Genomic DNA, 226,574 nt, shown 5'->3' with positions numbered 1-226,574 from the left:
TCACAGATGTTGCAAAAGCAGGGGAAAAGGTCAAGGAGGAAGACACAACTTGGAGGGGAAGATATGAGGGACATGGCATGCATACATAAAAAAAAAAAACCAAAAAAACCCAATCTTTCCCAAAGTCAAAGCCATCAAAAGGCATGGCATGCCATCAAGGGCAGGGACATGCACCAAAGATTCCTCTATTTGTCCCCATTGAAATCGCAATATTCTGTTTCCCTTCCCAAAAGGAAATTTCATTTCATGAGTGTCCTGTAGCAGCACCACGTGTGTCACTGGGATCAGCACTGATCCTGAGGCGAAGTGTGCTTCCATCTTAGTCTGTGTAATTCCGTTAGTCACAGCATGCCTGAGCACTGATGGGGGATGAACCTCACTTACTGAGTTAAGTGCACGCAGTCACCAAGTCCAGCAGAGCTGGTACTAATTCTGAGAGTAAAACGTCCAGAGTTTTCCACAGCTGTTCCAGGAGCATAATGTCCAGCCAGAGCAAAAAGCGATCAGAGAGCCACTTGGAAAACTTCCATATCTATTTACTGTGAGGCTGGGAAAGAAAAACATGTCTGCTCACAGTTACAATGGTCATGGCCCCTCAGGCTTTACTCATGAGTCTGCATTTCATTGTAATAACTTTTAAACATACTTCTGGAAAGAACCTGAATCATGATACCCTTGGGGGGCTCTTGGTTTCTGTCTTCATCAGCATTACATTCTAATTACATTTCAAGTTGTTCTTCAAAAAATACCCATAGTAAACATAGATCTAGAGAGAAGGTTTCTGCAAGTACACAGTTGGATCCATGCTGATATAACTCTATATATTTTAAGCTTGGCTAATAAATGCATCATTTTTTTTTTCTTTTTTGACACATCAGTAAAAGAAACCAGACCCTCTCATGCTGACATTTTATTCATCGGAAGTGGCCTGTGAGTAAAAGGCTTGGAATTCTCCTAAATGCCAGTGGCTCGCTGCCTGGCTGATGTCAGCTGTTAGATTCTTGGCCAGCACTAGGATTTCACACCATAGTTCCAAATTTATGGACACAAAATAGTGTTGCTGAAAAAGTAATTTTGCCCCAAAGGCCTGTGCTGTGTTGTGTTCGTGGTTCTGCCCCCAGCAAAGACCACTTCTTCAGCAGGTGTCTTCTGGGCCACACAGGAGCTGCACAGGATGGAGCTAATGATGCCATATACTATTGTGAATCTCCCAAAACATGCTGTAGATTTTCAGGAATAAGTCTGAAAGTACCTTTGACAGTGTGAAATTGCACCATGTTATGAGGAGGCCTTTTGATTAACCAACACCAAGAATGGTAGTCATTGTAATGAAGGAATTAAAAATGTCTTCAATTTCAATATAATAGACTTTAAAAAATATATTTGCCAATAAACCAGCTGAATGCTGACTGTGATGTAGGACAGGTGACAAAAAATGCATGCCCTGAGCTCCTCAACATGTCCCACTGCCCACACCGGCTCAGAAGTGCTGCTGCCACCCTGCCAAAAGAGTGAGAAGATTCTCACAAAGAACTATCCACGTTTTCTCTTGAAAAACCTCTGTCCCACAGAGGCCCATGGCTGCTCAGATTTCTCTGGCTGAAGGGTTCTCAGGAAAACCTTTCCCGATGCCTGGATGATATTCTGCGGAGCCACGGGAGGTGTCTGTGCTGCTTTTCCCGAATCCTGCAGGTGCCGCTGTTACCGCAGGGAGATGTATAGGAACATTAATAAAACCGGGGCCGCAGGGTGACGTATTGGAACATTAACAAAATCGGGAGGCTGAAAGGTGTCGCCTGTGCAGATGCTGAATCTCTCCTCTCTTACAGAATGATTTAAGTTTGTCGTTGCGTTTTGTTCGGTTGTGTGGGTTTTTGTTTTTGTTTTTTCCCTGAGTTTGATAAAGATGGAGAGCTCTTAGTCTTAAAAAACCAAAAAAACCAAACACCCACCCAAAACCCAAAAAGAGTAATAATTGATTTGAATGTGCAGTTTTGCCTGACTGCTTCTTCTCAGAACCTGTCCATTATACTTGCAGTTTTGGGGACCATTTTGACTTGAAACCCCTTGCCATACTTGGCTGTTAAAGTCCCTGTTGCAGAGGAGACATGAAACTCAGAGCTTGACCATTCATAGGTACATCAAATCCCGTGGGATCTTTTGTGATAGGGAGCCACTTTCTATTGCAACCAGAATGTGCCATAATCCTTCCCCCAGTTTAGTGGGTATGAAATCTTCACTTCCTGTCACAAACTGCATCTCTGCACTTTGCCTTCTGTGCTAAGGCATCTGCTGTAACCTATCAATGGTACAGGCAGTTGCCATTTTTGTTACTAATTACCCACTACAGTTGCTAGTTGTAATGTAATGCACTGGATCTGTCAGAGGAGAGGTGTTCTACAGCCTCACCAAAATCAAAAGGAGCTTTGTGTTTTGATGTGCAGGTAAGAGGATACAACCATTTTTGCTCCACTTCCCAAAGTTCCACAAGGATTTGAACTCAAACTTTTCCAAGGAAAGCCCAAATTGCAAAAGTGCAGAGCTACCAAGAGCTCCTGAGGAGTACAAACACCTGTAGTACAAGCATCTAAGCCACATCTCTTACACTTCCAAGACACCTTGTCTCTGCTAAGGTCTAGGTTTTTCCCACATGTCCCATTTACTCTGGATGCCATTGCATGCCCAAAGCAATGATGCAGATCAGCAGTCTGTAAATGCACAGTTGGTGGGTGCTGTTGTGCATCCCTTGAAGGGATAAGACAAGGCAGGCTGCTGGACTTCACACTCTTCAGCCTGGAGGAGAGGAGAGGCTCCCTGGCTACTTGTAAGGTGTTTCTCAAAGACAGCATTGGTTTACCCCATTATCACCCCAATGGTGATCATCACAACTGCTTATTGTGTTTGTCTACTCAGCCAAAAGCCTCTAATGAGCTGCAGACACTATATTCTAATTAGATACCTGCATAAACCTGTTGTCAGCTTATGCTTTCACATGATACATAAGCTTCAGTGGATAAAGAAGCTTCCCTTCAGAGTCTGAATGTTTCCTACCTCAGTGTGTTGTGCTTCACAAGCAGATAACACATTTTCCAGACTCAAGCCAGGCATGAGAACTCTCTTTCTTGACAGGGTTGGGCCAGGCCCAAGAGCTGCGACCTTCATTCCTGTGAGGGTTAATGAATCTTGATGAATATGTGTGTATGTGTGTGTAGGGTAGAGGTCTGAACTGAAATTAATCCAATCACAGGGAGCAAGAGGGGTCTCCAAAGAGAATCTTTCTGCACAGACAGTCCCACAATACAGGGCTTGTGTGAAAACATTTAAGTTTTCACACTACCAGCAAGGTGATGATGGCTCCGTCCATTTTTCAGCTGAACAGTTAATGGCTTGAGAAACTGTACAGCCCTCTCCTCTCCTCTCCTCTCCTCTCCTCTCCTCTCCTCTCCTCTCCTCTTCCCTCCTCTCCTCTCCCCTCTCCTCTCCCTCCCTCTCCTCTCCTCTCCTCTCCTCTCCTCTCCTCTCCTCTCCTCTCCTCTCCTCTCCTCTCCAGAAGCCTTTGTGAACTTTTTTCTATTTTGAACTTCGTAACTAAGTATTTACTATTTTCGCTCTAATGTGGCTTGAGGTAAAGGTGGTATTAAGGTAACAGCCTGGTGTCAGATTTGTCAATCCAGAGAGGTTTAGCACTCTTGAAGTGGGGTTTGAGAAACTCTCCCAAGTATTCAGAACCCATGAAAGGTGCTGCAGGACGGGCTGTGCTGGCATCCAGTTGAGGGAGGTGTTGCCCCCGCCATGCCCTGGGGAGCCAGGCAGCAAAATTGGGGAACACATCTGAGCCACAGGAGGCTTCAGAGGGAATATAACATTCCCAGTGAGTAATGCACAGATATTGGCTTGTGATTTCAGGAGCACTGACAATATTTCACTACTGTGTGCTCCAGGCTTCACCTTCACAATACCATTGGGTAGAAAAGGGATTGGTGTGTGATAAAAAAATAATAAAACAAGGAAAAAAGCCTTTTTCAGTCCTAAAGTATGCCCCAGCAATGAAAGGATTGTGTCACCTGACCTACTTGTGTGGAGAGGTTTATGTTCTAGGTACACTTACCTCGCAGGAACTTTGGAGGAATTCCAGTGAAATGGGGAATGTTGTGTAACATGCATGGCTACAGTTCCCCACCACTTAGAAGATTCTTGTGTTTAAGCCATAGATCTGGATCAATTCCAGGCAATTTGATCTAAAATAAACATCCTGGATGCAGTGTGTCAGATACTAGCACAATAATGTTTTAGTCTTCCTCATTTCTCCCGTGGGAATAATTATTCCATGAAGAAGGAAAGTGATCTAATGAGAGAATTAACTCAAGAGCTTGAACATTGAATTAGTCACAGCTGTCTGAGAGGGGAACCAAGGCGAGCTCCACAGAGACCTCACTTCATTTCCAAGGAAGGAGGCCAAAAGAATACTGGAACTCAGATAGCAGTTGGTGTCAAAACAGAGGCAGGAGAGATATGCTTTTAGTAGAGAGACTTTCCTCCCTCATTTCTCTGTGAAGATAAATCTCAGTAGTAGGGAATCACTGCAACTTTATCTTGGAGATGTTGAAAGCTGCCAGATTGTTGAGGTCTGATCCTAACTGTGTCCTCACACTTATTTGAAGCAGATGATTGATTTCATAGCTTGGGTCTTTTTTCACTGTGGTCTGGAGCTGACCTGCAGCTTCACACTGTATTAGATCTGCTCTCTTAGGTGACTGTATCAAAGGTGCAGGGGTTTTTTTTTTGCCAAAAGGAAAAATGAGTTCTGCTTGAGAATTATCAGTCTTCAGGCATGGGGGAATTCAGTCTTGCTGTTAGTAAAGTTTGGCAATGTTTCAAATTGTAATCCAAACCCTAATGCTTTTTGGACTCTTTACTTAACTCTTGTCTAAATCTCAGTGTTTTCTTGGATAATAAAGTAGAGCAAACATACAATAGACATGAGCTGTCTGAAGCATGTGGCATTTTTTAAAATAACTCCAAGTTATGCAAACCCTTGGAACAGGAAAAAAAGGAAGGAAAATAACCAGAAAATGTGCATGAATTCAGCTAATTTCATTCCTTTTAAATTATAAAGTCATTAGATATACACCAAGAGCATGTTTGTTCTCCTAGAAGATATTGCACTGGTGTTGACAGAGCTCATGAGCTGATTTCATTGAGAAGATGGATAGAGTTAAACTCTGCCTGATACCCACCACATTCCAGAGCCTGTGTGATGCAGTGGGGTCATTCCAGAAGCAGCCCTCAGTGGAATGTGAGATACGTCACCAGCTCTGAGTAACTGTTAGTAGGATGTCTGTAGGTCCTGCATCTGCTTGCTTGGTGAGTCAGGACTTCCAGGGCTCTACACACACTGAAGCCTTAAAAGATTAAACCTTCTTCCACAGTGTAACATTTCAGCTGTAAATGGCATAGGTTGCTGCTATGCATCCCAGCTCCTTGGCAGCTCTGCTGTTCCTTTGCCATGTATTTTCCTGGATAATTTTTTCCAATGATTTACCTTTCCTCAGCGCAAGCATTTTTCATCTCTCTTTTTAGAATTTCAGCTTTGGAGGCTTGGTCTAGTTCTTTGGATGGAAAGATAATTTTTATTCTAATCTTGCCCTTCAAAGTGCTTGCAAAATCTCTTCTTCATGGTTTAGGAAAACATAAGGGTTGACTGGATCAGAACAGATCCTTAGGGATTTCTAACAGAAGATCTGAGTTTAACAACAACATACTCATAGTAAACTTTTAGTGAATTTTTAAGCAAGTATTATGGTGATTTCATTTGCACTTTGATTTTCTCCAGTTGCTTATCAGAATGTTATATCAAATGTTATAAAAACCTTAAAAAGCCAAATCTCATCTATATCTTTCTCTTTGGGCTGGTTGTCTCTCAGCAAGGCAAATTAGCCTGTTTGACATTATTTGTCTTATATAGTGCAATGATTATTTTTGTATAATTTCATTATCCTTCAAGGTCCATGGAAATCTATGGTTTAATAATTTGTTTTGGTTTTTGGATGCTCAGGCTTTTTGCACTATTTTATGTCATAAAAACCTGGAGCATCAGACTCAGTGATCTTAAAGGTCTTTTCAAACCTGAACAAATCTATGATTCTATAATTTTTGCATAATAACTTTTGCTTGATAATTTAAAATAATAACATTTTCTGAGGTTTATCTTACAAAGTGCAGCTCCATTTACAATGTGAAAAGACTGCAACAGAACTTGTCTGTGCTAGTCCTAGTTCTGCAATACTTGCAGTGATCAGATAAGTCTCCTTTTGACTCTCTCCCATTATACAGTTTGCTTCTCACTACTTATTTTCCTCTCAGGTACATTTTGAAGATTAATGAATATTTATAAAATGTTTTGAGTGAAACCTGCACATGAAAAATGCAACAGAAGTTGAAAATGCCATAATTACTGATGTTTATTATTTTTTAAAAAGGAAGACTCTATGGAAATCAATATCTGTGGAGATTTATGAACCATAAAAATAGAATGAGAACTCTAAAGGTACAACAGGAAATTTTGGCCTGAGGAAGAAAGCCTTGCAATGGCACAGGGAACAGTGGGCAAGTTTTGTTGATAATACTGAGTATTGAAATATGTGCTGGATGAAGCTTTTGTATTACAGAAGTATGATGGAATTCTTTTCAGTCTGCAAGTAATTAAGGATGAGGTTCATCATCATAAATCATATTCATAATTTTAAAACAGTAGACTAAGATAACATATACTAAAGAACTCTAACAGATCTGTCATGAGGGGCCTCTTTTGCAAGAAACCTTGGCCTGTCAGTGAAATTTCAGAAGATTCACATTCTGCCAATGTTTAAGGGAAGAACATTAAATAAACAGAGCAATCAGGATGACCCAGCTTAGCTGGTTAACATGACACCAGGCCCAAGTAGTTGGGCCAACCAACAGTACAAAAGTTGTAAATAAGTCAATAATTGGCAATAATTTTAATTTTTATCAACACTGTCTTGTTGATAAGTCCAGTTTAATTTATTGATAAGAGTTTTAAATCTGTTTCCTCAGATTGGTGTAGGAATTATTTCCCAACCTATTTCCCAAAGCATTTGACTACCATTGTGACATTTTAGTAAAGATCTTAGTGAAGTCTAGTGTCACTAAATATGAAGGCATTTCATTGGTCTGGGCCAGTGTGGCTCCAGAGGCAGGACATGCTTTTGGGCTGTGATGCATAGAGGCACCTACCTAATCAGGCAGCATTAGCTGGGGATGTCTGCAGCCACCAGTAACTTGGATCTTTCTTTTCCCTGGCTAATTTCACTGTGTATTGCTGTGATCTGTTTTTTAGCCATTTGTGTTGTTTTTCATTTTGCTTTACCTGAGTTATCCTAGTCTTTCTGTAAATGTAAAATATCCACTGATAGCATTTCTGAGTGTCACATAGGTTGTTTAGGGTGTAAATTACCGTGTATATAAAGCAACTAGACAGAGCAACAGTGGCTTAAGAAGATTGGCATATTGATGTGAAATTTTTGTAACACAAGTGTGTGCAAAGCAATGAACCTGAGAGCTAAGATCACTGTTCACACCACTGGGACCAGGGAGCTGTAGAGTGGAAAACTGTCCCATAGGGACAACTGAGAAGTTCTTGAATTTTTGTCCTAGAAGAGAGATGACCTAGAGGAAATATGGTAGCTCTGCAAAATTATTTGGGTCACAAAAGAGTTAAATGGTTTACTTAGGGTGCATCATGAGTCAGTGGGAAAGTTATGAATAGGAGCAGAACAATCTTTCTTGGTCCTTTATCTTGCTGTAGGACCCAATGTTCTTCAAAAGCATGCAATAATCAGTCTTATGGGTCATCCTGAAACTAAGCATGGAGGAGTTGTTTGTTGAGAGTCGTTTCAAGAGTAATTTAGTCAGAGCAAAGATGGGAAGAAAAAGAGCAGAGACACAGGCAGAAACAGTTGTGCTATGCTTAACAAAAAACATGAAGAAAATGTTCGCCCATGGTGATACAGAAAAATTTGGTGTTAAGGCAGCGAGGGGGATAATTAATTCTTGAATTTTGAGCATAGCAAAATAAAACGCAGGAAAATTTCTGCTCTGATTGAGGTGCAATAAAGGACAGGAAAGAACAGAGTTAGTGAAATAGGGGGAGAAGAGGACTATCAGAGCTTTACAGAAGGCTAAATTCTTGTTCTTTCTTTTCTAACAGTAGAACTGACAAATTGAGTTAGCACAAAATACAGATGTGGCAAAGTATCATTCTGAAAACAATTCAGTGCTGTTAGGAATTAGTCCATTGTTAAGTGTACTGAGAAGCTGGTTGGAAGCAGAGCATGACCTAATGGGTTTAGCATTACTTTTGCAGCTGTGTGAAACCATTCCAATAAATAAACAGCTCAGTGAAGAAAGTGTGTTAGATTTTTAAGATTCTCCCAGTTACAGAGGATATGCCAAGTCATTGTTTTAACTGTGGAACAGATCCTTAAATGCTGTAAGGCAACCAGATCCTTTGGAAGCACCAAGATGATGCTGATTTTCACAATTTGATAATGTGACCCCCAAATTCAACCCTTCTCATATTTTCTGTGGTGATGGCCTTGCAAAAGGCTGTACAGAATGGCACAGACCTGTCCACTCAGCAGCGATGTCCGAGGAAGTATGGATGCATAACTGAAAGCAGGATTTCCTTAATTTTTACCTTAAAAATCCCTCTGGGACTGGTGCAGATTTTTAGTTTGACTGTAACTAGTCCAGTGATGCTGGGAAACAGAATTACTGATGGGAGAGACTTGACTGGAGCTGTCCCTGACACTTTGGTTTCTCAGAGATTATTATGTTTGGAATAATTCAGTGGGAATAATTTCACTGTTGTAGGAGACTTTTCCACTGCTTTTGCTTAAGGTAAAAGTCCTGTGCAACAGACTGTGTATGCTGTGTACTGACAATATTTGGATCCAGGGATTTATGTGGTACACTATAAAGCCCTGTTTTCAAGATTCAAAATAAATACATTTTCAGTGGTCAGTAGCCAGGCTCCCTGACCTATTTCTGCCTGAAGATTTCTTCTTTATCTGAGCAGACCCAGGCACAGAGTAACTCGTGACAGGAGTGCTGTGTGCCTGTGCTAATGAAGTGTTTAGGTTGAAGATTTGGTGCATTACTGGCAGGCATGACCTTCCAGAGGTCTCTGGTTCTCACTGTTCCACCTTAAGTCAGCAGGGGCTGCCTGTGCCTCTTCTCTTTGAAAGTCAACCCCTGGATGTTTCCTTCAGGCTTGTAGCTGCTCAGTTCAAGTCACAAGATTACACCTGTGCTAGCCTGTCTGGAGCTTTGTGATGCAGATGCAAAAACATCAGAGAAAGACTAATAGAACCAGCCATTGATTTATTATGTTCTAGAAAGGAAGGGATAAAGCAGGCTGGCATGATGCCCCAAGCCCAGCCGCCACCACGATTTCTCTTGTGCTGACATACATCCACTAGCATTTATCTTGTCTGTTCACCTTCCTTTTTCTTTAGTTTCTCGAACTTCAGGAGTTTATTTTGGCAGGCACGCTCCTCACTACTGCTGCTGCTGCTGCTGGAGCTTTCCTCTGAGCTTTTGGAGAGGAGATACTTGATTGCAATCGAGTCCTTCTTGTTCATTTGCAAGCAGAGGCAGGAGGATTCGCTCACCTTAAATGACTCCCCCCACATACTCTGGCACATGTCAGTCCCATTTGCGTATATCTGTGTGTCAAATAAGAAATGCCTCAATTACATTTACATAGAATTGAATTAACAGCAGTTTGTATCAAATCGATCAACATTTATCACTTTTTAAAAATTTGCACCAGGATATAAAAACACTGTCTGGAGTAATTTACTGTCTTGTTGTGTGCTATGCTTCATCTCTTCTGAGATGTCTGAAAATGTTACCCAGTCCCACAACTGGCAAAAGTAATTTGCCTGTTTTGAGAGCAAGTGGTTACACAAAATGCAGGGATCAACAGCTGCCCTTTGTTTCCACCCTGGGGCTGACAGCCCAGCAGCTCTCTGGGGCTGACAGTTAAAGCTGTGGGCGAGAGCTTTTACAACTTGTAGCATGTCAGGACACTCTGACATGCCTTGAAATCTGAGTAGTGCTGAAAGTGCCAGATAGTGCTTTGAATACAGGAATCTTTTTATTTACAGGCCAGAGACAGCCGAGTGGAGTCACAGCTCCGAGGGATCTCATTGTGCCTGCTGCAATGTACTTCATGGCCGGGCAGGACCTTGCAGGCAAAGAAAGGAGACATAATTTAACAACTGCTTGAAGAAAGTAAGTTTTTGTCAAGCTTCCAAGGTGCTTTTTCCAGTGGGGCAATGGCCTTTCTGGCTCAAAAAACTGCGAATTGCAGCTTCTTGTACCCTTATCAAGTGAAACTGTTCTGTTCTTGCTACTATTGCATTTTGTAAGTCCTGTGTCATAGGACCTGTCAACCACACAACAAAGATACTGCTTGTTTGCTGAGCTCACATTGTGACAACGTTCTGCCTGCTCAGCTTGAGTTTATCTGAAGAAATTAGCAACTTCTTCCCTGTGTCCCTATGTGCAAAAAATTATGTTGTCTTTTGCCTTAAAAAACGACCCTTTATGAATAGTACAAAGTCCATTTCAAATAGCCCCAAAGACTCTGTAGTCTGTAAACCAGCTTTTCAGCCAATACCATCTCCAGCCAGGGCTTGCATCATGGATGCTGCAGGTGCTGGAGAAGGATTATGGAGGTTGGATGATGCACTGGGAGCACAGTCAGAAAAGGAAAGCTCCTCCATCTAGTTCTTTCCTTGTGTTCTCAGGGCAGGCAGATCTTAGCTCTTTCTTTCCTACTATTCCTGTGATTTTAAGTAGCATTAGATATTTTCTCCCAGCTCCTGTGCAGTTCTGAATTTCTACCTGCTTTTAGCTAATCATCCCAGAAAGTATTAAAGCCTGTCACATGGGTTTGTTTAGGTCTTTATGCAAGAGACCTGTATTCACCCTATACTTGTGTCCCACAGGTTCTGTAATGTGTTTGTACTTTTCTACTAGCTAAATTGATAATTTTTACCTTCCTCTTAATTCTGCTTTAAGATCACAGGATAATCAGAATGCTGCAGCAAATACATGGAGCACATATCCTGTTTCCCCAGCATATTCCTAAATTTCTGCAAAGGATTCTGACTCTTTAGCTTCTTGGAAAATGTCCTAGCCTGTGCATTAACACTGCTTGGGGAGCACCCAGCTAGGAGAATAATGACAAGGCTGAAACTGGCCATGGTCAGTTGTGCATCCTTAATATTCAGCCTTTGTTCTTTATTCAGCAGTTGTCCCAAATGGGCCTTAGAACCACTTGCATACATCACAGGTAGGGCTGCTGATTGCTCCTCTGTGTGAAAAAAGGAACTGTCTACACTGCTCTGACGTGTGAGAGCCCTTCCATGAGTTGAGTCCAAACCAAGGCAGTCTAGTGTTTGTATATCATGTAATCTTCATATGGGAAATGTATGTTTTTTAATTTCTCTGCAGAAATTTAATCCTTATGATTATTTACCATGCAAGCCCATTTGTGGTGAAAAACATGGGTAGTTTAGGGTGTGGTTCTATTTAGTTAAGGAATAGGCTGTGCCTGGCTTCAAGTGATAAGGCCTTGGAATTTGCTGCATGTTTTTCCCTGCAGATAGTATATTTTCTTTAAGAAATAAGTGCAAGGGAACTCAAGGTTGAAAACTCCTATCTCTGAAACGGGGACAACTTGAACAGAGACTGCAGATTATTTATGGAGATTATAATTTTGTTTTTTGCTTCATCTGGAACTACTGATGATTTAGCACATCTGGGAAACTAAACTGTAAGTTTCCACAGCCCATTTGTTTTTGGCCACCTTCCTGAGTCTGCTGATTAGTGTCACTTTTGCAAGGCAGACAGCAATCCAGCATGAACTGGGCTGTGTTTTCCACTTATATCAGTTGCTGAACTGACTTCTGGAAGTACATGCACTTGAATTGAATTCAAAATAGTGAATCTGCAAGCCTTACTACCAGTCCCTAAGAGCTTCACCTAAATTTTGTTTACTTCTTCAATTTGGGCAGTCTTTCATGGACTCAGTGAAGTTCAACTGTTAAAAATATTCAAATACACTTTTGAACTGTATTATATCCCTCTGATGCTAAATTTACTTGAGTCACTAGAAAAATCCTACCTGACTCTGGAAAAGTCTGTAGACCAGGTTCCAGGCATCCTTACACCTGTAAGTCTTGTCAGCTCTGATTTGATACACTTTTGCTCATAAAAATTAGTTATCCCAACCATTAAACATTCTCAGAAAAATGGGTTGGAGAAGGACAAGGTAAAATAGAGAAAAGGGCAAAGATACCCAATAGGCAAGAAAACTTCAAAAATTCCTCATTGGTTGGGGAATTCACATTCCAATTAAAAAAGACAGAGATGTGTAGAGCTCCATATTGTGTAAGCAACCATATGAATTGCATCTTAGTGTTTCTGCATGAACAAAGTTCATTTATCTTTTACTTTCTAAATCCCACTGGGTTAAAATATCTGTGTTTCTTGGACTTTTGTTTCCTAATTGGAATAAAGAGTGATTAATTAAATGTGTATCTACCTACAGTGAGTGCCGTACATAAAAATGCATGTTTGAAAATTTGTGTACTTGAAAAGTCTGATGTAGTAATGGCTTGAAACTGCTGAAGTAAAAATAATTCACTGATTGCATTTTATTCCCATATATTCAGGGAAAAAACCCCAGAACTCCTAATGCCATAGTTTCTGCTTCAGTTGATCAGGTTTTCTTACCTCACGGTATGGAATACATGTATCCTTACAGTGGTTTTCTCCATTTTTATCCCACTCCCAGTCTGTCAGCCAGTTACGAACACATATGGAATCATCTTTGCAGGCTTCATACCTTCATAGAGATTAGTGTGGAAGATAAAGTTACTTCTCTCACATCTTTCATTGGACTCAGATTCAACTCAAAGAGATGTCCAGGGGCTTTGTTAGTAACATGGTGTGATTACAGTGCAGCTTAGCAACAGATCTTCAAGCAATGTGCACATTATCTCAGCTTGACATGTTCATAAACTCTGAGCTGCCCAGGAAAACCTAAATTCCCATGAAAGCTAAACAGTTCACTCACTACCTTTTATACTGACAGACTTAGCAAAGGGCTCATGTTGTGGGTGTTTTCTGCTTGTTTATCTGATGCTTCTGAGTGGAGGAAATCCTGGGAGGGAGAGAGAGAGTTTCATGAATGCTGCTGTTCAGTATCGTAACAGAGCATAGGTGTGCTAAGGGTGAGCTGTCACTTGAAGGAGATGTGGGGAAAGTTTGTATTTATGAATTAACATGGGACAAGAAGAATGATGTTTGCCAGGCAGGGGAGTTGCTATGAGGAATGTGCACTGAAATAAGGAAATTCCACAAAAACCAAAATAATATAAACTAATAGGCTGTCAGCCTCAGAATGACATTTTCAAAGAAGTTAAAAAGAGAAGGAAAGATAAGAGTCCTCTAGAGCATAGGTCTAAAATCTTAAATTTTAAATTATTTTTAATTTGTAAGTGGTAATGTAGAAAAAAACCTATAAATGGCCTGGAATGAATAGAGTTCTGGCTGGTCGATGTGATGAGAGATCTCATCACTTACCATTATCCTACATCATTTCCTCCCTTCCACTTCTCTTTTATGCTGCACCTTTTGGCTCTTATGTTTTTTAAGGACTTTACTTAAGGACTTTACTTTCTGGAAATCAGTTAACATCTTCTTAATTTAGTCTCATTGGCTTGTAGGACTATTCATACCAGTAACTGAGAGTGCCAAAATAATGAGGCACAGCTTCCAGAAAGTTCGTGTTTAGCATGGTATTCATAATTAGTGCCTTTGGATAGATTTTCTGTTTGTCATTTTCAATCTTCAGGGTCATGTTTCAAAACTGTTTTGATATCACGAGGGCTGCAGCCTTACATTTTTAAATGAAATACGTGGGTTGTCATGTGGTCACGAGAAATGGACATTGCAGTAGATTTGCAAAGGCAGAAAGGTCAGAAGATGCATATCTGCACTATCTTCACACTGGTTTTCTGGGCTTTTTGGAGGGAGAAAGAGCAATAACAGATGGAAGGTAACCAGGGCCTGAAGTAAGCAGCTCAGGGTCAGAAGACATGTACTCTCAATGGGTTCATCCCTGAATCTGCTGTCAGAGGTAGGGGCTCTGCTGGAAATAGAGGCTAAAATTTGAGAAATTAACATTCATGGTATGCATCTGGTTTCCTCAGGAATATGAATAAAATATATTAATAAAGTGTTTATATTTTTATTCACCATTATTTATTGACTTGTCAAGATAAAATGTTTCCTAATCACTATTATTACCTGACTATGGTTTTTTCTATAAGCAGGTGACAAGGCATAATTCCATTGTTAGGAATTTTTTTTATCCCAATGGAAGTAATTATGAAGTCAAGTTTATGAAAAGTCATGGTTTGTGAAAAGTCTAATTTCTGCAGTCCAGAAACCCACAAGTTGTTTATTAGAACATTAACTAAATGTGAGAAACATAAATACTTAAAAGACCCTCCCTGACCATATTAGTTCCCTATGTATAATGATCAGAATATTTTTAAGCCTTTTCCACTGTATTTTTTTCTAATTAGCTCTTTCCCTTTTACAGGACACAGAGCCCTTTCACAGGTGAATGAGAAAGTGACTTGTACATTGGGCTCTTTCAAAAGCAATAGTTTAAGGACTAGTGAGAGCAAGGAATCCTAAAACAATAGAAAGAAAAGGAAGGCCCCAAGCTACTCAGATGGATTTCTTTTAAATTAAGTCACTGCTCATTCAGAATACTCTGCACATTTCTGGCCACAAAGACATACAGTATGCAGCAGGCAGACTCACAGTATGTAGAGAAAGTAGGTCACATCACCAGCAGTGCTATGGCATGCTAAAGGGCCTCCAGTGAATAGAACATGAAAAAATGTTACTTTAAATCACCAGAAAGAGTGGGAATTCTGTCCAGGCTCTTTTCTAGCCTGAGGCCTTAAGGAGAGTGAGGGAATGGGTTTGACACTGGCATTAGGCAGGCACACAGACCAGCATGCAGGGTAATGGGCCATCAGTACATTTTTGATTCAGGCCAGGCATCTGTGACGCCAACAGGAGCCATAGATCATTGCTGAGGACTTGTTTAGAGCAGATCCTCTCTCTGCCAGGAGACTCTGTACTGGAAAAGGGTCAGTCTTCCTGGGCAGCAGCTCTCAATCACCCCACTGTTAAAAGTACTGTTAATCTGCAGGCTCTGGAAGTGCCCAGGGAACACTGAGGATTTTGCAATGTAATATTGACCTGCATGACCTACAATGATCTACACTTTGGTATAAACCTCATATGCAATAAAGCTGGCTTAAACTTGTTAATAGATGCAAACTAAACTTACAGCAGACATTTTCTTTTATCTTTACACTTTTACTTGATATAACAGTTTAGTAAAGACTTTTCATGCTACTTATTTTGGGACACATTTGTTTTAGATAATGGTATTCTATCATTTTGCCCATTAGATCTCTTCTAGAGCTCACTGGCAATGCCAGTGCTTTAACACCCAAATGCAATATTTGGTAATTTGTTCTGAGCTTCAAGATTCAGAGCACTGAGGGAAATTCAAGGTCTCAGTCTTTGTCTTCAAGGAGGTCAATAATCTGGATTCAGTTTAGAAGATTACAAAAAACTTAGCAAGGAAGACTGCACGTGACAAATCTGTTCCTGAGGCACATGTAGTTTCCTGACACAAAAATAAAATTCATTGCTAGAGAAACCTCTAGGAAAGCTAAGAAATACATCAGCCTCACTCACTTCCATTATAAATCCAAGCTATGCTTCTTGTTTCCTTCACTGGCACAAAGCAATAGAGACATATTTGAAGACAAATCCTACCAAAATTCTGCACTGCATACATGATTTTGCCCTTGGAGGGAATGGAAATGGATCCACATGTCAATAATATTCAAGTTGTGTAAGCCCTAGGGAAGCAGGGCAGAGAGCAGCCCAAGAGAACCCTATTGTGTTCTGTATTTTCTATACTTTTAAGAAAAGTTTTTTTATAAAATTTTAGGAGTATCGAAATGGGTTTCCATGATTTTCAGAGTGGCCTAAGGGATCCAGACATTCACAGTCCATTACTTTCATGGAAAGCTAGCACTTATAATCCTATAGTGTGAAGAGAGCCTGGGGTGTTTGTGCTTCACACACATGTCCAGACAAGTTCCTCCAGTGACTGGGCCCAACATTCATAAGGTGCTGACTGAGTTTATGTGTCCCATGGTGATGTTTTTAAGATCCAACATCTCAAAACAGGGAGGGAAAGGAGAGAGAGAGGGAGGGAGAGATATATGCTGGATAAGTACCAGTGGAAAAATCTCAGTACCCTACATGAATATAATTCTCCTGCCCCAACACTAAGGGCAGATGGGTGCTGGGTTGCACACTACCATGTGCCTTGCACTCAAAACATAATGTGATTCTCTGATGCTGTGTTTTGGGAAACAAAATTCAATATTATTATGCTGCTCATTGCTATTAATAATTTTAGCATTAGTTGGCTGCAATTGTCTCTGATATTCAGGATTTTAGAAGAGATTTCAGAGAGTGCGATGATAGAAGGGATAAGGTCAAGGGTGAAAAATTAAGGAATGAAGCTAATTTGTAACAATAATTCATTGAAATCCCACATGAGTTGATGTCTTTCCTGATTTTGTAGTGCATTTTATACATGCAAAACAAATGTATCATATCATGATCAAGTATTTAGGTTGAAAATGCTAATTGCATAAATGATACTTCACAGATATGGACTTTTTGAAGGGTGGGCAGGCTCTTGCTGCTGCCAGTGCCTGTCAGTGTGGCAGGAGCTCCTCTGTCACGGTGCCACTGCGCTGCATCCTCCCCCAGAGCAGGCCAGTGCTGTCCCCAAGTCACTAAACTCATCCTGCATTCACACCCTGTGGCATTATTATTTTGAGGGCAGTAGCTTAGCAGAAAGAAAAGCAGAGACAATAAACAAGAAATTCAGAAGCAGAACAAGAGAAAAGGTGATTTAACACCACTGAATCATGGGCATATTAAAACGAAACAAAAATACTTTGATTAAAAAGCTGAACCTACCAGTCATCACAAAAGCTTTGACACAATGGAACAGCCTGGATAGCAGCAGAGTCATTGGGGTGGATCCAGTAAGCAGCATATGGAGAACACCGGTAAAAGCACTCGATTTTCTTTGTGAAATCTTCACAGCTGTAGTGGATGAGAAAAGCCACAAATAAGCCTGTTTCTGAGCATCAAGGCTACAGCCTCAGTTTTCTAGGCCTGCTTTGATGTGGATGCAATACCACGGATTAGGAGAAAAACACAGAAAAGCATCCTTTGGCCCTGTTAATGCCTAAGTTTGAAACTCATTCCTCTGGCATTGTGTACAGGCTCTGACCGTGCAATTACCACAGCCAGCTACAGCACAAATGTTTCCATGCATATTTCAGCCCTATTTGTGTAAGCTTTCTGTAAACTTTTGAGGCCTTGAGTTTTCCTGGCAACAACGATTCCAGGCAATAATAAAATGTAGTTTAAAACTATAGTATAAAGCTTTGTCTGTGCTGTAGCCTCATGGTTTCACTAATCTTTAGATTTTTCCCACAGCCCAGCTGAATTTACTTAAAATCACATACTGTGATGCTCTCCTGGGAGGGGCAGGCAAGAGCTGTTACTTTTTCACATCTGTTTTTGCTTAATTGTTTTGTACTTTCATCCCTTTATTTCTATAACTTGCCATGTTTCACAGCTTTAACATCTAACAGGGTACTAAAAATCTTAATTAAGGAGACATTTTTCATGGTTACAAAACCCACAGGACTACAAGAATTTTTATTCTAAATTTTCAGCCTTTTCATTTCTGTACTCCTGTGCTTTTTTTCTTGGTGAGATTTAGTAATCTAGTTGATGTGCTTTCTAAACAAAGGAAAAAGCCTGGTCTCTATTCATTACAGATCACTCTCACTGGTGGGTCATGGTTGGAGAGCTACAGACATGCAGGGTGGTTGTCACCTACTGGGTTTATGACTGGTTTGCATTGCAAGATCTGGTTCTATACTGAAAGCAAATTTGAAAAAACATAACCCTGTCTTGAAAAAATGGCAGAAATTGTGTAGACTTAGGGGTTTGTGGGTTTGTGTGAGAGGAGAAGAAGAGTCAGAGGTTGGTCAGGTATAGAGAAAAGGTGATGGGGAACTAGGCTGAGTGACATAATCTCTAGGGTAACCTAATGTCCATCAGCATCTGGTGGCTGCTCCAGCCCAGATCAGGGGAAGCAGGACACAGAAAACATCAAAGCTGACTTACGATTTACTGAGCTGCCCACATCTGTTCCAGTAGCTGTCGCTTACTTTAATTACCGGGGAATGAGCCAATTGCTCTGTGAAGTCTGCATAGCAACAGGAAGCTGTTGGGAGTAAAACAAAGGTCTTGCATAAAGCGTTCCTTTTTCACACTGTATTTGGAAGACACAAAATGTAAGATGAATCTGGTTTGAACCACAGTGTGATAAAGTCTCTTAGTAGTAACTAGAAGATGTACTCAAGCTCTAACGATTTTGGATGCTGCAGTGCAAATGCCAGGTGAGGGGGACTGGCATTAACAGTGCTTTGTCAAGTTGTGCCCAGACAGTCCCAAGAATTTTCCCAGTGTTCTGCCAGATGCCACATCCCGAGGGATGCTAACTTTGAAAACTACCAAACATAAAAAAAAAAAAAAAGTTGAAGAATTTTAATAAGTACTGCACTTTGCTTACAATAGAATTTTGATTTCAAATTTTCCCATTTGGAGTCTGCTACAATTGACTCTTATACTTATTTACAGTAAACCAAAATAATCTTTGCTGTAAACATTTTTAAGCAGATGGAACTACAAGAAAGGCAAACTGCATCAGAATTTTGATAAGAAAATAAATGAAGTCAATGAGAGTTTTACAGCTGACTTAGTTAAGACCCAGAATCTTACTCTTGGTTTGCATGCAGCAAAATGCCAATGAATGAGGCTTTTCAAATACAATGTATACTGCATCTTATATATTTTTGAGAAATTAGGGGAAATGCCAAAACAATTAGTGTGTACAATGCTGTACTTCTTGACCATATTTGGAAAAAATTAAACCACACTTACATTTAGAGTAGAGAGAGCACTCTTGCATATTTGGCTCAGGACCTGGCTTCAGTTTTTGGGTGTCCCCCTCCAGACATCCATATTTTTGGCAAGAGGATGATGTTATCACAACAAGGATGGTGATAGCAAACCTCAGCATTGTTCTTCAGCTCTTTTTCCTGTATGGAGAGAAGTCTTTGTTTACATCTTTTATTTCTAGGAGAACCCATAACATTAAAAGGAAGGACTGCATTAAAAATACTACATATATGATCAAATAAAAATGCTCAGCAAAGATGCACACAGAAATACTAAGACACGTTCTCCCTTCCTATTTGCTTATAACCAAACACTTAGCCTGCTGTTACATATTTCTGAGGTTTGGTGGCAAGTGATAAAAGTCATCAATAATTCAGGCTATGTATGAAAACATGTTATAATTTTCAGTATTTAAGAAAATTATTTTAAATTTCTTCCACTGAGCTGAATTATCTTTCAAACCTTCCAAGAGACATTTGTATGTTTCACTAGATTTGAAGAAAATATTGATTAGTTCTAAAACCTGAAGAGTATTTTTGCACACTTGGAAATTACGCATTAAATACAGCTGCAAGTGAGATAGTAGTGTTCACCACCTGAGCTGGATAAATTACATTGAATACTCACCTTTGTTGAAGTTATGCTAATTTATATTTAAGAATCTGATCTGTTATTTTCTGCCTCTTTTGTAGAGTTTGGTCAAAAACGCAAGACAAGAACGTTTTGTCTATGACTAAAATTTCTCTAAACACAGGCTATACATTAGTCACCTATAAAGAGAAATCTAGAACTTGTTATATAAATCAATGCATTATTCTTTGTACATATTATTATTTTAACCCTTCATTCTTTAGTTAAATATTTCTGTTAACTTTTTGGAATAATTTTGTCTGAATAAGCACTGCAGTTCTTCTATGTACCTAGACTTTTCAGATATAAAGAACAATTTATACAGAAGAAGAAAACTATCTTTTCAGTTTCTCAGTAATTTCTCACCTCTTTTGCTTTCCTTCTGGGTGATACTTCTCCCTGGAACAGGAACACAGTAAATTGCTTTTCCCATTTTCCACTTTATATACACACCATCTGGCATCAGTGCTCCAGAATTTGTTTGCCCTGGAAGAGTTCCTTGACCCTTTGGAATGCTAACACAAATTTATCTCAAAAGCAGATGCAATGACCAGCACATAATGCCCTTTTATTGCTTGCAAACATCGACATGATAAAGAGGAAAGTACAAACACGAGTTAGAATTAGAAAAACAATAGCTCTCCTATATTTCAAATGCCATTAACCCCTCCTGCCTGATTTTCCATGATTCCTTGTAGTATTAATTATTGAATTAATTTCTACAACAGTTTCATGGAGCTCTCACCACAAATTCAGGCTTTAGTAAATTCAAGACATGAAATGCTTCTTATTTCAGCCCAACTGACTTAATTCTGACTAATGGCTTGCCTTGTTACACAGTAATTTTACTGCATTCCCTGGAAGATAGTCCATGTTTCCTGGTTTCCAGTTCTTTGCTCTCTCTTCACAAGATCCCTTCCAAACCTGCTGCTGTTCACCCTGGTTGCTCTATACCTGTCTCATAGGTACCTTACAACCCGGCTCACAAGCACTACAAGAAATGGTTGATTGTACCACTGATAGTGGCTCCTGATGGGATTTCATTGGGAAACCTGCTTTCTGCAAAGAGCATTTGCATCTAAACATAAACCATTGGTGGTGATGATAAACGGTTGCACTCATTTTCACAGGTTGTCTTGCTGTACTGTAAAGAGCAGCACCCCTCAGTACCTTGCAATTTATATGCATGAGGAAAGCAGCATCTGTCGGTTTTGTGTTTTAAATAGAACACTGATTTGTCAGATAATACTCTGAGGCCATTATCTACTAACCTCTTCTTTTTTGAAAATACAAACCTTGGCACAATAGAAGTGTGGTATGATTCTCAGTGTGCAAAGGCATATGCATGATAATAAAACAATCTCTACAAGCTGTAAGCTCTGATTCCTATTCTAGCTCTAGTAAATGCCTCAAGGTGAGTCTTGCTGGCCTAAAAAGAGCCTTTTCCAGATGAGTGGAAACTGAGCAATTTTCATGTTCCAGAATGAATTTAATTAAGGCAAATTTAGAGAATGAATTTAATTAAGGCAAGTTTAAAAAGGCATAAAGTAACTATAGGAGAAAATGAAGTCAATCTAATGGCTTATTACCCATGCTTTCACCTCATGTGGCTTGATCTAGTGTTGGCTGAAATTCATGGGGCTCCTTGCTGCTTTGCAAAGTAAAGGATTGATGTGTGCTGCTCAGCACTCAGATCTGTGTAATCACACAAAATAAAGACCAAAGTATAATATGAACATTGACTTTCAGCCCTGTGAGGAGTGGACAGGCTGGCCAGCCTGGTGAAAAGCACAGAAATTGTCCATGCTCTGCTCCTCCCTGCTTGGTTTGTGAGAAGTTCATGGACACTGGTGAGGTGTCAGCATGCCAGGAGGTTCTTGTAATGCCTCTGCTCACTGAATTGGCATACAAATTATATTAAGCTATAGGAAACTGGGATTGCTTTCAGGCTTTGAGTATGAGCCAAATGGGATCGCTTGCTGGGAGATTAGGCAGAGTTTCTAGCAGCAGGAAGGAAAATTGTCATATGTTTGTGATTTCCCAGACTTGGCTTTTGGTTAGCAGTACATGTAAGCAGGCTCAGGCTGAGCAACTTTTAGTGATGTTGGATATACATCATCTCCTGAGAAGTGAATCTTGGTTCTTTTCTAGAAGTATTCTCTACCAATTGCTTTGTCTGATGTCTTATACTGGGAAATTTGTTAAAGGATTTTCTTACCTCTTCCAATACTTGAAGGGGTAATTTATCTTATTAACTCATTTTCAAGCACTTGGTGATATTCTTGTACTTATAGATTCCTACTGCTTTTCATTTTAACTTTAATATCAATACCCTGTAACTTCTATTCACCTCTTCAGAAGCTAGAGTGAAAGCATGGATGATGTTGAGGTATGCCCACAGACAACAATTCAGGCACCACAACAATAAATTATCATCATCTGATGATTTAATTGATAGTGGCCAATGGTGTTAGCAAACCCATGCATCTATTCCAAACCCAGAAACACTGCTACACTAGGTCTCAAGAGCCATGTACCTGAGCAATTTCCTTCTGGCACAAGCCATTGGCAGAAAATTAGGGAAAAAATGTTAAAAAAATATAGTTTCTAATTTCCCAGCTTCTGGCACTCAGTTTAGTAACTATGTCAACTGACATCTTGTAACTCAACAGAGCGATCCCTGCTTTGTGAGTCAGATCTCTTTCATGACTGCAGCAAGCTTTCATGCTTTTATATTCCTGGTAACTCTGCAAAGTCGATGCGGTTAAGGGAAAAATTGTTTGTGCTTCCAACCAGTGACAATTGCCAGATCCATTTCCCTTCTTGGCACCCTGAAAGTGTAACAACAGTGTGACTGGAGAGAGACTGAGTTTCAGAGCGTAAATTAGAGCATTTGGCCTGTTACAGCTTTATTAGACATGGCAATGTCTGCTAATGAAATTAATCTGTTTGTTCCTCATGTCTCAGCGTGAGTCTGCATGCTCAGAAGTTGGAAGTGTTTTTCTTGTTAACTGTAACAAAAAATGTAATTAGGAGAACAGGTTGTTATCTAATTTAGTGACGCTCCTTTAAATGCAGAACTGCATTTAAAGTAGCAACAAGAACATGTTATTTGATGATCACTGAAGTACATAACCTGGACTTCCATTATGTCAGACTTTAGAACTGAGAGTTTGTCTTCACAGGTCCTGGTTGAATGTATCATGTCACAAGTCAAGCTGAATGCCAGGGGAGACACTCCAGATGGACTCAGTCTGGCACTTCTGACTCTGGAGAAAAACAGCTGAGGTCAAATCTTAATGCTACTGAATCTGAGGTGTGATTTGTTACAGTTCACTGATAGGATTTCTTCTATTTTTTTTTCTTGGTGTAAGGAATACATCACAGAACAAAGTAAGGCTTATTTGTTTTATTTGAGTACACAAATGTTGCTGAGCTAGTTCTCCAACAGGGCACAGGAATGACAAAAGCACCAGTAATTTTATATAATGAAGACCGTGAGTCAGCGGTGGGTAAAAAAGCAGATATTTTAATGAATGGTAGGTTTAAAAAGGAATCACAACCCAAACCAACAAAATTAGAATTGTAAAAATGTCATTTTAAGCCCCATGTTAGGCATTTCAAAATTAAAGGGGACAAAAACCTACTTATTTCAGCTTATTACTGAGTTGAAAGCACCTCTTGAAAGCATAACAGAATGCTCTTCCTTTGCCCTAGTCTTTCATTTGCCTTTCACATTCTGTTTGTCTGTTACTGTGGGGTTCCTTGAACCACTAACAACTACTGTTAGTTTTTCTACAAAGAAGGGTTTGGGTAGCTCCTGACTGGTGTGAAGGGGACTTTCACAAGTGACAAAGAAAATCTGTGTCCAATTTGACCTATAGTCCAGAAATAACCAGATGCAATCATGCTTTCCATTCAGACCATTAATATTTAACTGATTTTTCTACGTCACTTATGTAGAAATCACTTATGAGTGATGAATTTCCTCTTAGGGGAATAGCAATACATTTAAAAAAAATTACGCTTGTATTATGGGTAATCATTATTTGAATAGAGATAATGCCTAGATGTCTCCGCCTAAAGTTGTGATGTAGTGTTTTAAAGTACTTGGTGCATTACTGGATTCTGGGTGGTCACGTCCCACAGTCCCCTCTGTGCCTTGATCCTGTACTGCCCCTTTCCCTCCATTGTCCTGGCACAGCTCACATGGGATTGTGCACCCAACCAGGTGGGGAAAGTGATACAGCAAAAAGAAATCTAGTGCTCCCCTTGCCTCCAGTGTTTCTGTGTGAATCAGTTTCAGTTTATAGCACAGCTGAAGAAGAGTTTTGTTGCTGAAAAGGGTGGTATCACACTGAGAGAGACACGTGAGGGTACGACTGGCAGTCCCTTCAGTCAGAACTGCCAGCCTCTGTGCCCCACTGTGTTGATATTCTGTGCTGTTTTTTTAAAAATTGTTGTGTTGAACACCTTGTAATGAAAATGAAGAGCTGGCAGGTCTATAGAGAAAACAAATAATGCAAGCACAAGGTAACAGTGAGATCACACTGGTCAACATATTAGAAGGCAGTGACTGGAAACCACCAGATGAGTCACTGCCGAGCTTTTCCTGTTGGCATCACTGCAGGGATGAATGTTAAGGAGGACACGTTGTCTCTGATGAATGACTCCCATACATGCCATATTAGTCCTAGATAGCTTGACTCATTGTCCTGTGATGATTCTGTGGCTAGAAAATTGACCACAACACTCATGAAACAGGTGGTGTTTTGCCCAGTACCTTTGTTTACATTGTCATCTCTCTCTCCCTGCACCCCTCAAATGGCTCTGCTCTCTGTTGTATAAACCAAGACTTGTTTTTGCTTCCAAATCCTTCCTCAGTTATCTAAGGCCCTCTTTGACTGTTCTTTTTCAACACAGACACCTTAAGTCTCTCAAAGTACCCCAGTGCCAGCCTTCCCAGCACACCTGTTGTATTTCCAGGACTGCTGTTTTGTATTTGTCATCTTCTGTTTGGGAGGCGTTTCTGTAAGTAACAGTAGAACCATGTGTAATCCTCCCCTTGGCCCTTCTTAAATCTCATCTTTGTTTGGGTGCCAAAGAGAGGGTGACAGCAGTTAGGATCTGAATTTACACCTGCTGGCCAATCTCTCCCCCTTCCTAATGTGCTTCTCTTTTTGGACCTTTCAGAAATACACACAAATATAGGTATTTTTGTGTGGATGTAATTTGTCCTCTGTTCACACACAGGGGTAGCAGCCCTACTGCAGCAATTACTGTACAGTCAAGTCCAAACTGACAGAGAGCAGCACATTCACTGGTCTCTTCCTCTGTTTAAAGCTCTAATGTGTTTGATGAGCTCTTGTAGCTAAGAAGTGCTGTTAGCTTAGCTATCACACTAAGCTCTCCTGATACTTCACAACCATAATTTTTAACTTCTACTACATATTTTCATATTTTTATCTTCTATTTCCTTATCAGATGTAAATATGATACCTAGAACAAGGTTAGAGCAGTGCAAAGCTGTCACTGACATACTGCATCACTGCAAACAAGGATACATGACCCTCATGATATACGAAGAAGGAAAATACCTATTGGAAAGCAAATCATATCCATTAATGACAGGAATTTTGCTATATCTAGATCTAGTAATTGCCATTCATATGTCTGCTGGTTTACTTCATTAGTCTGTCCCTAGAACAGACTAATAGTAGTAGTTTTCAGTGAAGATGCACTGGAATGATATATGGTATAGTATAGTTTAATGGAAAAAAAACTGCTAGTAAGAAAGTTCTTCTTAATCCTCCTTAAGTCAATGTTTAGTTTGTGCCTTGAAATATAACTATTTACCTGTATACCTATTAACCTTCCTGTAAAAAATCCTTATGTAACTATGAGTATTTTTATTAATTACACAAATGTCTAAAATATGTCCTTCTTGAACCTGGGATGAGTTCAGCTGGTCAGAGCATGGTGGTGGTAACACCAAGGTTGTGGGTTAAATCCCTGTGTGGGCCATTCACTTAAGAGTTGGACTTGATGATCCTTGTGGGTCCCTTCCAACTCAGATTATTCTGTGATTCTCAAACAGCACACCTCACTAGATCCAGATGATGAAAAATTTTGCCTAGATTGTGTCAAGGTCCCTGACTTACTAATTCTCCTGTGTTCTTTTGGAAAATCCTTTATTTCTCACCATTTCCCTGGAGCTTGGGGGTGCTGATGGGGAGCTGTACTCTGCACTCCTGTGCTGTGCAGGCAGCATGCATTGCCAGCCTGGCAGGGCTAGGATAGGGATCTTGAACTTTGCTGAACAAAAGGATGCTTCATTCTATAAAAAACAATGGGTTAGTCTCAGTCAAGGCTTTGCCCAGCACGTCTTGCTGGCTCTGTGGGACTTTGTTACCTGTATTTTTTATTTTGCTTATAACTAGTATTCTCTAGTCATATAATGCTATTTTTTTTTGTTTTGTTTTGTTTGTTTGGTTGGGGTTTTTTTTTTGTTTTGTTTTTTGGTCGGAGTTTTTTTTTTTTTTGGTGAATCTTGAAGCAAGAATGCTGTCACATGCATGGAGTTGGGGAAGCTGGCAGGAGTCAGGGTGATGACATGCAGCCTGTTAATTACTTGTCATTCCTGACACTCTGTGCAGGTACAGCACCACATGCCGCAGTCCCGTGCCTTCCTCCTGCCTGACTGCACATTGCCAATTGCCAAGCATTAGTATTCCAGTGCAAAGCCCAGAACTTGTCTGTGAATACCATTAGAAGTGGGTCACTAACAGAAGGTGCGTGACAGATTCACATGCAGAACAACCAAAGCCATTTCCTCCGTCTCGTACAGAGCACAAATACTGAGAGGGAAGGCTGTGTGTACAGTGTGAGCGGAATGACAAATGACAGGACGCAGTGACAGACTTGTTTGATGGCATTAGTGAGGCAGTTCTGCCTTGGAAACAGTGGAAGCAGGTGATCAGCTGGGCTATGTGTGCCACTGATTTTGCCAAATGGTCAAATTTAATAGGGATTCAAATGATTAAGTATTTCATTTTGAAGAGAAAATTCTCTTGCTCAGCAGAATGACTTCTACTATTTAGCATTTTCTATTCTGTTTGGAATAAAGAGGTTTTAACCTCACAGCTTCAGTCTGCATATCTCTCTTCCAGCTCCAGGAATTATTGCTGTAGCTGTGTGCTAAGCAGTCATAAAAATGTTGCAGAGGAATTTATCATTCCAGAAAACATGGAGTGAGTTTGAGTAGACTGTGTTCTGCCCTACCAAAGTCCCTTTAAACCAGCTAGAGAAGAATGGAAGGGAACTTTTCCTGGCAGCATTATTCCAGCTACCTTCTGAATCAGAAGAGCATGCTGAGACCTTTTTATATGGAAAAAAAACAAGGTGGAAGCCAGGGAAAGGCAGTATCTGGAACTGCAAAGAGAAACTGTGTTAGCTGAGTGTCAGCACATGAGCTACACAGACTCCGTGGTGCCCTGCTCTGTGTTAGTCAGTGTAGATAACCTAAGAATCATGCCCTTTATAAGCCTTTATTAATTATTTTTCCATCTTTTTTTTGATGTGACAGAAGATTTCTGGAGACAAACATCATGAGCATTGATGTAGTGCCACACCACGCTCTGCCTCATTCATCTGTACTTCTTTTCCCTGCCAAGCCTCTCATGATTTGTTCACTTTTATTTAAAGCTGGAAAAAAAAAGTTCAGAAAACTAGCTCATATGGAAAAGAAAAATCAGGTCACTCAGAATGGTCTGCAGATTCAGGTCATATTCTGTGACATGTTTAAATGGAAAAAATTATGGGAGAATCAGTAAAATGAGGAGTATTTTTCCTATTCTGTTAATATGAAACCTCACTGTTCTTTTGTTTCAAAAATATTGGAAAGACATTTTGAGTCCAAAATACTAAACGGGGATTAAACAGAGAAAGAAATGAGCCAGAAGCAAACCAAACACAATCTCTTGGCAAATAAAATGTCCTATTAACTCCCGAATGGCTTTTTGATTTGGAGAAATGTAAGATGTTTTTTATTTTTAAATTAAAACACAGAACCAAAAGGCAATTATTTTCAATTCTATCTCAAACGAACAACTGAAGATTTGTTTCTAATATGTTTATTTGTTTAATATGTTAGACAGGTAATGTTATACACATCCTCATTGTGACTTTTCTTCCTGTGTGCATGAATTCCTTTCTGGCACACAAAGCAAACAGGTGTGAGCCAGAGCAAGGTGTCCCACAGGCCATAACCAACAAATAACTAATTGGCATCTGTGCTGCAACAGGGCAAAGATCCAGCCAAATTATGATGAGGCACTGTGCCATCCTAATAGACTCACATTAACAAGGACGCCAAGATTCCATAAATTTGCATTATTTACATTTAGTTAGAGCAGGATTCCCAGCTGGGAAGTTCCACATGGTTGTCCATCCTCATCACATACAATTATGATGGAAAAAGACCTCTCTGACTAATCCAGCATCCTGAAATATTTTTCAGCAAGCATTTAAACATTAATAATTACTTAACAATGCTCCCACTCTTCTACCTCAGTAAATCATTAGGAATTGTATTTTTGTTGTCTTTGTACAAAATGAAAAAAAAATTTATACAATTAGATTTCCTGGTTGAAGATGTATGAGCCTTTTCAGCTTGGTAAAATGGAAAAATGAGTTATTTTTTCTGCAGAAGCAGCAAGATTCCTGACTATGTAGTAGTGAAGAAAAAACCCCAAAAGTTTGAAGTCGCTTTTGTGAAAAATGAATGCAGAAACTGGTAACTTAAACCCTCAAGAAATAATTTGCAAAGACAAAAATGCCACTAGGGTGTGAACTACTGAGATAGAACACAAAATGATGATATTCTCTTACTACTCCTTGATGGTAATGAATCTCTGAAGGTTTGTCTTTTCTGTTAAGATGGTGAACTACATCTTAATCCATACCGTAAGAAGCAGAGGGGCAGAGCTGGTGAACATTTTCCTGCAGCTCAGAGTTCCTGTGGAGGGATGTGGGATGCCCAGAGGTTCTCCACTCTCCAGGGCACTGCGGATTTGGGGCTAGGATCCCACTGTGTCTTGCAGGAGGAAGTCTGTGGCATTTTCCCAGTGTGACTGTCTACGTGTAAAACCACCTGGAAGGTCCTGCACCCACCAGAGATTTTCACGGACAATTAAGAATTTCCTGACAGGGATGCTGGATTGTGCTGGACATCTGAGCTGATCTCGGATCACAATCACAGGGACTGGATGACGCACAGAAAGTTCTACCTGAATACGAGGAAGAACTTTATTCTGTGGGTGACCACACACCTGTACAGATTGCCCAGAGAGATTGTGGTCTCCCTCCCGGGCGGTGTTCCAGAGCCGTCCAGACGCCATCCTGCGCCTCGTGCTGGAGCAGGGAGGCTGGAGCAGATGAGCCACTGCGGTCCAGGCCAGCCTGACTCACTCTGTGATCCACAGAATGGCAGAATTGTACAATCGCAGAGTGACAGCACGGTTCAGGCTGGAACGGACCGCAATGGCTCATCTGCTCCCACCTCCCTGCTCCAGCAGGGTCACCCCAGAGCCCGAGGCACAGGATGGCATCCAGACGGCTCAGGAACATCCCACGGGAGGGAGACTGATTCTGTGGGACAAAAACGCTGCCCTCACGCCCGCGCGACACTCCTGCAAGAGGCATCCTCATCTCACACCGCCCAGCCGCCTCCTGCGAGGCAGCCCTGGCACGGACGCAGAGGCTGCTCCGCCCGGCAGGGCCACCGCTGGCCGGGACAGCCCAGCCCGGACCCCGCCGCGGAACCTCCCCCGGCCTCCCGCACCCGCCCGCCCTCAGCGGCCACGAGTCTCGCTCCTCCTCCCGCTGCTCTCGCGATAGCGGGCGGCGGGCGGCGCGCGGGGCGGGAGGGGGGCGGTGCCGCGGCGGCCGCGCTCGCTGACAGGCGGCGGGAGCGGGAGCGCGCGGCATGTCCGCGCCCGCGCGCCCCGCGCGCAGGTGCCCGCGGCCGCCCCGCCGCCCCGGCGCTCCGTGACCGCCGCCCGCCATGGGGCCCCGGCCGTGCCGCCGCCGCCGCTGAGGAGGAGGAGGAGAAGGAGAAGAAGCAGCCGCCCCGATGAGGAAGGGCCGCTCTCGGGGGGACAAAGCGGCGCCGCCGCCGCCGGCGCGGAGGGAGCCCGGGCGGGCGGTGTCCTGCACCGCGGCGGAGCGCAGAGCCGCCCTGCTGGGGGGCGGCGGCAGGAAGGAGCCGGAGGATGCCCGGGCCGCGGGGGCGGCGGAACGGGTAAAGCCGGGGCGCGGGGCGGGGGTCGCCGTTGTTATGGAGACGCGCCCCGCGTGGCGGGGCCGATCCGCGCCCGCCCCGGGCCGGGACCGCGGCGCTCCGGCGGGGGAGAGCGGCGGGGGGCGCGGGGCGGGGGGGAGCGGCGGCGCCCGGTGCGGCAGCAGCCTCCGAGCATCCTCGCGCGCTCGGTGCGCTCCCGCAGGTAGATGCCCCCAGAAGAGCGGAGGGTGGGAGCGGCGGCGTGGCCGTGTCGGTGCTGCCGGCGTGGCGTGAGTGAGCGAGTGCTGCGGGAGCCGCGGTGCCGGGAGTCTGCCCGCGTGCCGCGGAAGGCGGGGGAGGATGCAGTGGAGTCGGGTGTGTGCTGCGTGCTGGCTGGTGTTACTAATCGCAGAGTACATCTTTCTAGTAACCCTCTGTGGGTCACTCCTAATCGCGATGATAATTATGATGCGTTTTCCAGCATTTTAGGTCTTAATTCCAGAAGTGGTTTGTTTAGGAAACATACCATACCTTTGCAGAGACTTGAAAATGCACATGCTTGTTACATGTGAGAGTGTGTAAGTTCAGCATGTCCACTTCCATGCCTTTCATACCCACAAAAATAGGATCTACTGCTTAGGATTACAAGGACGAAAGACCAAAGCGATACTAAATCAAGTTTAGGATCATCAACACTTTGGTTTGGTAGTCCTAGTTTTACAAGAGATAAAAATGGGAGATGACACTTGGCAGTGGAAAAATGTCGGTGACAACTAATGCTATTTTTTTGTTTATTTGAAGAGAAGGAGAAAGTATCACAAGTATGAAGATTCCTGGGATGCTGTAGTTCATTGCCGTGTTTTGCCATTTTTTGGAGCAAAGAGAAAACCTAGGTTGTCTGTCAAAAAGGTGTTTTAAATTTACGTCATTGTTGCAGATGCACAGGTTTATGCTGTTTAAAAAATATTATCTTAGGTTTTTTCCCTAGAAAAGATGCATTACATTGCCTTCAATTATGGGAGTCTTGGATTTTGGCTTTGACTAGTGGATATCTCTTGAATACAGATTTATCAGACTGAGCCCTTGAAGAGGAGACCTCTATTATTTTATTCTTTAGTGCTTTGTTAAGCCAGGTAGTTAAGAGGGGCTGCTGCTTTTGATGTTTATTCTTTCCCGAAACAACTAAGGAATACTATAGTCTTCATTCAGGGAAAAAAATCTAAAATCAGAAGAGGTCACCTGGTATCTTCCCAGCTGTCTGTGAAATGGACAAATTTGTAGAGCAACCAAATGCAGCAGCAAGGTGTTTCTTGTACCGTTTTGACGTATTGTTTATGATATTTACATGGATATTGAAGGAAATTATTTCCATTCTTGGTGGTGTGAATGAAACTTACAAGTGGTGCACACAGAACATGCTATGTCTTGAATAATGTATTGAACACTTGGGCAGTTTCACTGAAACAACCCCAGTGCTGCAAACCAGGAAAGGCTGCAAATTCAGAAGTGTCAGTTTTTGAGATGCACCAGGCTTTTTAATGGGAAATAGTGCCAATTTGTGTTTAACTTGGGTGCTCTGACTAGGACCTGAAGTGACTTGTAAGAACAGATCTTTGTGTGCTGGCAGGTATTCGGTGTGTTGGAGGAGGAATTTTTCAGCTAAAGTTAAGAAACTCAGCTGTGTGTGAGATACTCCCCAAACTTCTAAGGAGAAGCTCTCATCCCCTCTCCCCTTTTGTCTTTCATTTAAGGTTTTGTAAGTGTGGTAAACAGCTGCAAATAAATGGGTGTGTTGGACAAATGCGACAAACAGCATTTCTGTCTTTAATACCAATAATTCAGCGTTTATTTAAATGTTGGTAGTTGGTTGTGTGCGTGTGGTAAAAAAGGCCTTCTGAGATGCAAAAGACACTGAGACACTCCATTTTCACTGATCCAGCTTGTAGCTTGACAAGTATTTCCTTTGGGGCCCTTCTGATTTAAGTAGCCCAGTTGTTCCCAAGTCTGTAATGTGCCCTCAGCAGTGCCAGTGCAACAGTGTGCACAGCTGCAGCAAACCATTCTGGATTAAATTCAGATCTCTTTGTTTGCCATACATTTGCACAAGTTTGTGGTTAGGAGAGGCTGAGCTACTTCAGTGTTGAAAAAAATCCTTATCAAGCTGTGACTGCAGCAGTTAATCACTGTACTGACATTAAGGCCTTTGAAAATCTGGTCCTTTGCTCTCCTTGTAGTTCCGACGTGCACACGATGAATGTTTGCGCTTTCTCGTGCGTTATGCAAGAATTAAGAATGGCTGTACTTGGGCACATTAAAGATCCCTCTCGCCCAGCATCCTGCCTCTCCCAGCTGCCAAGAACAGATGCTTGGAGAAGAGTACAGTGTATATTGAGGAAATGCCTCTCCCAGCCTCCAGTAATTTGTGGCTCATAGGTTTCCTGAACCAGAGGTGATATTTGTTTTTAGAGCCCCCAGTGGGTTTTTTCTTCTATGAATTTGTCCAATTAGTGTTTGAAGCCATGTATGCTTGTAGCATCCACAACATCCTGTGGCTGAGTTGTAGGGCTTAAACACATTTTGTGTGGAAAAAACACTTATTTTTGTTTGCTTTTAAATTTTCTGCCTGCTTGGTTTCATGCCTTGCTTGCTCCTTCTTGTATTGGAAGAGGCAGTGGAAAGGCGAATCCATGTTATTCTGTCTGCCTTATGGGTTGATGACTTTTTCTTGTATTTACTATCCCTTGCTTTTGACTTTTCCAGAGACATTTCAGAAAGAAGTTACTTTACCCCTTTCATTGTCCTTGCTGTCTTCTTTGCACCTTTTGCAGGTATGTTTCTGAGTGGAGACAGTGATGCAGCAATCCAAGGAACAGGGTTGGGTTACAATAACCAGGACCAGCTACAGTATTTCAGCATATGCCACCCAGTAAACTTACATGGCATATTAGATTCATTCTTTAATCTTCTGCAGGCTTTTTCTAGACAATCTTTAAGCATTGAATTGGCACTTCTGTGGAACTATGATAACTCCAGTCAGTCTTTTAAGTGGTAATAACTAGTTCAGAACTTGTGATAGTGTACATGTTTTTTTAATACTATGCATCATTTTACAATTACCTGCTATTTTTCAGCCCACTTAAACAGTATCATTAAAGTCTTCTTCAGATCTTTGGTCATTGCTTTTGCAATCTTCAGTAACTTTAAGCACTGTCAGCAAACTCTGTCACATAAGTGTCAAACTTCTTTGCTGGATTTTGCTTTAAAACATGGAAGGTGTTGATCCCAGAAGAGATCCTTGTGAGACTCCAATGGTGATCCTTCTTTTTTGGGAAAAAGGCCAATTGCTCCAACTTGCTTCCAGTTCATCAGTCATTAACTCATGACTGAATTGTCCTTCTTACTCCGTGACATTTTAGTTTCATTGAGTGAGGGCATCTTTGTCAAACACAGCCCACTTGGATTTCAGTAACGGATCAGCTTAATCATGGTATGATTGCTGACTGCACTGAAGGAGGAAAATGGGAAGTTGAGGTGAAAGTGATTGTTGCTCATGAATGACAGTCACCCTCATCCAGAGGCACATTTCAAGCACTAGGCTGTTTCCATATCATGCTGACATAATTCGATTTAGTGATATTTATAGGGAAAGATTTGACATGGATCATAGCCAATATTTGTCAGAATTGCTTTTATTAGCATTCTGTTGTTCAGGTAGAAGACAAAGTCCCGATAGAAAGGATTCTTCAGTTTCTAGAGGAGATGTCTATAGAGGTTGTGATGGAATTATACAAGACCATGGTTGGTCTGCAGGGGGTGGGTAGCAAACAGCAACTTGCTGTGTCCTCTGGTATCAAGTGATGACTCAGGCTTTGCAAGAGGTGCATCTTCATGCTCAAGGTAATACTTGTACTTTTTATTTTTTTCCCCAAGGGATGTAATAGGTGCAAAGGAGGAGAATTAAGGGTGAACATTATTTAATAGGTAGGCTGGATCCACCTGAGGAAAACCCCTGAAATGAGCTCAAATCTAGAACATTGGAATGGGGCAAATGCATGGTGCTTGCTTTTACTTGTCTGTATGGAATGTCTTTGTTACTTTTTCCATGAGGAGTGGGAGCTAATGTGTCCCTAACAAATCTAAATGCTGTCTTCCTCTAAAAGCAGAGGGATGATAAACAGAAGTGAGGAAAACTGAAGTACTGTCACAGGTCTAGTGAGATGGAGGTTGAGAGAGAGTAAAAATAGAGGATACTGAGCATTGAGCATCACTGAATGACATTTTCCGCTCTAAAGGCATGCAGGGAACTAGGGAGTGCAACCCAGGGGTGCTTGCTTGGCTATGTGACAAGGTGAGGGAACAGAAACAGACCCTATCACTTCTGACAAGCTTCCCACTCTTGCCGTGGGTGGCCAGGTGTGCCCCCCATTTCTGCTTGGATGCAAAGTATTTCCTGAGCTTTTAACAAGCTAACTGAGTTACAACCAGTTCATTTAACAATAACTGTCTCTAGGAACTGTAGTGCTATAAACTTTCTGAGAGTAACAAAAATATTCCTTTTTTTCCCCCCCACCTGTCTTTGAAACATTTTAGATCTTTCTGTCCCAAAGCCAAAACGGAGCACTGAGGTTATCCAGTGTGCAGTCTGTGGAGCTTTCCTGAAAGATAAAGTAAAACATCTCTCTTAGGAACTGATCTTATCTTAGCATTAGATCATGGTGTGTTTGTCACCTCTTCTGAAAGCTCTGCCAATGTTTAATTATTCCTGCAGTTAGAAAACTAAACGACATCTTACTTCAACGCTTGTTTTGTCTAATGGCCAACTTTCAGCTGTGGAATATGCTTGTGCTAGCACAGGCAGTAAAAATTCTCTACTATCTGATCTCTTTTCCACGTAGAAGTATTTGAAATGTAAAATTGAGCTTTGGTTGGAACAGAAGACACTTTTGCTTCTAGAACTCTGTGCATTTCCCTCTTGGAGTGTTTGCCAAACCCAGGTAATACTCTGGCAGCAGCCTGGAATAGTGGGATTGCAGACAAACTTCCTCCTTCACTACTTTTGGATATTTGTCTTTTTGCAATTTTGGGGATTGCATTATCACAGTTGGGTGTGTCATATGAGAAAGGGTTTTGTAACATTATGCATATGTGGATATTTCTCCTCCATCTATGAGTAAAATCATGCAAATTGACCAAGACTACTTGTAAACGATAGGTTACAAAGCTTATTACTCCTTTCATGTTGTCATAATATTTTGATTCTTTTTTTTTCTTTCTTGGAAGGAATAGCAAAGGATCTTTTCCACTGACTTCTCACCCTGTTCTTTTTTGGAAAGCAGTCAGTGACCAGCAGGGAGAAACTGGCCAAACCCCAGAGTGCTACTCAGATTTATTTTGTCTCCACAACTGCAGAGAAGCTGTTACCATGCTTTCCTTGCTGCGTGGCAAGCCTGGGAACTGAAGAGATCTTTCTTTTTTCCTAATTAGAACTTCTGTACTTCAAATATACTAAGTGTTTTCTTTTATTTTCCCTCTAGGTGACATCAGTGCTAGTAAAGGCAGTACCCCTGTTGTGATGAGCTCTGTATGTAGACTGCAGAACAGTTTGGTGTTCTTTGGTTATTTCTACCATGAGTCTTCCCTTTTGATTGACGAGTGAAGAATAAAGTTTTTGGAGTTCAGTTGGCACTTTGCTTCTCAGTTTTCTCTACAGCTCTGACTCTCAGGTTGCTGATCACAGCTCTGTTGCAGCTCTCCCAGTCATGGACCCTGTGGGTAACAGCTCACAACACTCAAAGCTGTTCTTTATAACTTCATGTCAAAACCTACAGGCTGGGATAAAACTTAATCTGAAGAAGATGAAGGTTCATTTTCAAAATTCAAGCACATAAATCAAATCAAATGGACTTACTGTTAGCCATGCAGATTGCATTTGCAATCTAGTGTAGTTTTTACTATTCACATTACATATTCTATAAAAGCAACTATAGCTTAATCATAGCCAAATATATTCTGTCAACATCATTGCCCCTTTTATTAAAGGAGGGGTGGAGTGCTGCTAACTTCTAGAAGATCAGGAACCATCTGTTTATATAAATGCTTATTACCACCTGTTCTGTGAAATTGTTTAGGGTTAATTTTAAGGTAGTTCTGACCTATGTCTGTTTTGTCAAGGGAGCTAAAGAAATTTCCTAAGGAGGACATTGGTAAAGACTCCTCAATTACAAGTTGTGATTGTAACTTGCCAGTAAAAACTCAGTTACTGTTTGCAGACCTCAAACTTCCTTTTCTCGTCTTCCTTTGTTGCTGTCTAGCTCTTTTTCTTATGGCAGGAAGAAAGCAAAAAAAAAAAAAAGTGCTATTTTCTAATAAAAAGCACAATTCTAGCCTTTGGAGCTTCTAATATGGTTAGCCAGAGTGCAGAGTGCATGGTTGGTTGGCAGGCATTCTTACTTACCCTCAGACTTTATTTTCTGAAGTTTATTCCCTTTTCTATGGAGAAACAAATGTAGTGAAGAGGCCAGGGTGTAGCTGTGGAGGAATCAGTTGTTCTCTTGTGACATGTGTGGTTCTGTCTTTGTTTTCTTCTTGGTCCTTTTTCTGAGGTGGCAGAAAAAGAAACCAGAAAGAACAAACCTGTCAGTGCCCCATAGGTGTGTCTCACTGCCTGCCATAAGCTGATTCTTGTTGATGCCAGAGCTGCTTCTACCTGACTTTTTCATTAGCCCCAGTTTTGCCTTTCTGTGTCCTCATCAAACAGAGATGGCAGCTCCAGGTGAGCTCTTCCTCTGGGTTCACTTGTGTGTTCATACCAATATTTAAAAATATGGGGTGCTGAAAAAGTGGCTGAGGGAAAGAGTCATCTAAAAGCAGGCAGAGGGGAATAGAATCAAGGGATCAATTCTGTAATGTGCTTATTAGATAATAACAGAATTGAGCCAAGGAGAAATCCAGATACAGACAAAAGGGATGTGGAGTCAAATGACCAATTCTGCAATGGGCTTGTTGGGTAAGAGCAAAGTGGCAGAGGGCTGATGGCACTTCTCTGGCCTGAGAAAATGGAATTATCACTTCTCTCAAAGTTGAGTATTAATGGACAAATTTCTGTTGTGTAAATCAATATTTAGGTAGGCATTGCATCAGCAGCTTAGATGATTCAGCTTGCCCATGTGAGATTTCGATTTCCTGTCACAAGTGAAGAGTAAGAGCAAATATTGTATTAGCCACATTAATTTCATAACTTGCATATTAGAATAGCTAAGCAGGCAGTGGAAAGATGCAGTACACTGCATTTCTTGTCCAAAAGCAGAATAGAAATGAAGGAGCCAAGAGAATTCTTCTGTCGGAAGTGCTAGGGTTTGGTGTGGCACCGCTTTTCTTTAGAATAATTATTAGCCTTAAGGGGGAAGCTGCTGCTACTTACTGTTTGTTACAGAGCACTTGAGGATAACAGTGGGGTGCTGTCCAAGGCTAGGATTAGGCAGCTGCAAAGCAGTCAAAGATTTTGGATATATTCCTGACTGGATGCTTTGGGAAACCAAGTAGTATATCCAAGTGTTATTGTGATGGAGGATTGGGTATGTTTACACCTAGCAGTTGACTTCTTGAGCAAGCTCACCTGCCTTCTTGCAGCCCAGAGTATAAATGTTGTCCTGCCTGTCAAGGTAGTTCTTAAAAGTCTTTAGAAGGGGCAATTCTTTATTTTGCTCTGATGGATATTTTTTATTTCCCATGCTGCCTGCCATAAGCCAACATTGCTTTAGTGCTATAAGAAGAGCAGTGGATTATTGTAGATATGATGATAGGCATTTATTTGAAAGTTTTTTTAAGTCTTATTTAATTCCTATTCATGGAAGCTGAGTAGCTGAAGCTAACAAAGCAGTGAAGACCACCAAGCTGGTGAACTATTTGAGACTAAACCAAAATGCTTTATCCCTCAGCAAGGCTTTGTTCCTCAAGAACCACAATAGATAAATGGACAGGTCGTATAGAGTCTCAGTGATTTCATTTCCACATCAAATAATGATGTGCTGTGGTTAGTGTATTTTTGTAGTGATGTAGTACTGTTTGAAGCCTGGTGAAAATGCTGCTCTTTGAAGGAAGAAGCATGAACACTCAAAAAACTACCTTTGAAACCAGATTTAGAACTTTTTAATTTGCTCTTCCTCTAAGCTGTGTCTTTTGTGAGTTTTTTATTTAACTTACAGTTAGGTTCCACAAACCCCAAATCTAGTAATCTGTCAGAAGTTATTTTCAAATGTTCTGTTATAAATACATGTTACAGTGCAGTGAGGGAAGAGAGTTCAAGACTGATGGCTTGTTCTTGCAATAATTTGGAAATCTAGCTCATAATTTTTTTGCTATTTGAAATTGGTCTGGTGTTAATGGAGTCTATTATGTATATGGAAAACAGGATGATGCTGTGTTTCTTTCCAGGAAAAAATACAGTCTTTGCTATTGGATTTGCATCATAAATATTTTCACTTTTTGTTATACATATAGCAAACATTTCTACCAATAAAACACGTTTTAAAACCTTTTAGTTGGTCTGGATTTTTATGAATGTAAAAGCAAGACAGCAATTCAAAACATTCCATGTACATGTTTAAATTTCCAGAAGCAGATGGAACTGTTGAGGGTGGGCTCTGGGGAGTGTAAGAATTTTTGAAATATAATTTCTGATTTAGTCTTCATGAGCTGTCTATATAGGAAGATTTTCTCAAATGATTTTTGTTATAAGGTGTGAGAAGTAATCCACCATAAACATTCTCAGCTGTTTGTAGCCAAAATAAGTTGATTAGTTAATTGATTGATACTTGGCAAATTTTTGTCTTGACATTTACTGAGTCATGCTGTGTTCTGAAACTCTTGTAGGTGTTTAACATATCAGCTAATTCAGCTAATGCTAAAAATACTGAACAAGAGTTATAATAAGAAGCTGATTTTCAGTGCACTTTTAGAATGCACCTTCCATTATCTGCTCATTGTCCAAACACCCAGTAATCCATTCAAGACAGGTTTCCAGTGAAGTTTTTGCTTCTAAGGGGCTCATTCAGCTGGTAACTTCTTGCAGTGGCTGTGAGCTGTCTTGTGGAAATTGGCTGGATATACACTGTGTGTGTTTATCACTTGGATATGTTAGCTGCTAGCACAACAGGATCAAAACCAGTAATAGATTGTGTAAGTCCTGCCATCCCTGTTGAATTCCCCCTATGGGATTTGATGGAAGAGTTCACAGAGCAGATTGTCTTTCAGGAAGAGACAGTACAGAAAGGTCACAGTAGTAAACAAATGCTGGCCTGCAGCATTCAGAAGGCAGTTTAGCGAAAGACTAAAATTATGTGTGCAGTTAGACCTAAACTTGAGACACTTTTGTTTGTTTGGATTAACAAAATACAACAAAGCTGAGTGGAAAAGGTACATCCACCAAGGAGTGAGGGAGGTTCAGTCTGTGGGATGAAAACTTGAGAAAACATTTCAGCTGCGTTTCAGGAAGCTTGAAGACTTCTATGAAATGCAGTACTTGTCAGATTGATTAATTGATGCTCAAGCCTGGTTTCCTTTTATCCTTTAAAAATACAGCTGTCATGGTTTGAGCTCAACAATAATGGTTTAAAAACCTAGTTTTCTAATACATTAGTTTTCTTATATGCCTTTCTGTTGCTACGTATGATGGGAACTTTGTGCTGCTGCCTCTGCAGATTGTTTTCATCCCACTCAGGGTCATACACGTGCAGGACTGCACAAACACCTGAGTTAGACTCTGCAAGTGGTTTGAGCCTAGTTCCATGTTTCCAGGAAGGCTGTCCTCCTGTGCATGTGGAGTTCTTTTGGTGGGGCCTCTTGGGATAGGACAAGGGGTAATGGTTTTAAACTGAAGGAGGGTTGATTTAGATTAGATATAAGAAGAATTTTTTACCAAGAGTGTGGTGATACACTGGAGGAGGTTGTCTAGAGAGGTGGGGCGTGCCCCATGTCTGCAGGGGTTCAAGGGTAGGTTGGAGGGGACTTGAAACAACCTGGTATAGTGAAAGGTGTCCTTGCCCATGGCAGTGGGGCTGGAACAAGATGATCTTTAAAGATCTCTTCTAACCAAAACCAATACACGATTCTATGATTTCCAAGTATCCCTGGTGCTAAGCTAGAGATTTGCTTCTCTTTGCACTGAAGGGCATACAGCTCAGAATGATCAAACTGTGTTTCTCTGCACTCTTAAAATACCATTTGTCATTATGAAACAAGTACACAAATGACAAAGCTACCTTTGTCTTCTATGCAGCTTTCAGAGAATACAACTTCACTAATGCAAGCAAAGTGTTAAACTCTGGCAAAGACAAAACTAGACAAGAGTGTGTAATGTCAGCGTGGGGTGCTACTTGGAAAAAATGCATTGATAGTGAAATGATTTCATGTCTAGCAATGTTTCTTTGATGTTTGTTCTGTTAATCTGGTAGTTGTGTGTCCTCCGTTCACTGAGGACTAGCAGCAGCTCTCATGACTGTATCATACTCCAGTTTTATTGTAAAGGAGCTTTTATAATGCCTCAGAGCAAGGAAATGTCATCTCAGAAATGGAATGCCTAGTAATTAAAACAGGTTTATTAGTTGCTAAAATCACAACATTCAGTATTTAGGGTAATTACAAGCATTTTATGATCATAAAAATAACATTTTAATATGGAGCCTTAGTAAAGACCTTTAGAAGGAAATGAGGGAATCAAGTCAAAACTGATGTCAAGTGTTCTGGACAGCACCAGAAGATCACAGAACAAATGAATAAATTATAATCATTGTTTTAGAGAAAAGCTTATAAATGAGTTTTCTGGTTACTGCAGTGACTGAAGGTATTTAGATATTTAAATATCCAGGCATAGATGGATCCAGTGACATATTAGTAGCAGCTAGGTCTTTATTGCACCTGTGCAGTATGAAGGTGGCAAAAATATGACCCTGAAAGCTAAATTATTAATGAATTTAATTTTTTGTATTTTCTTTGACATTTACATTAATCTCTGTTTTTCGGACAGAAGAGAATCTGTTTCCAGGGTTGTTTTCCTAGTTTAGCAGACACTTCAGCAGGAGTGTCTGCTGACTCCAGTCTTTGTTTGAGCTCAAGGCATGGTGCTGTTCATAAACCCAACACTGGGCATTGTTTCTGTTCTCAGGCAGAAGAGAAGAAATACATCTTGTCCTTGAAAGAAATTTTGGTTTTTGTTCCTTTGTGATGGAACTGTATTACCCTGCTTGGTGAGGAGAAGCTTTTGTGCAGATTATAGAGTTTCCATTTCTTTGTGCAGACATTGATAAGAATTGTGAATTAGCTTATCTTTGCCATTTAATGGGATCTGTGACGAGAAGCTAAGGACTAAGCACTTATTGTGTGTCCAAGGGTTGACTTAGTTTTGTTTAGGTCTAAAGCCACTGGTAATTTTATTCACAGTTTTATAATAAATTGATAATTTTTTCCCCTGTTCTGTACATGCAGATCTGCTGTTGAATCTCAGGGAAAATTTGTTCTCAGGAAAAACCTCACACAAGTGCTTCTTATTTTTGGCTCTGAATCGATGTGCTTATCTCATTTGTGGTGGGAAGTGAGAAGGTTGCAGATGTTTTATGGAAACAAAAATATTGATGTCAAAGAATTGGAACTTCACAAAAAAAGAAGTTTTTTCATGGTCCAAATAGAAATCTTCCTCAGTGATGATAACACCAGATTAAATTGAATCTTGGTCTCTCTTTGTCGTGTATATGAACAAATAGTGTTGTAACTCTTAGCGGTCCACTGGCTCTTGTTTTATTTTGCCAGTAATTCCTGTCTAACTACAGATGGTTTCACTACTGCTACTATTCAGGCCATATCTGTGATCCATGAAAGAATCCTGGGCAAAAAAATTAGTGTTGCCAAAGTGGATTCCTGTTCTGTTTTCTGGTTTCATACTTTTCTTTATGCAGTATTTGTTATTCAAGTGAGCTTTAACAGTTATGATAAAGTCTTAAAATTGTATTACCCATCTGTAAGTAGTCATTCGATGTCTGATTAGAAAACCCCCTTGAGCTCACCTGTGTGATTCTCCACCAAAGTTCAGTTTATGAGTTATTTTTAAAATTTTCTTTGTTTCGTTAGGAATAAGCCTTGGAATAGCAGTTGGGCATGGATTTCTTTCCTCTGGCCTCCTTAGTCTTGGGACATTTTTTAAGGCAATATCTCGTACTGGACCAATAGATACTTTTATTAGTGATTGTACTTCAAACTTAATGAACCTTAACATTTTTCTTTGGAAATTGCTTTTTGTAAAACAAGATTAGAACTCTGTATTATTAATAAATAAGTAATTTTTATACAGCACACAGATTTTAATACACTGTTATTGTTAACTTGTCAAACTTTGTATTTTCAGCTAGTATTTTAATTTGAAATATATTTTATTTGTGCCTTAGACATAGAAAACTCTATATTGTTTTGGGTCAGGAATCAAATATTAATACAGATAACATCTCTTAGGTTTTCCAACTCAGACGTTCCTGTCTGAAATGTATAAAATCAGATGAAACTTTCTTCCTAGTTCTATTGCTATGAAGCAAATGTTTGTTCATGTACATTAAATGAATTTAAAACTTACCATTAGTTTTTGTTCATCTCTGTTCCTAAAAAACCAGGGAGTTTTACATTCCAAATAAAAATTCATTGGCTTGTAACATTTTACTGGGCATTAAACAGAGTTTACACAGGTATAGGTAGGTATTTTATGTTGATTTGTTCTTTCCCTGTGAATGAGACAGTGAGACAATGTCATGTGCACAAAAATCAATATAGTTGGAGATCTGAAAGCTCTGAAGTGAGCCATCAGAGTTGCAGGGAATGAAGGTGCCCTGCAGAATCCTCTGGTAAGTCTCCTTTTTATAGCCAATAAGAAATCATAGGTTTCTTTGCCTGCACAGATGGAAGTGCAGCTGTTCCTGCTGCTGGTCCCAAGAGCAGTTCCCATTCTAGTCTGACTCACAGCCTACTTGTGCTGAGAGGGGTTAAGTTCAGTGTTTTCTGTGTAATAAATATCTGAATAAATCTGTGAGGAACTGACAAACAAGAAAGGTTTGGCTTGCTGATACTGTGTATTCAGGTCTTCAGCAGATCTAAACATGCATCTCCATTTAACCATGTAAAACCTCATAGACAAGAATAGAGAAGAAAAATGAGATTAATTTGATAACACACAGGATGCTCAAGAGAACTTGCAGTAATCCTAGTCAGTGATCCTGGGACTCATCCCATGCTTGGCACATCTTTTGAGTCTATTGAAAGACAATCTTCAGAGAGAAGGTGTTTTGATGTCTTATAAAGTCAAATTTTATTACAAATCCCTTTTTTGGTGGGGGTCATATTTCTTTTAATCCTTACAGCATATGAGTAAGGATGATGAATGATAGAGTTGTTTTGTTTTATCTGGCCAGGAGTTAATTTCCTGGCTCAATACAACCTTTTAATGTTTGCAATACTCATGCTAGAAGAGCAATGATAAAGGAATGATGTGGCCTTTAATGCTCAGTGTCTTTGTTCAGACTGGTTTTGTTGTGAGTGCAGCTACTGAGCCTGGTGTGGGGTTTGGAGTCTTGATAGATTGATAGTGGTTTCTTTGAGCCTCTGTGAAGTCTGATACAGACTTTAGAGGCTCTGTTTCTTTTTCTTCCCTTGATGAAATTCATTTGGCTTTAGGCATTTATGAGCTGAATTCAAGAATTACTCTTCCCTTTTGGCTGTTGGGGAGATCTTGGAGTAGGGTCGAGCACTTCATGTAAGCCATTTGTGTTTTCATGTAAGGACAAAACATTCAAGCTGATGTAATTTAATCATCAATTACCTTCTCTTCTAGACTGTGTTTCCATTAGGAATAAAACAATTCTGTATCCCAATAGGCCTCAGAAAGGGGCTAATAAAGTACACAGTTATAAATATTTACCTTTTCTTTTTAACAAGTTTTTTTGTGTGATCCTGCAGCTGGGACACTTCACAACAAAGTTAACAGCACTAATTTCCCTGATGAAACATTAAATCTTCTAATTCATTTGTTGTAATCAAACATGCCATGTAACTCCTGAAGAGTTAACAAGAAAAGAAATCTCATTGAAGAACAAGATAAGGAGGGTGTATCTGATAGTATGGGCTTCTGATACTGGGTCTTCATTTATTTTTCTTGTTTGTTTGGTTTTAATGCTGGGATTTTTTTTAACACGATGTTTTGAATTTGTAACTTTTCTGTCATGTGTGGTATAACTGCAGATGAGTGTGCAGAGGAAGCTGTAGGTATTCAGAATGGTAAATGTGTGCATGATGTGTTCAAAACATCACTGTGGCAAATAACACTTGGCTTTGCAGTAATTTTGAAAACTTAATATTGACACTAAGTTCAGCTTATATATTTACTGTTGTAGGAATGTTGGAATTTATTGCAAAGTTCTTCAAATAAATCTACAGAGAAAAATAGTGTAGAGCTCTTTCTGCCTTTAAATACTGACCCTTTTATATAATGCAATACATACTGTAAAGCTTTTCTCTGTTGTTGATGTTGTAAACCAATATATTATAGCCCCTAAAAGTCCATGTTGATTTACTGTAATTTTCCTTGATTCTGCTGTCTCCGACATTTTCCAGGGTGCTGCTGGCAAGTACATGAGTTAAGCAGATACAGTTAAAAAGAAACTTCGTTGGAAATTCTTATTTAGCGTATAATTTTGGTCACATGTGGGCTCACCCCTGCTTCCTGGTAAACTGCTGGTCCTCTCCTCTCAATGTGTAATGCCCAGACTAGAAAGTTAAGGCAAATTTCAGTGCTAAATACTAAAGCATAAATACTATGATTCCATTGCACTAATTGCTACTTATATAGATAGATATTTGGTCTGTGATCTGTTGTCCAGGCCTTTAATTTTCAGTGTATTTTAGAGTATATTAGAGTAGGCCTAATGACAGGATCAGATTTATCTTTCATTAAGGGTATGCACACGGATTACATAAAGTGATGAGGAAAGGCTGAGAAGAAAAAGAATACTTCTCAGATGTGCACACAGCCCTGACACAATAAGCTTTTATCTTTTAAAGGACAAACAGTACTGTGTTAAAAAATAGAAAATGCAGCTTTCGATGTTGACTATTTTTGGTGCTTTAAAAAAATTCAGAAAGTATTAAGTTTCCCTCAAGTTCCATTGCTCATTGGTTATATTCCTTACAAGATGGGCTAATAATAGTGAATTCTTGGCCAGTTTATTGTAGTTAAATTTTCACTCTTCCTTCCAACAGTTTTCTAGGATTCACTTCCAGATGACCTAAGGTTGTTATGCTCATTAGGCTTCATAAAAAAGGTTTCTCATTTTTCTTACTAATGGATTTCCTGATCGTAGAAAACTTTTGTGTAGATTCTCCATCCCCTGGCTAGCAGTTTAACATATTTTGACCTGCAGACTTGAATATTTGTTAGTCACAATTGAGTGCTTTCTCATCGTAGAGATTATGAGGCAGTTTGTGTTTAAGTACAACACAGTTACATGCAAGGAAGTGCCCTTTGCATGATCTGTTACTTCTTAAATATAGGCCATAAAAACAGGGCTTGAGAAGTTTTATCCCAGCATTGGTCTGATGCTGATGTATGAATCTTGCTGACTGTGTGATGCTCCACCTGAAGTCAAGCAAAACAAATCCACACTTGCAGTATTCACCTGCCTTTTGGAGATTAAAGACCTGTGCTGCTCTCCTGCAGCGCCATTAAATGAACAATGGTTAAACAAAAGAGCTTGTGACAGTCCTTGCAGTGGTTTAGTGCTTGTTCTTTTATATCCTGCTTTAATTACTTGGAACTCTTCCTGTGCAATGAGGGCTGAGGAGGATCCTTGTAGCTGTATTCTGAAATTACCAGATCAGGTTTTTAACAGGGAATGTAGTGATCAGGCAAATTCAGAAGCACATTTGGCTTCTTGTCTTTTGTCTGCATCCCCTGTGACAATCTGGTTCTCCTATCCAGCTGAGTGTGATAACCCCAATGGGAGATTTCAGGCAAGAGGAACAGACTTATTCCAGTATCAGAACTCTTTCAGTGCTTTTTCTGAGCAAGTGTGCTAAGTGACTGAGCTGAGAAATTCAGAGCCTCTTGATGGTAAAGAAAAGCTTTGGCCATTCTTCTTAATATCCTGTTATTTCAAGTTATGTGAGCAAACTTTTGTGTACCTTTGTAGGGAGTGATAGCAATAATCTTTGCCTAGCAAATCAAGATTATGTGATGCTTTTATCTTCAGCCCTAAGCTTTGCAGGAATCAGCTGGCTGTTTGAACCTGATTTTTAGCTTGTGGTAAAAGCCACAAGCCCAAAGTAAATTAAGTTCTTTATCACCTTTGAAAAGAAATGAATGGAGAGAGGCTCACAGTCCTTTTCACACGGTGTGGGCAAAGTGTTACGTGCTTACTAATGCTTTCATCTTTAGGGCTGTAAAATTGTTTTCTTTTGAAAAGTGGAAGTGGAGTGCTTAAAATTATGGCAGTTTGTTCTATGCAATCTATTCTTCAACCGCTTACTCTGATAGATTCATTTACTAGTTTTAACGCATGTAAGCAAAATTTTGCTCTACAACTGCAAAGAGTTTCTTTATTCATCAATTTGGAATGTTGTGTAAGATTTTTGTGTTCTTTGTAGGCATTGCTTTGGGGCAAGGACAACGAAAGATCTTTTCCTCTTGTTTTTTCCTTCCTTGTTTGAGAGTAGTAATGTAATCTACTGCTATTTTCATGCAGTTCATTTGTGATCTGCAATATCAAAGCAAGGTTTTGATGGATGAGTGAAGTAAATTGCAGTCTTAAGGAAGACAGCTCTATTGTTATCAAGCTAAAACTTTCCCTCTTCATTGTTTTTCTGACACAATATGGACACTCTTAGAAAACGAAATTTTAAATTGGCTGTGTTGCACTTAGTGTTTTTTAAAACATAATAGGATGTCTCAGAACAGTGCATTTTTAAAAAAACTTTAAAAATATCTATTTGAAAAGTGACTTAAACAGTATATAAACCTGCAGAATTTGATTGGAGGCCCTTTCTTCCAGACATTTAACACTTATGTAGTCTTCTGAACATTGCCCAAGTGTTTAGTGTGCTTAACAAGAAAAGGATTCATGAAGAGGTTTCCATATGTAATATGTACCAAATCCTTCATTTCTAGAAGACAGCCTGGGTTCTTTGGTGAGTGTGGGCAGCTGTATTTACCTTTCTACTATTCCTTTCTTATCTCTCTAGTAGTTTTGGTGGAAAGCTGAACCTGGGGACAGCTGTCACAGGGAATGGCTTTTTGAGAAGTAGCTTATGCCACTGGGCTGACCTCAAAGGTGTGTGTAGGCAGGGTGCTGGAGCTGATCAGATACTGTGCTAGGAGTAGGTGTGCCCTTCAGCTGGGGAGCTTTTGATTTAGATATTATCACAGCTACAAGATTTGTGTACTGTAACTCAAGAAGACACATTAAGAATTTGTAATTATTTTTGCCAATAAAAGGAGACTGTGCATTGAGGGAAAAGGGGAAGGGTAGGGAAGTGGCACATTCCTTGCCTGGTAAGCATTGTCTGTATATTGTGGGGAAAGAGACATATAAAACACAGAAATTGCTTGTAACATGACTGAGAGTACTTTTGCTTCTGACTTCAATGCCTTTCCTTACCTAGTGTCCCAAGTGAAAGAATGTTCTTGTTTAGTTGCAGCTCACTGAGAATGATTGGTGAGAGGTGTGTGTGTGTGTTTGTGTTTGTGTGTGTGTTGAAGGGGAGGTGAATATGCACCTGCAGGGGAAAAAACAAAACAACAAACCAAATGAAACTTCCAAAACAGCAACGAACACCCCCAAAACTTTGAAGAAAGAAGTCCCCGTTAGAACACTTCACTTTAATTTAGTTTTTGACATTTTAATTTTAACTACTGCTGATGTGCACAGGGCCTTTCAACACATGACCAGTTTCAGGGAAGTAGCTGGATACTGAAGGATGCTGGGAATATTTGGAGTTGAAGCATAAGGAGTGTGAGAGGGTAGGCTGGATGAAGTTCCTAAGTAATTTGTTTGTAAGCTGGAGTGCCCATGTTCGTTTTTTGGTTGGTTTTTTTTGTTTTTTTTTTTTGAGGTGTGGTAATTTCAGAATTTCACAGATGGTAAACGTGCCAGATTTCAGACACTATAGGCATAGGACAGGCCTTATTAAAAGTGTGTGCATGTTTCTGTGTGTCTACTTGCAGTCATACACACAGAAATATAACCATGTTCCGCCATCCTGAATAGAAACAGCAGACTCTCTCTGCCCTTGGCCACTGCACCTTTCAGAGTCCCCTGTGCTGAGGGACTGCTGGTGCTGCAATTTAATATTATTTACCTTACTCCCAAGTACAGAGAGAAAGACAGGTAGATGCCTTTTCAGCTCTCCAAATGACAGAAAAGGAGAACAGTACAGGCTGCTGCAAATGAAGGACTTGAGTATCTTTGTGGGGAAGGTCAGAGACAAATGAAAATGTGATGCTCTTTGCTCCAAGATGTGCACAAGGAGCCATAAGATTTAAACAGTTTTTCAGCTGAGCAGTTTTCTCTCTCCCCCCAAGTTACTTGTTTTTGAGCCCCCCCTTTTCTTGCACCAACACAACTCTTTGCAGCTGCATGGACTGAGTGAACTGACCTGCTGTGGTACCCAGCTATCTCTGTGATCTGGTTTAGACCCTATGGAGACTGAAAGTCTTACCAGAACCAGAGAAGGAATTGTATCCAGAGCAGCCTGGAAAAGGTGCACCACTGAGGCTGCTGTGGAGCAAAGCACTGCTGTCCCTCAAGCAGTAATGAAGTTATTCAGTATTATGAGGTGCCAAAAATTTCATGATTAGAAGGAGATGGTGTCTAAGAAAGCTCTGAGTCACTCATTCACAACCTAAATGAGAATTCTATTTCAAATCCCAAATAATTTTTTTTTTCATATAAAGCCACCTTATTCATCTCCTTCCCCTCCCCTCTCTTCCCCTTGAGGTTTTTAAAGTGTGTGCTCCTGGTCTGGATTTGACAGTTTGAGGCATAACACTCTAGACTGAATAGATTTGAATTAATGACTTTAGAAATAGACTTTGACTTGAATCTGCAAATTTTAATTAAAAACCGTAACTGGTAAACTAGTTTTTGATTTAAACATAATTTAAAACTATGTTAAATCACGTGGTCATGTATCATGCAGGGAAAGTTTTTTTTCTGCCTCAGATGAGATTTTTATGAGAATAAGCATGGCTTGAAGTGCTGTATAGCTAATGAGAGGCATTTGAAATAAAATGGAGGGGTCCATGAAAACAAGTGGAGTGTTTCACACTCAGAGAAGGGAGAACTTGAACAGTTCATCCATATGGGCTATAATGGAAAGTGTCACTTCTTCAAATCCGTATCTGATAGCAAAGCTTGTTGTTCTTCTTTAGGTGAGGAATGAGAGTTTGACACCTCCAGAACAATGAAAAGCATGAGGAAAGCACTCACAAATGCTTGTGCTTGACACTGCTCTGCCTACGCTATTTTGACTGAAATCTTGCTGTATGCTGTGAAAGGAATTCACATGTGTGGGAGTGTTTCTGACAAATACATGTCTAATTTTGTTTGTAGTAATAACAAAGACATGACACAAAGGCTGATCCTTATCCTAGTTATTATTTGGTTATGCATATGGTCTTCGTAGAGCTATAACTTATAATAGCAGTTTTGGGTAGCAATAGGCATTGCAACAGCGTCTTTATAGGTATGTTACTCATAGGCTGGATGGAAGAAAGATTGAAGAAGATTGTAGAAAGTACTTTTGCTTTAGCAGGAAATAGCTTTAATCAAAGCTGAGCTTGTTTTTTCAGTGCCATTTTGTCCTAAATACTGTAAGAGAGAAGCGCTGCTGTAGCATAATAGTGTTTTTCTGACTATTATTAATGGTATTTCTTGCAGCAGCGGTGTTCAAGGACCAGAGTTGACAGGGACCTTGTGATGTGCTTTCTGTGCAGCTATGGGGCACCAAAGAGGAGGATGTTAAATATTGTTGTTTTGGGGTTTTTTTTTGGTTTTTTTTTTGGTTTTTCTTAGTGGGGTGTGTTCCTTTGTATTTTTTTGAACAGTCTCCTTTATGCTTTGGAGATTGCATGTTTCAGACAGGGGATCCTTGGCTGGCATTAACGAAGTTTTGCATGTTTTTCTTCCTCCAGGAGATGATAACAGAGTCCACTCCACTGCGTTGCAGGAAGCTCAGCAATCCTGACATCTTTTCATCTGCTGGCAAAACCAAGCTCCACCGTCAGCTAAGTCAAGATGACTGCAAGCTACGAAGAGGTAGCTTGGCAAGTTCTTTGTCAGGTATGCCATTCTGTAGAGTATGACACTTGGTTAGTATTAAAGAAGATTCAGCACTGTTGGCATAACAGTCATAATAAAAGATACTGGTAAGTCATTGGTAAGGTGACCTCTTGTTGGCAGGGCATACAAAATTTTATGTAAGAGAAAGATGCAGAAAGAAATATCAGTAGAGAAAAGTGAAAAACCCTAGATTTAGAGTGAAATTTTGTATATTGCCCAGACTGAAAAGTTAAAAACCAAGATTTAATATGCAAAGTTAAAGAATGGAGTTGTGGAACTTCAGGTGACACATTTGTGTATTCTCACCCCTTTTAACATCAGCACTGAATGTAAACTTGCCCACTTTGCCCTTTTGTTTCTTACTGGGAAACGGACTTTTTATATCATGTTTAAATTACTATTTAATTTCTTGTTGGCTTCAAAAGCACTATAGGAAATTGTCATTCAAAGTAAAAAATCTTGCTTACTAACTTGATGTTTTTTTCAGTTCATGTAAAATTTGTTTTTTCTTGTGAACATGATATTCAGCCTTGTAATTGAATTTAGTTTGTCAGCTGTAGAATCATCGGAGCGAGCATAGGCAAGTAATTACCCAAAAATGGACCATGTTCAGTAGTTTTTTTCTTTTAAAAGACTTTGTTACTGGGCTAGGAGGTGGTTTCACAACTGTTTAAAACTGATATCGGAGTCTGTGGTGCTGGAATAGAGCACAGAGAGCTGCATGATCAGTCTAGAATGAAAGAGCTGATATGCCCGAATGCCACTGTTATTCTGTAGGGTTGCAGCTCATTTCCTCCCTAATTAGGCTGCTTGCCTATTTGCATGTTAGTGCAAGAACTGGAAGAGTTGAAAATTCTCAGTGTAAGAGAAAGAGGAAGAAGGTGAAACCACCTTTTTGATTTATGTGATTGTGAAAATACATCCAGTCCTGGTCCCTTGTCTTTTATCAGAGGAAGATAAATATTTTCATGTTTGAGGTGTTAGGCGTAATAGAAACAAATAAGCAGTAAATGATGTATATTTTATTTTGGCTTGGCCTTGGCTTAGTGTTTTGTTTGTAGTAAGTGGATAGTATTTGAAAAATGGAAACATTCATAATGTTTTGTAATGTGTAAGTTTGTTCTCCCAGGTAGGTTAATCACTAGAGGAGAACAGAACTTTATGAACCACACAGCTGTTGACTGACTTCAATGGCCTAAGTTAGTTCTGTAGCTTTTTTTTCCCTTTTGAGTAGAAGAAAGCAAAGTAAATAGGAGGAAGCAGGAAATCTGGAAGGTCTGTTCTCTTTTAGAAACAATTTTTCTGTTTGGAGATTGTAATTTCAGAACAAGAAATTCTATATTCTCCAGAACCTGTTGATTCATCCTGATTATTTTTCAGTCTACTATACCTGATTCAGCAAGGAGTAAAGAGCCTGAAAAAGATCAGTCTAACCCAACTAGGTAGAGAAAATGTACAGGTTTAGATGTATATTTTCAGTGTAGGTGTTTGGAATGTGTGTAGAACTTGAGGCATGACAGGGAAAGGCTTTAGCTTCAAGTTCCATCCTTAAAGTGATTCCTGCTAATTTTTGCCACAGAATCAAATAAGTTTGAAGGATGCAGATGACTGATTGGCTGAGATTTGACTCTTGATGGAATTCTGCCCTCCTGGATTCAGATTTTGTGGAACTAAAAGGAGATATTGATAACTGTATCTTACAGAGACTTATTCTTATCCTCAAGCATGGGTATTTTAGACCACTAGATAATGATATTATTTGACTTGCTATTACAGGATATCTTTGTTAGTGCTGTATAGAGATAAACACAGCAACGTACATTTCTGTAGTTTTAAGTCTCTGCCGATGAGTTGTTGTATTTATACATTATCTTGAAAATGATCAAGCCATGAAAATCATGTCGACAGCTGTAAGCAGCTTGAGTGGGACCAGGAAGAGGGTGCTAATATGTTGTGTCTCTGTTTGCTGGACAAAGTTGGGCCTGCTCATCTCTCATACACTTTGACTCATTCTGTTGGTGTATACTTGGCCCATTGCCTGTAACTATCACAGAAAATCAATCTTAACAAGTTAGAAAAAAAACACACCACTTCCACTCCACACCTTTCCCCAGCATCATGGTTGGTCACATTATGTGGCAGCCTTCCAAATATTGCAGCCATTGTTATGGAATGAATGTAATAATTCATATTTAGTTCTAAGGTGCAGCTGAATTTGTAAACACCTTTCTGCCTCTGAGAGAACGAGTCTTTTTCTGCAGCATATTTGTGATTAAAGGTGTAGCCTTCCTGCTACTTACTGCAATCAATGTCTCAGTCCCCTGTGATTCCTGAGCATGTAGTAATCCATTGAATGCAAGACTCTTTACTATGGTTGGAAGAGGGTGTGTTATTTAGTCCCATAGTCCTAATTTTAAGGAACAGAGGTATTATCCACTTCCATTTTGCAATGGGGAAATTGCAGTACAGGGCTTGGCTGACCAAACTTACAGAGTATGTCATCTGGGAGCTAATAACTGAACCCAGATTCACAGACTTCTTCACTTATGTGTTTTTAACCACAGAAATATCTTCTCTTTTTTCTTTGTGGATGACATTGTACATAAAAGGAAGCTGTCAAGCTCTGTGGAGTCAAAATATGACCTACTTTGACTTTGGTTCTTTCTCATTGCGGAAATTTACTGCTTGACATTTTTCAAAAACGAGTGTTGCATTGACTAGAAAATCAGTATTGAGCAAAAAATATCCATCCATTGTTCAAAGCAAGACAATATTTAAGCATACACTATGTTATGTTACAGCTGTGTGAAATGCAGTGCTCAGAGTTCCAGTGGTAGGAGAAAGTGGAGATGTCTAGATGACCAAGCTACTTAGAAGAGACAATATTTTACAATTAGGAATCCATTTTCAAAAGAATTTTTAAAATTATACTAAAGAGATTTTGCCTTGTTTTTGGGCAAATATTATTTCCTTTTTAAAGTGAGTGGAATATGGAAACTTAGAAAGTGATAGCAGTCTGTTTTTACAAGGTTTATTAATTTCCCCATTATCTCATAATGTAAAGTAGATTTTTTTTTTGGAAATTGTTAGCTATCAGTTTAGTGATAGGGTACTCTTACAAGTTTTAACCTACCAAAATCTTGAAATTGCTTTTTTTATTAATTGCTTTTTCTTCCTACACAGTATTTGTTCTCAGCTTTGTACTTTGAACTTGCAGACTTGTTTAGAAACAAGCTGATGGTATTTTGATTTTATTTTTAAAGGAAAACAGCTACTTCCCTTATCAAATAGTGTCCACAGTGGAGTGGGGCAGACGCTGTGGCAGCCTCCTGGAGATACCTCCAACCTGGTCCGCATGAGAAATCAGTCTCTGGGACAATCTGCTCCTTCCCTTACTGCTGGTTTGGTGAGTGGCTCTGGGAATGAATACTCGTGATGCTTTTGTACTATAAAAAGTGATGGGATCCTGTGCCTTAGTTTTTACCTTGTTTCCCCTGTTCCTGCTCAGTGAAAGCAGCACTTTGTTCCTGTGGGACTTTTTAGGCTACAAGGTGAGCCAGGAAGAGAATATGTTCATCCTGATTTAGACAGACAGCAGGAAAAAATGTGTGTTGAAGAATCATTTATTTTTGGGGACATTCCTTCTCAACACTACTTCAGTTGCCTGATGCCTAAAAGATATATCATTGGAAGTCTAGGAGATGTGAGCATGGGAACCCAACTGTTTCAAACAAGTTTAATTGGGAAGCAGCTGTCTGAATATCTGCCTTTGCCTCTTTTTCTAGGAAATAGCTAGGGGGATGAATCTGAAAGGGATAACTCTTGTGTCCAAGTAATTGAAGAGTTGAAATTGACATATGCTCTTCTTCATGGTTTCTGTCAAAAGGTTTTGGAAAAAAACCTTTGGGAAAATATTTTTGAGGAATTTTGCATCTGCTAAATTAACATTTTCTGTATGGGGACACACACTCAAGTGGCTACAGTCAAGTCTGAACTGCACATGAAAAGGAACACATTTTTTGTTTGTAAATTTTTCATTATTATCTATAAAATTCAAAAATCAGTCACGTGTGAGGACAAGAAAAATCCAAGGGTAGGAAAAGACAGTTATTTGTGAGCAGGCATATATGCAACAGAAACTGTTGGTAAGTAGCAGATTAAAGCCAAAGCTGAAATTTTTTTGCTGAACATCTACAGAGTTATTTGTATAACAATTTTTCTCAAATGAGGAATTTTGGTGTGTGCTACTTAGAGTGCTGCAAGTAACTGGGTAAATTTATGTTATGTTGTAAGACTGCTTAGAAGCAATGACTCCTTAAGTTAATTATTTTTTAAATTCTGGATGAAGCCCTGAGAATTTTTGGGGGTTCCTAGACAGTTTGGCACCACTGGGTTATGAAAGGAAACTTAAATCTTTAAGGTTCAAAAAGTCACACTTTTGTGTTACAACTAATTTTGATTTCACAATGAAGTAATTGTAGTCTTGACATTTTCAGACTTGTTACTATATTTAAATTCTTCTGATTTGGTTTAATTGTGTTGTGTCTTAATTTGGTGCCTGTTCGGTGCTTGCCTTAAATTTATGCTCTCACCAGTGGCTCTAAATTCAGTGGTAAAAGAAAGAGAGAATGCTCACAGGATCTTGGCTAGAAGTATTTATCTGAGGGGGATTAGAAAAAGTAATATGTTAAAACACAGGCCTGTTCTCTAGAGGCAGATAAATGCCTTGAAGCTTCATAGCTTAGGTTAATGAAAATAACTGTGCTTTAAAACAAAGCACTAATTCTCAGATATTTAATTTGGAGTACTAGGCTGTTGCTTAACAGCTGTGTGCAGCTCAGCAAGCTGCAGATGTTTGCATGTTACAATTCTGCATGTTACTCATATTATATCCTGTGTTTTCAGTTTGTCATGGCAGTGTTTGTGCTGTCTATCAAATATTCTGATCTGAAACACAATGCCAACGAGTTATTTTAAAATAATTTTAAATTCTCTGTTTCCTAAGTAAGGCAGAGAAATTAATCTCTAAATCCAGTTTTTGTTCCTCTGTGATGGTGTTTAGGTGTTGAACAATATGGTCACTTTCCTATCTCTGTATATTCTATGATGGGCTGTGTGTTTCATTACAGTTGCACTTAATTAAGCCTAGACATTACAAATTTTTATGTGAAGTGGGTTTCAAAAGCAGTGACTAAAGAACATCACAAGATGAACACCTAATTAAATGCAGTGAGTCCTGAGATTTTGGAGCCACTTACATGTTTGCAGCTGTTTTAATATGCTTGTGGTATTGAAATATGTTTCACAAATTAGAATAGCAAAAGGTCCCTTGCCAGTATAATTAATCTCCTTTGAAGAATAGCTCTATTAAGAGATGAGTAAGTTCAGTAATGCAGAGTGTCATTTTAATATGCTAGCCTTGACTGCTAGAGCATTTAATTCTTCTATTATTTGTTATAATACAGTAGTTGGATAGCTAGAGAGAAGTGGAATGTGATTTAGGAAGCCAGGAAAGCTGTGTGCATTGTTTCTGCTCCCTCTTTCTGGCTCTGCAGGTGTCAGTAGGTTTTCCTTTGCTAAATTGCTTTGTGGCATTCAGTAATGTGGTTTTTTTTTTGCTTTCTAACCGCTACTAATCCGATAGGTTGTTTACTGTGCTTAAATTGCATTCTTTTCCTCTTTAGAAATATTTGCAAAGCGAAAAGATAAGTTAACAATAGCAAATCTACAGAAATTGGATTTCAGCTTCTGAAACAAGCCTGGTAACTAGGCTACTTATCAGCAATGACTCCAGAACTGGGAATACATAAAATTCTAACTTGCTAAACTATATAAACCCAATTTATTGTTGGGCAGGATCTTTCAGCTTGTACATGTGTGATAATCTGGATTAATGTGCCTGCACAGCAGTTGCCACTAGGTCCTTGACTTGAGAAAGAAGCCAGGGCAGAGTGAATGCTGAGTGCTGTCATTGTGGAATGGAAGGTGTTGATCTGATCTGTGTGCCTTCTAAATATATGTGAGGATTTTAGAGGATGACCTTCAGCTCATCATCTACCTTAAAACGAATGGCTCTGATCCTAAGAGATTGCATTCTGCTGGGGAGTATCCTATTTAAGACTTTAAATCCCTAAGATAACCAAGGAAGTAATCAGAGGAAAACACATAAAGCATCATTGTGGGCAGCTCAGTGGTATTTCCTGCTGTCAAGACCCAAACACACACAAAAAAAATGGGTGCAGGGAATATGTATGGAGTGCACATTTAAGGAACAGAAGGGTGAAATTTTATGGAAAATTTCTTATGACTTAGTTTTGGGGGTTTATCTGAGATCTTACCCTGTCATAAAAAGAGTTAGACCTTGGACTGCGTTTTTTTAAGGGATGTAATAGAATTCTAGAATCCTAGAATATGCTGAGTTGGAAGGGACCCACAAGGATCATTGAGTCCAACTCCTGGCCCTGTGCAGGACACCCCAAGAGTCACCCCATGTGCCTGGGAGTGTTGTCCAAACACTTCTGGAATTCAGACAGCCTTGGTTGCTGCAACTGTTTCCCTGTGGAGCCTGTTCCAGTGCTCAACCATCTCTGGGTGAGAAAGTCCTTCCTGATATCTGACCTAAACCTCTCCTGACTCAGCTTCATCCTGTTTCCTTGAATCCTGTCACTGGTGATGAAAAGATCAGTTATGTGGGTGCATTCTCTTATGAAATAAGGCATAGAGAACATAAGGGTTTCTAATTTTAGAAAGGAAAACGACCTTGTGAAGAGATGGTTGTGATTGTTGTAGAGGTAGATTGGGAGTGTCTTTCTTGCAACTGTTAATTTTGACAAAACACAATGTGAATGAAACTCATTGCCAGGAGCAATGCCATAAGGTGCTAATATTCCATAGCTGAGCATTTATTGGTGGGCAAGGGGTGACTTTCCCCTCATTTTCATTAAGGACAGGATGCTTAACTAGAGCACTACACTAATGCTGAATATGCTTCTTTATTTGTGAAGAGAGATTCTCTGTGTGTGCCCCATGTCCTGGCCCCTCACAGAGAGCATCTCAAGCACCCTCTCCAGGGTTTTGTGAAAGAAACATCTGATAATGTGCAACACATTAATTAGGACTACATCTCTTAAGCATTGCTCACCATCTAATGTCTGGAAAAGTCTGAGATGTTCCAGGAATAAGAAACCATACATGTTCCTTCTGCCAAGTGTGGTGATAGGAAAACGCTTGAAGAAGCTTGTCAGTGGAAACTTAGATATGTTTGTGAAAGAGACTTTGAAATTATTTTTTTTTAATACTTACAAACTCTAATTTTCTGAGGTGCTTCCAGTACTGAACTGAAACTTGGGGCACTCCTTGAACTGAAAAACTGGACATAATTTTTAAAAATGAGGTTGATGGTTTCATCTGGGTGGTTGCAGTTCTATTTAGCGTAAACTTTCTTCCTTATATTCTGGGGTATATTATGGGATGTGGTCAGAGCCATTTCTTCATCTTCAGAGATGAAGGCTGCTGACTAAGCAATTGGTGCTCTGTTAATCCTCTGATTCCAGACTTGCAAGATTTCCTTGTAGGGTCAGTCTTATCTTCATAGGATAATTTCAAATGCCTTAGGGTTTTACATTTACTTTTAAACAGAGTGAAAGTTGAAACAGAGTGAAATAATTGCATATTCATTATGATTGTAAACAGTGACAGACAGTTAATCTTTCCCTCATTTTGTTTTAGAAGAAATAGTTAAAGACCCTAGCCTCTTAGATTTTGAATAATGATCTGGAGGGTAGAAGAGCTCAAATGCAAAGATTTTAAACAACTCTCAACTGACGAAGTTCCTCTGTGGAACAACATTCAGCCTGATTTATTGTGAACATTCAGTTCCCCAAAGCTGTGTGGATTAGGCAATGCTGAGTGGAATGGGGAGAATGGGTCATCCTGTGGTGCTGGGGCCTTGGCTTGGCATGTGCTGGGAGCTGGGAACACACAGACCTCACACTGTGGCATGGTACCTTTGGTCTCCAAGTTGGGGTATGCTTTTTAGATGTAGGAGATGATGTTAGGTTTTTATTATCTAAATTTTTGCTCTTTTTCTTTAAAAAATTTCATATTCTATATATTAGCTATAGAATCGATTGTACCTAATAAATAAAGTTCCCCTGATAGCATATTTCCCCTGTGCAGGATGCTGTATGTTAAAAAGAAAATTAAAATTTGTATTGTTCCTGGCTATGAGGAAGAATGGCTAAGTGGCGACAGGTTTGAGTTAGTGAGTGGGATTATTACAAGGTGGGTGATTCCCTTTGAACGCCTGTGGAATCCAAAGTCCGTGCTTTGCTCAAGCCTGTGCAGGGGTCTGTGAAGCTGGGTTGCCATCTGCTGGTGTGCCAGGGGCTGGGGACAGGAACCGTGAACAACGCAATCCAAGTGAGTTTCTGTCAAACGGCGTTAGAACCCCCGCAGTCATCAGTGATTTTACAGCAGGGCTCTGTTCTTGCTGCGATCGTGTCCCACAGCAACCCCTTGTTAATAACTGGCCTTTTTCTTGTAGCTGGAGTATGAATTTGCTTTGTAATGCCGTGCTGTGGTTTGCAGCACCCTTTTTCTGGTAACAGAGAGATGACGGTTGGGACATTTTCGAAGGAAAAAAAAATTTAAAAAAGTAAAAAATATTGTTTGTAGCCGATTCTAGAAATAAAATTGTGAATTTTTGGGTGGCAGCTGTGTGAGTTGCGCTGCGGCCTCTGGCCTGGCGGTGGCGCTGCAGCCCCGGGCGTCTCTCGAGCCGCGGTTCCGCCGGGAATGTCGGCCTGGCTGTGGGCCGGGCCCGGGGATGGTTCCCGCAGCTAAAGGAGACCTCAGTTCTGTGTTGTTTGTCAGTTCTGTACGGGAATTAATAGTTCAAGAGGCCTGGTGAAGTGCGGTGGAGCTAGAAGTTCCAGCTTCAAACCCCCTCCTAGTTATAAAGGGAAATTCCATCTCCACGGCTCCTGCTTGGCCCCCAGCGCTTCAATGCATTTATTATTTATTTATTTATTATATATTTAGGATCTGTGCGCTATGCAGGCACCTGGGCAGTGGCTGTTAAACTCAAAGGGTGAGGTCCTGGAAGGAATGGGGGGGGCAGACACCAGGTACAGCATCTGCTCTCCCACCACACTCTCTATCCACCTCTCTGCTCTTTATGCGTGCTGGCAGTGAGGTGAGCGCATAGAGCTTAGAGTTCCACCTCCTCACCAAAGAATTAGATAGAATCTCTTTTAATTGAAAAATACAGTACTAGTTCAGGGACAAATCATTAATGTCAGTTGTGCATAGTGCTACCTCCTGTGGATACTTACTACAGAAGCAGGCGTTTAATCTGATGGGAAAACTTCATTTACATTTGTGTCTTATAAAACACACAGCTGCTCTTTTCCCAAAATGTTTTGTCACAGATAAAGTTACTTTTAGTTTGCATTTTAAGTGGTAACCTGTTGACTATTTAAATGTTACTCAATACAGATGAAAATAATTTTGTTTAAGAATAATCCTGAAAGTCATGATAAAGGTCATAAATTATTTCATTTTTTAGTTTATTATTAGGGAGTAGAGAACATTCAATACGTGACTGTACAAGTAGGATTTCATATTTTTATGTTGATAGAAAAGGAAAAGACAGCAGGAACAATGGCTGCATGAATGAAGGGATTTTATTACTGTATGAAGACATAGAAATTGCATTTTAAATTGGCACTTGTAATAACCTGAGTTAGGAAGTAAGTGGATTTCCAAATTAAGACCACGTGTGAAGCCTAAGTTTATGCATACTAATTAGATATTTGCATGGACATATGCTGCAGGGTCTGTTGGCGAATCTTTGGGGACATTATCAATTTTGGAACTTGGACAGGGCCTGAGAAAGAAGTATGGAGCAAGTTCTAGACATCTGGCAGTGTTTAGAGTGCTTGCAGGGACTCACCTTTGTCGCAGCTTTTAAGGTGTCTCTGGTAGGAGACCAAAAATGGATGTGCTGTGACTCTGTGTTTTCATGATAGATTCAGGACACTTGCTTCACACTGGCATCCAAAAGTGGTAGTCCCGATTGGTTTTTCACTAGGAAACATAATTCTGAATTATTAATGTAAAGAACAGAATTTTTTTTGTGATAAATTCTGTACTAAAGTTATATTTACTATATAGTGCATATTACTAAAGCACAGTCAGCATCTTGCTCTGAAGAAACTTCAGCATATTACTTAAAACACAGTCAGCATATTTTTGCTCACTTCAGTTAAGTGAATTCCATTTTGGAGTGGACTCATTGGCTTAAAGGAGGTTTTCATGTTTGAAAGAAAATGTGAACACCCTTCTGTGTAACCTGAGGCTTGTCATTGTAGGAAATATGAATTCATAAAACTTGCCTTGTGATAATTGTTAGGCACTAGACTGTCAGTTTGAATGATTGCAGTTCTCATTATCTTCAGATGCTGCATGTTATTTTTTTTGTCTGTGAATATGTTGAATTGATTTTTGGCACATGCAGTCACTTCTCTTCCTGACAGCAGCACTATTGTAGGTGTAAAGTGAGAAACTGCTGTAGTGTGCATGGAAAATTAGCTATTTTGCTTGGAGAGCTATGGGGAACTTAAAATACAGTTATTCAGACTGTCTTGAACACATTCTGTTGAATAGTGAGGCTTTGTTCCTTGAGTGTTGTTCTGTGGTTCTCAATGACCTCTCTATAAACACATACTGATGTACACAATAAAAGTTCTGGGTTTTAATTTAAAGTAGCTGAAAATTTGCTGGTTTATTTTTGGCAGATATTTCCATAGAAAGGCACTGTGAGATGTCTGCATTTAGTATTTTAATATGGCTGCCTTCTGTGTCTGGTAATACTTCTTGAAATAGTTTCCTAGAATGTGATAATAGGAGGATGGGTCTTAAAACATGAAATACTTTGTTTGCTTAAGTTTCAAGCTGCTTTCTTTCAGAAATGCAAACTGTTTTGAGCCTTAGGACATTTATAAGAATCCCCTGTAGCATTTTGACTGAGCAAAAGCTTTGGACATGCTCTGTAATTAGTAGCATAATCCTCCATGTTTGGCTGCCACTTTTTGTTTGGTCTGTTTTCCTGCACTGTGTCACTTTGGTTTATCCAAGCCATGCAATGTGTCTTTCCAACAATCCTTTTCCAGCCCCAGAGACACAGTGATTGTTTATTTTACCACTTTCAGGACAGTGGGAATACAGAGGTTTGTGTGCATCACCTCTGAAGAGCTGCAGCCCAGAATCTTTCCTAGGAGTTAATCTAAAATCCTTATTGCCTCGAGATTACCAGGGTGGGAGAGGTGAAATCTCTTGGCAGAGATAAGAGTTAGCCTTGTAAGTGAAACACAAGCCTGGGACTTATGCAACATGCTGATATCTGAACTTTGATAAGCTCACGTACAGAGAGGTTCAGTCCCTTGGTCACCTGAAGAGCTGAAAGTAAAGCACGTCTCGCAGACTTTCTGTAAACCTCAGTTTATTAATGTTAAGCAGATGTTTGCGGCTCAAATGGATGGTGCTGTGGAATAATTTATTGCTGCAGTCACTGTATATAGTGTGCCAGGATAATTTCCTTATTTTTGACTGTGTTCATATTTAGATTTTCAAGTCAGTTGTTTAAGAGCTGAGGCATGCCATGATCTCTTACCTACCCTTGCTGGGTTATTATTGCTAACCCAAGCATTTCCACATTAATTGTGAGTTTTAGACTCCTCCCTGGTGGGAGCTGCAGAGTCCTTGTGCTGTGAGAACATGAAGTTAGAAAAACCAATATATTACCAAGTTTGATTTAGAGTCAATATCTCTAGTTCTTCCCTTTGTGAACAGAAACTAGGACAAAATAGTGGCCAGGCACCTTCGCCCCCCGCCCCGATTGTTGTTTATTATGGGAATAGATGAGAAGAATTCCTATATTGTGGCATTTTGGATTGATCAGAATTATTTTCACTGAAATCAGTCGTGACCAACTAAGTACAAATAATGTAAAATTTGCTGAGAGGGTGCCTTACTGACTGAGGGGCTTCTGCTTTTATTGTTTATTGCAGTGACCAAGTTTCCATTAAATAAACAAGATTCTGTGTTCATCATGAATATAAAACACTGTCATGTTGAGACTATAGTATGAGTATGCAAAAATGTGTCAGTGTGAACTCTCAGCTATTTGGCAAAGGGCAATGTTTATAGAAGAGGATTGAAAGATGTGCAGGGTTTCAGATCTGTCATAAAAGGATGTGAAATGTAATTAACCTAAAATAACCTTTAAAATATTTTTGAGCCTGATAAATTAAATGAGCTGTTGAGATAACTTAATGAGAGATTTTAATTTTATACTTTAAATAATATCCTATTCAAATCCTCAAGATTTTGCTTTGTGATGGAATCCACTGAGATTTATATTTTCACAATGACCTCATGATTCAGTAACATTGTTAATATATTTGGTGCATATTTGAGGGGTAAGGTCTAGGTTAATGGCAGCATTTATTCTTTAAGTGCTCGAAGCCACAAAGCTCTAATTGAAGATTGGAATGTTCAAACCTCATTATTTTAATGTGGTCATACAGTATAGTGACACTTAAAGTAGTTATATGATGAACTCCTATGGCAGGGTTCATAATTTGTCCATGAAAACAAATTATTATGTGAAACTTTGAATTAAAATTCTCTACCTTGGAGTTTAAATAAAACATGAAACTTCAGGGCTAACATGGTTTCTGTATTTGTCTTTGCTCGAATTAGCAACAAGCATTTGCATACCTTTAACACAGAGAATTCTGCTGTGAATTGTTTACACAAAGTTACGGTGCATGCACTGAATCTCTCACATAAAGCTGCCTCAGGAGGTGCAGTGTGATGTTTTTGTTTCAGGTGGTTAAGCCTGCAGAGGTACTTCTGGCAAATCTGCATCTTAAATTTTCTAAATATTGAAGTAATTGAAGTAATTTAATGGATGAGCTGTTGTCAAGGAAAATACATGCAGTGCTTATCACAGTGTCAGGAATCCAGGGCTTGGAGACAAAGGTCGGAATGTTCATTCCTGCTTGCATTTCATCAGTGCTGCCAACCTTGGTCAGGGCAGTTTGCACACTGGGCTGCCTTCACTCTGAGCTAGATCCTTTTAAGACCTTCCCACCTCTTCAATGTTCCTAAGCTCTCCTTTCTCTCCTGTGTTCTCCCAGAAGTGTTTATTTTTCTCCATGGCTTTCCCTACCCCCAGAAACCAACCCCCCCCCCCGGCCAGTAAAATTCAGTTCTTACTTCTTGATGATAGCCAGAGAATTCTGTCTAATTGTGAATTTGGGTTGCTGTATGCACACATATACTTCTGCTGTGACCTCCTTAGTCCCTCTCCACTGTCAGTTCTTTGGGCTAGGGGCTCCTGGTCTGGGAGCTGTGAGCACTGTAGAGTTGTATTGCAGCTTTACAGCTGCTCAAAATTTGCAGTCCCCTTTTCTACTGTACAGTTACTAGTTCTGGTACTACCTTTATTTCTTCAGTATCTCCTTGCTAAATGAGCAGTGTTCTGAGTCATGAGTTTTTGATCCTCAAGCTCTTTGAGTCTGTTCAAATGACAGTATGCAAAAAAAGTCAAGTTTGTGGGTGTTATTAAATCTACCAATAATTATTTGTTTTGTTTTAGGTAAGGTTCTGATGTTTTGCCTTAAAATTAATCTATCAAATATTTTATTTTAAAAGAAAGTAAAATGTAGAGTGTTATGAATTTCAAATGCATAAATTTCTTAGCAAAGTTAATTCTTGAATCTTATTAGAATGAAATAGGCTAATGAAAGGGAAGTTTGGCAAGATAAATGATTAGGTGTTTGAAAGAAAAGAGGAACAATGTAATATGGCAAATATGCAGAACTCTCTGAATGGAGAGGAAAAGAGCTATGTCAGCACTGCCAGATTATATTGATCAGGTATCAGCATCAATCCTGATCAGACAGGCAGCTGTTTAAAGGGGTACTTTTGACAGTGACATCTTTTATTTTCTGTATGATTACTGGCCTGCTGACATGTTTACTTTCTCAATATAATTTACATATTGTGTTTAAAATGTTGCTGACTGAGAAATAGTTGACTTATACAAGGCAGAGTAAAAAGAAAATAAGACCTTCTTATTGCTGATATGAACATGTATGAATGTCAGGTAATGCCTACAGACAAACCAGTTGATTTATGTACCAACTTAATTCTAGGAGAGCATTCTAATAAACTGAATGGCTTGCTTATCTTCTTATTTTTATGATAAGGGTGATTTAGAAATCAGTTTATATATATATATATATACACATACACACACATGCATATATATATATGAGACTTAAAAAGAAAATGGCTGCAAATGTTTGTATAAATGAGAGTTGTTGAAACCCTTGGGAGACCCTTTTCATTGTGGTTTATTGTCAGACAAACCTGTGGTATCAATTTCCCAGGCAAAGTGTGAAGAATGGATTAAAAACCATTTAAGGCTGCTTGGCTATTAAACTTGGGTCTGCAGTGAAGTGATAGATGTCCCTTACAGTTCTAATTGCTGAATTTCTCTATTTTTCCATAAGAAAAAGGTGAACTGCTCTTCCACCTGGCTTACTATAAATTGCAATAATTCCAAGGGAAAGGTGTGATGGGTGCTTAGTTTCTTCAGTGGAATACATTAATGATGCATGCCCTTCCATCTGCTTTGGATTTCTTTTTGTCCCATTATCAACAAGGATTTTATCATCTAGCTTTGTGTCCGTTGAGTGCAATCTCCATCTGAGAATTGTCATGGACAGCTGCTTGTAATGGTCAGCTCCATTTTTCTTTGCACATCAGGAAACATACCCAATAGTTTGGGTGTTCAGAAGTAGGTAAGTGCTATTTCACATTCTGGAGCAAGGCAGGAAACGTTGTTTGAGCCCCATTTTGTGTTATGTAAAAAGAATAAAGTTGATTTAACTCCATTTCACCTAAGCTACATTATTGAGCTTACGCTTTGTGTTATGAGCTTCTGTTCTGTGTTGAATCCCCCAGTTCAGGGTAGTGGAAAGCATATAATAATATTCACTGCCCATAAGTGTAATTACTACACTACTGTATGTTTTTACAGATAATTAATCCCATAAAATGCTCATATTCTGTCATGGCTATGCTGAGGACTGCCTGTCTCACATGCAGTTCTGTGTCCATTATCCTGTCCTCAAACTGCATGGGAAAGGTTATGGAGGCTGGAATTGTGGCTGGGTGGTGCTGCATGTTTAAAGACCCTGCTCTCTGCTCCCTTTTGAAACAGGCAAAGCACACACCACCAAACAGGCAAAGCACACACCACAAGCCTTGAAGCTTGGGTCTAATTAAGATATATTAATTGTGGGGCCTGTGTTACCCACTGCATGGCGGGGGATGCTGACTGCAGTGTGCTGAGGAGGATTGGACACCCTGGAACAAAATGTTAGTGGGAGAATTCACTTGCTTCTGTGCAGACTGGGCACATGCCATGATGAGAGCAGACTTTACATGTTCAGTGATGGTTTAATAAGAGAGAACATGCTCCAGCAAGGATCCCATGGGAGGTGGAGCTATTTGTGTCCTTAGCACTGCTCAGTTCTGGTTCAAAAGGTAATTAAAAAAAAACACCCTAAGAACTGAAATAGAAATAGAGGTATGCAAAGCTAAAAATAGTAAAAAAAAAAAAAAAAAAAAACCAAACAAAAAACCAAAAAAACCTGCTTTGAGTTTCAAAAAGATGAACCAATTTAGAAAGAGAAGCATGAAGAACAAGGAACATCAGTGAAGAGACCTGCATCTTTATAATCTTCACAGAACTGAGTTAAGGACCACTCCTTCAAGGCAGCAGAGGAATGCAGTGTTCCCCTATCCTACCTATGAATAAGAATTAACAATGGTTAAAAGGAAAGCAGAATGGTGAGGAACAGACCAAAGTAAGTTGTTAATTCTGTGAGTAAAAGGAGATAATGACACAGCTTTAAAATAATTCAAAGATGAAATGTGTGAACTACTATTTGTGCTGTATAGCCAATTGCTTAAAATAGTCTGAGGACTGGAAAATGGCAAATTAAGTTCCAGTATTTGAAAAAAGGGATCCTTGAGAGATTAATGGAGTTAGAATTGCAGATGTTCCCTTCATGCTGTAGGTGCCTAAATCCTAATTCCTGTGAGTGTGATTTACCATTTGGTTGCATTAACACGGTACATGCACAGAGCAGGTCATTCAGATCACCCTGACAGTGCTGACCTCACTGTTCATTTTCTGTTGGAATACATTTGTCATCAGTGGCTTTACTTTTAGGTCACCCATTCATATAATAGAATCATAGGATGGTTTGTGTTGGAAGGGAACTTAAAGACCCTTTTATTCCAACCCCCTGCCATGGGCAGGGACACCTTCCACTGGACCAGGTTGCTCAAAGCTTCATCCAGCTTGGCCTTGAACACTTGCAGAGATGTGATACCTACAACTTCTCTGAGCAACCTGTGCCAGTGCCTCCCCACCCTCATAGTGATAATAATTTCTTCCTCATATCTAATGTTATATGCATGGCTGTTCTTTTGACATAGAAAGGTCATATTCCCTAGCAATTCTTCTGACAGCTACTTTTAAAAATTCAATTGATTGGCAGGATCTTAACCCAGAAAGTTTTGCTGTTTCCTAGAGATACATTTTCTTTAGAAATGTACTTTTCAGTCAAGCTGTAAGCGTGGAACAATTCAGAGCCTGATGTTTACATGTTTACTTGATCAGCAGAGACTGTAATTTAAACAGCCCAACCTCTACCTCTTCCATCCAAAAGCACCTAAGAACTCTTCTCAGAAGCCACAGTGATTTATTTATAGCATTTTTTTCTATGAAAATCTCAATAACTAATTCTATGATGCTTCCCTACTTGTTCTTTGGAAAAGCTGATACAGGACTGAAATAATTATTTTGCCTTGGACATTGTCCTAGCCGCTCTGGAACCTCCATGATAATCTGCTTACTTGTTTGGCTGGGCAGGAATGGACTTTGGCTTGTCCTCTGCTTCCTGTTGCAAAAGCAGCTTTGATGGCAGTTCTGAGAAGGAAAGGGAGCTGCTAGCGTGGGAAATTCAGGAGCACAGGACAGAGCAAATCAACTACAATCAACTGATAATGCTGATGTCTGATAACTCAGAGGTATATTTAGAATGCTGCTGCTGTTTTCATGTTTCTCTTTTGTTATCCATTGCAGCTCACACTTGCATTTAGTTGCTTTCTACTTCAGTGACTTCGAAGGAAACCTAAGGAGACGGGTTTCTTCAGCTTCATTAACTATTCTTGAAAGAGCTTCTCCTTGCCTTGAATTCCACCTTGCCTGTAGACATTTGTGTTCTGCTATGAGATCATTCTGTCAATATAGGCTTGTCTACTTTACAACTTCAGCAGTTTTAGGAGGCTCCTTTCAATATTGAAACATCCACCTTTTGCACTAAGAGCAGCATGGAACTGTGAATTACAACTGATGATTGTCAGTATTTCTTTCTTCTAGGAATATCTAATGGTTTGGTAGAATTGAATTCTCTGTTTTCTAATGTAGTTTCCTGTGCTAATTGGTTTCTTGCTGGATCCTGTCAGCCTCACTGTGATACCAGCCTTCTGAGAAGCTTATTTTGTGGATGCATTGAGAAAAGGCTCTCCTCCTTTCATGGAAAGAATTTTCTCTAGGGATGCTGCCAAGTCTCAGAAGACCAAGAAATGATATGGTTTTGTATTTAAGTGTAATCAAACTGGCATTCATGATCATTTTGTCTCTTTAGAGCAGGAACAGCTCTGTAGATGAATATACATTTTTGGCATTGGCTTTAACCAAAATTGAAAGTAATGGTATAAATGATCCTGACTGCCAGAAACACTGAACAGTAGTAGGGAGTCAAAGTTTCTCCAATTGTTCCTTCTTTCCTGGTAACTTACAAGCTGCTGGCTAATTTCATCCAGGCTTGAAAAGAATAAGAAATGTCAAAAATAACTATAATTGCAATACTATAAGAACTGGAAAGTGAGTGGGAGACACCCCCTCACATTCTCTCCGTGACAGTCAGTTTGTTGTTTATTGTGGTTTGGCAGCACTGGTTGACACTGAAATGTGACAGTGCTGGATTCACTGGGGGAGGTGCTGTCTCCAGCTGGGTGGAGACCCGAGGAGGAGAGCCAGAGTTACCTCTGTCAGGGCTATGGGAGGGAGCAAGAGACAAAAAGCCAAACTCAAGTCTGTAAGAAATTGGGCATTTAGTCCTTGTTGCTGAAGAAGCAGCTTGTTTATATCTAAGTAATGAAAGAATCTGGCATCCTTCTGTTTCCAAGAACGTGGATGTTCATGGCCTAACTCTGGGCAAGGTTGGAAGGGCAGCTTTTGAAATGCTTCCCTGTAGTCAGTTTGGCATGTTGCTTTTTTGGTGGGAGGGGTGGTGGGATGCTACTCCAGCGAACTGAAGATCTTTCCATGTGGTTGCCTTTGCAGTGTCCTGTGGTTGTCCCAGCCTGGGAGTGCACTGCAGGGTCAGCACAAGGAAGTGATGGATGTCTTCCCTGGGCTGTAAATCTGACCTTCCAGAAAGGAGGGAAGGGAACCCTCACAGTTCACTTGTGCATATTGGAGCTGAGTGTACTTGTGGCATCATCTGCAGTTTATTTCTTTGCTTTTCACTACTAACAACATTACAAAAATTAGTATTCTACAAGCTTGAAAGACAGACTATTATCTAATTGGCTTTTGGTTAGGAGGATACTGATTTCTAGGTCAATGTAAAACAAATGAGCATTTAAATTGAAGAGGAGCAGCTGTTCCAAAGCCCCTTTCCACAGTGCCTGGTTTTGTTAAGGATAATTATGTCTAATTTTAAATTATGATAGCTTTGAGTATTGAGCTTTGCCTTGTTACATCCATTAGCTCATTCTCCTTCATCAGTAAGAATGTTCTATCATGGAGCTAGGTTTCTGATTGGATTTATTTTTCTGGGCCTTTTGAATTATGAAGAGAAATACAGCTTTAAGGATGGGGTTTTCAACACTTTCATGCCAATGTTACCACACTCACATTTTATTTTTCGAGGTCTCAAAACTGATACAGCGTGTCTTGATTCCCGTGGAAAGATACTGCTGGGAAAATACATATTTATGTAAATGTGTAAGATTTTTGTTCATATTTTTAGCTTGACTATGGAAATGTCAGACTCTGGTGCTGAAAAATCCAAGAAAGCTCTTGTCAGCCTTGGAAGGAAACATATGCTAAAGATGTCCTGTGGATTACATACTGCTTGTTTCAATTAACACATTGATATTCTCTGTCAGTTCTAGAGACAAAAAGCTCAGGTGACAATTCAAATGATGCATGAAAATAACATTTCAATTTTTACTGGTGAGCTCAGATTTTTTTTAAACAAAGAACAAAAGATTTCAACTGTTTTGGTGTATCTTATTTTAGTCAGTAGTATGTTTGAATTCTTTAAGGAACATATATTGTAAAGATACTGCTGCTGCAATGGAGCACATTTGTTTTTTCTGAAACGTTTGCTGCTGGACGTGTATTGTTGTGTCACATGTAACAATTTTGTGTTTGAATTTAATTTGGAGTAAAGTGTAACTGTATCAAGAAATGCAAAACGTATATATTTGACTATTAATTTGAATTCCAAGCATTTTTATCTGCTACTTTTATGAAAGGAGACCTGTTTTCACATGCCTTGTAAAATAATTATTGTCACACTTTTCTTTTGAGAAAAATTCTTGGAGTCTTTTAAGCCAGCAGTTTTACTGTCTTCTGTTTCTTCTCTCCTGATGGAATGTAAATGGTTCTATTAAAAAACACCAAAAATGTTCAAGAGATTGCCAAATTACTATTATGTCTCTACTCTTTTTAAAATGAAAAGTAGTTTTCAAATGAAAAAAAACCAACCATGAGAACTCATAAAAATGGGAGGTCTAGTGCAGATCCTGGTAAAAAGGGAGAATTGAAAAAAAAAAAGTTATCATTGTACTGCAAATCTTTGAAATCCTGAATGAATTTATTTTTTTTATCTTTCTGTTTTTGTTCAAGTTTAGTGGATTAAAAAAAAAAGGATATCTATAAAAAAGCTTTTAACTTGTCCAGCACTTTAAGGAGATGACAAAATTGTGAGAAATCAATAGCAAAGTTTTGTCTGAGACCAGAAACGGAAGAATAAAAACCTGTCAGAATCCATCAGTAAAAACTGCTGTGAGATGTCTCCCTGGATATCGATGTAAGCTTAGTTAGGTATAAACAAGGAGAGTAGGAGAGAATAAAGCCCTCTAATTCCAAATGTTTTGGCTTATCTTCAAGTATTTATTTCAAAGGTAGCGTTTGATGTATATTATGTTGGTCTTAAGCCAGCAAAATGGTACAACCTTTGGAGTCTTGTTTAAGCACTTTAATGTCAGCTGGAAACCAAGGTAAAATTCATGGTATATAGAAATGAATTGTATGTGGATTAAGCTGGAAAAATATGTTCTGTTTATATTCTGATAGTACACACTATCAGAGTGCTGTAGAGTCTGTTCTGAGCAGAATAATTAAAGAAAAAGCAGTTGTTAAGTTTAACGGCATTTTTCCTAATGGGTTTTTTCCTAATGACTGCATGAATCATTATTTGTAACTATTTTACCAGTGTAATAGAAGAGGTTCCTTGTGTCATGAAAAATCAGGTGTTTGTTTTGAAGAAATGAGTGTTCAAAATGACAAATATCCTACAGATACAAGTGGGAGGAAGATACAGTGAAATACAGCTCGGTTTGGTCTCACACCTCTGCAATTTGTTGTCCTTACAACTCTTTAATTTTGTCCTTACAACTCTTTAATTGAAAAGTGCCATCTTTCTATTAAAATTGTCTAGCTTGTACTTCAAAGTTAAATGTGGCTTTGTTGATGAAGTAAGAATTGGAAGCAGAAGTCTGGGAGGAGTGCACAGAAAAGGGAAGTGTGTATATGCAAACCACTGCTGCTGTGGTGAGGCTGCAGCAAGGGCAGTGCTGGTCAGGAGAGTGGATAGTGGAGGAAATCTTTTGTGTGCAGTAAAATTTTGGGAGTATTTATCAGTAAGTCTGTTTGCATGAGATATGAGGTGCATCTGTAATTTGTAGCTTTATAGAGCCAGTTTCTAGGGCAGAATAGCTTCTGGGCTAACTGGATTCATAATGTCTTTCCTGGGGGATTCTTGAAACTACAGCCTTTGTTTCCATAAACATTTCAGTAAATGTCAATAGCTTCATTTGGGAAACACACAAGTTGGTATTGAGTCCTTGAGCTTTGGGGTTTGTTGCCATTCTGATTGGAATTATTAATTGCTGAGGTTTAAATCCTAAGATCTGAAGTGTGAGGGTTGTCTTTATAATAAAGTAAGAGAAACTTGATTTCAGTAGTCATCAAATGTTTAGTAGACAGAAATTATATTTTCTTCAGGTTTAAATTTGCAGCCTATATTGAGAAAGGCTTTTCTGCCTATCAAAACCATGTTTCTTTTAAAGATGGCATTGTATTTGAAAGGTAGCATGAGAGAAGCTGGTTTCCATTCTGCTCTAATGGCAGTTCAGCTCCAGAATATGAATTTGCATAGTGAATCCCACATTTTCTATAAATATGAAATTTAATTGGAGATTCCTTTCCAAAGATGTTAGCTTGAGCCAAGGTTCTGCCTGGAAGCTGGTGTCTCTTCTGCATGTGCCTGCTCTGTTACAGTATGGAAGCAGTTGTTCTGTAGATGAATGAACCCTTTCCTCCAGCCTTGTCGGCAGCAAATTTACATTTGTATGGAAGATGAGTGGGAGTGCCGCCTTTCATAAGGCATTGGATGTGGGGGATGGGGCAGTCTGGCCCGGGAATCTAAACCTAACAAACTGGGAACGGAAAGTGTGCTGTGAAAGCCTGAGTATTGTGTAAACCTTGAGCATTTTAGACATTTTTTCAGTGTTTCTTTTTCTGGGACCAAGCCTCATAAGCGGTGGCTCAGGATGAGTTCCTGCTGTAGTTCATTGCTAATGCACAGCTTTGCTCCAAAGGTCTTACTTTATCAAACTGAATCTTGTAAATAGGCAAGACATCCAGAAGAAATTCAGACAAGCTGTCAGGCGAGTTTCCTTAGGTTGGCTGCCAAGTTGTTGTTTTTTCTTTTTTTAAAAAACAAGTTACCTCATCAGCCTTCCTGGTTTCAGTATTCTGTCAGTGTATCTCGAAGAGACACATTTTTAAATCTCCAGATAAACACAGCTTGATCAAAATAAATAAAAAAGCCCCAAGCACTTAAGTTTCAGTTTGACAGTGAAACATTTGGCTCATTTTTTTGCACAGATAAATGCTACCAAAGACTTAAAAAAAAATGTCACTAAAGTTGTCAGCTTTTAAAATTTTGGAAAGTGATCTTTTTTTCCCACCAGACAATATGTTATGTAAGGAAATGTTATAGCTTTAAAGTTTCCCACAGCTTGATGTCTTGTTGCTTTTAGTTTTGATTAAATAGAGTAAAAACTATAATGAATTAGGAATTATGAAATTCATAATTTACATTATGAAAAATGTAAATTTTGACTCTTGGTATTTTTAGATCAGGACATTGGTTCAAAAAATTCCTTGATAATACAATATGTAATTAAAACCATTGCATCTTACTGCAGAAAATAGACAAGCTGTTGGTCTTTTTAGCCTGATTTTTGGATGGGAGTACTCTTTGTGTAGCAAAATGTGAATTGGTGATCATCACAAGATCTTCCTTTCGTGTAGTGCTGCCGTCCTTCACACCCTGTCTCCAGTGATGGGGCACTGGTTGTGTAAGAGACTTTCTGGTGTTTTTGTAGTTATTATGAAATATTAAAATTTTCTAAGTGGTCAATATAAGTGGACTTGGACCTCTGGAAGGACCTCCAAATTCTCTGGAGTTATGAATTTAAGGAGTGCAGCTATTGGATTCACTTAAGCTATTCTAGACAGCACACACACTTTTCATCCACAATGTGATGACTTTATTGCCAAGATGACCTTTACTGGTTTTGCTTTTATGGTAATGGTAGGTTTCAATTCTGATGCAACGGTGTAAACCACAAAAGATGTCAGGATGCAGTGCCAAGAACCTGAAATGACTAGGAAGTCATAGCAAAATTATTTGCCCTATTTTAGTTAATTTGTAGTTTTTTCACGGATGTGGAGTGATACCTAGAATTCACTGCAAATATCAATTACAATTTCAGATAGGTAGTTTATATTCAGCATAGAAAGTACAATATGCAAACTGAACACAGCTCAGAGATGAGCCACGTGATTCTACACAGATATGTCTTTGTGCATATGTAAATGCACTCTGATATAGTAGATACAGACTCCTTTCTTATTTATTCCCCTTTGCAGTTGCTTTGGTGAGTAGAAAATGTGAGTAATAGGATAAGAGCTTATTCAGGAATTCTCAATTATGTTTCAATAAAATGTATTGTACACAGGAGCAATCGCACAACTTCTAAGTGACTTCCTGTGGTCATTGCTTTTCTGACTGTGAAATTGGTCTGTCCTTGGTCATCTTCCACTGATGCTATTTGAAAACCTGTGGGCTGCAGAAGAGCTGAAAGAGTTGTTGTTTTGATGATACTGAAGTTAATAGATGGAAAACTCCTGTCATTTTCACCTTGGAAATGTTCTGACCTCTCAGATGTTTTTATTCTACAAGACAGAGAAGTGATAGATTTTGGTAGCAGGCAATGGAATGGGGTCTGAATCAGCATGAATGAGAAGAGACTTCTTATCAAAAGACATAAAATGCTGACCAGAATCCAAGCACAGACCCCTCCTAGAGACCTCTGAGAGGTAGGGTTGTTTGCTGTCTAGTGTGTAAAAAGTAAAATTCCAGGTCCTCTTAATATTCTTCAATGTCTTGTCATACATGTGGCTTTTCCTAGGATAATTAAAGGAGATTAAGTTCTTAAAGTCTTTTAATATTGATGTTTTCCTACCCTGGAAACATTTTATTTTGGATCTTTCATTTTATCAATATTAATTTCAAAATATAGGCCACAGACATGATTTTCCATGGTGATGTCATCAGTATTATATCTAGAGACAGTACCACTAATTTATGATGTGTAAGTTCTCTTGGTCTGTTCAGAGCTTCCCTGAATGTCATAGCTACACATTATTTTTAGAGTTACTTTTCAGTTTACAAATTCACTGTTACACCTCGTTCCTTTTTGGAGTTTGGATGCCTTTTAGGATGAAAGACACTGTTGTCTTCGGCAAGCATTACCTTTGGACTTTCTACCTAAATAAAGGCACAGAATGGTTACCCTGGCTGAGCCCAGTACCTTATCTCTGATTGCAGGCGTCTAAGGCAGTGTCTCTTCCCAGAACACTTGCAACTGTTTGTGACTATGGGTCAACTTCAGTGTGTTTCCCTCTTTAAGAGTTCTTGGCAGATTCTTCAATGCATTTGTCCAAACACTTCTGCCCATGCTTGTGATTCTTTTCCCCTCCAGCCTTTTACAGCCAGAAATAGCCCAATGTGACTGTTGTGTAAAGCAGTAGCTCCTTTTGTTTCTTTGGGAATTGCTCTTAGCCTTGTTTAATTCAGCCCAGTATTGGCAAGCTGATAAACTGCCCTTCCCAACTTACCGGGCTAATCCTTGTAGGAACATACTGGAAGTTCATGGCCATTTCCATTTCTTGATGTCTTCAAATCAACATTCAATTAAGAACTTTCTCAGAACGTTTTCAGAGTACTGCAGCGAAACAGGAATTGGTTGGATTATGTCCAGGAGATCCCAATGCTACACTCCCCTTTCTCTTTCCCTGTTGCTGCAGAGCAAAGCAAATTTTCTCCAGATTTGTAAATTTGATGGAGGAAGGAAGAACTGAGTTAGGAGCTTACTAAAGTTGTTGGTTAACCAGCTTTAAAGTCCCTCTTTTAATCCCCCTTCCTAATTTCTTTTAGTGAAGTTGAATATTAAGGTAGGTACTCTCATTCTTAAAGGATTCAAGTATTACATGACCTCCTTATTTTGATTTTTTTTTTCCCCTGATAAATAGGGTTTTTTGTTAGATCATTTCTTGGTGTTGCCTGCATCTGGAAACTGTTTGAAAACTTTCTTCCAGAATTAACTTTTATATAATTGATAAAACTACATTTTGTGTCCTTCTGTTTCTTTAGTATCATTCAGTAATACATCCTTTAATGGAATGTCTTATACAATACTTTCTCATCTCTAATTGGAGACTTACCTGCAGATCTTTTAGGATGTTAAAATCACTGTTTAAGGGTAGTGTAATCTTTTGATGAAATGACAAGTAAATTTAAATTTCTAAAGGTAATATTTAGTAAAAAATCTTCCATGTCAGAGAGTTGCTTTGAAATTCCATTTGTCCTTCGCTTGTTTCAGTTTGATCCTAAGTATTTTCTCCCATCTTCTTTCATCATTGATTTTCTATGGTAGATTTTGCTGAAGGAAGAAAAAAAGAGAGTGAATGAGTCTTCACAGTTAAACAGGAGAGAAGAAAAGGTAACGGTTGCTCCATTTGTGATGTTTTTGGTGGTGGTTTTTGATCTGACATTTAAGCAAACACTGAAGAAGGGAAGGGAAGCTGGAGGAAAAGCCATGCCTGTTCTTTTTTCCAGCAGCCCCACTTGGCTTCTCTACCCCAGGAACTGGGTAAGTGTGGCAGGCAGCCAATTTGAAAGCATCCTCCCCAAGAAAGCTTGAAATTTGGAAGAGAACAGATGATTCTCATGGTATTTCAAGACTCATGCCAGGCTCAATCAATTACAAGTCACTTGTGAAGACATATTGAGAATTGGCAATGTCTGAATACTACGGTAAATAATCCAGGAAGGATTAGATGTATATGTGCCAGTAAGAATGCTTCCAGTTATGTTATGGAAATAAGTTATGGTTATATACTACTGTTATCTTGCTGAAACATTTTCATTTAGTGGTTGATTTAGGAGGAGGATACAATGGGAATGGTGTTGCATGACTGTTAAGATGCCTTGGTTCCTCTCACAGAATGTGTTGTTTAATGCTGGTGGCCTTAGAAGAGGTAAGATCAGTGATCCAGTTAGTGCATGGTCTAATAGAAATATTTCTAAAATCTATTGTAGACTACAACAAATTGCAAAGTGCATATAATATGTATGAGCATGCATGCCAAAGTGTTTTGTTTCTATGAGATTTTCTTAGGTAAAAATAGAATTTGTATGGTACTAATGTCTGATAACTGAAGTTAGTATTTTGTATTTTTTTTCTGAGGAAGCTTATTTGATGGCAAAATGCAAGAAATGATATTGAAATCCATCATGAACGTTATCCCAGTGAAGTCCTATGATCATTTTACATTCCTGTGTGCTTTTAAACAGCTTATTCTGTATTTTAATGTCGCTGTTCCCCCCGGTGACACATCCTTAAGTTCTCCCGCAGAGTTTTGTGGCTGGCTCGCTGTTCCCCAGCCCCATTTGCAAAAGCAGATGCTGTTCCTTTAAAATGAAGTGGCTCATGGAGTTGTTTTCACTAGCGCAGGTTTTTATATGGTACAGTAGGCTCCATGCAAATGAGCTCTGCCCTCTCCGGAGCGCACAAAGGCGCTGCAGCCCTCGTTCGGCATTCGCTCGTGTAAATCGGCAGATGGATGGAGGCAGGCACGGCAGCCGCAGGATTTATTAGCTGCTCTCAATAAAAGACCACACTCGCTCCGCCGAGGATCAGGAAAAAGCCTGGTGAATTGGATTGAGTTGTATGTGCTTTCAGCTGACTTTACAATGATGTGTTCAGCTCATGTGACTCGGTCACTTAGCATGAAGATCAGCTGAAGATTTCCGTGTAAATCTCCGCTCCTTTAAGCACGGCCAGACCCGTGCGCTTGTCCGGAGACTCGTTTTTGGCTCGCGGCTCTCAGAGCTGCGGGGACAGCAGCGCTGCCCGGGCTGGGCTCCGCTCGCTGCTGCTTTGCACACTTGAGGATGGCTGGCTGAAATCCCCTCAAAAACACAGCTCTCGATGAAGTTTGATTTGTGTCTCTAATGAAATCCATCAGAAGTTAGGTTCTTTTTAAATGCAGTGTTTATATTCAGAAGTTATAAATAGACTCTCTTCCTAAGCTTTTATCAGGAGATGAAATCTGTTGCTTTAGCTTTCTGCTAAAAAATTGAAGGTCATTGCGGCAATAGGTTGTTCGTTATATTTTCTTTTTTCCTTTTTAATCTAGAAAGGGCATGTGTAGGACAAAGGCTTCTTGACATGCTCAGAAATTTCAATGATACTGGGATGAACATATCTAGATTTTTGGTTTTACTGAAATGGTGTTTGGTATAGCTAGAAGCATTGTTGTTGTTTTATTTTTCAACACATGCTGTATGCTTGTGTTTTAAAATGGCATTGGCATTATGGACCTAAAGGGGCAAAGCCCTTTTTGACCTTGCTGGAGTTGTCTGTGTGAAGGTAGCTGGAAAACAGAAACTGCAGGACAGACTGAAAAAGCCTCAGCTGAACTGTGCTTTTTCATTCCCCCCCGCGCCTTTTTGCTATGGATGATGATGAGGGAAGGGCTACTTCAGACAGCTCTGTCAGTGATGAATAGATGAATGAATTCTTAAATGTTCAGGACTTGCAACATGTGTTCCAGACCCTTCAGCACATGAGAGTCGCAAGATCTCAGCAATGAGCTGAAGAATGTGCCGTGCCTGCTGCATGGAGGAGCCCAGCATACCTCAGAGATAGCAGAAACAAAAGAATGTGTGACAGTATCTGAAGAATCCCACAGTTGCTTTGTCTTGCAAAGGAGTAAAGGAATTTTTCAGAATTGGGAAAAATAAAATTTCCATGGTTTTTGTAGCTAGATTTTTCTGTATTTTTGGTGCCAGTGTATCGTCCTGTGTGCCCACAGTATTGCTTTTTTAGTTAGCGTGACTGTGTGTTTTTTAAAGGAAATGTGACCTGGATTTTGTGAGCTTATTATACACAGTAAATGAAGGCAGCTGTTTTAGCTTACTGATCCTTTATAACAGCTCGAGTAAATTGAAATAAAGCAAAAATGCCTGTGTATGGGATCTGAATTAAATTCCACTCTTTGGCCTTACGTGGAGTTGTGGATTATTATTATTATATATTTGTAGACAGTTGTGTGTATGAGGGGAGTGAGACAGCCAACCTTGAAAAGATTTAGGAAAGTCGAAGAGATTTTTTCAAATGTGACCTGCAAAATCTGCCACAAAGAGGCAGACAAAATTACATACAGATAGTCAGAGACTGGGCTGCAGTTCTTCCTGACAGGCAAGTGAAAGACCATGTCCTATTTTTAGCAAGTGGACGGAGGGCGAGTGGGAGGGGGAGAAAAGTTTGAAAATAATGGACTTCTTTAACAGTTAGAGAGCAAAGCTAGTGAGAAGCAAGTGAGCTTTAGTGATCAGCAGTGGAAATATGGATGATTCAAGTATTCTTCGAAGAAGAGGGCTGCAGGTAAGTTTAACTTCAGCCTTCTTTTATTTATTCTTCTGCTTGTAATGTGACAGTCTCATTAAAATGCTGACAGTTGTTTGGTGTGAATCAGGTTGACTGAGAACGTAACAATGATACTAGAATTTGAGTTTTTCTGTTTTTACTTAGTGTATATTTTATAAATTAAAAGAAGGATTTTGTATACAGTAATAAAATAATATTTTAATGTCTTGGATTATATCCAATAGTTCTGTGACTATTCCTATGGTAAGAAGTGAAGTATAAACCATGAGGCTTACCTTAATTTTGGGGCTTCACTTTTACAGATACATACAAAAATCTGTTACATGACTTGTCAGACTTGCCTTAGAGTAGCCATTTTACTTGAGCATTAATTAAAAATTGCAGATTGGATATTCTCATTTATTTTTGACATATGCTTCTTTACTGCTTCAAATGCCCAGTAATCCAAAACCAGAATGCAATTCAACAATGCAAATAATATTTATATTTTACTTTCAACAGCTATCATTGTTGCAATAAATACTCTAATTTGTTTTGAACTCAAACATCATGTGAAGTTTTATTTTGTACTGGTGCTGTGGAAGCTGGACTCAGTTGCACTGGTCTGACAAGCAGTAATCTGTGCCAGTGTCAGTGGTGTGTGATAACTGAACTGATGCTTATGGAATAAAACTGCTAGAAGTGAGTGAGCTCCAAAACCTTGTGTGAGATGGACAGGGAATAGATTTGTGCTTGAGAGCAACATATTCTTCCCTCCAACCCCCCCTTTTCATTGTAATAGGATGGTATATAGCCTATTACATACTTGCTAGCATAAGTAATTGTTTATAGACCATGAACGTTGCCTATTAAATTAACCATGTCTGTCCCATTGTTTAACTTCCTTTGAGGAAAATAAATTTAATATTTTAACATATTGCTATTCATGCCTTGCTGATGCTTTAAGGCAATTACAAAGTAATTGCTGCCTTATGTGAATATGTTCTACATCTCACCTATTTATTTATTTATTTACTGCTTATTAATATTACTGAAATAGCTTGACACAGTGTGCTGCATATACCATGGTGACAGTGTATTAGGATAGTACATTTCCTCATCATAAAATAAGCTGTATTTACTTTCTGTATAACTGAGTATATAGGAATAAGTAAGATTATTTGGGGGTGAATTTTTGGATAAATTGATAATTATTTTCAATGTATCTAATTAATCAAAGTTTCATAAGCAAGATTTTTTTCTGTCCACAGATAATCAAATTTTTTTCCAAGCCATTTATTGCTTTTCTGAATCTAGCATTTCTTGGGGATGTTTTATCTGTTTGACATACCAGGGAGTGGTTTTCATGGTAGTTCTTCAGGGGAGTATTGGAAAAGGAAGGGAGGTTGGAGGAGCCCAAATGTCCACCAGTGTCAGCAGAAGACACTGCTGGGGATGAGAATGCATTTCCCTGGTTTAACTTTGTAGCATGGTGAAATTCCATCATTTTGGTGGTCCTGAGTATTTACTGTCTAGATGTAGTGTTGTGTCTGTCCACAGTTGGGTAGGTATGTGTAAATGCATATGCATATATACATATATATACATATATATATATATATATATATATATATATATATACACATATATATATATATACACATATATAGGTGTAATCAATATCTACATCAGGAATGCTCCAGTTACTTGGAAAATAGGCTAAAAGGATATCAGGAAATAAGGCAGACGTCTAAAAGGAAGTTAATGCTAGATCATTTCTTTTTCCTCTCTGTATTTTGGAGTAGAATTTTTGGAAGAAATTGTGGCTTTGAAAAGTGACCATTTTATAGTCAATTTCAACTTCAAAAATCAAGAAAAATTAAAGAACTGTTGGGACATTGCCAAGGCACTATATTTAATTGCTTCCCTTGGAGAGCTGGGTGTTGCTAGTTTGAAAGGCCACTGATGAAAAAAATTAGTTTCTTAGTTCAAGCTGGATGTTGATGGCTTTTAAAATGAACATCAGAGCCCAAATTAGGTTTTCTAATCCAACCTCTCCTCTCAAAGCAATGCTCATTCTAAAGTTAGATCCGGCTGCTGAAGGACTTGTCCAGGCTGGTTTTGAGTGTATCTAGGGATAGATTTTGCAGCCTTTTTTTGGCACCTGTTCTGGTACTTAATCAAGTGCACTGTGAAAATCTTGTTTCCTTTATGTTTCACTACAGGGCACTTTCCAAATGCACACACGTATATTTTCCTCATGCTCCTTTTACCTCCATCACCTGAAATGCTTGTGATATCCGCATTGTGATAAATTTGTCTTCTTGGGGAGCTCTCTCAGCCCTGATCCCTGCAGGAAATAGCTGTGGGCTAGAGGGAGCAGATAACCTAAAGGAGCAGGAGTGTTCCTACATGCAAAGTCAATATAGTGGCACGTGGCCCTTCTGTATCACTTTCTTCATTTGTTCAGTTCTGCTTTTGTTGCATCCTGTTTGGTGCCACAGATTTGGTCTACAAATCTGTAGTGGTGAAATGTGTGGAAATGTAAGGTCCAGGAGAGGTAAATCAGATTTCTGTGTACATGTAACTGTATATATTTATATATTTATAATATACACACACGTATAGCATGCTCACAGTGTGACATACCTGTGCAGTAGTATTGAGAAGAGGCTGAGAAAGAGCTTCTAATAATGGAATATTCCTTTAATTTCTAGGCTTTCATTTTAGGTAATGAACTTGGACTTTTGACATAAATTACTGCCTAGGGACAGGTGCTAAGTGGTGGAGCTGTTTCTGTTGCTCTGTACAGAGATGTGTATTTGGATTTCTGATTTATTTGGTGTCACATAAAATGCATTGTAATGTAGCCACAAATGTTAGGAGGCTACCTAGGTTTGTTATTGTTCCATGTACACTTCTTGTTGCTGGTATTTTAGTGCAGATCATAGCAGTAGTACCCAGTGAGTCCCTGTGAAGATGAACTGGCATTTTGATCATCTTGTACTAGAAAATGGTGGAGGTTTTGGTTTCTTTAGCATTGCAGGAGCTGGTGCATGTGTGCTTTTACTCTTCTCGCACATGCAAGAAATTGGAGTTTCTATCCCCAAAATCCTCATTAGTGAATGCAAGTAAGAAAAGTAATGGAGATTGTGCTATTCTAGATTTCAGACACTTGCATGTAGCTTATATTCTGCATTTGTGCTATGTAAGCAGTATTCAGATGTGGCTGGACATTATCACCACAGTTCCCTGCATCCATCTTTCCTTACAGTGTGGTATCTCATTTTCTGTTGAAATTTGGGCTAACTTCAACTAGGTAATTTACTTTGTGGGACCACTTTTGTGCTTGAATGTGCTTATCTTGGCTCGTGTTTCTACTGCACAGCATGTTTGGCTAAAATATAATATACCAAAAACCCTATGCCTCCTAGCCCACCAGAAGAAAAATTCATTAGTTTTAAAGATAAATCTAACACTTTCCTCCTGAGGGCAGGGGAGAAATACGGCATGGAGAGTATAATGAGTATTTGGTGGACTTGTTCTTGAGCTGGTTTATTTTACTCTAAGGACTGAGCACTTTTTTGTTTTGTTTTATAGGGAAAGGGAATCAGAAAATCAGTGGAATCTCTAAGCTTCAATATATTTAACAATAGGAGGCTGACTGCACTGTACAGTTTCAGCCTTCTCTGACACACCCTTGGCCATAATTTAAAGGCTCTGAAACTTGACTAGCTCTTCAATTTTATCTCATGAAGAGTGTGTTTTAGAATTATTGAAGACATTTTTTGCTGGCTACAAAGCTCATTACAAGGTCTGATAAAAATGGTGTTAGTAAGAATACTGCTTTTTACTGTACTTTTATAAAAAAATTAAAGTAGAAATTGCTCACTAAAGGCCTGTAAGTTGTTCACAGTGAAGAGAGATGCTAAATGGGACTCAAAATTTGATTTTTCTGTTCTGCTGTTAAAAAACTTCTGAAATACACATTAACTAAATAATTAGTATCTACATTTTAAACTGAAAGTTACCTTTGTAAGTTTAGCGTGAAGATAGATGCATACATACACATGTAAAGATCTTCAGATGCTACCAGTCTCTTGGATTTGAGTTTTTGGAACTGTGTCCTGCAGGGGAGCCTGCCATGGGAAATATATTAACGAGACTTATTTTATACTGCTCACAGATTTACTAGGAACATAACTGAACCCACAAGTCAGATATCTGCTGAAGAGCTTCCAGCAGTGATGATGTAGGCAGTCACCACGTACACTGACATCTGAGGAAGAGGTGATAACATGAGAAGATAAATAAAAATGATTTATTCAGATACTGAAATTTTAAACCCATCTTAGCATACCAGAAAGTGTATGCCAGTTTTCTTTTAAAAAATATTAGTTAAAGAAAAAGAATTTTTTCAGATTGGCTTTCAAAAGAAGCAAGATATATGTTCAGGCTTGGTTCCTGTTCCCTCGGTAAATTTCCAACACCTGAAATTAATTAAAAAGACAGTCTAAGTTCTTTAGCTTCTGTGAAAATTGGCAGCTGACAGGAGGAGTGGGATCTGCATTGGTGTTAGCTGTGTGGAGAAGGGAAATGACCTTGCTCTTGTACAGAGGTTGGTGGCTGAGGGTGTCCAGCCTGTCTGGGCAATGTGCTCTGTCTTCTGCTGAGGAGGAGAGCTGGGGAACTGACTACAGATGAATGGCTGCTAGAATTCATTAACTAGAGCTGTCATAAACAACTGGTTTTGACTAAAGTCAGTGGAAAAAAAACTGTGAGGTTTTATTGTATGAGTCTGTTGTAATCTGGTGCTGGGATGCTGTGTGTCACAACATGGGAAAATGAATTGTTGTGAAATCTGTGTGGTACATCTCATTGTAGGACTGAGGAGTCATGCTCAGACAGGTGTGAAGCCTTGTGGGTTTTTGGTGGATGTCTTCTGGGCCTGTGAGCTTTCCCACTGGTTGGATTTTTCAGGATTGGTGCTTGTGGTCCACTTGGCAATGGAATAGGGAAGGGAACCAAATTTGGGGGAGCATGAGCTTCTGGCATTCACTTTGAGGACACTAGAAAATGTACCAAGGCAAAAATGCAAAACCTTGTCAGAATAAAAAGTCCTTGAAACGTGGACAAGGAGAAAAGGTTAAATGGTTTGCTCAGGCAGAAAAGATGGCATTTAGCTGCTGTCTTCAGGGTGCTGTTAAATTGGTTTGATAATTTGCTGTAGTTAATGCTTAAATAAGTGCTTTCAGTTTGTCAGTAAGGACATTGTGAATGCTTGTATAGCTGCACTAAACTATTTATTTTCAGGCTGTGAGGAAAGATAAAAATACCTGTAATTAATATTCTACTACTTCAGGAAGAAATGTTTTGTTAGCAGGTGACTGCAGGGAAGAATGGATGTATGTGTGTGAACCTGAGCCTAAGGAAAAGCTGGATAGAGGAATTCTTCCCAAAAATAAACAGCAGTACCTGTTTCACACATTTCATTGGCTTGAGCATGTCAGCTGGACTTGCTTGTTGCCATGAATGTGTTTGCTGCTGGTGGCAGGGGTTGCTGTGTAGGGAGTGGGAGTGTTTCTCCTCCTCACCATCAGCCACTTGGAGTGTTTCACTGGTGTTAACATCGCTGCATTTTGTACTTGCTTAAGGCTGGAAATCCCAAATCTTAAAGGGAAACCAGCTCTCCAGCCTAGCAACACAACATAATGCTGCCATGCTGCAAGACTGGTGTTTAATCTGCTTATCTTTAATAGTCTTCACTGCTTACACAGACCCACTTACCTCTTTAATGAGAAGAAATGTCCTGCAGTGAGGCAGTGTGTATTTTGCTTCTAGGCTTATGTCATCAGCCTGGAAGTTGAAATTGGTTAGGGCGCATTTTATTTTCCTGCTGTCAGTTCTGCTGGTTATGGTTGCCTCTTCAGTTCCTCAAATACATTGAAAGATGGTATAGAGTGGTTTTTGGTGTGTGTTAGTTTTTTTTTATTTTTTAAAAGGAAACATAATAAAACATGCCAAGTGAAAAAATTTAATTTTGAAAACTATCACTATTCATTGGGAGTAGGCAGTGCTTTTGTGTTTTCAACAGATAAGTATTAATTATCTTTGCATTCTAAATATTTGTAAATTTTGGATAGTAGTCACATAAATTACAAAAAATATTTTAAGAGTAGCAGTATTTAATAACACCTAGAAAAGGATCTCTAAAATGTCAAAAGATATTTAAAGTCAGTTGTAAATATATGGCAGTATTTCCCATATGATTTATCAGTTGGTCTTCTTTTATTTTGTATTAAATTGCTTTACCCAAGCCATGAGTATTTATCTGACCTGTAGAAGGTATGGGATTTTATAATTTCTGAGATCAAGACAGGATAGGCTTTTCAGGGTTGGTGATTCTTGAATTTCTAGGAGCTACTATTAAAAATGTGAAGTAATTTGTGGACTCCAAAGTGTTTCAGTGTTATTCTCTGAAGGAGCTGATATTAAATCTTAAGATTTTTTTTAAAGAAATGAATACCCAAGACTTTTTGATGTGCATTCTTAGCACAACAGTGAGAGTCAAGAAACTGGATTACTTTATTCAGCAGCTATGTGAATAGCAGAGTGTTTTTGCCCACCAGAGCAGTGTTCAAATGCAACTGTTTTGCTCTTGGCATCCAAGGTGGTCCAGGTATTCCCTGTAGTTTGTTTTCAGTTGTGTGGATGTATTCTGAATTTTCCAATCTGTGACTATAGTTTAGCAGCTCTTTCTCTCTTTCTTTTTCACAAAATATTTAAAGTTTACATAGTCTTTCAGTAATTGAAGACATGAGGTTGGCTTTGGTGGAGGTGGACTTAATATTTATTAAGTTTTGCTCACTGAATCTTCCTGTTTCTAGTTGTTAAAGGCTTTTCTTAGTTGTGTGACTTCTGGCCTGGCTGTCTGTGACATTCAAAAGAATTGCTAAACAAAAGAAAAGCCACCTAAAACTACAGTAAATTCAAGTGGTATGAAAATGATTTGTTAGACTAGGTTTAATGTAAGCAGGTATGCTTTAGAAATATGAATTTTCACTTTACTCATATCTTGTGAAAACATTGGGTTTGTACTGTAAATAATACAGCAGTTCCTTAAACTTGGCTTATGAGCTTTAGAATCATCATCTCTATTTAAAGATTTGCTATGAATCACACTTCGTAGTTTTGTGATTCACAGTGTGAAAGTCTATTCCACGTTAGAAAGCTAATTTCAGCTTGAATTCAATTATTGTATACTATAGTAGAAATATTTAATACATGACATTTTACATAAATGCGTCTGCATGATTAAACCTTGAAGTTTCTTTTATTTTGTTTCAAGGATCCAGTTGCTTCAGATTTTGATAGTGTTTATTCTAACATTCAGCCTTACTGTCCATAACTGTTCTCCAATATCAATTTTATTGATATATGTGGAGGTAATCAGGGCCATTTTTCCATGCATCCTGATGTGTTGTCTGCTGTGGGGCTTTGGGTGAAGTGCTGCACTGCAGGCATGTCATAATATAGTGAATTAAGGGTTTAACTCTTCCACTTCCTATGCAGAATGCTTCCTGATAGATATCATTGCTGTCTTTTGAATGAATTTCTTAAATAGATAATGGCATTTATGGTTTTGTATTGTTTCTTTTTAGAGATGAGGTATATATAGAGATCTTTGAAATCTGGACTTTGAAGTTATCAGCACGTCATCTGTGGATACATTCTCTGGATGGAAAGTAGTTCAGCTTTGTTTTTACCTGGTCAAATCTATAAATGACTCATTTTGCTAATAGCAATGTTCCCTTTAAATCAAATTGTTGAAGCACAACAGATGCTTTTGTAGCCAAAGGTTTCTTTTTCAAAATACTCTTGGGTATTAGTGTGATAAAATCATGTTTGGAATGAGGATGAATATAAATATTACCTATTGTATGGCACAGCTTAAACAACTGTAACCTGATATAATTACTTTTAAATTACTTTCCTCAAAAGATGAAAATATTAATTGCCTCTGACATTTATCACTTGTTTTACATCAGCACAGGCTAATAAATGTCACTTGTACTGCCAGCCAAAAGAAAGAAATGATATCAGATGTCACTTGGTGTGTTCTGTGAAAAAGGCTCTTTCTGCTCCACTGGTCCATGAGCTGTGGCTTGTTCCTGCTGGGGATGACTCCATGGTCTGAAATGGAGCAAGCCAAGCCCATGGCCATCACTTCCCAGCAGATCTGTGGCCCTGAGAGTGTTTCTGTGTGCTTCCAGTATTGCACTATTTTTTTCCCCTTAGGTGTGTGTAGTGATCTCCTTTTAAAAATGTGCATTGTTTGCCTTATTTTTCATAACTACAGTGAACAATTTGGCTAAGGTGGAAGAATGTGTGCTGACTGGTGGAGAGATCCCCTGGGGGGGCTAATTGTGAGGCGCCTGTTGGGAGGCAATTAGGGTCTTAAAAAACCTAAACAATGGGGATAAATTTAAAGGCTGAAAGAGGAAAGAGGAATGGATTGTGGTGAGCTATGGGCAAGAAAAAGATTGGAGGTGACTTAAACAGGGACATGAGTGATTTTACATTTGAGATTGATTTCAGGTTGCAAAGGCTGTGGGCTGACAGTTTATTCTCTCTAATGGTCTCCAGTCATTTACTGTTTGTTTTCCTAGCTTTTATCTTTTCCTCCTTCAAATGTGAATGTCAGGCAGCTTCCTGTTCTGAGCTTGTTGTCTGTTTTGGTAGGTCCTACCTTAAAACTCTGTGGACCAAATTTACACCTGGCAGTCCTGTTGCACTTTGTCTCAAAACATTTATTTATTAAATAGCAACCAAAACTTCTTGTACTGAAATGGGCAAACATTGAAGTTTTTTAAAAACAATTTTATAATCTGGGATAGTTTTGCTGTGTGGTGACTGCCTGCTTGTAAATTTTGAGAGTTTGACAGTGCCAAGCTGATATTTTTCTTTCAAAGTGGCTACCATGAAGAAAGCCCCTCAGGGAGATGAGACTACTGGAGACCTTCAGAAAGCAATGTTGTGCTTGATTAAGTTTAGACAGATGATGGAGTGATGTAGTAAAATCATTTTTGTTAAGGCATAATACAACATAGAATCCAGTGTAGTACCATTGGGACTGATAAAAATGAAATACTAAAGAAAAACCATGCCCTTACATACAGCTTTCAGCAGCAGATGCAATAGGTGTAATTTAGTTGTGTGGTGCTGGGAACATAATATTGATTTACCATGAATCAAGAGAAATAGCCTGTACCTTGCCTGGCTGTATGGATTGCAGCAATCTTGGGGAAACCTGTTACCTAAAAATGGTGCTCTAACAGAATCTCTTCTTTTTGATAGCGGTGGGGAGGCGAGTATAGGCAGGTGAAAAATCCAGTTACATATCTAAATGGGGGAGGGGGGGCAGAGGTCCTTACATACTGTTGCTGGGAATTGCCAATTTTCCATGTACTTAACTCACACTTCTTGAAAAGAACGATTTCTTGAAAGCAATCCCTTGCATAACTTGCATAGAATTGAAGGCAGTGGAATGAGAGGGCTTTGGGGTAGATTTTGCCTTGTATTACTTTCAGAAATAACTTCATCCTTGTGTAGCATTTGTGTACCACAAGATAAAGATATTTTTCCTCTATTAAAAAAAATATCTAGGAAAATAGCATTTGAGGTAAAGTTACAGTGACTTCAAAGAAGGTCAGGCTGGTCACTGTGGCATGTGAGTTCTTTCTGGGAGGCAGTAGTTCTCTTGGTCTTCAATAGGAGAATTACTGGATGAAGTGATTACTGTTTGTGTTTTTTGGCAGACAATATAATGCCACCAAAGGGTTTTACTAACTCCACCTTTCAACTACAAAGAGCTGTATTACCTTACTGTTTGAGAGACTGGTGTATGGCTTTCATTCATTTACCCCTTAATCCTCAGGTGACCTAGTTTATCCTGTAGTGAGATGGCTTTAAATACCCTTGACATAGACCCTGATACTCAAAACAAAGCGCTCTTGTATTGGTGTCTTGGGTCTCTTTATGTGCTCATGACTGATATCAGGTGAAAGTGAGTGTTTCAAGAAACAACTATTCATTTTTGGTTTTGGACTTAAAAAAAATTCTCCATTGTAGGCAAATTGAAGCCTTGTCACAAGAGGGCTTTGCCTCCCCTCATTATTCCTCATTTATCCTTATGCCACAGTGCAGATCCTTCTGCCAGATCCCAGTTGTTCCACAGGTGAAGTCAGACAGAACTGTGCATATTCTATAATGGGACTCAAAAGGGGGTTTTATAGTTGAGTTCCTTCTGTTTTCTGAAAACTTTGGAGTTTAACAACCATCATTTCAATATTCTCTGCTTTTCTTTCAGGAAGTGAGCTTGATTAGAGGGCTGCTAAATTAACGTCAGCAGGGTGCATTGTGCAAATGAAACCTGACCACTTCAGAGCAGAAGGGATGTTTGAAATGGAATGGTTGCCTTTTTTTGCCCCCAGCTGGCAACCTTGGTTTCTCCTCAAATACTCTTGGTGAAGAATTAGCACTTCTAAACTCCTAGAAGGCAGATTTCAGAAAGCATTAAAATCATTCCTGTTGGTATTTCAAGAGCCCCCTGCTCTCTTGGAAAAGAACCAAATAAAACCCAAAAAATCAAGCCGGCAAGATACTTAGCTGTAGAAATAAAAAGAGGCCACCTTTATACCTGGGCTGGGTTTTTGGGTCTTTGCTGAAGGTTCTTATGGGAATGGTTGATTTGGCTTTTGTTAACTTTGTTAATAAAAAAAGAAATGAACAAATGCCATTTGTTTTCAGGAGCCAATGAGAGGCATAAATTTACATTGGTGTTGTGTGGAACAGGTTGTGGTTAGGATGGGGAAGGATGGGTGAACCAAATATATGTGAAAGCTGCAAGCACTCAGTTTGGGATGCTGAGTTAGTTCTGATAGAACACAAAACAAAGGGAATTCCTCTTTAATATTTGTGTAAGCAGGTTTAGGGAATATATTATGCTACACAAAGGCAGGGGAGAAAAACCTTTTTGCCACTTTTCATCTTGGGTGTGTGCCAATTTTAAAAAAGCAAAAATAGAATACAGTCCTGTTATTAGTGTAACAGATCATGATTGATAGTTGTTATGGCTAGAAATTGGTTTTAAGCACTGTATTTTGGAACAGCTTGAGCATTATTATAGACTTTTACCTAACATGCCTCTCTTAAAATCTTGTTTCTGCTCTCAGTCTTTCAACCATGCAAAGAGATATATTTGGACAAGGTATCTATTTTTTATCTGTTTGAAATAACATTCACTTTACTGTTCAATAATCAGCCCTCTTTTTTTCCCCTCTGAATCTACCATTTGTTATTTGTGTAGCTATAAACTGCTCCATAGCAGCAAGAAAACCATAATGAAACTGAAAACGAAAACTGATTATGAAGACAAAAAAAAATTGTAAATATATTTGAAGTAGTAGTTGTAGTAAAAACTGTACTTAATTGCTTGAATAAAGATTTTTCCAAACTAAGGCCATTTGGAAGATTTATGCTTAAAAAATGTAGCCAAAGGAGTCAAAGTAGCTGTAAAGATCATAAAATGCAATAAGAGACAGAGCAATAAGGTAGAGATAAACATTCATAGCATTTGAGCAGGATATTAGTTTTTAAAGGAAAAAGTATTAAAAAAAAATCAGGGGAAATCTTTCTTAATTAAAAACCAGGTAACGTGAGAAAAATAAAAGTTGAAATAGAAGTTGCACTCAGAGTTGTGGTCAATGCTTGATGTCCAAGTGGAGCCCAGTGATGAGGGGTTTCTTCAGCTGGGACTGACCCTGTTTAACAGCTTTGTTGGTGATGTTGGAGTGAGGGCACCCTCAGCACATTTGCTGGTGTCATCACACTGAGTGGAGTGGGTGACACGCTGGGGGGAAGCGATGCCATCCAGAGAGACCTGGACATGTATCAGAAATGGCCTGTGAGAACCTCCTGAACGTCGCCAAGGCCAAGAACAAGGTCCTGCACATGTGTTGGGGCAATGCCAAGCACAGATCCAGGCTGGGACATAACAGATGGAGAGCAGCCCTGCCCAGAAGGAGCTGGGGGTGCAGTGGATCAGAGGCTGGGCATGTCCCAGCCATGGGCACTCCCAGCCCAGAAAGCCAAATGTGTCCTGGGCTGCATCCAAAGCACTGTGGGCAGCAGGGGAGGGAGGGAATTCTTCCCCTCTGCTCTGGTGAGACCCACCCGGAGCTCTGTGTCCAGCTCTGGAGTCCCCAGCACAGGAGGGACATGGAGCTGTTAGAAAAGACAAGTATATATTTGAGCCTGTGTTTTGGTAGTGGCTAAGTGAGAACTTTGTGAGGTTAACAGGAAATTAGGGAGGCAGGAAGATGAAATGCAAATGCCAGGCTGTAGGAATGGTAAGAACCCAGAAGGTCCAGAGCCTTTCAGTGCTTTCCCATGTGAATCTTTATGCACAATGTTAATTCTTGTTACAGTGAAATGAGCTCTTGAGTCAGTGGCAGGTAAACTGAGCAGTTGAAATCCCAAGTAAAAAGAGATACCTGTCAACCTGCTAAGAGTTGTTTGCCTTTGTAAATTTAACAGAAATCAAAGTCACGGAAACAAAAATGAAAAAGTAGAAACTTTAGATTTAACAGTAGTAAGATGCTTAGAGGTTATTCACCATTGCTGCTGTGAAATAAACGGGTAGGTTATTGAATTTTTGTGTTTGGAAAAAATTACTTTAGAAATAATACACCAACTTCTAAGGTCAGGCAGGCTAAACCAAATGTTTTAAAAATTGATTTATCAAGTAACTGTCAAGTTCTTAGGGAAAAACACAGAATTAAAAACAATAGGAACCTCATAGGTGGAAACCAACAAAATGCTACATCCAAATAATTGAATGAGTTTCCATGAGAGAAATGCTGAAAGGATTGCTCTGGAAATATGCTTCTTGTGTTTTAATTGCCCTGTCAGAGAAGATGATCTCATTAAGTTTTCTTTCTCATATTAAAATCCATGTTTGAGTCCTGTAAGTGGTTCCATACATCATCTATTTGCATTATCTTTTACTAAATGTCTGAGTTGGTTTCAAATTCATATTATGGACGAAAGGTTGCAGTAAATGTTGAATCTAATCATATGGATATACTGTCTTTTGAACATTCCTGGAAGCAAATCTTATTTTGCTGCTTTAACATGTTTGAAGTCCAAATTAATCTTACACCTAGATTAGCATTACTGGGATGTGATAATGGATTAAGTACTGATCTTTTCTGCCCCCTGTTTCATCAGCTGCTTTCTTCTGCAGGAGTGGTAATTGCTTTGGAATGGAAATCTTCAAATAGTATTTCAGTTGATAAAGATTTGTGCAATATCCATGCAGATATTCTTTTGCATGAAAAAGGATTTTTCTACTATTTATTTTGACACATGTTAAATAGTGTAAGAGATATCAGAATGTGAATCATAATTCCTTAAAGAACTCATGTAATAGCTGCATGAGTCGTCTTGCAGAAATAAAAAATCATAACATGGAGATCAGCTCATGAAAATCTTAAAGTAAAAATATGAGTATCAAATAAGAAATAGAACACTTATTCTACAAAATACCTAATGCCACAGGACTGACAACATACAAAGTAGCACTATGATAAGGGGACAATATGCAGTATTAGCTCAATGAGAAAAATACAAACATTAATACAAACAATACAAGAAAAGTGCTAATGTTACTAATGTGAATAGAGTGTCCTGTTTTTTGTTACTGGTAAAAATTCATTTGTACTTTTTTGATCTCAAGCATTCAAAGACAAAACTGTCAATTTCATGGAGCTTCAAATTGAAACATAACATAATTCCAATTTTGGAGTCCAAATAGAAGCACAAGTCAGCTTTTAACTTCAGATGAATTCTCCAGGGCAGGCAAGTGTTAAGAAAGTTAATTAAGATGATGGAAGTAAGGCTTTTAAGGCCACTGTGCACGTGGCCACCTGCTGCATCTGACTGAGATGGGGCAGCTTTGTGTCTTTGTGTCTTGTCCTTACCTGGGCATCTCCAAGCATTTAACGATGGCCTGGTTTGCAGACAGTTTGAGAATTAACTGAGAAATAAGACCATTTATGCTATTCCTCAAGGACAGTCTTGAAACAATGGGAAAAATTCAATTGCAATATTTAAGGGCAGCCAATATGCACTGAGGTTGCAATAATAACTCCAGCTTGCAGGGAAGAGATTAAAACTTCACTAACAGCAAAATATTAAATATGATTGCTTGCTAAAAACAATTTGAACTTTCAACAGAGAAAATACATAATTTTACAGGAAATTGATTTTTGGACATGGGAGGTTGCATTCTGATGCACAAGACAATAACAAGCTAATGCTAAAAGAAAAGCAGGTTAGCTCCTGTTGTCCCCTGATGCTGGACAAAGTAGAACTTTCTCCAAAGTGCATAGAATTATTATTTTAATTTTTGCACATAATACAAGATGCTGATGCATTAACAACACTGCCAGCAACCAGAGTTAGATCTGAAATAATCCTTTCTCAGCTAAGAAAGATTGCATCTTCATCCCCAGAAGCTGTTCAGGAGAGACCTGTCACTGTCCTCCTGTTGCAGCATTAATGGTGGAGATTAATCAAGCAGTGTATTTCCAAAGTCCATATTGTAAGTATGTACAGTATGAAATTTAATAACAAGTCAAAATTCAAGTAAATATTTTCACTGATTAACATAAAGGTGCTAATTCCTTTTTCAGTGGTGAAAACCTCAGTGATTAGAGATGTAAAAACCTGAAGTAACAGGTCATAATAGCTGCTGATGGAATGGCAGTCAAACGACAAAGCCTTTGGATTCTTGGTAGCTCTTCCTTCTCTTGGAAGAAATCCTGATCCACAGTGTCTTTAGGAGTTTGGTTCCTATTCCTGGACTGCATCCTCTTGTGAAAAGATGTGGTGATGTAGCTCCATCCATCCCAAATGACATATTTGTGGCATAAGAAGTATTTCAGCTGAGACTTCTGTGTATCAGCAGCAGATGGATCCTTCTGTAGTCCTCATTTGCTGGAAACTGGGGCTGAGAGTCTTGCAGCAAATCCCTCAGAAGTAAACTGTAGTGCAGTAGAATAATGGTGTGGAGTAAAAAGCCAAAAAGGTTGATTCTACTAAAGAGGATTCACTGAAGGTGGGCCATAAAACAAACAAAAAAGTGCTCCCACAGAAAATGGCAATGGCAGCCGTAAAATCAGATAATAAAGGAATCCTACCATGAAGACAAAAAAGCAAAAAACAATTAAGCCCCCCCAGAGAATCAAACTAAATAGAAAACAAAAAGCAAACAGGCTTAGGACAGGGAGACACAGACATAGAGCAGCAGCCATGTTGCCACTAAAAAAATCCTGTGCTTAAGCAGATTAGGAAAATTCCTCTTGCCTAAGCTCTCACAGTTTGCCTGCTATATATATTGTAGGCTGTTTTTGAATGCCTCCATAAATTGCACATGTAGAAAATGCATTCCAGGAACCTGTGGCTTTCAAGCCTTTTGTTTTCCAAAGAAAGAAGTCAGTTGTAAAAGAAGGTGTTGGAAATAATGCTGTTATCTGTGATGCATCAGAACAAAATTTCCTCTTGTGGTGTCTTTGAAGTTTGTATATATACAAAAGAAAATGTGTGAGCTTTCCATTTATCCCAGGAAAATAGAATTTCTTTGTGTCTGTGTATTCATAGAAATTGTGTGTATGTATGAAATAATGTATATATACTGTCCAATTGTATCTCTTTAGGACCACAAAGAATTTATGTACTTCATTGCTACTGTTTTACAAGCATAGTCTTCTGAAAATCAGAAACTTTTAGTTTCCATTTGTATGGAAATGGAAACACACCTATTTGCATGCATCATTTCTTGTGCCAGCATTGTCCTTAGTTCTGAGTAGCTTTCCTTCTGTGAGAATTCTTCCCTCAATTACTCCATGAGACTGTCCTCACTGCATCGAAAGACTTCTTGTGCTGGAATGATGGCTGCCAGCACTTGAATATTCATTTTAGATAAACTGGAGGCTCTCCTTGCTGAGCTGTGGAAGGCAGTGCTGTCACACTGCAGGTGTTTGAAGATACTTCTCCTTTGGCTCAAAGACAAGTTATTTCCTTTCTGGTGAAAACCTGTTCAGTAGTGGTTGGAGGGTTTTTTCTAGCTTTAGGCTCAGGTATGTATTCCATAGGAAAATTAATTTCAAGAATAGTAGTAAGCTGTCTTGTCCACGAGTCTGGCATTTTTCTTTGTGAACGATGTGCCCAGAACCAGACATGGCATCATAGCTGCTGATATGCTTCTGATTGAGCTAATGCCATTATAATAATTTCCATATTATGTTCCATCCCGTTCCTGATGCTACCTAACAGCCTGTTTGCCTTTTATTCCTGAAATAAAGCTGTCCATTGTCTTCACAGTTTGTCCTCTGTCCTTTTTCAAATTAGTTCTAGTTTGGCTGTATGTGGGTGGGTGGGGAGTGAGTTGTGTATATCCTGATCCTGGCCTTGTGTTGACCACTTGCCTGATAAATTCCGCACACTGCCAGGATTTACAGGAAACCCACATTTGATTCTGTGTGGTATCTGCTATTGCAGTGTATCCTGGAATTAAGTTAGGAAAACTCAATCTAAATGGAAAACTCAAATCTCAAATTTCTAACATTTTGCAGTAATAAAATAACAACACACTTTTGTACTTCGGCATTAGTTGTTTGGTTTTTTTTTTTTTAGTTCTGTATGTACGTTTTTTTACCCTCCTCAAAATTAGCCAGCTTTCTGCCTAATCATCTGGGACACTGAGAATGCCCAACCTGTTCAGAGATGCAGGAGTGAAAGGAAAAGAAATTTCTAACTTGTATGTAGAACAGGGGACAATGAAAAGGTTGGCTGTCATCGGCAAAGAGAGAATGCCTCATGTCAGCATTTAAAAAGAAGCCCATAAACTCAAAAACCTGAACTTGCTCTTGGATAGATGTCACCTATTTTTAATTTACTTAATAAAAGTAGAATAGAGTGAGAGGAGAGTAATTACTGCTTGAAGGAGAAGCTTAATTAGCAGCAGGTTCTAGTACCTAACACGCTGTTAAACAAATAGACAGGTAGAAATCTGGTGTCTAAGTGAAGGCGTCTCCAGTTTTTGCAGAGAATGCAGATCACATGATGGAGCAGGTCTTCAGTGTGTTCGTGTGTGTGGTTCAGGGAGCTCTCAGCACTGAGAGCAGAGCTTTGCTCTTAAAGTACCTGAACTGGCCAAACTTAGTAGAGAGGCTCAGAGGTGAGACCTGCAGGGACACCACAGGGGCAGCCCCTCTGCGCTGCTGCTGAGGATGGACCTGAACTTTTGGACAAGATCCACCTTCCAGACAGGGTAATTGGATCCTTCGGTGCTGAGGAGGCTCCTGCAGCAGAGATGATGCCCCCAAGGATAAGGGGAAGCTGACTGTGATAGTGGGTGATTCTGTGAATAAATGCAGTTAACTCAGGTTCTGTGTGGGAGGTTCAGGGAGGGATGCTTCCAGGGTAACTCGAGGTTGCTGAAATACAAGATTTCTGTGATAACATTCTCTGTAATACCTGCCAGTTCTGTGTGTGAGAATCTGTAGACAAGAGATTAGCAGCCCACATGTGTAGACAAAATAAAGGAGTAAAAAGGAGGAATTAGGTGTGATGGGAGCTGATCATGTCTTTGGGACCGAAAGCTTCTACCCAGGAGGAACACTGCAGCCCAATCAAGACGGAGTCATGCTGTGGGCACTAAAAAGGAATGTAAAGGCTGAAGACAAACCCAAAATAGCATCTTTTCTGGAGTTCAGATTGGTCTTCCTTTATCCTGGTGAAGCACTGGCCCAGATTGAAAAGTTCCATTGTTGTGACTTGTTCTAACTTTGCAGCTTCCCTGATCTTATTTAATGTTTCCTGATTGTTGCCATTGACTTGAACTGAGAATTGGTAGCACAGCCCTGGAACTGTATTTTTGGCTATTACAGGCTGGGTTTCCTGCCCAAAGGGATTCTGTGATGCATTTCTTCTGTAATATTTTTATCCTGGTAAATTTCATCCACAGAGCATCTTCCCAGCTCCTACAGCTTAATCCATCAATCCTGATAAGTAAATACTGACAGCACAAGCCCACAGATTATCCTCCTGTGGGCAGGTGTGTGGGATGCCTGTTACAGAGGGTGGCTGTTTGATGCCAAATATACTTTTGTTTTATTTTCCAGGCTTCTAGAATTCATGTAGAAGCACTTGTAAGTTCTGCTTTGCTTTATGCAGTATTGCACATGGTAGCTCCCTGGCATTGTAGCCAGATTAATTTCCCTTTCCTGTATCTTGCTATTATATTGTTTATTTGCCTGTTGGCTTTTTGAGCCCTTTTTTTGCTCTCTACCTTTCCCAGGCTCCAGAGACTTATTTGCTTTGATAGGAATACCTGAATCTGTGAAGCAAAAACCTTCTGGGCATGAAGGAAGCCATAGATGGAGATTTTCAGACTCCACAATGAACCTAACTGAACCTAATTTCCCACCCTTTCCATTGAAATGAATGGACATTTGTGTAGTGATGTTACAATACTGTTTTGAAAATACTATATTTTTTGGTCAGTCATTTGCTTTAATAGTTTCTAGGTCTGAACAGTGGAATGCCATTTAAGTACACTGAAATTAGGAAAACTTGGAGTATTAAGATTGAAAATAAGATTTTGCTCTTCTCAGTATGGTAATTTTATAAACAATTCTTTCAAGTTTGTATAACAGTACAGATTCTGCTTCCTGGAACCAGTACACATTTAAATGCTTTCTATCCATTTGCATTTAATGTTAAACTTGGGTAGAGAGGCTATAAATATTCAGTTAGAATAAAATGAACATGGGAAAATGAAAAGAATATTTTATTAATCTATAATGTCTATTGATTTTTAGGTGAGTAGGCATAATGTCTATTGATTTTATTTTTTTAAGAAGCATGTACATAGCAATTTAAGCACTCTGGACATAAATGCTGGGCAGCTTCTTTCAGGTGGGGGAGGGAATATGACTTAAGTTGTTTTACCTTCATCTGAAAACTAACCCAACACCATGTTAACAAAGCAACAGACTTTCCCAGGGGCTCGCCTAGTAAGACACTAGGCTCACTACATCTGAAAAACTGCTTTTAAATGTTTTTGTTGCCCAGTCTCTGATAGTTCTTGTGTCCAGGTGAGCCATCCTAGTTGTTTTCTTAAATAAATACTAACCTGACTATTAAATTTGTTTCAAAGATAAATACTTCTATAAAAGTAAGTGATGGGCAGAAAATAAATATTCATTATTTAAGAAGGTACTGTCGAATTAAAAACAGTGAAAATAAACTGGTACCTATGGCACACCTTTTTTTTTTTTAATAATGTAAGTGAGGAAAGATCATTTGAGATGTTAAGCCTGAATTGTCACTTAGCACATATGTAAATCTGGACTAAGACCCAGGAGCTGCACTGGGTTTGTTTTGGGTGTGTGTGTGTTAGAGAAATCCCCCTACAGCCAGTCATCTGTAATTCCTTGACTAGATGGTGGCTTTGCTTCCTGGTGTTAAAAGTCTGAATTCAACAAGTACAAAGTTTGCATTAAAAAACAAATCTTTAAATCTCCAAAGTTTATTTCCTCCTGATTAAACTGAAATGCTTAAATTACAGTGGTGAATTTGGAGCAACATTTCAGCTCCAAGAATAGGATTTAAATGGGAATTTAAATGGGAATCACCATCTTGCCTTTTCTTTGCTGTGCTTTTTACTTTGTGAGAAACTGAAAAGCGAAACATGCTAAAAGAGCTTTAAGCCTGTTGCAGTCAGACCACATTGGAACTATTTTATCAGTTCCTAAACTGTTTTATTGAAATGAAAATTATCATTTTTCACAGAATTGAAATTTGGAGGACAATTAATGAAATTAATTCAATTTTTGTGTATGCACTGAATGATTTTGCAGGATCACTTTAATGCTTTTACTAATCCTTTGTTCTGGCTGCTGAAGTTGCACTTCTGTTGTGAGAATTTGGGAGCACCAGGACAGCTTGTGGCAGCACTGCCTGAGAGAAAACATTGTGGAAATAGGGATTAAGGAGTTAAACATCTAAGGGAAATAAACCAAGAATTTTATTGATGAAAAAGATAACTTATCATACCAAGGAGCATGGGTAGATGGTTGCTATCAGGAAATGAAACCTTGAGTCATTCTTTGAAAGCTATTTAGGTTAGTTCTTCACAGATGGTCACTAAATGTCCATATTTTTTGTTATTTCTTTGCAGTTTGATCCCTCTCAAACAAAAATGTAACAAAATGTAACAAATTCAGTGAAGGCTTTTTCCCTCATTAGTTATCAACATAAGAATTGCTTTATTGTCCATAGCAAACATTCTTTGTGTAGGAAGTCCGCTAATGTACATAGCAGCACATCAAAATTGTAACTTCAGCTCTGAAAAAAGCTGTTGAGTTTGGGCTGATTGTTAGTGAGGTGGGATAGACAAAAGAAAATTACAACAAAACTTCACAAACAGCAGTGGGAAAGCTTGTGCAGAGGTATAGACCAGGTTTTTAGTAGTGTGAGCACCATTTGTACTTAAATGCTTCGATGTACTGAAGCTTTTTGCCTGTTAGATAGTTTGCAGTTTCCATGCTGCTTTTTCTTTCCAGTATGAGTAGCTTTTTTTGTGGCTTTTATGAAATATGTATCAGAGGAGCAGGGACTTTGGTTCTGGTATTCAACTTCTCCTACAGTACATTACAGACATCGAGTTAAAAACATTGTATTAAAGACTTTTTGGCTCCCCAGAAGCTTTTCTGAGCTGAATGCTTTAATCATGCATTGAATTCAACCTGAAAGTGTGAACAAGGCCATTGATTAGACTTGTGGTTTTGAGACCTGTCAAGTTGAGGAAAAGCCCATTCCCAAATCCTCTTTGAAGAAAGAGACTGTTCAGTGACAATTGGTGATGAATTTTCAGGTACTGCAAAGTCTTTGGAAATTTTTTCTGTACCCATACATGCAAACAGGAATATACCTTAAAACCTCACTTTGAAACCAACAGCTGAATTAAAAAAAACCTTGCAGTTTCTGCTAAAAGGAGTAGAGGATGAAGAGGAATGCACAGCAGAGAAATTACAGTGCAGACAGTCCTGAGTACCTGCAAGGCTTTTCCTGGTGATGAACTCAGTGCTTGTTCTAATTTGAAGTATGGTAAAGGACAGAAGGCAGAAGTTTGAGATATTGATTAGTATCTTTTGTCTTGATATTTTCAGGAGAGTCCATATTTATAATTTAAATGCAACAGAAAGAGAATCCTTGCCAGAACACGTCCTTGTAATAGAATCAGCTGTTTCTGTCAGCCCATTACAGAGCACAGTAATCGCCCATCAGAGCTAAAAGTCATTAGGCACAGTCTGCACTTTCTCAAATCTGTGCTTTGGGAGTGAGTGCCTGTATTTTACCACTGCTTTAATTGGGGATGAATTTTCCTTTACTCTGAAACAGATCTCTTGGCACTGAGTAAACCTGAATTATCCAACTATATTAAATGTAGGGTTGTTCATAAATAAATCTGTAAAAGATGCTTAGATGTATCCCATGCTTTTTCATAGGAGAAATCTGAGTGATCCAAAAACTTCAGTTCTCTTGACATTTGCAGAATTTATGATGTAACTGTAGGACAGGGCTGGACATGGTTATTTAAAAATATGCCCAGAGATGAGGTTGGTCAGTGTCTATGGTTCCCAGCTTACCTGTCTTTCATTTTGTGAGATATGTTCTGTCTCTTCTAAGCCTGAAGTTGTTCTTACCTACATGAGTAGAAAACTTTCCCCATATTGGGTTTGATCTGTAAATGAATGCTAGGTTTGGCCGAGCACCACTTTGCAGTTTCTTATTTTATATTCCCTCTTAGAGCATTGTCACACTGTTGAACCCTTGAAGTTAATATAAGATTGTGATTTTAAAATTAGAGTTCAGCTGGTGATTATTACAGTTCTGTCTCACTGAAATGGAGAGGACAATTTAATTACTTTTTTCTAATATTTTTTTTGTCTTTATGATTAATTTAAATATGCCTAAGCAGAAAAAACCCCACCAAGTCTGAAAGTATGAGTGAAAGAAGATAGGAAAGCATGTTCCAATTTAATGTTTGGTTTTTTCACTGAAATGGTAGTTTTTCAGAACTAATAATAAAAAGGTATAAAGGCTTTGTGTTATAACTGAAATGAGTCACGCTAGGTGTGTAACCACCTTACATATCCAGGGGGTGAATATTCTTCCTATACAGATAATACGTGTAAATGTCAAATATCTGTGGCTTTTGCTTTTGGTGAAAAAATTATTTATTTTTGGGGAATGAAGCAACAGAGCCCTTTCTTTCATCGCTTTTGTCAAGGGTTTATGCTCCAGTGTGGAGCCCAGCAGGCATAAGCAATATCAGGGACTATTCACTTCTGAGGTCAGAAAGAGAAGTTAAAATTCTCTTGTTTGCTTACAGAGGTGTAAATACTGTCTGGCTCTGATTATTCCAAGTTTTCACATGGTGCTCAGCATGTGGATTTGTTCATTAAGTGGATGATGGTCTGTAACTGTTCCTTTAGAGAAAATGCTCAGAGCACCCTGTCTGTCCCTCCTCCCGTGGTTTTGTGAGAAGCAGTGATTTGAGAGGGGTAGGCTGAAGTGCCTCATGTAGCTTAGCTAAGCAATGGAAAATTACATCTGCTTGTTCTGTAAATAATGTCCAGTCAGAGCAGATGTAATTAACTACTGAACTTAATGGATGCCACGTGAGGTTACAGATGCTATCAGTCATAAACTAGATGAAGGCAAGGGAGCTTTATTTGCTTGGAAATCCTTTTAGGACTAATTACTAAATATCTTTAAAATTGATTGCTTATGCTTTCAATTTCTGAGAGTGTTTTCCCATATCTATGTGGAATGGATTTGATGCAGCTTTAAGGAAGGATGGGAGACACCTTTATTGTTGAGGCTTTTTGAGGAACTAAAAGGTTTCTCTTCCCTGGGACTTTCTCCCAGAGCTTTACTGTTAGGAAACTTGGTGTTATTTTAGGGCTGGCCAAGCTGTCCAGCTGCCTGGCAGCACTGGCCTGGCACATTTTTCTTTTTGTCTAAATTAATTGAGTTGTAAAGATAAAATTCTATTGGTGTGTCACAAGTCTTAGCCTAACATTGACAAAGCAATTGGAGACATGGGGAGTGCCTCTCAAAAACAGCCACCAAATTTAATTTCTGCCTGTTTGCTTTCAAATGCTTCACAACTGGGGAGTCAGTGAGAAACCAGCCTGACAGACTTTGGACTGGTGGGAGAGACCTGCTGCTGATGTTAACACTGACCTGACCATGTGCCTTTGTTCCTTCAGCTATGGTATTGAAGAATGTCCAGTTGATTTTAATATAATACCAATGTATTTCAATATAATTTTAGGGGCAATCTTTGAATTTTGTTCCTGGTCTGTATTAACAGTGCACTGAATGAATATGAGCTGATGAGCCAGGGCTGGAGTTTTCATGAGATGCTCATTGTTTCATATAGATTTATGTGGGATAAACCAGAAAGGTTCTTGTGGAATCCTTTTGTTAGGCTTGGTTATTCAGTTTTAAGAGATATTGAAAGAGTTTAAGAATCAAATTGGTTGTCAGGTAGCCTTGATGACAGTTAATTTGTCTAGAAACAACCTTTTAAGGAGTAGACGTGTATAGTAGAAATATCAACTGACTTAATCACAGATTAATATTAGTATGAGCCTACAAGGGAGAGAATAAGACTGGATTTGTTTATTTGTAATGCTCTTGGCATTTTTAGCAGCTGTGACTGTTTCCTTGTGACCATTGCATGCCCAGTCTTGAAGGAATTTTTGGTGCAAGTCAAGACAGAGTAATTTTAAGAGCGGTTTCTAACAATAGCATTACAGCTGGAGTTCTGGAGATGAGACTCTTCCCTGCATTTTCTAAAATTTTGCAGAATGTGACCTTTGACTTAAATTTCTGAAACTGGCGCCGTCTGGCAAAATGGAAGAGAATTTTGAACAGTTGCTCCCATTATTTGGGATGAGTGTTCAGTGCTGGGCAGGCTCTTTCACACATCAGGAATCTGCTTCATGGCCTTGTAAAACTAGAATTAAGTAATGAGAAAGATTAATGAGCTGTCTAAGCTGTGTGCCTTATTACTCTCAGTATTCCTTTGCCTTTAGGCTAATTTGTGCAAAAATATATAAGGAAGATTTGGAGCATTTATTATTGGTGTTATTTCTCAGGTTTCAAAGTATTACCTTTTATTTACAGAGAACTACCATGTGTCTCACTTTTTATTTTGTTGCTACACACGCACACACACATTTTGGGTTGTTGTTGTTGTTTAATTTGGGGAATAAGTCATCATAATGGCCTTCCAGAGCTGCTGCTGTTGCAATTTATGGATTGTCTGTTAGGAGAGTAAATTCATGGTTTTTCTTCTGCTCTGCTGGTTTTTTTCTATGCTTCTGCATCCCATTTAGGATTCTGGGTTGCAAAATTCAAGCTGTAATATTTAAATTTACTTTTTCCTGCTAGTGAAATTTCACCTTAAAAACATTGTCTCTTATGTGCTCCGTAACATTTAAAAATAAGTTTGGCAAATGTACTTGAAGAGGGCTGCTTCTATGGTTGGTTTTATTTTTTTAGCTTTGAGGAAAACAATCAAGTTAATAGTAAATTAGTTTGCTGATGTCTAAGGATTGAACAGCTGAGTTACTGTACCCCTGTTATTGTGACCAGGGCTCTTAGAGGTTGTCTTAATTTTCAGAAGCCACTCTTTGTTTAACCACTGCTGAAAAGCTTGGGATCAGATATAAATCTAGGAATCATCTTTATTATGGGAAGAAAGAGACTTCTGCTTGACTGAGGGCATGAAATCAGAGTGACCCTGTGCTCCTGGTCCTGAGAAACAGAGATAGGAATGAATCCTGTGGAGGAAGTGAGAGCTGGAGCACTGCAAGTCACTCATGGCTCTGGCTGCTGAGGGATGTGTGGGTGCCACCCTGCCGTGGGCTGTGGGTGCCCACTGAGCTGTGGAAAAGCTGTGCCTTTTCCTGGGGCTGGTCCCTTCATCCCTTGGGAATGTGGTTTGCATCCACTGTTTGCATTGTCATTTTCCAGTCATGATGTGTGATTTCAGTCCTGTTTGTTGCCATGAGCGGTGGCTCATGCTGCGCACTGCGTAATGTTGTATTTTGGGCTGGAAAACATGATGTAATGTACAAAATATGGAGCAGACACTCCAGCTTACTAAAATATGTATAGATATAGTATATATATACACACATGGGAGTGGGCACTGAAAATATTCTGAGGAAAGTGTGAATTCTTGCCTGTTTTGAGATGTTTTCTGGAATTATTTTAGGTCAAGTAGCCAAAATCCATAATCTTATGGAAAGCCCTGAGGTTAAGTGAGATGAAGGGTTAGTGGGAAGCTTCTGGTCACATATATTCTTGACAAGTTAATGCACAGATGTGACCTGGATCCTTAGCTTTGCTTACCGAAGAATAAGTTTCTGTTGCCCATTTAGAAGGGCTGGTGGGGGAGGGAAAATAATTTGCTGTGTTTGAGAATTTTGCTTGAAGTTTAAAGGGCTTTTAGCTTTATTTCCTTCTGCAGTAACTCTAATTTGAAATAAATCCAAAGGCTTTTTATTTTGCTGACTAGTAAGGGATTTCTAAGCTGAAGAGAAAAGAAAGACTGGAAGATCTAAAAGCATGAAATGCATCATTGGCTGATTCGTGACCTGTGGGTCAGAAGACTGATATACACTGAATAGAGAAATGGGGCTGCCTGTTAGTTAAACAGCTAAGGGTTTTTTCCCCATTTGGTTTTATAGGTTAGAATAGTCACGTGGTATTTTTATTGTCATGCAACTTCTGCTGAGGTAGAAAATGAATCAAAACAATAACTTTATTTTGCTTTGAACTTGTAGTATGTTTAGGGTAGCACTAGGTGAACAGATACACTATTGATTATTCTAGTGTCACACACATTTTTCTGCATGCTGTGGCCCTTTGCCACCATGGAGGTGAGATTTCTTCGGAAAGGGTGGTTCCAGGCAGTTTGGGTGGTACTGGGAATATGGGGGGATGCTCTGGGAACTAAGCTATCCATGGCATTTTAGAATTTGTGTGATGGCAGACATAAATTCAGTAGAGTGCAGAGAAAGGTCTGGGAATTAAATCCATGCCCTCTGAATATTTTGAATGGTATTGGCAAGAGGCTGGGTATTCGTTTCCTGTATTTTAAGTATCTCTGTAGCTAAGCAGATGATCTAACAGTATGATCCTGAATTTAGTTTCTAAAAAGTCAGTAAATTACAGAAAATATCTGCAGCATATTCCATAGGTTCATCTGACCTTCAGTACAGATATGGTTTCAGTGTTGCTGTTTAAAATTCTTCACTGATGAGTTTGGGAAACAAGTTCAGATGTAATCATTTCTAGACAGAGAAATTGAGAAGTGCTGTTTTTAATAACCATTTACAGTGATATGGTGAAAAGAAGGAAATTATTTTTCCTGACAGATTCTGATAGCAGAAAGAAAAGCTTAGCGTGGGGCATTTTTTTTTTCTTAATCACCATGAAAAATTCCTTCCTGTTAATCTGATGGATGGATTACAGTTTGTCCTTGCACGGCCAGGTTGTACTTTCCATCAGAATTGGAGATTCCAACCCTCATTATATCATTTCTGTAATGCAAATGGTTATGTATAGAGGGAGATTTAATTAATCCCCTGCTGGTTGGTAGTATACCCTAAAGCAAACATAGTCAGCAAAGGAAAAAAAATTAAAACAAGAGTGCATGGTACCAGGTCACTGACTGTCAGTGGAATTTCATCATCTGTGAAATATTAACTTATTAACTGAAATGTATTTACTCTTATAGCTGTAAAAATATTTGTCTATTGTCCCAACTGGTATGATAGTGAGTACCTTGCAAGGGAGCCAAGGTCAAAAGCAATCTCAGGAATCATGCTGTCTGCTCTGGCAAAAATATGGAACATCCTGTGTGGTGATGGGTCTCATTTTAATTTGCAAGGACTCCATTTAAGCTGCCATCAGTGCAGGCTCCAGCATCCAACTTTGCCTGTGGGTCTGTGCCATATGTGCAGATACATATTCAAGGACAAATTACAAGACTGAGAGAAAGTGACAAATTTGAGTGATGGGTTCCTGTTTTTTCACACTTTTATAACATAACGGATCTGCTGGAACGATGTGGGCTGTATTGTAGGTCAGTGAACAAATAAATTTCCAGACTTTATTTCCTCTCCATATTGTGTGCACACACCTATGCAAAAAGCCAGCACTCTTCCTGCTGCCTGAAACATTCCTGTTTTCAGATGCAGTTTCTGTATATAAAAAAACCACAACTGAATAAATGTTTCAGTATCTATATACTAAACCATGTATTTTACAAACAAAAATGATCTTTCAAATGACTGGTATTTTTTCTCTTTAGCCTCCTTGCTGCCTGTAAAATGAGAATTGAGTTTTATTGTGAAACCTCTTCTGTAGCATGATATGGTGTCCAACTGATTTTATAGCCTTATGATTGAGGTGATGAACTTAAGATAAAAGAAAATATAACTCTTTTGAAGGCAGATATTTGAATCAGCTTTTTATAAATTCTGTGATGCTGATTTTCTTTCCCAAGGTTCCTTTTTAACTGCTCATCTGAAAATCTGCTGCTTCTTTTGTCTTGTAGAGATCAAGTTGCATGTTTAATAATTATGCCCTGAAATGTGGAACTGGAACAAAAAATTAACTTTCAGAACAGTCTGTTCTTGTCATTTGGGTACTGCAAGATTTAATACACTCCTTATTTTTTAGGATCTGTGAAAGTAGTTCTTTATTTCCACTTCTGAAAGTTCTTTGTGAATAATGTGCACCAGTATTTTACAGTGTTCTTATGCTATTTAGCACTTCATATAAATCAAATATAAATGTAAGCCTCTGTTTTGAGGGTTATATTGTTGACCTAGAGAGCAGGTGGCATGGAGCTGGCTGGAGTAATAATGGTAATATAAATATAGCTACTGGCAGCACAAGTGCTCAGGGAGGCAGATGTGCTCTTGGGAGGGGCAGTTTGGAATTTTGCAGGTTCCTGTGTTGTTCTCATCAGAAGGGTGATCTTTAATGAAAAATGTCCTTTAGGATAAACTAGCATATTGAAAGGATTACAGCTGCACCCTTTAAATAGTGTTTCAGACCAAGGAGTCACAGCTCAGCACTCTTTTATTGGTTATTTCACCTCTTAAAATGTGATTTATTTTTTCAGGATACATGGACATGTAATGCCAAACTCCTTTTGTGGTGTGAGTGGAAACCAGTTAAATCATACCACCTACCTCATAATTTACTAACTAAAACATTTAATCTCTACTATAAGTGATACTATATATGATTCTGAGTAGACTTTAACCTTTATAGGGTGCCTGTGGAATGCTGTTGGACTTATATTTTTCATAATTATTGAATCACTGCTTTTGTAGTGCTGCTCCATACGTTTGAAACCACCCTGTCATTATAAGATACAAACTCTCTGTTGGTCCCATTACCCACATTGAAGTGTTGAGCTGTCTTAAGACCCAGCTGAGTCTCAACCCTGTGAGTGTATCCCCATGTCTGGGAGGCATTTTCATTGTCCCCTTGATCCCCTGGAGATCTGCAGTGTTCTCCTGGCACTGGGCATCCTCAAACAGGAAATAGTTCAGCAGTTGTCTGCAGTCTGCTCCCTCCTTTCCATCTCCAGGTGTTTTCACTCTGGGATGTAACTTCTTCACACACAAACTCCCTGGTGACCTGGGAAAGCAAATCTCATAATTACACTGGTCGTGGTTGTGTAATGTCCAGCTCTGATGCTTTTGCCTTGGCCCCACTGTTCATGGCCTGTTTTGGGGGATTTTGGGGCTGTTACCAGCTCTGGAGAGGCAGAGGAGGGCAGGGAGCTGTGTGAGTGCATTGTCATTTCTCCAGAGGCCAGGGAAAGTGCTGCAGAGGCCAGGATGGGGTGGGCTGTGTGGCTGTTAGGGTTTGTGAAGGGGATTTTAAGACTGACATGAACTGAGGCATAGTGGAACAACAGGTATAAAAATTGATTGTTTTGATTGTGCTCTTTGTTGTCAAGACCACAGTGGTATTAAATGTGAACTGCTGCCTATTGATTCCACAGCTGCACGGTGTTTGTCAAGGTGGTGGTGGTGCAGAATGAAGACAATTCCTGCATGGATAGGATAATATTTCAATTGCGTTGAGATGTCATCTGCCAGGACTTTGTTCCTTCCTTATTTGGAAACTCAGTTTCCAGGGGATGTTTTCAGGAACAAAGCCCCAGGCAGTCCTCCTCTTAACCTTGAATGCATTTTATCCTGAATGTCTTACATTATAGGAAGTATTAAAGGTCATATCGTTTGAGTAAAGCAAGATTTCTGTAAGGGAGAACTGATTTGTCCATTCCTGTTCCTGGACCATGTTTCTTGTGATGTACATCTGGTAATTACAAGTCACAATTACCAGAGCTGTGCTGCTGCAAGGGAGTGTTCTCTCTTTAAATGACTTTTCAGCTCTAATGACTAGAGCAAAGCTTGTAAAAATGAACCCTAGAAGTTCAAAAACTAGAAGGTAGTTAGATTTAAAGGTCACTGTTTTGCTTTTTCATCCAGTACTATGAAATTCCAGAGCTTTAGACATACATTCTAAAAATTTCAGGAGCTTACTGTGTTGGAATCAACAGAAATACATCATTTGAATAGAAAAAGTGCCTTCTGCCAAGAGGTGCCATCTTCTTTAAAAAGCATAAATTAAATACAGCTGCTCATATGATGAAAGAGATGTATATGCATGTCTAAGTAACACACTAGCCAAAGAAGCAGGATAACATATAATACCTATATCTTATCTGTTTTTTTATTCATTTGCAGTAACAAAAGCTGTCCTTGCTGCATAGGTTTCACAGTTGGAAACTAATTCTTTCTAACAAATGAGAGTGGAAGAAATACCTTTTTTAGAATATAAACCATACAACCTGTTATAGATGCTAATGATTTATTATCTTATGCACTTGAAGTGTTTTGATTAGATCTTGACAAGTTTGTCTGACGACAGGAATTTATTTCTCCATGCTGTAAGCTGTCAGCCTTGAGATAATTCACACATGGAATTTGCTCGGCACTGTTAAACTGTAATGGAATTTCAAATTATGGAGAACTAATACTTGAAAATAATACTGGCATGTAAGAGTTATTTATTCATTTATTTGTTATTAGTGGCTGTAACTTTTTGGTATCTTTGAAAAACTTCAAGCCAAATCCAATGTCTTACTGATCAGACCAGTCACTGCCTGTCAATAGCATTGTTAGTCATGTCAGTCAGCACAAACACTGTGGCTAAAGATGGAAAAGAGATTACCTTACCAGTGTTATGGATTTGATTTTTTTTTCCCGATTGATTTTTTTGTTCAATATTCAGTGAAAACACTGATTTTTTTTTTTTTTTTTTCTTAGAGGGGGTGAGAAACACATCCCGTAGATCAAGTACCCTGACATCCAGCTGGTATTGGCTGTGCTGGTGCTTGCCGGGCTCAGCCGAAGCGAAGGGCCGGGGATGGGCACGGCCCGTGCCGATGTTTTAAGGGGAAAACCTCCAGAATCGGGGGCCGGGCCGGCGGCCGCGGCTGCCACCTGGCGGTGTCCGGAGGGAGCGCAGCCCCCGCAGCCGGGCGGGGCCGGGGACTGCGGAGCCGGGGAGGGGACAGGGGACAATGCCCGTGCGGGGAACAGTGCCCGTGGGGGGCACAGTACCGGGGGGGTTCAGTGCCGAGGGATGCGCCGTGTCCAGCCTGGGCAGTGCCGGGGATGAGCAGTGCCCGGGCGGGGGGGACAGTGCCAAGGGATGTGCCATGTCCAGCAATGCCCCCGCCTGGGGATGCCCCCGGGCTCTCGACTGCAATAAAAACGGAAAAATCCACCGTCTGCCTTTGCTTGTGCTGCTGAAATACAAAATGCTGCTGAGAAGTGGAAGTTGTGTTTGGCCTCGAATTTTTATGATAATACATAACACCACTAATGTATATGTTTAAAAAAAACCCACCCAAACCCAAATCATCCCCCAGATCCACTCTATGGCATTAATTCTTCCTTTTGGTGAGAGTGTGAGACCATACTGCAGCAGCTGCAGGCACACCACGTTCCACACTTCTGGAAGTGGTTCGGTCTGATGCTGATGAGGTATGTAGGACAGAATTAATTACTGCCTTATCTGTGCTCAGGCTTGAATTTCAAAGTTATGTTTGCTCTGTTGAGTACTTATGATATTTAACTCCAAAGGCAGTGATTGTTTAGGCAAAATGAGCAACCTTCATACCCCAGACTGTGCATTGTGAATGTGCAGCAGCAGAGCTGTGCAGTTCCACACTGAGCATGCGCTGGGAAATGGCCAGCTCTTTATTCATTCCACCTCAGTCATTTATTGATAAATAAATCAGTAATATATAATAAAAAGTAAAATTAACTCAAGGTTTTCTTTTTTTTTCCCAGAAAGAGCTCAGTCTCCCCAGAAGAGGAAGCTTGTAAGTATAATTATTCTTTCTTCATCCCTTGGTTTGTTTTGAACATATATAGCTGTTCAGTTGTGGAAGTAATTTAGATGGGCAGATGCTCTGTTTTCTCTGTTAAACATTTTTGAGAATCTGTCATGGGCTTGGAAAGAGCTAGCTTGGATTTCTGTGAGACTGAAGCCTCTATTCATTTCCTTAAGTGTAGCAGGAAAAGCAGTGGTCGTGTAAGCTTACTTCTAATTACCAGCCTGAGCTGCTCCTGATACCAAAGTAGCTGCAGTGTTGAGTGCTGCCACTCCAACGTGGCTGCAGGGACTCCAGAGGAGCTGCTGATTATTTATGTGATATGGACAACTCTGATCACTGCTCTCCAAACAGTCTGTTGACAGAAGTTTAAGCACACAGCTCCTGGGCCACACAGGTCAGGTGTTTGTGGAGCAGGCAGCCTGATAGAGGTGTCTCAATAAAGTAGTGCATGTCAGGAAATGTAGGCTTTTAAAACTGTCATTTAAACAAACAGCAATTTTTTTTTAAATGCATTATGATACTTAAAGAATTTCAGTGAACTAACTTGGTGTTTCAATGGTATTATAAGAGCTTAGCTTCTGCTATGCTTACAGATTTATGGTGGAAGAAATTGCATTATTGATTGCATTATATAAAAGAGAAAGCTTTTGTACTGCCTGCTACTGCATTATGATTTAAAATTGTTTCCCAAAGTTTGTGGACTACAGACATGAAGCTCACAAAAGCTTATAACCTTTCTTCCTCAGGTTTCTGGTTCTAATGAGAAATGATTTTCAGTCTTTCAGTGTAAGCTATCCCCTTTGTGTAAGAAACAGTGTTTGGAAAATGCTGTGTAGAGCTTGTGATTCAGGGCTGAACAATACAGAGGATCAAAAGGTCTTTTTTTAAAAGGGGGGCATGACCAGACCTTTTTGTTTAGTTCATATGACAATGATAAACCAGTCAGGGAGTTATTTAAAGAACATGAAGCACTGACTGGTTTGGGGTTTTTTTAACCAGTATGCCTCAAAGGCTGGCTTAACGAGATTTGAGAGATTTCTAAGACAGGTGGTGTTCATAATTTGAAGATTATGAAGGTTCTTTGATCAAATAGTGGAGCAGTGAGTTACCAGCAAGTTTTTTGTTGAATGTAATTTTTGCACAAAAGTTTTGGAATTGAAATTGAGGATGCCAGAGATATTCCAGCTCATTCCAGCATGGAGGTGGGTATGACACAAGACTAGTCATGTATTTTCACTTGGACTATCTGAGATACAAATGAAGTGCTTCAGATGTGTAATGTTTTAGTTACTGGTAACTAAACCAAATGACTGAATATTTTATTTCTGTATTACTTAACTCCTGCAATTTTCATTACTTCGCTTTACTTTTATTCCATGAGTGAGTGCCTTTTAAGCTGTCACTATGTGAAGTAATTTAGCAACCTGTGTCAAGAAGATCCAGGCCATAAATTTTAAGCACAAGGTTGCAGCTATTAGCGAGACTAAAGATCTATGAAGAATTGAAATGTCTTAGTTGCCTGTGTTGTCCAGCTGGTTATTTGATTGTAGTTTCTGGAATTGCAGATTCTATATGAAGTCAAGTACCAAGTGTAGTCCAGAACCAAATGATGTCTTGTGGTTTGAGAAGTTTTAACTGTTCATGAAGTCAGTGGTGCATTGTGGCTGATGTAGATCTGCGTTGATGCTGTACTATGAAATGTACAGGCTCACTGGAAAGGCTTGTCTGCTTGATTTTGCATATCCCAATATCAGAGTGCTTACTTGATTTAAAAAAATCCTTTTTGTTTTTGAATTAGAAATTAATATCAAGGGAATAACTATAGTATATGCATGTAATTTAAGGTAAAAATATACATATACTATGTATAAATTTGTTCAACCACTTTGTCAAAAATAATGGCATTTCAGCTGTAGGCAGTTCCCAGTTCTTCTGGAGGCTTTTCCTCTCCTGGAATCAACTTAACTGTGAACCTCATATTCAAAAATAAATTCTGAAAATAAAGTTTTTTGTGAAAAGCTGCTGTTGTGCTGTGGCTGATGAGCAGGGATAGTTATGGGTGTAGCCATGTCCTGATTTATTGACTGTCAGTCACTGACTTTTGATCACTGACAGAAGCAGAAGCAGGAATGGACAGGAGGATGAAGTACCTGGCTTGGAGCCAGAAACCTTCAAGAGATGCATGAATTTTCTTCACAAACTCTAGTCTTCGTAGCGGTTGAGTAGCAATTGAATTATATACAAAACTTAGCCACTTAGCATTGTTTTGTGTGCTAGTCTGGAGGTTGGGGTGCACTTACTTCTGTAAAAAATCTACTACTGCTGACTGTTTGGTGATTGCTTTGCTGGATTGTTGAGTTACAAAGGTTTTAGCCTGTGGATCAGCTTGGGTATTTGTCATTGCTGAATGAGAAAGGATGAGCTATTCCTGAAAATGCTTCTAACTTTTTCTTGCTGTGACTCTCAATATTTCATATTTCCTGAGTCAGTATGAGTAATCTCTGTTTTATTGCAGGAACTGATGATAAGCAGAGACAACAAGAGCTGCTGTGCTTATTTGTGCTAAGGAAAAGGAGTGGAGTTACATGTCTCACTGTTTTTTCAGGAGAACATGAGAACTTTTGTCACCTAAAGAAGCTCTTGGGTGGGAGCTGAAGAGAATGAATGGCGGGATGGAGCCTGTGAAGTCTGTTGAGGAGTGTTGATGACTGTTTCCATATTAGCAGAAGGAAACACAGGCACACTATAGAGGATGGCTTTGCACTTGGGTATCTTGCAATCCTAATTTTGAAATAATCAGCACAGAGTGAGCAGACATGTAAAACAGATGGGGGAATTGTATGCAGGGTGACATTAAGAGAAATGCCTGATAATTTAGATACCATTTTGTTGTTAATGTGCTTAAAGTGTTTGTGTTTCTGTGGGAGGTTATGTTTAATGCACTAAAGGAGATGATACTCAGCTGAGTTGTAGGCTGCTAAGAGACTGAGTAGTTAGAGAACGGGAATAAGTAGTTATGTTTTGTCTCTGGTGTGGTTCAATAATCAGAGTTCAAAGTTTTCCTTTAATGAATTATGCATATAAATGTATTGGTTATGTTTTTCCCCATGCTTTGTTCACAAAAGAAATAATTACCATTCATGAATATTTTCTTTAGTTTCAAATAGTGGATGTGGAGTGATAGACTCAAACTTTGATCTCCAGCCTATTAGTCAAAGTGGTTTAATTATTTTCAGCCATTATCCTGTTCTGTTCTCTGTAGAGATTGGTTTTTGTATTGTTGGCTGCAGCTTTCACATGGTTTTGATGTGCACCTGCACGTGAATCACAGCAGAGATGTTCCAGACTTGAAGGGACAAAGGTGGGGACTTTGCAGCAGGAGCATCCTGTGGTGCACCACCTCTGTGTGCGTGTTCATGTGTCTGAGAGCAGTTCAGCACCCAGAAGATCAGGCTGCAAACTGCATTTCATCCTGGCTGCAGGATGCCCAGCACCAGCCTGGAGCTCACTATTGCTCCTGCTTGCCTTCTTGGCTGAGCAGTAGTCACTAAATCCAGTTGGGGTTGCCCTTGAGCCATTCTGGTTTCTTGTTCAGTACCCCAATAATAAAAAATTCATTTTAATTTCAGTTCTTTATAGCATGAACTTTATTGACCTGTTCAGGCTTTTTAATGAAAAATGTGGGTTTGTATTTTAAATCCTCATGGTTTCTGAGGCAGGGTTCATGGTGTGGGTTGCTGTAGTTTTTGTGCTAAATGTAAAATTTTCTAAAAAGAAAACACAGCTTTCCCATATTATATCCAAATTTGAAAAGAGTAATTTCCTCAGCAAACTAAATTTGCTAAACCAGTTTCTAACTTCAGCTGTAAGGTTTTTTTTGTTAATTATTTCCTGCTATCAACCATCTGTATCAAATATACTTAAAAGGCTGTATACAAATGGAAAAAGAAACTGGAGGCATAAGAAACGTGAAAAAATAGTTTTAGTCCAGAATATATCCAGTAAAAATACACATTTATATGAACCAAATATTACACATTGTTGTTTGGATGGTGATTGGTGCAGGTAAAGAGTAGTATTTACCTGAAGTTTTTATGTCTATCTCTGAAATATGGTAAGCAACATAAAAGTGTTTGTTGAAGACGTGTGCAAGCCTTTTATGGTGGTCTTTATTCCTTCTAATCACTTTTTAAGGCAGCTTATGTCCCCTGTGGGACTTGTTTTCTCTGTTTCTCTCCCTCCTTCTCTGCATTACCATTTTACTTTAAACCTCTGAAGATTCTTAGTTTCTGCTGCCCTAGACATTTCTGAGGGGGTTTCATTAAACAAGTCTTCATCATAATTTGTTAAACTTGTCCCCCAGCTTCTTGACAGTAAAATAACACACAAACACACCAAGGAATTTCTTTGGGGGGGGATGTGCTGAATTGCTTGTATTTTTTTGAATGTTTAGACCTTGGAAACAATAAGAAGTTTGATGGCAGGAAAGAAAATTTCTGGCCTTTAGTGGTGTACGTCTTCGTGCTGCCACGCTCAGGTGCTGTGGGAATTTGCTCTGTGTCTGCAGAGAAATGGAGTATATAATTCAGTTTCTGCTCCTCTTGGCGGGTGAGTGTTTCTGCTGGTGATGGATCGATGCCGTTTCCCTGCCAGGAGCGAGTGCCACTGTCCCAGGAGTGGGAAAGCCAAAGTGCAGGAAGTGGATGAAAAATGGTTCTGAAAAGGAATAGGGAATTTTGCTGCTTTTGCGCTCTGTTCTGATTTGGATGTGGAAATAAAGTAAGAAATAATGCCTCCAGTCAGTGCATTCTGCTTGTGGTGCTTTACATAGATGGGGAGAGAAAGAGGTGCACTCTTCTGACCACCCCATCCTTCTCTGAGCATGTAGAAGCAGCTCACAAGCAGTAGGTCAAAAATAACCTGCTGCTCTTAAGCTGATCTATGGGGCTGGTTCTGGAGGTGGAACATGCTGAATTATTCTTGTGGAGCTCCACAGCACTGCTGCTATTCCTGTATTAGACTTTAAAAATTATTTGAAAGCATTGTTTCTTTAAAAGAAGTGATTTGGTGAATCAGGAGTATTTTAGTGTTATGTATAGACTGTAATCTCAGAGACAAAGAACTTATGGAGGTTTTCATCAAGGATTTAAAAGCAGAAAAAGTATTTTGTGCAGTTTTTATTGTCAAGTTTCCACTACTTAATCCAGGCTCTCATTTAATAAGTACAATAGAATTATTCGTAGCATACCAAATTTGTACTTTCTGTTGCTTGCTGTGCTGTCCGACTCCAGAGGCACAGTGTGGGGGCAGGGGCTTTGGTTGTGTAAGGAACAGCCATCCTGGCCCTTCCTCCTCAGCCTGGCACTCTTTTTTCCTAATTGCTGAGAGATTGGGATTTTGTAGTGTGGGGCTGTGGTCAGAATCGTGGGAAGGTCTGAAGACCAGAGTTGTCACCTGGAATTTGACTTGGTTAATGAGTACTTGTAAATGGCAGCCTAAATACAGCCTTTAGCACTCTAAACCTATCAAACATATATATCTATATGGAAACTTTTTTGAGGAAAGTAACATTCTTACGAGTACACATTTAAAAAATGTTGGACATCATTTGGAGGCAGTTTTGTTAATAGCACAGAATTGATTTTGAGTGGTTGAAGCCGCTGTTTGCAAGCAGAAGTGTAAAGGGAGCATTTCCTCCTAGTGAAGGTGTTCCCCGTTCCTCCCCTGCGGCTCCCCGGGCTGCTGCGGGCGCTGCTGCCCCGTTCTCGGTGCTGGGATCCATAAAGTCTGTGTGTGGAGCACAGCTTGGGAGTTTGGGGAGGCTGTTGTAAGCTGCTGTAGGTGAGGGGATTGATTTCGGAGCGGGGCTGGCTCGCGTGTCCCGCCGCCGGGCGCAGCGGCTCCCGCGCCCGCTGAGGGCTCTGCCGGGCTTCGGGTGCGAGCGCTGCTCTGCCCCTCCGCCCTGCTGCTGTCCGGGCTGCTCCGAGACCCCTGCCAGAATCCTTCCCTGTGCCGTGCCTCTCCTTGGCTTTGCTGGGGGAGGCTGCTGCTGCTCCTGGCAGCCCCGGCGTTGGTGGATCAGTCGGGTGATGTGCGGGGCTCGGCCGGAGCGCGGCAGGACCGCGCTGCTGGCGCTGTGACAGGTCAGATGGCCCCTCGGTGTCCTGGGCTCCTTCCTTTCCTCTGCTGGGCTCCGCTTCCTTTCGCCGGATGCTGGGAATAGCCTCGCAGAAGATTTTTTTCATCTGAATATTTATTTTTTTTATAAAGAATTAGGTTTTTGACATGAGCTGTGTGATTAATCTGGACCATTACTGAACTCCCGAGGTGTCTGTGACACGGGGGGTGCTCTTCGCTCGGAATTGCACTGATTGTTGTGTGCTCTGCGTTGGAGTGATAACAGTGGCCTCTCCTCCCCAGCCCTAAGCCTCTTATGCTGGGAAGAGGCATATCAGTGTATCAGCACAATGATGAAGCGGAGGAAACAGAGGCTCGGAGCCCCATCTCTGCGGATCCAGTAAGGACTGTTGTGAAAAAGAAATTGCACTTAATCATTTCAAATGGAAGCTATGAAGAGGAAAAACTGGCCAGAATTTTCTGTGGCCAATAGACATTGCTTTGATTTGTTAGAATTTTCTTTATCTGTCATGCTTATTTGGCTGTACATGAAATTTCAGTTTGGAAGCTCTAGCATTTTACTTTTATGGAGAATTAGCCATGAAGTATAGCCAAAAAAAGCAATGTTTCAATGTTTTTAACTGGGATACATTGGGGTTAAATTTTGTCCCAAGCATTAGTATAGTCAAACTAAGTGTTTGTAACTCTGTCTTTCTAGTTTGATCATTCTTCAGATTTAAAAAGCACTTTTAATAATCTGTCAGAAAGCTGTCACAGTGCTAAAATCTTCAGAAACCTTTGTTAGCTTTGCTGTCTTCTAGAATTAAGAATGCTTTTGAAAACGTCTAGATTTGAAGCAAGAAGTCTAGCTACATTGCCACATGTATTTCTACAAATGGAATTTTAACAAGCATTTCCTTTTTAAATGCTTTTCCTTTATAAGTGCTTTGAAATCTACTAATGGAAACTGCTATTTATGATCATAATTATATTTATTATTTCTATTAGGGAAAATAAGGAAATTGTGTGTTTAATACTGTGTTCTTAAATAGAGGAGGTGTAAAGAATCTATCGTGTAGTCAGTGGAGGGAGGAGCAGGGTAAGAGGCAGGCTTAACCTTTTCTGTCTGCAGACTGTAAAGCTCATCAGCTGTTTAAGCAGAGATTGCTAGTGGGGAGGATTTCCAGTGTATAAAGGTTGCATTACTGATAAGTATTTGGATTCACCAGGAAATTTAAAGCTAGAAACATGGACAAACGTGCTTGACTTCAGGACCCTAAGTGTAAAATATCTGAATTCTAAACAAAACTGAAGCATGCCTCAAATTTCCATTTTGCTCATTTTTGTGTTTAAATATGGTAAATAGAAACTTTTTTTCAGCCCTCAGTCAAAAATCAAAGTTATAGGTAGAAGAATACACTGGCACTAATTTGTATTCTAACACATAAGCACACTGTGTAATACCAATAATTGTAAGTTAACTTTTACTTTATTTCTAGTGAAGGACATCTCATCCTGTATAGTTCACTAAAGTAGGTGTTAGAATCTCTGTGTTTATGTACAAGTCTGTTTGCAGCTTTTTGAGAAGCAGCTACTTTGAGACCTTTTCTGTGCCCTGTGTGAACACAAATGTGCCTTGGCTGCTGAGCCTGCAAAAGCAGGAGAGTTCACAGAGCTGAGCACAGAGCTGGGCACCAGCACCCTCAGCTGCAATCCTGATGCTACCGTGGATGTGCTGTGGACATGTCACTAAACCTCTTCATGCCTCAGTTTCCCCACTGCTAAAATTAGAATAAAGCCATTTTGCAGTGCTGCTTTCAGGCTTAATTAGTTGTTGCTCTAAAACAACTGCCACTGCTAAATGTTGTTTTCTAGTTAATGGTTTGTGTCATTCATATTTTCACAGTTGTGTGTTTTGGTTATTGCCACAGCTGTGGCATGGAACCATGGCTCCCAAATTGTGAAGGCAGTGATAGAAATGGTCTATGTTTGCTGATGGTGCCATTATTAATTTGTTCATTTTTCTCAATTAAGCACTTTATATGAGAGATTGACAATGGTGTGTCAGAAAGCCTGGAAATCACTGCAAGAAAGGATTTGGATCATTCCAGACTGGAGGACTTTTGTAGTGGAAAAATAACATTGAATAGATATTAAATTGACTGAAAAATACATTTTGGTTTGGATGATAATGGAAAGAAATGACTTTTGACCACTTAGTTTATTGCATTTATTTAGAAGATATAACTTGTATTTTGAAATTATCTTTTTTCTTTATTGAAACAGAAGATGTAATATTGACCCTGATTTTTTTTTTCTACTGTGGTACCTCGTCAGAATCTCCTCTCCTTTGTTCTCCCACTGCCGAGGAAATGATGTTCATCAGCACATGTTCTCTCCTACATCTGCTCCAGGTCTGCAGCATCTTAAATTCCCATTTAGTGCTGACTGTGCACTTGTCACTTCTCCTCTAGTATTTTACCTGAACTCACAAGCCCAGAGCAATCCATCTAGTCCGTGCTACAGCCATCCTTTTCAGTGGAGGTAAGGACAGGTATCAACTAGGAATTTTTAACAGTTTGTCATTGGCATAACTGTCTATGAACTTAACAGCTTTACAGTTCAAGAGAATAACACCTAACAGAAGGAAACAGCTTCCTACTCACAGCTTACTTCCAGCATTTTAGTGTTCAAGTTGATGCTGCGTTTTGGGACAAAGTTTTTGTAGTTTGCATGCAGGCCCTATGTAGGGAAAAAGATAAATTGGATTTAGGAATGGAAACCTGTCTGGTGGTGTGTGCATGCCTGTTCCTGATGGTACCTTGTGCAGCAGAGGAGCCCTCACAGGCATGTCTAGTGTCAGGAAAACCAATTTAAAAGTCAAGCAGCCTAAAGTGGGGTCCTTAAAAACTCCTGTCTAAGTAATGGGTCTGTGCTAAATACTGCACCCTCTTCTATTCCCTGGAAATCCACTCTGCTTTCTTACAGAGGCTGGCAGGCTGAAGTCTCCAAGTGCAGGGTACACAAAGGATAAGGAGTGGAATCAAGCCTGTTGTTAGCAGGCTTGAGTGAAGGATACAAGAGTTTCTGAAGCAAAAATAGCCCGAACCAGCTCAGTTTATATTAAAGCACTTAACAGCTCAACTGATATATTTTCCCTTCAGGATTAACTCTTGCTCCTCGCTGTGCTTGTGTAGGACAAGCAGAGCCATCAGCCACCCCAGTGGAAACCTTCAGCTTCTTCACTCAGGGAAAATGTCACCAGCTCTCAGGGGGACAGTCCCAGCAAAGCCTCACACACGCTGGAGATTTGTGTGTGTGTGGTTATGAAACTGGAGCTCAGTGGTACCTACTTAAAACTTGAGCCAACACAGCACCAGAGGGCTGGTTTTGAAGTTCACATGCTGCAGGGTGGATGTGGCTGGTCAAATTTCAGTTACTCATCAGGTGGTAATGCAATAGCCCCTGAATCTAGATGTTATTTCAGAGGGAGGTTGGTCTTGCTGGCCAGCTCTGGTAGGACTAACCAGAAAATGTGAAGTTGAACTATTTTAGGCTTCTGCCCCTCTAATGCAGAGTAATGTATACGACATCTGTTGAGTGGAAATCAGGTTGTCAGCAGAGGAAAGGGACATTGCATGTGTCTGTCCTCACTGTGCATGGCCATGGGGAGAGGCTTGCCCAGTGTCTGCTGCTTTCCCTGCACATTGGGCAGCACTTGGTGACAATTCTTAATAAGGTACTCACTTTGGCAGCACTTGGGGGAAGTGAAGGGTAGCAACTACAGAACAGTCTCCTAACATTTCAATGTCATGGCCATCAATCCAATTTTAAATGAATTTTTATTATTTAAAGGCTGGTATTGGGTAATGTTCCTTTAAACAAGGGTGATTAAACTCGATTAAATGCTGTTTAGCCTTGGGGCTAATTAACAGACTGGTAAGTGGCAATTAAATATCAAGATTAGATTATTGTTAAAGTCAGCTGAGAACTGTTCTTTTTGGAGATGAGATCTGATGCTTATTGATTATTTTCAAAAACCTTTTTGTTACTTACTGCTTTTTCTTCCTCTGAGAAGCCTTCAATTTTCAGAGTTCTGACATGGGTCAGTGAATAATTTACTCTTTAAGAACAGTTCATATAAAAGTCTTAATAGGAAGCTTTATTCCACTGTTACTATGGACTCCTTGATAATAATGTTTTTCACATATGGGGACCTTCCAGCCATCTGCTCTTTAAATACTGAATGGTTGATGATTCACAGATACATGGTTCTGTGTGAGAGCTTAGGTGGACTATAATAAGTTTTTATTTTTGTCGTTGTTGCTTTCACCTGTGCAGCTCTTGATCCTGTTTTATCCTGTCTTTCTTTGTTGTAGTTTTGTTTACTTGGTTACAGTGCCAGTGATAGCCATTCCTGCTTGCTTAGAGCAAAGGTTCATCTTGGCAAGTTCCCACTGTCATTGATCTGCTCAGCTTAGCACCTCAGGTTAGCCAGGCAGTGATTCATTTCCATGGCTATGCAGGGAACTGCTGGACAATGTAACAAGAAAAACTTGTGCCTTCACTTTAAATCTTCCTCACTTTTTACCTTTGGTACATTGCATTTGCAAGAATTTGCACAGATTTTCCCTTCTTCCGTATATTTTGTGGTGCCATTGATAATTTGATGTTGACAGATGAACAACTGTTGGTGCATCTGATGTCAAGACAGATGGCATGGAAGTTCATGGCTTCTGAAAGAATTAATCTAATTAAGATTGAAAATATTTTATACATAACCTTTGAACAAATGAAAATAATGTAAACCTTGCAAAAGAGTAAAAGGAAATGTGGTCTGATTACAATAAAAACAAATTGATAACAGGTGGAATAAGACTGCTATAGTTGATGGAAATGTGGGTTGGAATTAAGGTCATGCATCTTTAGGAAGAAAAGAGAATTATGTCCAGAATTAAACATGTTCTGATTTTTGTCTTTGGGATCTGGCTTGCACTCTTCTGGGGGTAACAGGAAAGTCAAATTACTGAAGAAGAAAATGAGGCCATGTTTCACAGCTGGTCCTCTTTATGAGCTGGCAAATCTTTGTGCACCCATATTTGTCCTTTAATTTAATCAAAATATGAATTTACAGCATTTTTTGCTCTCAGGTTGCTTAAGAGATGTCATGAATTGATTGTTCTAACTTGGAAGTGATGAACCGTGAGATTAAAGGAGAGTGCAATTACCCCCATTCCAGAAAATGTTACATTCTGTGTAACACCCTCAGTAAGATATAAGACATTTTCAGTAATTCTAGAAACAGTTTAATTTGTTTGTGGTAAAAAGGATGAAAGTGTCCAGGTGCTGTTTTTCTGGCATCTCTGAGTGCTGCAGCTGAGGTGAAGTCTCAGTGGAAATTTGCTTCAATTTCCTAACAAACCAAGGGAAGAGTTGGCTTCAGCTGGATCCTTCCAGGGGCATTTCCTCATGCTATTTCAATTTCATAATTCATGCCAGTTGTGGAGCATGTTCTTACAGGGATGTATGGTGGAGGTTATTTTTATAGGAATGTTTTCCCTTGGAAATTCTAGCTTTAATGAAGTCTATTGTAAATAGCTATTAATTTTTTTATAGCTTTTCAGGATGGTTTAATAGAATTTTTTCCTAGCCTGTACAAAATCTGGTCACCATTTGTGAATGTGATGGTGACCAGACCCTTGCTGTCTTGTTTAAGTAAAACAAAATGGGAAACCTAATGTTGCTCCAAAAGTCTTTAAGCACACTACATAATTACTTGATCAGTGTGTAATTACAATGTTATGAGTTTTATATAATTAGGATTTTTATGGACATCTGTGATATAATTTAAGAATATATTAATTTATTTACATAAAAAGGCTATTCTAGGAAACAAGCCTTTCATCAATAACTGTGGTAAGTAACAAGAATATATTATATATAGGCATTCAGCAAATGTCCTGGAGGGCTGCCTGCCTTTATTTAAAGCCTTTTTTGTACAAGCTGTTGCAGTGGATGAGGGGAGACCTATATTTAGAGCTAGGGCTTGTTTGGGTGTATGAGTGAGGTTGGGTGGGCAGTGCCCTGGGCAGGTCTGCTCCATTGCAGTGAATCCAGTGGGCTTTCCAGGTTTGCAGAGTGCTGGTCAGAAAACCCTCACCAAAGGGTGGGGATGGGGATATCCACCTTCTTGGAATGGATCTCCTGTTAGACCGTGGCTCTTTATCTTGTGTGTGAGGATTGCTGGTGTGCCTCGATGAGAGCCTTGTAATTCCAGTCCTGCTGCTTCAGGCAGGTGCAGAAATCCCTTCCATAGCACAAGTTTGTGTTCTTGGCACACATATCCCCAGATCACCTGAGGTTTGGGTTTTGAAGACTGCATATATTTTACATCAGGGCCGTAACTGTAAACAGAAGTTCCTTATTTTTAAGGAAGATCAAAAACATTTCAGAATTCAGACTTGATAAGTTTCTTTGTTCTTACTTTGAAATACCTCAAGGCTTATCAAAAGTTGTTGATGGTTTCCTATCTTTGCCTAAATTTTGCTTAGTGTAAAGTCACTTGATATCATACAGGTTTTAAATTTATTTTTTTAAATTAGAATTTCCTATTTGACAAATGCTGAAGGATGAATGAAGAGGCCTGTATTCAGTTTGAATGACATTCGGAAATTGTTCTGGTTTTGCAGTAAGTCTTATCCTCCTGTTTTAGTGCTTGATTTGGTACAGGTTCTGCTTTCTTAAATGTGCTTAATAATTGGTCAGAGTTGACTGCAAGATGGCATAATGTCACTTTTGGAAACAGTGTAGATCAGCAATTCAAGAATAATGAGAAACAGAACAATTTTGTGGATATATCGTCATGCATAATGTGAAATGATGAATTTTGAGTAGGTAAGCTTTTGGCAACTGAATTCTAATCTACATCTCACATTGAATGAATGAGTTTCCCAGAATTAATTTCTTTTTTAATGGAAATTTTTCTCCTTATTCCTGTTCCTTTGTACTGGTTATTATTCTTGGGAATCATTTTTCCCGTCTAAGAAACTACATGGGAGGGACACACTGTTGATACTTGAAACGTGACAGGCTCAGATAACTTCTTGTGTGTCTTGGGTTGACAGAAAACTGTTTGTTTAATATGGTTGGCAATATTGAGGCATGGTGGCCTGCATGGTATAATTTTTTCATGTGAAGGCATTATGTAAATGCAAAAATCCCTGCATCCTGCCTGGAGCTGCAGTAGCAGAAGAGTTAAACCCTGGGTTTGGAGCCTGAGGTGTGAATTCTTGTCTCCTTCCAGGCTCACCATTTGGCTGCCCTCCATGGGACCAATTGTAAATCATAACCTGGTGGTTTGACCTGGGACATCGGAGGCTCCCAGAGGGGAGCTTGTACTTGTGACTTTAGGAGTTGGAGAGCTTTACTGTTTGTTGGCCATTTCACCTATAAACCATATAAGGTTATGGTTCATAACTGGTTTTTCTATATAATTGTGTTTGAAGGCTGTGACCTGCTGGTGCACCTGTGTATGAGCTGACTCATTTACTACCCCTGCACTGTTCAGAGTTTGGGATGCTTGGGATAAGTCAGCAACTTCCAGGGAGGAACAAAGAGCTCAGAAGGTTCTTAAGAGACTGTAGTAAATACTGAAGCCTTTCTTTTCTTGTCCTTATCCTCAAATAACAGAAAGTTCCTCAAACGACAGTGGTGTGCTCCTTCCAAGTAGTCTCTCCTTCAAAGACTTTTTGATCTTTAATACAGATACAGAAACAACCAGAGCACTGAAAGACTCCTGGCAAGGGTATAGTTCTGAGAAAGAAATAAAATTCTTAACCAGACAGTCATGTGTTTATTATTGTTGATAGACAGTGCCATGCATTTTCCAAGATTTGTTTTTAATTGGACTATGAGGCAACCAGGGGCTATTTTTAGTTTTAATTTGGAAAATCAGTGAGTATGCAAAGAGGCCTGTTAACGTCCTGTGCTGAAGCACTGATAGTAGAGATGTCCTAACAGTGAGTAGCTGGTGTCACCTTCATGGCCTGGAGCTGGGGGGAATCAGAGGTTATTTTACACAGCTGTGTGTGTCAGCCCAGGACTGTTCCTGCCCATGAGTAGCAGGTTCCTTTCCAATGCGTTTCTTTAAAAAGTTGCTTTTTGAAGACATGTGTTACAGATTTTATTTAGTTAGATAAACCATTTAGTGGATCAATATTAACCTGAAAGCTTAAGGAAGGTTTAGGATGTAAAGAACTAGAGAGAATCTCAGGGTAACTTTTCACCAATTTTTGGAATGGCAACCCATTTCAGCTATGTCTCACTATCCTGGGCTATGGTGAACTTTTGTCTGAAATTTATGCTCTTGTTTGAATATTCATAACTACCATGCCAGAGAGCCTGCAGAGCTGCTTCTGCTGTAAATGGACCCACTTGTGCTCTCTTTTCTACAGGCTGCATCTGTGCTCCCCTTTTTTTCAGTATCTCTCTATTCCTGTTTTTGTTCATTCATCTCAAATATGCTTCTTTTAGTGCTCTAAGTTCTCTCTTCCCCTCATTTATCTCCTGAAATTTTGCTACTTTGGCTACTTATTATTATTCTGTCATTCAATCCCTTGTGTGGTACTTGAGAGCATAATCTTCTAACCTAGTTTACATTACACTGTCATTATGAATTATTAATGTTCTAAAATAAAATCTTCAAACCGTAATCTTTGCTGTGGTGAAAGAGCTCTGTGTGCTTTTGTTTCCTTCCTGTTCTCCCTGTCCTTTCCTTTCTTCAGACCTTTAGGTCCTTAGAGCAGGGATGTTATTGATCCAGCCGTCTGGGAAAGACTTGCTGCACTTAGAATTGCATTGTCACATCTCTGGGCTGAGATGGGCATTTATTATATAAACACATTAAAAGCTTCTTTTTCTAAGTAATTCTTTTGATTCTCATCAAAGACATGCTGTACAAGTAGAAGTGATAATGTATGTTTGGGTTATAGCTTGCCTGAGAAGGTGAATATTATTTTTTATACTCTTTATTAAAACTTTGTTTTGTTCCTGAGAGTCTCACTTGTATTTGTGAGCAGAGGAGAAATTTAAAATAGCAGAACAGGTCAAGTGATAATTCTCAGCAAATTTTTAGGGCAAAATTTTCCACTGAAAGACAAAAGGTCCCTCCTAGCTTTCTTCCACACTTCATTTAATGCAAGTGCTTACCCATTCTGCTTCCGAGAGACCGGAAGATTCCAGAACCATGAAGCGCCCAATTTTCTGAGTGAATCGACGCACAAATATTGACCAGTAGTGTTCCTTTAAAGCCACGAGAGTCTGCGCTGCCCTCGCAGGGAACTTGCAATTCCTTTGAGCCAAATGCAGTTGATTGGAGCTGCGTTTGTCTTTGGCATGGAGGAGAGGCCGTGGGGACGTGTCCCGGCCTGCGCCCCACGGCTGAGCGCGCAGCCTCGGCCGCTGCCGGGATGGATCCCGGAGCCGGGACGGAGCCCAGAGCCGGGACCTGCCGCTTCTGCAGCCTCCCCCTCCGTGTCCCCAGCGAGGGCAGCTGCAGGCTGGGCCGCAGGACGCCGCACTCGCTGCTCTACATCGTGCTCTTGTGAGTGCCCTGCCTTTGGAGCTGCGCTGGCCCTGCAGGGAGGGCTTGGTGTGCGCGCCTCACCTGTGCTCTGCCCGCTGATGTGTTTGCTTAGGAGCCTGCGAGGGGCACTGAACACTGTGGCCAGCTGGAAATAGGATTTGCTTTTCTTACGGGCTGCATTTTAATAGGTAGCGCAGAAAATGGTTTTCTTAAAATTTTTTTTTTAATATTGTATACATTTGTGCTTAAATTTTAATATTTCTTCCCTTTCCCTATAAATCTCTATAATGCTACATCTCCTAATAAAAATTTGAAAGAAAAGAAAGTGAATACAAGATGGATATTCCCATTTATTAACACTTTCTCTTTTTCTTTATATCTGAGATGGCTTAAAAGGTCATTGGTGAGGTGGGTTATGAAAGTAATTTATTTAAAAACCAAGCAATTTTGTTATATATTTTTGTTTCTAGCTGTATTATTTAGATTTATTTGTGCCATTTTTAATGTTACAGTTGAGTGTAGTGAGATACAGCATTGCAAATGGATAAATTTTAGTTTTAGTCTTTATGAATGTTTCTCTGGAGACTGCAGAAATCATTACGAGTTCCATATCTGTCCATTCTGTACTTTATTTCAAAGCTGAGAATTCAGTTTGAGTCAATTTATCTTAATTTATTAAATCTGCTTCTGTGTTCTAACACTTATGTCTCCACTTATATATAGGTAGACATGTTAAAGTCATACATAAAAAAAAAGTCTTCATTCAAGACCTTCTAAATAATATGTGTATTTTAGGAAACCTTGGTTTTGTAATGAACTACCTTTTTGGGTTTCTCAGAATTACAGTAGAGCAGTTGATAGAGTTGTATAGTTATTTAGAACTGTATAATTATTTAGAGTTGTAGTTATTTAGAAATCTGTGGTCCAGACTTGTTCTTATGCTGGATCTATTTGTATGTTACATATTTTTCTGAGGCTCACAACCTGGAGTAGTTTGTTTGTCTGACAGTTGATGATATCTTTTCACAGTTTTTCCAGACTTTAAGACTAAAAGCTAAGCTTTTGCCGTGAAGATTCATAGTATTCCAGAGGAATGACTAAAATAGGGGCCAATTTATCTTAAAAATACATGTTGAAAAAAGGATGTAATTCTGCCTTTAAAACTAGATAAATTTTTTCTCCTTTTTTTTTTGTGTGTGTGTCTACTAGCACTCCTGATGTTTCCCAAGCATGGTTTTGATTTCTTATGTCTCTTTTGTACCATGCTTATTTTGTAAAGTCTATTCTTATCCCATGCTCTAACTTCATTAAGAATTTATGCTTGAAAATGTAAAATTCATCCTCTTCGTCTGTTCGTTACATTAGCATTCCCCTTGCTCCCAGAATAACTCTTCTTAGCCAACATCCTATAAAATAAGCTTTTTGTCTCAGAAAAGCCATGGTAAATGCAAGAGCTTTACAATATCCTTAACATTTCAGCTGAGCCTAAGTGTGTTAACCAGGGAAGGAGGAAACAAGCTGTGGAGTGGAATGTCCTGCACCAGAGATTTGGGTTGGAGCAAACAACCTGAATTATACTGAGAAACAAATCAGATGCCAGGGCTTGTTTTGGAGTTCAGGCTTGATTTGGTCTTCAGGGTAATACACTGTGAAACAGGTGACAGCTCTCCCTGCTTGCTGCTCACCACGTGTGCCCTGAGCCTGGGGGCACCATGGTGATCCTTGGCACAGGCTGCTGCCCTGGGATGTGCTGGGGGTCTGTGGTCCTGCATAGATGAGGAGAACCCTTTTTGCTTTTGTGAGCTGGTAATTGAGAGCTGAGTAACTCAAAGCCCTCTAATTCACTCACTGAAATACAGCTCAGTTCCTTCCCTTTGTTGTTTGCTTTGTTCATTTTACCTTAATGACTTGCCCGTTGTCTTGGTTTAGTTTTAGCCATCTTTTCTTCTTCAGTCCTCACTCCCTATGAAGACACAAAGTCTGCCAGCCACCTTTGCTGCTGCTCTTACCCTAATTTCTCCATTAGGCTCTGCACTGTAGCTTCTCTGTTAAATGGGGAGGAGGATAACACCTGATTTTTCAAATCTGCTTTGCTGACATAGTTTTGTTGGAGTGGTTATGGATCCTGTCTGTCAAGGACTGTGTGTTACAGCTCTTTGGGATATGTACAAACCCCGTTTTACAGGAATTAGCAATAGCCTGGTGGTGTTACTCAAGTACAGGGAGTCAGAGGTGGAAAAACTGCAAAGAGCTCAAGTGCTGTACTTCATCATGGAGAGGCTGCTGCAGGCTGGAGTGGCAGGAGAAGAGATTAAGTTGTCTTCCTGTTTGCAAATCCAGTTGCACAGTGAATTCATTAAGACTGTATTACAGGTTAAAAAGGAAGTTTTAAGTGCTTTGGGATAAATAATACATGACAAGATGAGGAAATGCTGTGGTGGCAAGAGGAGGTTCAGTCTGTGTTTTTCCTTTGGATAAATTTTGGCTGGTGAAAAGGAGGAAGAATCTTTGGAGGAAGATATTTGGGCTACAGCAGCACTTTGTGATGCTGTGTTTTCTGCAAGTGCTACTGAATGTCCTTAACTACATTTTGGATAAAGCGTTAGAAGACTTCTGTGTAAACAGGAAGTGACATTTTCAGATCTGATGTTCAGTATTGTTGTTTTTCAGATAACATTTCTCAATTTTTATGGCATTTGAATCACATATGGAGGTTACATTTGATTAAATTGGACAACTGACATTTGAATCACACATGAAGGAGGCTGGGCTAGGGAAAGAATGCAAGATCCAGTAACTTATTTAAAGAGCATAATTGACCTTTCCATGGCATCTGAACCCAATTGTCAAGTCTGTGAGTTTGAAATTATGTTAAGCTTATGTTATACTGGAGTAGCTGAACATCTTACTATTATTGCTTGGGAAGGATAGTGTTGCATGGAACATGAACATACTAATAAATGATATTTTTGTAAATAAAAATACAGAGAAAGAATATTTCTTATTAAATATTCATAGGATTTGGAGCACAATTAACTTGGCATTTTAGCACTGCTAACTTATCACTTATTTAGTAGTGTCGTCACTTAAAAGATTGTGATGATGGAGCTGTAGTTGGCATCCTCTATATCTGAGTACAATTTTGTGAGGGTTGTTTTAGACTGAAATCAGAGCAGTTACTTGTGCTTAACTGTGCAGTGATATTGTAGTGCATTAGATAGCATTTCAGGCTGTCCTCTAGAATGGCAACCCCTGTTAGTTCAGTAACTGTGCCCAATTAAAGTTACATGAGGAGCTGGCAGCTTCCATGCAGGTGCAGTGCCTGATAGCTGCTTCAGTGAATGTTTCTGATCCTTTGAATCATTAACTAGTGCAATCACCAGGCTGTTCCCTGCACAGGGAATACACACCAGAGGGAAGTTTAGTTGTTCTTCACCCCCAAAACCCTTGGCCACAGCTGTTTGTTGAATCTCACACAGATACGTCTTTGGGAACCCTTTTATACAGAGGTAGCAGTTGAAATCCTTGGGAGCCGCTGTAGTAAAAGACTATGGCTCTTTAGATCTTGGGTGGTGGCTTGGTGGTTTCTGCCCCAAAAGGGAGATATCTGTGGTTTTGTAACTTAGTAAATGATAGAAAAGTGAACCTTGAAGATACATCCGACCTAATGTTTTCTGTCAGACTGTTGCTTAGGAGTCTCGCGATTGCAGGCGGCTCAAAGACGGTCTGTTCTTCACTTGCTTAGGTCACTGTTCAAATAATAATGATGCCCCAAATAGCTCAACACACATCTCCCATGTCATTTTTTTTTAAAGGAACCTTCATTTTTGCTTTTTAAAACATAAAGGAAGAACTTTCTCCTTTCCTTCTATTGCAAGACCAGTTTTCTGCTGGGGTTTTTACACCTTACACGCTTTTCAGTGTATAGTGACACAGAGGGGGTATCTTCACCTGTGTTAACTTCTGCTTACTTACAGTGGAATAATTTTCTGTGCTCGTTGGGCATACAATTTAAAGTTTAAAATCAGTCAATATGCTCTTTATAGAGATGGAATGTATCTACTTACGTTGTGACTTCTCCAAAGAATTTGGCTTTGCTAGCAAAATGGTTTTAATTTCTGGGTATTTCTAGTGAATAATTTGTGTATTTCAGTCTAATGACTGAAAAAAAAGTTATGTCCCCAAGTATCATGTTTTTATGTGAAGCTTAATATAATGTAAGCATGCAAGTGATGGCGTAATTAGCGAGAGGTATGTTTTCTCAATGGCATTTCAACTGGTTTCCATTATAAGTTTTCCTTTACCACAGTGTAATTTGTGAAATTCATCTTCATTTGAAAACTACTACACTATTACATGGTTCATCCTGGTTGAAGTGTTTAAAAATATAATCAGTACTTTGTGGAAACTTTTCTTGATACATAGTCAACTTAAAATGTAGTCAGTCACAGGAGTTTTGATCTTCGGGATATTATTTTTCAAAATTACCTCATTGATCTGCTTGGTACTGCTTCAGACTTTTCAGGGATTTCAGCTTACTTCTAAAATGACAGATTTTATTTAAAAGAAGATGATCTTATACCAAGGAAATTTATTTAATGATAAATGCAGCTGCTATAAAAAAGTCCAGAAAGGAATGGGTTTCATGTGGACTGTTTGCCTAATTGCATTCTCATTTAATGTCAGGCTTAATTAATGTCCTGCGTTGCTAATGGTAAAGATGAGAAATCGGGAAAGTCGTTGACACTGACTATTTATAACTGTCCAGTGGATGCAGTGTCATTAGGAGGGCTCTGGAAACTGTACATTTGGTTGACAGAGAAATACTCCATCATCACAGGAGCTGCTGAAATGTTCTGCAGGTGGTCTTTTCAGAGGACAAGTTGGGCATAAAGAAGGGAAGGTGCATTAGGAAGATTGATGGAGACGAAGTATCCTGAAAGGCGAGTGAGAGAATGTTGTAAAGGAAGAGGTTTCTTCAGGCTTGGAATAACTCAGGGCCTGGAATTCACAAAGAGATGTTAATGTTATTATGAGTTAAATAAAATAGAAAACTCATCTTGTAACCTATTTGTGTGAGTGTGTTGTTGACATGTTCTCTCATATACAGATATGGTATATTTTTGAATCAGTGAGAAGTTTCTGGTCCAAATTTTCCAAAACGTTTTGCTGATTGTGCAGAGACAGTAAGACAGCTCCTTCAAAGGATTTAATTTGTCACTGTAGGTGTGAGAAAATCCTTATGCTTCCTATATTTGTCGCTACTAAAGACAATACTGCAAATGTTGACACTGTCATATTTTAAGACATGACTTATTTTAAAAGCTTTTTGACAGTTTGTGTTCTTCTGTTTTTCTAACAAAAACACTTCATCTCCAAGTGTAGTGTCTTCCCATTTTTTTGGATACTCTGAATTTCTTGGGAATCTCTGGCTTCCAAAATGAGCACTTTGCAGGTGCTGATTTGCAGGATTGGAGTCTGTAACTTCCATGGGGAACAGGCATTTTGAAAAGCGGGAATATAAAGTGTTAAAAGAAATTTCTGCTGGTTTTGAACAGTGTTATGTAATTCTCAAAGTGCTTTTTGCAGTTCTTGGGTAAAAGCTCTGCAGAATTGGGTTAAATAGCAAGATGGGTGAATGGATGGGTTTCTGATGATAGCAAACACCCCATCCCCTTCCCTGCTTGGGGTGCCCTGTGTTGCCAGGAACAGCAGAGGATGGACAGGGTTTAGCTGGATTAACATTGCTGTAGGGCTGTCAGTCACTGATGCCCATGGAGAAATGTTCTCCTAAAATGGCTTCTCCTTTTTGTGTCCTTCCTGCAAGAGATGTGGAAGTGCTGCTGCTGAGTACAGTGATAATGAATTGTATGTCTTCAACCGCTGAGTTTTCAATCATTTTTGTAAAAAGTGTGACTAATACAGATTTAGGGGTGTTAGCTGATTGTGATCTTATTTGCTAACTATAAGCAGTCAGGAATTTATTTCTACTGTGATAGGTTTATTTTGTTAGTTAACTGAACACTTTTATTCCACCATTATTGCTCATGAATTTCAATTCATGTTTTAGCTGACAGAGTAAAATTTTCATACCTTTTCAAAACCAGGGTTTATTGGAATTGGAAGGTCACATAATATCCTGAATATAATTCCAAAAGGCTAGTGTTCAGTTTCTACTTGGTTGGTATATGATATTATGTGGACACAAAAATGAGTGTGTTTATTCTTTCTCATCAGCAGTAGACGGTGGCAGAGTTTGGTTCACTTGTACTCTAAATTAACTTTGTGAAATCAAACCACTATGTGATGTAGATTAACTTTGTAAAAATGTTTTAAAGCACTAGAAAAGACGGTCGTGTTATGCAGAGTCTAAAAATCCTATTTGCCTGTTTTGAATTCTAGATGGAAAGGAATACTTTGCTCAGTCAGACACTGTGATTCCTTATTAATGTATGTATTAAAAATATGTAATTATTTAATGGAAAATTATGAAGACCATCTAATTCTTCCATGAGATTCTGCAGAAAGCTGAAGTGAATCTAGTGGGATTTCTTTCTCCCAGACATTTTTGTGTATTTTTTTTAGGGCTGTATTGTGCTTGGAAGGCTGTGCCAGCTGTTGATTGTCATCTTTCTCATGACTGTGATAAAAAGCCACTCAAGAAGGCTGAAATATGAGAACGTCATTAGGTTTCTTACTGGCAGAAGTGCTTAAAGAAGCCACAATAAAAAGAAAATAGATTGCATACTGAAATTAAAAAAACAAAAAAAAAAAGCAGCTCCAGTGAGGTTTTGTTTAGACCCCAGAAAAAGCAAAAACATGGCAAGAAGGTTCTACAGGCTTGAAGGGGAATAGTGAACTTGTGGTTAATGTGCAATGGGGGTGTGTGGAAAACCTCTGATGTGCATCACACGAGTCCTGCTTGTGTTTTGTTGTCAAAATTCAGCTGGTTGAGTTGTTTTTGGGCACCAGGTGCCACGTAGGAGTTTATGTTTACTGTGACTGATGTGGATCTGGTGTGGCTGACTTCAGGGGGAGAATGGCTTTCTGGCTTTCTGTTTTTAAACTGATCTTAGGAGTCATTAGAAGCTTTTTTTTTTTTTTAATTAAAAATCCACTTGGGTTACTGAAGATGAAAGATGGGATTTGTTTAAAGGTGGAAGATTAATTAAGAATAATAAGCAAAATGCCCCATATGTGCCTCATGTAGTTAGGAAAAGAAGAGCCACCATGTCAGAATAAAAACACAAACTAGGGAGACAGTGGTGCTTTCTGTGCAGACACAGCTTAAACCCCCCTGTGTTATTCAGGATTGCAAATAGTGCCCAGTTACGGTTTTGAAAATACTGAAAATATTTTGTTTGTAATTAGATGAACACAGAGAGATGTATAGAAAGCATGTATGCTGTGCATTCAGCAAACTCCAGGTTTAAAGTGTATTAGGAAGAGAATAAATATCTCGTTTTGCACTGCCTCCTAAGGTGGAGGGAGGGAGGCAGGGATGGAGCAGGGAGAAAACAGAGGCAGTGGAAACAGCAGCAATATGTACGCTTGCCTGCCTGTCTCACATTAATGGAACAGCTTGCAAGGTCTACAGGGAATTTGCATTGGCTCTGTCACTGGTATTATTTAGTTCCTTATTTATTGCTAGTGGCTTGATTGTGCTGTATTTTCCCAGCAATGAAAGCTTTTAAAGATCATGTCTGACTCCTTTTGGACAGTGCTGTCCAATTTCTCTCTGCCTGCTACCAGCATGTTGAGACGATCCAAAAGGTAATCTAAGGATTTTGTGAGTTATTCTTACCATGTTTTTCTAAGCTACTTGTTTTAATACTGTTTAATCTTGCTTTTTTTTTCCTGTTTTAACAGATTGAATCATATTCCTAGTACATTAGATATGATTTCTTAATTTCTGAATGATTTGTAATTGTATTCATTGTAAAAATCATACTGTGCAGATCCACCGTTCGTTCTTTTAAAAGGTATTTATTTAAAGGCATTGTTCCTTCTAATACTATGTGAATATGATAAGGGGCTTGTTTCTGCAAAATGATGGATAGATGCTTACTGAAAGGAAGCTGTTTTATTATTTGAAGTAGCAAAACAATATTATGTTGAAATAGGCAGCAAATGAAAGACTTGCAAATATTTTGACTTACAGCACTTACGGTCTTCACATAGATATGCATAACCTTAAATTTTAAATAATACTTAATACATTTAGCATCTTTCTTCTTATTATAGATATGAATATGTTAATGTAGCAGTTAATAGGATGAGTGTTTGCATTTACCTTGCTCTCTAGATTTTGATAAAATCCCATTGAAGTGTGTGAACTAATGAATGGTATCGGATCTGATGCTGTACAGGGTTGTCCCTTCAAGACTGGGAAATATCAACATAATTATCGCTCATCAGGTGCTCTGTGGAGCTTAGCATTTGTAGCCTGAAAACTTACTGGTAAGACTGGTAGATAGCTAATCCTGACTAAAGCAGTATATTCAGATTTATGAGTAAAGAGTTGCAGCTGGTACCAGAATTTCGCAGCAGCTGGTTTGTTGATACAGTTAATAATCTGTGTAAGACTCAGAATATAAGCTTTGGCTTAGGTTAAGGATGAATTTTGTTCATCAGCTATCAGAAATTATATTAATCATTTTTAGAGGATTAGCTTCTTACCAACTAATATTTTGGAGGACTCTTTAATTTTTGTTATTATTCCACATGTGTGATTTAAATTTTATTGAGGTTGTGTTCTGTGCTGCCACTGACTTTTAGAAATCTTAGTGGCAATGAAGAAACATTTTGTAAATAAATAGGGATCTTAGCTGCCAGGAATTGCATTAGCAATGTTATTATTTTCAAAATTGTTGTCTTCAGCCTGTTTTTTAAAGTAAAAGAGCTCCTTGAGATTCAGGTTGCGTGTTGATGTCTCTGCTCCAAGCAGTAACTTTCACATCCATTGAGCAGTTGTAGGAGTGGTTTCATAGAGTGACAGAAGTGACAAAGATAAAGCTTCACATTTTCTTACAGATTTCTTGAATTTGGCTGGGGAGAGGAAATGGAGGCAAATTATTCTCCTGTGCCTCCATTTCCACAGGCTAAGGTAGGTTGGACTTGGCTTTCAGGTGCTCTTGGCTACCAAGCTGTGAGATGGGAGCAGCCTGGTGTAACAAGCCCTGGCTCACTGTGGGAGCCAGGGGAGCTGGGCAGAGCCAGGAGCACCGGAGCTGCTTTAGGGCACGTGAGGAGGGAGGACGCCTGTGCATAGGAAGATAACCTGTGTTAGACCTGCACATTCTGGATCCTTTTATTACTGCTGCTTGCACAACTTTGGTTCCCTGAAGCTCCTCCATTCCAGATGGTGTCTTAAAGGTAGTATTTTGTGAAAATTCAGCAATAATAGTCTTCCAAAGAGAGTAGACACCCACAGTGTCTCTCACAACAAAAATAAACCATCCTTGTTTTTCAGTATCTTGTTAGTGTGCCATTTTGAATTTAAAATTACGCATCAAGGTCAGAAACAATTTGAGAGATACTAACAAGGTTTCAGGTGTGATATTTTGTCAGAAAACTCCTACTCAAAATTTACAATTCCATCTATTGTTAGTAGTTGAAGTACAGAAAGAAAGAAATTGATCTGTAAATCCGCTGAGCATCTTAATGGAAAAGAGATGACTTTTTATTGATTTAATCACATAAACGAGTATTAGGTATTTCAAAATGATCAAACAGCACTATGAGTATTCAGAGCAGAGAGCTGCTGCACAAAGTCATGTGGTGGAAATCCTATTTTGCACAGGATGGAAACTACAGCCTTCAGCCAGCTTCAGAAATGAAATATTTGAGCATGTGTGACAGTTTGCTGGGAATATCACCTTCTGCCGAGCCGGGCTGGCAGCCTGCCAGCTCTTTGCCTGCCGTCTTGGGGGAGATGGGTGGGCAGGTTGGTCTGGTCTGAGGAGTATTGTGATAAATCACTGCAATAATGTGATTCTTGCCAGGGTATCCATCCTGAAATCCCATGTCCACGTGTGCAATGACTTTGCTCCTGACAGTGTCTGGGCTGTGTGAGTGGTCACTGCACATGGAGTGCGTTGCAATGCCGTGACCTGGGTGATTTTGTGTGCTACTGTTCTCAGGATTGTGGCATCTGGGCACTAGGAATGGAGTAGTCTATCACTAAATAAATAAATAAATATTTTTCTGTTTTAAGTGGCCCCCTTTCAAAGCACAATGTTTGCTTTGTGCACTTTCTTTAAACATTATGATTTCAAATTAAATTTCTCCTGTAACTTTGCAATCTTGGTCATGTTTAGCAATAGAGAATTTTTTGCTGTGACAAATATTTGATACAGTTTTCCTCTGCTCTGTCTGTAAAACTTCTGTACAGTCCTGTTGCGTTAGTGATAGCTTGTGTGCTCTTAATTCAGGGCTTCTCCGCCTTGGTTTTCTTTCAGTTTTAATTTGGTTTCACATTGCAAGAAAGGGTTACTTGTGGTATTCTGACTACTGAGCTATGGCACATTTTTCTATAATGGCTTCTGATATGTACTAAAAATCCTAGAGGGCTTGACTCCCATATGGCTTCTCCTGCATTAGGAGGCAAATGGGGAGGACTCCTCTTTCTGCTCGGTGCATTTTGTGGAAATGAGCTCTCCGTGCAGCTGGTGGGATTCTCGCCGCAGCTAATGGCTCTGGAAAAGTGAACCATCTGCTGCTCCGGTCAAAGTGGCTGCCTTGTTTCTTCTCCAGCCTATTCCCAGAAGGATAGAGAAAGTCAAGAGCAAACTGTAAATACATAAGTTTCTCATGGGAGGGGTGACATAAACATAAATCACATTTACCTGTCAAACTGGTTCTGTATAAATATTTATGAGTTTAAACTATAGGAGAAATATGAGAACTCCTCAAAGGGTTCAAAGGGCATATGAGGCTGGTATTCTGATATCAGCCCTACTGAGGCATTGCCTATTGAAATTGGATTATGGAAAGATAAAGCATAATTCTGGCGTATTTAAATTAAATGTCTCTGCATTTAAGTCCTTTTGTTTCTTTATACTTTGGGTGTATGTTGAATATACTCTTGCAATTTGATATTAACAGCATTGTAGAATTGTGCAAGTGTTTGTTGGTCTTGTAAAACTGACTTAAAATGCTGATTTCTAATGTTTCCTCATTTTTTCATTGTAATCCTCTCTGGGTGGAACCGGCTGTGACTGTGCGTTTTAATGATTTCACTTTTGTTTAGTGGCTTTCTCTTTGCAAAGTTAAGATGGGAGATTTGTACGTTGAAGTGACTTGAAAGATAATTCTGGAGCATGAAAAAGGTGGATTTCTTTGAGGAAGGACCTCTTGGATTTGTATCTACAATTGCCATTGATGCTTTAATTCTCTTTCCTCTTCTCCTTTTAATGAAAGGGCTTTAGCAATACAAAAATTGGTTAAAATCACAAGAATTAACTGCTTGTAAAGTGTAAAGCAATCTTAAGTAGCAAAACACCTTGAAGATCAGTGATTCTGTGGAAATCATTGTATTTCATACAAACAGTTCCTTGGTAACTATGAAAAATGCTATTCATTATTGAAGTAGTCACAAACAGTAAGAGAAATCATCTTTCACTGGGATGTAAATGGGTGAATGGCAATAATCAGGTGGCCAAGAGCACATAAATGGTGCTTTCTGAGGCATTGGTGTTTTTCTGGTAACTTTTCAGTGGCAATAGCATGACCACTTTAGACAGTGAGTCTGTACATATCCCCCCCAAATGTATTCAGTGTCTTTTTTATGCTGATTCATCTGGATTGACATTAAAAGCTGTGTGTCAGAAGGATGCCACCTCCTCCATATATACATTGTCATTTTGAAGAAAAATAATTAGTTTGATGCTAGCAGAATACTTACTTTTTTGTGGTAACATAAAGCTAGCATTAAAAATGTGAGTCTATACTATAATTAACTTTAAAGTGACAGCTGTCTCACCACACATTTCCTTGCTTAAATGAATAACATAAGAAATATTTCCCTTATGTTGGGAAGGATAGGAAAAACCTGGAAATCTGATGCTTTTGACAATACTTAGCTCAATTCTTTTTGCCTAGCTCAGCATATTAAATGCCTATCTGACACTCATAATTGGAGAGGAAATTTCATTCAAATTACTTCTGCTAGGTATTTCAATATGGCCTTAGGACAAAAGCACTGCTTGGGGGAGAAAAGATCTTCACCTTATCTTCTGAAAATCTCTTTATGACAGTAGTCTGTTGGATTGCATGGAAATGTAATGGATATTTTGCTCACTAATGGATGAGTTTTGGGGAGCTTCCAATACACTCTCCATTACAGGATATTTGCACTACTTAAATACAATGAAAGAGGCTGGTCCAATGAATGGAAGAGACGTCCTCCTAAAACCCCCAAACACTTGTAATGATTCAGGCAATCCGCCTGGACTGTTTGTATTTTCTAGTTTATGTGGGATTCTGTGTAAACCAACATATTTTATGTTGATTTTGAATACTGTTGGCAGATACCCTCTTGACTAAAACCCAGGGAAAGGGTCTTAGAGGGTTAACACTGAAGTTTTGAGCCTTGAAAGCTTTTTGTTCAGATCGAAACTCTCTTGTATGAACATTTGGCTATTGCCCAGGACAAACCAGTTTTTCAAGTCAAAACCTTTGTGGAGAGGAAATGAAGCAACACACAAATTGCAGACAATTTCATGAATTATTTGGATCCTTCACATGAACAAGACTGCTGAGTATAAAATAATTTTGCACTGGTGTTTTAAGTGAACTAAATGAAATAGTGGGGTAAGAGACTGGTTTGAAGAGAGGTATGAGAAAAAAGGAGATCCTGGACTTTACAGAGGATGCTGAGATCGGGTCAGTTCTACTGTGGAAAGTAAGACAGAGCGTACACACTGGCACGTGATTGGCCTGGAAATGTGCAGTTCTTGTGTTTAATTGAAGTCGACACATTTGGGTGTTGGAATCCTTACAGAGTCTGTGCATCTGCTTGTTTTGACTGTTTTTTGTCTCTGACAAGTACAATTTAAATCTGAGTGCCCACCAGCCTGAAGCCGTGGGATGGACTTGGAGATGTGTCTGGATGTGAGGAACCCCTGCCCGTGGCATGATGTGACCCTTTGCAGGCCCCTGTTCTTTACAGGTGTGAAGTTGTGGTCAGGAGCAAACTAAGAGATGTTCTCTGGTGCACCTGGGTTTCCTCTTATTTTACTGGCAGCTGGATGTTGACCTTACAAAGAGCTGTACACCTTAGAGCAATTTTTTTTTTTTTAAAAAGGAGACCTTATTTAAGGAACTGAGAGATACATTGTATGGCATGTCATTTTCTATCACCAGACACCTACCTGGACAGAAATTAGTTTTCAGCTGGGTGCTCAACACTTTGGTTTGGCCATCATTTTAGTTACTATATTCAGAAGTAAATATCTTCCAAACTATTAAGGAAAACACCTTTGAAGTGATTTGATTCTACATTTGTAACTAATTGTCAGATAATCCCTGAATAGCTTTTCTCCATTCATAGCCCAATTATCTTTTTTTCCCCTATTATTTTGTGGACTACAGATTAATACCTAATATTGTTCTTTATAATGCCTAATTAATGTACCTAATTAATACCTTTATGAGACCTAATGTTCTAATTAATACCTGATAGTGTTCTTTAGCGTAATTTGCTGATAAAATGAAACATACTTCTGTAGTGAAATCTCATAGGTTATTCCAGGCCTCTTAAAAATTTAGAGTCTGTTTTGGTGGTTTTTGTTTTGGTTTTTTTTTTTTTTGGTTCTTTGTCAGCTGAAGGTGAAAGGGTCCAGAGAACTGGGATTCAGAAGGAGGATGCTTACAAGTCCTGTGCAGGGGAGTCCTTGTGCCAGATATGAAATCCAAGCCACCTGATACCAGTCTCTTTTGTCTATCATTTTAGGCAATCCTATGCAGCAAGTTGAACATGTTTTGAGATTGTTAGCTTAATCAATCACTATCTTTCAACAAAAATGCCTCAACTGTCATGTTTTATATGAGGACAAAGCTTAGTAATGTACTGAAAATCTAAGCAAATGTTATGTATCAGTGTGATGTCTCCCCATATTCATTGCTGCCTGCTGTGTTTACGTAGCACTCAGCACATAATTTAAACTCCTTCAGAATTAACGGAAGATGTAAACGTCACTTGCCGTGTTCTGTTTGATGTTGGAGGAGTTCCTTCTGGTGTCATGCGACACTGGCAGTGAGCATGTGCCAGAGCAGAGGCTCTCAGTGACGCGAGGTAAAAAATCTTCTGCAGGCACACATGAGAACAGCCTTGCTCTGGATCTTTGTTCTCTGAGGAAGCAGGCTTGGATCCTGTGGTGCCATTTGAAATTACTTATTTCCAGGACATTGTGTGTTTTCCTGTCCTGTAGTTTTTTTTTTTTCCCAGTCTTGATTGCATGGTAAATTAGGATGTTACAATTAGCAGACCTAATTTAAATTAGGCATGATTGCTATTGAATTTGAATACCTGACTTTCTCTCAGTGTTTGCATTTGTCTTCCTCTGTGTCTTCATTTGTGTACATTCTGCAATTTTCATGGGTCTCATTTGTTTTCCTGCTGGCCAAGCTGGTTTTGGTCTATGTGCAGAACAGAACTAGGGCAGCAAGAATGCTGGGATTTCACAATACATGGCTCCCAGAAATGAATTTTACAACAATCTTTTACTTTTACAGAAATAGGCTAATATTATTTAACAGCCCTATCTTTCCCCACTTTGTCTCACAGAAAATTTGGGCTGTGTTTTCCTGTGCTTGTGAGTTTCTGCTGGAGTTTTTTAGACACCATTTGTAAAAATGATGCTCAGATGTTCTTAGTTCCTTTAGTTATGAATAAGTATATAAAGCATTCAAAAAGCTTTTAGCAGTTTCTTTACTTGCATTCTGATCCAATTTTACATGAGGTACATTTATTAAATATCTGCTTTTTGAATAGCCTTGTAAATTATGGCTCTGATTTTACTAGGTTTTATTTTTTTCATTCTTTTATGATTTATTTTTGTTATCACTGCTACCATCCATTTATTTTTGATACATTAATGTATTTATATTTACTGCTCTCTACCATCTTACTGGAATTCATTTTGATTTTACTTTTTAGCCTTCTTAAGTAGAATAGCTCTTAAAACAAGTACCTTTTCTTGGCAGTGATGAGCTGCTTCACCCTTTGGATGTACTGCTGGTACAAGCTTTAGCTGTCAGCTTGTGCCTTCTAATGTTTGTGTTTTTCTTCTGCTCAGTTTTGTGGATGGTTGTTCGAGCTTCAGTTCTCTAAAATTTCAAAACCCTGTGTGTGTGTATCTATTTGTAGTACACATTCGTATAGTTATTAAACGGGAACAGCCATCCTTGTATGAAAAATTGATGGCTGTTGGATAATGAACATTTGGCTCAGCAAGTAGGCTTTACACAAAAGAATGAGGTTTAACATGTAATCAGGCTTGATTGTTCCAGAAACTTCCCCTTGCTGCAGATCTGAGGGCTCCTCTGTGTGCCAGGGCAGGATCTGCACTCAGGGCCTCCCCCTCTTCTCCTGCCCTTGGTGGTTTTGTTGCTCCATTAACAGGAAATGCCTTCTACGGGTGTATTATCTTATTATTTTAGTAGCCAGCTTATTTGATCTGATATACACTGCAGTATAGCTATCTAATGTGTTTTTGTAAATAATTTTTTCATGTCTTTTTAAGTGTGTTGTTTTTATCCAGGGCAGTGGTTTATTGACAGACCTGTCTGTGTAAATGAGTAAGGACCACATAAACTGAATGCTTTATTTCAACACTGCAATGTATCTCTCTACATGAATTTACACCAGTTTTAGTGGCTACACTGAGCATTTTCAATGTCCACAGAACTTCAGCTCCTGTCTGTCCCCTTCTTTGACGTTTAGAGTCAACTCTTATCTCAATAGCATCTTTTCCCTCTCTGCCATTCTGTGAGTGCATTGATTAGAAAGGTCCCAAGCAGCATTTCCTCTTCCAAAGCTGAAGGGAACAACCTGAGCCATCTGTATTCGTTCTCTGTATCTGTTTTGAATTAAAGCACCACCTTGGCAAACACATCTCACCTTTGTCTTCTCTGGTAGGGAACTGCTCTGCTCAGCCCTGGTGGAATCCAGGCAAGCAGAGCATGGCATTTTCCTGTCTAAGCTTAGTCCTGGACAAATGTCAAAAGTTTTGTAGCCTTCCCACTGAGATTACAGGTTTGTTTAGCCCAGATATTTTCCTAATATGTCCATTGGACTATTATCAGTCTACCTTAGTACACTCATGCTTTGCTGTTATTTTTTAGAGATGTTCTTGAGGATTTTTCTCCCATCTTTGTGTGTGTGCAAACATGAGCAACAAACTGTTTTCAATGCGTCTGTTTGAAGGCATTTAGAAGCTGAATGTTTGTTGTCTGCTCTTCTAGCACATTTGTCCAGATGTGGTGCTGTGCTCTTTTCAGCATTTTCTGTGCTCTGGTATGCTGGAAGCTGCTTGCAAGTTAAATATGCTGGGTGATTGATGCTTAAGGAAGTTGATGTTGCAGAGCTGAGGATGGCAGTAAGTGAGGCTCATGTGCAAAACAGAGGGTGGAAGCGTGGCCCAGCACTTGTCTGAAAGCCACAGCATACATGTAGTTCCAGCTGGGGGAAAGCACCTCACAAGGGTAACATTCTGCCAAGCAAGCACAAACCCTGACACTCTTCAGTTGGTCTCCATAGCTGAAGATGAGTCTTACCAACAGAGCAAAACCTTTCCAGTGGAGCTCAGGAAACCACCTTAAGAACTTGTATTTTTAAAATGTGCAAATAATTTGATTGCAAACATCCTAGTCTTGTTCAGAGTGTCGCCACCCTGGTTATTACTCTACTGGTCGGCCGTGTGAAAATCTGTGTTCTGTGCAGTAGATGCAACTCCCTGGACAGTCTGGAGATTAATTCTAGAATAGTGTATTGTTAGAATAGATTTAAAATTAGATCAGTAATTAATCCTCATGCTGAGGTTGGGAACCACAGGTAGCTGGTAATGAGCTAATTTGTAACATTTTTTGATTCTTAAACTAAGAAAATGCTCTGAAACAAAATGAAGAAAACTGATCGTGTTGCGTGCTACAAAGCAACCAAATGAGTTTTCTTATTATTTTTTGTAACATTTCCATTAAACCTGAAAAACTTTCTTTCCATTTTCAGCTCATTTGCTTTGTTTCCTGGGTGCATCTTTGGGGAGAGTGTCTAGAGTAGGTTTGTTATATTGCACACCTGTATGTAATTGTACACTCCATGGTTAGAAGATTTGAAACAATATAAAATCACTTTGTCATTTCATTCTGGAATTTGTTTGCTTGTATTTTTTGGAGAAAAAGAAATGTGATAAACCAGCTTCCGTGAGAATTGCCAAGTAGAGACTTATTTAAAAAGCAGCTATGCTATGTGAAGCATTTAATAATAGATTTGGAGGAAATGGGAAATGAAAGTTTGCAGTTATGCTTAGCTTTCATTCAATCAGCCTTTCACACTTTGTGATGTAACTTCATGGCAGTATAATGCACAACACAACTGAAGTAGGAGATAGGAGTGCTTGAGAAGGTTATTTTTATGTTTTTGCCCATTAAATAATGTCTGTATTTATTCTGGGGTCTCTCTTCCATAATCAAAGATTTTTTTCTTACTTTTGTTCTCTTATGCTAAAACAAAGATAGGCTTGGAGTGTGTTCAGAATGAAGTGGATTTGTGTAGTTGAGAACGGCTGTACCAGTCACTGTAATTTGTTGTGACATCTCATTTTGTTTGGCCTTGCAGAGTTGTTCCTATGTTGTTAATAATGCAAAAGGCCTGGACTATACAGAGTGGTGTAAGCAGGTGTGCACCAGCCTCAAGCATTAGGCAAATTAGACATAAATTTGGTGTTCACTGGCAATTCCAGCCTTTTCTTTTGTAATTTCTTAGCTTGCGGTGATGCTGCTTCTTCAATTCGAGCTCTAAATGAAGTAGGAGGGCTTGTCTAACATATAGCTTGGTTTAGATGAAAGGAAAATGGCCTTTCGTGCAATAAGTTAATTCCTAAGTACAAAGATGTTAATTTTCCTTAAAACAAAAGAACCATCTGCACCCATTTTACTCCTTGCTTTGTAAGTCTTGCATAGCTTGACTCTGTGTTCACCTCAGTTAATGTGTTTGGTAGCAGGCTGAGAGATGTGGTGGCAATATGGAAAATGATGTCCCTTGTGTATTTTATCCCTGTACACTCTCTGGATATCTGTACAGAAGTACAACCCACACTTCACAAGTTGACTGCATCTTTTTCCTCTGTGCTCTTCTTTTTTTTGTCCAGTTTATTCTGTCTCATGGGCTTCAAAACAATGGGCAGTGCAAATTTGAGTGAAGCCTGCCTTGCTGAACAACTGGCATCTTTTACTGTGTTTGTAGTAATTAAATTGTAGAAAATGTTTTGTGGAAGAGGACCCTGCACTCAGGCAGTTGGTTTTCGTTGTTTTTTTTATTTAGGTTCCAAAGTTAAATCCTATTTGAAGTTCTTCAGAAAGATGTGCGAAACAGGAATACTGTAATCCAGTCTCAAGATCGTGGGAGTTAGGGATTGATTTTATAAAGGAGTGAATGGCAGGTGCAGATTGTCCAGAGATGCACTGGATAAAGGCTCCTTAGTTGTTTAGTCTGGACAAAATAACCAAGAAGGAGTCCAAATTCAGGATGTTTCCTTCCTCCTGGGACTTTAATGACAGGAAATAAAAAGCAATTTTTGTAGGTGATGTTGGGAAGAAGATAGTTCTGTGTCTGTTGTGGTGGAGACTCTGCCTGCAACCTTTAAGAAGTTGCTTGTTGGACTCGTGCTTCCATCCTTCGTATCTTAACTGTGTGTAATTGTATTTCTTTACAACAAAATAAGTGTTTATTGTAGGAATGTGCAACCCCCCAAACCTACACCATGAATAATAACACTTTCCCCCCCCCCAGTTATTCTAGGATGAATAATTCTTAAACTATTCTTGAATGTGGAAAAAAAAAGAAATCAGTTGAACCAGATGCTTACTTATCTATTTTAGAGAACTAATTATCCCTGTTGTTGGTAGTGCTAAAGCTTACAAAATTGCTTCCATCTTTGAATTACTATAATTAAGACGATAACTTCCACATCTAGTTAACATTGCTGTGCAGCTGCTGCATTCATTGACATGCAGATTTTGGATTTTGTAAATTTTCTGTCATTGTGAATAAAAATTTTAAATACTTATTTTCATTTCCAAAATGTCTGTTTCTCATAAAGAACTCTTTGTAAAGCAAATCAACTGAAACCAAACTTCTGTAATATCAGAGGAGAATCTGGTGAAGTTTGGTTTGGTGATACTACATTTTAGGAAAATATGTAACCACAAATAACTTTAGTAGATATGACTGCTCTGAATTTGGATCCCGATTCATAGGGATTTGAGGTCACTAAATGGAGTGTCAAATCTGGAACAAGTCTGATGTTTGGCTTCTGAAATGCTATTTTGAAAGAAGTTAGTGCAAGAGTTAATCTGGTACTCTGACAACCTGATGTAGTTAAACAAAATTGTAAAATTAAAAGTTTTGGTTGAAGGTTGGGCTTGATGATCTTGTAGGTCTTCTCCAATTTTAGTGATTCTGTGACAAATCACTAATATAAATAAAATGCATTCATGACTAGTAACCAAAATGTGATTTAAGCTATACTTTTTCCAAGTATTGTATTTCTTCAAGTTGATTTCTGTCCAAGTCAATGAGAAGGCTCATGCAATCAGTGTTATCTTATTTACTTATATACTCCAGCAGTTTCAGCTGTGAGAAATTCCTCAAGGCCTGTAAATTCAGATGGATTTTGAGAAACTTCCTTATCATTATTCATTTATAATAACCAGCATCCCTATGAAATTGCATGATAGTGGTGGTTGGTTATTTATATTTACATTGTTTTTTCTGTGGCCCTTGCTTTCATTACACGATGCCTCCTGGGCATTAATCAGTTTTGCTCAGTGAGTTGAAGATGTCCCCTGAGTAAACTGCTAAAACAGAGAATCAAATATCGATTTATGTTGAAACTGAGTCATTGATTTCTTTTTCAGACTGAGTAGGCACATGAAACCAGGTGCACTCGTGGTGCTCATTTCAGAGGCCTGCCTTGGGCTTGTCCATGGGTGAGGAGGAGGAGGAGGCTGGTTGGGGTGCAGATGAAGAGCTGAGGGCTGCAAGCAGGTCGCAGGTACAACGCCAAGTGTGCTCAGGAATAACTCTGGGTGAGGGTGCTGCCCCGGGGACACATTGCAGTGGGTCCAAAGGCAGTGTCCAGTTACCGGAGCCGTCCGATGTCCTGCGGGGTTCAGTTTCAGGAGCGCGCTGGGGACACTTCAGTACACGTAACAAACGATATTTTTACTGCAGGCAGAGAAGTTAATTCCAGAAACAGAGTAAAAGCTCTATATCTATAGTGATCCAAAGGCATTGTTTCAGCTGTTTCCATGTAAGATATCCATTTTACTATGTGTTTTTAGAAGGTGATCTCACAGATTTCTAGACTCAGGTTTGGCTGTGTGCGTGTTTGACCAGGGAAGGGAGGGCAGTGCCTCTGCATGGGCTGGAGCTCAGCCCTACAGCTTTGAGCCCTACAGAAACTCTGTGCTTTTAAAATTGCGTTTTGCCTAAGCTGGAAGACCTGAAGAGGATTTTCTCTCTGAAATGATGAAGTGAGATCTGAGAAAAAAAAAGGTTAACAAGACCCATAGCAAATTGTGAAAGAAAAGGAGGTTCAGGGCAGGACTCACCTTGTGTTTAATGAAAACAGCAAAACTTTGGCTTATAAACAAATAATAATGCTTGAAGTCTCTCTGGACTGGTTAAAAACTGATTTTTTTCTAGTTAAAAAGTAAGCTATAGCCAACCTTCTCCCCTTTTACTTTCTCCTATTACTCCTGTTTTCTTATGTAGATTGAATTAATTTTTGAGCAAGAAAACATACAGTACTGTTTCAAGAATCCACAAATGGTAATAAGTAATAATTAATGCAATTTAAAGGATTAACAATATGATCTCCTCAGTATCTTTGGCCTGGTAGCTCACTTTTGAGCCGAGCACTGTCTGTCTGGCTAAAATGAACCTTCCAGGAAATAATTTTTTTTTTCAGTGGAACTGCCAACACTTAAATTGACTAGTTTGAATTTCTTTGGCACTAAGCCCTGCTTAAAGCCAGCTTTGCTTCCTTCATATTTAGCTGTTCTTTAGGAGGTGCTCACATGCTGTCATAGTGACTTGTGGGGGGAGAGGTCATCCCACTGAAGTCTGCTCGTTACCTCCTCCCTTCACCCTTTTTTGTTGTTTTCGTGCCTACCAGAACTTCATCGCTCTTGTTCTGCATTTCCTCTAGGATTCCTACATCTGCTAAAAGCTTTTTCTCTATATGCAGAGGGCTCTCTTCCACCAGTAGAGAGTGTGATTGTACTTGTGTATTTTTCTCAACATAGAACATGAGTTTGAGAAGTTGGGTGTTGTGTTTTTAGTCTCTGTGTTTAAGCTTTGCCTTATTGCCAACACACATAAGTCATAGCAATGGCTAAACAGACCCAAGTGGTGTTTCTCTTTTTCAGATGAGAGATCCAGGAAAATTAAAAGTTATCCAATGCTGAGGGTGCAAAGAGAATAATGTTTTATTCCAAACTTGGGCTAGGCTTTCACTCCAAGCCATTCCCTCCTCTGGGTACATTTGTGTAAACCTGACCTATTTTAAGGGGTCTCAGCTGTGCTTGCTCTCCATCCCCTTAACCCTTTCTCTTTTGGCTCCTTATATTGGCAAAGACAGCAAAGAAAATGGATTTATAAAACTCTCTTCAATTGGGAAAATGCAGGCAAGCAGTTAAAAAGCTCTGAGTTTGGGACAGTTCACTTCCCCTGTTATGCTGTGGTTTAAATATACCAAGTTTCCATAGTCAGCTCCAGACATTGCTGTGGTAAAGTGTGCTTTAGGAACTCTCTTTAGCAAAGAGATAAAATTGTAGAGAATGGAGCTCTGTTTTCTCACTGTACTGGTGGTTTTTGTTGAGCAAGATCTTAAATTCTTACATTATATTTGATACTAAAATACCCAGGATTGTTTTTTATTTCTAACATAGTAATATATATTACACTAGAATACTCAGGAATTTCATGTTTCAAGAAAGATTTTGTGCTAATGTAAACAATGATTATCTGGTATTAATGTTGGAATTGAATATTCTGGGGTTTTTTTCAGCAGTTACTGGAATAGTGTAACCGAAAACATGTTAAAAATATCTGTGAACTGGGATTTTAAGCTTCTTAAAATCGGGCTGTTAGTTTTTCCATGAGATGTGCACAATGGCAATCAGTTTTTGGATGGACTTTTGTTGAATAATACATGAATGTAAATGGAGATTGTATGGAATCAGTTGGATAATTCTGAGGAATGCTTTAAGTACACTAAAGAGCCTGAATAGCAGTTAATGGTGCTTCAACTTTATTACTGTTTATTATAGTTGGCAGTTCAGTTGTATTTTTTTCTGCATCAAGTTCTCTAGTTTCCTATAGAACAGCAATAAAATAAGCTTACAAATAATAATAGTCAGATGCACAGTATCCTGTGGCAGCAAAATACTTTTGCATTAAATTGTAGCACTTGGCAGCCTGAGTGTGTTTATTGTTGGGCAGCTCCAGCAGATCAGTGTACGAAGGACCTGGCAGATGTCAGCATTTGGGGTCTGCAAGCAAAGAGGCTTTTCCTGTGCCTGGGGAACCCAAGTGTGGAGCTTCACAGGGCACCCCTGGAGTGGGGCCAGAGAGCTCCTTCCTCAGCCTTTGCTCAGCTTTCCCTGCTCATGGCTGTTCTCCCACCCCTATCAACACCAGTGGGATTCTAGGGACGTGTTTTGGGAACTGCTGAAGTAAGCAGGAATATTTGTGCCATGGGGGAAGCAAGCTGGAGGTACAGAGAATAGATGTATGTAGCTGTAGTGCTGGGTCAGTTCTAAGATTTTGCGGGCAACTTCATTTCTTCTGTTTAAACAGCAGGAGAAGTGGCAATCACAAAGGGATTTAACTATCCAACTGCTCTTCTTCACAGATCCCATGATTTAAAAATGTTTCCCTCAACCATTACGATTCCTCTTGTCTTAGGATTCCTCTTGTCTTGTCCTCTTTAGCTCTTTAGAGCTAAATGTTTGCTACCAGTAGTCACGAGCTGGGAAGCAAATGGAGGAACACATCCTTCTCTTCACTTGGCTCAGCTTTCCCAACAGGGAAAAAATAAATCGGAACTGTCCCGTAAGAAGTGTCACTTTCCTTGCTGGAACAAAGTCATGGCAATGAGCGGAGTTGATGTGGTGGAGGCGTGTCTGAAACTTGCTTTGCAGAGTTTTCCATCGGTATTGCCATGTGTTCACAAAGATTTTTGGATCCCAGGCTTTAAGTCTGATTAGTAATCCCACTCATCTGTTGGGTTGTGCTAACACTTTGCTCTGTAATTTTAACTCTGCCCTAGGGAATATGCTCTAGTTTCTTATAACCAAGCCAATAATTGTAACGGATTTATTTGCTACGTTGGGTGTTGGTAAGAGTATCCAGAGCACTCTGGGCTATATGACATTGTTTTTTGCTTTTTGTGGGAGTTGTAAAGCATGAGTAGCTCATATTTTGTGAATCAGGAATAAATTATCAGCTATCTCCAGTGGCCTGTGCAACAAATGCGTCCAGAGTGTTGAAACACTTGCTGCTGACAAGGTACCTTTCTTCCCTGTACATTTCCTTCTTTGCAGAATCACTACCGAGGTCAAGCGTATGAGAAAATCTCACCCTGAATACTGAGAGATTCCTCCTTAGCAGAAGGAGATTCTGCAGGACCTGCCTCGAGGTGCTGCTGTCCATCTGACCGTGCCTAATGGTTGGTTTGTCTTTCTTTCTTTCTTTCTTTCAGCTGTCGGACAAGCAACAGGAAGAGTTTGATTGTAACATCCAGCACATCTCCAACTCTCCCACGGCCACATTCCCCTCTTCATGGACACACAGGTAACTCCCTAGGACTGCTCCACCTGCGAAACATCAGCACTCACTCATGGCAGTGAGTTTGAACATACTGATACTCAGCATCAAAGTATGCCCTGTGGAAATTACTATGACTGTGGTTTATCACCTTCTCTAACTTGTTAAGAGGGTCTTTATAGTTTCAAGATAAATGTTTTATGTTCTGCACTTTCTAGTTTGCTTCCATATCCACCCTCCACTCTTCCTGGGGGATTCAATCCTCTTACATCCTGCAAAAGAGCCTGAGATGGAAAACGAAGTCAAATAAAATTAGATAAATACACATCAATAAATCTCTTGTTCTGAGTCTCTGAGCATGGTTAATTTGTGCCAGTGATTTAACTGCAGTTCTCATGAGGAGGAACATCCTGCCTGTTTCCACGTGCCTCTGGCAGCCTGGCAGCTGTGCAGTGTGCCATCTTATGGTCTCTGTCTGCTCCTCACAGCAGCATGAAGTGTTTGGGAGTTCTGTTTCTTTTTGACACTGCTCCCAATTTTACCATGGCAGCAGCTGGGAAATGCTCATTTCAGAGCGCATGGGCAGGGGCTTGTTAGTCATTGAAGTGAAGTGTGTGGAGATGTTCTTCCAACAGAAAAAGAAGGAATAATTCTTCAGAAGGGGTCACACATGCAGATTCAACAGCTTGCCTGAACAGCATGTTCCCTTGTTTTTGTTGCTGAGGGAGGTAGATGGTGTGTGACGACTTTGGTTTTGCTATTTCAAAATGCCAGAGTGGATGACTGGGCCCCAGGTAGGTCCCTGATGGGCACCTGTCAGTAACAGGAAACAGCTGGAACGTTTGTGGCGCATCACCCACAGTGCAGCCTCTGCAAACGCGTCAGTGCTGCGTGTGAGACAAGGAATGTTGTTTTCATTGTAGTCACACTATCTTCCTCCTACATGGCAGTATGTTCTGTAAATGCTTTCTGGAGACTGAAACTGAGGCAATGCTGAGAAAGAACAGCAAACTGATGGGAGCTCAGCTAGAAGGAGCCATCTGCTTCTGTTTGCAGAGCTTTGCATCCCGAGAGGTGATATCCAACCTGTGGAAAGGAAAAAGAAGGCTGAAGTTATTGTTCAGGGATGCCCATAAAAGCCTCATTCACTCTTAAGTTTTTGTAAAAATCTGCCACATTTTCTTGCGATGCTATAAAAGGCCCAGTCATGGAAAGGGAGGAAGATGCTTTAAGTACATTGTTATTCTAAAATAACCCATGATTTTCAAATTAAAATGCTAACAGAATCTTACAGATGGTATATTAAAATCATATTCTGCTTCAGAATCTGATAGAAAATGCAGGGCCAAAAATGTATATAGGACCATCTCCTTCCACTTCAAACTCCCTTGTTGCTGTTGTGTGGTTATGGTGGCAATAATTTTGTAAAATTTAGTTTAAACAAGGCATTTTTCTTGGTAGAGATTCTCCACTTTGTTACATTGTGCTTTCTGCTTTGAATTCATATACATATAAATGTAGTTGGTTTCACTAAATTCTAAATTAGCTCTACAAGCATTTAACTGTGAAAAAAAATGCTTGGGAGATTGCAACAAGATATTGACATGATCATTGGTCAGAAAACAAATGCAGAAATGTTCATAATAGAAACATGTATATTGTATTTTCTTTTGATTTGCTTTTCTCCTCTATTTAAAAATTTACGTTTTTTCTGGTGGCTTTGATGCTGTTTCAGGCTTTACAAGCTTATAAGTTGTTAGAAGTATGTGAGTGTCTTCTAAAAGCAAGAGTAACTATTCAGTGCTGTGCCACCTTACTTTAGCAGTAATTTTCAAATATTTCCTTTTTTTTCCCTGCTGTTGCATATGGGATTTTGAAAGGGCATCCTTTGTTACCTGCAAGAGTAGCCACTAGTGCAAAGGAAGATAAATTTATTTAATTTGGGTTCTCTACTAGTACTATATTTAGGAGTCTTCCCTCGGAAAAAAAATAATTTATTCAAGAGACAAAAGTAGATGAAATTTAGAGTAGAGTCACAAATATTTTCTTAAGAAATATCATATATGAGGAGTGAATTTGAGAACAGGCTGTGATATTTGTTTAGTATTTGAACAGAATCTGTCAGTCTGTTTGTTCAGGCACACACAGTGATGAGTTACTAAGAAATGCTGGTGCCTCTCCCCAGCCTCTTTTGTCTTGAACTTTTCTCTTGTCTTCCTAATGCGCATTCTGAGCCTCTTCTAAAATCAAAGGAACAGCAAGCATGCAGAGAAACCAGAGAAGCTTTCTAAAATGTTTCTGTTCAGACACCACACTAAAACAAATTCCTAAAATACTAAAACAAATACGCTAAAACACAAATCACTAAATACACTAAAATAAATAAATGGCAGTAATGTCAGGAGTTACTCTTCTGTACATGATGTAAAAGTCAGTGGGTGAGATCTAGGAGAGTTCTTTCTGTCAGGCAAACCTAGCTCCTCATGAGCACTGATCCAGTCAGAGGGACTTACTGTCTCAAACAGCATCCCAACAAGATGCCAGGGAACTTCATATCCTAGAAAATGTAGAAGAAAAGTATTACTTAAAAAGCTCTGAACATTTGAGAAAGAAGTACATCCAAACATTTTGAACCCATGAAATCACTTCTGAATCTAGAGCACTTAAGTGTGCTAGTTCAGTTTTCAGACTGTATGAAACAGCCTTTTCCAGAATGAGCTGGTACTTTGGCATAAAGAGCTACAGCTCATGGGGAGCTCACTCTGCTGGTTTAGTCTCCCAAACATGTAGTGGCCAGTTTTAGGAATGCAAGTTTGAAAGTTTTGCCTTTATTCTAAATTATTTTTGTTTTGAAATGAGAGGGAGAAGTAAAGAGGTACACATGTGTATTCCTTAACTTTTTTTCTATTTCTTTGAATCCATTTTTTAAAATCTGAAAATGAAAAAGAGGTTACACCACAAGGTTCATAACTAAATTGCCATCAAATTATGTTTTAAATCAAAAAGCTTAAAATCAAAGAAGTTACATTGTAATTTAGTAGTAAAGAGATAGGCACTTACAACTGGGAAATTGAAACTCAGGCTACTTTAAAATTTACTTTCCACAGCTGTAAGTTATCCAGGTTGCTCTCTGACTTCCAGTGGGGGCACCTGTCACTGCTGGGACCTTTGCCCTGCTCCCATCTGTAATGGTACATGGAGGGAGCTGCTCACAGGCAGCACTGTGAATTAAATGATTCTGCTATTACACTGCAAGTTCAGTTTCACCTTCTGCAGAAAAATGGCCATTGCTGAAGTGCCTTTTTATTTATTATTTTTAGAGTGTGCAGAGTATGTAACATCCCACCCTAGATCCTGCCCTGGTTATCAAAGCTGAGGTTCATCAGCACATCATGCCAGTGATCCTTGCCTGGTCTGAGAGCACCATGGCATTCATTGTTTATGAGACTTGTGGTACGCAGGGTGCTTTAAATATGGTCATAATTTTGGAATTTGTGTGTGCTGGAAGACATCTGATTCTGTAGCATGCACGTTATCTTTAGCTGCTTGCTTTAATATTCAGCAAATAATTTGAATATCCTGCACAGAAGACCACATAAACTTAGCTTTTGTGTTTATTTATTAATTTTTATGGCTCTCAGAAGCAGGTTTTACAGCATGGTTCTGATGTGAATTTTGGGGTTCATGACCTATCTGATGAATGTCATTCATGTTTGTAAGGGATAGCTGAGACTGTCATTGCCTGTAAGGTCTGGTTTCACATTTTGAAGGTAGTGGATTTACAAATGCTTTGGCTCCATCCTTCTTCCTGTGTCCAGAAGATGTGAAGGTTCCTGCCTGAATTATTGGCATTGGTGTTGCTGTGTTGATTTGCCTAATGGGCAATCATTCTGTGTAACAGCCTCCCTTGAGACAGGTATTTCAGGTTCAGTACTAGCCAACTATAACCCTGGAGCAACAGGGGAATCTACCTTTGCTGCAGAATAAATGGGGTTTCGATCAGCCTTGGTGAACGAGGCCATTGCACTCAGGCTTCTCTTATTAAAATACCTCCATCTACAGCAGATGCAGCAGTGCTGGGAAATTTTAGGGAAAGTAGAAATTCCCCTTCTCCCTGTTGTTGTTTTAAAAGCTTCACCCAGACTTGAATTGAGTAGAAAAACTAATTGCTTTTCATTTTAAAACTAGAAGCAAATCACAGGGGATCTAATTAAAATTCCAGTGTCTGAAAGGAAATATGCCATATACATCTGAAAAAGTAGTTGCTGAAAAATTAGTAGTATCTCTGTACCACACAGTGCAGGCTCAGAAGAGTTTGAACACCCACATACTTAATTTCAAAATTTAAAAACTGTCATTACCCAATTTGCTCAGTTATTCTGAAATTCCATTTTTATCATAGCCAGCAAGTTCAAAGATTGATGAAGATATAAAAAGGCAATGACAGTTCATTGCTTGTTTTTAACAACATTGGGCAATGGGATTTTTGATCAAAACTATCATCTTGACACAGTAGTATTCATTGCCAGTAAAGTTTGAAAAATGAGAAGGCAAACACCAAGGTTTCCAGCAAAGCTGGCAGCCTTCCTTGCTTTGTCAGATCATCTGCATCGCCATGGAAAGGCCTCACTCCTTCAGCATCCTAAAATGCTCCTTCAGCTTTCTGCTACCAAGTGATTGGTGACCCTGACCCTAAGGTGTGTGCTGCTGCCAGGATGTGAATTGTCATACATGACTCAGTTCTTCACTTGGACTTCCTCAATCTCCTTGGAAGCTTGCAGTGCCTCCTAGACTGGGACTGTCAGACCTCTCCATCTTCTTGTGGTTCAAGAGCAGCAAAATGGTTCTGGTTTTGCACTGTGACCATAAGAATTAAAATGAGTACAAGCTTAATAAATGAAACACCAGAAGTTGTTTAGCTATGGGTTTCTGATCACTTTCTCCCCTCTGCACTTGGGATATACTGGGAATGGGTTAAACAGTGTCCAGTTTTGGGTGGAGACTTGAATTGTGTTGTATTCAACTATGAACTCGTTGTTAGTCTTAACTAACAATATGAAAGAAAACCAAGGCAAAGGTAAACAAACCTGTTGCTCAAACTCTTTGTTTTTAATTTAGTTTGCTCTTGATGAAGCAGATTGTGGAGTGGTCTGGAATTCACTTACGTCTCCAGTTCTCTCGTCACCCCATGACACATGTTCTATCAGCCTAGGGCTGGTTTAATCTCAACCAGCTGCTATTCTTCCCCTTGCAGACTTGCAGACCAGATGGAGTTTGCTGGCCTGTGCTGCACTGTGGCCATCCTCATACCCCAGGAGGTGCCAGACTGTTCCCCCTCGCCTCCTCCTCCCTCCCTGTCCTGACACACGTGCCAGGTGTGCACACCTTGCCCACAGAAGTTGTGCAGAGATGCTGCTGCAGACTTTTGTGCCCCTTTTGTGAGGCTGAAGTGGGAGGGAACGTTGCCTTCAGCTGAGCACCGTGCTTATATTCTGCTCCTGCTCAGTGGAACACCTAAGGTGTGTGGATAACTTGGATTGAAATTAATGTGACTTAATTATAAGCTTAATTATAAGCTTCAGTAGATTGCTGGATGGGACTGTAACCTCAGGATCACTGCTTGCCTGAGGGGCAAGCTGGGCAACTTGAGCTTCTGAAACAGAGACAAGTCCTTTGCAGATGGCTCATACTTGAGTTTTGATTTTTCAACATGGCTTTTAAAATAAAACCATTTTATATGAGATATAAATTTAAAATCATTTCTGATGTACCTTGCAGTGTATTCCTTTTCCAGAATCTATTTTGTTTTCCTGGTCTTATTTTAGTGCTATATTGTTGTGTTTGCACAAAGAAATTACTGTTGACACTTTTACTATGGGTAGTTTCTCTTCTGTGCCTGTATTAATGATGGGACAGAGCAAACCACTTCATGCCCAATGGAATGCACACTCACTGATGTGAAGCTTCTAAATTCATCCATATCTTTGAAATATTTCTGTAGTTAGTTTGTAAATGATCCTGGCTTTCAGAAGGGCTTTCTGCGTGATGGTTGTTTTTTACTTTGAAATAAAACACATTGCAATAAACCACTCACCATGATTACACACCATGTGACAAAGCCCAGAAAAAAAAACCACACCAAAAATTAACTGTTTTTTCTTCTTGTCTGTATAGTTTCGCTGGTACTTTCATTTTCATGGTAAAGTACTATTTCAGAAAAGTGGTGGTTAGTGTGACTGCTGATAGGTTTTAGCCCAATCATCTTACATATAGATAGTCCTTTTATTATGTGCAGTTTTCATGGTATATCTCTTTTCTCAGTGAATTTTGCATTCAACCTTAGCATATATTGGGAAGAAATGTTTTGTTACTGTTTATTTTTCCTGAAACTGTCATGTGTCGCTTCTAACTCAGGTTTTTCATTGACAAGTGTTAGGAAAAGCTTGAAGATAGAAATTACTGCAAAATAATAAAAGACTCTCTTGTCTATGGGCGGTACATTACTTACCTGAAAGTGGGAAATGAAATATACCCTTTAAATTATTTTAAAAGGAGGAAAAGTACTGGTACATCTGTGTCAGAACATTTCTTTAGCAAACTAATGCTCAAAACTCAAAGACTCAAAGCTCCATATTTCCAATTATTTGTGACTACAACGTGCAGTTCTAAGTCTTTCAGAACACTGAAAACTTACTCCATTTGTTGCAAATGTGAACAAAAATGGTTTTGAATTGTTAATTTTTGCTTTCTTAAACAGGTAGCAGCCCCTTGGACAGTCCCAGGAACTTCTCTCCAAATGCACCTGCTCATTTTTCCTTTGTTCCTGCCCGAAGGTAAGGCAAGATCTGTTCTCTTTGGACTGGCAAGCAAATAGTCTATGCAGTTTATTTACTAATGGCCTATGGGTTAGAACATTTTGATTGTGTTTTACTTTCTTTGATGTCTCCAATTTTGTTTTATTTTACTCCTTATGGCTTACATCTTGGCAGCACCAGAATGTATTAGGGGCTTTTCAGACCTAGAAAAAGATAAAGTAAATGAAGCAGTTAATGCTGCCTGAGGAAGAAGCAATGTTCTCCCAGAAGAATGACATGTAGGGCATGTGATATGACACATTATTTAGTCAGTGACATTAAAGCCAGTCATGATTAGGGTAATTGTAACTTAGTTGTAGTCCTAGATGTTGCTCTCACTGAGGTGTATTGAAAATGTACTGATCTTCTTTGCTGTGTCTGCACGAAGGTATAGAAATATCTTAAATTAGGTGTGCACAACCCTGTGTCTTCATTCCCTGCCTTCTCACTGGTAGTGACTCCTGAGTTTTCTCTGCTGTCTTGGGCATTGATGTCAAGAGAACATTACTGCTCAATGAGGAAAATTACAAGTCTAAGAGAACCTTTACAGGAGCAGCACTGAGAGACCCCAGCGTGGAGCTGTCATCTGCCCTGCAGCAGTGCTGGACAGGTGCTGGTCATGCGGTGTGTCAAACTGCTGGGAGGAAATCTGATCCCACAGTGGTGGATTTAGTGTAAGGAACAGGAATGAGAGAATAGAGACAGCTGGGAAAAGCAGAAAAATGGCGATTTGAATGTTGAGTCCCAGCAGGTAGGCAGAAAATGACACAGAAAGTTAAATTTTGTGAGAAAGATAAAACAGGGAAATTAGAGAGCTCCCAAGCAGTGCTTTACATAGGAGGTGGGTTATTAGATTAAAGTGTGAGGAAGGTATTTTGGATTTATTAAACTCTGCCTTAGCTGAAAAAAAAAACCCAGTCTCTATTAAAATTATCTGAGAATAGGAAATGAGTGATCATCCTGAGAGGAAGTAAGTTTTCTGAGAAAGAGAGATTTAGCTTTAGGACTAGTTAGAAAAAATGATAAATCTCAAAACTTCAGAGAAGAATAAAGGGTTAGGATTTGATGGAATAAGGTGCACTCTTTATCTGAATGGTAGGAAAATCCTGGAGCATTTCTCCATTGAGGTGATTTGCTAGAAGACCTGGTGTCCTTGAATTCTGTTTGAAGCAGACTTTGGTCTTCTAGTCTTATGTAAGAAAATGCTTTTTAATAGTACATGAGATGTAAGAGACTGGATATGTGTTTTCCTGTTGCCTCAGAAGGAAAATGAGTGCTTTACCTGCAGCTTAATTCAAATGGACTCATCCACATTTGTTATTAAAGTCTGATCTGGATGTATTCAATAAGCTCTGTTGAAATCAACTGAACTTTTACCAGTTTTCACAGTATCTGAAGTATCTCACAGGAGTTCTGTATCCTGGAAAACAGTAGAAAAATTGCAGCAGAAACAGCAGTTGTTTTCAAAACTTATTGTAATTTTTCAACATCATGTTTCAACTTGATCCTTCAATATGGCTTTCTAAAACTCTGAAGAGTGCCCTTTCATACTTTTCCACTTTTTAAATTTAATTTTTAAATAAATAGGTGAATAAAGGTTAAGTCTGTCCTGTTGAGTACAGTGGTTCACTTCATAGTATTCATGTTCCTCTCTATACTTTTCCTGTCAGGGAAAAGAACACTTAAGCACTGCTTGTTTTAGAAACCTGTTTCTATTTTCTGCTTGCATTACAGCCTGAATAGCTGTGCCAGCAGTAACAACAGATACATACTGGATTGCCCTATACTGGTATCAGAATAACTTCTATATGATGAAATTAAGGAATTACAAGTGTGGTGCCAGAGAAATGGATATTTCACAGTACCCTTTTCACTGGCATTGCCTCGGGTTTAAGAGATCAGGCCCTTGCCTGATTTCCTGCCTTTGCCATCACAGGAATTACTTGTTGCTGATTTTCTGCCTTTTTTAGTGGTGTAATTTCTTCATTTATTATCCTGTTTGGACATAATTTCTGATTTCCATTCTTTCTTTATAGTCTTGTGATGAGTTCTTTCTTGAGATGGAATAGGAAACTTGTTTGGAAAGCTTGTGTTATTGTAAAGCCACTACAATTTCCTGCAAGGTCGCCCTTAGTCTGACTTGTGATTAACCATAAATCCCTTGTTAGATACCCTTTCAATGATTGTGTCATAGCCACAACACAGGGAGGAATGTATGGTTAATTCTGCTCATACTCACTATAACTAATATTGGAGGAATACCAGTAACAGAAGATGAAGGGTTTTTTTTCAGAAATCACATGCATCATTTACTGCTCCCTGTCTCATAATTATTGTACAATTTTTTCCACACAGCCATGGACACAGAGCAGACAGGTAACGTGTATCCCATTGCTGCTGTTTGTGTGTGTATGTGTGAACTGTGCTTCTGTGCAGCTGAGCACGCGTCCCTAACAAGTTCATGCTGTAACAACCCCATTTAGGCATTCAGCTTCTAGTCTTTGTAGTAGAAACAGAAAATCTTGACATTTTGGCTTAAAATGATAAACAGGTAGCGCTCTGGAGAAGATGTGTTGTTTTTCTAACTCCTTGTTTGAAATTGATCTGCTTCTTCATGACATAGCATTTAGCTGCCATAAAAACACCTCCATAATTAACTAATTAAAATATCATTTTAGAGGCAAAATTTGTTGTTTGCATGTCTTTGTTGGGCTAGCAAAGCATCTACAATAAATAAAAAAACCTAAAGGTGTCATTCAAAGTGTCTTATCCTCAAGTAATATTGCACGTTGTCTTGCTAAAAGTATGTTTATTAACAAAACATTAAAGTACTTTGAAATGCTTTGCATAAATGTAGGAGGAATTTGCTTTAAAGGTCTTTTCCCCTTCCTTGATTTGGAAGGTTTTAACTCTTGTCCCACTTCTTTCTGCTAGAGTAGAGCGGATATGTTTGTCCTGACTCTTAGCACATTGCTTGCCTGGGTTGCATCAGCAGAAAACAGCCTAAGCATGAAGGAGTGTGCTGGAATTTTCTAAATGAGAAAGATATTTTCTTTTAACTTGGTAAAAATTAAAATTCTAAAGTTATTTCAATACACCATTTAGGTATTTCAGTTAAAAAAAGAATCAAGCTTTTCTTTTGCAAGAAATTAGTAACTTGTGCAGCAAGAAACAGTGTTTTGCTCTGGGACTGAGGCTCCAAAGTGAGGTTGAATCATTGACATAAATATTTCCCCAGAGCCCCTGTATGTTACAAGAAACTCAGTGAAGATTATTGAAGTTAGGTGTTCAATCCCTTCCCACAGCATGCTACAACTTTGTAATGTGAATAGTTGTTGTTTTTCAGGGTTAAGAAAGGAATTCCATTTCACTTGAAATTATTTTGAGATTGTTCTTTTACATTTAATTGTCTTGCCAGAGAAAACATCACCTGTGGCTAAATGGGGTTTAGCTGTAACATAGGCATGCAATAAAAATCTGCATTACAGACTTATTATTTTTTTAATGCATGAAGCATGAGTCTTTTAAAAACTCTATTGACATAATATTCTTTCAGTGATGTGGAACAGTGAGTTTATTTCCCTCTCATTCTAAGATAGATGACAAAGAGAGGTGTGTATCAGTGCCTGAAAATAAAAGGAACTAGAGCTGGAAAAACTGTGAATAGGGGTTTTTGTCTTGGTGGGCACAGATAAAGGCACCTTTATCTGGAGGCTTCATGGGTATGGATAGTGGGATGAGAAATATTACTGTGAAGATAACAGTTGAAGTTTTTATAATCACTATTTCAGACCTGTACCAAATAACCTATTTTATAATGCACTTGCATAAATGCACTGTATCTGTGTGTACCAAAACCTCCCATGTCTCTCCAAAGTGAGTTAGAGCTGTTCTAATTCAGCTTCGTGCTATGACCAGTTATTGATAATCTGCTGCATGAAAAAACCCAAGCAAACAGAAACTGATGTGAGGAGGAGACTTTTAACATCCATCCATCCACTGTGCAACAGGACACGGTTGTCCATTTTAAGGACACAAAATGTGGGAAAATAGATCAGAGCTAGAAAAAGTGCTGTGAGACTGAGCTGAATGTAGTTCAGTTTCCATCCTCACTGAGACTGGGTTTGGGGGAAGAAGAGGATTTCAGGGAGGGCAGCCCTGATTCTTCTCGAAGCTCTTGTGTAGTTCCTTGGTTCCTCAGTTTTTACACTGGCAAAACAAGATCTTTCTGCAGTTTCTCCACAATGTTTTGGATGTTTTCCCTGAGGAACATGTTTATTTGGCTACAATAGGGAAATAACTGCTGATGTTACAATGAATGGAGGAGAAAGGACCCTAGGTGAGATTTCTGTGATTTACTTATGTATTTGGAGTGGGCCCCTTGGCTCTGTTTCTATCTGCTGGGTTTAATTTTCCACCCATGCCAGGCAATATGCTGGGCAGAATGCCCTCTGAGTAGGTAAACAAATTAATCTGCTTTCAGTTGATTCTTGATCTAATGTAATTTTTTTTGTCCTCAATCTGAATCTTGATTTGGAAGACAATGAGCTGCATAAGTATGATAAGCGTGAGTGTCTTTTTCAAAGAAGTTTGCAAGGAGCTGTTTGTATTTGTCTATTTTAGGAGCTCCAAGTTTTATACAAGTACAAAGCATCTACTTAATGCAGGATTCTGGTGCCCGTTTGCTTTAGCTTTTCCGAGGTCACCTAGTTTTGCTTTCAAAACTTACTCTAATTGCTTTTCCACAAGTGTGATTGTAAATAGGATACCTGATTTATCTGAATAACTCAAGGCATTAATAAAAGTGTGAGGTTAGGAGATACAGAGGAGAAGCTTGCTTATTTCTCTCCAGAATTAGCCGCACTGTGTTCCTGACTGTGATTTCCCTCACGTGTTTTCCCCAGAACGGACGGACGCCGCTGGTCCTTGGCCTCCCTTCCTTCGTCTGGATATGGAACAAACACTCCCAGTTCAACAGTTTCAGTAAGTGACACAGACTTTTCCAAGCAATTCAGTTTGTACAAACACACCCTAACAAATCAGCTTCTGAGTCTCTACTAAAATACTGGATCTTTCTTCATTGTTTTGCTAACATTATTTAATATACTAATTATTTTAAAAATTATTTTAATTATTGGTTCTGCTGCTTTTTTCCTCCATTTCCCAGCTCCTATCATCTTGCACTTTGCCTTCAGCATTGGTGAAATCCCAGTGCAGCACTTGGCTCAAGTGATCATTTGAGAGGCACAAAGTCTCCAAAGTGGCAGGACTCAGAGATAGTGCACAAATACCTTCTATCTCTCAGCTTTTTGTAACTGGGGAATGAAATTCTTGTCTGCTTTCAAGTACTTAGTATGAAAACCTCTTCTACTAGGCTAGCAGAAAGAAAAATTGATAACCCACATCTGTTATTCAACCCCAGTAATTTGTACCTCCTAATGAAGCTTTCCAGTTCTGACACCCATCATTAGGAAGGCTGGCTGCAGTTTGTTTGAGTTCTGGCAGCAATACCACCAAGCTGGCAGCACCACATTAACCCTTGTAACTCTGACATGCTTCCTAAAATGAATCTTACTCTTTATTTAAATCAGCTCAGTGTGGTGGTTATCCATATTAGAACCTTGCAAAGAACAAACATAGGAACATTGGAACTATAAAGTACAGACTTAATGTAACATGCTTTTGTATGTGTCTTTATGGTGTCTTCAACTGTGTGGTAACAAATCACTGCCTCTTTCCATAATACTGATCATTTGGTTTTTATTAATTATTTAGAGTATGCTCCTTATAATTGTAACGCCTTCATTAATTAGGGCTCATTACTTCACGTTATGCAAATCTTACACTATATCATTGTTTTCCTTGTGAACTGTTCTAAGTTCATCCATAAACTTTCTAATGCCTCTCAAACACAAATTTATAAGGTTTTTTGGGGGTGAGTGTTAAATTCAATCTATATAGAAAAAGAAGAAATTGAGGTCAAAAGTTTCCTTTTAGTATGAATAGATATGATTAAAATTTGATTCTGCAATGTTAATCTTATCTCTGTAACTTCATTTGTTCAGACGCATTCTCGCAAACTCTGGTTCACACCATTTCTACTATTTGTTGCCTTTTGAACTTCAAGACAGTTGTTTTCTTGTTGAGTTTGGAGTGCTTTTTGTCTCCTTGGAAGGCAGGTGACTTGATTTCAATGTGAATACAGATATGTAGGCAGGAGCACAGAAAAATGTACATGAAAAGATGTCCCTGGTTTCACTGCCACACATTATTATATATTGAAGCATTTGAGAGCAGCTGTTAAGAAGGGGCTCTGCTTTGGCCTTTATAGTCTTAGGTTAAATCTTTATGGGCATAATCCTTGTCTAAGTCCTCTTCAAGCTATGGGAACATGGAGCAAGTACAGTTACTTTCCATATGGATGACATCCAAAAATAGCTTGGTCATTGGTAGTCACTGTGACAGCTTCCAATTTGCTTGTGAAGATGACACTTTTGGAGGCCAAACTGTAGTTTTTAAAGAGTTTGTAGTTTGACCAGACTTAAAGTGGATGCCCATGGCGAGACAAAATGTAACAACACCAAAAATCTGTTGGAAGCATCCGTTCTTACTTTGAAATTGGGACATCAAGGCCACTTTTAGAAAGCTCTTGGCTTTCTGGCATGAGAAAGCTGAGAATTTCTAAAGTTCTGTATTTTTTTCTGTACTCAGTCATCATATTTGTCTCTTGTCATGTTCCCAGAAATAGATAGACCATTTTGATTAATGTTTTGCAGTGAAAAAAACAATTCAATAAATCTGAGATAGACATGTCACATAGAAAGCATCAGTTCAAATAGTAATTTTTCACTGTAAGTAACAGGGAAATGTAACGAGAAGCATAAAGTGATAGTTGTAGTTAGGCCTGAATTCAGCTTCATTCAAGAAATTGGTTGAAACATGTAATTCCATGGCTTTTATTTTTTTTCCCTAAGTGACTAAGTTCCTCATCTCTAGACCTTTTGCTGGTTCAGTAGTAGAAAGACTTTGAAATGGGCTGTTTAGTAAGCAGTGATGCAATTGTTGGAGCTATTAAACCTGGTATTACATTTCTAAGCCAATCCTATTATCTCAGTATTTCACAGATTAGAATTAATTTGAATTGATCTGAATAACACCTCTAAAGTTGATAAGCAGTGTTATTCCTACATAGACTTTGAAACTGAAGTAAGAGTCAGTGAAGGGGCTTGTCAAAAGGACACAATGAATTAGTGCTGCAGATAGGAATTTAACAGAAGTTTGGGCTTCCATTTCATATGATCAGTCCTCAAGATTGTTTCTCTCTCAAGCAAGATCAAGGAAGCCAGTAGACCTTTGCTCTGGTGTATGTGCCAGTGGGAAGTGAAATATCAAGAAGGATCCAGTCCGTTCTGTGTCCTGCTGGTTGAGCTTTTGTATGAGAGCAAGAGCTGACCCTCATCTCTGTGACCAGAGATCACCTGCTGTACCAACCTACTGAACAACCCAAGGCATTTACCTAGTCCTAGGTCAGTGAGAACCTGTAGATTCTGCTTTATTTTTTACTTCCAAATGAGGGATGACATTTCAATCAAAACCAAACCACATTTACCCTTTTCTTTACAAATCATGAAGACCAGATGTAGCATCAGACCAACACTGAAAAAGCTGAAGAAGAACTTTCTAGTTAGGTGAATCAGTTAGATGGGCCAGTATACAATTATTTTTAAACAGTTAATCTGCTCTTCATTTTCTAGATGCAGAGTTAGTTTACAAGCAACAGTAATATAGATTGATTTTTTTTTTTTACTGGAGAATAGTTGGCTAATTCTGCATCTGTAATTAAGACACCAGGGGGATATTTGTATTAGTCTGCTGCAAATATTGAGTACTGTGATGTGATTACCTGAAAATCAATACTTCAGAAGTGTTTCACTTTGCTTTCATGCTTTTTCATTGAAAGGTCATATGCCTTAATACTGCTAGAGCAGCCCTTGGCAGAGAATGTCCGTGGTCTTTATCTTCAGGGCCTTCATTAATTATTCTCTGGAATTCTAAACTTTGTGATCTTATTGCTTTTAGGGAGAGGAAGTGGAGGGAGAATTTTGCTATGCTGTCCATGGGTTGACTAGCACTACTTCCCCAGTGATTTTGCTGTTGGGAAACATAAAGTTTTTAATGATTTTTCTAGATTATAAGTTTTGATTTTTTTTCCTAATTCAAGTAACTATGTGCTAAACTAATTTGTTTTGAATCAGACACGTATTTGCAATACCAGAACTTGGGTATCTGTTAAAGTAGGTTTTTAAGTGTTTTTAGTACTTCCTTTTCTGTAAAATGCCTCTGTGCAGTGCAGTGGGAGTGGATCTGGAGCCAATTAAATTTTTGTCTAAAATAGGATCTTTAGGTTGATATGTTCTTATATAACCTGATTTTCTGTTTCTTACAATACTTGGAATAACTACACCATTTGAACATTCTATGTTACTTGTTCATCTCAGATTTGCTGGTTGATTGGGTTTTTCCCCTCAGAAAATGTCAATCCAAATGATCTAGCTATATCACAAAAGACAGATATGCTTTCTTTCCCACGCTAGGTGAGTTAAATCTTTGGTCATATGTCTTATATCATGTATAACTCCCTCCTACCAATACTTCTGGTACTAGGATCTAGTTCTTCAGTCTAAGTGAGGGTTGTTGTAGCAAAAGGAAAAGTTTTTCTGCTGGAACAGTGTACATAATTAATTTCATCAGATAATAAGGAGCTGTGGAACTTAGGTCAGGGTGATGTTTTTAATAAGGCCCACTGGTGTTGTTCAGTGCTACTCTGATTATTCAGCACCTTTTTTTTTTTCATTTTCCCTTTTGTTTTTAAAGAGAATTTTAAATTTGTCCTTACGTAATTTATTTTCTTCTCTAAAATGGAAAGGGGCATTGAAGAATCACACACAAAAAAATACATTTGTTACTTGACCTTCAGCTTTTTCCCCTGGAATGTCTAACTTTGATGTTATTAGTATTTTCCACAAATATTTCCACAAATATTTCTTTTAATCTCAGGTTTTATGAGGTTCACAAATTAAAACAGTTTCATGTCTGTTATTATCACAAAACATGTGTCATATAAATGCATCAACTTACTTACAGAAGAATAAAATGTTTAGCTCACTGATGAGAAACTTAGTCTTACAAGTCAGATACTTTACGTATTATTGCTTCTTTGGTTGGAGAAGAAGCCTGATGGGTAATGAAAAGGAGAAATAAAATCCTGATCATTTACAATAGCAATTTCCAGTGAGAGCCAATAACCAAAAAAATCTGAGGTCTACACAGCTCCATAGCATTTTGCATGCCATGAAGCTCCTGAGCTAAAAGAATATGAGGGAAAAGGAAAGAAAGTTGCTCACCACTCCAGGAACCTCCTTGTCCTTTCCTGAGTAGTGCTGGTACTCACGTGCCTCCCTTTCTGTCTCCTGATAATAAATTAGCTGCATGATCAGATGTGCTGGTTCCAGAATCAGATGCAATGGTTCCCTAGCCCTCTCCCAAAGTTTTCCTGATCTCACCAGCTCCATCATTGAATGTAAGGGTTGGCTTAGCCTGATGAGAGCAATAAAAGAGGCACCTGGTCTGATAAATAGCTTTCTTTTCCGCTGGAGTGCGCAGTGTCTGGCAGAATCCGTTCCTCTTCCATTCATTAGCTGACCCCTATGCATGCGTTTAGTGCATTTCTTTTCTGTATTTTTTTCTGTACTCAGTCATCATGCTCATCTCAGGAGAAGCTGCACCAGCTGCCCTTTCAGCCCACGGCAGATGAACTTCATTTCCTGACAAAGCATTTCAGTACTGAGAGCATCACTGATGAGGAAGGGCGCCATTCTCCAGCCTTGAGGCCTCGGTCTCGCAGTCTCAGGTGAGCTTTGGATTGCTTGTTGAATTTTTTAAGATGTTGGACACATTTATTGAATTTCTATATGTGCTTTCAGATCAAAGAATAGTTGCTTGTAGTTGCTTTGTTACATGTGTTTGAAACTTTTAATCAGCATTTAACTCACCTCATCTTATCACAAAGGATTTTTTCTCACATTGCTGAGCTTTTGGATTGCAAAGTGGTTGGCATGCTCTACTTTTACATTTGCACAATAACTCTATGAAAACATGATCAGCAAGTGTCTCAAACTAAATGCATAGGGTGTAGATTTCCTTCAGTGAAGTTTCTTCTCAGAATTTTGCTGCAATATCATAAGGATGTGGTTATAACCACTTTTAATAACTTTTCTGGCAGTACTTCAGAGTAGATAAAGTCAAAACCTTAAATGGAGTTGCACCCCAGCACGATTTTGTAATAGTGCTGAAAACGTTTCTGCTGTATTAATAGTTGAATAATTTTACTTTTGGTTCAGAGAACTGGTTGTTCAAAGATACTGTCCAGGTTATTTCCATGTGTAGTTGATTTCTCCATACATAAAACCAGAAGCAACTACAATTTCATCTTTCACAGAATTAAAGAATAGCTAAGGTTGGAAAGAATCTCTGGAGGTCATTCTGTGCAAAACCCTATTCAAGCAGACTGCACAGGGTTGTGTCCATATAGCTTTTGAGTAACTTCAAGGACAGAGATTCCACAAACTCTCTGGGCAGTCTTTCTGCAGATCTCTAACACTTATGTGGAATAAATCCACAAACACTTTGAATTATGGCTAAAGCCTCAAGTTGTTGCTATGCCTTTAGTGCTGGACCAAGTGAATGAAAGTCTAGGGAAAGTCTAGACACACTTTGTGAAAGAAAAGGGTTGAAGGAGGTGAAGTCTTCATTCATCTGAGGATGTTGGAGGTGGATATCACCTTTAAATTAATGGGCAATATTCAAAAACTCTGCCAGCTGGAATTGCTGAATCGGTGTCCCCAGCTCAGGACTTGGGTAGGAATTTGTAAAAGTAGGAAGTGAAACAGACCAGGATAGTAACAAAACCCATGGTGAATATCTTGTCATGGCAGAGCTGACCTTTCAGGATTATTTGTAATTATTTGTATGTTCTGAACTTCAGTGCAGGCTGCAGGGTAATTGCGTATGGACCTGCCAAGTGTAGTTACACGGTAATCTACAGGAGCAGGTGAGTACTGTGGGTAGTGGCACACTCAGCCAGAGACCTCCTCAGTGCCATGTAGTGTAGTGAAGACTAATGATAAATTCTGTACTAAGTCCCTTTGAACCATAGTCCTGCCACTGATAACCCTGACCCCTGCTGAGTAGTGTAACTGTAGTGGCACCAATTCTCTAGGGGTGCGGCAGCTCCTGTAGACACACATGCTAAAGGAATGATTGTCCTCTAACACAGGTGTCATCCTGTTGTAGAAGACACTTCTGCTGGTGCAAGAATGATATACATGACCATGTAAAGAGCCCAATTTTATTTTCTTCCTTGTTAATATGGGTTATCAGGTTGCAGAGAATTTTGCCTCTGTGAGCCTATTTGAAGCAGACTGATCATAGAGTAGGTTTATAATTTGTGGTGAGATGAGATTAATTCAGTGTGTCATATAAGTGATTAATCTTCTTCTCTTGAATACCTTTTCTGGTTCTCTCACTGTTTTTTAGTGTGAAAATGTCCAGACTTATTGGTATTCCAAAACTTAGAATGAAGTAATTTAATTTTTTTAACTCACTGTGCCTCATTTGGTTTTCATTTTGCTTATTGCCAGTACTGTGATGCTGTGTGACTCTAAAGCACCCTTGCCACTACCAAGCATTCATACTGGCCCTTGTACCTCCAAGGAAAATGGACGGGTCACTCCAACCAACTGTTTCAATGTTTGCAGGAGCAAAAACCCTCTCACAGAGGGCAGCCTGTGCTTGTAAACAAATACTGAAACACATGCAGACCAGACATTGTTCACAGCACAAAGCTTGCTTATTTATTTGCCCATACTTTAGAATTACCTCACTTGGTGAGAAGATATTTTCACTTACTTAAAAAATAAAAGCTGAGAACAGCTTTTGTTTTTCAACATTGAATTCAATTAAGCAGTAATTTCCTAAAAATGTATTTTTTCACTCAGTGATCTTGTTTGATCAGCTTTAATGAAAAGCAGATGAACAAAATACATCAGACATTTCCTTTAATTGGCAGCCATGGCTTTATAATTTAAAAGATGGTGTCATAGTTAATGTGTATTCATTTTCCTTCCTATATGACTGCAGCCTTACATCTGTTTTTGAGAGAGGAAGTGGCATTTGGAGATGTCATTGCCAAATGCTGAGATTGTTTTTTTGTCTCTGTAATACAAGATATTTTTAAAGAAATGTCAGATGATCCTTTTATGCTCCTAGGTATAGAATATTGCCTAGATGTAACTTTTGGAAAAATACACTTACTTCTTTGGCTAGAAATGTACCATTTTCTAGCTGCAAATGTCCTATTCAGAGCAGTCTTAATGATCAAACTGGATGATGACTCTAGCAAAGTGTGCAGTCATGGAGGGTGCACTGACAGGTTGGTAGCACCTCTGCTTTGCTTGAGGTGTTCTGCCAGTGTGCCTTGAAGATACTCATCTTTTATTTAATCATGCCTTATTTGAAATGCCCAGAATTTCTGCCCTGAAGAAATGGCACTGGTTCTTTCCTAGCTGCTTTCCTCTGTAGGGGGAAGGAGGGAACAGGAGACCAGCACTGGAATGCAGAGGTGTGACATCCTTATAAAGCTGCTTGCAAAATCCAGGAACCTGTTCTCTCATCTGTCTCAAAAAAATCCAGTACTCACGTGCTCAGTCAAAGAACATATTTCCATGTGACCCACCTGTTTTGGTGCTTGTAGTGTGTGTTCAGTAGAAGAAAAGACTTCTTTATTACCTGCAGAAGTAGTTCCTAAATATCATCTCTCAACTGTTCTCTCTCTCTCTTTTTTTTTTTTTTTTTAATAATGCAACCTTCAAATCTTTCAAGTTATTGACCAACAGGGAGATCCCCAGGCTACATTTGTTTTGTTCAGATCAATCCTGGGCATCACCTGAACAAGATTTTTTCTCCCTGGAGTAAAACGCATGAAAAGTTGTGAATACTTGCACTAAACTTGGCATCATTACTCTTTTTAAGTTAAAGAGATGCTGCCTTCCATCTTTTCCCAGTTCTCTTTACTTGTCATCTTTAGCAGTTGCTCACATGTGGGAATGTGTGGAGAATGTCAGAGATAAAAGTAGAGTTAACTAATAAAGACTTTTTTAGGAGCTGCCTTTGTGCAGTCACTCAGCCCACCAATCTGCCCATTTTTCTTGATCTCTTTTTGCATTTCAGGATAATGTTGTCTAGGTAAAAAGGGCAGAAGATTGTTGCAGTGAATTTTTATATAGTTGAAGTAGATGAGATCATCCTTCTTCATCTCTTTGCAGGGTAGTGCTTTTTAAATGCAATCCCCCAGCCTGACTTTTAGCACACTGGATCCTGCTGTTAAGAATATACAGACAAAACAACTGGAAAATACCAGAAAAGACTCCTGATGATAAAATGCCCAAGAAGCAATAGGTGTTGTGAAAACCAGTGGCCCACATAGTCCATTTTTATCTTTTATCCTGCAGGCTGTAGGGCTCTCTCATCTCAGTGCACTTCAGAGGCAGCTTTAACCACTTGAGTAATCGTGGTGTGTTCATCCCTTCACGCTGCTCTCAGACAGGGCCATCCACCACAAGCTGTGGAGCAGGGATTCACATCCCCATGGATTTGGGGAAGGATAATAGTTTTATATTCTACAGCACAAGGCACCTATTCCTCCTGAAAACACATTCTAACTGCATTACAGATTATGTTGGTCTCTTTTTTCTCTCTCAAGACAGTGTGTCCTGTGAACTTGATTTGTAAAGGTTCTTCAAAGTGATTGGTTTTATATTTATTAACTTTTGGGTTCACTCACCTTTTTCATGGTTTTCTGTTATGAAGAAAACTGGGTATCCTTATTTGTTCTTTGCACTGCTCATTACTCCAACTTTGTGCTTTCATTCTAAAGCAGTCTCAGTCTTTGCTGGCATGCATAAAACCCCTGAAATATTGGAAAGCAGAAGTTGCAGCCCCTGCTGCTGGGGAGTTTTCTGACTTCTAGTATTAATGTAACTTTCATTACCTCAAAGATTTAAATATTTATTTCTTGGGAGAATAGGAAGGCTCACCTTCAGCAGAAGGCTTATCTTAGTGCCTACTTTATCCAACTTTAGCTCTCCAGTTTTCAAATTCCTTATTTTGTGAGTCTGGAAATGACAGAAAATGAAAGCCTATAGTTTTAAGTTTCCCATGAGAACTGACTTTGGTCATATCCTGTATATACAACCTAATTAAACCTTTATATGCAGTGTGAAAGCAGAGGGAAACAGTGCTTTCAGCTTTTTTCTTTTTCCTAATAAGTACAGCTATCATAGTGAAGGAAAAATTACCTATTCATAAACATCTCCGTTTTATTTAGTCACCCTTACACTAGATTTTGTGAGATTTAAGTTACTGCGTAAATGTTGCTCCTCAAAATAGCTCTCTATAAGCTATTTTCACTTTGAAGTATCAGATAAGGAGACATGAGTTTTGACAGGTTTAAGGCAACAGAAATCTTTGTGGGAGATAGATATCCCTGAAAATCCACCTCCACGTTGTCTCATAAAGTGGAGGAAGCGTGAAGGAGGGGAAAAGAGAGAGTAGTTTTTCATTCTGCTGTTAAGCTTAAGGGGACAGATATTATTCTTCTAATGTCTGCTCTGCTGAAATGAAAAACTCACTGACAATAATCACTTCTTTGACCTACCTGTCTGCACCAAGAAAAGGGAAGGAGCCTGCCTTTTGTCTTAAAATGTTATGCACGTGCACAGCGTGTGTTCTCTGTTTTGCAGAAAATAGTCTGTTCTTCTGTGAGGCTTGAAATGTTAGACTGGTTTGGTTCTGCCTGTGAAATTTTTGGTGCTGGATAAATGTGTGAAGCTTTTGCATTTGAAAAGATGTCATGCCAGTAAAATGTCTTAGACTCCTTTTATCTTATTTCTGAATTTCCTTGTGTTCTCCCTTGGTGGCATTCAGTTATCTGCCCAGTCCTTGTTCCTTTTTCAGCTGGTTGTGTCCTAGAGCTGCTGTAAAGAACCTGGCAGTGCCTGTCAGGCAGCCTTTAGTTAGTTAGTCAGGTATCCAGCTAATTAGTTCCTTAGTTTCCCAAGCTGAGGATCAACATTAAAAATTACGGTGCAGTATATTATGTTGCAGTCTTGCTATAGTCAGCTAAACATTTAATTTGACCCGGTATATTGTGCAAATTTAATTTGGGTGACAACATGCACCTTGATCCAAAGTTTTATCCAGAGATTTTTGGGTATTCTGTTGTTTTGGTTGGTAGAAAGTGGTAGAAGGTGAGAGACAAAAGTGCAAATGCCCAAGGAAGCACTCTCTTGCCTATAGGTGTGCACAGAAATTGTTTCGTAAACAAAAGCAAACGCAGTAAATTTTCCTATCGTGGATCTCCCTAAGGAAATGCTACATCTGCTGGCAGGACAGCTCAAGTAGCCTGATTTCTGCAGAGCTCTTAATTTCCTGTATCCATATGAATAAAGTGCCTTGAAAGCAAAAGGCAAAATCCCTCATGCTTTATTGTAGCCCTAAGACAGCAAATACTTAAGCATGTGCAAATTTTAGTGTTAAATTGAAGTATGTGTGTGCCTCAGTATTTCTGTGTAAGTATCAAAGGACTTATATATACTTGTAATTTATACCTCACTTAGATCACACAGAGAAAAATTACATCAGAGAAAAATAAATTCTTCAATAACTGTGTTCACCAAGTCCTCCAGCTCCATATGAAGTACCAGTAAACAAGTGTGGTGTTTGTGTCAGCATGTTTGGTCTTAAGAGAAATAAGGATGAGGATAGCAGGCTAAATGTGCAGGGGAATTTGCTTATAACTCTGCAATTTAAGTGTTTTTACCCGAATGTTTAATTATGTCATACATTACATATGAATATAGATGTAAGTTTCTTTTTAAAGAAAATTCTTTGTGATTAAAAATAGCTATCTACCCAGCTAAGGAGAGTTGATGAAAATGTCTTTTTACTTGCTATTCATAACATCCAAATCAGTTTTCTTCTTCTTCAACATAAGGATTCAGTGACAGATTTAATCTGAAGTGCATTTTCTCAAGCTAAAGGATAAGCAGTAATAAAAACAAGACATGATGTAATTCATGGAATTTCAGTACAAGGCATGAAAAGAGTTTGATACTGCTATAGTCTGTGACCCAATGAGTTAAATTTTCTTCGAATTGTTAATATATGTTGCCAAAATAATGTTTTTGCTCTAAATAGGTTAGCAGGAAGGTAGTAACTGTAATGCATTCCAAGTCTAAAATGCATTTATTCCATTTAGAGAGATCGATTTCATCCTTCACTAGAAAGTTTGAAATGTTTGAAGGCATTCAAGATAAAATTGTATCTTTTGACATAGAGTATTTTTAGGAGTATTTAGTACTCTTAAAATCATGAAGGCGATGATCATGTAAGATGCCAAATAATTGAAGCCCTTGTTTATCTTGAACGTTGAAATAAGGTAGCTGGAGCGATGAGCTGCTGCAGGCGATCTGTAGCTGGGGATTATCTGCATTACCTCATCTGCCTGTCCTTGGTGGCAGGGTGAGTCAGAGCCCTGCATACCATCAGATGTGATGAAACAAGATGCAACCCTTCTTTAAAAAACCCACCCAAACAGTAACATAAATGCAGCTCATCAAGATTTACTGTCCTGTTGGTTTTTTTTTTTTGCGTGCCTTAAAGTTTCTTGCTAACTGTGCATAGATGCATATGGATCCATGGTGTAATGTGCATCAAGGGAGTGCAGCTCTCATAAAAGAACTCTGTCCCTGTTGCCTGTGGGATTTATTTTATATGTAAGATTTAGCTGAATAACAGTGCTCCTGCAGTATCCTTCAGACAAAGGAAAACAAATCTTCCCAACTTCCTTACTTCCTATTGCCCTGCTCTCTTCTGGCACTGGAGACTCCAGAGCTCACTGTGATTTCTTTAGGAGTAGGGCTGCTCCTGCTGCCACGGAGGGCAGTCACAGGATGAGGGGAATGGCAAATGTATCTGCAATAAACGCCACTGGGGTTTTGCAAGCTTCTGTGTTAGGGTTTGCATTCACTGGAAATGAAATAGGGGGGTTTCTGCCAGAGCTTGTGTGGGGACAGGGATGTCAGCATCTCCAGGAGGCTGCAGACTGCCACTGCTTGCCAGGATCTTCTCAGAGGTCCAGCATCTGCACAGTACTGAAGTGAACTCAAAGCTTTGGAAGGGCTACAGTCAACGTGGCAGCATTATGATCAGCACTGGCTTTTGAAGTTTTGGTGTGATATCTGTAAATGATAATGTGATTTCTTTTCTCCTCCAGCCCTGGTCGCTCTCCAGTTTCCTTTGACAGCGAAATAATAATGATGAATCATGTGTACAAAGAAAGGTTTCCAAAGGTAAAGAATTACTTTTTGAATAATCCATTCAATGAACTTGTGTCCAAGCTCGGAATTAGTTTGTAGTGCTGGTTGGAGAAGGAGTCCAGCTTTTACATCCCATTTCCAAGCAGTGATTGAGAGTTTGAAGCTGCCTCCTCATCTTCATATCTTAATTCTGCAATAGAAGAAATAGATTTGCTATATGTAGAGATTAGGATGGAAAAGGCTGAATTGGTTTTTTTTGTTTGCATTTCATATTTGCTAAATTTTGATGTCTTCTATCGGCACGAGAAATTCTCACAAGAGTGAGAAGAAGAGCCATGCCTTGGCTTTTTAAAAAGCTGGATAATGAAACCTGTGGAAGCAAGTTAAAAGTCAAAATCTCATTGAAATGAGTGTAAAAGATTGTGTATCCCACAGCTGTTGATATGGCCATTCCTTCCTGTTCCACCACCAGCAAAAATAGATGTTTCTCTGGAGACAGGATATCAGGGCTTATAGTAATAGAAACGCTGCGTGTTTCTTGCTTGGGGCAATGATTTTCAGCTTCCACTGTCTTGTCTAAAAGTTCTGAAAACTGCCTCACATCTTACATCCTTACTTTGGAGACCCAGGGAGGAATACAGCCTCAGGACCAAGATATTTTTGTGGTCATTTACATTTTCAGAAAGCATGTTTTGATTAATTTTTGTTATTTGCTCATGTGAATATAACTTTTGCCTCTGATGTGCTATCTTGATTCTCAGAAAACACTACTGTATTTTGGAATATTTTTTAAGCCTCATGCAATTTGATATTGCAAATGTTTCTTTAGCACCCTACTTGTTTATGCTTTAAGGTCTGCCTTAGTAAAATTCAGGAGTAATTTCTCTTTATTCTGCACTTTTAGGCCACGGCACAGATGGAAGAACGGCTGGCTGAGTTTATTGCCTCCAATGCTCCCGAGAACGTGCTGCAATTAGCAGATGGGGTCCTAAGTTTCATTCATCATCAAGTTATTGAACTGGCCAGAGATTGCCTAGATAAATCACGTGAAGGTCTCATTACTTCTCGGTACTTTTATGAGCTGCAGGAAAACTTAGAGAAACTTCTCCAGGATGTAAGTGCCTTCTGGAAAGTAGAATATATTATTTTGATTGAAACTTTAACCAATAAGCCAGAGCTTTGATTTAAGGAGAGACAGTGTGGATTCCAGGGGAGGGGCAGCAGGTGGGGGCGTGTCAGGAGATCTGAGATGTTCCAGTCTCCTGGAAAAGGATCTGCTGTGGGTGGATTTAAGTAAATTACTTCACTTATGAACTTTGTTTGTACAGAAATTAAATGTGAATATGAGTAAGTCAAAGGCAGTCTTTACCATTTATGAAAATTGTGTTTATTCAGCTGAACAAAATTACTGAAATTTTTTCTCATAAACTTCAGGACTCTGAATGACTTATTAATTACAATAGTGCCTTCAAGGAGTGAAAACACCATAGTTATTAGTGTTGCTGTAAATTTTTCACAAAAGATTTTCTTGAGCTGAACGTAATCGAGTTGTGGGCTTTTAGTACTTGGATGTGTTTTGTGACATTCAAAGCATATGAAAATACACAAGGGGGCGTAATTTTAATGCAGTCTCAGTATGCTTCAGCTACTCATTAAAAATTGCTCTTTCCCTTCAGCATGAAAACAATATTAAATTTCAAACATCTCTTAGAATTTATGCCATAACTGTCTGTGCTATTGCCAATTGCTAAGTCCAGACCTCTGTTTAGGAATATCTTCCTAATCCTCTACTTTAATGATACAGCAAGCTGAAAAATCTGATTTTATAAATATTGCATTCTCAGACAGCAAATATCACAGAAACACCTGGAAACAGAACATCTGAAATACTTAGTTTTCTGTTATGATTTTAATTTTATTTTATCTTTACTGATAAGTTTGCCAACCCACTGGCATGAGTTGCACTAGATTGTGTCCCTTTGCAACTTTCAGACATTAGAAAAAGGCAAATGAGTAAAAATACTATATTAATATACATTTGTTGTATTAAAAAGCTTTATGAAAGCTACAGGAACTTCCCTTGTATCAGCTAAATTTTTTGGCTGCCCCATTTATGTAAATGTGGCTGTAATTTTTCTGGTATTTGTTATGCTTGAGAGAAAAATGAGTCATGTTTGGATCTGTGGTGTTCTGCTTGGATGGGGAATATAATTTTGACAGACCAAGAGAGGTAGGGAATATCTTTTGAGGGTCTATATGATTGTCTGCCTATTGGATATCAGTAACCACTTGTGGATCCCCTTCTATCTCCAGACTCTGGAAGCAGAGTATTTGCACATGTCAGCTGTGAAATAAGGGATCAGGTCTCTTTGGGTGATGGTTTGGAAGTTGGAAAGTTTTCATTAAAAGTGACTTTATATGCTCAGCAAAATCCCTTAGTTTCAGGGGCACTGGGGGACTACACTGTGTTTTACTGCTTTTGGTAGCAGATACTTGGAGCCTGAAATTCTCCCTCTCCCTGACTTTCCTCCTGTGTGTGGACAGTGATTTCTTACACCATAAGGAACTGAGAGAGCCATAAATTAGGGCTGGCCACTTCCAGTCTGCATTTTCAGTCCTGTCTTCTGGCCTGAAGAGGTTAATCAGGGTCTCGGAGAAGGTGTGGGTCAGATAAATCAGCTTTTTCCTTTTCTCCCCTTTCCCTCAGAACAAATCCTCAAAATACACTTCTTAAATGTCCCTTCCCCCTTTATCCTACAGGCATTATCCTGCTGCTCTGAAGTACTGGGAAAGGTGTCATTGAACTGTGATTAGAGGAGATGCAATGGTCATCCCTGAGCTTGTTCAGGAATTGACATTTGGGGCTTTCTTTCCTCTTCCTCCTTAACATCTGCAGAATGGGAGCGAGAGAGGGGTCAGCTCTCCTGTTTGATTGATTTACTCTGGGAAGTAAGGTGAGCTAGAGGTGATTAAAGGAAAGTTTAGAGAGGCAGAACAGGCTGGGAAGGAGGAGAACAAAGACATTAAAGACCTCGGAGGAAAGCCAAAGGCTTCATTCCACAGCTTTCTCATTTGGTTTTTTTTTCCTGTCCTATGGATTTTCTGTTCCTTAGTTTATCTTTTAGATTTTAATATTTAAGAGCTACTTGTTTCCTCTGCTTGCCTAGACTGTGCTTTGCACTTCAGGCTGCATTCTGCAGGGAAATAATTGGAACATTTTAGTCAAAATATATAGAAATTGGTGATATTATTTCCTTTGAAGGACTCACCTGGAGCACAGGACATTTTGGAGTCAAGTATAAACTATTCTAAATTTGATGGCAGGATCTTAACCTTTGTTTAGGTTGTAAAGTATCATAAATAATAGGTACATAAATAGTACCAATTAGAAGGTAATTCAAAGAGCTGTTCGACTTGGGAGTTGTATGGTCTGTGTAGGAGGCTGTGGAGTTTTATGGTATATTTTTATAACATACTGAAAGATTGGAAAGATGCTTTATTGGTGAATAATGAGGCCAGCAAGTGGCAGAAATATCCACAGATTTTCTTACGATTTTATTGTGAGAGAATGGATTCTCTCTCATAAAAATTCTATTTAAGGTATTGATTCTAATACCTGGTAACAAACTAAACTTGCACAGCATTTCAAACCATAAAATGGAAACTTGATTTAATATATTGTACTTTGAGTAAAAATGTAAAACAGACTGTTTGGGTATGCAAATAATGAGCTGTTTAAATGCACCAAACCAGAAAGCTTTTGGAAGATTTTTAGATCCTGGCTTTTGTAATAATATGCCAACAGATCTCATTAGCTATGGCAAATGAGATCTTTTCCCTTGTTTGGAGCATGAAATACTGTCTTTTAGCCAGAAGAACTTATCACATCATTGAAATAATCACGAGGTAAAAATGAATTTAAGAGATTTTCTTCATTTTGGAAAACATGAACTTGAATGCTGCACTTCACATCAAAGTAGAAATACAAAAAATAAGATAAAGCACTGATATAGAAAAGAACATGTGACATTAAGTTCTTTACCTGTTACCATGGGTTAGAATCTCAGGTTACTGAGGAACAAAAGATTATAGGCAGTTATTCCTGGGCTGAATCAATAGGGTAGAAGTAGCCTAGGTGTAGCCAGCAGGAAGGTGAAGGATTACAGGTGTTTCTGTGCTTGAAACAAAAGGAGCAGGGGCGGGTATGAGCATTCTACAGCAGTGACTGATGCTGCATATTGGCAAATGGATATTCTGGCTGGGGCTGCTTTCTTAGTAGGAGCCTGAGTGTAAATTTATCAGTCCTTGGCTTTGCAGGTCTATTGTTTTGGTTTCCATCAGTATATTAGCTCAATTACAGCATTGTGACTTGCATATCCCAGTTATTGGTCCTGCTGAAGCCCAGGGGAGGACAGTGATTTTAATTTCATGCCCCAGCAGCCACAGTTAGTGACGGATGGGTCTTTCAGAGGAGGGAATCGGTTTGTAAATTACCCATCTCCACCTCCTGTGCACGTGTCACTAGCAGTGTATGCAGGAATGGCATCAGCCCCTGCCCAAAGCCCTCCCGGGGACGCCAGGGGAGCCCTGAGGTGCCACCAGCAGCCCGGAGGCGGCGCGTGGTGCTGGGGACGCGCTGCTGAGGTGGCACAGTTGGCACCTGCCTCATGGGAGCAGCGGCTTGGCTGGACACACCTCCTGCTCCAGGGCTCTGTCCGTGGGACACTGGGGACAGGAGTCTGTAGGGATGTCCGGGCTGTCCTGTGGGAGCAGCAAAGAAGAGGAGGCAGTTGCACTGAGGATCCTGGAAGAGCAGCGCTGTGCAGAGATGATGGCTGAGTGGCTGTTACAAGTTGTGTTTGGTTTTTGTAAATGCTTTTTTTCTTTTTCCTTTTGCTTTTCTGTATCATTTGGCAGTCATGGTCTAGCTTTTCATTTTCAAAACAGACACCTGATTAAACTAGCTGCATTTTTAAATTGTTTTGCCTGGATTGTCAGAGATGAGAAGAGGAGAAAACAAAAGGACTTGATTTAAAAGACTAAGTTCTCTTTAACAGTACAAATGGGTACAAAATGATGAATTATAGCTATTATATTATATTTTTTGCATAACATAACCTATGTGGGGGGAGAGAAAAGAACTTTCCAGTTGCATGGCTCAAGTTTGAAATAACACAAAGTTATTGATGTTTTATCTATTTATTCCAGTGCAGCTAACCTCTGGTGATCTGGAATGGCTTTTAAAATATGAAAGCATTAATTTCTTTCTAAAATTCATGTTGTAACTTGTAAGTTTGTGTAATGCATTAGAGAGCACAAAGTGATTATCATTTTTATTGCAATTATTTTCTATTTTATAATTTTAAAACTCTTCTAATTAGGAAAAGAAATCACAACTTATTTAAATATTTCTAAAATAATGTACTGTCTTAGGCTCCATAGCCAGAAAGGACCTCTGATATTGTTTTTAGATAATGAACTAGTAGGTACATCATTCTCTTCAAGGTTAAAATTCTAGCCAGTGCTAACCAGTGCAGAAGGACACAATCATTCTATTCTGACTGGTGTCAAAATGAAAAATAATGAACGTCTTAATATTTTTTCTTTGGCAGCAGAGTATCAGAGATATGTTATGTAAGATGCTGCTTTTGTATTTCCAATTCTGAATTTCTGCTCCCTGTGTTTGTATTGCTCTTTTAGGTGGTCACCAGTGTGATTTGACTTCTCAGACATATAATGACATATAAATATGTCTTTTTCTTAGGTGATTCTAATGGACAAGATTAAATGAACCTTTTAGTTTATTGCTGCTTGCACTGTTGTTGATAAAATATGACTCTTATAAGTAACTGGCTCATTGCCAGCAAAAGCTCATTTATTAAGTTCTGGACTCTATATTTGTGGCTGTGTTAAAGCACATTTTTTAGACCTTGGGGAAAAATAGCTGTACTTTGTTTAAGAGTTTTTGCATTGCCATTTTTTTTATCACTCTGAAATGAAATGCTATTATATTTCTGCTCCAGAACTCATCATGTAGCCATTGTGTGCTTCATCAGGAGAAGCATAATTTCTGAGGGTTTTTTGTGTCGCTCTTTTTTTTTTTAATTATTATTGTTTTGGTGTGTTTGGCGTTTGCTGTTGTAAAAAGACATCCCATCACACAAATACACACATACATCTTGAAACTAAGACTTCAATTTATACTGAAATCTGGTGAACTAACAGACATATGCTCTTTGCTTATCTGCTTGGACCTACATAACATACAATGCAATGTTGGAGTTACTCAACAGGATTCATAAAACTGAAAAAGGAGAAACTGAGATTGGGTTTTTTCTTGATGATGAAGAGAAATTCTGGTTCAAATCCTAGCTGAAAGTAAAGCTCAGAAAAGTGTTTGTTAGTGATTACCTAGATGTCAGTGTTGTGTGGAAGGTAAAATTGAAAAATCAATATTCATCTGTTCATTTTAAAAAACTGAGCCCACATTGTATCTATTATAATTGATAGGTGATATAATGCAAATAGAGCCTTTGAAATATCTCTTGCATGATAATGTGAGTCAGATGTGATGGAAAAGCCCTGGCGTCCCTGAGCAAGCTGAGCTCAGCCTGCCCTGCCCCAGCCGTGCTTCTGCTGCTGGACTGGTCACTGAGCTGGTGATTGCCTTTAGGATGTGGGACAGAGAAATTCAGAGTTCAGTGCCGGCCCCTGACGTGCTGCTGTGCTCCCCACAGGCCCACGAGCGATCCGAGAGCTCCGAGGTTGCCTTCGTCACGCAGCTCGTGAAGAAGCTGATGATCATCATTGCCCGGCCAGCGCGGCTGCTCGAGTGCCTGGTGAGTGTGGGCCTGGCAGGCTCTGCACAGTGCTGTGCACTTGAGGAGATAAGGGACACAAAGCCTTCAAAAGAGACCTTTACATGCTCATTAAACACTGATGAAAAATAAATTGATATTGAAAAAGAAAAAGAAGTACTAAGCGGCTTCTGCATTAATATGGAAGTAGTTCTGCAATGGACTGTCAGCTGCATCAGCAGCTAAATTATGTTTTAGTATAGAGTTTATGGCTGAGGGGCCAGATGTAGCTGTCAACATCATTCCATGCTACTTGATGCCACTGGATGTTCCTCATGTTGTTAATAGCTACTGTAAGGAGCCTGTAAATGTCTCTATGGGGTGTGCCCGGTGTCCAGGGTGCCGTGCTAAGGAAGAAGTTCCATGACATAAATGGTGTTTGGGCTCTGGGACTCAAACCCTTCCTGTAGACACAGCAATTGGTGAAAACTGGTGCCAGGTTTTCCATTTGTGAACACACAGTGGGATACCCCTGTGTGAGACCCAAGGAGATTTGGGAACTTGGGTTTGAAATCCTATTTGAATCCAATGCTATTGGAATACAAGCAAAAGCAAGTCTCACTCCTTTTTAACAACTGAATTTGGCTACTACTACTACTAATGCATTTTTTAAAAATTTAATGCTAGAAAATGGTGAAAATTTTTAGGCAATTCCAGTGAAATAGACCACTGTGTTCCGAAGTTCTGCAACTACAAAAATATTTCCTTGGTATGGTGGAAAAGCAGTTTGAAAACCTGTATTCTCACTGTCATGCCATTGCAAAAGAGTTAATATAAACCTTCAATATATGTAGAAAGAGGTGTACACAATTGAAAGGGTTCAATTCAGTGATTGTATTTCAAAAGGATGTTGAAAAATTAATGAGAATGTAGGGAGGAAGTTGGCTGCACAACCAGCAGGACAGATACATTCACTTACTGATTCCAGAAATCTCCACCAGACTGCACTGAAAATCCTGGCCACAACTCCATTCAAACTGGGAATTCCTTGGTTTTCAAACCATGTTTGTGATTTAGATGAGTTTTTGTGACTCCCGCTTATCTTCTTCCAGCACTTCTTCAAAATTTATTTTGGCAGCGAAGGCAATGGAGAAAGGAGATAAATTTAAACTCACTGTGTTTGTATTTGCTGCATTCACCATTGTCATTTTTTTGCTTGTGTACACTCATCATCTAGGAAAACACTGAACCTCAGAAAGCCTTGGGAACCTATGTCTGTACCTGCTGAGTTCTAAACTCAAGGCAGCTCTTAGCTGCAAATCAAGAGGTCTCCAGGTCCTTCTATGCCTTCTCCACCTGATGTTCTGCAAAATGAGTGGGAGCAGGTGAAAGCAGCAAAGTCACTGAGATTTGAGTAATGAATTGAGTAATGAATTCCCAAGTATGTAGTGACAACCTTGACAATCAAGTGGCCAGACTCCAAAGGATAGAAATAGTATCTGGATTGTGGGTTAGTCTTACCTGTTTTTTTCAACCTGCATTGCCTTTCTAGCAATTTTTTTTCCAAATATTAATTTTACTCTGATGACATGAAGAACTAAATACTAATGTTCCTTTTGTCTCATAAACCAAGAAATATAGTAATGGATAGTTAACTGATTAAATAGTTTTTGAGAACCAATTTTCATTTTTATCTTTAACATACCTTTTTTGTAATTCAATCTTTGGCTTCAATTATATGTGAATTTATAAAAAGTTTTTCTACTATTTAGTATTAAGGTCAACTTTAGTAACACAGCTCGTTTTTCTTTCTTCCTTGTAAATGAAATAAGTGTCCATGTAGACACTTCTTGTGATGATTGTGATTGTTTCAATGCAGTCAAAAACATTTAAGTATTCCAAAGTTCAGCTATTTGGCTTCTGTCTTTGCATTACCTGTTGGACTATGAAATGTTTAATGGCAGACAATCTCTGAGGCTTCAAGAAAATGATAGTGTGGTTTGTGCATCTCTGAAACTATCTTTGGGGAAAAGTATCTAATTTTTTTTGTTTGTTTATTTTTCCATAGCATCCACCTCCCTTTAGTAGAGTTCATTCTCCTGTATTCAAATGATTAAACCTACCATAAAGAAGTCAGAACTGGAATTTATATAGTTCCTTTATGTTTTGTATGTTTGGGTTTTTTGTCACCAAGTTGTTTTTTCCCTCTCTTTTACTCACCAATGAATGACCTGCAGTTGTTCCTCAGGAAGTCCTTCCTTGGCTCCACCATCCCTCTCCCTGCATTCTGGTGACCATCTCTCTCTGTGGTCCTCTCTGGTCTGGCTCCTGCTCTCTGCCACTTCTGGGACTGTTGATTAGTCCTTTTCCAGAGGAGTGGGGAAGGAACTTTGTTTCTCACATTGTTGCTGCCTTTGGTGATAGCACCTAACCAAGCAGCATTGCTTGGAGCAGTCATGGAAAAGTGCATCTGTTCTCTGTTCAGGTCTCTTCATGTCATTACAAGCTCTAATTTCCTTTTCTTGTGTGCAGTTCTGTGCTCTTTTTCTCTCACGTTGCTGACCACACAGCAGTTCTTTACTGATGCCCTCATGTTACCTGTGCATGCTCAGCTGTTTGCTCAAACTCTTCCCCTTTCACCCTCCCATTTCACTGGAGAATTTTTGAAGAGTGTTGGCGAAGCTGCTCATTGCTGGTGAATGATGAGGTTTGTAGTGGGGAGAGCTAAAGTTAACTGGTGAACTTGTTCCTAAGCAGAGTGCTCCTGCTGCCCAAAGCTTATCTTTTGTTTCCTGCTATATCTCTTAGTCCAGTGCAAGAAATCACACCTTCTATAACCTTTTCTGGCCTGAGAGATCACATGCACCATGACTGAGTTGCTAAAGTGATCCTGTACTATAGAGTACAAGAAACACGGCAGCAGTACTTCTTATGAAGAAAGTTGTTTTATTAATAATTTTATTAGCAGTTGCTGAGGTTAGGGTGGTGGCAGGATTGGGTGGTGTATGGCTTGATCAGAAGTGACAACTGACAGCAGGAAAGGCTTATCTTGGGTTAACTCACCTGTCATATGGAAGTGGCAGAAGGTGGTGCCTCAGTTCTCATCACAGACGTCTCAATGTGACAAAACTGGGAGTTGAATCCACACATAACACTTACGTTAACAGGACCTTTTGAAAGTTTGGGTTTGGTTTGTAGAAAGTCCCTACAGTCCTTGTTCTGTTTTGATTTGCAGATCTAAACCTGTGGACGCCCCTTGGGATATAACTGTCTGTTGGTTTTGCAGAGCAGAGTGGGAAGCTTTGCCTTGCTTGTTGTAACTGGAAATGTTCTGCATCACTGCTGAGCCCAGAATTACCTTTGGATGTTTCTGAGAATTCCCCTCTAAGGGGGAGAAACCTTTCATAGCTGTAAAGCTGTATCATTTACCTCTCTCTGTGTCTCTCACTGCTTTGCTGTAGGAGTTTGATCCTGAAGAGTTCTACCATTTGTTGGAAGCTGCAGAAGGCCATGCCAAGGAAGGGCAAGGAATTAAATGCGACATTCCTCGTTACATTATCAGCCAGCTGGGACTCACCAGGGATCCCCTGGAGGGTGAGAACTCTTCTTATGTACTTTCCAAACTGTTGAAAGCATAGTCAAATCTCCTGGTCACTACATAGCTGAAGGATGCTTTTATTTTATTGATTGAATTTCTAGGCCATTTTCCCTTATTTTCCTGTTTGCTGTCAAATTCTAGACTGTCCTTTTCAGCCCTGTGTCTCAAAGGAATGTTGCTGGGGTAAGGATGGCACATCAATAGTGACAGTTCTTTACTTTTAATGTTAATAATATCTCCCTGTATCATAGCTGAAACAATGTTAGAAAACAGCTTTAGGATTTAACTGTTTTCTCTGTGCTATTGGACAGCAAAAGTAAATTTACCTGTTATTTTTCCGATCTGCCTGGCCTGCTAGTGACCTGGTTGGAAAGTATCCTGTCATCCCACTTGATTGTCCTCTCTGGGAAAAGTGTGTTTTTTGTGGTTTTCCATGAGATTACCACAATGAGTATGAATTTTTAGCTGGAGGTGAGACTGGAGGTTTACATCTTGTGTAGCAGCCAAGCCAAAGAGAGCAATGTAAGGACAGAAACAGCTTTTCTGCAAGGTGCCAGAATTGCATATGGTTAACTTAATATAGACATACATTGGCCTAGAAGATTGTAACTTTAGAATTAGTGAGTTAATATTTCTGCCTGGCACTTTGCTGGCTGAAATGACAAGTTTTCTGAGCATGCACAGCTTGTTCAGCAACAATAGAAAGTGTGACAGAGACTGGAGGTTACTGCAGAATATTTCAGTGATTGAACTATGCTTCTTATTACCTCAGGAGAGCATAATTTTAACATAAATTAGTAGTCTGGCTGGGACTAGTTTAACTTCTCTGGTGTTTACTGGAATGACAGTGACAGGTTGACTTCAAGTGAAGAGCTCTTCGGGAAAATTTCTACCAAAGATTGCTAAATGCAATTTAATAGCATTTGTTGAAATCTGACATTAAAGGGAAATTTCCTTTGATCCCTGTCATGGGAGAGAACCTTTCCATTGCTAATTCCCCTTACTAAAGTCAAATTTTCTTTGGAAATGTGGGGAGATGTCAAGGTGCCTTATTTCCTTTCTGTAAGGAGGGCACCCAGAAATGTCAGTGATGTCTTTCAGAGCCTCGTAGCTAAGGCAGGATTTGGGCTTGCAGAGTTTACAGCATCTCCTGTAACAGCTGAGTAGCCCAAACTAAGTGACTTTCCCCTGTTTGCTGCTGCTCAGTGTTTTGCAGAATCAGCCACATCCGTGGAGGGCAGCTGTTTGAAATGTGATGCTTTTTCTTCTTGGAGCACAGAGATACCACCAGGCTACATGCAGACATATATGTTTGTAATAGGTTGTAATATTAACTAGACAGCACTTTCCCCAAACATGCATTTATTGCTTTTACTTATTATAGAAACTATCTAGAGTAAGTCAGGCTGAAATTAGAACAATTAATTATATTCATCTTTATATATAATACTGCCTGCAGCATACAAGATGTTAAAGGTTATCACTGTATAATTAGGGTGACTTTTTACAGAGGGAGAAAATGTCCTTCATCATCTACATGCACCTCTTAAAATCCTGTTTTTCCTGCATAAACAAAGAGAATAGTGTTTGATTGAGATCATTAGGAGTAATCTTTCCTCTTTCTTTTCAGAAATGGCCCAGTTGAATAGCTATGACAGCCCAGACACTCCCGAGACAGATGATTCAGTCGAGGTAAAGCAGTAATACACTCACTCTGTCTAGCACTTTTTTTTTCTCTCAAAAGAAGTAGTCTACAGTAAAGAATTAATTATAAGGCAGAGTAATTGTAATTTAAAAAAAAAAGTGCAGACATTTAAAAGCTCATATTAAAACTAGAGCACATGCTCATAAAAATGTGAAAATCTTTATCCAGTGGTGGTAAGATGCTTAAAATGTGCAAATAGGCATTATTACCAAGTTTTGTGGATTTTTTTAAATTTTTGGAGTTAAAAATGAAAATCATCTGGAGGTATTCTTTATATCTACATTTGTAAAATGTGATGGGTATTGATAAGAGTTTACTTTAGTAAAACCACTGGAAAACTTTAATTATGTAACTGGCTAGGTTTCAAAGATCCTTATTTTATTGCTTTTTAAAGAAATGTAATATTAAAGAAAGGCCTGAATCTTACAGTCCACTGACTTTTTGTGCTGATAATTTGTGGAGGGAATCTGCAAACACCATATGGATACCGAAAACTGTCCTAAAGCTGAGGACTCCAGAAATTCGGAAATGGATTGAGTTTGAGTCAATGAGTGCTAAAGAAGAAAAGGACAAAAAGAACCCCATGTAGAATTAAGTCATTCCTGCTCCTGATTTCTATTTTCTTGTTGTCTTTCCGCAGAGCCGCGGGGCCTCCGTCCAGTCAAAGAAAACTCCCTCTGAAGAAGAGTTTGAAACTATTAAACTGATCAGTAATGGTGCTTATGGGTAAGACTTTTAGACTTTGAATTAGAGGAAAATGCTATTATTGTCCTACCCAGCAAAGGGCTGTAACAAGGTTTGCCAAATATCTGGGTTTTGTTGGGTCCAAAGCATAAAGTAATTCCCCTTGGGTCTTACAGAGGTTCCACAGTTGTATCTTCTGCATTCTTCTGGGAGCTGCCATTTCTTTCATTTATTCAGATTATATATGTAACATATGTGGCTATTTGTGAGCACTTGAAATGCTTAAAGAAGTGTAGAATTGCACTGGGGTAAATCTACTGTGAGGAGTAATACACGAGAAAGGCTATTAGATTTTATTATCCATTGAAGAATCAAGTATGAATTCAGTCAGTTACAATTTTAACCACACACACAAACCTATCCAGAATTTTAAAAGGCAGTTCCTGACTCTTAACAGTTCATAAATCCTTACCAGTGAGGTCATTAGGCTGTTACTGAAAAGCAGTGATACTCAGTAGGTCATAACAACAAAACCTGAGTATGTGCTTGAGTGTTTTGTGGAAGTGGGTGCTTAGTTAACAACAAATCACTTTTTAAAAATTATATGTGGAAAAAGTGTAAGCATGAGTTTTTAGTGAGTGAAGACACAATGGAGCATGTTGAAGAGTCATTATGAAACAAAAAGATTTTAAATCTCTTCAGTCATATTTCTGCACAAGCCCCATGTAACTTTGTAAAAAGGGGAGAGAGAAGTGGTGGTTGTGCTGTTAGGCACGTCTTTATCCTGGGTTTATTTTATAGTCAGTGGCTAGTGAGACACAATACCACGTTAAATGTAATGTACTCCAGAGAAAAGGAAACAAGTAGTGATTCAATAAGGCAGGCAGACTGGATGAAAATTTTATTTGCAAACTGTATTATTAATGTGAAGGAATCTAATGATCTGCAAATGATAGAAGTGTAAGAGATACTTTACTGAAGGAAATCCCTGGTGACAGTGCTGCGTCAAATTAATTTTATGAAGCTTGGAAAAACTCATGCTGATTCCATAGCTTTTGGACAATTTTTTAAGCAAAGTGGTCACTGTAGTGTTGAAAAATACATGCTGCTCTGCAATGGTGCTTATGGAAATTTGGTGTTTGAGATATCTCCTTGTTTGTCACATCAGCAAAAATGCTGCTTTATTCAGGAAGGCAGAGTCGCTTAAGGAGGGAGGCATCATGGAGTTCCTTCTTTTCTAGGGAAGCTTGTCACTGAAACAGGATTTTCTGGGGTCATGGATAAGTCTGTCAGGATCCAGTCAAAACACTAACATCACTGTTTAAAAAAACCCAACAAAACCACAAAGAACTCCAAACCTGAGCCCACAACAAAGCAGTTTGAACTGAAAATGGACCTTTTCCTCTCGTGTGGTTTTGCAGAGCGGTGTATTTGGTGCGGCACAAGACCACCCGCCAGCGTTTTGCCATGAAGAAGATCAACAAGCAGAACCTGATCCTGAGAAACCAGATCCAGCAGGCCTTTGTGGAGAGAGATATCCTGACATTTGCTGAGAACCCCTTCGTGGTCAGCATGTTCTGCTCCTTTGAGACCAAGCGGCACCTGTGCATGGTTATGGAGTATGTGGAAGGTATGGTTGTTGGTTTCCACTCCTCCAAAGGGGCTGTGAATCCCTGGTACAACCTGTTGGCAGTGAGCTGAGCCTCACTGCTGAGGTCAGAAGTCAGCATGAACTTTCCAGTCTTCACTGGAAAGGAAACCCTTCCTCCCTCCTGTGGGATGGCATGGCTGGATCCATAGAACATTTGCTTGACATTCCACTTAGAAAAAGATTTAAGCGACATAAGTCTTTGTTCTTTAGCAGCCTTTTTAAAAATAAAGTGCCATTTTATGCTGGGGTTGGTTTTCTTCATTGTTTGGTTTGCTTATTCTTTGAAATATAATTTGATTTTACTTTATCAGTATATCTTATTATAAGCAATATCCACTGGTGGATAGGATTAATTTCTTATGCCTGGCTTGCTTGACTGAATGTTTGAGAAATAAGATTATACTTATTGTATCAGTGCTCTTTCAGATAAATTAGTGGAATGAAATCAGATGTATTGACAATAGGAAATTTTAATATTAATTCCTCTTTGCAAGTAGAAATGAAGGTCGACTGAAATGTGTGGCCAGTGTTCCCAAGGAAGCTTCAATCAGGAGTCCCAACTTATTTTCTTCAAGGCTTCCTTCAGTTTGCAAATGGCATCTGTACAATTCCTGTCCAAGATTGCCCAACATATATGGATCTCAGTTTTCCTAGGATTTTAATATTTGTTTTAAGTTCAAGACAGAGTATAGAGAGATCTTCAGAATTCCTCCTAACAGGGTTGTGAGAGACAGCCTTTAGAAAACTTGGTCTAATCTTGTACAGCAGACCCATAGCTATTGTTTCTTACTGATATTTGCCATTTCAACGTGCCATACGTGCAACTGTTTTGTTTCTAGGAGGTGATTGTGCTACACTTCTCAAGAACATTGGTGCCCTACCCGTTGATATGGCAAGGATGTATTTTGCTGAGACTGTTCTGGCACTGGAGTACCTACACAATTATGGGATTGTTCACCGTGACCTAAAACCTGATAAGTAAGTCTTTGGGCCCTCAGAGGGAATAGAGCCAGTCCTTCAGGGGCTTCAGTAGGTAGCAGGACATGGGGGCTGGAGACAGCACTGATCTTCAACAGCATCTGACATGTAGGAGGTTTTAAGGAGTCTCTTGCTACTGATGTAGAAGCAGATAGACACTGAAAAGGATGGGAGGAATGTCTTCAGCTATTATCCCAAAGATGTTGCTACACTGATGGTGTTTTGGCAGAAGGTAGTCCCACTTCTAGTTGCCTTGTCTGCTCTGTGATATTTGGCTGCATAGAGGTTTTTTCCAGATGTTTAAGGGGGATGTAACACTGAGATTGTGCTTTGCATTATCTTGTGTTCTTTTTGTTTGAAATTGCTTTTGGGAAACAATTAAATGAATGTTGCATTGTTTTGCTTCTCTTTCTTTTAGTCTCCTGATCACTTCAATGGGTCATATTAAACTAACAGACTTTGGACTGTCCAAAATTGGGTTAATGAGTCTTACAACTAATCTTTATGAGGGCCACATTGAGAAGGATACCAGGGAATTCCTGGACAAGCAGGTAAGCTGAAAAGTTTTGTCTGTTGATGTGGGATCAGATGCAGGAGTCTGTCATGGGATAGAATTAGAGTTAGTAGCACTCCTTCTCGGCCTTGATGCTGTGCACTGTAAAATGGGAGGAAAATATACAAGTCCATTCTCATGTTTGTACATAAATTGACATAGTTTGTTATTTCAGCTTCTTGTTTTGGAGTCATGCACTTCATCTCAGTTTAGGATGCTGAAAGGGTGGCCCAGGCAGCAGTGCAGGTGTAAACAGAAGTTGGTTTAGGGATGTAACATGGATTTTGCTGAAGGTTGTTCCACGATCTCCCCCTTCTGGTGCTTAGAAAGTTCTTGGCAAGTTTCTATATGTTTCTTGTAATTTTATCTAACGGCTTAAACATTGATTTTTATCCTCGTGATATTTACTAAGGGTCATTTTTCTCCTTAACCTTCATTTTGCTAGGCTTAACCAGCTAAGTTCTTGTAGCTAACAAGATAGATTTTTCCTTTGATGAATGAATAGCTCTTGCTTGTAACTCTTTCTGTTTGAGTTGATATTTTCTGGACATGGTTGAAGGAACTGTTCTGGATGCTGGCTCACCAGTGCCTTGTATAATGGGATTAAAAAATGCTCCTCTCTTCTGAAAATACATGGGATCTCGGCTGAATTTTTCAGCTGAATTTTTTTTGTGCCAAGTATTGATTCATAATTATCCTGTGGTGTTTTCTTCCTGTTGTCTTCTGAGTAAGGATCCTTTTTCTAACAGAACTCTCCTAGGTCATTAGATCATATTCTTGTACTTTACAGTGGTACATTTTTTACAACTGTTTTGTTATTGTTGTTGCTGCTTCTAAGCCCCAGGCAATTTAGATCTTCCAAGGTAATTTCCTTACCCATTGTCCATGCCAGCTGTACCTCCCAAGATTGAGGCTGAAGTGTGTAATCATGCTGGGCTGCTAATTCTGCATCTGTGAAACTAAATTCTGTTAGCACAGAGATGTGAGAGGTTTGTCAAAACTCAGTTCCTGATAGCTGTAGCTGTGCCAGCAGACATCCATCAAGCTGTCAGACCCAAACACACAGAATATGCATTTTTCCCATATGCTTTCCTGTGCATGCACCAAAGCACTACTTAGCTGGCATGTCCACACTAGGAACGTTTAATTTCATGTAATGTTATTTCTGTGCAGGTAATGTCTTCTTCAAATATAGACTCTTGCTCCATGGAAGTAGTTCTCAGCATGAAGTGCTTAGTGGCAAAACATTAATAACTTCCTTTTAAAGCTCTGAAGGGGGGAAAGAAAGGAAGGGGAAAAAAAAGACAAAATAAGCTTTGACATGCATTTAGCAATTTGTAAATGTATTGCTTTTTTGCCTGTTTCTCTTGAGGTGTGTGGGACTCCAGAGTACATTGCGCCAGAAGTGATCCTGCGCCAGGGCTATGGGAAGCCTGTGGACTGGTGGGCCATGGGAATCATCCTCTATGAGTTCCTGGTCGGCTGTGTTCCTTTCTTTGGGGACACACCTGAAGAGCTCTTTGGACAAGTGATCAGTGGTAAGTTTCTGCTCTGGCTCTGAAAGAGTTTAAAAATGTGCTGTGAAAATATTGAGGATTTGCAGTTTAGTCAGGAAGGACTAGGTATAAAATAATTTTAGAATTTCTAGATTTGTGTGTCAAAGCAGCTTGCATCTGATTTCAGCTATGGAAACTTGCTTAACATCTTCCTAAATAGTTCTGTCATGGTGTGGGAGTCATACAAATCCTTGTGGGATTGAGGAAAAATATTTGGGGATTTTTCTGTTCTGTCTTTTAACTTAAATGATGGAGAATTTGAAAGGAGTAGCCACCAACTGGTCTAATTCAGGCTGATTTTGGTTACTGTTTTTGTAGGTCCAAATGCTAGTCAATTAGTAATTTTGTGTAAGTGAAATGAAAGGAAATTCTGAGCACAATATATTGAAGTTGTTGTACTCGGTACCTTCACATCTTGTGGCTTTTTAAACCTTTCTCATGCGTGGAGTTGGACAGACAATTGCTTTGTGTTCACTCAGTGAATATGCCAGTGAAATAATTTTCTATTGGGAATGCTTTCTGAAGCAGTAAATTTTTAACACACTTGGCAAATGTCCTTTGTAAAAAGAAAATTTCATCAAAGCACTAAATATGATGCATGAAATTGTTACCTGTGAATTGTTCTCTCTGTTCCAAGTATAACGACTCTGGAATGTGCAGGCAGGAGATACAGCCACAGTATTGTCACTGCCTTTGTTTATAGATTGTCATGGAAGTCCCATTTCATACTTTATTAATAGAGTCCTTAAAGCTTTTTTTTTTGTCTCCACAAGCACTGCTTGGATTGACAGCAGCTTTAGCTGATGCTGAATTTTATGCATTTTGAAAAATGTCAATGCTTGAATTATATTAAGCTGCTGAATTCAAGGTATTTACGCTTCTGGGGCAGTTCTCAACGCTGCACTTTGAGGTGTAGGAGTATGAATGGTTATTCAAATTAGTTGGGAAGCTGGTAGAAAATGTCAAGTCTCTTTTTGTCCCCAGATGAAATTGCCTGGCCAGAAGGAGATGATGCACTGCCCCCAGATGCCCAGGACCTCATTTCTAAGCTTCTCCGCCAAAATCCCCTGGAAAGAATGGGAACAGGTAAGAGCCTTGTGCACAGGAAAACCCTGCCCAGAAGCAGGGATGAAGCCACCTTGCCAGTGATGCACACCCACTCATGTTGAGGAATGCTCATGCAGAGCTGGGGAGTAGTTTATACTGGATTCAGTGTGGTGGAGCTCTGGGAATTACTGCCACATGTCCATGAGCCAGGCAGATATTATTGTCCTGTCTGGGAAACGGGAAAGGGGCACTGTCAGCTTGGCAGCATCACTTCTCTGATTTGTGCTGTTCCATTATAGGCTTGAGGGTTGTGTCTCCATTTGAACAGTGTATAATCAGATTTCTTTGAAGTTCTCTTTTGAGTAGAAGCTTAATCCCTGCCATGGATGTGAATTCCTGGGTGTAATAAAGTAAATGAAAACTTTCCCATTCCTAGAGGCCTGTAGTGTAGAATTCTCCAAACATACAGCAAAGTCTGATAATGTGTTTGGCAAAGTCAGATATGTCTGTCAGTCGTTCTGTATTATAATGTCAGATTGGAAGTTTTACAAGCCAACACTTCTCATTTCCTCATAGTAAATAATAATAAATAATCTCTAGCTACACTCTTGTTTTAAAGTAATTTCTGCAACACTGTGGTTTCACATGACAGCTTATCTTTCATTGATTTGATTAATTTGGGATTTTCAATTCAGAACTACACTTTAAGGATAAAAAAAAGCTTAGAGATAAATATATAACAATTCCAAAAGGTACATGTATTCAGCAGATTTAGCACACGTGCACACAAGGGTGATGAATAGATCATGAATTAATAATGATATCAGATGGTTTTCACATGTTCTTCTCTGCTTAAAATCCATGTACTTGAAAGATGTTGCTGTCATGGAAAAGATGTAGAGTTTCTAGCCTTATAAAAGGAGTTGATGGACTGATTTTTTTTGATTTCTTATATACCTGTAGTGCTGAGACTGCTGTTTCACTTGGCATGTTGTAGTGCCACTGGCACTCAGCAAACCTTTTATCTCTTTTCCTCTGCTCTTTTCTTTTCTAAAAAGATGGTAGCCTCTGCAATGAATATTAATTTCATTTGAAAAAAAAATGCATAAATGTGTAGACAGATAGTCTTTACTTTTTCCTTCTGGGTATCCAAGCTTCTGAGCTTAATAACAATAGATACTAATTCAGGAAGATAGGTGAGCCCTGTCTTGTTCTAGGCACATGAATGAGTTTATTCACAACAGTGGAGTTGTGAGTTGTCACTCACATTCTAAGTGCCTCTCAGAGTTTGCTCTTTATTCAGTTATGAACAAGATGGTGTTCAGAGTTTGAAAATTTTAAATTAAGGTGTTCTTAATCTTGAACTTGCTGTGGAATGCAACAGCAGATGCTGTCTTCCAGCCTCTGTGTTGTTGTTAAGCAGGAAGAGGAGGTGGGGAGGAGGAAATCTTGTTCAGGTTTTATCCTGCATGGCCACTTTGGTAAAAGGATAAGTTGTTTCTCAAATTCCTGGAAAATGTGTGACTTAAAAATACTCGAGTACATTCTCTTAGGCTCTTGATATTTTTAGGGTTTGTTTTTCATGTTATGCAAATGCTGAAAGAAATACTCTGCAATAAAAGGTGCTTATTTCAGGTAGCGCCTTTGAAGTGAAGCAGCATCGGTTCTTTAAAGATCTGGACTGGAATGGATTACTCCGGCAGAAAGCTGAATTCATCCCACAGCTGGAATCTGAGGATGACACAAGCTATTTTGACAGTAAGACTTGAGATTTGGCCTAAACAGCATCATATTTCTTGTGCATATTTCATTTTTGAAATTGTTAGAGATAAGTCATTTTAGAAATTGAATAAAACGCTTGATGGGAATTGCTTTAAAAAGTTTCTTTTGAATGCCAAGGAAAGTTTCTTTGAAGGCAAATTAATTTTAAATGAAAAAATGTTGCTGCTGGAGTCAGCTGGCCTTTCACTGGTGCCTGTGGTCCTGCCAGCCGTGGGCCTGCAGTGAGAGGTGCTGCCATTGTCATGCTGGGTTCATTAAACTTCTTCCAAAGCATTTGGTAAATCCAAATTCCTTGAGTTTTTAAGCAACATGATCTTTCCCTAGTGACTCTTTTCAGCCAATAAATGTTTTAAAAAAACCCCAAAACAAACCCTAGACCTTGAAGACAAGTATGTGGGGAAAATTCTTAAGAGATTTGAAGTAATTTGAATTATTTTTGCTGCAAGTGTATAGCTTTATTTCAGTATCACTAGCTCTAATGAGATATGAAGTGTTTGTCTGGTGTGTATAAATGTCTGGGAACTGCCATGGTATCAGTGCTGTGTAAGATTCCTGGTATTTCAAGATAAGCACCAGACAGAGTCAGTGCTCCTGGGAGAGAAGGGAGGAGCATCACAGGAGGGATGGAGAGATCTCTGTTCCCAGAACCTCTGCTCCCTAACTTTTCTCACTTGGGGAGCTGAGCAGGTGGAAGGGGCTTGGTCAGGTTGAGATCTTTCCCCCTCTCCAGCTGCAGAATGGGATACTGGCTGTTTCAGTTCTCTGAGAAATGGAAATTTCCACTCTTCGTCAGTGGAATCTCTTTCATCTTGGGCTGGTTGCATATGTGTGAAGCACATTTTTGCTCTGCTCCTGTGCTTTGCTGAGAGTGAAAGGACGGAAAGAGCATCTGCCTCCAGCCCCTTGGCTCTCACACTGCACAAGCAATGATTCCATTTAGATAGTGCTCTTCCAGTTTGGGGAGGGGGCTTTTAGGCTGGGGCTTGTTTGGAGATGTAGGATTGGCAGAGAGAGATGGATTGAGAAATCTCTGTGTGGTTGCTGCAGAGAGCAGCTGGAGTGAAGCTGTGCAGAGGGGGCAGAGGTGGGGTTTCCACATGTATTGAGGTTGTACTGGTGCAGCATACATGGAGAAACTGATGTGGTGGGCTGTCCTCACCACTGACTGCACTTACAGCATGGGGAAACTTTGGTCACTCAGTTGGGTCAGTGACTGGCTGAGGCCCAGTGCAGCATCCATAAGCAGATCCTGGTGCGTAAAAGCAAAAAGGATCTGTCAAGCCAGAACCATGGGAAACTCCCCAGATGCCCTGGCACACTCGGTGTCAGGATGACCTTGGTGTGAGTCCTTTATAAAGGCTGGAATTCTCACATCAGGAAATATCTCACATAGACACTGATAGGAGTTGTGTAGCTGTTAGAAACCCTAATGCAGAAGATGTTAGAATTTATAAAAGTAGCTTTCTGGCTGATGTGGTGCAGCAAATTTGGCTCAGTGTAGTTATCAGCTTTCTGTAGCCAACTTATTAGTGCCCACCCCACGAAATCCAGTGTGGCTGGCTTAGAAATCCAGTGCTGCAAATCTCAAAGCACAAAATCTCTTTGGAAGAAGTTTTTGCATTAAAAATAGCTTTGCATATTGGCTGCTTGCCCATTTTCTTTCACAAAATCTAATCCTTTTCCTGGTTGCAAGAGGGAAAAGAGGAGATTTTCTTTTGGGGTAAATATTTTTGGTTTTTTAAGTAGGCTTGTATGTGTGTATGTATGCAGGACAGACTGTATAATCAAAAAGCTGTTTATTGTGAAGTTGGACAGTGCATTGTTTCCATGTTTCCTTCCATGTGATTGTTTGCTGTAGGGAAGAAATATCCCTGCCATGAAGGGTCTGCAGGATTAGGCACCTTTTGAGTATCAGCTGCTTCCAGAATGGAATACAGCTGACAGGATAAGATAAATTCAGTGCCAAGGAGATATTCTTCACTGGCAATTGCACAGGATGAGCAAAAACTGGCTGGGTATGTTTCAGTATTAAGGGAAATACCCTGCATGGTGTATAAACATTCCAAGTTCTTTAAGCAGACCAGTAGCAATGCTTGAGGTGTGAGTTGCCAACACTCCCCACACTGATGCCAGTGCCATGTCTTGTTCCCAGCCCGTTCAGAACGGTACCAGCACCTGGATTCAGAAGAAGAGGAGGACACTAATGATGATGATCACGTGGAAATTCGGCAGTTTTCCTCGTGCTCACCCAGGTTCAGCAAGGTAGGGACATGCTAACTTGTTGAAAGAAAACAATCCAGAGAAGAACATGCTTTCTTTGCTTCCTATGGGGCAGATTTTAATTATGTGGATGCTTTGTGGGATCTCATGGTGTGTAGTATTTATTCACTGAAGAAAGAAAACACTGCATTTGTTGTTTATTCAGTGGTAGTTTATGGCCTGTTCAAAGGTGAGTACCAGAATAATTGGAGAATGACATTTTATATTACTTAATGTTTCACCAGTATGCAGGGCATTGTGTAGTTCTCTTCTGCATCTGGTAATGTTTTCACCAATGACTTGGATGCTGGCATAGGGAGTATCCAAAACATACTTGCTCTTTGAGCAGTGTCCTTCTGAAGGGACCTTCCATGGGTGACAAGATGATTTTGGGAAGAAAATCAATTCTGACATTTTGAATAACTGTCTAAAATCAAAGGGGTAAGAACATCAGTGAAGTTTACATCTCTCATTGTCTCAAATACAGCCTGAGGAGCAAAAGGCAAGGCGACAATTTCAAAGAGAAGGGTCTCAGCACATAGTCCTTCGTGAGTTTGATGTGCCAAATTATGGAAGCAATAATTTTCCATACTGGGCTTACCAGTAGGAGGGCCATAGCTGGGGTATTTTGGTCTGTATTGGGCAATGTTCTTGAAAAAATGGAGTCCAGAGGAAAGCAATGAGAATTACCTGAGTTCTACAAAACATAAAATCTCAGGTGTTTTCAAATACATAACTAGAAGGAAAGGACTACATTGGTCTTCCTGATAAAATATAATATGTTTGGGAGGGACAGAAGGGAGAAAAAATGCTGTTTTGAGGCAGCCACTTCATGAATTGCATTTCCCTCTTAGTGAGATGGGAGAAGGAATTTTCCTTAGGAGCTCTGAAAGGTATTTTGGTTTTTCACAACAGTTCCTCCAATTTTCCACTGCTGAAGTCAGTTTTTAAGGACCAGTTTGTTCTTTGTCCTCAACCAGGCTACAGTGGTTTAAATAACAGTTACTCTTAATTTAATGGAGTTGCTCCTGATTTGCATCACTAAAAGTATGTTTAAAATTGGACCTGAGGATTAGTTGGTGTTTTGAAAAAGTTCTCATGAGTACGTAAGAGTTTCTTTTCTCTGTCTTTTCTCACCATGAGTATTACTCATTTGTTAGACTGAAGCTTTTCTTTAGGGTTCAATGTTTTTGCCACAAAGAGAGAAAGTTCACTTTTAATGAATTTATTTTAAGACCTGGAAAATTATACAGCATTTGTAATGTGGGAGGCATAAAAGGCTCATTATATTTTGAAATTCTTGTCTGACAATTCAGCCATATGATTTATTAATAGTTATCTTGTTGATGCTCTGAATTTTTAATAACATTATTTTCATTAATCTCTTCTTATGTAAATTAGGTCCACAGTCAAGTGTAGTTTTAAAAGGATGGATTTTTTTGCTTAATCATTTAATTATTTAAAGACGGCTGTAAAACCAAGAAAGGCACTTTCATTAAGCTGTCAGCATTATAGTAGATTCCTTGAGGAGGGCAGGACTTTTTTGTTCTGAAATAAGCTTGGGGCAATGCTGATAGACTGATAATGAAATGGGGTCATGAGCATGATGCCTATCACTGAAGTGAATTTGTGTAGTAAGATTTCAAGATCCAGATGCCAGCCTTCAAGAGTTGTGCAGCTGTCTTTAGCAATAGCTCCTCTTAGATTTGAGAATTGTTAAAACCAAAAATCAAAGTAATTTCATGAAGTTTGTCAGTATTTCTGTTGTGTTTTCAAAGGAGAGGCATTGGGTGCTGTTGTAGAAAAGCATTTTAGTGTTTCTGAGGCTGGGCCTTTTTCCTTTCCTCCCTGGCACACCTTGAGCACACCTGCACTGTGTTACTTGGTCAAAGAACATCAAGTTCAGGCTTTCAGGAGGAAATTTCAAGAGGAGATTTTTCCCCTTGCTCAGAAAAGGCCCCTGGGTTGGTTTTCCCTGCTCAGAAGGATCTTTTGCTGCACACAGGTGTACAGCAGCATGGAACGACTTTCAATCCACGAGGAGAGGAAGACTCCACCACCAACCAAGCGGAGCCTGAGCGAGGAGAAGGACGATCGGCTGGACAGCCTGGGGGGCCTGAAGAGCCGCGACCGCAGCTGGGTCATTGGCTCTCCTGAAATGTGAGTGCTGTGCAACTGAGTCTTCTGTTCTCCCTCAGCAGCTAAAAAAGACCAGCCAAAACTTTCTATGACCAGTGTTTAGTGAGCAGAGCTTCTCGTGTTGTATTTCTACAAGAGAAGCCTGGGTTGGATAGCTAAAAGTGAATGTGTAGAACCTCTACAGTCCTTAAATGTATCTAGTTAAGTACTAACATCTAATTCTGTAGTAAATACTTGTAATGAATTTAAAGGTATTCTAACCTTAAGGGCAGATTTTGTATGTTACGTCAGACATGTACACACATCAGTTTTTTTCTTAAATTAATGCAAATTCTGGTGTCACCAGACTTTGACCTTTTGTTACAAAGTAGAGAAATCATTAGGAAAGTTCAAAGTTTCAAAAGTTCAGAATATGCCCGAAAAATCTTGTGCTCTAATAAAAAATGTCAGTAAAATATATGAATACCCACAATTTGGATACCTGCCATGTTTCTGGCATTACTGAAAACTTACTTTATAAAAGGGATGTCTCTCATTACAACCCCTGTAAAACCTTTACACTAATGTTTGGCATTACAAAGAGCATAAAATGTGGCTCTGACCTCGTCTGTATGACTCCCTTAAAAATGTTTTACAGATTGCACTCATAACTGAGGTGCACTTCATTTTGTGTTAGGCCTTCCTGGCTTCTGATTTAGAGCAACTTCAAAAGAAAAATTCAACAAATTCCAAAAGGAACATGGAAGATGATTTGCATTTTGCAAGTGTGATTTTTAAAAAAAAATAATATTTAATGCCATGTTCAGCTGTCACTCTTGCGCCGAGGTTGGGGCAGGAACAGGCGAGAGGTAGGATCATAGAAAAGGCAAAGAAGGCTTTATTCAAAAGAACCGCGTGGTTTTTATAGAGTGGTAGGATAGGTTCTATTCTATTGGCTAACTAACAGAAACATCTTTCTCACGCACTGTCCTTGAGAGGAACAGAAAAATAAAGTAGAAAAACACCACCTGCAAATTGTTTATAGTCAACAAATTATCACATCTTTCCAGCTCCCTAAAACTTCTCACAAGCCGCTGTGAGCAACGCTTGCCGTTTCTCTCTCTCTGTCCCATGGCGTCCACATTCATTGTATTGTATTTTTCTTTGGGTTTATCCCTTCCTTTCCTAGAAGTTGGAAATCTAAACTCAAGTGATGCCCCAAGCCTTTGTTGTTTTAACTCCCAGTGTTGTAGCTTGGCCACCAAACTTCACCTTTAATTGGTTTCGGGCACGTGGGTTGTGTCTGTGCCCTGTTTTCACCCTTCCAAGCTGGTCATGGCCTGGCTCACCCAGGGCCCTGTCTGGTTCTGCCTGCAGCCTGCGCAAGCGCCTGTCCATGTCCGAGTCCTCGCACACGGAGAGCGACTCCAGCCCGCCGCTGACGGTGCGGCGCCGCTGCTCGGGGCTCCTGGACATGCCGCGCTTCGCCATCTCCGCCGAGGACGAGGGCGCCGCCCTCAAACGGCCCCAGTCCGAGGGGATGCTCCTGTCCACGGTGCAGGCGCGGGAGGGGCTGCCCCTGCCCATTCCAGAGCAGCCTGTGGAGCACGAGCTGCAGCTGGAAGGGGATGCTGGAGCCACCACCCCCTCCACGGCCACCGGCAGTGCCTCGGTGCTGACAGGTACGTGCTTGGTGCGGGGGGTCCTGCTCCCCAGGGAGGTTGTGTTACCTTGCAGAGATGAACTCTGTCAAGCTGGCTCTGGGTGTCAGTGGATGCGATGCTAAGTAGATATTTTAGTGTAGTTTTGTGGATGTGCTTGCCTTTGAAATAACGCCAGTGGTTTCATCTCCTCAAAATTGCATCTTAGATTTCAGTGCTGTCACTTCAAATTGATTTAGGTCTTCTCATGCTTGAGATTCATATGATCTATGCCTACTTACAACCACTGGGTGCCTACCTGAGACAGCATTAATTTAAGCATAAACCAGAACAGATCACTGCTGAGTTGGAGCTGGAGAACGTGGGTGTCAGCCATACCAACAGAGCCCTGCTTCCTGTGGTTTTGCTCATCCCAAGAGTTTGGAGAGACTTGCAATGTGCTGGGACACTGGGGCTTGTGTCAGGGACGTGCTACTTATCTTAACAGCCAAATATACTGAAATTCATCCAGTTATTGTCTTAGAAAAGTGCAGCCTAAATTTAGTAGAGTGGCTCTTAGAAGTCAGTGTTTGATTTCTCAGCAACTTTGACTGTCCTGGGGCTTTTCTCCAGCTCTGGGCTGAGCTGAACCTTCCTGTGGTGGTGCCCTGGGCGCTGCAGTGCAGGACTGAGCTCTGGGTGCTGGAGTGTTCCCAGCTCCTGCCCCTTTCAGGGCATTGAGAGGACAAGGGGGTGAAGCTGCCTGTTCTGAGAACAGAGGCCAGAGCTGGGAAGTGCTGCAAAGTAGTAAGGAGGAGGAAAAAAAGGAAGTTTGGAACAATGGAAGAAAGAGGGGAAGTTGAAATGAAGGTTGGCAAAAGAAAATTTGAGAAAGAAGGCATAATTAGGGGAAGGACTAGATTGTAGGGTTGAATAACAGTGACTAACTGGGTAAGAAAATAAGGAACAAGCTGCTGGGACAAACTGGGAGCAAGCAGGCAAAGCAATTGTGATGCATTGAGAATGGAGAGGAAAGGGGACTGAGGAAGTAGAATGGCAGCAAGAATGGACAAGGTGGAGGGCACTGGGCAGATGTGATGGGGGACTGATAGCAGAAGGTGGACATGCCCTAGAAGAAATTTGCCTCCAGAGTAAAGCCAAAGATTCCTACATCTTATTACTCCTCTTCTGCAATCCAGTCTGTGAAATTCCTTCCAAATTGTCCTCCCTTCATTGCCCATGCTCCCTGAAGAGGCCTGGTGCTGCCATCATGTAAAGAAGAGGTGCAAGGGTAAAGGAAGGAAACTGCCTCATACTTGCTTGCCATAGGTGCCATAAGTGAAACCTTGGGCTCTCAATTTCATGCTAAGAACCTAGAAACATGCTGTTAAAAATGGCAAGAACACTTCCATTGCTAATTTGAGTATCTGCATTGTGAGATTGGCAAAAATGGAGTTCTCCTGGGCAGCCGGCTCCCCTGAGCTCAATACATTAGAGCAGTCTTTGATCTAGAGCATGGAATCCAGGGATACCAGTGCTTCAGTGTCCCCAAGTCAGAGGCTTGAAAGGAGTTTAATTCCTGTCACTGTCTCAGACTGCTCCTCTAATTTATATGGCACCTTTTCCCATGTAGCCTCCAAATCCGGGTTCCTCATTGTCTGGGAGCCTGATTTGAAACTCTGTGCCTCTTCAATGTTGAACAAGCATCTGGTCCTGAGGTCTCTGGGAACAGTGCTTCGAATTTTTATTTTCATGATACTTCCTTCTTCACTTAGTATGCAGAGCAATGCTGCCCACTTAAATAACGATGATCAATGTTTTGTTCTGTCCTCATTGTTCAAAATGTGGCCCTTAGGCTTTATTTATTGCATGCTGCTTAAAATTTGCTTCTGAAGACAGAATGATTAATTTCCCTTGTGGAGTTGCTGTGATGCTCACCACTTTCATTTCTAAGCACCTTGTAAATTCTAATTACTGTATTTTCACAGTGCCCCTTTAAGGTATCACATGGGGGACTGAGGCACCGGCCTTGAGTACAGGACCCCCAACCCCCCCAGCATCTGCTGTTGTTACATGCCCAGTCTGATCTTCAAGATTACTTTGCATTTTATATATAATTGTAGCAGGTTAAGTTATTCAAGGCTAAATTGCAACAGTGCACAGAAGGGGGCAAATTAAGGTTGTCTTTGCAATCCACATTTTTACTTTCCCTGACTTGAGTACCTTAGTATTCTCTTAAAGTGGATTTTTTATGTGCAACTCCAGTAGAACCTGGCTCTTCTATTACAGGCAGTTTTAACTTAAAGATTGACAGTTCTTGCTGGTTGTAAAAATGCAGCACTTTCTATAAACCCGTTTTCATCTGTGAACAATCCCATTGAAATGGTGTGCAGAAGTGCACCATGGCTTTAGGATTCATGGAACTGCCACTGAGCAATGTGATTCCATTAGCCAGCTTTTCCACAGAATAGAAGCTGCTAATTTTCTGTGTTCAGAATAACACCATTTCTGTAAATAAAAATTCAAGCCCTGGGGTTTCTTCTTAGGAAAATTTACTCTTGGACTTCATGTAAACATGACTTTGATTTAATGTATTTTGCCTGTAGGGGAATAGACTGTTAGGAATTCCCTGTGGTTCTAATCTGTTTTAATTTAAACTGTAGCTGGGAGCACTGCAGATTTCTCTGATCCACGAGCTCGCAGTAATAGCAATGAAGGCCCAGACTTTACCACTCCAAAAGCCATCAGCGATTTGGCAGTGCGGCGGGCACGACACAGGTTGCTCTCTGGGGAATCAGGGGAGAAACGCACCTCGAGACCTGTCAATAAAGTGATTAAATCAGCATCCGCTACTGCCTTGTCTCTCCTGATTCCCTCAGGTAAGAAATGCCTTGAGTGAGGCATTGTAAGAATCTGCAAGCACTAAACAAAAGGTCTGCAGACAGATCCTCCCCCTCCTGGAATAAAGCCTTGGCTGGCAGGAGGGGAAAGAGCTAACTTTTACAGTCGGTTTAATATTTCCTGCTCGCAGGTTGATGAGCACTGCTGTGCCACAGACAGCAGCGCTGTGCGTGTGGTCTGACTGCAGCTTCTGCAAATGGCAGCTGGGCCCTGTTCTTCCCCTGGTTTTGTTTAAATTGACTCCTAGCTGGTCTCTAGACAATGGTGCAGCAAGGAGGTATAGAGACACAAAGTGATTTTAACCCTCAAGGTGCTGTTTTTTGGGGTCACATGCTAACTACAATGCTGTTTGGGAATGAAATGTGTCTGGTGCATTTATGCACAGGGGAGTTTCAGAAACTCCAGATAACTTGGTTGAGATTGAGTGCTCAAGAACTGAACAGTGTAAGCAACTCACTAAGTCAGTGCTGAACTGCTCACCTTCTTGGTCCAGCTATGTCTACAAGCATAACCAGACCTTTACAATTCGCAGTGCCAGGTGATAACTCTTAGCGAGCAGCTCAGCCATTCTGAGCTGTGACAGACTGGTTCAGCAGAAGGAGTTCTCCCCACAAGGATTTTGTCCCTTTCCAAAGGATAAGACCGTGCTGTATTTCCAGGGCTGTGCCTGTTCCTGCCTGGATGGGAGCAGGGAGTGCAGCTGGGCCATGAGCAATGCCCACCTGTTCCTCCCAGCAGTGAGCTGGAGGCAGGAATGCACCTGCTCTTGGCAGCCTTGTGGTGATGCACATCACATTTCTTGTGCTTTGGTTGTCAGTTGCTTTTTGAACTACAAACCCCCTCATGAAAACCTATAAAATGTGTATTTAATCACCCAGCAAAGGTTTCTCCAGAGCTGCTTGCATCTGCCAGGTAAATATGTGCTAGGTGATTCAGCAGGTGTTTCTTAATGGATTAGAGATTACCTTCGACAGCTGCATTTAGTATTCCTGCTCTTTGGGTTTATTTTACTGATGTTGACCAGCTTCACTGTAAAATGAGAGTTCTGTATTTGCTTTGTACTTTAAAAAGTGGATGTTGTTCCACCAGCAAGCAGAGTTAGGTAGTTTATCTGACAGTCCAGCCCATGGCTTTTCATTTGGGAAACTCACTCAAAAGCAACTTGTGAAGTTGTTTTTCAGTAGCAAAGTCCCTGCAGTAGCTAGTATTTTAGATATTTTTGCCCCTCTGAATTTAAAGCACTACCAAAACTGCCTAGATGTAGTTGTTGTCTGATCACTTACTCATTCCTTTTGTGTTAGTACTAACTGATTTGGATTTATCTCAGCACCAGTGTGTAACTTGCACCAAGATCTAGAGACATCTGATTTTCTGGAGGAGGATAATACATGATAACCTGGAAATGGGGTTGCAGGATTGTGCCTAGAGCAAATGCTCATTGTAAATCCTGGCAAGAGAAGTAGAGAACACTGTGACCCAACCATAATTCTGTATGAGCAGTGCACTAAATGTACGCCTCCAAACGTGCCTTTTTGGAAACTCTGCTGTTTGTATTACAAAGCATGAATTAGTTGAAGCTGCAAACAGACCCAGCTCTGGTGAAGGCCACCAGCTTTAAGACCAGTGGCAGATACGGTTTCATAGCTGTTCTCTAACAAGAAATTTCTCTCTTTCGGAGGCCTGTTTTCCTAATTTTTGCCCACCTTTATGTCATCACTGTAGATCACCACACGTGTTCTCCATTGGCCAGTCCAATGTCACCTCATTCTCTCTCCTCCAACCCATCTTCGAGGGACTCCTCACCCAGCCGCGACTTTTCTCCTGCTATCGCAAACCTGAAACCACCAATCATCATCCATCGGGCTGGAAAGAAATACGGTTTCACTCTGCGCGCCATTCGCGTCTATATGGGTGACAGTGATATCTACACTGTGCATCACATGGTCTGGGTATGTCTCTGCTTTTCTGCACACAGGACCCTCGGAGCTACAAATGCATCTAGCCAGGGGTGTGGGGTTTAGCTTTAGAGATTGTGTTTTGCCACCTTGTTTTCTCTCTCCTTAATCACACCTAATGTTGTCTTTTTGGTGGGAGGAACCCTAGATGAATAACTAAATAAATAACAGCGCTTTGGGTTTTCCAATAGTTTTCAAGCCCATCACAGAACCACAGCAACCTTTCTTTCCTTCTTTTCTCCCTGGCTACATGAATCCACCTTCTTTCACCTGCAGCACATCCTTTAAAGCATGTTTCTGTGTACATACCCTCTTTCTCTTTATTGGGGTTGTTGCATGAAGGCCCATATAGTTAATTTATTCAGGCTTGTGTTAGTGATTATAACCTGCTTCTGATCAGTTCAGTCTGCTGGGGTTTTCCAAGCAGTCGCTTGGAATTGATTACAAGCCTTAAAGCATCACTGCTGCTATGCTGATTGCCATGGGATTTAACTCTTGGCTTAGTTGTGAGCTGTACTAAAAGGTCTGGTTTCCATGTCTGTATCACTTCCTTCCCACTGCTGCTGGTACTTGATCTCTGTGTTCCTTTTGTGTCAGTGTAGATGACTTCTAGGAGTGATCCATTCCCTGAAGCAGTGTTGTTAGGATTGTGTAGGTAGGGAGAATGCAGTCAGGGGTAAAGATGATTAATTTTTTTGTTCCCTTGCACTTCTGTGTTCATTGGGTAATATGGACTTCACACCCTTTGGTCCTTATTTAACACTCATTCTGAGAGAAATAATCTGAAACCGAATTTTTGCCTTGCCCTCCCTTGAACAATGCTGAGTTTACCAAGATACAAATTTGGAATCTTTCCTGGCTAGAGGGAGAGATGTGCATTCCCCTGCACATCTGTCTCCTCATGGTGAAGGAGGCTTACATTCCTGACCAGGGACAGGGGAAAGGCAGTGTGTTCACAGGGGAAAAGTCTGGTGTTGGATAGGTTAATAAAGGATGGAAAGTAGAAAAAGAAACTCTGTTTGGGATGAGATGCAATACAGGCACCTTAAACACGTGGCAGAGTCTTTCTTGAAAGCCTGTTGGCCACCTTTGGTTCCAGCATGTACATGGAAGGATGCTGGATTTGGGATGGCAAAGAAATTGAAAGAGACTGAATGTTTGTCTGGAAATCAAGAGCATCTGGGTAACATTCCTGAGTGCTGTAAAATTTTTGGAAGTGTGTTAAGCCTTTTGCTTAAGAGCTGGTCTCTTGATCAGCTTAGCCATCCTGGCTGCCTTGGATCAGGATAAGACTGGTGGGATGCAGAGGAGGAGTGGAAGAGCGCAGAGTTTTGTGCTTGGCCATGCCAGGGGTGATTTCTTTCCCCCTTCTCAGAAGCAGCTGGGGCTGGCTGTGGCAGGAAGTGACATAGATGGGCTTTGAGTCCCATCTGGGCCAGTGGCCCTGCACATTCCCCTTCTCAGAGCAGTCACCCCTTGTTGTTGGCAGCACGTGGAGGAAGGGGGTCCGGCCAACGAAGCGGGTCTGCGGGAAGGGGACCTGATCACCCACGTCAACGGTGAGCCGGTGCATGGGCTGGTGCACACTGAAGTGGTGGAGCTGATTCTGAAGGTAGGGGCTCAGTGCTGTTACAGTTTGGAAAACATGAGCAGCTTGTTTAAAATAAATGTAATTTTGGCATTTTCTGAAATACAAGTGTGCACACAGCACCTGGTGGTATTTAAGAGCAGCTTTGTCTTGGTTGGTGTTGAAATTATCCAGTTAAATGACTTATGTTTGATACCTCTCTGAGCAGAATCTGTTTACAGAAAAAAACCCCAAAGTTCTGGACTGTTCCAAGAGACAGACGTCTTTGAGGTTGCAAATAGAGGAGCACTCAGTATTATTATTTTTTTAACATGAGTGAGACAAGCCATGCTCTGTGTTGCAGATTCATCATGATAGATGCCTGATATGCTCACATCTGCCATCAGTCAGAGCATTGGGAATAGGATTGGTGACAGAATATCACTTTGTTCAAGTTTCCAAGTATTACAAGTATTAAATTGAGTCATTTGGGATCTCAATGGGAGAGGTCAGATGCTGTGTTCTGCCTGTTCTGGGAAGCTTTACCTACCAGCTGGGGTCTGAGCTAATCATTTGTGAAAGCCTGACTAACGAGGGCTCTCTCTCGGCAATTCCTTAATAAATGATAGGAGGAAATGCTGAGGGGAAAAATGGAGTTTGACAAAGGATTACAAAATGGCAGGCAGCAATAAACTAGCAGCCTACCTGCTTTGCCTGCAGATCTGCTTCAAATAACCATGTTTTAAGCAATGTCTCTTTGTCTTGTGTCTGACAGAGTGGAAATAAAGTGTCCATCTCCACCACACCATTTGAGAACACATCCATCAAAGTTGGTCCAGCTCGAAAAGCCAGCTACAAATCCAAGATGGCTCGTAGGAACAAGAAGAGCAAAACAAAGGATGGTCAGGAAAGGTTTGTTTTGATGTTTCTCTGTTAAAATTAAAGGGTAACCAAGATAATGTAAAAGATCCTTGGAGAGATCTTGTCAAATCCATTTGCAGATAGTATATATCAGCAGATATGTCCTTTAGTTCTTCCTTTCTTCCTTTTTTTTTTCTCTTTTACTGTGACACAAAATTGACTGAAATATGCTAGTAAAGGTAAATAAATCATTTGGGCTTGTAAACACTTTTTGAATGCTCTTCCCCAGTAAGAAGAAGAGTTCTCTGTTGAGGAAGATCACTAAACAAGCATCACTGCTTCACACTAGCCGGAGTTTATCGTCCCTGAACCGGTCTCTGTCATCTGGAGAAAGTGTGCCTGGCTCTCCAACTCACAACCTGTCTCCTCGGTCACCAACCCAGAGCTACAGATCCACTCCAGAGTCTGTACACTCAGGTAAAAAAAAAAAGAGACATGAAACAAAACAAAACTAAGCCAAAAAATCCAGTCAAACAAGAAAAGAAAATACTGGAGGAGACTTTGCTGATTGATTCATTTTGGAAATAAAATACACAGCAGCAGGTAGCAGGTCTCTCTGTGAAGCAAATGACAGCGGTGATGTCGATTACCTTAAGGATGGATGTGTTCTTGTTCATTGATTCATTTAAAAATGAAAATCTATACATCCTTTTAAGAATGCACTTGCTGTACTACAGCATCCTTCCACTTCGATGAAAATGTGTGTTCTAAGTTGCAATCTTTTCATAGCAGTTTGACACATTTTCTGTGTTCAGAGAAAAGAAATCAAAACAGTGTGGCAAAGTCATATTTGAAAATTGAATCAGCTGCTGGAATAAAGAGATTTGCATCCAGAGAATAGCAATGAAACACGTGGTTTGTCTGATCAAAGGGGGTCTTTTCCAGAAAAGTGTTCTCATAGCTGAGTGTTTCTTACTGTGCTCTGGTGTTGGGTGCTAATGATGTGAATTTCCATCAGAAGCCTGGCAATGTTGCCTTCAACATTACTGCTGTGCTTTGGAGTAACATGGCATTGTGTCTTGACTTATTTTCAATAACTTGTTTTAATGGCCAAATATGTATTAATCTTCTTGGTATTTTTTTCTTTGTTCTTTTTTTTTTTCTTTTAAGTTGGTGGCAATTCTTCTCAGAGCAGCTCTCCCAGTTCCAGCGTTCCCAATTCTCCAGCCAGCTCTGGACACATCCGACCCAGCTCCCTGCATGGCCTAGCACCAAAGCTCCAGAGGCAGTACAGATCTCCAAGGCGTAAATCTGCAGGAAACATCCCTCTGTCCCCCCTGGCTCACACTCCATCACCAACCCCTCAGTCCACGTCACCGCAGCGCTCCCCATCTCCTTTGCCAGGACACTCAATTGGCAGCTCCAGTATCATCCAGTCTTTCCCAGTAAAACTACACTCCTCTCCACCACTGGTGAGACAAATTTCTCGCCCCAAAAGTGCCGAGCCCCCTCGGTCTCCTTTGCTGAAGAGAGTGCAGTCGGCTGAGAAACTGGCTGCGTCTCTGTCTTCCTCTGAGAAGAAGCTGGGCTCCTCAAGGAAGCATAGCTTGGATATCTCCCACTCTGAGTTCAAGAAGGAGATGTTGCAGCGGGATCCCAGCCTGCAGAGCCTGCAGGAATCTGCCAACGAGACGACGGGCAGCAAACTCGGGCTGGCGGAAAAAGGGATGCTGCAGAAGCCGGGCTCACGGAAGCTGGGTGCCATTCGGCAGGACAGGGTGGAGAGGAGGGAGTCCCTGCAAAAGCAGGAGGCCATCAGGGAAGTAGATTCTTCTGAGGATGAAACAGATGATGGTTCAGAAGATAGTCAGGATGGGAGAAGGGTGGACAAGCCCCGTGGCAGTGGAGACCAAGGCTCAGATTCCTTTAATGAGGATAATAAGTTTTCATCTAAATTGGAAAGCAAGGATAGTATTGAAGATGATGCCTTTCTACCTGAAGATCCAAAAGGTACAGAAGATTTGCAGAAGGGAAGTACTCAACAAGCAAAGCCTGTTTCAGAGCCGCTGCAAATCAGTGTGCACCCCTCCCCACCAGAGCTCCCCTCAAGAACTGCTCCAGAAAAACTAGCTAATTCAGAAAAGCCATCCCTAAAATCAGAAACAACTGCAAAGGAGCATAAATTGCCAGAAAACAAAACTTTGGAGTGTTTTGGTCCAAAAGACAGTTCTTCTGAAGCAATCAAAGATCTTGGGAGAACTCCAGGTACTCAAAAACCAGTAGATCTCACAGAACATATGCAGTGCCCATCTATCAAACTCCTGGAACTTGAAGAAGGCGATTCTTCTGGGGCCTCCTGTGGTAAACTTGACTTGAAAGAGCCTGTGCTAACAGAAAGTAGTCAGAAAAAACAGGATTCCCAACCTCTGCTGGCACTTTCCTCATGGTGCCCAGCAAACACGAGCACTCCTGTCGCGGTGAGCCCCCCAGACCGCGGTGAGAAGGGTCGCGAGGAGACGCCTCAGCCTGTGGAACAGCACAGCTCCTCATTTCTGTCTCCTGGGAGTGCCAGTGAAACATCCCAAAGAAGTCCTAGCCCTGACAAGCAGCAGCCCAGCTCATCCCAGGCAGAGGGTGCTTTAACCTCCAGCAAAACCAGCCCAGCAGGACCCGTGTCCTCCCCACTCCTCATCCCCGGTGCCATCTCCGTGTCCCAGTTGGTGCCCCTGGCCCAGAGTGTGTTGGGCCCTTTGAAGCTCAGCATGTCTGGGTCTGGAGGGGTGGAAACAAAAAAGGACTTGGGTGCCTCTTCTAAAGAGGAGAGAGATTTGAAACAAAAAAGGCAGGAAATTTCACAAGTAGGAGAATGTCAAGAGAAAGCCAAACCCTCTAGCACAGATGGGCTGACCACGACGAGTGGGTCCTGTGCAGAGTCCGTACACCCAGCAAAGCCCTGGGAGGCAGCATGTCCCGTGGGGGTCAAAAAGGAGGCAACATGTCCTGTGGTGGTCAAAAAGGAGGCACTTTTTTGCAGTGCTAAAGCATCTGAGGTGTTGGCAGGGAGCTGCAAAATCACTCCATCAAAAGAGCTGTCTCATGCTCTTGGACCAGCAGCTCTGAGAGCGGCTCCTCTGCCAGATGGCAGCACGAGGCCCTGTAAAGAAGGGACTCTGGCACAAGCAAAAAGCAAAGAGGTTGGAAATCAGTTAAAAATACAAGACTTTCCCCTGTCACATGATGATGCTGTAAAGAAAACATAGCAGCATCGCTGGTACTCATGGACTGGAGCGTTCTACATCCAAAATAGAGACTGCATGTTTGAATTTTGTAATATACACTAATATAAAATAGAACTTGTGTACATCTATTTTTGGGAGGGTTTTTTTCATACTGTTTTTTGTGTTTTTTCATCCTTGCTATTCTATTTTTGTACACAGTAGTGCTTGCTGTTTGAGGTCTCTTTAGAACAGGGTATCTTTAAAGCAGGGCTTAAGAAACACTTTGGTTTCATTATTTTTCCCTTCCACACCTTTTATTTTGCCTGAGTTTAGGGCCTGATGTGCTCTTCCCTCTAATTTTGCATTTATTTGAGATCCCAAAAATTCTGTGTGCAAAAAAGGCAGCTTGTTTTTAAATTTCTGCTTTTCAGCATTCTCTTTGAAATTCCATTGAAATTCACAGATGTCAAGTTTTTGCTCCAGTTTTACAATCTGATGTCCCTTGACAAGAATAAGAGCCTACCCTCTTGTCTGCAAGTTATTCTGAAACTACACACCCTGTTTGGTGCAAGTAAAATCTCTTTGTCACCATGTCTCTTCACAGCCCTGTGTCCTTAGAGGATGTGGAGACAAAGGACTTGGCTGGAGAGACTGGACAGGGAGAGATCCCTGTCTTCTCTTTGAAACAAGTAAGAGTATTTTTCAATGGAATTATCAGAAAGAGAAATCTCCAATCCATAAGCTGGCTTTTTGGGGGATTGTTTTTACTTATCTGTATGGGACACATGGCAACTTTTCCTTCTGTTTTTAAAATTTTAGTGATGTTTTAGCTTCCTTTCTCTGGCTTCAATTCATAACTTGCCCTGCCTCAGAGTAAGTGACCCCAGGAAAGGGGTGCCTGTAGGTTGGTTTTAAAGTAGAAAAATTTGTAGTTGCATATTCTCCAGTGTGTCTGGCAAAGTTATCTCAATGAAAAACGACCTTTGGAGACTTTTCCTTCTCTTGGCGAGTCTAAATAGGTAGGGATTTTAAGGTGTCCCTTAACATTTCTGAATTGGGGCTTGGGAAACTTGCTGAGTTTTCTGAATCTGCCCATTTTAAAAACAAACCTATGAAGAGTTCAGACTCCTTGAGTTCTGTGGTCAAGCTGCAAGCAGACTTTAAAACACATGATATTTTCAGATTTCAGCTTTAATAGCTAGATCATTTCCACTGCTGAGGTCACTTTGCATTAAAAGCTTACTCTTTGCTCCTAGGTTTAGATATGGCTTTGCTCTAAGTGTGACCGACTCTGGGTGACAGTGCTCCCTGCTGAGGACTAGACCAATAATAATGCACCAATAAATGTGTCGAGTGGTGATACCTGTAGCACTGTAAGCCATTTCTTCATCCAGTTAAAGGTTCCTCTCAGTGATCACTCCCATCATTTGTCCCAGATTGTGCTCAGCTTGTATCCTAGTCTTGTCTGAGTGGATCTCCCTGCGGATCACCTGCGAGGGATCGTTCCCTGCTCACTGGCTTACTCTGTTAGAAGCTGAATGACTGTGCAACAGTATTCCAGGCTAAAACCCATCTCTGTTGGTCTGATTTCCTTACACTGCTGCTTCCTTCACTGTCTTGGCTTTCTCTGAACTTGAAGTTTTGATTCGCTTCCCCTGAATGCAAATACCTTTATTATATAGGAATATATTTTCTCCGTCTCTTTCAATCTGATTTTGGTACAACCCACAGCTCAAAAAAAATCTCTGGAATCTCACCCTGTTTCTTTCTGTGTAGCAGTTGATTCTCCCCATTATATACTTGATTTTGGCTGCTTGGATTTCATTTCTGGACCAAGGTTTGGTTTGGTTTGAGCTTTTTTATTTTTTAACATGTTTAAATGAGTGTTTACTCTGTGTGTCAGTGTGAACATGTATGGTGTTGCTACTACACTAACCAAAGCCTCAGAGCTCCCAGGTAACACCTTAATAAACCTGGTTGTGGTGGTACTGAGAGCAGAGCCTGCTGTGCTGTCTCTCTGCTCTTTTCCCTGGAATTCATAGGCTGCTCGTATACACTTGGTTTGCAATTACAAACCACAGTATTTCCACTGCCTTGTCAGGGTCCAGGGTGTCTCCAGCCTCTCCAAGTGCTCTTGGTGGTGAGTGTCATTCAGTGCCGATTTAGAGCAGTAGCAAGTAAGGAACAGACTTCGCAGGATCTGGTACTTGCCTGGCTGGTTTTCTCCCTGATGGGTTGATCTGCTAAAAAACTGTTGAGAAACAGCGCAGGATATTATGGCATGGACAGGAATAGTGAAAAGTGGATTTGGCATTCTGAGTCTGTGGTAATTACAAAGACAAGCCTCCTTGACAAGCTGATCTCCTGAGAGCACCTGACCTTGGCGAGATGGAAGTGTCTGTGTAAATTAAAGAGTTGTGTGAGGACGTGGTCTGACCTGGCTGTTGCCTAGGTGGCAGGTCCCCCTTTTCCTTCTGTGTTTAAAAAACCGGAGGAGAAGACTGACCATGCTCGCAGGAGGTGAGCATGGGGTGTGAGCCAGGCTGGGTAACCTGGTTCATCCCCACGGGCAGGGGTGGGACCCTGTGATGGTACCAGCTGTAAGCTGCTGACTCCCTGCCTTTGCAGCCACTGCTGCCCATGCTGAATTGCAGAATTATCTATCCTTTCCTAGGCATAAAAGGAGGAGTGAAAACCTTGCTATGTCACAGCTTTTGCTGCCTTTGCCCGTGTTGGCCAAAGAAGAGGTGAGGTATGTGTGTCGTTGCCTCTTTTGTAGCTACGGTACAGAGAGTGGTCAGTGCAATTAGAAATCTCTGGGTTTTTGAAAGCCAAAGCCAAACAGCGTTGCCAGAAAAGCATTCTAGTGAAGAATCCCCTGCTCTTGCTCAGTCCTGCAGTTTCCCTCGGTGTGCCAGGTGCCCCATCATCCCTGTTCTACCTGCTGTCAAATTTACATGGCGCACTTTAGCAAAGGCTTTGGGCAAAAAGACTTCCTCTGTTAAATTTTGATAATAAGCCAGGTAGATACACCGAGAATTATTCCTTGCTCTGCTATAAATTCCTTAAACACCTTCTCAAAAAAAAGCTTGCAAAATGTGTTGGGAAGGAACAGGAAGTTGGAAAAGCTGTGTCTGAGGGGCACAGCGTGTTCCCAGCTGCAGTGCCCAAGGGAGGCCCCAGCCCGCGCAGCCCTTGGTCTCCGTGGGTAATCCCGAGTCAGGCAGGCCCAAGGTGAGGTGTGTGTTTGGTGAATGAGCCGTGCATGTCACCATCCAAATATGCTGCTTTCCTGCTTTGTTTCCCTCTTCCCTTCTGTCAGCTTGGATGTGTCTCCTGCTCCTCACCCGTGTTGGGTGGCAGCGCCTGAGCTGGTTCGGCCTCCGCAGCTCCTCTCTGCTCCTGCATCCCTGCCCCGTGCCTCAGTGTTATTTTTCCCTTTGTCTCTTACTGTTGCAAACTAAGAGAAATGGATGATATTTATTGTAAATATTAGACTATAGCGTTGTACTGGCCACTCCTGGGTCTGAATGTTGGAGGCCTTTGGCTGCTGCTGTACTAAAGAGCGCTTGTGGGGGAAGGGGTAGGAGTGACCTGTGGGTTTGTTTGCCACACTTGCATTGAGGTGTGATTTGGAGTAATTTTTTTTTTTGTTTGTTTTGTTTTGTTTTTCTTCTGAAGAGGGGAGGATAAAGTCTTTCTCTGGTTTTCTCTTACTGGATGTGAAGGATAATTCTGTACTTCTAGTAGAAGATTTGACAGAAGTGTGTGTTTACGTTGTGTTCGATTACCATATCCAGGTGGCTGTGAGAGCACCTCCTGCGCTGGGCTCTGCCAAGCCGTGTCACTCAGCACTTAGCTAGATAAGAGAAAGTGTGGAATTTCTGTGTTTTTAGAAACTTGAACAATTGCCACATAATAGCGGTGCAATAATTTTTATTCATGTTGTACCTGCATGTCGATGTTCAAATCCTCCTCCAAAATAAATAATTTTTTTTTTTTACATAAATCCAAACTTGTGTTTGTCTCTTGGTTGGTCTCCCCTCAGTTTCTCATAGCTCCCAACCTGCCTGCTCAACCAGCTGCTTGATGGGGCAGAAAATGGCCTGTGGAGTGTCTGGGTACAGGAGTAACTCTGCCAGGCTGTTTGGGATTTTCTGCTCCACAGGCCAGGTGTGTGGCTAAGCCAAAGCTTTCCACTCTGAAACTGAAGCCCAGAATTTACCATCCTGTAAGTTTATAGTGGTTTTGTGTCCCTGCTAATGCAGGTTCCTGATGGTAAAAACAGGTAAGGGGTAAAAGGGGTAAAAACCTGTCAGACGTGAAACTTGGCTGAGCAAAATGAGGATGTGACTGGCCACAACTGCACAGCATGTCTGATGGGTTCAGGAATTAGATGCACAATAAAATCCAAAGGGCAGGGGCTTGGATTAGCCATGGGGCAAGAGCCAGCAGGTGCTGCACAGCCCCTTTTTCACCCACTCATTTAGGCAGCCTTGATGCTGCAGCACCCAAAACCTTTCCAGAAACAGATCTTTGCTTTTAACATTCGCAGGTGTGTGCCCTCCCCATGGAAAAGCCTTCAAAGGCTATTCCTGTCCTTGGAAATAGAGCTGGGGAGACGTTCGTGTCTGGGGGGGACTGAACTAATCCTCATTCGCCGCTGCCAAGGATGCTCAAAATATCCCGTGTCTCCGTGCTCCGGAGACGCTGCTGCGGAGCGGGAATCGGGGGCGAAGCTCGGCTCCGTCCGCAGAGATTGCGGAGCCTCTGCCGGCAGCCGCTGCCTGGGCGTCATCGCTGACGCGCGCTCACGGAAGAGAGATGCTCCTGCCCACGCCGAGCGGGCCCGGAGGGGACAGCGGTGCCTCCCTGGAATAACCCGCTGTGTGTCATGGCAAAAGCTCCGGGAGTGCAGCAGGGGCTGGCCCTGCCCCACAGCCCAAACCCAGAGCATCATCTCCAGCAACCCACAGAGCAGCACCCTGGGTGAGCAGAGTTTGGTGCAAGGGCTTTTAAAATTGCATTTTCACGGAAACAGAGATATTTTTCTCCTTTTTTAAGGCTCACTAGCTGGAATTTAATTAGGGTTATTTTAGAGATATTTTTCTCCTTTTTCAATGCTCACTAGCTGGAGTTCAATTAGAGTTATTTTAACATCCACAGCCCTCCTGTAGAGGTTTCCCCAGCCAGGAATAAGTAATTCTCAGTCCACAATAGTTTATTCTTCCAGAGGATTGAGCCACAACAACTGAGGGCCATTTTTTTCCTCCCAAATGATGGCCTGGAAGTGGCAGCCCAGCACACTTTGGTGCTCGCTTGCCAATGCTGAGATTTGACTCCTTCCCCCAGGATCAGAGGATGGGGGTGAGTCTCTGGGAAAGTCCCACTGCCTGCAGCTGACCTGGAATCCTGAAGGTGGGAGCTGTGGGGAAAGCCAGAGCATCCTGCACAGGTGCACTGCTGGTCAGAGCATGGAGCTGATGGGTTTGACCCTCTATGGGCCATTCACTTAACAACTGGACTCATGGTCCTTGTGGATCCCTTCCAACTCAGAATATTCTGTGATTTTGTAGGCAGTCTGCAGAAGGGAAGCCACAGCTGGAATTGCTGTTGGATGCTCTGGGGACTCCAGAGGAACCTGGGGCCCCTCAAGTGTTGCACCCCACATTGCTGCCTGTTCCCGTGTGGATCCAGGGCGCTGAGTGCAGGGGCTGAGCTCTGGGGGATGTGCAGGTATCCCTGGCTCCACAGGGTTTAACTCTCCCCATCTGCCTCTGCTCTGTGCAGCCTCATTCCCTGTGACCATGGCAGCACCCAGGGCTGGCCTGCAGCCACCCCCTCTCCAGCCTCCCTCATGTGCCAGTGGGCTTTATATTTTAAACGCTGATTAGGGCTGACCTCATATTTCAGAGCTTACTTCATAGTCACTAACGAGGGATTAGGAATGTTAAGCTAATTAGCAATCAGCAAACGAGGGCTCAGTCAGTCTCCTCAGCCTGACACGCTGTCAATGAACGAATTATTTGATGATTATCGTAAACCTGCTCAAACGGGTGCCTAATTCTGATGGGCAGCAGGGAAGGAACTAGGGCGAGCTGCAGCGCAGGTGAAGGGAGCTCACAGCCTCACACAGCCCTGGCCACTCTCCACACACTGGAGGGTGCAGAACCCCTGCTCCTGGAGCCAAAGGATTTAAATAACTAAAGAAATTGGGGTGGGGTTTTTTTTTCCATCTCAGATTTGTTGAGTTATGGTCCAAACTTCCCAGCCTGACTGTTTTGGGAGAGGTTTTATCTGATGGGTCACCTGAGAAGAAATTTGGCCACCTCTGGATGCTGTTCAGCTCCAAAAATACCCTCAAACCAAACCTTCCCTGCTGGGAAGCCTCCTCCCAGGCCAGCCAGAGCAGCAGCCTGGCTTTCGGCTGGGTTTCAACTCCCTGGGTCATTTATTATCCCATTATTTTGATTTTCTCCCACACCCCACCCTCCACTCCATGAGGGAAGCAGGGCAGCCAGGAGGTGTGGTGGGGTGGGGGGTGGGAGGGTAGCAGAGACCTGATCAATATTTCACTCTGGAAAGGGGGAAAAAACCCCAAACCCCCAAATATACAACCCCAGAGCGCTTGTGGGGATGAAGCAAAGGGCGAAATGAATGGGACTAATGGGCTGTGCTGGCCCAGGAGGGATGCAGGGATGCTGGGCTCTGTCCTTCCTGCTGTTTCTCTGCTCTTTTCAGGGTACTCAGGACCCAAGGAAGCTCCACACCTGCTGATGGCCCATGTGGATGGGATGCTCAGCCATGTGCCAAGGACACACTCCGGCTGTGCTGAGGGCAGGATTGGAGAGAAAGAAGGTATGGGAACCAGTGGCATTGCTGCCAGGCCAGTGCCACTGCAGGTCTCTGGGCATAAGGGAGCTGCCTCTGCCCTGGGCACAGCTGTACTTTTTGCTGGATGATACCAAAAAGAGCCATTTTCAGCTCCTGGATGTGGGGGTGTGGGTGGTGGCAAAGGCTGGATGGGTCTGGGGCAGGGACTGAGCAGGGATGCTCCTCTTGCTCCCTAAAACCCATTTTCCTGCCTTTCTGGGGGAAAAAAATCAAGCTTTCTCTTCCTTTGCAGCCAGTTTGGACGGAGATTTCTGCCCCCCAGGGGCTCAGTGTTGGCCAGGACGTGTGGCTGTGACCTCCTTGCTGCTGGGGCCGGATCCATCCTGCCTGGCGTCCGTGCCCTTCCCATGTGCCACCCCGGCCTGGCAGACTGGCAGCTAAAAATAAGCGAAATGCAGGGGATAACCGGGTGCCTAAATATATCCCTTCTTTAATTAGCGCCAGGCGACTGCCTCGCAGTCACGTCCGTCTGCCCGCTAATCCCCGAGCTGCGCCCGCGTCACGGGGCTCCCCCGCCGGCTCCCGTGAGCCCGGGCACGGAGCATCCCCGTGAGCCGGCTCCCGGCGCTGACCCTCGGCGTGGGACGGTGACACCGCACAGGGGTCACAGCACAGTGAGAGGAGTCAGGGGCGAGGCGGGGGCATCGTCCTGCCGGTGCTGAGCGGTGCGAGAGGGGGACGGGGTGATGCCCCGGGCCGGGAGTCCCTCTGGCTGTGGGATGCTCTCCCATGGCGCTGTTGGATGCGCTGGGGACTCCTCCTCTTGCCTGGGGAGCTGCTCTGTGCAGGGCTGGCGCTGAACTCGGTGGGGTCAGGCTGGGAGAGCTCCCTCCTCCCCCGGATCTCACCGGGAGCATCCCTGACTCTCCCTGGCGCTCACCCGAGGCAGAGGGTCAGGAGGATTTAACCCATCGCAGCTTCATTGAGCTCCGTGGTCCTTCAGGGCCTTGGAAGTTGGAGCTGCACCACAGCTGCAGGTTTAGCATGTTTTTCTGTTTCTAATACAGAGATACCAATAACTCTTTCTGGTTTGCAAGGGTAAGGGTGCTGGATGCCATCAGGGAGGGATGAGCTAAACCTATGGGCCCCTTCTGTGGTCAGTAGCTCTTCTGCTTTCCTAAAGGGCTGGATTTCCCCCAAACCCGGCTTCTGGGGGGGCTCTGTGAGCAGCACAGTGGGGCAGCATCCTGAAGGGTTTTCTTTAGGGTTTCCTCAGAGCATATGACCAAGCCATCCCTGCTGCTGGCAGCGAGGACGTGGGGTCTCACTGCTCTATGAGTAAGTCTGGGCTTTGCTCTGGGCCCCCCTATTAATCCTGCAGGAGAAGGTCTCTGGGAAAGGTGCTGCCCTCCCAGGTCACTGCAGCAGAAGGTGGCATTCCCCAATAAACAATTCCTGTGCTCATCCTCTCATCCCCTGACAGCCATGGTTGTTTTGCTGGAGATGAAAAGGAGAAGATTAAAATGAAAAATGAAGAAGATTTTGAAGATTTCCAGCCCCAGGTCGCTGGTGTGACAACCCAGGCCACTTTCCTGCTTGATTGCTCACCAGTGATCTTAAAAGTAACTGGCTCCTGTTGCTTCCCTCCCATCCTCCCCTGACTTTTGAGAAGTTGAGTGGGTGGTGGAGCCAGCTCGTTAATTCTGGAGCTGGCATTAATGAGGGTGCTCCTTAATCCTGCAGGTGCTGTTGGGTTTGTCCATGGGGCTGCTCAGGGGTGCACATCCCCAGAGCAGGGGAGGATGCTCCTGTGGGACAGGGAGCCTGTGCTGCTCCCCAGCCCTGCCCACATTCCCTCTCACTGTTAGAACACGAGGATGTTTAGGGTGTGAGGAGGGAAGCAGGGCCCCTTGTGCCCCTTCCTGTCCCCCCATTCCTTGCATTTCCATGTGCTTACTTCCCTGGTTGCTTTAGCCATGAAGGACTTTGGGCAAGGAGGAACATTCACCTCCTTGCCTCTTTCCCAAACCTCGGATGGGAAAAAACCCCAGGATGCAACAATGTCCAGCAGAAACCTGTGGGGCTGAGGCTGCTGTCCCCTGTTTGGGGAGCCAGATTCAAGGGAATGGTGCTGGAGCAATGCTGGGGAGCAACTGAGCCCCTGCCCTGCCTGCATTATGGTGCATGGGCAGCCCTACCTCTGGTTTGCAGCTGGATGAAGGCCCCACTTTTCCCAGGAAATCTCCTCTGTGGGAGTCAGGCCAGTGCTGCCCATGCAGCCAGTGCCTTGAGACCTTCTGGTTTATGTTGAACTCCTGACCCAGCAGCCAGGAAAACCCCTCCTGCTCGTGGGATACACACACTCCAGCCCTGCTTCCCTGTCCTTAGCTGGAAGAGCAGGTGCTGGCACTAGGACAGGATCAGATCCGTTGATTTGGAGACCAAATTTGAATTTTTGGGGGTCTTTGGTGTTTGGCAGCTTGAGCTGCTGTAAGAGTGCATTTGGAGTTGGGCTGGAATTCCTTTTCCTTCCAGCCTGCTGGGGCCTTCCTGCCTGGGGGAAGGACATGCACATGTGTGTGCAGGCACATCCCAAATTCAATCCACTCCATCCTTCTGCAGCTCCTGCTCTCAGGGGAGCGAGCCTGGAGCTCGACCAGCACTGCTGCAGACCACTGAGGGTGCTGTGGCCAGGGGTTGGTGAAGCTCCAGGAGGTGCAGGTAACACAAAGAAGGGACACCAGGGACATTTTGGGCAGGGGCTGCGCCCATGGGAACAGAGGGATGATGCTTCTTTGGGCTCTGTTTGCAGGAGGGGGCATTTGCTGCTCAGGGAGAGGGGATGAACCCCAAACAGTGTTGAATGTTGTTCATTCACTGAATGAATGAGCCCTCACGGGGAGGGCTGAAGGGATGTTCCTGAGGATCTGGGGATGCAGTGGCAGAGCCAGGAAAGGCCCTGTGGCACCTGCAGCCCTGTAGCGTGGCCCAGCACATCAGGCTGGCAAGGGACAGCCTCCATGGCACCTGCCCCCTTTGGAGACACCAACCCAAACCTCGGCACAGGAGAAAAGCACCGCTCCCCCAGCACGGGGCTGGTCTGGGGCTCCCGTGGGGCGGCTGCTCCCCTTCCCAGCCCCTGCTGCCGTTCTCCAGCTGAATTCCAGCGCTGGGAATGGGAGACCCGCAGGTGCTCCCCTGGAAGGCCAGGGGCTGCCAGCAGCAGGCAGGAGCAGGGCTTGGCTGGCGTCCCTGTGCACAGACAGTGATGGATTCCAGACAGGGCTCGCCACAGCGTTCCTTCGGCAGCTGGGCTGCAAGGGCCCGCTCCAAAGGCAACATCCGTCAGGAGGCGGGGCTGGGAGCAGGAGGAGAGGGAGGAAGAGGAGGGGGATGGTTTTATTCCTTTGGCTGCCGCAGTGACCTCTCAGGGCTGACTCAATTTCTCCATCCCATCTGTCTCCTCCTAGCCCTGCATGGAAGGCTGGCAGCAGCAAAGGCATGTTCCCAACTGCCTAAAAATATTTGGGCAGTGGGCAGGGGAGGCTCGGCCTGCCCTGCCAGGGGTGTCCGGTGTGGCCCACAGTGTGTGGGAACCATTCCGTGTGCTGCAGGAGGGGAGAGCCCAGGGCTGGGTGGGCTGGTGCCTCCCCTCCCTCTGCATTTGGGGCGGGGGAGCAGCTTCAGACAGGTGGCAGAGGAACTGGCTGGAAGCCAGCACGTTTGGGGGCTGCTCAGGGGGGAGGATGCTTGTCCCTGTCACTTGGGGATTCTGAAAGGCCACCCCAAGCAAACCAGTGAGTCCCCTGGAAGGGATGTGGTTTGGGAAGGAGGTACACAGCTGTGGAGTTTCCCATCCTGAGTTCAGTTTCCCATCCTGAGTGAGGCTGGGGTTTATCAGGCATATTCAGAAAACAACCTCTGAACTGAAAAGGATGGTGATGAATGCTTGTGCCTCCAGCGAATGCTGGAGGGGGGATTTTTCTCCCTCAGGACAAAGGTGAAAGGGCAGTGCAGAGTGTGCATCTTGCTCCCAGCAGAAGGTTTCTCTTCCCAGAGGGGCAAGAAAATTCTCTTAGAAATTGTAGACACACACAAAAATTACACCATGAAGTAGGAAAGAAAAAAATTAAAGAGCAACACAAAGCAGGAAAGGAAAAACGCCAACAACCCGCCCTGTGCCCAGGATCAAAGCTGGGAGCCGTTTGGGAGCCCTTGGACAGGAACATTCCCTGGTTCCTCCGGCCAAGCCGCTGCTGTGAAAGGCTGCTTTGTTCCTGAGGCCTCAGCCTCGCTTTTCCTGCTGTGGACTTTGCTCCTGATGGTGCCTGAGCAGGTGAGATGGGGCAGGTGAGATGGGGCAGGTGAGATGGGGCAGGTGAAGTGGGCAGGTGCTGGGAGCAGGGACACTGCACTGGCAGCACTTTGATGGGGGCAGAGGAGCAGGAGGAGGAGCCTCAGCTGCTCCTCTCCCCACCCAACACTGAGGGCAGGTATAAAACACCCAGAGCTATTTATTCCATGAATGATGTGCATCCAAGTGCCCTTGCACTCCTCCTCACCCCCTCTTCTACTCTGAATCCTGCTTTCTGCTCAGGTCTTCACAAACTTTAGGCCAAATTAACACTTGCCTTTTATTTTTTAGTGGTGTGGGTTTTTTGGTTTTTTTTTTTTGTTTTGTTTGTTTGTTTTTTTTTTTTAAATAACCTGTGTTTGTTGTCCTGGCTTGGTGTTGAACTGCACCATTACATGACACTGGAATTTCCCTTCCACAGCTCCTTCTAGGTTATGGGGCCTCACCACCTCTGGCTGCAGTGCTGGGACAATTGGGTTTGGCCAAAATTCCCCTTGCCAGAAATAAGGAGAAGCAAGGTCCCACATCCTCTAGGTCTCCAATCTCCAGGGTCCTACATCCCCAAATGCCACATCCCAAGTGTGGGAGGGACTCTGAGGCTGACTTAGCCCCTTTAGCTCGGGGGTGTCCCACAGCAGGGCAGCCCAAGCCCTGTCCAGGTGCCGGAGGTGCTCACGGTGCCGGTCTCCGTGGGTCCAGCGTGGGGCAGGAAGGGCGGCTCTGGCCAAGCCCAGCCTGGGCAGCTCGGCCGGGCCCTGGCTCAGCCCGGCGCTGTGGTGTGCTGGGGAAAGCTGCCCGGAACAGACCAGCCCTGTGCAAAAATGGGAACTTGTGCTGCCGATGAAAAGTGCTTTCTTTGGGGAGGATGTTTGTGTTTCCTTTGGCAGGACGGCCGCGGGAGCGTGCGCAGCACCTGCCCAGGGCGGCTGGCTCTGCTCTCAGTGCACCCATCCCGCCCCTTCCCTTGAAAGTGTGAGCAAAGGCAAATGTGGGAAATGCTCCAGCCACGGCTCTGCTTGAAGCAGGTTTGTGACTATTGAGTGCCTCTCCTGGGCACAGCCCTGGGGCAGCAGCTGGGAAAGCTGGGATCTTGCCCCGGAGCCCCTGCAGGAGCGCAGGGAAGGGTTTTGGGATGCAGGGGCACACCCTGGCCCCTGCCCTCCTGGCATCCATCCTAGTCTGCTGGAAGATGCTCCACCATGGGACATGCCTCTGCTTGCCCCCGAGGCCTTGTGACAGCTCATGCTCCTCTTCCTGCTCCTTATCCCTCTTCTGGGAACCAGGCCCTGAGTTGCTCTAGTTTGCATCAGGGCTGGGAGGCTAAGCCAGCTGGACATGAGGAGCTGCCTCCTCCTGCTCCAAGGGAGAGGTCAAGGCTTTGCCTTTCTTCTGGGGGAGATGGCTTGGGTCTGGTGGGGCCAGGGAAGGGAAGGGCTCTGGGCAGGTGGCTGTGCACAGGAGAGCTGGAACCTACACTGGGTTTTGCCCTGAAACACACCAGTGACTGGGCAGAGGTGGCCAAGGGGTTTCCCAGGAGCCACCACCACCACCAAGGATGGGTTTGGAGGCAGGAGAGTGGGCAGCAACCCAGGCTGATGCTCTGCAGCCTTTTCTTCTTCCTCCACCACACCTCCTGCCCAGGGAGCACAGAGACATTTTGGCATTTTGTCCCCTACCCATCACTTCTCTTCAAAGTCAGTTAGATCTTGGCAAGAAAGATTTGCCATCAGAAATAACAGATTTGATGAAAATAACAGTCAAGATAAAATGTGGAGAAAATAGTAGCCAGGGAGGTGGATTATGTTGGTCAGAGTGAAGCTTCTGTCCTTCCAACCCTTCTGGGCTCATGGATAACATTGATACAGAAAGGCTAATGCTGGTGTGGGACTGTGCCAGCTCAACAAAAATCAGTGTGGGATGTTTTTTCCCCCTCTTGAAAGTATTTTCCAGAGTCAAATTTTGTACATTACCATTTTGTTCCAATTTGGATGAAGCCTGACAAGCAAGATGATGAGATTTGCCATGAAATGGGGATTCTGGGTCTCTGGCCAACCCTAATCCAGCAGCTCATTTGAAAGCTGCTGACTGCTGCTCCAAGCTTGGACTTGGTGCTCCAAGGAGGCAAATGCTGCATCTCATGTCTCACAGGGATGAATTGTGGGATTCAGGCAGCTCCCTCTATCTTGGGTACCTTCACATTCACCCCAACCCCAATCCCAGTGGGACTTGTGTCTGAAACAGCTGCCCCAGTTGCATTTCCAGGCTCAGGTGCTTCATTCATGGCAGAGACACCTGATGGATCCCGCATTCCTGCTGTGCGTGTTGCACTGGGATGGAGGGCACAAGCAATCACATCCCTCATGGATTTTGGGCTGCTCAAGGTGCTGTGCAGCACACTCACCCTGCCCTTTACTGATGACTGTGGTACTTGGAGCCATGGCTGTGGTTGTGTTGCTCCTGCTGCCCAGCAACACAGTGTCTGTTAAACTAAACTATTAGACTAAAATAAGTCTGTTTTGAGAGATGAAACCAAGGAGGAAAAGTGGAGCAGCTTGGTTGCTGCAACAAGCCCCAGGTTTCAAACCAAACCCTGATCCCTTACCTCAAGGCATTATGGCTGGGGGAGGATGGGCTTTTGGAGGTGTTTGGGATTTTCCTGACACATTTTTTTCCCCATGGGCAAGTTCTTCACATGAATCTCCCACTACAGGGGGTTCCTTCATGGGGGGGGAAGAGAAATCTCGTGAAAGCAGCCTGGGGACTTGTGTCCATCCATCCATCCTGCATCCCTGCCCTGTGGTGCCACACCTGGGGGTGCCAAGCCATTGCCTGCCCCTGGGAAGGGTCCTGTGTGTGAGTGGGGGGAACCCAGGGGGCTTGCAGGAAGCTCTGTGGAACTGCTGAGGATGGAAAAATCCTCGGGATCTGCCCTTTCTCTGAGAAGACATCTGAGCTGGGAGGTGTTTTTCTTTCCATCCAGTCAGCAGGGCCGCTTGGAAATTTCCTACGCCGGCTCTGGCTGTGATGTTTTCATAACACAACGAGCAGCCTGGCAAAGCCCTGAAAAACCATTCGCCAATTAGGGACTTACATCTTTCCTGCAACTCTACCTCATTAGCCCTTATTAAAAAGAAATAAATTAAATAATAATAAAAAAGAGCCAGGCCCCTGGAGCACCTTGTTGAGTCCTCTCAGCTCCTTGCTGTTTCCCCATTGCTCTCCTCTTGCCTGGGGGTGCCAATGCAGTGAACACTGGCTCACAGAGCCCATGGCTCATGGGTACCACGTGGCTGCTGCTGTTCCAGGTGATGTTTCCAAGGGGCTGCATCCCTCCAGTGCTGCGGGCAGGACAGCAGGGAAGACCCTGAGGTGCGGCAACATGGGGTGAGCTCCCTGTTGAGTATAATGACAGATGACTGAGTGAGCCCATCAACCCACCATGTGGGTGCTCCCAGCTCTCCTGCACCATGATCAGGGGCTTTCCTGCCCAGGTGGGTGCTCCCTGCCTGCTGGTGGAGGGGCCTCTGGTGCGGGTGATGGAGGGAATGCTGACTCAGCAGCTGAAAAGGCTTACACGGCCCTGTGAAAAATGCTGATGCAGCATTTTTTTAAAAAATGGTTGACTCAGGAGGTTGGAAAAATGTTGCTCGTTAGTCTGCAAAAAGGTCGACTCATGGGGCTGCAAAAACACCGAGCCACACACAGCCACAGCCACTGTCCCTGAATTTCTGAGGATGCTCGGGTGTCATCCCATCTAACTGCCAAGTATAAGGGGCACTACATCCCCCCAGGTCTGTCCTCCTGCCATCACTTGTGTTTGTAATGAAAGAGGATCAG

At 40.5% G+C, this 226,574-nt stretch overlaps 2 protein-coding genes across 6 annotated transcripts; one reads left to right on the top strand and one right to left on the bottom strand.

Moving 5' to 3' along the window:
• Positions 1–9,382: 9,382 nt before the first annotated feature.
• On the bottom strand, positions 9,383–20,287 carry LOC115906438 (riboflavin-binding protein-like). Its single transcript, XM_030953598.1, has 6 exons — positions 20,254–20,287; positions 19,240–19,397; positions 18,421–18,520; positions 17,194–17,322; positions 12,829–12,940; positions 9,383–9,746 (listed from the first exon to the last, which is right to left on the bottom strand). Exons 2-6 carry the CDS (start codon positions 19,376–19,378, stop codon positions 9,504–9,506), a joined length of 723 nt encoding a protein of 240 aa, XP_030809458.1. The 5' UTR covers positions 19,379–19,397; positions 20,254–20,287; the 3' UTR covers positions 9,383–9,503.
• A 9,644-nt stretch (positions 20,288–29,931) lies between these two features.
• Positions 29,932–215,558, top strand: MAST2 (microtubule associated serine/threonine kinase 2). 5 transcript variants are annotated; one of them, XM_030953115.1, is made up of 30 exons: positions 29,932–30,187; positions 50,382–50,529; positions 53,793–53,935; positions 110,589–110,620; positions 150,326–150,417; positions 157,148–157,223; positions 159,600–159,620; positions 162,149–162,227; positions 167,000–167,154; positions 174,637–174,712; positions 175,584–175,793; positions 181,417–181,518; positions 184,938–185,070; positions 186,705–186,766; positions 187,420–187,505; positions 188,885–189,093; positions 189,954–190,092; positions 190,511–190,643; positions 192,018–192,183; positions 193,186–193,287; positions 194,884–195,006; positions 197,183–197,292; positions 199,295–199,449; positions 200,785–201,089; positions 203,711–203,926; positions 205,671–205,897; positions 207,393–207,515; positions 208,246–208,382; positions 208,621–208,808; positions 209,502–215,558. In XM_030953115.1, the coding sequence occupies exons 1-30, from the start codon at positions 30,020–30,022 to the stop codon at positions 211,589–211,591; spliced, it is 6,006 nt and encodes a 2,001-aa protein (XP_030808975.1). In that variant the 5' UTR covers positions 29,932–30,019; the 3' UTR covers positions 211,592–215,558. The 5 variants fall into 5 exon arrangements, with proteins under 5 accessions (XP_030808975.1, XP_030808976.1, XP_030808980.1 ...); XM_030953116.1 differs by lacking the exon at positions 159,600–159,620; XM_030953120.1 differs by lacking the exons at positions 29,932–30,187; positions 50,382–50,529; positions 53,793–53,935 and adding an exon at positions 76,733–79,002.
• Positions 215,559–226,574: the final 11,016 nt, after the last annotated feature.

The sequence above is a fragment of the Camarhynchus parvulus genome, chromosome 8, assembly GCF_901933205.1.
Source record: "Camarhynchus parvulus chromosome 8, STF_HiC, whole genome shotgun sequence".
NCBI lineage: Eukaryota > Metazoa > Chordata > Aves > Passeriformes > Thraupidae > Camarhynchus > Camarhynchus parvulus.
Note: the sequence above shows the minus strand (reverse complement) of the source record. Positions and strands in the feature narration are given on the sequence as shown.

Coding starts and splice junctions, on each gene's coding strand:
- LOC115906438 (XM_030953598.1), bottom strand. CDS start 19,378: ATGCTGAGGTTTGCTATCACCATCCTTGTTGTGATAACATCATCCTCT. Junction 18,521..19,239: donor GTGCTCTCTCTACTCTAAAT/GTAAGTGTGGTT, acceptor TACTCCCAACAG/CTTCCTGTTGCTATGCAGAC. Junction 12,941..17,193: donor CAAAGCTTTTGTGATGACTG/GTAGGTTCAGCT, acceptor ATCTCTATGAAG/GTATGAAGCCTGCAAAGATG.
- MAST2 (XM_030953115.1), top strand. CDS start 30,020: ATGAGGAAGGGCCGCTCTCGGGGGGACAAAGCGGCGCCGCCGCCGCCG. Junction 192,184..193,185: donor CTTTGGACAAGTGATCAGTG/GTAAGTTTCTGC, acceptor TTTTGTCCCCAG/ATGAAATTGCCTGGCCAGAA. Junction 208,809..209,501: donor TCCAGAGTCTGTACACTCAG/GTAAAAAAAAAA, acceptor TTTTCTTTTAAG/TTGGTGGCAATTCTTCTCAG.